Below are 208526 nucleotides of genomic sequence, written 5' to 3'. Positions count from 1 at the left end.
AGCTCTGAGGACTCTAGAGATAAAGAGAAAACAGAAACCCTTGGATGAAAGAGAGTGTTGGAACTATCTTTTACCTAAAGGACCTCTGCCACGCCCTCAAGCCCTTATGCTGCTGTTTAGATGGCTACACAGAGTATGGAGCAGGAGAGAAAGTCTGGGGGCCCCTAAAGTGGAACATGTCAGAGGAGTCCACTGTGTAAAACTGGAGCATCTAAGGGCTACACCCACAAAGTAAGGTGAACAAGAAATAAAACTGCCTCTAGAAGGAGGCTAGCAGAAACAAATACAAATCCTTTCTGGAGAAATTCCACTCTGATTCAGGCTTCAAGCAATTCCCACAAATAAGGTTTTAATAAAAATTAGCAGTTCACAATCCAAATCACAAAACATAGAAAGAAATAAGTCACCATCAGTGAGAGCCAGTCAAAGCAATGGACAACACAAAGATTTTAGGTACTAGAATTATCAGACAGAAAATTTAAGAACTAACAGAAAAAATGTGAGGAAACGAGAAACTATAGAGAATGATCTTGGCAAATTTTAAAATGAAACAAACAGAATGTCCACAAATTAAAATATTTAGCAACTGCAAGTAGAAATGTAGTATGCAAGTTATACAGCAGAGTAGACACACAGGCAGAGAAAATTTTAAAACTGGAAGATAAATATAAAGAAATTAAACCAAAGTGCAGCAAAAGAACACAAAATGATGCAAAACAAGTAAGCGGGGTTAAGAGACATGGAGGATAGATTAAGAAAGCCTATTGTAAGTCCAATTAAATGGGCACTTAGGTTATTTCCGTATCTTGGTTATTGTAAATAAAAATGTACCATCTTCTAAGCATACAGTTCAATACTGTTAAGTGTTCACATTGTTGTGAGACCAATCTCCAGAACTCTTTTCATTGTGCAAAACTGAAATTCTGCACCCATTAACTGGCTATTCTACCCTTCCCCCAGCCCCTGGCGACCACCATTCCACTTTTTCTCTCTGAATTCACTACTCATAGGTATCTCATATAAATGGAAGCATAAAGTATTTGTCTTTTTGTGACTGGCTTATTTCACTTTGCATAGTGTCCAACAATCTCCATTCTTTACTCCTTTTCTTTTATATATATATATAATATATATATAATATATATACACACACACACACACACACACACACACAATGGAATATTCCTCAGCCATAAAAAAAGAATGAGATCCTGCCATTTGCGACAACATGAATGGACCTTGAAGGTATGATGCTAAGTGAAATAAGTCAGATGGAGAAAGACAAATACCATATGATTTCATTCACATGTGGAATCTAAAACAAAAACAAAAACAAAACAAAACAAACAAACAAAATAAAACAAAACCAAACTCATAGATATAGAGAACAGATTAGTGGTTACCTGAAAGGAAGGGGTATAATAAGTGAAAGGGGTCAATTGCATGGTGATGGATGGTAACTAGACTTGTGATCAGCACCAACACTCCTTCCATGAGAGTTGACTCCACATCATGTTTGCAATTCTTGACAGTTCTGCTTACCACCTGTATGACTATTACTATTTTTATTTAAATCAAGTCAATTTTTAATCTTAAACATATTTTTATAAAATAATCTATAAGTCACTATGACACATTAAAAATTAATAATACTTGCCGTAAATAGAAAATAATCCTAAAAAAGCAATATAGCGAAGACAACATGATGTGATTAGGCTTTAAACATGATAAGCAATGATAAAGACAAGCCCCTTACCATGGCTCACAGACCTGGCATGGTCTGGCCTTGCCCCCTCCAGCCTCCTGTCACTTCTTTCTTCCCCTGGCCACAACAGCTTTCTTTCCTGTCCTTAGTGCTCTCCATGGCTCCTGAAGCCACAGGGTATTTGCACATGCTGTCCCCCGCTGCACCCCAGAACCCTCTTCCCCACCACACTCTTAGCGCACTTAAACTCCTTCCAGCCTTTCAAATATCAGTGTAAGATATTTCCTTGGGAATACTTCACAGACGTCCCTGATTGTGCCAAATCCTCCCACTCTCAGGCCTCAGAGCACCGCAAGTCTCTCCTTAGCACTTATCTCAGAGGCAGTTTTCTCTTTGTTTATGAGATCGATTAACATCTGTCTTTTCCTCTGGATTCTTTAAATTCCACCAGGGCTATGACCACTCCTGGTTTTGCTGACCATTAAATTTCCAGTATGGTGCCTGATATATTATAGGCACTCAATGGTATCCACTGAGTGAATGAGTGGATGAATGAATGAGTGAATGAATGATTCTTAGATTGTTGAGACATAAAGTAGTAAAGTCCGGCAACTCCTTGTGGGTGTAACTTTTCTCTTCCTTACTCAACTTCTGGGTTCCCAGTTTGATAATGAGGCATGGGAGACACTACAAGCTTTCTCCTGTGGGGTCAGAACTTCTTCCTGGGACCATGAAGGCATAGCAGGGCATACTGCTCACAGGTTTTGAGAAGCAGAGCTTTCTGAACCTTATGAGTCCTCCAGACACTGCCATTTCCATGTCCATTTTCTGCAGACCTCTGCCATGTCATTCACATGAGACCATGGCAGGCAGGGACTTCAACACGTAAAAATAAACATATAACTAATAAAGTTTTAAATGGCCTTCCATGAACCTTTTAAACTTCACCCTTCATAAAACACTTCTTTGCCAATTCTGCATAGCGTTCCTCCAAAATCTCTTCTAACTTTGTTTCTCCATCTCGATTGCTAATCCCACTCTTATCCTCTGGCATCTGTACCATCATAATAGACCCTTCCAGTCCTGGTCTTCTCTAATCAATTCTCTACACAGTCAAAAATTCATATATGGGCAGGTTGCCTCTTAGCTGAAAAAGCTGAAGTCTCCCAGTTCCCTACAAAATTCAAGAATTTCCCAGCAAACATTTAAGATCCTCCTCAGCGTGGTCTAACCTCACCACTCAGCCTACTTCCTTAACGAGAAATCTGTACTGAGATTTAACCCAGGCCTGCAGCATGCCAACAGCCCAACTCCAGAAGCAAAGTGGTTTTTAAAACATCTTTCCAGGAAGGGAAGTTAATGGGTGAGCAGTGCAGCAAAATACCCAGAACCAGTGCAGGCAACTGTGTACTGTGATCTCAGTCATTAACGGGAGTTAGGAGTCGCAGCTGCTACATGCACTCACTGCGGGAGCCCAGGCAGGCCACTTCCCTCTCCAAGTCTGCAGTATGGAGACTACAAACTGAACACTGTGGGAAAGGCAGGAGGACAAGGAGAGACATGTGAGAGGCTTCAGGTGTCTCTGAACCCAGGAGAGATCTGGGAGCTTTTCAAGTTTCCAGTAGGTGGTTGTGTCTAGCAGGGTCGAATCAGACACAGAATCTTGTCCTCAGCTTTGATGGGTCAGAAATATCTCATCTATTTAACAAAATAGTCATGACTACTATCCCAGGAAGCCTCTTCCCAACATCAGGATTTCTGGGAAGCCAGGGACTTCCCTGGTGGTCCAGTGGTAAAGAATCCGCCTTCCAATGCAGGGGATGCGGGTTTGATCCCTGGTCAGGGAACTAAGATCCCACATGCCGCGGGGCAACTAAGCCCACATGCCACAACTACTGAGCTCGTGCGCCTCAACTAGAGGGCGCAGACGCTGCAACTACAGAGCCCACGCACTCTGGAGTCTATGCACCACAACTAGAGAAGAGAAAACCTGCTGCCACAACTAGAGAGACGCCTGTGCACCGCCAACGAAAGATCCCACGTGCCTCGACGAAGATCCCGGTGCCACAACTAAGACCCAAGGCAGCCAAAAAAAATAAATTAAAAAAAGAATTTCAGGGAAGCCAAATTATTAACCAGAAGTTTACTCACTAGGGGTGGAAGTAAGCCAAAGGGAATCAGGTAATTGCAGACCTATTTTTTTTTATATATAACCAAAACCTATATAGAGCCTGAAATTTCTGATGCGGTGGAGAACTGGTTTGCCTAAAACCCAGGATGAGATACACCAGCAACACCAGACACAGTGCCTTACTCCCTTGGCTGCAGCTGAACAAACCTTGACATTGGTTTATCGCTGGTCTTCCTTTGTCTATCCTCTCTGTAGACTTCCATCCTTCTGCCTACATCTGTTGGTACACGTCACAGTTTCCAAGGCCACAGTTTATTTTACGTGGCTCCTTATCGTCCTCATTTGGAAAAACCTTAATTTCATCAACCACAAGCCTTCTCTGGGGTTGGACTTTCCATCTATTATGGAAATTCTTATTATCCAGGAATGTCACTTCCTGACCTGATGGCAAATGCAAAGAGTGCAGCTGTCTCCCCTTGCACCTTAATTACATTTCCAAGAAGGAATTCAGAAAAACAGACCTGGAAAATGGCTTACAGTTGGCTCCAACAGGAAGTAGAGCTCTGTCAGCTGAGAAGGACTGAAAAAGTAGTAACACTGAAAACCAGGGGAGCCAGTGCCTCGTGGATGCAGCCCGGTGGTTGTGTCCTTAGAGATCGGTCTTCAGTTTCTCATTTTGCCCTCTTCATCTGTGGCCTCTGGAAAGGGCAGCAGGCCGTCTGACTTTGACAGATTTTTGAGGTCAAGTGTCATGGTGGCCATCCCAATACAAAGAAGGAGGCAACATGGCAATCCGCAGGGAGAATTCCAGTTCAAAAACCAGGAGGGACAGAGAGTGGCCCCATTCAACCTCAGACTTTCTAGTGAGGGGGATTAATCTGACAGGGAAAGTGAGTTGGCATTAACTCAGAACCACGGGAACAAGCATAAGTCAAAAGTAGAGACTGAGGCCAACACCAAGCCCTGTTTGGAGCTGTTAGGGCTCAAAAGCCAAGTGTTCAGGAGGAAATGGTAGTCCTGTTACCTGCTCTTTTGGGACCACACCTGGATCAGCTCAGGGTGCAGAATTCCTGGAACTTTTAATGAGAGTAAACAACATTTTTCACAAAGCAAGAGGAAATTAGCTTCACTCTCAACAAAGTGCACAGATTGTCCTGGCCCACGAAACATCATTTTTCTTAATGGTTTAATGGCCCTGGGTAAATAGCACGTGAGCCCCTGACTTAAAGGGAAAAGTCTGAGTTTGTATAATACAGGCCCTTGGAGTTAATAAAAGAGGGCGGGGAGCTGCTTCAAAGCTGCTACTCCTATGTGAACCTAAAGGCAGATGAAAGAACCTTGCAGATTGTTTTGCTGGAACAAACTTAAAGAAAGGTTTCGTTTATCAAGGGAGGGAGATTTCCTTAAAAGTAGGGAATCAGCAGAAATACTGTGGCAAGGCATTATGTGGTTACCTAAAATGTGTCATGCTATGCAGTGAAGATAGTGGATGGCCCAGGAAAGGGTTGGGGCAGGAGGCGGAAACCGGGTCAGGAGCGTGGGCTAGCCTGTAACATGGCTGTGATCTTGGGAAGCCCCTTCTGGGCCGTGGTTTCCACATCTGTGAAATGCTATAATGACAGTGACCAGCACTTACTCAGAGCTTCCTCCAATGCCACACGTGTGTTCTAAGCACTTTAGGTGAGTTACTTCTTTCAACTGTTACAATAACCTCATGAGGTAGGAGAAAAAAAATGCCTAGCTTCTCTTAAAAAATCAGAGAATCTGACAATGTTGGGCACCAGTCCAACGTAGCAGAATAAGCCAGAGCTGAGTAGAAGTCAGGCTGTTCTAAGATGAGGCCAACAGCCGCAGCCCTCACACTCTTCTTGTCCCACTTATTTTGTTCATGGTGCCTGAGTGGCTCTTGCAGCCTGTGGGTCTGTGGCCCCTGGATTAGATGGTCTCAGTGATTTATCCTCTACCCTGAGAGTTGATGTTCTTTGCTCCATGTCACCCTGCTCAGAGTGGTCAGGTCACTCATCAATATTCAGGCCTCAGACAAAGGGTATAGAACATTGGGCTCCCCCAGTTGAGGACTCGTAAGAAGCAGGAATATTGGGGACTGAGGAAGGGCACTTCTGTGCCCTATGACATAGAGTTTCAGTGGACACCGGGCCCTCTGCAGCCTGCCCTCCCCTGTGCCAGGAGCTTGAGTCTCACTTGAATGGAGAAAGGAAGTAATGGAGGAATGAACAAGGACATTCTGAAACCCCCAGGGACTGTTTCAGGACGAATGAGGACCTGCCCATCCTAGGAGCAAGACAAGGTAATTACTTAACCTCTCTGTGCCTCAGTTTCCTCACCTATGAGTTAATAATAGCACCTACCTTACAGGGAGGTTGTAAGAAACAGAGTAAGAACCCCTTTGGGTTGCTAAGGACTCTAAAGTTTCTGATTCTAGTCCTTTGGCCATCATGACTCACCAGTGGTTTCTTGAAAGAACGATCTATCTCTATTTAAAAAACAAAACCACTTTCGACTTAAGCTAAGCTTGTCTTGCGTTTTACCCATCAGGAAGTTAGAGACAGAAATTACTTAGAGATAAACTTACAGATTACAAGTCCTTCAGTTCTATGTGCTTTTTCAAATGTTCTCTTACTAAATGGGCCTCTGGTGAAGATAACGATCGGTTCACTGATTTGTTCCCAGGAGAATGGGGTGAAATGAAGTCCTGTTCATCACATTTTTAATTCTTTTTTGTCCAATTACTTTGGAAAGGTTTCTACACCAGTTATCCTTCTCCAAGCTCTCCCTCTTTCCCCCCACCTGCGACACCTCCTCAACTGCCAGGCCATAGGAGGAATCACAGAGCGGTCTTGCTCTATGACCAGCAGGTCCTTTTCAATAAGAGCTCTCTCAGACCATATTCTCCAAGTTGGGTTTACTCATTCTTCAGCTGAGGTCCCTCCAGAGGGGCAGATGCTATGTCCAGCTGGAGACCAGTATGTTCACAGCTGCCTGTTATCTGCCTCTTCTTGGCTCTTCAACATTGTCTTCAATCAAATGAACCCACCCCCACCTCTGTCTTCCATAATTGCTATTTTATTTTTTAACAATTCATACATTTATTTTTACAAAAATATTTAATGAATACCTACTATGTTCCAGAAACTGTTCTAGGCATTGAGGATGGTACAATACCAAGACAGACCAATTTTCTTTCCTAATGGAGCTTGCAATTCTGCAGTAAGAATATGGTAAATAGGCAAATGAATAGCTAATTAAGAAAACTACAGATTGTGATTTGTATGTCATCAACTATTGGTTTATATATTGACATCTAAGTGTGTGTATATGTAGATATTGATATATACATGTATATACCTATATATCTATATTGATGTATATATGTGTATCTCTATCTATCTATCCATCTATCTAAAATCACAGAGTTATCACACTAGCTTGTTAAGCACTGTTCACTCCTTTTACAGATGAGGCGCAGAGAGGTTAAAGATCTTTGTCAAGGTCATACAGATAATAAAGATCAAAGCCAAGATTTGAACCCAGACACTATGGCCCCAGGGCAGTGCTCGTTCTATGATTTCACCAAGCTGTACTACTGAGCTCTCTGGCAGGGTGGAGAAGTGGGAAATAAGAGGGAAAGGGATTGGTTGGTAATGATGAGAGTGAACCAGAAATGACTGACAAGAGGAGCAAAAGGTTATGAAGTCCAAAAGGGGAAGGAGGTCCTAACTTGGAAAATAGGAAGAGGGTTTTCAGTTTTCCTGGAGGATTTCCAAAATATCAAGACAGGGAAGGCAATGTGGGCAGACAACAGGCTCTGGTCAAGTTCTTATCAGTATTCTACTGGGAAAGTATAGTTTAGCTTTCCCTTGTGAGCTTCTATTTTAAGATGGTGTTGGTCTTGATGATAACTATTCTCTTATTCCTAATAAAGTTTCTGGGTCCCTCACAGAGGCACATAGTAAGCTTTCCATTAATTGTTACCGTAATTGCTATTTTAAACAGGAAAAAGTTGGCTTCTGTTGCTTGCAACCCAAGAACCCTAGCTCTAATACGGTACCTCAGTGGTGAGAACAAGGGAATAGATTGTAAAAGAGAAGTGTTTATATCTGAATTTCAAAATGGTGACAGCAGAGCATTAAACCAAGCTTGATCCCTCCTAGGTGAGGGCCCTGTGTGACTGCATGGGTTGCACACACGTGAAGCCAGCACTGCCTACCTGTTACTTCCCGTGACTGCACAGCCCCAATGCCTGCTATTGACATTCATGCAGCCAGTCTCCCTACATGTCCCCTCCAGCCCTGGGCAGAGCCACACAGGACTCTGAAGGAACAATACTCTTCCTTGTCTTACTGTCTGTCTCTCACTCTCTGAGCCTAGGAAATTTCATCTTCCCACCACCACCACCACCACCACCCTCCTCACCCCTGTCCAGGGACATGTCCTGTGGTCTCCATCATCAATGTTTCTGGCCTAACCCATCCCTCCTTCTTAGAGTTCTCTTCCTGTCTTGGGCAGCAGTGGTATCCCCACAGCTCATACCTGACCTCTTGGATCACCTTCCAGTCCCTTCCTGTCTTGGGTGGTCCTCACACACTCCTCTCACTTCAGCCCAGCCCTTCTCCATCTCCCACCATCATTCTCAAGGCCCTCTCCCATTTCTCCCTCCAAGGTCACCAAGCTTCGGCCCCACAAAAGAGTTCTGCCTGCAGCTTGGTAATATTCCAATCCCTTATCATAATCCTGCTCAGAGCTGTACAGGACAGCTACATTTTAAAGATATTTTGTACAAAAAGATACACGCACCCCTATGTTCATAGCAGCACTATTCACAATAGCCAAGACATGGAAACAACCTAAATGTCCAGTGACAGATGAATGGATAAAGAAGATGTGGTACATATATTCAATGGAATATTACTCAGCCATAAAAAATAATGAAATAATGCCATTTGCAGCAAGATGGATGGACCTAGAGATTATCATACTGAGTGAAGTAAGTCAGAAAGAGAAAAACAAATACCATATGATATCATTTATATATGGAATCTAAAATATTTGCACAAACAAACCTATCTACTAAACAGAAACAGACACACAAACATAGAGAACAGACTTGTGGTTGCCAAGGGAGGGGGTAGGGGAGGGATGGACGGGGAATTTGGGATTAGTAGATGCAAACTATTACATACATTGATAGAATGGATAAACAACAAGGTCCTACTGCATAGCACAGGGAACTATATTTAATATCCTGGGATAAACCATAATGGAAAAGGATATAAAAAAGAATTATATATGTGTATAACTGAGTCACTTTGCTGTATAGCAGAAATTAACACAACATTGTAAATCAACTATACTTCAATAAAAAAAATTTTAACATATTTTATACGTGACAAAAGATATCTAAAAGTTTATTTATTTTGTAATAAATACTTTTATCAATGAGAAAACAGAAATTTGGATGGGTGAGGTAACTTTTCCAAGGTCACACAGCTAGTTAGTGGCAAAGCCAGGGTAGGATTCCAGCACCTGCTGACTTCAACTACAACTCCTATGTAATTAGGGATTAATGGGGTCATAAAGGAGTGAGGACATAAAGGAATAAGACAGCACTGTGGTTTTTAAAAACAATGGCTACATATTCTTCAGCATTAGTGGGAGGTGGGGTCTGTGTTCCTTCCCTTGAGTCTGGGCAGGCCTGTGACTACTTTGACCAATAGACTGGAGTGGAAGAGATACTATGTCATAAAAGGTCTGCCTGGTTCTCTTGGGAGGCTCACTCTGAGGAAAGCCAGCCTCCACAGAAGAGTACCAAATACCCTGAGACTGTCATGCTAGAGAAGACACATGTGGTGCTCTGGTCAACAGCCCCAGCTTAGCTCCCAGCTGACAGCCAACATCAGCTGCCAGCCATGTGATGAGCAATCCTGGATGTCCAGCCAACTGGACCCTTAGAAGATGCCAGCCTCCAGCTGTCAAGTGACTCCCTGCTATATGTCTTCCCAGCTGAGGCCCCAAACATCATAGAGCAGACAAGCCATCCTCATTGTTGTCCTGCCTGAACTCCTGACCCACAAGATCTGTGAATATAAAGAATGGTTTTTGGAAGACAGTCAGTTTTGGGATGATTTGTTATGCAGCAATAAATGGAACAGACACGTACAACCCGTGCATCCGTCCACTAATATTTAAGTCATAAATTTCACATGACTTCTTCTAACAGCTTTTCAGAATTCTCTTAGCAGGCACTGAGAAGGTACCAGTTTCGGGGAATGTGCTTAGAGAGAGAAGGGCTCCCCCGCCTCCTCATCCACACTCCTCACTTCAGCAAGGTCTACTGTCTGAAAGTAGAGAGGCTGTGGTGTTAACTCCAGTGCCATGTTAACCCCTCTGAAGTTCCATTCCTCCTCTCTAAAATGAGAGATGGAGAGTAATTCTTCTCACTTCATGGATCTGATGGATGACCCAGGAAAGCGAAGCTGTAAATCTGCTCTGGGAATGCTTCAGCACACTCTGAAGATAATCATGAAGGCCACCTATAGCCTGTTTCCCCCTCTGCCCACTCCACAGCCCCCTTTCCTTGTCTTCATGCCTGGTAGATATGGTCTGACTCTGTCAAAATAACTTTCCCAGCCTAAGCCATTAGCTCTACAGAGCCTCACACAGCTGCCATCCTTCCCCTCTTGTTTGTACCTTTCCAATAAAAGCATTGCCTCTTTTGATTACAGGAGAATTCGCCACTCTAATTGACTTCCAGGCATTAAATTTTACTGAGATGATCTCAGAGGCTCTCTGGGGAGAGGAGAAGTGCCGAGCATCGCCGCCCTTAAGGCCCTGGTGCTAGCTAACAGTTTCTAAAACTGTTTGCTCTAAATTTTGACAAGGCACCTTCTGGGTAATATAGAGAGCAGCTCAAAGCAAGAGAAGCAGCTCAAAGCAAGGGCAGCTGTGTCCCAAGCTCCCTGACCTCTCAGTGACCTCTGAGACAGCCAGCAGAGCAGGACACAGACCCGTAGGTCCTCGCACCTGCATCCCCGCTCATCTCTGTTCATGTGATGCCTCTGCAAAGACAAAAAAAAGTGAGAGGCATGGCACCTGCCCTAGACAGGTCAGCAATGCACAGGCACACATGACCCCTGTTGAGACAATGTGAGGCCATATAATTAGGTGCCAAATTCGGTGGCATAGTTAGCACTAAAAGAGGTAAGGTGGAGGAGGAGAGAGAAGCAGGAATTAGGGATGATTGAGGAAGGTTTCCTAGTATTGACAGTAAGGAAACAAATACTAGACCTCTCTATAGCACTTGCTTGATGACAAATCCTGTCCCACGCCCTTCATGTACTTAAACACGTTTATTTCTCGTAACAACTATTTGAGACAGATTCTACTTTTAATGCCCTTTTTATAGATGAGAAAATTGTGGCATGAAAAGGCTGAGTAACTCAGCTAGAGTCAGAGCTAGTAAACAGGAGAGCCAGGCTGGGAGCCAGAAAGTCTGGCTGGGGGTCTGCACTCTTCTGCACTGTGCTGCCTTTCAAGGCATTCGCACCAGGAGAGGAGGAGGAAAAGAAAGGTCTCCCAAGCGGGAAGCACTATACACACAAAGCCACAGACCTGGAACTGTGCTCCCTGTTCAATGGCCAATCATCCTTCCTCTGTCTCCTGGAGAAAAAAAAAGAAATCACATATATGGTTTTATATGCTTAGAAAATTTCTGGAATAACAGACATGTTATCAGTGATTACCTCTTGGAAATAGAAATAGAGAGGAGGGGAGAAATGGGAAGAGAGCTCTTACTTTTTATTTTATAATTCTCCAAATGTTAGAAAATTTTGCCTCCGATCACTTTGACAATTCCATATTGCTCCGTCAAAAAATGAACAAAGGAAAGACTCTCTCCTCTATGTCCCCATCATTCTCCTAGGGAAATAGCTGATAAGAGGGCAAGTGGACCAAGTCAGAGCCAGTCCTTGGGCTACAGGAGTGTGCTGGGAAGATGAGCCTCTGCATCCTGACCTCCACCCAGAGGGAGCTGGGGACCTGCCCTCCTCCCAGTGAAAGGGTCCATCCCTCAGGCCACAGACGTCTGCCAGGCTCACCCTCACCCTCTTCTCTCTTCTCTGAGCATCCCCAGCTTTCCACTCATCACCACGTGTTTGCAGAGATCACAAAGAAAGCTGCAGACCCGTGTTTTGACATTTTATTAATATTGAGAACTTCTAAAAATTGAGAAATTCCATATAAACATCTAGATTTCTTTTTTCTTTTGACCAAACCAGAAGATCTGGCAATTCTAGGCCTGCATTCTCACTGGGCAACTGGGAAGCTGAGTTGAGGCTGCTGCCCCTTTTGACGTGACACAAGCTCTGTTTGCCTCTGTCTTTACCACTGCCTATATTCTCACGTTAAGGTCCAATGGCATTTATATACATCCATGCAATTGCTTTCTTATAACTGGCATACTTCCTCAGGTACATCCCCTGCTGGGTCCTGGTAAGAAGCTGGATTTGCAGTCTGTGGTTTAGATTGCAAAATAATCTCCAGTTGTTTAACAGTTCTGTTCTCCCCAAGATACTTGAGTGGAGGAACCAAGTCCAACACAGCCTTTCCAGTCACACATCCTCTCACAGTGAAGCTTTTTATTTACGGCCTGATGAATTGATTCATCACAGTTAAGATACAGAGTAAAGACCTGGATTTCAATCCATCCAGAATTGGCTGTGGCCGAATCATTCATGTAGCACAACGCTCAATCCTCCTCAAGAATGCACTGTGCTTTTATGCCTGGAAAAATGGATAGAAACACACTGCTCTCCCTTCAGCCTATGGTTTTACTAAATATAACTGCTGGCTTCTGTTATCTGTTTTTACAGACAATCTACATTCCTCTGGCTGATCTTCCCACCTTGACAACCAACTTCCCATCACATCGCTCTCCTGCTCATATATAGCACATGAATGATTCAACCAAAAAAGGAATCCCTTTACCTTCTACCTGATACATTTTAAATAGTAAAAAAATACCTTTCCATTCATTGTGTCATACTAAAATTCTTTCATAGCTTTAATCTCACTTAATCCTTACAAAAACCATAAAAGGGGGAGTCTCTACTTTTAAAAATGGGCTTCCCCACTCTATGACATAAATCACAGCAAGATCCTTTTTGACCCACCTCCTAGAGAAATGGAAATAAAAACAAAAATAAACAAATGGGACCTAATGAAACTTCAAAGCTTTTGCACAGCAAAGGAAACCATAAAAAAGACGAAAAGACAACCCACAGAATGGGAGAAAATATTTGCAACTGACAAAGGATTAATCTCCAAAATATACAAGCAGCTCATGCAGCTCAATATCAAAAAGACAAACAACCCAATCCAAAAATGGGCAGAAGATCTAAGTAGACATTTCTCCAAAGAAGACAAACAGATGGCCAAGAAGCACATGAAAAGCTGCTCAACATCACTAATCATTAGAGAAATGCAAATCAGAACACTGTAAAGCAATTATACTCCAATAAAGATGTTGAAAAAAGGGCTTCCCCTAGCATTGAGATTCACTTTATAAATTGTTTATTTACATGAATTGCTTTTTTTTTTGCATTTGTCCAGTTATTTTTTTAACATCTTTATTGGAGTATAATTGCTTTACAATGGTGTGTTAGTTTCTGCTGTATAACAAAGTGAATCAGCTATATATATACATATATCCCCGTATCTCCTCCTCTTGTGTCTCCCTCCCACCCTCCCTATCTCATCCTTCTAGGTGGTCACAAAGCACTGAGCTGATCTTCCTGTGCTATGCAGCTGCTTCCCACTAGCTATCTATTTTACATTTGGTAGTGTATATATGTCCATGCCACTCTTTCACTTCGTCCCAGCTTACCCTTCCCCCCTCCCCGTGTCCTCAAGTCCATTCTCTACGTTTGCATCTTTATTCCTGTCCTGCCCACAGGTTCTTCAGAATCTTTTTTTTTTTAGATTCCACATATATGTGTTAGCATATGGTATTTGTTTAATGTGGCTGCTGCATTATAAAGGAAGGACGAACAGTCGGTTATATCAGCAGCTGAATTTCTCATGAACCCCAGAGAGCAGCTTCTATAAGCCTGTCCACCACTTCCATGGCTCAAGCCTGGAACAAGCAGATGCAGCTATCATGGGGGAAACCTCACTCCTCTTGCGGGAAGGAACTGGGCCAGCGATCTGCAGCCAGGTTTGCAATCTTCGCTAACCAAACACACAACACATCTAAAATGTCTTCATGCCTAGTGCGCCCTATAAGCTCTTACAGGGTAGAATTATAGGAGTCCTTAGAAAAAAAGTTTCTGAGAATAATTAGTCCTGGGGAAAGGTCACCTCAAGTGAATTCACTTAAATGGGAAGCAACATTTTAGAGCAAATAGTGTGTGTGGGTTGGTGGGGGTGTGTGTGGATTGGAGCTTTATCTTAAAAAGAACTAAAAATTATGATAGTAAATTTATTTTATTTTATATTTAATCACATTTTGATTATAACTGCAAAACATGGACTATTTCTTAGAACAGAAAAATGAATCAAGACTTCTTTGGGGCATGTTTATTCTGAAAAAAAATTCTAAGACAGCAAAATATGAAGTCAATCACTTCTTATTTGACCTTCACAGAAAGGTTTTAAAAAAGGTAAATTTTGCAAAATAGTCAAGGGCTTCATCACTTTTCCCCAGGGCCTCTCCAAATCCTTTGCATTTCTAATCGTCCCCTTCAGAAGCCTCTATTATATCATCATCTTTGTTGATTTTCTCTTTTTCAGTTGTAACCAGACAAACTCTGCCAGGCTCTCATTTCTTGGAGGTTTTCTAACAATTATTGAATCAGTCCTCAATCATCACTTTCATTATCTTAGTGAAACCCTGCATCTTTTGCAAGATTGGCAATTTCACTCTGCAACTGGTAGGCACAGTAACCACAGTGACAACATCTGACACTAATGTTGGGGGGGAGGGGGTAGATGCCATGTTAAGCCAGAAGGAGGTGTGAACAGGGACTAGCTTTGTAAGGATAGATTTGTTAGTGAACATTTCATGTTGGGATGACCCTTACGTCACAACTTGTAATTATTGGTACTCCAATAGTAAGTACTCTGATAATGAAGTTCCCTTGCTCTTAAAAACCAAAGTAGCATTGCGGGTTCAGGAGAAAGGACTCCACTGGGAGAACTGTGATGAGTCCACCACTGGTGAAGGTGGTCAACTGTAAACCGTGTGATGCTGGCTGAGGGACTGACTAAGGTCCCTCCAGGCTCTGGCTTCCAAACCCAGTCAGTGTGTTTAAGCCCTAAAGCTGGTCAACACCTAAAGCTAAAATAACTGAAAAGAAACACAAATATCTGCTTTGTGACTACTGCCACCTACTGAAATTAAGCTTCATTTCCAATTTTACTGTTATCTACACTATAACTGACTCTAGGGGGCAATGCATTGCAGTCTATCACTTGGATAGGTTAGCTTAGCTCTAAACAGGTCAGAGGAACTTTGCAAGGTCTGGCAAGGCTTAAAACCCCTTCTTCCTGTTGGGAGTCTGTTGGGAGATTCTGGATTTTTGTCTGGTTTGGTCCAGACTGGGTGAAGTTTGGCTCTACAAGTCTTCGAGGCTTGCTCAGTAATTGGGAAATTCATTCTTGGGATAGGGTGCATTCTTTCATGTCTGACTTTGCACATGTTCTTTATCCTGCTGGCCCACCTCTCGTCCACTGGCAAACTGTTCTCCTTCAAGATCAAGTTCAAATGTCCTCTCTATAAAGGCTGTCTCCACCTCCCCAAAGCTGTTCTCCCTTTCCTCTGTGTAACATAAGTTTTACTCGGTTCTGTAACAACACTTACCACATGCAACTTAATCCTTTAATAATCCATTTCTTCCTCTAGATTAAAGTTTTTGGGTACAACTGTCATGATTTAATCTTGTTAGTACATGTTCACTACCTAGCACATTGAAGATACTCAATAAACCTTTATTAGGCAGAAGCAAGAAGAACTACAATCCTGTAGCCTGTGGAACAAAAACCACATTCACAGAAAGATAGACAAGATGAAAAGGCAGAGGGCTATGTACCAGATGAAGGAACAAGATAAAACCCCAGAGAAACAACTAAATGAAATAGAGATAGGCAATCTTCCAGAAAAAGAATTCAGAATAATGATAGTGAAGATAATCCAGGACCTTGGAAAAAGAATGGAGGCAAAGATCGAGAAGATGCAAGAAATGTTTAACAAAGACCTAGAAGAATTAAAGAACAAACAAACAGAGATGAACAATACAATAACTGAAATGAAAACTACACTAGAAGGAAACAATAGCAGAATAACTGAGGGAGAAGAACGGATAAGTGACCTGGAAGACACAATGGTGGAATTCACTGCTGTGGAACAGAATAAAGAAAAAAGAATGAAAAGAAATGAAGACAGTCTAAGAGACCTCTGGGACCACATTAAATGCAACAACATTCGCGTCACAGGGGTCCCAGAAGGAGAAGAGAGAGAGAAAGGACACGAGAAAATATTTGAAGAGATTATAGTCAAAAACCTCCCTAACACGGGAAAGGAAATAGCCGCCCAAGTCCATGAAGCACAGAGAGTCCCGTACAGGATAAACCCAAGGAGAAACACGCTGAGACACATAGTAATCAAACTGGCAAAAATTAAAGACAAAGAAAAACTATTGAAAGCAGCAAGGGAAAAATGACAAATAACATACAAGGGAACTCCCATAAGGTTAACAGCTGATTTCTCAGCAGAAACTCTACAAGCCAGAAGGGAGTGGCATGATATACTTAAAGTGATGAAAGGGAAGAACCTACAACCAAGATTACTCTACCTGGCAAGGATCTCATTCAGATTCAACAGAGAAATCAAAAGCTTTACAGACAAGCAAAAGCTAAGAGAATTCAGCACTACCAAACCAGCTCTACAACAAATGCTATAGGAACTTCTCTAAGTGAGAAACACAAAAGAAAAGGACCTACAAAAACAAACCCAAAACAATTAAGAAAATGGTCACAGGAACATACATATCAATAATTACCTTAAACGTGAATGGATTAAATGCTCCAACCAAAAGACACAGGATTGCTGAATGGATACAGAAACAAGACCCATATATATGCTGTCTACAAGAGACCCACTTCAGACCTAGGGACACATACAGACTGAAAGTGAAGGGATGGAAAAAGGTATTCCATGCCAATGGAAATCAAAAGAAAGCTGGAGTAGCAATACTTATATCAGATAAAATCGACTTTAAAATAATGATTGTTACAAGAGACAAGGAAGGACACTACATAATGATCAAGGGATCAATCCAAGAAGAAGATATAACAATTATAAATATATATGCACCCAACATAGGAGCACCTCAATACATAAGGAAACTGCTAACAGCTATAAAAGAGGAAATCGACAGTGACACAATAATAGTGGGGGACTTTAACATCTCACTTACACCAATGGACAGATCACCCAAAATGAAAATAAATAAGGAAACAGAAGCTTTAAATGACACAATAGACCGGATAGATTTAATTGACATTTATAGGACATTCCATCCGGAAACAGAAGATTACACTTTCTTCTCAAGTGCGCACGGAACATTCTCCAGGACAGATCACATCTTGGGTCACAAATCAAGCCTCGGAAAATTTAAGAAAATTGATATCGTACCAAGCCTCCTTTCTGACCACAACGCCATGAAATTAGAAATCAATTACAGGGAAAAAAACGTAAAAAAAACAAACACATGGAGGCTAAACAATACATTACTAAATAACCAAGAGATCACTGAAGAAATCAAAGAGGAAATCAAAAAAAACCTAGAGAAAAATGACAATGAAAACACGATGATCCAAAACCTATGGGATGCAGCAAAACCAGTTCTAAGAGGGAAGTTTATAGCTATACAAGCCTACCTCAAGAAACAAGAAAAATCTCAAATAAACAATCTAACCTCACACCTAAAGGAAACAGAGAAAGAAGAACAAACAAAACCCAAAGTTAGCAGAAGGAAAGGAATCATAAAGATCAGAGCAGAAATAAATGAAATACAAACAAGGAAAACAATAGCAAGGATCAATAAAACTAAAAGGTGGTTCTTTGAGAAGATAAACAAAATTGATAAACCATTAGCCAGACTCATCAAGTAAAAGAGGGAGAGGACTCAAATCAATAAAATTAGAAATGAAAAAGGAGGAGTTACAACAGACACCGCAGAAATACAAAGCATCCTAAGAGACTACTACAAGCAACTCTATGCCAATAAAATGGACAACCTGGAAGAAATGGACAAATTCTTAGAAAGGTATAACCTTCCAAGACTGAACCAGGAAGAAATAGAAAATATGAACAGACCAATCACAGGTAACGAAATTGAGACTGTGATTAAAAATCTTCCAACAAACAAAAGTCCAGGACCAGATGGCTTCACAGGTGAATTCTATCAGACATTTAGAGAAGAGCTAACACCCATCCTTCTCAAACTCTCCAAAAACACTGCAGAGGAAGGAACACTCCCAAACTCATTCTATGAGGCCACCATCACCCTGATACCAAAACCAGACAGATACTACAAAAAAGAAAATTACAGACCAATATCGCTGATGAATATAATGCAAAAATCCTCAACAAAATACTAGCAAACAGAATCCAACAACACATTAAAAGGATCATACACCATAATCAAGTGGGATTTATCCCAGGGATGCAAGGATTGTTCAATATATGTAAATCAATCAATGTGATAAACCATATTAACAAATTGAAGAATAAAAACCATATGATCATCTCAATAGATGCAGAAAAAGCTTTTGACAAAATTCAACACCCATTTATGATAAAAACTCTCCAGAAAGTGGGCATAGAGGGAAACTACCTCAACATAATAAAGGCCATATATGACAAACCCACAGCAAACATCATTCTCAACGGTGAAAAACTCAAAGCATTTCCTCTAAGATCAGGAACAAGACAAGGATGTCCACTCTCACCACTATTATTCAACATAGTTTTGGAAGTCCTAGCCACGGCAATCAGAGAAGAAAAAGGAATGCAAATTGGAAAAGAAGAAGTAAAACTGTCACTGTTTGCAGATGACATGATACTATACATAGAGAATCCTAAAGATGCCACCAGAAAACTACTAGAGCTAATCAATGAATTTGGTAAAGTTGCAGGATACAAAATTCATGCACAGAAATCTCTTGCATTCCTATACACTAATGATGAAAAACCTGAAAGAGAAATTAAGGAAACACTCTCATTTACCAGTGCAACAAAAAGAATAAAATACCTAGGAATAAACCTACCTAGGGAGACAAAAGACCTGTATACAGAAAACTATAAGACACTGATGAGAGAAATTAAAGATGCTACAAACAGATGGGGAGATATACCATGTTCTTGGATTGGAAGAATCAATATTGTGAAAATGACTATACTACCCAAAGCAATCTACAGATTCAATGCAATCCCTATCAAATTACCAATGGCATTTTTCACAGAACTAGAACAAAAAATCTTAAAATTTGTTTGGAGACACAAAAGACCCCGAATAGCCAAAGCAGTCTTGAGGGGAAAAAACAGAGCTGAAGGAATCAGACTCCCTGACTTCAGACTATACCACAAAGCTACAGTAATCAAGACAATATGGTACTGGCACAAAAACAGAAATATAGATCAATGGAACAAGATAGAAAGCCCAGAGATAAACCCACGCACCTATGGTCAACTAATCTATGACAAAGGAGGCAAGGATATGCAATGGAGAAAAGACAGTCTCTTCAATAAGTGGTGCTGGGAAAACTGAACAGCTACGTGTGAAAGAATGAAATTAGAACACTCCCTAACACCATACACAAAAATAAACTCAAAATGGATTAGAGACCCAAATGTAAGACTGGACACTATAAAACTATTAGAGGAAAACATACGAAGAACACTCTTTGACATAAATCACAGCAAGATCTTTTTTGATCCACCTCCTAGAGTAATGGAAATGAAAACAAAAATAAACAAATGGGACCTAATGAAACTTCAAAGCTTTTGCACAGCAAAGGAAACCATAAACAAGACAAAAAGACAACCCTCAGAACGGGAGAAAATATTTGCAAACGAATCAACAGACAAAGGATAAATCTCCAAAATATATAAACAGTTCATGCATCTCAATATTAAAAAAACAAACAACACAATCCAAAAATGGGCAGAAGACCTAAATAGACATTTCTCCAAAGAAGACATACAGATGGCCAAGAAGCACATGAAAAGCTGCTCAACATCACTAATTATTAGAGAAATGCAAATCCAAACTACAGTGAGGTATCACCTCACACCAGTTAGAATGGTCATCATCAGAAAATCTACAAACAACAAATGCTGGAGAGGGTGTGGAGAAAAGGGAACCCTCTTGCACTGTTGGTAGGAATGTAAATTGATACAGCCACTATGGAGAACAGTATGGAGGTTCCTTAAAAAAGTAAAAATAGGATTACCATATGATCCAGCAATCCCACTACTGGGCATATACCCAGAGAAAAGCGTAATTCAGAAAGACACATGCACCCCAATGTTCATTGCAGCACTATTTACAATAGCCAGGTCATGGAAGCAACCTAAATGCCCACCGGCAGATGAATGGATAAAGAAGATGTGGTATGTATATACAATGGAATATTACTCAGCCATAAAAAGGAACGAAATTGGGTCATTTGTAGAGATGTGGATGGATCTAGAGACTGTCATACACAGTGAAGTAAGTCAGAAAGAGAAAAACAAATATCGTATATTAATGCATATATGTGGAACCTAGAAAAATGGTACAGATGAACCGGTTTGCAGGGCAGAAATTGAGACACAGATGTAGAGAACAAACATATGGACACCAAGGGGGGAAATAGGCAGGGGGTGAGGGTGGTGGTGTGATGAATTGGGAGATTAGGATTGACATGTATACACTGATGTGTATAAAACTGATGACTAATAAGGACCTGCTGTATAAAAAAATAAAATTCAAAAAAATTTAAAAAAATACCTTTATTAAATGAATGAATAAATACCATGATCATGTCAAATTGCCCAAATTATATCAGCCTCCTGAATTTAGCGTTTTTTGTTTGTTTGTTCTCATTCAAGTATAGTTGATTTACAGTGTGTTAATTTCTGCTGTACAGCAAAGTGATTCAGTTATATATATATGTATATATATACATATCCTTTTACATATTTTTTTCCATTGTGGTTTATTACAGGATACTGAATATAGTTCCCTGTGCTATACAGTAGGACCCTGTTGTTTTGGTAGAGCTATTTGACCCTTTGAACTCTAATCATGTATAGTTTTGATAAAGGTAAAAACTGAAAATAGAAAAAAGATAATACAAGTAGAAATTTTAGTATTTTTTTCTTGACCTCCACTTTGAAAACCCTAACAATAAGCTCCAGCATTAACAGCAGGAGCTGTGCCCCTGGAGCCCATCACAGAGTCTGGGTGTGAACATAAACCTTTAGGAAGCAAATGAATGAAGAGGAACAGACAAAAACAAATTTTCTTAAGAAAAGATCTTTCAAGTTATCTTATTATTTAGCCCCTATCATACAGATATGATCTAATTTGTTTAAGACTGACATGGAGATAGACAAGTTATTTCCATACCTTGCATATCGATTTTTCTGTGGAAAAAAAGTAGAATCTGGAAAATGGGATTGATTTGTTCATAAGAGATAGCAGCTTAATCTTACACATCAGAGAACACCATCATAGTTAATTTGGGATTCTACATTTTGATTTGAGAAATGGAATATTATAAAATGCTGGCTTTCAACTGGGAAAGGGAACATAAGAGAATCACAAGGGCGGGAATGCTGAGGAAGGGTACCTGTAGTTTGAAGAAAAAGCACTGTTCATTTAAGAACCACTGATATTTATGCGAAGCAGTGAAAGTAGAGTCAAGAGGGTGGTTTGTGGTTCTGGCTTCTCCACTTACCTAACCAAGTAACTTGGTCTCAATTTCATGTTAAATGCAGAGGGCTGCACTTGATGGTCACTAAGATTATAATTAAGTCTAAAAATTGTTGTATGTTCCACCGATATTCTGAATGGCAAAGGCAGGTCAGACTGATATAGACAAGGAAACTCTTTTTATCTTTGAAATAGAAATAAAAACATTTTGGAAAAGAAAATAATATTTGATTTGAGCTTTGAGATTTACCAATTAAATAATATATAATTCAATTTGTTGAGTAAAATCAGTGTACTGGATACAGTTTCTTCACATGAAAATGCCATGGTGTTTTTATTTAGGCTCCTTGCCAACAACTTCTCTGATCCATAAATTCTATTTTAGATGCTATTTTCTCTTCCTGATCTCTATGTGGCTAGAAAAAATGGAGGTATGCCTAGGTAATAAATGATGATACTCGACTCTTATTCTCATGTTCATTTCTATGGTCTACTGCAATTATGTTTCTTTACTGAGGATGGCTAAAAATGTACCTGCAGCAAGAGCTTGTAAATGCAAGGTAAATGCTTGATTAGCTGTAATTAGGGGCTCATGAAAATAAATACCAGGTGATAGTTTGCACTATTCATCAAAGAGCATTAATGGAGGTGAGGGAGAGCATAATTGTTTTCCTTTTAAAAAAATAACCAAATGAGGAAAAGTCATCAATAATGCGACCACTTAGAGAAAGCCACATTTAATAGACTGCATCATTAATAGTGTCTTCCTAATCCTTTTCCTGGAGCTATAGCAAACATAGTGGTCCAGAGACACATTTCAAAGGCTTAGCACACACATAATCTTTCACATACATAAAAGTCTGTATGTGCCATAGCTGATCTAGAGAGGAGACACAGCCCGTCCCTGACAGAGATGATGCCCAGAGCAGAGAGGAAGAGATTCTTTGGCTTCTTTCTTTTTTCTTCGTATTCCTAGTAAAGCTGAACCCAGCCAGAAGCCAGCTGACATGAGAGTCTGGAAAATGCGGGTTGCAGAGGGGAATCCCAGTCAACCAGAGCGAGGCATAAATAAGCACAGGATCAGCATAGTACCCCTGTGCTACTCAGCATTCACTCCCATCCTTCTACCCATCCTTAACTCTCTGAAACGACTTTGTGCTTGTACCTAACACAGAATGGTAGTGTAAGTGCCTGACATTAGGCTTTTGATTGTTGAGGCATCCATTTCAAAAGATATATATCTTGAATAAGCATATTACCAGTTGTCTGACACAGCTACTGGCAAAACAACCAGATAAGGAATTAGGCTATCACCACCAATGAAGTTCCCTCTTTCAGAAAGCCCTGGGTAACCTAGATAACTGACCACTTGAGTGACCCCACTTCTCCCTTCCTGCATCCCAATTCCCATTCTTATGCTTGAAATTAGCCAATGAAGAGTGAACCCATGAAACCCTAGATACCCCACTCTGGGACCCTAATAAATGCATAATACAAGCAGAAGTTTCAGTATTTTTTTCTTGACCTCCACTTTGAAAACCTCAACAATAAACTCCAGCATTAATAGCCCAGAGCACTGGGCACTGTTCTCTCTTATCCTTTTGGATACTTGTTTCCCTGGCCGCAGCTATTTCCTCACACCTGATCAGTATTCTCCCAAATACTTGAGGAGAACCCACAGGTCTCTGGGTTTCTCTCTGAGTGCAATTCTCTCCTCTTTGGAAGCCTGTCCTAAGAACTCTTGCCTGAATTGGAAGTCCTCTCTGTTATCATTTGTATTAATTTCTTACTTCCATTGTCCAACGTTAATTTGTTCTTTTTCTAACCTTTTGAATAGAATGTTTAATTCATGTAACATCACTCTTTCTTATTTATAATATTCTTTTTATCACAGCTTTGACCATAACTCGTAAATTTTGTCATATAGGATTTTTCTTATCATTGCTTTCATTTTCTCTGTAGAAGAATGTTTTAAATCCCCAAATGGTTGGAGTATTATTGTTGGATCATTTACACTATTGTTATTATTAACATGTGGTCTCCCACATTATGACTAAAGGCTGTGGGGAAGCATATCCCACAGTAGTTAACAGTTTTCATTCCTGAGTCAGAAGGCTGGAGTTTAAATTCCTGCTCTTTTTCTGGCTATATGACCTTGGGCAGAGTATTTAATCTAAGGCTCAATTTCTTCACTTGTAAAATTGAGATAATAATAATACCTATCTCAGATGGTTGTCCTGAGAATTAAATTACAATAATTCATGTAAAACCTTTAGCACATAGTAATTATTCAACAAATCTTAGTTAATTTATATTTGGGGGAATTTATAGAAGGTCCTTTGTGGTCAACTTTTGCTGTTCAAGTGGCACTTGCAAGAATTAAAAAAAGATGTTCTCTGTGGGCATAAAATTCAATATGGCAGCACATGCTGTTGATCCTAGCTCCATAACCCCTTGGCCTGCTCTGAATTTGCCTGCAGCTGTAGGGGACAGTGTGCTGACAGTCTCTTCAAGGACCTATACACGCCTGCTTCTCTACGTGAAGGTACCCACCAGGGTTTGGGACTTAAAACCCTCAGAGATAATTCTTAACTAGTTAGGGATGGGAGAAATTGGATAAATACCCTGTCTTTTCCATCCCTGGAGAGAACAAATCTAAGGTGCATTTCACATGTTCCTCAGAGAATCCTCAGAGGAACTGAGCTTCAGTTACCCACAGGGAAACCTACTCTCTTATGAATCCTGGATGGGGTTTTCCTCCTTCTGTCTCACCGTCCCTGCGCTTTTTCTTGTGCTTCCTGAGATGACCTCCTAAATAAACGAGCTGCACCAAGACCTTGCACAGAATCTGCCTTTTGGAGGAACACTAACACAGGTACATATGTATTAAATTATCCTAGTAATTGTATTGTTCACATCCTCTAAGGAGTGCTTCTTAAATCTCATTTCATATTATAATCAACTGGAGAAAAATATATTTCTGGAGATTGGCAAATAAAAAACCAAATCCAGATTTAGTAAGGAGAGATTTTATTCAAAAGGATTATTGCAAAGGGGGGCAGAAGGGACCTTTGCACTAAGGGGAGTAGAGCTATTGCAATAGGGAGAGGCTCTGGCCATAAGACCTCAAAGGTTAGGTTAAAAGGTTTTCTTTTATACAGAGGAGTAAATAAGACTAGAAAGAACCAGGTGTGGAGGAGTGGGGTAAAAGAGTGATGTTGGGGAGAGGGAATTTCCCCCTCTACCCTCTTGAGTTCCTGTGTTTGGACTAATAATAAAGTTGACACAAAGATTAATAGGAAAAAAAGAAACCAATTTTAATTTGTGCACACCAAGGTTTCATAGAAATGGGACCTAAGAAGTGGCCAAAGCAGGCAGTTTTTAAATTTTTTAAACAAAGAAACAATAAATTTGTGAGGAACTGACAGAACAAAGAAACTTAGGCTTTGGGTGCTTAATGAGTAAGGAATTTAAGCATAGTTTGGGTTTGGGTAGTAAATTAGTAAAGAAGTAACAAAGTTTTCTTATATAGGCTTCTCAGTCCTGAATTCCCTATCTCTGGTGATAAGAACTACCTTTCTACAGGGAGGGGAAACTTTCATAGGGATATGTATTTCCTGTTTTCAGTGGACAGAAAGAAAGCTCAAAGTGTCCCTTTTGCATGGGCCATTTCTTAAGTAACTTTAATTAAAAAATAATCAATATGCCATTGTGGTGTATTTTGGGGTGGTCTGCCCTGGGCCCCAACAGTGACCTGATGGGAGTAGATCAGAGAATGTTTTACCCTGAGGCCAGCCTTTTCTCAGGAGAGGTTGTTAAGGATGTTGACTTAAACAAAAATGCACATGAGAGTTGTGAGTTTAAGTTTTTTTCAGGGTCTTACTGAGGACTATAGCCTGGGAGCCAGCCATTCAGTAGCTCTGAGTAAACTGCTCCAAAGAGGTAGGAGAGGAGACGGTATTTTTATGAATTTTTTGGCTAAGACATATACACAACTCAAGCATACATCTTGGCAAAAGATTAATGCTAAAAAAAAAAAAGATTAAAGTTAATCAAGTTAATCAAGTTAATGATTTTAATGCTTTTCCATGTACAGGAAGATGCAAGAAGCTGGGGTCACTGGAATACTTTCTGAGATATGCATCTTAGCTATCTAGGGGCCCATCGATTCAAAGAACAGAGTGCCTCATTTTGTTTTTTCATCCTGAATTCCCCTCAAGGCCCATTGTGCACTGTCAGTGGGTGACTGCAGTGGGTTGTGACTTAACCTTTGTAGAACCGGATGGTGAGTTACACTCCTCATTCTTTTTTTGCTCACAAGGAGGACTGTGTGCTGGCTCAGATGGAGCGTGGGTTAAAGCTTAGGGACCTTGGAGGAAAGAATCTTAACCGAAGTTTAACAAGCATTTTGTTCTGATTGGTCAATGGGAACAAGCAGTTCAGTTAATCATTTATGAGGCCAAGAATGGGAACTTAAAGGGTCTGTGTCTAGTCTTGTCATAGGTAAACAAGGGGGAAAACATAAGTCTTACCTAAGTCATATGGAAGAGGATGGTTCTTTGCAGTCTTTTCCAGAACACAAAAAAGGCTCTGTGTGTGCACGCACACGTGTGTGTGTGTGTGTGTGTGTTTCTTTAACTGTCCCTGTTTTCCAGGAGCACATGGCTCAGGGAAAATTCAACATTGTCAGGATGAAGCCTGGACTACAATATTTTCTAGAAGCTCCCCAGGTAATGTATAGATTACAATAAAAGGATTGAGAGACACATCAACTATTCAAAACGTGTGGACCTTATTCAAATCCTAATTCAAACAAAACTATTTGTAAAAATGACCTTTATAAAACAATTGGGAATTTTAATACTGAATCTTTGATGAAGTTAAGGAATTACTGCTATTTTTTAGGTGGGATAATGATATTGTACCTATGAATTTTTAATTTTTTAAAAAAGTGATAATGGTACTGTCATTATATTTTTTAAAAAGATTCCTTATATTTTAGAGATACTCATTGGAGGAAATGTGTGTAGGTTAAATGATATGATTTCTGGGATTTGCTTCACTATCATATAGAAGGGGAAAAAGTGGGTGAGGAAAGTTGGCCATGAATTGGTAACTGTCAAAGTTGGGTGGTGTGGGTCACGTGGGTTCATTAGATTAGTCTGTCTACGCTTGCATATGTTTGAAATAAAAAAGCTTTTCTAAGGAAGCTCCCTAATTGTTCTTAATAGGCAGCCCATGTTGAAAACTGCTTTTTATATCCTTACTTATTTTTAGTCTGCTCAATTGCCAAGACCTGAAAGAGGTCTGTTAAGGGTTCCCTTTCCATGGCTATTGCATTTCTTTCCATTTCCCCTTGTATTTTCTGCAATGCTTCATTTCTATAATTCATTGCTTTATTGTTTGACACATTAAGGTTTATGAAAGATTTCCTTTTCCTTGCCATGAAAAAAATGTTCATGGCAAAAGTAAAGAAAAAAATCAAGTAGTATAAAAAGGTATACTGAAAAATAGATTTCTCTTTCAACTCAGATTCCCAACTTTCAGTCCCTCTGCCGAGTGTCAGACACAATTATCAATTTCCTCTCTCTCCATCAAGAAATAGTCGATGTGTATGTGAACACATATATGTACATATGTACACATACTTGGAAGGCAGCTATGCTCACCACTATACCACCAATGCCATATTCAGGTACATATACTTGAATGTCATACACACACACACATACACACAATTGGGACCAAAGGATTTTACATTCTGTTAGACTTCTTGCATTTATCACTTTAATCTTGTACAGAAAATGGAAAACTATACACTGTGGTCAACCCTGCAGCATTACTGATTCTGTTTCTATGAGAGCTATTTTACAACTCTGTAAATTATAGATAACTGATAACAAGGCAGAATAACTCCTATCTATAGACATGTAAATCAATTCTGTCAAGTGCAGGGACAACCTCCCCCACTGGTAGTAAACCAGTTTGGCCCTCATTTGCACATCCATTTCAACCTTCCTTTATTGCACATGAATCTGTGCTTCTTGACTTCTCCTTTGAGCCAGTTATGACATCTGCCTAGCCCTCCTCAGTATAAAAGCCTTTCCATGTCCCTGTTTCTTGATTGTGGGGAAAAGGCTTCAGTCTCACAGGCCTTCCTCACTTTCCAAAAAGCTGGCTCAAGCCGTTAATGATTAGGAAAAGAGAGTCACAGGACTCCTGGTTCCTCCTGAAGGAATATAGATAACAATCTGATCCATATCTTTGAGTTGTTCTGCAGAAACTGAGACCCTCACCCAGGTGGAGGATGGTGACTACATGCTGACCACAAGCACTAGACCCCAGACTGGTTGGAACCAGAAGGCTGAGATTCCTAATACATCACCCTGTTACCTCACCACCAACCAATCAGAAGAAGGTTCAGGAACTGATGAGGCATCCCACGACCCTATCCCCTAACAATATCTTTTAAAACCCTTGCCTGAAAGCCATTGGGAAGTTTGGGTCTTTTGAGCACAAGCAGCCCATACTCCTTGCTTGGCCCTTGCAATAAACCTTTCTCTGTTCCAAAAGCCGACGTTTTGGTTTGTTTGGCCTCACTGTGCGCTGGGCACACAAACTTAGGTTTGACAACAGTCCTTCATTGTGAGCAAAATTAAATCTTTAACACTTGTTCATTTTATATCTACATGAGAGTCATGATTTTTTTTTTTTAAGAATTATCCTTTAACAGCGTTTCACAAATAGGCTGACCATACAACTCTGGGATTTAAGGAAAACCCAACTTTACTTCTGTCTCTCATTGTCCAGTGTGGATAACTGTCTGGATGTATCAACTCATTTAATCTGTCCCAGTCATTTGCTTCAACAATGCATCAGAGGACGAGGGGAAGATGGCGGAAGAGTAAGACGCGGAGATCACCTTCCTCCCCACAGATACACCAGAAATACATCTACATGTGGAACAACTCCTACAGAACACCTACTGAACGCTGGCAGAAGACCTCAGACCTCCCAAAAGGCAAGAAACTTCCCACGTACCTGGGAGAAAAAAAGAAAAAACAGAGGCAAAAGAATAGGGACGGGACCTGCACCAGTGGAAGGGAGCTGTGAAGGAGGAAAGGTTTCCACACACTAGGAAGCCCCTTCGCGGGCAGAGACTGCAGGTAGCGGAGGGGGGGAGCTTCGGAGCCGTGGAGGACAGCGCAGCAACAGGGGTGCGGAGGGCAGAGCGGGGAGATTCCCCCACAGAGGATCGGTGCCGAACGGCACTCACCAGCCCGAGAGGCTTGTCTGCTCACCCGCCGGGGCGGGCAGGGCTGCGAGCTGAGGCTCGGGCTTTGGTTGGAGCGCAGGGAGAGGACTGGGGTTGGCAGCGTGAACACAGCCTGAAGGGGTTAGTGCACCATGTCTAGCTGGGAGGGAGTCCGGGAAAAGGTCTGGAGCTGCCGAAGAGGCAAGAGACTTTTTCTTCCCTCTTTGTTTCCTGGTGCACAAGGAGAGGGGATTAAGAGCGCTGCTTAAAGGAGCTCCAGAGACGGGCGCGAGCCGCGGCTAAAAGTGCGGACCCCAGAGACGGGCAGGAGACGCTAAGGCTGCTGCTGCCGCCACCAAGAAGCCTGTGTGCGAGCACAGGTCACTGTCCACATCGCCCCTCCCGGGAGCCTGTGCAGCCCGCCACTGCCAGGGTCCCGTGATCCAGGGACAACTTACCCGAGAGAACGCACGGCGAGCCTCAGGCTGGTGCAACGTCCCGCCAGCCTCTGCCGCCGCAGGCTCGCCTCGCACTCCGCGCCCCTCCCTGCCCCCGGCCTGAGTGAGCCAGAGCCCCCGAAACAGCGGCTCCTTTAACCCCGTCCTGTCTGAGCTGAAAAACAGATGCCCCCCGGGGACGTACACGCAGAGGCGGGGCCAAATCTAAAGCTGAGCCCCTGGGAGCTGTGAGAACAAAGAAGAGAAAGGGAAAGCTCTCCCAGCAGCCTCAGAAGCAGCGGATTAAAGCTCCACAATCAACTTGATGTACCCTGCATCTGTGCAATACATGAATAGACAACGAATCATCCCAAATTGAGGAGGTGGACTTTGATTTTTTTCCCCTTTTCCTCTTTTTCTGAGTGTGTATGTGTATGCTTCTGTATGAGATTTTGTCTGTATAGCTTTGCTTCCACCATTTGTCCTAAGGTTCTTTCCGTCCGTTTTTTTAAAAATTTTTTTTCTTAATTATTTTTTAATTTAATAACTTTATTATATTTTACATTATTTTATTTTACTTTATCTTCTTCCTTTCTTTCGTTTTTCCTTCCTTCCCTCCTTCCTTCCTTCCTTCCTTCCTCCCACCGTCCCTCCCTTTCTTTCTTTCCTTCTTTCTTTCTTCCTTCCTTCCTTCCTCTCTTTCTTTCTTTCTTTCTTCCTACTTCTACTAATTCTTTCTCTCTACTTTTTCTCCCTTTTATCCTGAGCCATGTGGATGAAAGGCTCTTGGTGCTGCAGCCAGGAGTCAGTGCTGTCCCTCTGAGGTGGGAGAGCCAATTTCAGGACACTGGTCAACAAGAGACCTCCCAGCTCCACATAATATCAAACAGCAAAAATCTCCCAGAGATTTCCATCTCAACGCCAGCACCCAGCTTCATTCAATGACCAGCAAGCTACAGTGCCGGACACCCTATGTCAAACAACTAGCAAAACAGGAACACAACCCCACCCATTAGCACAGACGCTGCCTAAAATCATAATAAGTCCACAGACACCCCAAAACACACCACCAGACGTGGACCTGCCCACCAGAGAGACAAGATCCAGCCTCATCCACCAGAACACAGGCACTACTCCCCTCCACCAGGAAGCCTACACAACCCACTGAACCAACCTTAGCCACTGGGGACAGACACCAAAAACAACGCGAACTACGAACCTGCAGCCTGCAAAAAGGAGACCCCAAACACAGTAAGATAAGCAAAATTAGAAGACAGAAAAACACACCGCAGATGAAGGAGCAAGATAAAAACCCACCAGACCTAACAAATGAAGAGGAAATAGGCAGTCTACCTGAAAAAGAATTCAGAATAATGATAGTAAAGATGATCCAAAATCTTGGAAATACAATAGACAAAATACAAGAAACATTTAACAAGGACGTAGAAGAACTAAAGATGAAACAAACAATGATGAACAACACAATAAATGAAATGAAAAATACTCTAGATGGGATCAATAGCAGAATAACTGAGGCAGAAGAACGGATAAGTGACCTGGAAGATAAAATAGTGGAAATAACTACTGCAGAGCAGAATAAAGAAAAAAGAATGAAAAGAACTGAGGACAGTCTCAGTGACCTCTGGGACAACATTAAACGCACCAACATTCGAATTATAGGGGTTCCAGAAGAAGAAGAGAAAAAGAAAAGGACTGAGAAAATATTTGAAGAGATTATAGTTGAAAACTTCCCTAATGTGGGAAAGGAAATAGGTAATCAAGTCCAGGAAGCACAGAGAGTCCCATACAGGATAAATCCAAGGAGAAATACGCGAAGACACATATTAATCAAACTATTAAAAATTAAATACAAAGAAAGCATATTAAAAGCAGCAAGGGAAAAACAACAAATAACACACAAGGGAATCCCCATAAGGTTAACAGCTGATCTCTCAGCAGAAACTCTGCAAGCCAGAAGGGAGAGGCAGGACATACTGAAAGTGATGAGGGAGAAAAACCTGCAGCCAAGATTACTCTACCCAGCAAGGATCTCATTCAGATTTGATGGAGAAATTAAAACCTTTACAGACAAGCAAAAGCTGAGAGAGTTCAGCACCACCAAACCAGCTTTACAACAAATGCTAAAGGAACTTCTCTAGGCAAGAAACACAAGAGAAGGAAAAGACCTATAATAACGAACCCAAAACAATTAAGAAAATGGGAATAGGAACATACATATCGATAATTACCTTAAATGTAAATGGACTAAATGCTCCCACCAAAAGACACAGATTGGCTGAATGGATACAAAAACAAGACCCATATATATGCTGTCTACAAGAGACCCACTTGAGACCTAGAGACACATACAGACTGAAAGTAAGGGGATGGAAAAAGATATTCCATGCAAACGGAAACCAAAAGAAAGCTGGAGTAGCAATTCTCATATCAGACAAAATAGACTTTAAAATAAGGCTATTAGACGAGACAAAGAAGGACACTACATAATGATCAAGGGATCGATCCAAGAAGAAGATATAACAATTGTAAATATTTATGCACCCAACATAGGAGCACCTCAATACATAAGGCAAAAACTAGCAGCCATAAAAGGGGAAATCAACAGTAACACATTCATAGTAGGGGACTTTAACATCCCACTTTCACCAATGGACAGATCATCCAAAATGAAAATAAATAAGGAAACACAAGCTTTAAATGATACATTAAACAAGATGGACTTAATTGATATTTATAGGACACTCGACCCGAAAACAACAGAATACACATTTTTCTCAAGTGCTCATGGAATATTCTCCAGGATAGATCATATCTTGGGTCACAAATCAAGCCTTGGTAAATATAAGAAAATTGAAATTGTATTAAGTATCTTTTCCGATCACAACACCATGAGACTAGATGTCAATTACAGGAAAAGATCTGTAAAAAATACAGACACATGGAGGCTAAACAATACACTACTTAATAACGAAGTGATCACTGTAGAAATCAAAGAGGAAATAAAAAAATACCTAGAAACAAATGACAATGGAGACACGACGACCCAAAACTTATGGGATGCAGCAAAAGCAGTTATAAGAGGGAAGTTTATAGCAATACAAGCCCACCTTAAGAAACAGGAAACATCTCAAATAAACAACCTAACCTTGCACCTCAAGCAATTAGAGAAAGAAGAACAAACCCCCCCCAAAGTTAGCAGAAGGAAAGGAATCATAAAAATCAGATCAGAAAAAAATGAAAAAGAAATGAAGGAAACAATAGCAAAGATCAATAAAACTAAAAGCTGGTTCTTTGAGAAGATAAACAAAATAGATAAACCATTAGCCAGACTCATCAAGAAAAAAAGGGAGAAGACTCAAATCAACAGAATTAGAAATGAAAAAGGAGAAATTACAACTGACACCACAGAAAAACCAAGGATCCTAAGAGACTACTACAAGCAACTCTATGCCAATAAAATGGACAACCTGGAAGAAATGGACAAATTCTTAGAAATGCACAACCTGCCAAGACTGAATCAAGAAGAAATAGAAAATATGAACAGACCAATCACAAGCACTGAAATTGAAACTGTGATTTAAAATCTTCCAACAAACAAAAGCCCAGGACCAGATGGCTTCACAGGCAAATTCTATCAAACATTTAGAGAAGAGCTAACACCTATCCTTCTCAAACTCTTCCAAAATATAGCAGAGGGAGGAACACTCCCAAATTCATTCCACGAGGCCACCATCACCTTGATACCAAAACCAGACAAGGATGTCACAAAGAAAGAAAACTACAGGCCAATATCACTGATGAACATAGATGCAAAAATCCTCAACAAAATACTAGCAAACAGAATCCAAAAGCACATTAAAAGGATCATATACCAAGATCAAGTGGGGTTTATTCCAGGAATGCAAGGATTCTTCAATATATGCAAATCAATCAATGTGATAAACCATATTAACAAGTTGAAGGATTAAAACCATATGATCATCTCAATAGATGCAGAGAAAGCTTTTGACAAAATTCAACACCCATTTATGATAAAAACCCTGCAGAAAGTAGGCATAGAGGGAACTTTCCTCAACATAATAAAGGCCATATATGACAAACCCACAGCCAACATCATCCTCAATGGTGAAAAACTGAAAGCATTTCCACTAAGATCAGGAACAAGACAAGGTTGCCCACTCTCACCACTCTTCTTCAACATAATTTTGGAAGTTTTAGCCACAGCAATCAGAGAAGAGAAGGAAATAAAAGGAATCCAAATCGGAAAAGAAGAAGTAAAGCTGTCACTGTTTGCAGATGACATGATACTACACATAGAGAATCCTAAAGATGCTACCAGAAAACTACTAGAGCTAATCAATGAATTTGGTAAAGTAGCAGGATACAAAATTAATGCACAGAAATCTCTGGCATTCCTATATACTACTGATGAAAAATCTGAAAGTGAAATCAGAAAAACACTCCCATTTACCATTGCAACAAAAAGAATAAAATATCTAGGAATAAACCTACCTAAGGAGACAAAACACCTGTATGCAGAAAATTATAAGACACTGATGAAAGAAATTAAAGATGATAGAAATAGATGGAGAGATATATCATGTTCATGGATTGGAAGAATCAACATTGTGAAAATGACTCTACTACCCAAAGCAATCTATAGATTCAATGCAATCACTATCAAACTACCACTGGCATTTTTCACAGAACTAGAACAAAAAATTTCACAATTTGTATAGAAACACCAAAGACCCCGAATAGCCAAAGCAATCTTGAGAACGAAAAACGGAGCTGGAGGAATCAGGCTCCCTGACTTCAGACTATACTACAAAGCTACAGTAATCAAGACAGTATGGTACTGGCACAAAAACAGAAAGATCTGTTTCTATCCTGTCTGTTTCTATCCTGTAGATAGAAAGATAGAAAGCCCAGAGATAAACCCACGCACATATGGACACCTTATCTTTGATAAAGGAGGCAGGAATGTACAGTGGAGAAAGGACAGCCTCTTCAATAAGTGGTGCTGGGAAAACTGGACAGGTACATGTAAAAGTATGAGATTAGATCACTCCCTAACACCATACACAAAAATAAGCTCAAAATGGATTAAAGACCTAAATGTAAGGCCAGAAACTATCAAACTCTTAGAGGAAAACATAGGCAGAACACTCTATGACATAAATCACAGCAAGATCCTTTCTGACCCACCTCCTAGAAAAATGGAAATAAAAACAAAAATAAACAAATGGGACCTAATGAAACTTAAAAGCTTTTGCACAGCAAAGGAAACCATAAACAAGACCAAAAGACAACCTCAGAATGGGAGAAAATATTTGCAAATGAAGCAACTGACAAAGGATTAATCTCCAAAATTTACAAGCAGCTCATGCAGCTCAATAACAAAAAAACAAACAACCCAATCCGAAAATGGGCAGAAGACCTAAATAGACATTTCTCCAAAGGAGATATACAGACTGCCAACAAATACATGAAAGAATGCTCAGCATCATTAATCATTAGAGAAATGCAAATCAAAACTACAATGAGATATCATCTCACACCAGTCAGAATGGCCATCATCAAAAAATCTAGAAACAATAAATGCTGGAGAGGGTGTGGAGAAAAGGGAACACTCTTGCACTGCTGGTGGGAATGTGAATTGGTTCAGCCACTATGGAGAACAGTATGGGGGTTCCTTAAAAAACTACAAATAGAACTACCATATGACCCAGCAATCCCACTACTGGGCATATACCTTGAGAAAACCATAATTCAAAAGGAGTCATGTACCAAAATGTTCATTGCAGCTCTATTTACAATAGCCCGGAGATGGAAACAACCTAAGTGCCCATCATCGGATGAATGGATAAAGAAGATGTGGCACATATATACAATGGAATATTACTCAGCCATAAAAAGAAACGAAATTGAGCTATTTGTAATGAGGTGGATGGACCTAGAGTCTGTCACACAGAGTGAAGTAAGTCAGAAAGAGAAAAACAAATACTGTATGCTAACACATATATATGGAATTTAAGAAAAAAAAATGTCATGAAGAACCTAGGGGTAAGACAGGAATAAAGGCGCAGACCTACTGGAGAACGGACTTGAGGATATGGGGAGGGGGAAGGGTGAGCTGTGACAAAGCGAGAGAGAGGCATGGACATATATACACTACCAAACGTAACGTAGATAGCTAGTGGGAAGCAGCCGCATAGCACAGGGAGATCAGCTCGGTGCTTTGTGACTGCCTGGAGGGGTGGGGTAGGGAGGGTGGGAGGGAGGGAGACGCAAGAGGGAAGAGATATGGGAACATATGTATATGTATAACTGATTCACTTTGTTATAAAGCAGAAACCAACACACCATTGTAAAGCGATTATACCCCAATAAAGATGTTAAAAAAAAAACCACATAAAAAAAAACAATGCATCAATAAATATTCTTTTACTGTATTTTTAAGTTAAATGTAATTGCACTTGTAGGATGAATTTCTAGAAAAGCAACTGCTAAATCACCCTCCAAGGAGATTATACCAATTTACCCTCCCACGAAGAGTCTCCAAAATGATGGGTTTTCCACATTCTCTGAACACAGTATATTATCAAATTTTTAGAGCTTTTCCAATCTGGTAGGTGAAAAATGGAATCTTATTTAAATATATATTTCCTTCATTATGCATGAGATTAAACACATTTTCATACAATGTAAGCCATTAATTTTCTTTTTCTGTAAGCTGCCTATTTATGTCCTTTGTTCATTTTTTTTCCATTGTGTTTTGGTACTTTTCATATTAACTTGTATGCTCTCTTGGTATATTAAGGAAATTGGCCCTTTGTCATGTGTGTTGCAAATATATTTTCCCATTGTGGTGCTGGGGTACCATGAAGAGACCGGGCAAGACAAGCGTAGTACAACTCAGTGAACTGAGAATATAGCTGCATCTAGAAAGGCTGCAACTCTCCAGCCCTCCAGAAGTGACTGAGCTGTTACCTTCTCATTCACAACCGCTCAGCAAAGGGATCTAACTGAAGTGCAAGAAAAAGACTCACTGAAGAGTTACCATGGAAACTAGCCCTCCCACAGCATTTAGCATTCAAAAGCTTCTGCAGGCATTCATGTACAACAAATTAGCAAAGAAAGATTTCCAGACTCACAACCCTAATTTTGAATGCAGTTTAAAGGTGTTTGGAGGCATAAAGAATACCTGTGGTTTCTATAGGGAGATTGCCAGGAAAATAATTGTCTTGGGTTCTAGCTTCTGTGCAAGATAATTTGTTGAGATATTCGAGGATACTTTGTTTTTGCAGCAGTTTTCCCTCCTTCCCCCACCTTCTGCTGATGGTTGCCAGTCCACAGTACTTGCTGATCTCAGGAGTGGTTTGTAATAGCGGTCCTGAAGCTTAAAGACTACCTCTTGTCTTGCCTTTAATGAAAGCCCAAGCTCACTGAAGAGCTTAAGCTGCAAATCTAGGTGGGAAAGGGTGTGCAGGGGAAAAAATCCATACTCTTTGTAGGGCAGAAAGGTCAGTAGAAGCAGGAAGAGAGGTTCTACAAAGAGTAAAGACCTGTGACCACTGTTGAAAGCATCCCAGTTGGTGACAGACCCTGGTCAATGATGGCTGCATATCTTAGAAGGGTGGGGCCCTAGGCACTAGGATTTCCAGCTATAACAAAAACCCCCAGTCCCAGTGGAGGAAAAGAACAGAGGCCTGGCCACTTTCAAAGGACACTGGGCACCTCAGCCCTAACCACTGTGGCCTGAGGATTGTTGGTGCCTCCCTGTATGACTCCTGGTCATTCGTCAGTGACCTAACGGTGGATCAAAGTAGTCAGAGGAGTCTTAATAATAACTGAGGATGACTTTTCCATCATTTTGGCTGTCTGGGAACTCAGAATTATAAATAATTTCAATAAGCTAATATGATATAATTATATGTCAAAGTTTTAGAGTAAGATTCACATACACTGTACTTTTTTGGACTAGTATTTTAGGAAGCCTCAGGCAGTTCAGCTCCTGTACAAAAATTCCACCACAAAAAAGTACATTTGTGGGACTTCCCTGGTGGTCCAGTGGCAAAGAATCTGCCTTCCCATGCAGGGGACGCGGGTTCGATCCCTGGTCTCGGAACTAAGATTCCACATGCCGCAGGGGAACTAAGCCCGCACACTGCAGCGAAGAGCCCCCGCAGCGCAACAAAAGATCCCGCATGCCGCAACGAAGACCAGACGCAGCCAAGAATAATAAATAAATAAATAAATAAATTTTTAAAGTACATTTGTGATGTAGGTTTAATTTTTTTTGTCCACTTAGTAAATACTTATAAATGCATTCATTTTGCTTTATTTTCTTTTATTCCCGCAATCAATTATGGTTTTTTATGGGAGTGAATAGGCTTTCTAAAAATGTACTTTGATTATGACATTTTATCAGTAGGAAATAAGTACCAAGGATTTTAAGGTCTGACTTGTCACACATTAGAGCCAGTGAGGTTCAAAATCAGGGATGGCTTGGATGGTTCTCTACTGCCCTCCAGTGGGAAAGCTAGACAAGGTCAAAACATTTTTGCAACGGAAGAAACTGGCTTCTCTTCCTAATATTGGCGTGTAAGAACCTAGGGGTAAGACAGGAATAAAGACACAGACCTAGTAGAGAATGGACTTGAGGATATGGGGAGGGGGAAGGGTAAGCTGTAACAAAGCTAGAGAGAGGCATGGACATATATACACTACCAAATGTAAGGTAGATAGCTAGTGGGAAGCAGCCACATAGCACAGGGAGATCAGCTCGGTGCTTTGTGACTGCCTGGAGGGGTGGGGTAGGGAGGGTGGGAGGGAGGGAGACGCAAGAGGGAAGAGATATGGGAACATATGTATATGTATAACTGATTCACTTTGTTATAAAGCAGAAACCAACACACCATTGTAAAGCGATTATACTCCAATAAAGATGTAAAAAAAAAAAAAGAAGTAAAAAGAACTAAAGGATACTTTTTTCCCAGTGTGTTCAGAAATAAGTTAACGTTGAATAAGGAGTCACTCAGTAAAGCCTTCTAAGACTGTATTTAAACCTGAGGATTTGCTGACAAGACATAAACTAGCATACAACTTTTGACATAAACATCTTAAGCATTCGGAGTCTCTATGTTTACTTATATAATATTGCTTCACTTATGCATGTTTATTTAATTATGATCTTGTAGTCTATTATATATCATAACACCCTATTTCTTTAAGGAAGCATTGTTTTAGAGAATCATTAAAGAATTATAAGGAAATAATGCAGCTTCTCAATTTCTTCATGAAGTTGGTTGATATCATGACAGGCTTGCTCTACAAAGTTTATTTAGCACTTCCACATTACTTGCATGAGGCTTAAAATTTTATTCTTTTTAAAATTCATCTTTAAAATATCCAAATTAATGCATTAAGCACTAGCAGACCGTAGTAGCTGCAAACCAAGGCGTTGCATGATTGTGTGCTTTTAAACAAATTTTCAAAACATATTAATTCCTCTTAAACAATTAAAACAGAAAACATTCATGTCTCCCCCCGATGATGGTAAGTCTGGGGTTTGGTTCAAAGACATACCTGGTCACCTTCACTTCCTTCAGTAAATGGCTTGGTCATGGAGCCAGAAAACATGTATTTAAACATGTGGACAAATCTGTTAAAAGGTCTTATCATTTCATGAATCTTTTTCCAGGCTGTTGAAAACAAGAAAGCAGGCAAGAACAAAAGATAAATTTCAAGCTGGTTTGAAAACTTGACAAAGTGATAGAGCCTACATTATATAAAACAGGAGAAAATCTATCCTGGGAAATTACAACATTTTGGTAATGTTATTATAACATTTTGGCAATGTTTCCTGAGCAAGGTGATGATTAAAAATAATACCTAAAGTATATTGAATATTTCCTACCTACCAGGTACTGTGGTAAGGTTATTTCATAAGAACCATATGAAATAGGTACTGTTGTGATTCCATTTTACAGATTTAAAAAACTGAAGATGTAAGAAGTTAATTGACAGGTAACTGACAGAGGGAAGGGTCCCTCCAGAGTAAGATTTAACAAGAACCAGTCTGGTTTATTCGGAAGTAGAAGCCTTCTAGAACTCTTATTTACTTTTTAAATCGATTGTATTTTTATTTAATACGTATGTGGATTTTTTTTTCAGGATGTTAAAGTTTTCATATTGCCTAGGACTTTAAACAGAGGTCTCAAAAACTGAGAAAAATATAGTAGGTGTCAAGGCTTCTTACATTTTGAATAAAGGTACCAATCTTCCTATGGAGGAAATTCTAAGAGACTGATGAAGGAATTCTGCCAGGATAAGCCTCCTGACAGTTACACAAGAAAAGACAAAGAATTAAATGGAGATTGAAGAAGCTGATGATGAGACTATCTTTGTAAAGTTGTGAAAGTGCTGTGACATTTCCCCTCCTCATGGAGAAGGGAGGGTGCATTAGTTATCTATTGCTGCATAACAAATTATCCCACAACAACAAACATTTATTATCTCACACAGTTTCTGCAGTGGCAGGAATTTGGGAGCAGTTCAGCTGAACAGTGCTGCCTCAGAGTTTCTCACCAAGTTGCAGTCAAGATGTCATCTGATTAACTAAGCTGAGGTCACATGCATAGACTCTTGCTATAAGAAGGCTAGAAAAACTCAGTAACTGTCTTTATCACTTTCTGTAAGCAGTACTCACCACCGAGACACATAGTGGGGAATTCCCCAAACACAGAAAGAGAACTCAAATGATGGACAGCAGAAAATAAAGCCACAAAAATATCAAATGTAAAGTCATCCCTTTGGCTGCCCAACACCAATATAACCACTGCTTTCAATGCTTATACTTCAAAAAAAAGTTGTCACTTAAAATACTGCAACTATCCTTTACACAGTCAAAGATGCACTCACTCTGTCACCCTCCAAGAGTCAACCCAATGCTTCATCAATTACCACATCCATCCTCCATTTCTAAGTCTACAACCTCTAGTTGCTATCTTTTCCTCTGCAACTTACTAAATAATGAGTTTACCAACAATAGGACACCCCACATATAATAGTGAAGTAAAGGGTAAAGAAAGAAAATAAAAGTTAAAACACTTAAAAGTATACATGATACATCAAGAAAGGAAAGGAAACATGACTGTTCTCATTTCTTCCCCTGATCATGAGAATTTCACTTCCCTTTATGACTTCCTTTTTCCACCAGCTATTCTGTTGTCCCTTTACCTTCAACCAATACCTTCATTTCTAAGGGATCTGAGTGTTTGACGTACCTATCTGTTTAAAGCTATATCAGCAAACCTATTTCTGCTTCATGATCAGGGTTAATTACTTCCACCAAAACCATAACCTTGCTTTTCTTCTCCTTCCTATTCAGTGTCACAAGACATGCAAAATGGTGAGGTGGCAGTCCCAGCTGCAAATCAGTAGAACCGTCGTTCAGCCTTGTTGGAGGAATTCCTTTCTTTGGTAACAAACCTCTAAACCAGCAAAGTCCAGAATCTCAGAGAATGGCAGTTTAAAAAATTGTAATTGGGGGACATTAGGTATAATATCCCTTTGTTCCTAAATCCACTAATTTTACCTTTGGAAATGTAGTGGTTTTAAAACATATCCACAAATTCTTTGACATTTCTCCCATTTTAAAAAAAGGAGTCTCCTTAGATATAAGCAGCCTTAGTGACTAAGTTCTATGAATTGAATGTGGCTGAAGTGACACTGCAGGACTTCTACTGTTAGTTTAGAAAAGGCATTACAGTTCCCACCTGGATTTCTCTCTCCTGGCATGCTTGCCCTTGGAACCCAGCTACTATGTTGTGAGGAGCCAAACAGCACTGTGGAAAGGCCATGAGTAAGTGTTCTGCCCACAGATTCAGCATCAGTCACCAGACATGTAAAGGAGTGGGCCTTTAGATGATTCCAGCTGCCAACTTTTTAGCTGCCCCAACTGGCATCAGGTGGAAAGTGGAAGAGAGATAAGCTGTCCCCACTGAGCCCTGCATAATTACAGATTTGTAGGCAAAGTAAATGTTGAAGTTGCTTTAAACGACTAAGTTTTGGGGTGGTTATACAGCAGTAGATAACAGGAACAGGAAGAAAGAGTGCCAAATATTGCACACTAGTTCAAAGCATATACTGCATCCTATAAAACAGCATCAAAAAGGGTTATTTTCCAGAAAGCACCATAACTAAGACTTCAATAAGACCAGGTGCTTCTTGGTGATAGACTATACAATTAGACCAATGAATTCTATGGGCAACAGCCCATTGCATTGCTTCTTTCATTACAGAGTGAATTTCTTGATCAGAAGCAATATGGTGTCAGACACAATGACAGTGCATAAAGCATTCAGGAAGTTCCCAGATGGTGGTGCTGACAGAGCACAGCAATCAAGGAAAGCAAATTTAAACTTAGTGTATTTCGGAGAGGACAAATAACTACCACTTCCTCGATGACTGGGAGGGCCAATGGAATCCGCTTGCCTCCAAGTGGTTGGCTGGTCGTCCTGGAGCATGAGGCATATCACCAACTCAGGACTGCTCACTGCTGCTAGCAACCTGAACGCTCAGCAGTGGCTTGATGATCCCATGCACAGCTCCAACCTTGTTATCATCACCATTTCATTCATGAGTCCACTGAGCAATCACTGAGCCTGGAAAAGGAGGCTGAGTTTAATCCACAAAGCTGTTCATTTCATCCATATGATTCTTAAGATTCATTCTGCAAAGTCCATCACCATATCCCTTCCCAAGGCTTCCTTGTCACCAGTTCTCCAATCGTGCTCTTTCCATGTCCTCGACCAACTGGCCAAATAATTAGCCTGGGACCATCAAGACTTATAATTAGTGTCAGGAAAATTTCCTCAGGTCAGACCTTCATCCAGAAAGGTCTAACTGTCCCAGTATAAGAGATGATTTAAACCAGATACTAGAGTGAGCCCCAACTCCTTCAGGATTTGGAATTTAGTCGTCTCTGTCAACATTTTTTTTTTTTTTTTTGCCGTGGGTCATGCGGGATCTTATTTCCCGCCCCCGACAGGGAATCAAAACCATGCCCCCTGCAGTGGAAGCTCAAAGTCTTAACCACTGGATCACCAGGTAAGTCCGGCTGTAAACAATTTTAACTAGTATTTTTTGCCTTCTTATAACATCAATTTTTTTTTGGCCGCAGAGTCCTAATCAGGACCGCCGGGGAATTCCCCATCTCTTATTTAAACGAACACTGTGCGCCTCCATAAGATGGGGCCACCTCCTTTGCAAACCTTTCTATTTCTCCTCCTTCCAGGCCAGTTTATAATCCTCCGCCTTTTTTAGGTACTTCATGGCAAATATGCCGGTTCCTTTGGCTGCCCACGAATGTTTGAGGGAGTGGAGGTGGAGTCCATGGCGCCCATCTCCAACATTAATTCTTTCAGCGCTTTTCTTATGCCTACTTGGGCCTCTGAGGAGAACAGCGCAAGCCAGGGTCCAGGCCCACACAGAGCTGGATACAGATTGCTCCCTTGGGTCACAAAGTGGCTCTCTCTCCGCCAGCACTATATGCACGCAACGATTTTTAAGTGCTACCGCCGCACCACAGGGTCACCGGCCGCAGCGACAAAGAGTCCCTGACAAAAGCTCCACCATGCCTCGGCCAAAGGGGAAGAGGCAGGACATCCGCCCGGTCCAAGGCACTTCCGGAAATGACGTAGGACTGTCAACATGCAAGATGGCGGCCCATCACCGGCAGAACACGGCAGGGCGGAGGAAAGTACAGGTAGGGGACCCCGGCTCCTCGACCTCCCGGGCGTGGCAGGCATCCCCGGGCCCACCTCCAGCGAGCAGATATCTCGGGCCGCGGTCGGCCGGGGTAGCGGCTTGGGGCGAGCGGGACGGGGCGCGGCCGGCGGCTAGGGGTGGGGCTGCGGCTCTAACGGCTTGAGGAAGGGGCGGGGGGCGGCTGACTGGACCCGCCGGGGCCCCGTCCCGGGACCCTTGGGCGCGCGGTTGGGAGCCTGGGGTTGCCGGTCGTCCACTGTTTCGTAGGCTTGGGCTTGCGTGGTCGGGCTGGGCTCGTTCCCCGCCCGTCTGCCTCCCTTCCCTTGCCTGTCTCCCAAGCGCTGTGCCCAGCGGCGTCTGAGCGGAGGCCTGCGGGAGCTTCCCCGCGGGGCGGGCAGCGGAGTGAGTGGGCCCGTGCGGGGGCGTGGCGGGGCTGCGGCTGGGCTGCGGAGCCCTGCAGGGTTTTTGAGCAGGGGTCTGCATGTGGGAGCCCCCTGCCTACTTTTATGCGGGAGCTTCCCCCCACCCCCAAGGTGGAAATGACGTGGGAGTATGCTGGTGTTAGTGGGGGAATTATAATTTTCATTGTTTTGGAATTTAATTTCGTCTTCACCATTTGTTCTTCAGAGTGCATCCTTGAATCTTTCTTTCTGTTTCTCTAATGTATTATTCAAGGGTAAAGAGTTACCTAACCCGCCCGTGTGTGCTTTATGCCTTCGTGAATCCAGTTTTGTTTTGGGTACGTTTAAGCGTTATTGCTTTCTAGTATTTTCAACGATCTGAGGAGTAAAAGCCCTATTACAGGTGGTTACCTGCAGGTATGTTGTATGTAGTGGTGACAGTACGGTGCACTTATTAAACATTTACTGAGCACTTAGTTTAGGCCCCAAAATGTGCAAAGAATTGAGAGAGTACAGGAATAAGTAACACCCAAGCTTTCTTTATAAAACACAGCATTATATATAGTTCTACAGGTTGAAATCAGCCAGTGTTTAATAGGTAGTCCGGACAAGGGGTTCCTTCACTGAGGAAATGGCTGTAGGTCATAAAGTCTTCTGGCCAGTTCACTTCTTTGTTTTATTGATCTCATTGATCAGTACAGTGTCCTAGGCACTCACTTAGATGTTTGTTGAATTGAGTGACATTAATAAGAATCTAAAATAGCATACCTTGTTGGTGATTTTTAAGTGCATCAGTGATGGGATTTAAGTAACCCCAGCATCCAAGTCAGGTGAGAATGTCTGTTCCTGACTAAAATGTAACTCAAAATTGTAACTTGATTATATTCTAGACACTAGAGTGCTACCACCTTCCTTAGGGTAGTAAGGAGAGTTAATCAAGTGTCTTAGTTTCTTGCATTTAGACTTAAAAGTCAATATAAAAGTACTGGATGGGGGAAATGTAAAGTAGCTGCAGCATGTGTGGAAAAACTGAGTGTTTTAATAAGCTGAGTATGAGCCATTGTATGCAGAATGAGGAAGATGATCATTTCACTCTTCACTGATCAGAGTACAAAACTAGAGTTTGGGGATCAGCACTTAGCACCTTGTTCTTAATAGGTATAGCAATCAGATTGGTGAAGTGACTTGAAGCTGTTTCCTAGGAAGAGCATTCAGAAGAACCATGTAAGATCAGTCTGCTGAAGAGAAGATTCAATGAGTCTTGTTAGCTGCTTTCAGAATTTGTCTTTAAGGTGTAGAACCAGTATGAGAAGCCGCAGAGATTGATTTTATCTCAACACAAGGGAGAACTTTTGTTTATGGAAGTGTTTTTTAAACTAGTGCATGTTCATTGCAAAAAAAAACCCCCCACAAACAAAAGTGTAAATGATAACTGTCTTCCACTCTTCAAAGAAAACTGCTTTGAAGACTGTGAGATATAATCCTAGCTAAGGGTTTTTCACTGAGAGCCCTATTGACATCTTGGGCTGGATAATTCTTAATTGTGGGAGGACTGTTGTTTTCCATCATCCTGCCTTCCCACTAGACACTGGCACCTTCCCAGTTGTGACAACGAAAATTGACTCTAGACATTTTCAGATGTCCCCTGGAGGGCAGAGTTGTTGCTGGTTGAACACTAATGTTCTATACTTCTTCGTGTGTGTACCCGACTTAGGTGATTTTTTTACTCTAAGTGGAGTCATGATATTCACTGTTTCGTGTCTTCCTGTTTGTCATTTTTAAATACACATTTCCTTTGACCCAGCAATTCCTTGTCTAAAAAATTGTTTTACAAAAGTACATATGCAGGGCTTCCCTGGTGGCGCAGTGGTTGAGAGTCTGCCTGCCGATGCAGGGGAGATGGGTTCGTGCCTAGGTCCGGGAAGATCCCACATGCCACGGAGCGGCTGGGCCCATAAGCCATGGCCGCTGAGCCTGCGCGTCCGGAGCCTGTGCTCTGCAACGGGAGAGGCCACAACAGTAAGAGGCCCACATACCACAAAAAAAATAAAAAAGTATGTATGCATATATCTTTCTCTCGTTATGCAAGGGTGTTTATTATAGGAATGCTGTCATTGTGAAAAGCAAAAATCTAAATGTTTATCGGTAGTAAATTGGCAGATAAGTTAGGTACATTCATATAGTAGATTAGTTTGCAATTAAAAGATAAGCTAGATGTATATTATTAAAAAGGAAAGGTGTCCAGAAGTCAAAATAGGAAATCAGCATAGCATGGTCCCATTTCCACAAAGGAAATAAGGTATTTTCAAAGTCTGGAAGGATATCAACAGTGATTATCTCTGGAGTATTACATTATGTGATTATTGGTAAGGTGGGAAACAGAATATCTTTTACTTTAAAATAATGAACCTTTATATTTTTTAACTTTTTACAACATTCTTTGCTCTTATAAATTAAAAAAAAAATCTTTCCATTTTGGAAAAAATATATATGGCTACAGTAATTTATTTTGCCTCTTGGCTGTCTGTTTCTTGTACTAAGAGGCAGTAGCCCTGAGCTCCGTTATCAAATAGTAGGCCAGAAAGAACCGTTGAGACTTATAATATTGATAAATAACCAGTGGAGAAGGGTCCAAGCATACTACTTATTAATTATAGACACAATGAAGAATGAGCACATGTCCTACCATCTTAAACTTCTAAGGAGACTGGAGGTGAGTATGCGGAGGAGGGGTGTATTTGTGATCGTCTGAAACATGATCAGACAAATGTGTGAATTTAAATATATGATGCAGCTCCCTCCTGGTAATCAGGATATCACAGCAAGGCTTTTCAGTCCCTGGCAATCCCTTTAATGTTTTGATTTTCCAACAACCTGGGTTTGTTGGTTGGCAGTCTGTCTCCATCTTTCCTTCAGCTGTGGCCTCTTTTCCTTACTTGCTTCAGAACTCTTGGAATGAGGTTGGACAAAAGTTACTAGTGTTCGTGGTTTAGGAGCAATAACCATGCCCTAGTACTCAGTGTTGGTCCAAGAACGTAAATACTTGGTCTTTCATAACAAGATGATTCTTTTGGTTGGAAATGACCCCAAATCCAACATAACCGGGTTCACACAATAAACATATGTATTGGCTCATATAAATGATAACTCAAGAGATGGTGCTAGCTTCACGCAAATCTTGAACCAGCAGATTCACTGTGACTCTCTACCCTGAGGAGTGATGTAAAGTCACCTTTACCATTGGGCTGCCTCCAAGTTGTCCTCTCCTATTCCCAAACTCCTAGATCTAGGTCTTCCCTCTTGGTGGCATGGTGGCTGCACCTGTTCTAGACCTCAAATCCTTTCCCCATACTATCCATGGTAACAGTCTCTTAAATAGTCCCTACACAATTTCTTCTGGCATTTGCTTGCTTTGAGGAAGATATTGGGGAGCAGTGGGGAATATAGAGGCAACCAACAAATGTCTATTCTACCAGTACTAATCCCCTTTCCCTGCCAAATATTTAGTTATTCTAGACCTAGTCAGAGCTCAGCGTGGTCTTTACTCCTCATTCTGAGCCCCAATTCTGGGTTGTTTAATCTTCAAGACTTTCTTAAGGTAGCAGTAGGATGATGCCAAATCCTGGTTTCTCAAGGAAAGACCCTTATAAATTAGCCATATGTCCAAGGTAAGTTACTTTTTATATAGGATGGGTAATAAAAAATTCAGTGCCAATATGATATCCAGTGGAACAGGGGTCAGTAAACTTTTTCTCTAAAGGGCCAGGTGTTAATATTTTAGGCTTTGCAGGCCATTCTCCTGTTTGGTAACCACTCAACTCTGCCATTATAACATGGAACCAGCAATAGGACAATATCCAAATGAATAGGTGTGGCTGTGTTCCATTAAAACTTTGTTTACAAAACAAACCTTGGCCTGGATTTGGTCCTTGGGTGGTTTTTTACTAACCTCTGTAGAAGTGTTTTACTAACCCCTGACTAAGAGAACTCAGGCTAGAAATTGTCCTATTTTTATTTGCAAGACTGCTTTTTAGAATACTTTTTAAAATCAGCACTCTCGAAACATAGAGACAAGCAGAAAGTCATGGTCCACGAGGTTGAACAGGAAAAACACATGTAAGAATTATTCATATTTGGCCAATTTTTCTTGGCCAAATTTAGCCTGATGTAGCCTGAGAGCTAGAAGTAGCCTTACACAAAAGAGCTGTGTGGTTCTCTTTATAAGGTGTTACAGAACAGGCAAAAGTAATCTATGGTGAAAAGGGTCAGCTCTAGATTGTCTGGGGGTGGGGTGTAGAGGTTGGGAAGAGGATGAGGGAACTTCTAGGGTGGTGATGTATATATCTTGGTAGAATTTTGTATTACACAGGTGTATTAATTTGTCAGACGTATCTATGTATACTTAAGATGTGTACATTTCACTAAATGCAAATCTTACCTTTGAAAAAGGAGCCATAAATAAATAATGAACTCTGGTCAATGATATACATGCTGAAGTACTTAGGAGGAAATACTATTAATGATGCACAACTTAATTTGAAAGCCATTGAAAAATGATATGGATCAAATGGATGGGTATGTTCAAATGGATAGAAAATGTTCATTGTAGAATATATCCGTATGGATATATGGATGTTTGCTGTGTAATTCTTCCAACGTTTATATGTTCTCTAAATTTTTCATAATACGATGTTGGGGGAAAAATAACCTTTAAATGTCAAAAAATGATTAATGATAAGCAGCAGAGGAGGGAAAGTGAAATTTTTTTGTGGTGGTCAGAGAAAGCCTTGCTCAGAAGCTGACTTTTGAGTAAGAATCTAAGAGAAATGAGATTGTTACTTGGGGGAAGAGCATTCCAGTGAGAATATCAAATGCAAAGGTCCTGAGGTGGGAATGTACCTGGCCTATTTGTGGAATAATAAAGTTGCCATTGTGGTTGCCATGGAGTGAGTGAGGGGAAGGGAGTAGGAGCTGAAATCAGAGAGGTAACTGCAGGCCAAATCATGTAGAGCACTACAGGCCATAGTAGGGCTTTGGCTTTTACTCCCGAGTGAGGTAGGAAGCATTTGGTGGATTTTGAGCAGAAGAAATGTGTTTTCTCAGGATCACCTGACTGCAGGTGAGCAAGGGCAGAGCAGAGAGACCAGTAGCTATTTAAGAAATCCAGGTGCTATATGATAGTGGCTGCACCCAAGGTGGTGAAAATGGGTTGAATTCTGGATGACAAAACTGGCTGACAGGATGTGAGATGAGAGAAGTTGAAGTAAGGCTGGCACTAAGGTTTTGGGCCTGAGCAACTGGAAGAATGGAGTTGCCATTAACGTCATCAATGAGGAAGACAGGAAAAGCTCATTTGGAGAGGACTGTCAGGAGCTCGGTTCGAGACATGCCGTGATTAAGATGTCTATTAGACATCCAAGCGGAAATGAGTTAATGCACACCTCCGGGAAACCTGGGGGAATAGCCCAGAGTGTCCTCTTTGTGAGCCTGAAATGCTTTTAAGTCTCCTTTCTTTTCTTAAAAATATTGTGATTCTGTACTCATTCTGTAATATATCCATATTTGTTTTCATACAAAAAATTGTTACTGTGGTAGGCAGAATGCCCGCCCCCCACCACTGCCAAATGTCCATGCCCTAATCCCTGGAATTTATGCATATGTTATGGTTACCTGATAAAAAGGATTTTGCAGCTGTAATTAATGTTACAGACCTTGAAATAGGAGGATTATCCTGGATTATCCCAGTGGGCCCAATCTAATCATGTGAGCCCTTAAAAAGTAGAGAACTTTCTCCGCTGGAGGACCAAGTCAGAAAAATGTGAGACATGAGGGCGGCCCTTCTGTTGCAGGAGAAGGCACATAGAAAGCATGAAGATTGCAGGCAGCCTCCAGGAGCAAGGATGAATCCCTGGCTAAAAGCCAGCAAGGAAACAGGGCCCTCGGGCCTACTACTTCAGGGAGCTGAATTCAGCCACCAACCTGAATGAGCTTGGGAGCAGGCTTTCCTAGCGTAACCTAACTGGATATTGCTGCTGGGGGAAATACCCTGTCATTTTTCTCCCTGTCAGAGTCCCTTTAACTGTCTCTTCCAAATGCATACTTCGTACTGAAGGTCTGGCTTCTGGCTTCCCATCCCTTGCAGAGTCCTTATAGTACCTTGTCTTCCTCCCCCCCCCCCTCCTTTTTTTTTAAGCAAATCAAGGCAGAAATGAGTCCTCATCTTCTCTGCCTTTGCCTGTACTCTTGACTTTGCCTAAATGAAGTTTTTCCAGGACTTTGTTCACTCATTTATTGCTTCTGTGTCCAGCACCTTCTACTCTTCTTTTTCTTTTACTTCCATCTCTTCTGCCTGCAAAGCTTGCCTATATCTTGAGAAAAAAACTTCACTTACTGTCTTTCCCCCACTAGAATGAAAGCTCCCGGAGGGCTTCTGTGCTCACTACTGTATCCTCAGCATTTAGAATAGAGCCTGGCAACTGGTGGATGCTTAATCAGTATTTGTTGAAAGACTTGAATCCTATTTTTCTTCTGTCTACAGCCAATTTTTTTTTCTTTAACAAGTTTTTAATGTGATATGTCTTGGAATATATCATTGTATGTAGTTTATTCTTTAATGACTACATAGAATGGATGGACCATAATTGGCCTAGCCATTTTCCTATTGAAGTTATTGTTCCTATTTTGTCCATCATGCTAAAATTTACCAAAAAAGTTAATAGCAGAGTTATGAAATAGTAAAGGAAGTCTTACAAAAGTAAGCAAAAAGACAGAGATAGATAGTATAGAATGCATAAAAGATGAAGGATCAGTTTGAAAGTTCCAACATCTGACTGATGAGAGTTTAAGAAGGAGCAAAGAAAACAGAGATGGTTATTAATGAATTGATGTAAGATTTCCCAGAGCTGAAAGTTTCTAGATTGAAAGGGCTTTCAAAGTACACAGCAAAATTAATGATAAAATGACCAAAAATTATCATGATAAAGAACCCCCCCAAAAAAATACCCCACCAAGTAAAAAGAGAAGATCCTAAAATCTTGGGCTGTAGAGGTGGTGGTGCGGGAGAGAATGAAAATGGGATCACCTTAAAGTTGAGTGAAACAGAATTGGCATTGAACTCAGTGGCAGCACTGGATGCTAGAGGAAATTAGAGTAGTGCTTTCAAAAGCTGAGTTTTTTTCTACATGGACTTCTTTATCCTGCCAAATCAAGTGTCAAGGTAATGACCTTTTCAGACATGCAAGGGCTAAGTCACCTCCCATGTACCTTCTTCTATGTTAGTTTCTTAAGGTCCTGGGGATGTACTTCTGCCGTACTGGGAAGTGAGCAAGGAAAAGAGACATTGGAATTCAGGAAACAATGGCTCTAACCCAGAAAAGCAGTAAAGGGAAGCACCGAAGGTGACAACTGTGCCAGCAGACCGAGAGGGCAGCCAGCCCAGATTAGAGTGAGAATGTGGGAGATTCTGAGGGGGAAGCCTTGTGGGAAAGTGGGGGTTGGAGGTGGGTTCTTGCTGGACTATCTAATATGCTGCAGTAATTCAAGAAAATCGAAGTTAAAGTAGAGGGAGCCATTGAAGGAAAGAAGGAACTCTCGGGAAAATGAAGAGCTCTCTGAGGAAGGAAATGTATTCATAATATAGTACTTGGCTAGTCAGTAGATAGCAATTACAGTCCAACAGTGTAGCACTGATTATTTAATCAACCAAAAACAGTGATAGATCTATCGATATCAGAAGAGTAGAGGGAAGAATTACTGAGGCAAGTTTCAGAGCTACATCCTAACCTACCATAGCTTGAGTAAATAGGCGATGTCTAAAATGGATAAGGATAAGCACAATATTTCGAGAAATGCAGTAGCTATCTAATAGAAACAACCAAGAGTTGAAATTAATTACCTCTAAGGATTAAGACTGGGTATGGGGAGTCTTAACCAGACAGTAGGGAGATGGTTTTTCATTATTGTCTTTCAGTACTATTTGATTTTCTGAATACAGGCAAGAATTAGTTGGATAAGAATTAAATTATAAATTCAAAAAACTAAGTAATATATGCCTATTATAAAACATTCATACTGTATTAAAAAGGCATGAGTGAGTGACAGTCACCATAATTCCATCACTCAGGAATAACTGCTGGTAGTTTTATACATGTATATCCTTCTAAACTTGTGTGTTTATTTTTAAATATACGTATATTTAATATTATGCAACATTTTTACAGTAATGATTATTATACACTACTGTGTTAGACCATGCATACTTCACTTAAATATACCCTGGGTTTCTTCCCATATTAATCAGTCTAGAGTTACACCAACATTTTTAATGATTAAATAGTATTCTCTTTTATAGATGTGTGTGCCAAAATTTACCCAACTAGGTTGGATACTTTTAGTTTTTTGCTGTTTTTTTTTGGGGGGGGGGGGTTGGTTTTTTGTTTTTTTTTTTTGTGGTACGCGGGCCTCTCACTGTTGTGGCCTCTTCCGTTGCGGAGCACAGGCTCCGGACATGCAGGCTCAGCAGCCATAGCTCACAGGCCCAACCGCTCTGCGGCATGTGGGATCTTCCCGGACTGGGGCACGAACCTGTGTCCCCTGCATCGGCAGGCGGACTCTCAACCACTGCGCCACCAGGGAAGCCCTATTTGCTGTTTTTAATCTCACATCTGTAATAGATGCCCTTAAAGAGGTTGGTCCAAACTTGTTTTGCTGAGAATTCCTTGCCACCTGGAATGAGGACTGACAATCATGTTATTCTCTGATCCTTTCCCACTGGGCCAATCAGATCATCTCCCAGAAATTTGAAAATCAAGATTCATATATGCTACCTCATCTTCGTTAAATAGGAAATGTACTGAGAAAAGCTGATAAGGAGCCTTGAAGCCCCAGAGGAAGAGGCATTAAGAGAGACTGAAACTAACATTGAAGCCGGCTTGTTTCCTGATGGTTTTTCAGTATCTGATTCATGCAAAAAATATTTATGGGATGTCTTTTGTATGCCAGATACTATATTAAGGATACTGTGGTAGGAGGAACAAGGCAGACAAGTTCCTTGCCCTCTTGCAGCTTTTATTCTAATGGAGAAGATATAGCAAAAAAGATAAATATGCAGCGTGGTAAGAACTGTAGAAGAAATGGAGTAGGGGTCAGGGAAGGCCTTTTAGAGGAGATTACTTTTCTGCTAAGACCTGGAGTGTGAGGGTGAGGGTGAGTCAGCCAAGATGAAAGCTGGGAGAATAGTATTCTTGTGGGGATTGGAGAGGTGAGGAATCTTCTTGGCACAGGGAAAAGTAAATCTGAAGGCCCTAGGATGGGAAAGAACTTGATGTGTTTGAGGAACAGGAAGGAGTTTAGTACGACTGTCGTCAAAGAGCGTAGGGGAAGTTAGTTTGAGGTGAGTGTGAGTTTGCAGGGTAGAACCAAAGCATATGAGGAATTTGAACTTGACTTTAAATGCAGTGAAAAGCTTAAGTAGAGAAGTGCCATGATTTTATTTTAAAATGTCTCTTATGAGTCATGATTGAATTTCCTGCCCTTGAGCTCTGTTAGATATCCTTGTTAAATTCTCATCTTAAATTCTCCATTTTTAAAAATATTTAAGCTTGTTTGAGTAGATTTCAGTTACATTACTTGCACCGAAAGGCCGGGTTAAAACAACATCCTTGTCTTTGTGTATACAACCCTGGCCCTTTTCACATCTTTTATTATTTATGTGTTTGTTGGCCATTTTCTTTTCTTTTAAAAAAATTTCCTCTTCGTGATCTCTGTTTTTCTTTCTGTTGGAGAGGTTGACTTTTTCTGTTGTTATCTAAGGAATCTTTGTATGTTGTCAAGAGTAAACTCTTGTCTTTTGTATTCATTTTTTCCCCAGTTAGGTGTTTGCCTTGTAATCTTGCTCATGTTATTTTTTTGACATTCAGAAGTTTGCTTTGTTTTAAACAACAGCTTTAATGAGATAAAATTCACATAAATTTACCTTTTTAAAGTATACAACTCAGTGATTCTTAATATATTTGCAAAGTGCATTGACCACCTAATTCCAGAACATCACCCCCAAAAAGAAATCCTGTACACCATTGTAGTCATTCCCTATTCTCCTCTTCCCCAAGCCCCTGGAAACCATTAATCTACAGTCTGTGGATTTTTCAGTTGATGGACATTTGAGTTGTTTCCCTTTTTTGGCTATTGTGAATAATGCTGCTGTGAACATTTGTGTATGTATAGAAAGTTTTGGCTTGTGTTTGGTCAGATCAGCGTTGCCCTTTTCTTTTGCAAAGATTGTGGTCTTTCTTGTCACGTTACCAGAGCCTTCTCTATGTAGAGACTATGTAAATACTTGCAAGTATTTTCATGATTAGGTTATTAAATTTCAATCTTTAGTCCATATGAAAATTCATTTTGGTTTAAGATTTGGAGAGAGGATATTATTTTTTGCAATAGAATCACTAGATGTTCCTAGATAATTTATTAAATAATTTATCATGCCCTCATTGTTTCAAAATCTGTTTATATCAAAATAAAAAATGTATAATGGGAAAATATGTTTCTGAATTTTGTTTTATTTCATTGATCCTTTTATATATTCATATTGTGGTCCTCCTTTGTAATTCTGGTAGCTTTATAATACCTTTTAAGATATTTAAAGAATATTCTTTCATTTAAAAAAGTGACTGGGTAGTCCCCTCAAAGCATTGTACTATTGGTATATATTTTGTCAACTTCTAGAAAGAAATCCAGTGAGACTCTGGCCACAGTTGGGTTAAAATCACAAAGTTAGGAAAAAATTGTTTATTTTGGATCTTCCTGTACTACCTTCCTGTACTACTTCCTGTAGTACTTCCTGTACTAATATGGTATGTCTCCTTTATTCAGGTTTTCTTTTATGTACCTTGTCCTGTTGATTATGTATCTTCTTTGCAAAATGAATTTCTAGATATTTATTTTTGTTGCTATTGTAAATGGGGTCCCCTTTCCCCCATTATATCTTAACTGGTTATTTCATTAGAATAGAAAAGTTTTGCTTTTGGCTGCCAGCCAGCTTGTTGAGTTTTTCTTAATTGTAATTGCTTTTGGTTGATTCTCTTGAGTTTTCTCATGGAGCAGACAGAGGTTATCAACCGTAATAGAGTAGGGAAAAGTTCTCTGAAAGAAAAGTTTAGTGTGTTATTGGAGAGCAAAACCTCATTTTGCTTAGCAGGTCAAAGAAGGTCTTTTTGAGGAAGCATCATTTCAACAGAAATCTAAAGACTGCAGTAGGAGTTAGCCAGACAGAGTGGGAGGAAGAGCTTAGCCAGACAGAGTGGGACGAAGAGCTTCTAGACAGAGGGGACCAGCACATGTGCCCGTCTGGAGGCACAGTGTGTGCAAGGAGTGGGAGCAGTGAGCAAGGATGAGGGGCAGGAGAGGCACTTGAGGAGTCCAGATCCAATCCTGAGTCTAGTGGAGTAAGCAGTCAGAGGGGTTTATGAACAGGGAGCGATATTCCTATTTACATTTTTAAAAGATATTTCTATTCATGTTTTAAAGATTCATCCAGCTGCTTTGTGGAAAATGGATTAAAGACAAACAAGGGTAGGAGAGAAAGTCCAGTTAGGAGATATTTGCAGTGGTTTAGCCTCAAACTTGCTTATCTTGGTCTAGGCTATTATTAATGTCACTCTTCTCTCCTCAGCCCTTCAGTCTCTATAGAGTAAAATAAAGTTTTTATTGGATTCGGAAATAAGTTTTATATTAGAAAACATGGGATTTTGAATTTCAGATTGGCCACTAGAAGGCTACATTTTATTATCACATGTTTGTAGCTTCATAAACAGCAAATCTTGACATATTTGTCAGGTTTCCTATGTTATTCGAGATGAAGTGGAGAAGTACAACCGAAATGGGGTCAATGCCCTGCAGCTGGACCCAGCACTAAACAGACTTTTCACGGCAGGTCGAGACTCCATCATAAGAATATGGAGTGTCAATCAGCACAAGGTAAGTCAGGGATTGAGTTTATATTTTAAATCTATATTCAGTAAGTTTTGGTCTGTCTAATATGATGCCTTTCACAGTTTCAGATTTAATCTCTTTGAGCACTGAGTTATTTGGTACACTCTATAAATAAAGACTCTGCAACCAGAATTCAGTAAGCTGCTGAGAAAAACACCCCAGGGGAGTTTCAGAAGTGTTTTAGCTAAGGCAGGGACTCTATAAACTAGGTTTGTGATAAGAGCCCTTTACTGCAAAGGAACAAAGAGATTTGTCTGGTAGGGAGCTTCTTTGCAACAATTTATTTTTCTGTTTTAAATATGTTCCCAAAAAGCTTTCTTGCATCCCTTTTCAGTGTTACTAAAAAAAGATTGAATATGCTTTTACATTTGTAATTAACCTTGAACAAGTATTTGATATCTTCATTTAAAAGTGATTAGGGTGCCCACAAAACCCATAGGGCCTTATTATATAGTATAAAGTTGGTGTAAAACTATGAAAACAGGAGCAGGACTTAATGATATGTGAAGATAAATCCCCAGTCAAATGGAAAGGAGCTCTTTTTGTATTTTGTTTGAATGCCTGTATTATGAATGACATAGAAAGAAAGATTCAGGGAAGAAGAAGGAGCATTTCTTGAACTCCTAGCTACGTACCAGACACTTAGCACTTTCGTATCCAATATGGTTTTAATAATCCTTCAAGGCAGATATTAAGATCCATTTTCATAGGTGGGAAAATGGACTCAGAGACTCTAACCCATGGTTAAGTAGCTAGTTCATGACAGAGAGTTAGAACCCAATCTAACCCTGAAACCCTGATGTTAGACCTTGTCATTTTAAAAGTCTGTGTCTTTTAGCAAGCTCTACAAGTCTGATGCTCCATCTGAAAAGGAACCACTACTTTGCACGGTTCCTGGATAGTTTCTTTAAATGGACTTTGGTCCAGCGGGCTTTGAATTCTTTAACCAGTGGAAACAGTGGTGGCCCAATGTTAAAAACATGGAAAGTAAGAAAACTATGGCTCTGAAATGCTTTTTGGAACTTACATTTGAATTGGAATGTCACTTTCCTGGAAATTTACAATATTTCATACAAATTAAGGAAAACACAAGAACTAGCCTGGAAGAATTAGAAAGCTGCCTATACTGCCCTCAGACATCTCTTTCTGGTCCTCATTTTTATGACAAGATTGAATAGCATCATTTCTCAACTAGACTTGTAGAGAGCTGTTCTTTTTGCCCGTGAATCATCTTGAACTTGCCTGTCTTAGGTGTAGGATATAACCAAATACTCTTCTTTAAAAGTCCTCTTCTGGTGATTAAACCAAGTGAGAGGAATAGAAAAATCTTGAGTTACTGAATTGAAATGATGATCCTTTAGCCCTTGGCTTCCATTTCTTCTCTGAAGGACTGTAGATACTGTGACAAAATGTTTAGTTCACAGGTAAAAACAGCAGTAGGCAGCTAAGAGCAGAAGCGTGCATCCCCCTCTGCAGTCTGGCTACGCTTCTCCCCACTCTCATCAGCTTCCTTTCTGTCCCTGCTGTCAGCTTTGAGCCTTCACCACTACTGAGTCAGATCCCCCCAGCTTGCAGATTTGTTCATGTCCTGTCCTTTCTAGTGAACCCCTTCCTGTTGCACTCGTGTCACACACAGTGCCTAGCCCAGATCTTGTTGCCTTCACTAACTCAGGGCATAAAAATTAAGCATTTTTCCTGGAAACCTAGACTTTCATCAGTAGTAAAACTGTCCTGAAACAAAACTTCTGTTTACATGTGTCATATGGAAGCATCAATTGTTTGATGAAATTCTACTCTGAATTCAGTTGTCAATTTTGAGACCTTAGAGCAATGTGTCACATTAATTGAAGAATATAAACATATCTATAATTTGTGATATATTTTATCCTCTAATGTAGACTAAAGACATTTTTATGATTTTGCTTTTAATTTCAGCAAGATCCATATATAGCATCTATGGAACACCATACCGATTGGGTAAATGACATTGTACTCTGTTGTAATGGGAAAACATGTAAGTATTTCTTTGAATTTTGGGGCTGCTGGAAGATTTTAATTCAATTTGATATGTTTTTCTTTTTTTTATGTAAGCCTTTTTATTGAAGTATAACATACATACAGAAAAGCACACACACCTTGAGAGTACAGCTCATTAAAATTTTACAAGGTGAACATCCATATCAAGAAACAGATTACCAGAAGCCCCCTTATGCCACCCTTTCAGTCACTACCCCTTGTCCCAAGGTAACTGCTCTCATGTCTTACAAGCACTATTGATTAGTTTGCCTGCATTGTCATTGTATATAAATAGACTCATACAACATGTATTCTTCTTTTAACCTTATTAATATCTCTTTTTGTTTTCATTATGGTAAGATCCATTTCTTGGTTTTGCAATCTGTGTTAGAGAAGCTGCATAATCAAATTAGTTGTGCCTTCAACTGAAACATTAAAAAAAGTCTGTCTTGCCTATCTAAAAAAATATTTGAGACAAAATACAATAGGTTCTAGAAAGAACTTTCAGATATATATGTATATGTGTATGTGTTTATGAATATTAAGATGTTTGAATTAATGTTAGGAATGTTATAAATATTCAATACACATAAATATTCAAATATTTATGTATGAACATTTTGTATGTATGTGTGAAAGTTTGAGACAATGTTACATTGTTTTACGTTAATTCTTTAAAATGGTGTTAAGTCACATTACTAAGGGGTTTAATTCTTTGCCTCTTCTAGTAATATCTGCTTCTTCTGATACAACAGTAAAAGTATGGAATGCACATAAGGGATTTTGCATGTCAACATTAAGGACTCATAAGGTAAAACAACTAACACAATTTTCAATGTCTTTAATGTAATACTGAGATCTCAGTACTTCATGTGGGTCATTTGCTTATTGATCTACAGAGTAGATCAGAGTATGTGTATTTTGTTGCAGGATTATGTAAAAGCCTTAGCATATGCCAAGGATAAAGAACTGGTAGCATCGGCTGGGTTGGACCGACAAATATTCCTTTGGGATGTGAATACTCTAACAGCATTGACTGCCTCAAATAACACTGTCACAAGTAAGGTGTTTGAAAAAAATTTCTTTGAAAGTGATCCAAATTGACATAAATAAAGAATGGTTTATAAAACAAGTTTGATAAGTTTGCATTAAGAGAGTGGTTCTACCTACAGCGTTCTAGCCCCCAAGAGTATGATTAAACAACAAGGAACTAGTTTCTCACTGCAATCTAAAAATGGTAACTTCTCCAGGTGTAACCTGGTTATTTTTGTACATGTGCATGTGTTAGCTCCCTAGCTGAAGTGTAAGCTTCCACAGGGCAGAAGTGCCTGTCTTATTACTTTGTATATCCCAGCTGTGCCTGGCCCAAAGCCACACTCTAGGCAGATATTATTGATGGAGGTGGTGATTACCTGGCAAAAAGTAGGCAGTTTTTGACTTTTAAAAGTGTTACTATATACTAAGAGCCTTTGAGTTAATGGCCAACTTGGAAAATACCCAAAGGAAAGAAAGGGTTTTAGTGCCAATATTGTGGGACCCTTTCAGAGCAGCCCTAAAGAATCCAGCCAACTCTTCCTGAACAGAAGAGTTCAGGAAGGCTAACCTAACATCTAGAGGCAATTCAGAGAGATTCACAGCAGGTTAGTAGCATGGATGCCTCATCAACTAAGAGATCTCAATTACCCAGTCAGATCCAGACAGGTCTAGACTTGAAACTCAGCTCACACTTGGCCCAACCAATAATAGTTCTCTAGGCCAGGTGTCAGTAGGGATTCTTGAGAGCACATTTAAGGCTAAGCCTGGCCTAGAAGGTCTGTGTTCAGGATATGGGCCTGAACTATCTAGATTCCTACATAACAGGTCCAATTTGTCATGACTGTGGAATACTCATGTTGATATAACTAACAGTTCTAATATAATCTAGTGTGTGCCAAGAAGAGTAGGTTGGGAGACTGGTGTTTATAATTTCTTAAATATCATTTTGCCCTTTTTCTCAGGAAATATGTGAAGGTCTAAACACTGTTCTTCCCTTGTTTTCCGTGATTTTTCACCTGTACACAATCTCAGGGATTCAGCAGCTGGTCCCCACTGGGGGCTGTCATAATACATCATTTAGCTCTCTCTAGATGTAAGGCCTGCCTGAAAGAGACACTAACAAGAAGGAATGAAGCAAAAAAATCAGGATTGTCCCAAGGTCAGAGACGAGGCTTAGTGGTTATAGATTCTGCAACAGATATGTCTTGCTTAGAATTGTTTAGAGAGGATATCAAATAAGTTTTTTATAATTATGGAGGTAATAATAATAGCTAACATTTATTGAGCATTTAATACAAGCAGTTACTTTTCTAAATACTTTACATGTATTTACTCCTTTACTCACAGCATCTCAGTGTGTTTGTTTAAATTTATTCTTTGTTGTACAGTTGGAATCATACTGTATAGACAATTTTATATACATACTTCAGTGGTATTGAGTTCTGAATCAAAGGGCATGAATATGATTCTTGCTACACATTGTCTAATTTCCTTCTAGAAGAGTTGTACCAAATTATCATTCCACAAGTAATGTATGAGGGTGCCATTTTAACTGTATTTTTTGAGAATTAAGTATTGCCTTGTTTTTTATCTATTTGGTAGGTGAACATTGTATTTTTGTTTTGATTTGTGTTTTCTTGTAAATAATGAGTGTAGCCATAGTTTTCATTTTTATTGGCACATGTGCATCTTTGAAAATACTTTACTTATGCATATAGTTTCTTAAATGGCAGTGCAATTCAATTTAGCAAATATTTATTGAGCACTTGTGTATGCTCAAATCCAGAAGAGATGTAAATTTTGTTAACAATATTATGATTTAGAATTATTTCCATTATAGGGATTTCTTTTCCTTAGAGTACTCATAAAGATAAGATTTTCTAAATCGAATAATTAAACTTGCAATTTGTGCTAACTGGTTATTAAACAGCTGATGATTTTAACATATAGCTCCATTTATCCTTACTAGCTTCTTCTTTAAGTGGGAACAAAGATTCTATTTATAGCCTGGCAATGAATCAACTGGGAACAATCATTGTATCAGGGTCCACTGAGAAGGTAAGGGGAAACTTAAAGGGTATATTTTAACACTAGAAAGTAAAGAAACCAAAATAATTTGATCTGGGTAATTACAGAATATATAGACAGCGGTTTTGCCTGGTGGCTACTAAAATAAGGTTTTATTTGAACAAATAAGAGTATAACTGTATAATTACTGTCGTGTGTGGTAACGGAGGCGGAGGGTGGAGTGGGGGAAGCCTGTGCTTTTTTTGACATTAAAAAGACTTCCTCCTACTTAAAAAAGTTGGGAGCCTTGGACACTGTCTATTGGCAGAAGTAGTACTTCCCTCTCAGAATTTAATAGTTGTCATTTGATTTATAAAAGTCATCCATTATTTAACTTTGATCATTTGTATGATACTTTGTTAAAATTCACAGGTTTTAAGAGTATGGGATCCAAGAACATGTGCAAAACTAATGAAGCTTAAAGGGCACACGGATAATGTTAAAGCATTGCTGTTGAACAGAGATGGCACACAGGTATGCAGTTCACATGAACATTTACCTACTGACCTTGTCAAAATTTCATACAGCAGAAGCTCCCCCACTTAGTATATTGTTGCATAGTTGGTTTGAACCAAAAGCCACACATATTAGAAACTGTGGTCTAATTTTTAAATCCTTAAAATCCTCAGTTGCACATATAATAATCCACATTTCAAAATCTCTCTGTTTGCCTAACTTTTAAATAAAGACCAAACGAAGGATTTCCTAAGAATAATTTTAATGCAGGTGAGTATATGCAGTTATGATATGTGTAGCTGAAATAATTTAAAATGTTCCCTTGTGTAAAGCAGAAGGAAGCTTTGGTATTGAATGCTTTCTGGCAGTGTAGTAAATGCAAAATTTCCTCACAGTGGGTCTGTTTTCCAAGCAAATCTTGTCAGTTGACTATGTAGATACAGTCTGTAGATTTAGTTGTCTAACATAGTACTTAGAGTGAACATTTCAAAGAAAAACATTTTGGTAATGTTTGAACATGTATTAATTCTCTGTTGGCCACATAATTTGTGAATTATATATCACAATTCTGTCCTGTAGCAGTAGAAAAATGATCTTTCATCAGTGTAGATAATAAAAAACAAAAACTGAGCACCATTTTATGTTATGACATACCTCTACCATGTACTGCTGCCATTTTTTGCATAGGGCAGGGATCATTGGAATTGATTGTGATTGGTTTAGAAGAAGGAGAGTATGAATGTGATGAGATGAGAAACACCATTGGTCTGTTACTCCTGTGGAAATTATGTCATGGAAGTTGCCTCACACATGAATTAGAGAAGCCTTTGTCTCCAGAGGTGAAAGGAAGGTTTGAAAAACTAGCCAAAGGAAAGAAATTATTTTTTCAGAACCAGGCAGAGAAGCTTGAATATTCCCATGGAGGTCTTTGGAGATGAAGGATCTTGATATTAAAGTATTGTGTGGCCTTGAGGAGAGGAATGTACTGGTCCCTAGTTTGCTTATCTGCAAAGTGGGAGTCATAATATTTAGTTAGTGTAATTGGTGAGAAGAGTAGAAATAATAAGTATATTCTTGTCTGTAAGCCATGGCATTTTCTAGAGCTCTTGAGTTTCTTCATAGCAGCATTTTCATGTGAGTCTAAGAAGCCCAGTACAGGGGAATTCTGTGGCAGCCCAGTGGTTAGGACTCCATGCTTTTATTGCCGGGGCCCAGGGAACTAAGATCCCACAAGCCGTGAGGCGTGGCGAAAAAAAGCCCAGTACAGTTAGCTCCTCACTGTTGCAGTAGCTGCTAGGCTACACTTGAGATGGTTCTCCATGCCTAGTTCTGTTAGCTTTGTCCAGGATTGAACTAGATCATATGGTCTCCATGGGACTGTGCTTAACTAGAGGCTATAGACAAGATGTTTTCCAGAAGTGGGCTGTGGGCCTGTCAGACTTTCTTAAATCTCCTCCTGTCTATTACACTCCATGCCTTGTTTCCTATATAGACAATTATGAATGTGCTTTTACTTAAGACGATTTAGGTAGCACATTTACTTACACATGCACTTCACCTGTAGTCAGTTCCACTTACTGAAAGCAGAGAAGGTGATGTAGTACTACTTTAAAAGCTGCCTGTCATGGGCTTCCCTGGTGGCGCAGTGGTTGGGAGTCCGCCTGCCGATGCAGGAGACACGGGTTTGTGCCCCAGTCCGGGAAGATCCCACATGCCGCAGAGCGGTTGGGCCCGTGAGCCATGGCCGCTGGGCCTGCGCGTCCGGAGCCTGTGCTCCGCAACGGAAGAGGCCACAACTGTGAGAGGCCCGCGTACCGCAAAAAAAAAAAAAAAAGCTGCCTGTCAGCCTTAGAGTAAATAATTAAGCAGATACCATTCCTCCTCTCGTTCCTTCTTCATCCATTTTCCTTCTTCATCCATTTTCCTTATTGGCAATGAGAGACTAAATGTAGATTTAGCCACCAACAACACGGCATCCTTACATTAGGGAATTGATCAGAAAACATCTGTAATAGCTACTCAGCCGAGAAAAGAGAGGAGGAAAAAAGAAACCTTTACATACTGATTCACAAACTCTTGCAACATGGAAGAAGTAACCATCGGTTACTGGACCAGAGTATATACTGCATCTTGCAGAGTTGCCGTGCAAGCTTCTAATGTAGGGTCTCTGCTGGCGTTGTAAGTCAGGGACTTATGATAAGATACGTATAATAGGCCAAAGAATCCCATCGATGTCAGCCTATTGCCTCACTTCCTTCGTTGTATTGATTGTAAGATACTTATCAAGTCTTACTATCTGAGGTCTGTCACCATGGCAGTTGTTCGGATTGTGCCAACATTCGTGGGCCAAGCCAGCTGACTTTTCAGTCCTTGTACTCACTCAGGCAATTGCTTGAGGATCTGGGACAACCTGCCATCTTGCTCTGAGTCATTCACATCCTTGTGTGTCACTCACAGGGTTTTCCTTGGTAATACAAGTCCTGCTGAACCTAGCTCATAGGTCGGGGGTATCTCTGAGCATTAGGTCACTCCTTGCCCCTGACTTGCTCACTGGGCTGCTCTCTATTGGCAGTTACAATTGTGTGTAAGCGACCATCTCAGAAACACTTTGTGTTGGTCAACAGCAGCCTGGCCCCAGTACACTGGTACCTCCCATGTCCATTGGCAGAAGCACAGAGCACCTGATCAGGCTATAGAATCTGTTCCCCCAAGTCTGACTTAGCAGAACCATTTGGGGCATTCTGTCCTAATCCCAGAGGCCACCTCATAATGAAGTGGTCTTCATTTTTATCCAGTGGAAGGGTGGAGGCAGTGGGAAATGTTTTGATGACTCCTCTAGCTCCTGTAGGATATCAGGTACTAGAATTCCTATAAAATGGGCACATCCTTCAACCATACTACCAGATGCTACAAAGATATTCGCCTGCATATTACTCTAAAAGTGATTGCTGTCTATTTGGGAGCCTGCTTTTTAGCAGTCTTAGAATACTGACTACCATCAAAGATTATTTTGTATTCTATATCAGGGTTGATATAGAACTCTAATATACTGTGTTTCCTCATGCACTTTCACCTGTGCATTCTGGGTTTGGAACTTATCTCTTTACTTCTGTAAGTCACCCAGCCTGTGAGGACTTTCAACCCATCATCTTTGCCTTCCTTTTCCTAAAGTTGTCAGACCTTATTCCCTGAAGATATATGGTCTAGAATCTGAGTGATCAAAGCTTTACTAACAGCTTTGCCACCACAGAGCAGCATCTCTTCCTGGAGTGGAGAGCTCCTCCCTGCCTTCTCCCCATCAGACTGCCACAGTGCTCCTACACACGTGATGAAGGTCTGCTTGCCACCTTACTCCTGACAGTTTCTTTATTGGTTAGTCTCTTGGTTCTCTTGTGAACTAGTTGGAATTGGTGACTAAAGCACTGATGCTCCTGACAGCTTATGGGGGAGTCTGTTAGTATGGTGTTTGTTTAATTAAACATGTCTGAAGGCCCCTTCAAGTCAGAGCAGGCCAGTAAATCCTTAATATCCCTGAAGGCCTCATCAAACACTGTCCAGGTCTCCAAGCCCACAACTATCTTCTCTTCTTTGAAGGTCTTTGCCTGCTTAATTTCATACACCAGCACCAGCAGTTCCTTTCCCCTCAGGGTGATTTTTTTCCCCAAAGAAATAAGTTTTTATCCCTTTCCTCAGGTCACCACAGTAACTAGTAGAGAACACCAGGCATGCTGAATGTGAATGTGGGGTGGCTGATTCTGCCTGTTTCTGTCACACTCTCTGTGTGCTCAGCCCTGATTTGTGTACCTGCAACTTCTATGTAGTTGACACTCCTGAGCCTTTAGAAATTGTCAGAATCGCCAATGTTAACTCTGAATGCCGAGGGTCTACATTTTGTATTAATGTAGCCCTATAAAAATGGATGTTGAACTTGAAGCTCATATAGGAAGTATCCAAGCTCACAGAGTGAGTGGCAAGCCTGGATTTTGCTTTTGGCTCCTGTCAGTAGAATCCAGGAGACCTGGCAGGCCATCAGGAATCCAGAGCTGTGAGGTGGGGGACAAAACAGAGGTGTGACCCAGGGCTGCAGAAGGCTTCCTTGCCTAGTGCAATGCTTGTCAAACTTAGCATACCAGGGCTTCCCTGGTGGCACAGTGGTTGAGAGTCCGCCTGCTGATGCAGGGGACACGGGTTCGTGCCCCGCTCCGGGAGGATCCCACATTCTGTGGAGCGGCTGGGCCCGTGAGCCATGGCCGCTGAGCCTGCACGTCCGGAGCCTGTGCTCCACAACGGGAGAGGCTACAACGGTGAAAAGCCTGCATACCGCAAAAAAAAAAAAAAAAAAAAAAAAACTTGGCATACCAGAATGACCTGGAGAGCCTGTCAAAACAGATTGCTGAGCCCCACCAGAGTTTCTGCCTCATTAGGTCTGGAATGGGAACGGGGAATTTACATTTTTAACATGTTCCCAAGGGATGGTGATGCAACAAGTGGCCAGGTACACAGGACAGAGGAAGTTTTGCTCAGAGGGTTCCCCTGCTTGAGCCCATACTGTTGCCTTTGGTCGTTTCAGGCTATGGTGTATGCTTGTCAGAAGTCTTTATCAGAGTCAGGAATACAGGTTGTTAGAGGTGTGTGTTTGACATTGTGGAGTCAGGAGCGAAGACAAGTGCAAAGCACAAGAAAGCAGGAACTTTTTGGCAGGTTTCTAACCTTAGCTTTCTTTGTTCTCAGTGCCTTTCCGGCAGTTCTGATGGGACAATTCGCCTTTGGTCCCTTGGCCAGCAGAGATGTATAGCAACGTACCGAGTGCATGATGAAGGTGTTTGGGCTCTACAGGTCAATGACACCTTCACACATGTGTACTCTGGAGGAAGGGACCGGAAGATTTATTGTACAGACCTAAGAAACCCTGACATTCGGGTGCTAATCTGTGAGGAAAAAGCACCAGTTCTCAAGGTATGTCATATGTTTTAGTTTTATGATTAAGATTGTTACGTGTGCTAGCCAAATACAGCAAAATCAATATTAAAACACAAATCAACTGTGAGGTTGTAAAAAGATACTTGTTAGTCACCCATAGAAGAAATGGCGATTTCATGGGTACATCAGGGATGGATGGCTCTCGCACTGGCGAATCCTAGTGAGCTGGCCCCAAAGTGCTCCTGAGCTCTCCTGACTTTCCTAACCTGTCCTTAGAGGAGGAATATGAGGAGTTCAGGTATCTGAGAGTGGACAGCAAAGCAGAAATTTGTCCACTGCCTCAAGAGGAGGATGTAGAAGAGTTCTCCTGAAGAAGAGGGGAAGCTGGTTCATATTCCAAACCATCACTGACTCAAAATAGTCCTGGGTGGTGGGTAAAAGGGTACTTGAGAAGCCATCCAAATTGACATCTGCTAAAATTGAAGCCTAGAAAATGGCCAGTCATCATTGACAAGATGTTCAGTCTCACCGATGTTCACAGAATTGCACGTTAAGACAACGGTGAGGAGATTTCCAGGTTTAAAATGGAGGCATAAAGGCAGCACTCCCCCCCACCCCTTCTCAGAAATCATCTGAAAACAACAAGGAAAGCAGGAAACAATTGTAAATACTCATCATCTACGAAACTAAGTGACATCTGAAACCACAGTATAGGAGGAAGGACTGAAAAAGGGAATAGAGGTCAAATGAGATACTTGAGAGGATGCCTGTGGTCTAAGAGCTCACATAATACTGGCCAGTTACAGTTCTTTAAAACAGATGGCACAGCCTAATGGACAAAAGCAATAATCCTTTAGAGAAGCAAGAGAGTGGAGGCTGAAATACAGGCACAGCATGTGTGCAGGAAGCACACTGATGGGGAGAGTCACGTATGGAGGAGAAACTGCACTGCGAGTCCCGCAGCTGCCAGGATCTCTTGGCTGTGGAGAAAAAGACTAGAAGTGTTTAGCACAGGCATAACCATGTTGTAAGGAGCATCACTGTGAACTGAAGAGGATTCCTACTTGCTAGTGGTTCAGCCCTGTCCCCATGTCTAAAAACCTGCAATTTCCTGGTGCAGGAAGAATAGTGGGCAAATGTAGAGTCATTCCATTTGCATAATGTATACATGGGTATATGTGTATTTTTATATGTATGGTATTTTAAAAATATAGGAGGACACAGTAAACTGTTCACAAAGTACAGTTGTATTCCTTAAGCAAATGTGTGTGGGGGTACATTATGTGGGTACTTTTCCTTTTGCTGTGTTGTTAGAATGGTGGTTTTGGTTTTTGCTACAAACATTTTCCAAGAAAAAAACATATTTCCTTGTTACTAAGAACATGAAGACCAAACACAGGAGTGACAAAACCAAAAAGTTATAGTAAGTCATCCTTTTGACTGTACCCATCTAGAACCCTTAAATTATCCACACTTAAAACTTTAAGCCACTGTTTTTGGTAAGTAGTCACCCCTATTACACTTTTATAGGGCTACGAATTCCTATAGCAAAGAGACTCATTCTTCTGTGCATCGCTAGCTTTTAACACACGCTGTGGTATCGTCAGCACACAGATGTTGAATGAAGGAGTTGATATTTAATAGTGTATAGCTGGTCCTGGCAGTTCAGAAGAGTCAACATTCCACAAAGCAATATTTTTGTGCTTTATTTCAGATGGAGCTTGACAGATCAGCTGATCCCCCTCCTGCAATCTGGGTTGCAACAACGAAGTCTACAGTAAATAAATGGGTAAGTGAGCCACTGTATATCTGGCAAAGGTTTATAAACATGTGGTTTGTTATCACGGACCTCCCAGGTACCAGTAGCAAGTGCTCAGTATGAGCCTGACTCTCAGCATGCTTTTGGACAGTGACAAAAATCTGAAAGCCCCTATGAATGCAGGTGTGATCCTAAGGATTGTACAAAAATTAAGGTCATAGTCAAAATGCAGCTTCTGACTTCTTTGTCAGGAGCCAAGATACACATTTGATGTGCTTAGAATAAGCACTGTTCCCTGATAAAACCAGTAAAGTACAGCTTTAAAGTAGTACAGCTTTAAAGTAGTACAGCTTCTGATCTCATGAAGCTGTATTTGAAAAGAGGCAGCCCAAGTACCAACACAGCAGGGAAACTCTAGGATTCTGTTTTTCTAAACGTAGAGAAAGCAGAAAGTTGTTTTTTCAAATTCATTTCCTTTTTCTTTATAGCATGAAGAACAGGTATAGAAATAAAGGATAAGCAGAGAGAAATCACAAAAGTACTATTAATTCTTAAGTCTTAATTAGAGAAGATTAAAGTTTTCTCGCTTACCAGACTGTTTGTGGATAACAAAAGAGAAAGTGTTTGCGTTTATTCCTGTTTATATGTAGATCAAGTGGTCTTTCTCTGTACTTGTAAAAAAAAATGTTATATAACTTGTTTAAATTTCATTGTGCCAATTTGAGATCAACATAGCTTTACCTGGAAGAGTGCCTAGTCTTCTCTCCAGAAAGACAACATTCCCTTCTTAATTTTTGTTTTGTATTTTTTTAATCATGGTAGGTAATTGTATTTTGTGACTAAGTATTTTTTGATTGATGTTGTTATTGTTGGTTTTTCTCATTTGTCCTTTGTTGTTGGTTTCTTTTTTGTTCTTTGTTTTTCTTGCCACTTTAATTGGCATAAAATGATTAAATAATGAATTTTGTTCCTTTAGACATTGAAAGGAATTCATAATTTTAGAGCCTCTGGAGATTATGACAATGACTGTACAAATCCTATAACACCCCTTTGTACACAACCCGACCAGGTTATTAAAGGTAAGTAAGGATATTGGAAGGTATTGTCCGTTTTACTGAAGTTAATTATACTTACGAAGAAATTGACAAAAATAAAGGAGATGACCTTCCTTTAAATGTAATCCTGATGTCAACAAAAGACTAATAGTATATTGGTTTGTTTTTAATAGAAGAAAAATATTTTTTAAATGCTTTTTAGTGACTTTAAAAATTGAGCTTTCTTGAGTTAATCTTTTTGCCCAGCATTAGAATAATCATGGTCTTGGTAAAGCCAGCAACCGCTTTGTAAAAGATATAAGATTTAATGTTTTCTTTTGGCACAAGCCAGAATGGTCAGATCTGGCCCCTGAATTCTGCATGCTACAACTGCAAGTGACAGCTCTGACTTCAAGGGGATTAAGAGTATTGAATGGTGTGTTTATCTATAGTTAGATGTCCACACTGTGACCTTTAGGATAGAATGTCCATTCAGGAAAAGGAAGATAGGAAACAAAAGTTAATGAGAGATAGGACTAATTCAGAGATTTCCTGTCATCATGTGGACTTCTCCTAGTGGGTAAAAAAATTATTAAGGGGTTTGTTCTTAATAATTTTCCACTAAGACCCTTGAAGTGAATGGAGAGTCTTTTAATCTGTTATTAAAATCAGACAGTTTTTCTTTGGTTAGCCTTAAATTGCCTTAGGTATAATTATATGGTATTCTGATTTACCTTCTCCTTTCTGGGGGCTAGTATGATTTACATTCTGTTACAATACATGCCAGTTAACATTATTGCTGTACTGTGAATTTAAATGTAGGATTGTTTTCCTAATTGTGTGGATTTGTTTCCTTTAGGGGGTGCTAGTATTATTCAGTGTCACATTCTTAATGATAAGAGACATATATTAACCAAAGATACCAATAATAATGTGGCATATTGGGATGTATTAAAGGTAAGTATCTTTTTGTAATTAAATATAGGTTATTGGATTATGTATCCCTTTATTTTTTATTGTAGTCTGTGTGTGTATATGTGTTATATGTGTGTGTGTATAAAATAACCAAGATAATTATCATATAAATAAAGATTTAATTGCAGCCTTATTTTGGGGTGGATATTTATATTCTTATGTGAATATTAGATAAGGCCATAGTTTATCTTTTTTTTTTTTTTTTTTTGCGGTACGCGGGCCTCTCACTGTTGTGGCCTCTCCCGTTGCGGAGCACAGGCTCCGGACGCGCAGGCTCAGCGGCCATGGCTCGTGGGCCCAGCTGCTCCGTGGCATGTGGGATCTTCCCGGACCGGGACACGAACCCGTGTCCCCTGCATCGGCAGGCAGACTCTCAACCACTGCGCCACCACGGAAGCCCCATAGTTTATCTTTTTAAGTACCCAGAATTTGAATGGAACCGTTTTCTCTGTTTAGTGTATTACAAACTGTGTTGTGCTGCCTTCCCTTAAAATGAAAACAACAGAGTTCCTCATCCTTGAAACTGTTGACGTTTTGTCAGGGGGGCGGGGGGGGGGGCGGGGTAGGATCTGTCCTGTGCATTGTAGGATGTTTAGGAGCACCCCTTAGCCTCTACCCAGTAGATGCCAGTAACCACCTTCATCCCTATCCCCCACTTCGGTTATAACAACCAAAACTGTCTCTAGATATTGCCAAATGTTTAGGAGGAGGAAGGAAGAAGAAGGATGCAAAATCACCCTGGGTTGAGAACCACTGGAGTACACAAAATAAGTTTGGCCATTTCTTAGGATTTATAGCCATCACTGTGAGCAGCAGTTACTACTTTGGGTCATGTTACAGTGACTCCTTGGATAATTGAGATGTATTAAGCTGTTCAACCACATTATAAATAGCACTGAAGAATTTATAGACAGATTGAAAAGTTTGCTTTTAGAATCCTGACAAATGTTCCTTCTTAGTGTTGTTGTTATATTTGTTCAAAAAATATTTCTGGGGCTTCTCTGGTGGTGCAGTGGTTGAGAGTCCGCCTGCCGATACAGGGGACACGGGTTCATGCCCTGGTCTGGGAAGATCCCACATGCCGCGGAGTGGCTAGGCCTGTAAGCCGTGGCTGCTGAGCCTGCGCGCGCGTCCGGAGCCTGTGCTCCGCGACAGGAGAGGCCACAACAGTAAGAGGTACGCATACCACAAAAAAAAAAAAAATTCTGGAATGAATGAATACTGTGTGCACAGAACTGTGCTGAGGGTCACAAATGATGAAAAAGTGTATTTCATGATCCCTTTTTGTAGGAGGGACAACAGAGCACAAGATAGCTTATGGACAAAGGTGATTACTTACAACTGGAGAAATCAGGAGAACCTCACAGTGGAGAAATCATTTGAACAGGGCCTTAAAGGATTCCAGCAGATGGATTATGGGAGGGCATTTTAGGAAGAGGGAGTGAATGGCAAAGGCACAAGAGGAAGGTAATCAAAACATACTTATTCAGGGCCAGGTGAACAGTTTTGTATAGCTGGAGACCAGAGTAAGTATAAGAGTAGCAGGGGTGTGTAAGGATGAAAGATGAGATTCACGTCATTTACCAAAAAGTCATGAATTTCAGGCTCCAGGCTTGGCCTTTCTTTGGTACTTCCTAAAGATTCTTAATCATAGATGATTTTAGAGCAGGAAAACCCTATGTTCAGAGCAGTAGCAGTACGTATCATGGGAAAGAAGCTGGAAGTCAGGAAGTCAGTTGTCTTAAGCATAATGACTTGAGGATCTAAAGAAAGAGATGGATGAGTTTTGGCCATTGTGAAGCCTTGGAGAGATCCTGGCCAGACCGAAGACATCAGATCTCATTGTCCTCCAGGCCTTCCACCCTCCCCTGGAGTCCCTCAATAAGACGATTTGATCCAAAAATAAAAGGAGAGACAGATGTTGGGTATATTTTAAAGGAAGAATTGAAAAGATCTGGTATTTTGGTTAGGTTCCTGGTTATAAGGAACAGAGGTTCACTTAAGTTAACTTCTGGATCCAAAAAATAAACACATTTCTTTCTCGGAAAAGGGGACTGTCTCTGAATGGAAACCTTGGCCTAACTAACACATTCCCTCCCTGTGGCGCAGCTGTGTGGGAAATCACATTACAGAACAGTTGCTTGGTGAGCATGGCTTCAGAACAAGAGACCTTAGTTGAGTGGAAAATTTAATTGCAGTAGGCTCCAAAAATTCCGATTGGTTTTTTTCCTACAGTAGAGGTGTGCTTGTCAGGGGACCAGAAACTCACGTTTGTTTCAGAGAGGGGTTCTGTGAAGACGGAGAGGATCCAGAGTAGCCCTAAAGGACCTCATCAGTAGGAATTTGGCTGCTTCACCACTAATGTGGCCCTAGCTCTGCCCTGTGGCTAGGCTTTACCTCATGCTGCGCAGCATCTGATGTTCTCCAGAATATCTAACAAAGTCAAATCGAGCCAGTTCCTCTTTGATTTTCTGCCTATGAGTCTGATGTCCTCTCTTGGTCTAATTAGCTGAAGACTGAGTAGAGTCCTGCTGTCTGAATGGGAGGTAGTTCTACTTAGATGGGGCACTCAGCTGGCATGCACCATCATTGGCATTTTTGTGTCCCTGGCAGCTTCCCATATCCAGACACTAGACCTTGAGGTTTTAAGATCAAGTGATCAGGCAAAATAGACATGGCATTATACAGAAATATGGAAGTCAGGAGTATTTAGGACCATAGGCTCAGAGTTAGAGCTGCATTCTGACCTTGGCTCTGCCAGCTACTAGCCAAGTGATCTCCAGAATATGCTTACCTTTGTCTTTATTCCTAAAATCTGGATGGTCCATATTTCTTGGTAATGTTAAGGGGGTGTTTGAGAAGTATTTACTGTAGTGACTGACACATAATAGTTAGGAGGCTGTTGTACTAATACAGGCGAAATATCGGATATTCCTCTAGAGTGGGGTGGGAACAAGGGGAAAAAAACAGAATGATTAGAAAGAGATTTAGGCCTATAGATAAGAGTGATGCTTGAATAAAAGGGAGTATCAAGAAAAGGAAGGAGCAGAGATTAGTCCTAGGTTTCAGGATTAGTTTGGTGAGTGGAAGTGATACAGGGAACGTAAGAGTTTGAAAGCATTGTTGGGCGAAAGGGACATGGTGAGAAAGACAACAGATTTGGATTTATGTGAGATATCTGGGTAGAGGTGTTTGCTGGGCAGAGAGCTATACAACCTAATGCACGAATGAAAGAACTGGGCTGGAGAAATCGGTTCAGCCGTCTTCAGCTGTGGATTATAATTGGAGCCATGAGAAAGGTCAGAGTTCCTAAGGGATACATCTATACTGAAAATAGAAGAAACCAAGTCATCTCCCTTTCAAGAATTTTTAGAAAAAGAGGAAGCCACAAAGGTATGTAATAAAAAGGGGTAAGAAAACGAAGAGCTCAAGGACTAATTAAGCATTTCAGAAAGGAGCTTGTGGTTAGCTGCATTGGCCTGCTGAGAGTTTGTGTGAGACGGTGGAATGGAACGTGCACATGGATCTAGCCAATAAAGAGGATGGTGTCTGGGGAGAGCAGTTTCTAGGGAGATCTAAGGGCAAAAGCCAGATAGAGTGGGTTGAATAGTGTTTGGGAGGTGAAGAAACAATTTGAGGGGAGACAATCTTAGATGAAATTTGACTTTGGTGAGATGGGCAGGAAAGGCAATAGCTGGAGAAGATTTAGGCATGAGAAGGTCAAGCAAGGGAAGGTTTTGTTTCGGTGTTTAGGCATTTTTAAGATGGGAGAAATTTGATCGTGGTTCACTGTTCATGGGGAGAAGCCCATAGACACATGAGAAGGTAAATGATGGTACAAGGTCCCCAAGAAGCAAGAGGTGAGGGGATCCAGAGCACAGAAAGGAGGGACACCTTTTTCCTTGCACCAGGAAGAACAGTAGCAGAGAGTTAAGAGGATTCTGTCAAGGCTTCTCTTTTTTTGAGAAGTAGAGGTCAGAGTCATGTGCTGGGGGTAGTGAGGGAGGTGGTGGCAGCAAGGTCAGGGGTATGAGGAGAGTAGAGATTTGACAAAGATGTTGTGGAGGACTGACTTTGGAAACAAGTTCCAGGTAGCATTAATGACTGTATATTTATAGTGGGAATACTGTCAAGGATTTGAGAGGCCATCTTGTCCTGTGTGTTGTCCATGTGGATGTTCATATTGTCCGGGATGCAAGCAAGATCTCAAGATGGGTTTTAAGACATTATGCCAGGCTCAAGTTGCCATTGAATGAGGGAGATGAGGGAGAGTGAGCACAGAGGTTGCTAGATGGCTGTGAGGAAAAGGGGTACGGTTTACTGCAGCTAAATGATACGGGCTCAAAGAAATAGGAGTTTTTACATAGTGATGGTGGAATGATGGTCTCTGTATGCCATTAGAGAGTTATGGGATGTAGGAGAAGATGCAGAGTCACCCTTTGAGAAGACAGCTGATGAGATGGGACCCTCAGGAAAGAGCCAGTTTGCTGTTAAGAAGAATAGGTAGAGGGAACATTCTGTGATATTGTTCAGGATTGAGATGAACTGTGATTGGAAATGCTCCATGGCACGAGGGGAAGTTCAGGACATACTTTTGGGGAGCATAGATATTTAGGGAATGAATAAAAAGGATTGTAATGGTCAAGAAAGAGAAACTTAAAATTGCTGCTTATATTATAGCTGTTGTCTGAAGGTATTGATAGCTTCACAATTCTCCTAAAGTGCTTATAAACTGTTATTTGTTCCTTGAAGATTTTTTTTGCTTCATTTGACATTGCTTCCTGATAAGTGTGGTGGTATACTATATCAGTATGAGCAAAATTAGGTTACAGTTTCCCAAAAAAGAACAGTTTGTGGTTTTCTAATTTAAAATTTTAATAGGACGTAGTTACTTAAAGGTAAATGCTTTAAGATAAAAATATTTGACCATGTTCTTTTTGGAATGTATTTAAGACTCCATTATATTTAGGCAAATGTGTAAAATTTTGAGTAGCTAAGTCAGAATCAAATCAGTTGACCACTTAACATTGATAATTATCATACTTTATTTTTGATGTATAGGCATGTAAAGTTGAAGATCTGGGCAAAGTGGATTTTGAAGATGAAATTAAGAAAAGATTTAAGATGGTATATGTACCAAATTGGTTCTCAGTAGACTTAAAAACAGGGGTAAGTTAGCAATTGATATTTGTGCGATTTGGGATAGTTGAAAATTTCTAATATAGCTCAAAATTAAGTATTATTAGTTATGGAGTCCTGTGTTTTTATGTATGAAAGGAAAAAATTTTATGCAGTTTAAATGCCTTTTCATATGCCAGTATATTAAATTGTAGTTGCATTGAATCACCCAGAAACACATTTTGGTTCTGAATCTGTGGCTTAGCACTTTAGTTAAATAGTACAAATAAGTAATGGTTTAGAGACTTATTTGGAGAATGTATTCACATGGAATGTCACTAACAATTTTTTTCTTTTGACAGATGTTGACAATTACTTTGGATGAGAGTGACTGTTTTGCTGCTTGGGTTTCTGCAAAAGATGCTGGCTTTAGCAGCCCTGACGGGTCAGATCCAAAACGTGAGTTTAAGTGTCCTTCTTTCCCTTTCTCCTTCCAAAAGAGATGGTGGATCTGTGCTGTTTTTTTATGTGCTCATCTTTTTTTTTTTAAACAATATTTGTGTTTTTCAAAAATCATTTTTCAAGAAACCTGTATATTCTCTCATATGGAAATGGAAAATACTATTCATTTTAAATGTTTTGGGGATCTTGATTTTTCTCACAATCTATGGCTTAGCTTTAACAATTAAACATGCAGCACACTCTCTACCCTTAAACCATGTGGGAAGTCTGTTAGGTTAGGAAAGTGAATCTAGGAAACAGTTTTTCCCCCCCAATTTAAAAAAAAATTATTGAAGTATAACTGACATATAATGTATTAGTTTCAGATGTACAATATAATGATTCAGTAGTTGTATATATTGTAAAATAATCACTACAATAAGTCTAGTTAACATCCATCACCATACACAGAAAATTTTTTTTTCTAAATGAGAATTTTTAGGATCCTACTCTCTTAGCACCTTTCAAATATGCAATACAGTATTAGTAACTACAGTTGCCACGCTGTATATTACAGCCCCATGACTTATTTATTTTATAACTGGAAGATTGTACCTTTTGACCCCCTTCACCCATCTTACCCATTCCATTACTCCCCACATCTGGCAACCATCAATCTGTTCTCTGTATCTGTGAGCTTTGTTTTTTGTTTTTAGATTCCACATATAAGTGGTATTTGTCTTTCTGTGTCTGACATATTTCACTTAACCATAATGCCTTCACGGTTCATCCTTGTTGTCGCAAATGGCAAGACTTCATTCTTTTTTATGACTGAATAATATTTTTGTGTGTGTGTGTATGTATCACATTTTCTTTACCCATTCATTCATCAGTGGACAATGAGGTTGTTTCTAATATCTTGGCTATTGCAAATAGTGCTGCAGTGAACATGGGGGTGCATATATCTTTTTGAATTAGTGGTTTCCTTTTCTTTGGATAAATAGTCAGAAGTGGAATTACTAGATATAATAGTTTTATTTTTGAGGAACTGCCGTACTGTTGTCCACAGTGGCTTCACCAATTTACATTCCCATCAGTAGTGCACAAGGATTCCTGTTTCTCCACGTACTCTCAAACATTTGTTACTTATGGTCTTTTTGATAATAGCCACTCTGACAGGTGTGAGGTGATATGTCATTGTGGTTTTGATTTGCATTTCCCTGGTGATTAATGATGTTGAGCATCTTTTCATGTACCTGTTGACTGTGTGTCTTCTTTGGAAAAATGTCTATTCAGATCTTCTACCCATTTTTTAATCAGATTGTTCAGTTTTTTTGCTATTGAGTTGTATGAATTTTTTATATATTTTGGATATTAACCCCTTTCAGATACATGATTTGCAAATATTTTCTCCCATTCACTAGGTTGCCTTTTCATTTTGTTGATGATTTCCTTTGCTCTGCAGAAACTTTTTAGTTTGATGTAGTCCCACTTGTTTATTTTTGCCTTCATTGCCCTTGCTTTTGGTGTCAGATCCAAAAAAATCATTGCCAAGACCATTGTCAGCGAGCTTACTGCCTGTGTTTTCTTCTAGGAGTTTTATGGTTTCAGGTCTTACATCAAGTCTTTAATCCATATTGAGTTAATTCTTGTGTATGTTGAGAAGAGACTCATCTTCATAAGAGTCTATTACATTTTGTTGATTATGAATGTAGCATGTAGAAATACCTGATATATATAAATACAGTGTATTGGCTTTGTATGGAAGTAGCCCTTTAAAGACTACAGTTGCTGTTTTTGTTTGTTCATTTTTAAAGAATGGCTGTATCTGAACAACCAAATAGAATATGTGTTTGCTCCATATTATCACAGCTTTAAACATTCTAAGATAAAATTTTAATAGACTTCGTGATATCTCTAAATCTTGCTTTTAAACATCCTTGGCATTGGGTTAAGAATGTAACATCAGAGTTTGTGGAAACTTTTAATTTTTACTTCTTTCCCTCTATTTTTAGGTTAAAGCTAATGATTCTCTTTTCCATTTCTTTTTTATATTAACTCTTTTGCAGTGAACTTAGGAGGACTTTTACTCCAGGCCCTCCTAGAGTATTGGCCTAGGACGCATGTGAATCCAATAGATGAAGAAGAAAATGAAGTAAACCATGGTTCGTGTTTTTATATGAGGATAATTGATTTAAATTTTACTCAGAAGTTAAGGATACTTAGATTGTGTGTTATCCTGAGAATGTTTTCTTAAAAAAATTATCTTAAGCATTTGCTAAAGTGTGACATAATAAATATATGTGATGTGCCCAATTTACTGCCCTCCCTTCCACATCCTAGAGAACATCCATCCAGTCTTAACTGAGATTCCAAGAGAGCTTTTAATCAGTGAGATTCTATACACAAGATATATAGAATAAACCCTGTGTATTCAAATGACCTTTGTCCTTAAACGTAGGCAGCTTAGCAGGGTTATTCCAAAGATATTTCTTAGGGTATCCATGGACCGGCTAGATTTACCTCCGGTGCTCGCTAATTAACATCAAAAAGCCAGGTTTGTCCTTGTGTAGTCAAACTTCACATTGGCTTGAAATGTAGATATTACCTAGTCTGATGATCTACCTGATCTTGGCTCAAAAATTCAAATCCCAACTCAGAAGTGTCAGGTTAAGTGAATGAGTATGTGTAAAGAATTAATGTCATTGAGGGCATTGAAAAGCTTTGTGTGCCACAGGCAGCGGCAGTAACTTTCTCTGGGAAGCAGAGGAGAATTTGGCTCAGTTTCATTAAAGAAAGGGGAAAAGAAATCTTAAAATTTCACAACTCATATGTAACCTTAAGTCCCACCCACTGAGGACTTATCTGCTGAAGATTCTCTGAAGATTGCCCACTTACGGTGGTCACCAGTGATGAGGACCTTCTGCCAGAGACTTTGTTCTGGCTGACTGATTCATCCAGAATGATTTTTGGAGTTTAAATCTGTTTTGCAAGGATGACATACCTCTTTCTCTGAAAGCCAGTGTCCTGATGCCCCTGTCATAGAGAGGGCACTGACCCCACCCGTGATGTCATTTCTTTTGTCACCTGGCCCACTTTATTCCCCTTTAGAATTGTACAGTGGGCTGTGAGCCAGAGAAATTCAGTGGAAATTTCTCTTCACAGAGGGTTGAGCAAGCTAGGTTCTGGTATGGGCTCTGCCATTTATCAGCCATGTAGTTATGGGCATGTCATTTCCTGTTCTTGGCTTGTCTTTCTCCATCTGTAACATGACAGGGTACCCTCAGAGGCCCAAGTAGCAATAATACATATTAAGTAATGAAAAAACAGTGGTACAGGGACTTCCCTGGTGGTCCAGTGGTTAAGACTTTGCCTTCCAATGCAGGGGTTGCGGGTTCAATCCCTGGTCGGGGACCTAATATCCCACATGCCTCGCAGCCAAAAAACCAAAACATAAAGCAGAAGCAATACTGTAACAAATTCAATAAAGACTTTAAAAAAATAAAAAAAAAATCTTTAAAAACAAAACAAAAAACAGTGGCACAGAGTAGGGGTGGTGTGATGAATTGGGGGATTGGGATTGACGTATATTCGCTAATATGTATAAAATAGATGACTAATAAGAACCTGCTGTATAAAAATAAAATAAAACAAAATTCAAAAAAAAAGATCAAAAAAAAAAACAGTGGCACAATCAGCACCTCTTGGATCCAGGCTTTGGTTGGGGGTATAAAGAAAAAGTCACAGGAAACCCCAAATCATCCTTAAAATCAAACTGGCATAGTAAAGGCAGGGCAGGACCCAGCCAGAGCTCAGGACACTGCACACTCTACGTGTCTGGTAATCTTCTGCTACACCTGCACCATGCTCAGTGGATACTCAAGAGCTGCTTAGATTATACTTGGGGAGCAGCTCAAGTATTCTGAGGCCTGTATTGTGTTGCAGGTGGGGGTAATAAAGATAAATGGGCATGGACCCTGCCCTTCAGGGACTGGCATTCTGGTTGGGCAAAGGGCCGCTTACATCAGCATTATGAGATCAGAGAGTAGGTTCTGTGAGAGAGGTTCTGAGAGTGCTGTAAGGTTGCAGAGGGCAAGACTGCTTCCAGATTCGTCAGGGAAGTGTTTATGTACAAGCTGGCACTTGAGTGGGGGTCGATGGCACTCCGTTCAAAAGATTACAAAGAAAGCAGAGTGAAATGAAGTCTGCAGAGAGCAGTAAAAATGAGATTATTACCTCTTTGAGGTTTTGTTTTTCACTGTTATCTCTGCCATTAGTTGTGACTACCATTAACCATAAAGTTTTTTCTGACAGAAATTTTTCTGAGCTCGGCATTTTACCGGCCCCATCCCGTCCCCGCAACAAAAAAAGAGCAGATCATCGTTTATAAAGAGGCTGTCCTGTACTTACCTGTGGCTGAAATAGACGGTTATGTTTTTGTCTCAAATCTCAGACATTAATCTCTTCTGTTAAAATCCTCTAAAATGTAGTCATTTCTCATGAGGTACATCCCAAGTTGCCATATTCCTTATTTTCAAGAATTTAACTTTGTATTTTTACCTTTATTTTTGTCTCTGACTGACGTACAGGATTTTGACTTAAAAAATCTTGCAATGGTTGGGCTCTGTGGAAATGAAATGTTTAGAGTCTGTGTTTTTAGCACTAACTCTGGATCCTGACACCATCTGTACCTTTTCCTAGTAAATGGGGAGCAGGAGAACCGAGTACAGAAGGGAAATGGCTATTTCCAGGTGCCCCCACACACTCCTGTGATCTTTGGTGAAGCTGGAGGTCGCACCTTGTTCAGGTATGGGTAAGAAGGGCTAAGAAGGCATCCTGTTTGCCAAGAAGTATTCATTCAAGCACATGTTTATTTTTAACTTCTAGGGGTGTCAGGGGTTTGGAAGCTTCTTCATCTCCATGACATAGTTAAGTGTCTGGTGCTATTAGACCCCATTCTAATTGTGAGCTGAGCCTCTAGTGTTCAAATGAGGTTGATAGCTTGCCTTGAGGCAGCTTCTTAGTGGTTTCTGCAGGAAACCATCACCGGAAGTGTCTGCCCACAGGACAGCATCAGAGTAGATAACTTCCCTCAGGCTTGGCCAGGGAAGATGGACTGGGCTGCTCTTGGGAACTGTTGTGCCCAACAGTGGCCCGACCTGAGGCGTGAGGCAGTCCTTCATGAGGGCCTGCACGCAAGAGCTAGACTGGCTTCATCTCCAAGTTGCCAGCCAAGGCCCAGGGAGAGTCATGGGGGAAAGCCTACTAGAGTCTTCTGTAGGGCCAGAAGTAAGAAAAATGTTTGTCTTGCCCTTGAGGGCAGAATTTTCTTCCTTTATGATGGTTTCCTGAGAGTGTGGTTACCAAAAATAAACCTGACCGCCATTGTGTGTGGAGTGCCACACTCTATAGCACTGGCAGACGACCTTTCTCAAGTGCTTTGCCTATACCCAGGTTCCTATCCTCACCCAGGGAATCAGGCAGCTGTAGTATATGTCTGGCCTCAAAATCTGGGGGCCTGAGTTTTAGGGCTTCCTCTCCCTCTTAGCAGAGTGAGTCATTCTGCCTGCCTTCACTTTATTTCCTCAGCTGTCAAATGAGGGTTATCCTTAAATGAACTCTGTAACAGTCCCTCCCCCTAACGATTATTGACAATGATTTGGGGATCTGTGCTTGTTTTGTCACTTACTACCTGTTGGATTATGTTTAGGCTGCTCTGCCGAGACTCTGGGGGTGAGACTGAGTCCATGCTTCTGAATGAGACAGTGCCACAATGGGTAATTGACATCACTGTGGATGTAAGTATCCTCCATTCCCACTTTGCCCTTTTATTTTTTTCCAAATCATGAAGACAATTAAGAACTACTTTAGACTGTGTAATCTTTAATTAAAACTACACTACCAAGTGGAATCCTCTTCTGCTTCCCTGCAGTTCCAAAGTTTCAGAAGTATTAATAATTATTTATATATCTCTTTATGTCTTTAAATTATATAAATAATACATGCTTATCAAAGAAAATAATAAATGAATAAGGTGAAATTCCCATCCCTTTCCCAATCACTGTTTCTCTTTTATTCACTCCCTATTCTTCTTCCCAGAGGTAGTAAATATTAATAGTTTAATGCATAGCCTTCAGTAGTTTTTTCTATGCGTACACAAGCATATATTATTTGTGTATATATGTGTGTGTGTATAGATCATTTTATTTTGCACAAAATCTCCTACTATATATACTGTTCTGCAACTTGATTTTTTTTTTGTTTTTTTTTTCTCTTCTCTCTTAAAAATATATCTTGGACATTTTTTCATGTCTGTATATGGATCATTCCTTTTAATGACTGCAAGGTATTCCATTGTATAAATGTACCAAGATCTATTTAGCCAGTCCCTATAAATGGACATTTAGGTTGTACCCAGTGTTTTCTATTACAAACAATGCTTCAGTGAACATCCTTGTACATATATCTTCGTGTACTTTTTAGGATAAATTCCTAGAAGTGGAATTGCTGGATCAAAGGGTATGCACATTTTAAATTTCGATAGATATTGCCAAATTGCCCTCCACAAAGGCTGTACCAGTTTACACTCTTACCAACAGTGTATGAGTGCCCAGTACTGCACACCCTCACCAATGCTGGATACTTATAATCTTTGCTGAAAGATAGGCAGATTTTTGTTTTATAGGCAGATATTATCTCATTGTTTTAATGTGTTTTTTGGTTTTGGTTTAATTTGTGGTGAGGTTAAGCATCTTTTCACGTTAGCCATTTTTATTTCTTCTTTTGTGGATTGCCTATTTGCATTCTTTACTCAGTTTTCTATTGGGTTATTTGTCTTTCTTACTGACTTGTAGGCGTTGTTCATATTCAGTATTAACCCTTTGACTATTATCTTGCCTCTCAATTGAATTTTACTTTGTTCATGATGTCTTTTGGCAGGCAAAGAGTTTTAATTTTTATATGACCAGATCCTTTTTGGCTCTGAGTTTCATGTCTTGCTTAGGTGTTTCCCACTTCAAAGTAGCAAAAATGTTCTCTTCTTGTATTCTCTTCTAGTATGTTTATGATAATGGTTTGTGTCTAGATCTTCAATCTATTAGAATTTATTCTGTTTGGTGTGAAGTAGAATGCTAACTTTCTCCAAATGGATAGCCAGTGTGCCAACACAATTTATTGAATAAACTTTTGCTACTAATTTGAAATGCTATCTTTATCATATACTAAATTTCTATACACACATGGGTCTGTTTCTAGACTCTTTTATGTGCTGTTGACCTATATTTCTAAAGATATATGAAAAGAGATTTAATCTCTAGAACCTGCAGAAAATTCATTTTCTGTCCCAGATATACCTCCAAGAACTTAAAACTGGTCTGACACCTGATAGATATTCTGTGGTCTTCTCTAAATCTGAGCTCCCCATAAACCACAACTTCCTTCGAGTGTTAAACTCACCTGGATGCATTGCTGACTTTATGCCTGTGGCTCATTCCTCAGAGGAGACATCCAGACAGGATATGATATGGAGGCTCGGAGAGGATTAATCCCCAGAGAAAAGATGACCAATTAATTTTATCCTTCATCTAAGTATGTGGTTTACCTCATGGTGGACATCTAGGTGGTTGGCTGAAGTTTCCACTCATTTAAAACCTCAGACCTTACTCTGATGTCAGAGGAAAAGAAAGTGGGAGGACTTTGATTGGCCTTTTCAGTTGGATAATGGGCCTCACCAGCGTAGAGCGTATGGTTTTGCTCAAAGGTGAATGTTGTGGGTTTCTCGCAAGACACTTAATTTTTTGTTTGGGCATTTTAATGTAGAACTCAGATTTTGGTTTGTATGGCTTAAAGAATTAAAATTTGTTTCCTTTTCATTCCTTGAATTGTTCATTGAGAAGATCCATGCTGCAATTTCATATTGCCACTGACATTGCATATAATTTGTCTTTATGTATCTTTTATTACAAAATGAAACATCATACTTTTCTGATACCTTTTCACTAAGGCTGACGTAGATAATTTGATAGCTTATTATAAATTTCATAGACAGTCACTTTTAATTGTGAAATAACTTAACTTGTGGATAGTTTTCCTGTTGACATCATTTTAGTTTATCAGCTAACAGAAACTATCTTACCTTTTTTCACTTTTCATGTTTCAGAAAAATATGCCCAAATTCAACAAAATTCCTTTCTACCTCCAACCTCATGCATCTTCAGGAGCAAAAACCTTAAAAAAGTAAGTAAATGGAGTGTCGTGTGATACTTTGATCTAATTTATTGCCAGAGATTTTTAAAAATTCCTTATAGTTGCTTTTATAGCACAGGAGGCAAGTACTAGATCTAAGGCTAATTTCATAATATTGAAAGTTTATATAATTTAACCATATACCAAATACCTACTGTGGCCGGCTGCAGATGTTCAAAATAAGTAAAACATGGATTTTGTCTCTCATAGTTTAGGACACAGTCTGCATATAGTAACTGCTTTTATGGATACTTACGGAATGATGAGTGTAGGAGAAAGAAATGAATTTTTGGCTGTAGCTTTCCAGAAAGCTTTCTTGAAGGACATGGAGTTTGAGCTGGACATGTAAGGATGGATAGAACTTCAAAAGAGAGATATTCCAGGTCCAGAAAATGGTTCGATCAGGGATGTGGAAGTAGGAGCCTGCGTAAGATATTGAAATTGTCAAGGACCTATGTAGCTGCAGCATAGGATGGAGGGGTGGCCAGGAGATGCTAGGAGGGGAGTCAGAAAGAACATTCAAGGTTTCACTGATGTGTATCCCAGCAAGTAGAATCAGTAGGACTTTAAAACCTTTTGTTAGAGAGATTTCCAAACATATGCAAAAAAAGACAATAGGAGAATGAACCCCCATTATCCCATCACACAGCTTAAATAATTCTCAACATATGGCTAAACATTTTGTTTCATCTGTACCTCTACCTGCCCTCCCTCCCACTGAACCCACCTGCCTACACACACACACACACACACACACACACAGATTATTTTAAAGCAAGTTCTGGATATCACTTCAACTAGGTTTAATGACTGAAGTTCAGGATGACTTTCAGAGTATGAGCCTTAGCTACTTGGTTTGACCATTATTAACTGATGTCAGAGATACAGAAGTAGGCTTGGGGGTAAGGAAATTGCTGAATCTAGTTTTGGACATGTAGAGTTTGAGGTGCCTTTGGGACATCCAGCTGGAGCTGCCTAGCTAGCTGTTGTGTTGGTAGGTCTGGAGATCAGACAGGCAGTTGAAACTCAAGGGCTTGGCTATAGGAGGAGGAAGCCTTGGGAGAAATGAGCACATATATCATCGGAGCCTGGTAAGCACCAGGGGCTGCCTTCCCTTCCATGAGCATTTAGTTTGCCCATGCTCTGGGAAAGTCTTTAAGGGAATAAAACCCAGAAGGCTATTCCTTATGTATATAGAAGGTTTAAGAATATGTATGTAATCTCATTTATTTGCACATAATCTGTCTTAGGGGAGGACACTATAGAAAATCTATTGGTGATTCTAAAAATGGATTACGGCAGTGACTAAGAACATTTATTGGTTTATGTTTCTGTGGTATGTTTTATCTTTGTCAAATGTTAACACCAAGAAATATGGAAGAGATAATATCCAGTGATTTCCTGATGTCACAATCTGCCCTTGCTTTTTACAGAGATAGACTCTCTGCTAGTGACATGCTTCAAGTCCGGAAAGTAATGGAACACGTCTATGAGAAAATCATCAACTTGGATAATGAGTCTCAAACCACTAGCTCTTCTAATAATGAAAAACCAGGAGAACAGGAAAAAGAAGAGGATATTGCTGTGTTGGCAGAGGAGAAAATTGAACTTTTGTGCCAGGACCAGGTAAGTGGACTTGAGGACACAGCCCCATTTTTTCCAGTGCTGGTGCTCAGAATTTCATCATGTGGTGGGATTGTAGTTTCCAAGTCTGTTGCCTTTGGGGGGCTTTTGCTTTTAGGAACACTGGGTCTCTCCCACCTATTTGTGAGGCCCCTTCTGAAGGGCTCTATAGCCCACCTTAAAGCTTCCATTTATCCCTGGGGCAGTTTTCAGGAAAGGGACATGGAGACTTAAATGCACACACAGACAAATGTGGATGTGCTGGTGGCTTTTTTTTTTCTGACAAGAAAGATACATGCTCGTCTTTTTTTTTTTTCTTTTTTTCTTCGGTACGCGGGCCTCTCACTGTTGTGGCCTCTCCCGTTGCGGAGCATAGGCTCCGGACGCGCAGGCCCAGCGGCCATGGCTCACGGGCCCAGCCGCTCCACGACATGTGGGATATTCCCGGACCGGGGCACGAACCCGTGTCCACTGCATCAGCAGGCGGACTCTCAACCACTGCGCCCCATGCTCGTCTTTATTTGCAGGGCAGCATCTGCCACGTTAGTTTAAGATTTGAAGTGGAGGTGGGTGGAGCATCGGTGGAGATGTTGTAAATGAAGATGCACTCAAGGTATTTCTTCAGAGGAATGACTGAACATGGCCTGTCTGGCCTAGCCACACAAGCTGCACATCTTACCATGCCCAGATCCGTGCCTGCTTGCAAAGCAGCTGTGTCAGCAAGAACAGGCCACCAGGCATGGGCAAGGAGAGTCCCAGAGTTAACGATAAAAGCCTTAGATATACCTTTTTTATTATTCATTTTTTGCTATTCAGGTTTTGGATCCAAATATGGACCTTCGAACAGTGAAACACTTCATATGGAAGAGTGGTGGTGACCTCACCCTCCATTACCGTCAGAAGTCCACGTGAAGGGTGGGCGAATGCTCCTGGGTATTCATTTACTGACCTTCCTCTATGGCCCCAAGAGTAGTGCTAGGAAGCCCACTGAGCCCCAACGGGAACAAGACTTCTAACGGCCGATTTGGTATGGACTGAGATTCTCTTTCAATTGAAGTGACTAATCGAGATGTAATATAGAAATCAGTCTCCATGTGTAGATTAAGCTGTCCCCAGGAAGGCAGAGTGCCAGAGCAGAAGAGCCCCGAGCAGACTGTGTCTTGCGAGGTGTACAGAGAACTAACGACAGGCCAGCGCAGACTTTGCTTCCTCCTTTTGTTTCAGAGGACCCTATCTTTATCTGTTAGCACTTGTTAGAAACACATTGGTAGGGCCACATCTGTCACTGTGTTTCAACTCCAAACCCACACTCTTGAGCTTTGCTAAGAGTACATTCCACTCATGCAGTACCTATGAAGGCTTTTTCCAAGTTTGTCATTTAAAAAAAAACAAGTTGTTTTCACCATTTAAGACAGTTACTTTTAATAGGAATTTGCTGCTGCACAATTCGAGAGCCAGCCCATTTCATAATAAATGATTATTGTTGGGCTTGTTTTTAATATTGCATCTCAGATGTGTTCTTGTAGGAAGATCTGTTGAAATTCCAGGTGCTGGATCACAGCACTGGGACTGCCAGCCTAGAGTACGCCCAGCCTGTGCCCAGCGGTGATACCCCCACAGTGCCCGGACTGTTTGGCGGCCACAGGGAGGTGCAGCTCTCTTACTCCTTCCTCCGCTGTGTCGTTTTATTTATGGGCAAAGCCAGGTGACACCACAGGTTCTTGCTCTGGGTGAGCAGCGTGACACCATCAAAACTTAAGACTGTGATGAGATTTTAACTTCATTTAAATGCTACCTAATATTTATGGTGTCAGAGTAAAAGGGTATCATAGTGAGTTAATTTGATATTCACATCCTGGAAGTATACATGTTTGTTTTTTCCAGTTTTATATGCAGGTTTTTGTTGTTGTACCTGTATCCAGATTTCTTTTCACTGTTCTTTCTAACAATCTAAAGCTTTCATAGAATCATTTGGATCTTGTACAGAATATAACTTATTGGGGATAAATACTTCAACTTTTGGCAGAAAAAAATACTTTGGATTCTCCCCAAGGTCATTTGTATTTGGAATAGAACAATGGTCCACCCCCATAAAACTACGTAAGACAAGCCTCCTGGATGAAGCCAGAAGCACAAGTGCCTTCAGAGGGCAGTTTATTCCAGTCCAGTTGCCTCCCCAGCATGGCCCGTCCCCACAACAGCAGCGACTGCGGAGGGGGTGGGGAAGGTTTTTTCTTTTCTACGCCTTCACAGGTTCAGCTGGAGGCAGCTGGTGGCCTGAGTCCAGACCTCACTATCTGAGATATTCCGACCGGCACAACCGTAGAGGCAGGGTTTCCTCACTGCTCGTCAGCCTCCTTTGGAAAGTGGGCTGGTCACTGCCGCCACACTTTGAAGAAGTGCGCAAAGACACGCCACATCTCCAGTGAGCCTGTCTCCCTTATGCAGAGAGCAAACGGCTGTTTTTAAAAATCCTTTCTATCTGTTGAATACAACAGTGCGCTTTTGGTGCACATTTTTTAGCAATAGTTGTGAATTAATGGCAAAAACAAAACAAAACAAAAAAACTCATTTACCAGCCCTCAGTTGTGTTTGCACGAGGGGCCCTTGGGCTGAAGGAATGGGCCTCGCTGGGCCATGCTGCCCTGGGTGCCGAGCCTCGAGGGGCGGCTGTGCTCCCTTCCTGTCATAGATCTCACCCCCAGCATGGTTGTGGTTTTTTTTGTTGTTCCAGTCAAACCAGTAATAGTTTCCAGAAAATCTTGACAGTCTGCAATGCCAAAAGGGTAAAAATCTGTATTTCACAGTTGTATAGAATAAAGGCTTTAGTTACAATATTTCAAAGTGTAGTACACATTTATTTTCACTTGTCATTTTCCTTCATAGCAGATTACAGAGAAAGGAAGAAACTTCTGGTTTTGTGTTTACCGTGGAAATAATTAGCATTGCTATCCATTTTATCCCCCAATTTAAGGAGGGGAGTGTGTGAAAGTGAGGGAGGGAAGAACCAGGTCCCTTGGGTGAGGGTGACTCTGGGTCGGACTGCCAGGCTACAGTGAAGGGAAGCTGGCCTCAGAACAGGCCCATGGTGATTCTTTTCTACTTCCTGGATTGCTGCACTGGGCTCCCAGACCATCTAGGAACCAGGCTCCAGCACTGGCTTTGGACACAACGCCTCCCTGTTCTGTGGGCTTATCAGCTGCTCTGGTAGACTTGACAAAGGCTTGCTTTTTAAATGTAGTCACAGTGCTAGAAGCGAAGTGTTTGCTGGTTTGGGGCCCTCCCTCCATATACTTGGTCTGTGCCCCCCAGAGCATACAGTCCTTGTCCTATGAGCCTAAGAGAGCTCTGAATTCCCTGTAAGTGCACACATTCCAAATCAAATGGTAAAGGTGGGACTTTCGACTGGGCCGAGACTAGAAGGCCAGGCCAGAGGCAGCTTTCATGGTACTCCGCGAGGGCTGTGGGAAGGTGAGGGACTCTAGCCAAAGAGGAGAGGACTTCAAGTGATGAGGGGCCATCCCTGGATGGAGCCCTCCTCTTCCTGCAGGAACCAGGCAGAGCAAAAGACTCGACCTAGTCTTAGCCTCCCAAGGCACTGGAGGTGAGGGGAACAGCCCTCTCCTGTACTACAGGAAAGAACAGAAGGGCCCCTACCCAATCTTGTCCAGGCCCCTCATCTCCCCTTGGAGTGGGAGCTGTGTGTGAAGAACTCCAGTCGGGAGGACTGGCTCTGAGAGTCTGCTTAGGATGGTGAAATTAAATTTGTAACTTTTACTCACCACTGGGGCTGGCTGGATGACTTCTATATTTAGAAGAGATGGCTGTAAAAGTTTGGGAGCTGACAGGAGTCACAACTGGGGACACTTGTGTGTCCCCAGATCTGTGGGGTGTAGACGGTGGCGAAGAAGCAGCATCGTGGTCCAAGCACAGGTGAGTGTGCTGAAGGGCCTAGAATCTCCAACCATCTTCCCTCAGAAGAGGTGGGCAAGTTCACTGCCTCTCCTCCAACCATGGCTGGAATATGTGGTTAGCATGAGCCAACTGTGCTGTGTAGCACAGAGTGAGACAGTAATTGGAGCGGCAGGGGTCCCCAGGGCTTGGGGGTGCCTTCCATTACAGATAGAGCTGGCTGAGCTCTGTGGAAAGAATCACTACAAGCCCTACAGAGCGATTAGGCAAACACTCCACACCAACCCCTTCGTCCCTCACCCCATCTTCACACCTGATGGTGCCTGGACTCTGCTACCTTCTGTGCACCCACAGAGCAGGAGCAAGCAGTGGGTACGTGGCCAAAAGATGCCCTTCCCCAAGGCCCGCGGCCACTGAAGTTCCACACCCTACCAGAGCAGCAAAGAATCCTTTGCTCTCCGACCCTATCTCCTGGAAAACTTATTTAACCTGGGTGCTACTCCCAGCCCCCTACTACCCCAAAAGTACTTGAGATTCTCAAACAAGTGGCCAATTCCCCAAAGGCAGGACCATCAGGCAGAATGAATGCTGGGAGGTCACCTCTTGGAGACCAGTAGCGTCTGAGTGGACACAAGCCACGCCACCCCCCACCCCCTGTCAGCAGCAGCCTAGGAAGCGTAATGCAGGGGGCTTGGCCATGCAGTGTGGCCTGAGCTGCCTCCCACTTCTGGGCCTGATGAAATGCCATCAGAGGCCCTTCTTAGTGCCTGGGGTGTTATTCTGGGGGGGAGAGCTGTGCCTGGCTGGCTGCCCCCTCAGCCTGTGCCCTGAAATCTGGGCTCTCTGTGCTTGCTGACTCCTCCTCGGCCTGGGCTTCGAGCAGCTCAGCGGACAGCCCATCTTCTGGTGAGGCTGCACAGGTGAGGCTGTCGGGAAGTGTCAGCTGAGGCAGGTGGTCCGCCTGGGCGCCTGGGCTGTCTGGGAAGGAGACCTCAAACTCTGACCCAGACCAGGTGGCCTCACCTGAAACACACGGGGTGGAGCTGAGGAGGCCCACAGACCAGGGCCAGTGTGGCCTGGGGCAGTAACCCCGCTGACCCTCAACTCCCACCCTCAGCGTTGATGGGGGATGCGCAATTTAGCGTACAAATGCCTTGATGCGGCTGCATTCCACCTGCAGGCCAGCCTCTAACCCAGCTGAGAGACTCAGGGCCGCCTTCCCCACAACCCGGGGTCCTTCCCAGAAGGCCTCCGAAGGTGCCGGCCGGCCACTCACCACCACGCTCACGAGAACCCCTGCTGGAGCAGACGTCCTCCAGCCCTGAGGCTGAGACCGCAGTGGAGGTCAGCTCTGTGGAGGAGGGCAGCCCAGACCAGGCGCTGGCGTTGCTGCTGTCCAAGAGGGAGATGCCAGACACGTCCAGGAAGCCTAGGGGAAGGTGCACAGTTCTCTACCAGAACAAAACCCTGACCACTGGAAGGCCAGCGCCCTGGGCTCACGGCACCCTGTTCCTGGGGCATCTGGCCCAGCCAGAGACTGTAACCTCCTCAGCCCGTGGCAATGCCCCCAGCCAACCCCAGAGGTTCCCCACTGCTGGTTTCTGAGGAAAAAAAGGAGGCCTGGGGTTGGGTATCATGGGAATAGCCCAGTGGCAGAGGGCCCAGACCCTGCTCTGTGCCCAGTGTGCTGTGTGACCTTGAGCAGGCCCCCTCTCTCCTCTGGACGGCAGTCTTGCCATCCGTATACTGATTGGATCACCTGCAGTTATCTTGGCGGATATCAGATAGGAGGGCTCAGTGGGTCTGCCGAAGTCCAGCCCAGAGCCCGGGACTTGCTCCAGCACAGGGCTTGCAGGCCCTCAGCTTCCTCAGCCTGCTCGGTACCTGGGTCCATGACTCGCTGCAGTGGAGGCGGAGGCTGAAGAGGAATCTCCATGGAACGGGGAAGGTCGCCAAGGTCTGGAGTGCCATGGCCAGGACTCTTGGGCCCAGGGAGCTGTTCCTCCTTGGAGGAGCCAGGTGCCTGCAGCAGGGCCTACAGGGAGCCAGGGAAAAAAAGGAACAGGAGGGGCCTGTTGGACAGGGTAGTCAAACCTAACCGCCAGCTCACACCCACCGGGAGCACCACTCAGCCCAAGGGAGCAAACAGCCCTGGGCATCTAACGATTCCTCTACAGCAGATGTGAAGTCAGGCAAGAGGGGCCTGGCTGGCCTCCCGTGCAGTGCGGACATGGACTCGGGGCACCCTTCCCACTCTGCTGAGCAGCCCCAAGGGCCCACCTGACGGAGCCCCATCCATGACCCACAGGAAGAGTCCATGCCTGGACAGCAGTCCCCAAGGGCCCCCGTGCAGACCCCAGGCACCAGCCCAATGCCCAGAGGCACTTGGGGGACCTCTCAACAGCCACGATCTGGCTGCAGACCCAGACAGACACCCAGCCCCTGGCCTAACTTTACCACAGACTCACGGAGGCACAGAACAAGGCTCTGCCCACCTCTGGGCCTTAGTTTCCCAGTCATGAAATGAAAATGACAACCAGTGCCTCACACTACCCTCACCTCCAGACCCAAGTGGCAGGAGAACCGAAGTAGGTTCTGCTGTCCCAGGATAGGCCCATCTTCTCCCACTGGGTCCCACAAGCAGATGGGCCTCCCAAGGCTTCTGCAGGCAGGCCCCCAGCGAGGACAGCCCCCAGTCTCCTCTTCCCAGCTGCAGGCCCTTCTGCCCACATGAAGCTCCCCTCTCGCCACAGCTGGCAGGTGCTCCCCACGTACCTCCACGTAGTCACCCTGCCTGGAGCCTGTCTCCAGGCCAGAAGGGGCAGGAGAGTCCTGCGGGGTGGGTCCAGGTGGTGGGGCACCAGGCGGCGGGACACCAGGCGGCAGGACACCAAGTGGCGGGATACCAGGTGGCGGGACACCAGGTGGTGGGACACCAGATGGCTTCTTGTGGTGGCTGGGAGGCTGGGTTGGGATCCGGTGCAGATACCCATAGCCGATACCACAGCCCAGGCTGCCGAAGACCAGAAACATTCACTCCAGGGCTTGTCCCACAGCCCTTCCTATCCCTGCCACCCCCATCCACCAGCAATGAGGGGGCCTCATGGACCAACTGTCAGCCTCAGGACCCCTGGGCCCAGGGCCCATCCCTCCATCCCCACCATGGGACTCCAGGTCCATGCCCAATGGCCAGGGTCCCCCACGGCCCCACCAGGGCCCCACCCTGCAGCCCTGCAACCCCAGGAAATACCTGCCCTCTCCTCCCCAGGCTGCATTGGGAGTGACAGTCACCTCCCGGCAGGAGTCGGACTCGGAGTTATAAATCATCAGCTTCAAGGGCTTCCCCTCATGGGACTCAATGAGTGAGAAGAAGTCCTCGGACTACGACAGACAACATGGCACCTGAGCCCTGCTCCCACCCTGGGATGGGAAGCCTCACAAGACAAGACGCTTCTCATGGACAGTACCCACTTCTCCACACCCCATCCAGGGGGCCGGGGGGAAGGCTGTGTGTGGTTCCTTACCTCCTGGAGGATCTGGTCTGAGCCAACCACGTAGTCGGTGTAGGGGCGCAAGCCAGCGAGGGAGGCAGGGGAACAGGGTTCCACATCCTGAGGAAAGAAACTATCCAACTATCGGCCTTGCTTCTGGGGGGCGGCGGGTGGGAAGCTGCCTCTCCAGGAGCTGCCTCTCCACCTGTCCTCTGTCCCCAGGCCAGGACCTCAAGCCCAGACTCCCAGCCCAGCCCCTGGTTCCCCTGCCTCCCCCGGTCCACAGCCTGTCCAGCAGAGGGCAGCACCGTGCCACAGGCAGGAGCTCCCACATCTGACTACCTAGGTCCAACTCCTGGCTCCACCAGCGGCTAGCTAGGGCGCTATGGACAAACACTTAACCCCTCGGCCTCAGTTTCCCCACAATTAAAAGTGGGATATGTAGTGCTCACTCAAGAGTTGCTGAGAAGATTAAAAAAAATAATATATGCACAGAATGAAAACCACACCTTGGCCCACAGTAAGTGCCCAACTGCATTGCTGTTACGGCTGCAGGCACAGAACTGAAGACCCATGGGGTGGCGGGTGGGGGGAGGTTGAAGGAGAGGGTGGTGAGAAGTGGGTACGAGGATTGCCTTCTCCCTTGGAAAGCTCCACTATCCAACCCCCAATCTCCCGGGAAATATAGAGGGATTTGTATCACCACCCCCATTGCACTTATGGACAAACTGAGGCTGGCTGAAAAGGTTGAGAAGGCTCCCACGAGGAGTCAGTGAGCAATAGAAGGGGCTAGAAACCAAATCAGCCAGTGTCCAGCTCAGGGCACCCTCTGTCCATCAAGCCGTAGGACCGAGCATTCAGAACTTGGGCCCCATCAGTGACTGCATGTCACGTGTGCATGTGTGTCTGTGAACGAACACTAACAGCAACATCTGTGACAACTCAGTCACAGAGATTCATTAAGGTTCAGACCCCAGGCACCAGCCCAGTGCCCAAGGGTGCTCTCAGGGGACCTGCCAAGAAAAATCATAATATCCTAGAGCAGCCGTCTCCGACCCTTCTGGCACCAAGGACCAGTTTTGTGGAAGACAATTTTTCCACGGACGGCGGGGGTGTTAACGGTTCAGGCGGTAACGCGAGCGATGGGGAGCAGCAGATGAAGCTTTGCTCGCTCGCCTGCTGCTCACCTCCTGCTGTGAGGCCTGGTTCCTAACAGGCTGGGGACCAGTACCAGTCCGCGACCCTGGGGTTGGGGACCCCTCCCCTAGAGTACACCAGAAAAAACACTCTTTTAGATAAAGCCGCAGCAGCAGCCTTCTGGCAGTACAACCAAGCTTCCAGCAGATGGCGCCCCGACCTTTCCAAAGAAGAAGCCAACGTCTAGAGGGTAAGAAAATGCCCTAAGTCACAGGGCACTGTTGGGATGAGAGGAGTTGCGCTCTCTGGGACACTGGAAAGGGGAGACCACACCCTGCCCTTGGGACCCTCTAATAGACCCACTGTCTGCTGGCCTCTCCCGGGAGGCCCCCACCACACACCCATCCCGTACGCCCCGCCCACTCACCAGCACGTGCCACACATGCTCGCTGGCCCTTCGGAAGCTGCAGAAGCGCACGCTGGCACCCAGCAGGCCCTGGCCGCCCCACATGTTGCTGGGCACCACCTCCACCTCGCGCACCTTATTGGTCTTCATGCTGAACACCTCCAGCTTCACCGGCTTCTCCACATTAGCCTTCAGTAGGGCCTTGAGCGTGTCATTCTCCTTGTTCTGCAGGGGCAGCGGGGCTGACTCCCGGACCCCCACACACACACCCGGCCAGGCCCCCCAGACAAGTCTGGGTCTGAGATTGGGCAAGGGCCTTGGTGGCTGGGCTGGGCCTGAAGCCACTGTGACCCCCAGTACCCCCAAGCCCTGCTAAACCTTCCTCCTTCAGTCCCCCCGGAGAACACAACAAAGTAAGCAAAGAGCCCCCGGGGTCCAGAGCATTGCAGCACTGCCCACTCTGAGCTGCCCCTTCCAGAGCTCTCACACTTCTCAGGCCCCTCTGGGCAGGCCCCGTAGACCTTGCAGCCAGTGCCAGGAGTCCACCTGCTCCAGCCCACCCCTGAGAGCCCGGGAGCTGAGCTCCAGGCAGGGCCCCCATCAGGCTCAGAAAGAAGGGGAGATGGGGCTCAGCCTCCCTTCAGCAGAAAAGGGAGGCAGGAGCAGGGCTGGGGCCCCTGTGGGACAGCAGGAGACACACACAAGCAAAGCAGAGGCAGAAGGGGGGCCTCACCAGCCTTGAGTGCCCGATGGTGATGATGAAGTCGAAGTAGGGCTCCAGGCCTGCCTGCTGGGCGGGGGAGTTCTCCTGCACCTGTGCTGCACAGAGGCCACAGTCACTGCGCTGACCCCGGGACTCTCCCAGAAGCCCCCAGCCGTCAATTCTAGAAACCATCACCACTCCCCGTGTCCCGGCGAGGACAGAGACACCACTATGAACCGTTCCAGGCAGGCCACACATGGGCATGGTCAAGGCTCACTCCATCTTCTCTCACTACCTTCCTGGGCACAGGTTTTCCTCTTTTGGAAAATGACTCTTTCCTGAGTATGATCCACAGATGCTTCCAAAGATGCCTCATAGGAGAACCCAGAGCAGTAGGCCACACGGAGACAGGGTGACACAGATGGCTGCCCCAGAAGGCTGGGCTGGGGCTGCTGGAAAGCCAGAAGGGTTTACCAGAAATGTTTAGATGTGGACAGGAAGGGAGTGCCCCAGGATGGATGGAGCCAGGGCCATGCCCAGAAAGACGGAGTGCAGAAGGCAGCCTGTGGCCAGATCCCAGAGAGCCCCTGACCCTGTGGTGACAGATCCTGGCCCAGTTCCACAGGTGGGGCGATAGGAGCTGTTGAGGAGGGGTGGCTGAGGAGAGCAGACCCCAGGGTCTGGAATGAGCCTGAGCCAGGGGGCCTGGTGAGCAGCGCAGAGTCCCCTCACCATCCAACCTCCCCACACAGGACAGCTCCTCCAGCGGCCATTCCCAGCCCAAGGGGCTCCTGCCCTGCCCTCAACTCCCAAACTCCCTGCTGTCTCCAAAAACACCACAACCAGGCTTGCAGCTATGGTGGAAATCCATCTCAAAGGCCCCATTCACAGAGCTTTGCTCAAACAATGCAGCCTTTATCCCCAGGTCTGGACCGAATATGGGCCCCACACCCTCAGGCCTTTGGCTGTGAGCACTTGATGCCCTGTTGGTCAGGCACCAGCCAGGCCAGCAGCCCACAGGGCACAGGGCTCATGTGGCCTCAGGTTCCGGATGCTTCCTTGAGGGGAAGGCCCCCATGGCTTCTGCCACCCACTAGCCCCTCCAGTCTTGGAGTCCCCACACTGAAGGAGAGCTCACCGCTGAGGCTATGGATCAAGGCCAGTTCACCTCTGGAATGAGGGCTCCCTCCAGGCAGTGGAACCGACAGAGCCCCACCTTGCCACCTCCAGAAGCTGCCATGGCTTCCAGTGAGAATAAGCCCAGAAACCAACTCCAGCCCTAGTTGGCCTGGCCCAGAGAGCAGCTGCTTGGAGCCTGCCCCTCCGTCACTTCAGGGGGAAGCTGGGACGAGGGGTCTTTGGGGAATCAGAGGACAGTTCGCCAGGGAGAGCTGGCGGGGAGCTGCTCCTCTCTGCTCTGGGCCACTCCACCTCCCTCGGGTAAGGCCCCCACTCCAGAGGCCGGTTGCCCTCTACCCTCCTCAACACTGTGTCTGCCAACCTCCATCATTAATGAGGCTCAGAGGCTCGGGCCCCCAGTGCGCAGGCCCGGCCCTCTCCCAGCCCACCCAGCGCCTCCACCTCCCCTCTCCTGTGGCCTTGTCCTCAGTCTGGCCTTGTCAAGGCCCCTTGCTCTGGGCCTTGTCATCACCCACTATGGCTCCACAGCGGAAATCACCTGTGGTGCTGCCCACCGCACCCCCAGCCCCGCAACAAGCGTCCCCTCTGTCTGGCTCTCCCTTGGGCGTTCCCATCACCCCAGATCCCGCAGCCCCACAAGGAGTGCTGCTTTCATAACACTCCCCCTGCCCCCTGTATCTCCCATCAGGGCACCTAGAGTGATAAACAACAATGGCAGTTTACGCCTTCTGAGGCTTGGCTGGGTGCCAGAAGACTGCACCACCTGCTTCCCCTGTCATTTAACCGTCTCACTAACCCCAAGTGACAGGGGAGGAAAAGCACTCAGTTATTCAGCAACAGCCTGACCCCAGGAAATCCGACCCAGAGTCTGCTCCTGTCCACTGCCGAGGACAGTGACTCCTCCACCGTGCCCAGCACACCGTGGGAACGCCAATATTTAGGGAAGGCAGCACACTTGCTCTTCGTTTTTTTTTTAAATGTTTAGGAGGCAGTGTCACACCTCCACTTAAAACCTCCCAGTGGCTCCACAGCTCAGCATAAAATCCTAAATCCTCAGGACAAAACGCAAGGCCCCAAGCAACCTGGCCTCATCCTTTAGCACTCTCCTCACATGGGCCACGCCAGCGAAGCACACCAACCCCACCTCCTTGCTTCTCCTCAAGCCCAGCAAGCACAGTCCCACCTCAGGGCCTCCCTCTGCCCAGAACGCTCTTCCCCCAAATATCTGTATTGTCCTTACTTCCTTCCAAGGTGTCTGTTCAAACGTGACTTGATCAGAGGCCTTTCCTGACCCCTGTATACTAGAGCACCCACTCATCACTCTGGATCCCCTCGCTCTGCTTTACTTTTCTTGCTAGCAATGATCACCACCTACCATATATTTCCTGTCTGTCTCCCTTCCCTCTCTGCTGGCATCCAAATGTAAACTCCATGTGAAAAGGGACAATATCTTTTCTGCTCACTGCTTTATCTCCAGTGCCTGGAACTCTACCTGCCACAGCATATGTGCTCAAAATCACTGTTTTGGCTATAAGGATATACTGTACAATGCAGGGAATACAGCCAATATTTTGTAATAACTATAAATGGAGTATAACCTTTAAAAATTGTGAATCACTATATTGTACACATATATAATATTGTACATCAACTAACTAAAAGTACACGTATGAAACGGGGGGAAAAAAAACTGTTTTGTGAATGAAGACTTCCAATTCCCCAGTCTCTCCATTCTGTCCCTCTCCAACAGGCCCTTCCCATCTTCACTCTTAACATCACCACCATCACCAACGTCACCACTACCACCCCACCCCCCATTGTCGATATCCTCAATTTGCCTTCCATCAAACCTGTTGGAAGACTCTTCTGGCTGCATGCATTTCACTGTCCACCTTTTCTGTCCGGTGCCTCATCATGACGTCCACTAGGGAAAGCCCACCACCAAGCACAGATTCTGTTACCTCTGGGTCCTGAAGCCATCCTGGCTTTCCTTTTAGGAAACCTCTTCTTTAGCTGCCCCCCTCCCCCATAGTTGTTAACAGAGCCTCCCATCACAATGCAGAGACCGCTCAACAGCCAAGCACCAAACTGACAAGCCTGTCTGCCTACCCCCATCTCTGCTGCCATCCACCGTGCACAAGGGAGAAGGGAGTCCTGCCCCGCGGCGCGCCGGGGACGGACACTCTCCTGCCCCTCTCAGCTCTGTTACAGCCCCTCCTTCTCCGCAGTACAAATCACCCCAAATCTCCATCTTTCTGCGGGCCCCTCTCCTCACCTTCAGGCTCTAGGAACCCACTCCATCTCCACTTTCCCCGGGACCTCTGTGGCGACACCGAAGGCACATTATCAGCCGCGGCCTTACCGCGCTTCTCCGCAATGTTCCACCGGGGAGCCCTCCCCCCACCATCCCCCGCAAACTCTCTCCCCGAGCCCTCCGCCGCATTCTCTTGGCTCTCCCGCTCCCACTTTCCCGGGCTGGTTCTCAGCGGTCTTCGACCCCACCACAGGCAGGATGCGCGCTGGCAGGCTCCCCCGCAGCTGGCGTCCACTCGGTTACCCCGACCCCCTGGATCCAAGGGCGGGGACAGCCGGGCCCTGGGCTTAGTTGGCTCTCTCCCCAGGCCCAGTAACAAGCGCAGTGCACAACAGGCGATCATAAATGTGATCATACAAGTGCACAAATGCGTCCCGACTGGACCTGGTGCTTTCACTCTTCAACCGGGAGAAGTGCCATTCCGGGGCGGCCCGACACGACCAGGAAACGCTCCAGCTTCCTGCAGAGCTGGCACTTGGGGCTGGCGCCAGGCCGACCCGCGGCCGCAGACGGGCCGGGGCCCAGGAGTGCCGTGGCGCCATCTCTCGCCGGCGGCTCCTACCGGGAAGGGGCATCACTCTCCCCCGGGCGACCGCACTAAGGCCGAGACCCCGCCTCTACCGCCCCCAGACCGGTGATCGGACGTCCCCCGCACATTGGTGGGGACGCCATGCCAAGGCCACCGGTGCCGCAGGGGCCACTCACCCCGTGCAGGTGGAAGCCCTCGGCGCCTCCCGCGGGCTGCTCGGCGCTGGCGCCCAGGCCCATGGCCACTGTCGGCTCGGGCGCCGGTGCCCGGGACCGCGGCGCCACCAGCGTACTCGCCCTCTCGGCGCTCGACTACCCGCGCCTTGTCACGTGGGTGCATGGCCACGCCCACCCTTAACTCTGACGCCCTTAGAGAGCGGCCGGCTGCTCCGTTTCCAAGGACGCGCGCGCATCCAACAGCAGGCCGCGAGAGGCGCGACCGGGACTGTGACTCGGGAATCCCGCTCCGCGAGGCACCACCAGACCCGGACTCGGAGCCGCGGGTGCCCGGAGATGAGCATCAATGATTCCCCCCTTATGGTGCGTGGACGGGGAACTGCCCAGCCGCTCCCTCCGGGACTCTCCGCCCCTGGCCTGGTGACCCCCGCGCCTTGCAGCTCTCCTGTTACCTCTCTGACCGCTCGTGCTGCCTCCGCTACCCGCCTTTCGCCGTCCCCGGCCTCTTCAGGCTGCCTTCGTCCCTTCTCGCCTCACTCTCCGTGGCAAGCGCATCCTCTCTAGTGTTCTCTGAGCCCACAGTCATCATCCCCACCCAGTCCTATCCCCGAGCTGCCCCAGACCAAAGCATAAAAACCCAGCTCCATCACCTAGCCATTATCTCCCCTTCCCCTGTGTGTGCCTCTTCTGGGTCCTTCACCTCAGTGGATCGCACCACCATTTGATCCCCCAGCCTTTACTCTTTCCCATACTAATCTCCAGATTCTGTCTATCGGCAGGAAGTATCAGCTCCTAAATGTCTTCTGAGATCACCCACTTTTTATCTCCTAGTCCAGGATCACCACCATCTCCCCTCTGGGCACCTGCAACAGTCCCCTTCCCAACTGGTTTCTCTGCTTCGGCTTTCTTCACCAGCAGTCCCCCACCACCACCGCCTCCACCACCACCGCCACCAACATCCACGACCACCCCAACACACACACACACACACACACACACACACGCCAGAGTGTTTGCAAAAACACACACCTGAGTACATCCCCCACCCACCCACCCACGTGTTCAACGCTTAAAACCATTCCAGCTGCTTCCTATTACCCTCAGGATGGTGTCTGGGCTCTTTCATATGGCCCACAAGGCTGTTCACAATCCAACCACATCTGTCCCCAACCCCGGCACCCACAAACCTTAGGGGAAGTGAGACTTCACTTTGAAATCTCAGCGCCTCTTACGATGTGACCTTTGTCAAGCCACAGCCTCCATGGGCTTCGGCTTCCTTAACTGTGAAGGATATGGAGAGGATAAGGCATAGATGATGGGCGTAAAGCCCTTGGTACACTTCCGCACAGGTGGTTAGCCCACAATAACTTGTACCTCTAAGTACTGGCGCCATGATTCTTATTATCGGTTCACTTTCTTCCCTCTTATTCCCTTCCTAAGGCAAAACCTGAGTTGAACTCCCCATCACATTTGAACCAGAATCTGTGGTTAATTCCAAAACAAACATCTCCAAACTCCTTCCCAAGAAAACTGTATGGAGCTGTTCCTGGGGCTGGGGAGGAATGGGATGAGGTCTGAATATTCTTTCTCTTCTCTTTACAGAATTGGAAGAGGAGAAGGGACTAGGGGAGGGAGCAGGTCAGAACAGACAGAAAAGGGGCTGGGACTATTGCAACTGTGTCTTCCTCCTCGTAGGCTGGGATCATTTATTACAGCCAAGAAAAGTACTTCCACCATGTGCAGCAGGCCGCGGCCGTGGGCCTGGAAAAATTCAGCAATGACCCAGTGCTACAGTTCTTTAAAGCCTATGGAGTCCTCAGGGAAGGTAGGGACTCGTCAGTGTTGCCTTCTGACCTCAGGCACTAGCCCAGCACTAATGTGCTGGCTCCACCTGGATGCCTACTTCTACCCCAATCATGTTCCCATGGAAAAAGTCTTACACTCAGTAGCTAGATTCCCAGGTTAATCCACAGAATGTAATCCATATCTAGTTGACTTTTGAGACCTCAGAGACCTCACTACCCCTGCTCTGCACCTCAGTCTCCCTATCTGTAAAATGAGTTGGGGGAAAGATGACTGCAAGATTGTTGAACCAATCCCAGGCTTGGAAACTGAGAGCCAGTAGTGCAGAAAAAGGAGGAAGTGGTAGGTGTGGCCACAGGCAGGTGTGGGACAGGAGCAGGGAGAGAAGTGGGGCCCATGGAGGTGCGACTCACTGACATTTAGAAGGTCGTCCTGGGCGGGGGGCCAGCTGAGCTGCCCATGGCCAATGTCAGTGGACATGGAAGGATAAATATAGCTGAGCAGCTAGCTGGGAATGCACAGAGGTCCTTCTTCAGAACCAACCTACAGGAATCCTTGTGCATACTCCTGGACCATGGCGCCAGCAGCCCTTTCAGGAAGCTTCAGTCTTCGGGGAACTTGGGCCACTAGTGACCTTTTGGACCAGTTAGTCCAAGTCTTGGGTCAGGTGGTACCAAGCCTTGGGTCAGCCCTGTGTCTGCCATGGAGCCTCCTGCCCTCTGAGCATGGAGCCCCAGAGAATAACCACTTGGGCTGTCTTCACAGAGCGCATCCAGGATGCCATCAGCAGCCTAGAGAGCATCCAGAATCACCCAGATGTGTCCCTGTGCTCCGTCATGGCTCTCATTTATGCTCACAAGTGCTGTGAAACCACCGGTGAGTGCAGCCATGCTCAGCCAGGCCTGGCCCAGTGGGGAAGAGAGAGCCCCACTCCAGAGATATAGCCCCTCTTGGGCTGCAGGAGGTGTGTGCGCCCGAGACTGCAGGTGCTGTGAGGAGTGGGTCCCCTCCCCTCCCCATGGAGACCTCAAAGAAGACCCCATGCCCAGGCCCAACTGAGTGGGAGCCACAGGCAGAAAGCATGACAGTGGGAGGGGTCCTCCTTCCACATCCCAAGAGCTGGGGAGACACCCTGGTTTCCCTTGCCAATATCTTGTCGAGAAAAACCAAGCCAAAATAAAAAATTCTGCCCCTCATCTGCACCTCTCTAGAGTCAGGAAGAGATTCTAAGAAACCACGTACAAACTACAATTTCCTCACCCGGAATGGACTGTGGGCCTGAGGTGGGGGGTTCAGGTTTGATCTGTCTGCCCAGCAAACTGCTGGGCACAGAGGAGAAAAGATAAATCTTAGCCAGCAAACCCAGTTCCAGGGCTGGGCAGCTCCTGTGGCATCACACGGGCCAGTGTTCCTGGTTCCCAGGCCCTGGGCTGTCGTGTAGTCGGCTCCGTGTGTTGAGGGAGGCCCAGAGCGTGGAGAGGCAGGGCCAGACAGACCTCCCCATCCTAACTTGTCCCCTTCCTCCTCTCTCTCGGATCCCAGACCGAGACGCGATTCAGGAACTTGAGAGCAGCCTGAAGGAAATCCGCAAGACAGCCAGCGGGACTGCCCTGTACTATGCCGGCCTCTTCCTGTGGCTCATGGGCCGCCATGACAAGGCCAAGGAATACATTGACCGCACGTTGAAGGTCTCCAGCAGCTCCAGAGAGGTACCAGCCCTGGGCATTTTGGGGGCAACAGCCGAAGAAAGCAGTGTCCAAACACATCCTAAAGCGTGGCCCTTACTCCCATGGAGGGCCCTGGGGCTGGGGGGGGGCCACACCCAGACACCAACGAGACCCATGCTGGCTCAGGGTTTAGACAACTACACACTGGCCTCTGTCCATAGAGTCCGATTGTAGATAGGTTTTATGGCCTGCACTATATATTTTTAAAATCTTGAATTAGTTTGCTGACATTTAGAAATCAGAAGATTTTTACCTAAAAGTCCAGATTTCTTGGTTCTTTTGAAAAACGAGATGAGCTGACTACACCGGGCCTGTATTCCTTCCTTGCAGTGATCTGCTAGGTGTCAGTGGTGGCTCACACAGAAGATCTCATATGCAGTGGATGTCATGTGCTGTAGAATTGTACTCATGGTAGAATTAGAAGCCTCAGTCTAAGCCATGCATCTCAGCAGGGTATATATCACCCCCAGCCCCCCAAGGGGGTGAAAATTGGTTCTTGGAGGAGGGGGTGAAAAAAACCTCACTGTTTGTATATAAAACACAGATATAAACACAGTACATAAATGGTATATCTGTGATATTAAAATTTCTTGGAGGGGGAGGGAATGATTAGGGGAGAAATGACTAAAAAGTCTCCTTAGGAGGGCAGTAATGGAAGAGAATTGAGAAACCTGCTCTAGGCTGTGAGAGATGCTTAAGGGCGGGGTCTTCCAAGCACCCCTGTAACCTTGCCTCCTGGGCCTGGCCTGTGGCACCTGCCAGGCGAGGCGGGATGAAGGCTGAAGGGGAGCCACCAAGGCCCATGAGCTCAGTATGGCCACTTGCCCGCTCAGAGGGCATTCCCGGCTTCCCATGCAGGCTGGGCCCTGTGCTGGTCTAAGAAGTGGAGAGAGCTGGAGTGGCCCTACCCTGGCGCCCTGACCCCAGTGTAAAATAAACACGCAATGACAAGACAGGTGGTAGTGCCTCCATAAGGGGCAAGAGAACCATGGGGGTCATAGGGAGGGCCCCAACCCAGCCTGGAAGGTCAAGGAAAGCCTCCTACAGGAGGGGCCTCCTCGGCTGAGTTTTAAAGACTGGTGGTGGTTAATCAGATGAAGGGACTTGGTTTGGGGGGCGCGTACTGGGAAGGGCATTCCAGACGAAGGAACAAGAGGTATGAAGGCCAGTAGGGAGAGAGCAGGGCTCGCCTGGGATCTGGGAGCAGTGGTGCCCAGCAGGGCCTCAGGGAGTGGAATGACAAAGGGCGGGATGTGGGCAGGAGAGGCAGTCTGGATGGAGGCGATACAGGACCAAGCACTTCATCTTTCCCCTTGTTCTTATGCCAGGGCTACGTGCTCAGAGGCTGGGTGGACCTCAGCTCAGACAAACCCCACACTGTGAAGAAATCCATCAAGTACCTCGAGCATGGCATTCAGGACAACAAAGATGTTCTGGGGCTGATGGGAAAGGTAGGAGGGGCAAGAATGTCCCCACCCAGAGACCTCAGTCTCTAGACCCCCCAGCTGGTGGATGAGGAACAAAGGTCTGGAGAGCATCAGGGACTCAGAACAGCCCCGGGCCTGCTCCAGTCCTCCCTGCTACCTGCCCAGTCCTGAGTTTCCGTTGCCTGTGTGGGGTCTTCTTGGAGGCTAGGCTCCCTCAGCTCTGGCAGGCTTTGTCTCTTTGCCTTTTGTTTTCACCCACTGCCCCTTTTCTATGCATCTTTCTTTCACACTTTCTCATCTAACCTGTTAAATTCACTTAGTTGGCCATAAGAGAAGGGAGATATGTGTTTTGTATTTTCTGACCTTAATTAAATTGTTTCCTTTTTCTGATGTGGCCCTCGTTGAATCAATCTATGATGGAAAAACCATCCTCTTATCCTCTTCTGTTTGTATATCCTTTCTTACAAAATGAATACTTACTCATTAAAAAACCAGAAGTCTAAGAAGGTCAAAAGGTGATTTAAAATGGCATCCTTAGCCCTACCACCCCCGAACAACCCATGTTAACATTTTAGGGCCATGTCTCCGAGTCTTTCTTCTACGCATTGGTTCGGGGTGTGCCTTCGGTGGTTTTCTGGGGAGCAGAGGCCATGAGGTTATCTCACAGGAGGTTTAGCAGGTTATGCCCTTGCGACCAACACTTGTGGAGAAAGTGAAAGAAGCAGGAGGGAGAACTTGGGCTGTGAAGCAGCTCCAGTGAAGGCCTCAGCCGGCTCTGCTTGGAATTATGGAGCTGGGATGGCCCTTCACTGACTCCCTCACTGACAAGATGCTGACTGTGTGACCTGCCCCTCGCGGAGGTGTGTGACCTGGTACCAGGCAGCTCCCTGCAGCCACGGGTGATCCCAGGAGGGAGACTCCCCCGAGAGCTGTCAGCGGCCAACTCCCCTTTTCCTGAAGGAGGTCATGCACAGCACCCACCATGGGGTGGGAGATAGTATGGGTAGTTCATATAGTTGTAATCATAGGGCATCTTACCGTTTGGTCTCTTTTTCTTCATGTAAGGTTATATCATAAGCACGTGTCATTCTGAATGTCTGCGTAAAGCCAGGCCCCTGTTGTGTGGGCCTAATGTAATTTGCCGACCCCGCCTCCTATTGTTTGGATATTGAGATTGTTTCTAGTTATACACTTAGAAAGAGTTCTACAGTGAACACATTTATGCATATATCTTTATTTAGAATAATCCTCCTCTTGTTTTTAATAAGTCTCTTAATGGAGGGTTACTGTAAACTGAAGCCGTCCTTTTGGAGTCCAATTTCAAGCCTTTTGGGAGCATTGCCCTCTGCCCCTCAGGCATCTGTGTCATGACTCACCCAGGAGAGCCTGGTGGCTGGCTGCCTGCAGAGGCCATGACCCCAGCCCGGTGTGCCTTGAGAGCGGAAAAAGCACCGCAGGCTTGCCGTGGGGAGGGGAGGGTTACCTGCAAACCCTAACCGACTCCGAGTTGCTGCACTGGCCCAGTGAGCAGTTTTCAGTGGTGAATTTTAGGAAAGTGAATGGGAAATGATGGGCCATATGTGGAATTGGAAGGTGCCCAGCAACTCCAGCTTCTCCGCTGGGGGTGGGGGGTGGGGAGGCGGGGGGGCCCTCCCATGACCTTGCTCTGTCCGAGGCCTGCTCAGGGATCAGCCATCTCCTGGAGCCCCTGCCTTGTCTCTCAAGGAACCCAAGACGGCTGTGGACCCTGATTTGTCACTCTGAGTGATGGATCCTGCCCACATGTCAGGCTCTGCTCCTGTCCTGGTGGGGACCCTGACACCCCTCCATCCTTCATGGGCACCAGTGGGACTCTTTTCTTTGGCTTTCGACAGGCAACGTACTTCATGATGCTGCAGAACTACTCGGGGGCCCTGGAGGTGGTGAACCAGATCACCGTCGCCTGGGGCAGTTTCCTGCCGGCCTTGGTCCTAAAGATGCGGCTGTTCTTGGCTCGGCAGGACTGGGAGCAGACGGTAGAAACGGGACACAGGTGAGGAGCGGGGCCAACCTGCCATTTCCTTCCTTTGCTAGCCAAGGGGGCTAATCGTTCCCATTTTACACAGAGGCGAGATGGGAGCTGCTGTGTACTTGATGGAGTAAGACACAAAAGTCAGTATTGTCAACAGGAGTTATGAATAGTGACATTATGACATTGGGGGTGGAGGAGGAGAGGGAGGATGGACGTGAACTAGACACTTACCCGTCATAGCAGGAAGCCGACAGCAGAGACCTGCAGTGGAATCAAGAAATAGGCCTGTCAAGAGGTCTAAGCATAGTGTTTAGGAGAGAGATGGAGGGAACTACCAAAGGAACCCAAAGCAACAAGAGTTACAGGGTAAAGAGCAGTTGTCTCTGAGGAGTGGTGGGGAGGGGAGAGTAAAGGGAGAAAGGGACTATTGTATTAGTTACTTTTAAAAACTGTGAGTGTGATATGCGTTAATAAAAACTTCAGGGGACAAAGGTCATTGTTGCCTGAGAGAAGACTTTAGTAGCAAGCTGAGTGCATCCGGAAGACAGCCTAGGGTTCAGGAGTTATGTGGTCTGTGGAAGCCAGACGCCAAGTATAGGGTGATCCTGAAGCACTTTCACTGTGAATAGAGATAAAGATGGCTTCAGGGGAGGGATGTTTGATGGAGGGTTTTGTAGAATGGAATTTTCTAGATAACTGAAGCTTATCTCTTTAACCTCTAACGCTTTAACTATTTTTATCACAGTAATCCTAAAACGTACAGTACCAATTTTCTTCCTAAAAAGAGTTAGTGGACTATGTTTTTTTCTGAGTGACCATGAGTCACCACTACAAGTTTTTACTAAGTTGTGTGTGGGAAAAATAAAACAAAACACAAACATACCTCTTCCTTCCCTGTGGAGGGATGATAACTCCTCTGATGATAGCTGGAATTTGAGTCTCAGAAAGAGGCGCTGGTAGGAAACTGAAAGTGATTCCAGCCTGTGCCAGTCCTGGGCAGGTCCTCAGCAGCTCTCTCTCACAGTTGACACCTGGCCGGTGTCCTTGGCAGGAGCTGGGTCAAGAGCTTGCTTTGGAGGCTCTGCCTTGGGCCCACAGGATACCTGGAAACACCTGGCTGAAGGCCTCAACCTTGAGTGTATGCGGCCTCCCTGCCCAGGCCCTGCCGCATCCACTTGCAGGGAGATGGTGTTTGGTGCCAGTGGGTTGAGTCCAACACCCGACACCTTCCCTCATGGAGGGTTTCCCAGCTCATAGAGTTCCCCCATTGCTCTTTAATTTTCTTTTTTTTCTGGCCACACCACACGGCATGCAGGATCTTAGTTCCCTAACCAGGGATCAAAACCACGCCCCCTGCAATGGAAGCGCGGCGTCCTAACCACTGGACTGCCAGGGAAGCCCCTCCCGCATTGCTTTTTTTTTTTTTTTACATCTTTATTGGAGTATAATTGCCTTACAATGGTGTGTTAGTTTCTGCTTTATAACAAAGTGAGTCAGTTATACATATCCCCATTGCTCTTTAAATCTCTGCTCTCTTTTCAGCCCTAAAAATTGTTTATTTTTTCCTTCTCTCTTATTTTTCTCCACTGATACTAAAATAATTTGTCTCTTTCATTTAAAGAACCAGCTTTGAGTTTTGTTGATGCTATTATCTTTGTTTCCTAATTTATTAATTTCTGCTCTTTATTATTTTCTGCCAACTACCTCCTGTGGAGTTACTCTGTTGTTATTGTCTGACTCTTGAGTTGGATGCCTGGCCATTCTCAATCTTCTTTTAGAAGATAAGCATTTAAGTCTATGAATGTCCCTAGAGGTACCATTTAACAGTATCTACACATTTGGATACTTCAGTAGTATCTTCAGTATCTTTTGTTTCTAAGAATTTTCTAACATTCGTTCTGATTCTTTTTTAGTCCATACATCTTTTAAAAGTTTTTTTTCATTTCCAAATTACGAGGTTCACAGTGCCTTCAACTTCATCATAAATGCTTAGAAGTCTTCGACTGTTGACTGTGCCCAATCGTGTTGGAATTTTCTATGTCATTTAGAGTAACCGTCAATTAAGCAGAAGGGCCATTCCCTGAGCAGGCTGAAAAATATGAAATTTCCTGTAAAGAAATAGAATATTGGGACTTCCCTGGCGGTCCAGTGTTTAAGACTCCATGCTCCCAGTGCAGGGGGCATGGGTTCAATCCCTGACTGGGGAACTAAGATCCTGCATGCCACTCGGTGTGGCCAAAAAAGAAAAGAAAAGAAAAGAAACAGAATATAGAAAACTCCACAATATGATCAGGAGCTGCATCTTCCCAAGGACATATGATGGAAACCAAGGTTCCTTTCCATCTTACAGCTGCAGACTGCCCCCCAAGCACCTCTCTGGCCCCCCCGGACCTTGGTACCACGGTCATACCTGTGCTATTTGGGACATAATGGGCTTCTGTCACAAAGACACCCCCAAATATGTGACTTAAATAACATAAGATGTTATTCCTCTCTCAGGGAAAAGTTTGGGTGGTGGGCCAGGGCTAGGATGACAGCTTAACTCTGTAGGGTCCCAGGCCCCTTCTCTCTCATTGCTGTCCTGTTCCTAAGATGTTGCTCACATGGTCCACATTCCAACCAGCAGGAAGGAGGAAAGAGAAGAAATGGAAGGCATGCTGTAGGGGCACCACTGGATATATCCTGGGCACTTCTGCTTGCATCCTATTGGGCAGAAATTAATCACATGGTCACTCCTGAGCTGCAAAGGGGGGCTGGGAAATGTAGTCTTTTGTGGTAGCCCCGTGCCCCAACAGTTTGGGGGTTCTATTATTAAAAGGAGAAGGGGAGAATGGATGTTAGGAGACAATCAGAAGTTGCCACCACACTTTCCTAGCCTTGCCTCTGAACATTCTCAATTCACGTGGCTCCTCTTCCTATTTCAGAATCCTAGAAAAAGATGAAAGCAATATTGATGCCTGCCAAATTCTAGCTGTGCATGAGCTTGCAAGAGAAGGAAACATAACCACAGTAAGTTCTTTCAAGACTCAGAAGTTACGCCTTGAAACCAACACAGCCAACGAGGGACCCCTCACAGCACCTCCACCCCCAAGGCATTGGAGGGGGCTCCCTGGGTCTCAGCTCCCTGCCCCCTCCTCCATACTCCCTGCCAGGGAGGTCTGCTCTGGTCTGGTCTTTGAGCCACACAGTTCCAAAGGCCAGCAGTGAGGCTAACTCTGGTTCTGCCACATGTTCCCTGTGTGACCCTGGGCAGGTGTCTCCACCTGAATGAGCCCCAGGATGCTCATCTGTAAAATGGAGATAATTCCACCCACTCCGTGAGCTTGTTATAAGGACTAAGATGACAGGTGGGACAACTGGGAACAGTGCCCGGTGTACTACAATAATTTGCTCCATGTTACCTGATAGAAGTCATGGTTGTGGGGGGTTTGTTTGTTTGGGGTTTTCTTGTTTGTTTTTTTGCCACACCACACGACTTGCAGGATCTTAGTTCCATGACCGGGGATAGAACCCAGGCCCACGGCAGTGAAAGTGCTGAGTACTAACCACTGAACCACCAGGGAATTCCCCACAGTTGTGTTTCATATTTCAGGAAATGCCTTTTTTTAGGGAATGGTTGGAATTGCTCAGGTATTGACAGTACCAGGCAGTACCTGGCCCCAGACTTGCTCCTAAGCCTTGTAGTTTTCCAAAGAAACCCCAAAGAGCCCTCACATCCAATCAGAAGCACCTAGAATTCTTAATGAAAACCTCCATGCCCAGACAGCTTCTTATTTTCAAAAAGAGTTTGTGTATTCAGCTAAAACCCTGCCTTCTGAATAAAGACATTGCCTCTGCAGGGAGTGTGACAAATCAAGAGGCTGTAAGGGGTCATGGTGGGAAGAGGAAGTTTCTGGTTCCATCTGGCCAGCTCTGAAATTACGGATTTTGTGGGGTGAGGTGAGGTGGAGGGCACCGTTCGTATTTGGGAGGAACCCTCAAAAAGGGCTCTACCACTGTCCCTGGGTCAGAACAAGAGAACAGGCATGTCCTCCGCTCCCTGAGACCCCAGAGCCCTGGGCAGGCCTTCCTAAGGCCTGGCCTGAAGGTTAGGCGCAAGGGCAATTAGCATTTAATTCTTCTCCTTCATTCCCACCTCAAACTCTGGGATCTGCCCCTCGCCCCAGCTCAGGCTGCCCAGTTCTTGTTTTGCAGAAAAGATCCACCCTACCCCGGGCTTCTCTTCTGGCACTTCTTTGCAGCTGGGGACTAAAAACTCCCTACTCCCACATAAGAGAGTGGGCAGAAGAGTCCATTGGAAAGAACACAGGCTTTGGAGTCAGTCAGCCACCTCGTTGGCTGGGTAGCCTTGAGAAAATGACCTAACCTTTCTGACCCTTTATCTGCTGGACTGAAAAATTCGGGTATCTATAGTTACACTGACTTACAGGGTCGTTGGGAGCATTCACTGGAATGACAGAGAAGAGCCAATGTGGTGACTCACGTCAAAATGGAGCAGGGGTTTGGGGCCAGGGACCTGCCCTGACCATTTGCTCCTGGGCCAGCCCAGGTGGTTTGCTGCCAGCCTGGTGGGCTGTGATGTGGGCACCATGACAGGTGGCTCCTGGCCCTGCCTGGGGGTGTCCCAAAGGGCAGCTGCTTTTCACAGATTCATGAACAAAGCAGCAGTGCCAGCTCTGGGATGAACAATGTTCCTGAAAGCTCTGCCAATGAGGCTCCGAAGTAATACTGAAGCCTGGGCCCACCCAAGGCCAATTAACTCTGAATCTCTGGGGCTGGCTTGGGGGCCTGGGTGTTTTTAAGATCTCCCAGCTGGTGTTCATGGGCAGCCACAGTTGAGAACCTCTGCCCGACTCCCCTTTTATATACTGCCTTTGACATTGTGTTTTGTTCTTGTAGGCTGCCGAGCGTGTTAGAAATCTGATTAAGGCGCTGGAAACAAGAGAGCCCCAAAATCCAAGCCTGCATCTTAAAAAAATTCTTGTGGTGGGCAGACTGGTAAGAAGGTGCTCCCTGGTTTCTGAATGAGTGCTTCTTGTTATGTTCCCCAGGGGAGACCTGTGCTCCCTGGAAGCTCCCTGAGGACCCTGCCCCTCCCCTCTCTGGCTTAAACTTGGCCTCTCAGGCTGGTGGCCCAGACCCCGGGGCCACTGCCTGCCTCCAGCCAATCACTGAATTGTGGGCTCTGTAGCCTGCACCTACATGTCCTTCAAAGATGCTATGAAGATCACGGAGGTGAGGTCTAGAAGTGCTTTCAGAGAGGGAGGCGCCCTGTTTGGGGAAAGAGGGCAGTGGCACAGCTGTGGTACAGCAGAGCAACGCCCAGCTCTAACCTCAGGGTGCTGGAGCACCGGACTCCCATATCCTTTCTGTGGAAGAGACCTGGTGAGGCTGGCCTGCCTAGGCCTCTCTGATGCCAGGCAAGGTGCAAACAGACCAGGCTGCCAAACAATCTGTCTGTGTCAGACCCTTGAGCCCCAGAGCCAGATTTACTAGAAGGAATTGCCATAAGAACAGGGGCAGCTCTGGGGAGTCGAATGCCACTGGGATACCCTCTTGTCCTCCACAACTATGTCTGATTCTCTCTGCCTCATTCTCCACGTGTGGCAGGGAAAGTGGCTGCTCGCAGCCTTCAGAGCCACTTTCCATCAGTGGGACACAAAGAGTTTCTCTCATGCAACTTCAATTTGTGAAAAACCTCCTGGTGACTCGTTGGACCAATGACTGTGGCCAGACAGGGGCTGGGTCCCTCAGAGGGCCTGCGGCTGGAGGCGGGTTCCACAGATGTGGCCAGCGGGGGGTTCTTTGGGAGGTGGACAGCTACCCAGACCCAGCTGCCTGGACACAGGGTACCTCTTTGGCTCTCCTGAGCACCCCCTAGTCCCACCAGAGTGACACGGCCGTGCTCAGACAGGCTGGCCTGACTGATTTCCCCATTCCCGTGTCTGTGCCTTGCAGTCTGGGAGGCACCAGGCGATTCTGCAGCTGGTGTGTAGCTTCCTCGAGCGAACCTTCATGGCCACATCCTCCTACGCCCACGTGGCCACAGAGCTGGGCTACCTCTTTATCCTGCAGGACCAAGTGAAGGAGGCATCTCTGTGGTACTCGGAGGCAATGAAATTGGACGAGAGCAGCATGGCTGCCTTGACTGGTCTGTGCAGGCGGGGCAGGGCGAGGGGTGGTAGGGCGGGGGCTGGGAGCCAAGCAGGGTGGCCGCCGTGGGTCCAGAAGAGAGTGGGCTGGGAAGCATTCTCCCCAGGGTGTGTGTGAGTTTGGGGCTGCGTTGTATGATGGGGTGCCTGTCCACGAATCTACAAGTATAGATGTAAGAGGAACAGGAATTCTCGAAAGTGATCAAAGCCATTCTGATCTACAGCCGACCTCCAATAGCCATACCCAGCCCATTACGCTCAGTCAGCCCTGCCTCCTCTCAGGCCTCACCAGGCCAGTGTGGGAGAAGGTTCTACTGCCAGAGCACCCCTCCCCAAAGCCTCTAGCCTCACCTCTGTAGACCCTCCCTCTTCAGGCCACTGAGCTGAAAGGCCACCAGAGTGAGCAGTTTTGAGAGTTTTACTTCCCTGTCTGTCCCAGTGCTTCCCTCCGGCTTTATCTAAATGTCAAATGAATTTTCCGGAGCCCGATTTTCATTTTTACACAAAGCCCTCAAATCGGTGGTATCTGGTGAATCCTTAAGCAGCAGTGTTTGATCTTAGTGGGGGCAGCCTCATGACCAGTGCTCCAGACAGGCTGGCTTCTTGCCCTGGCTCTGAGGAGTTGTAGGCAAGTCACTTCTGTCTACACTCCAGGCTCCTCATCTGTGCGGCACAATCAAAAAAGCAATCCAAGTGACTGGTCTTGATTTCTGGTTCAATACGTCAGGCTGACTCATCCGTCATCGCCTCTTCCTCCCTCCCCAAATCCCACAAAAGTCATGGGTGACCTTTTAAAAAGATAATGAGTCCCTGTAGCAGCCCCAGAAACAGGGAAAGGTGCCTTAGGTGGACCAGGAACTTTGAAGGACTTCTCATTTTCAGAAGATATAAAGCAGATTGCATCCAACAAATGGAAACTCCAAGCAGGTCTAGAAACCCATAAGCCAACATGGGTTGAGGCAGCTAAAGAAATGAGTAGATCAGCTTTCCCCAAAGGGCTCCAGGAAAAAGAAAATTTTAAAAACATAAGCTCAGGGTCCCCAGAGGCTGGGAGCAAAACATGCCATAGGGTAGTCATTGAGATAACAGGAGGGTTATTGAGAGCCAGAGAATGGGATCAGGGAGGGTCTTACCAGGTGGTGGGGTAGGAGGGAGCAAAACAGAGCCCCCCCCCATGACATCCCACCACCATCAGGGACATGAAGGACCAAAAGACTTGGATGCCCGGCACATAGGCAAATCCCCCGAAATGTTCCTCCAACAGGCTGAGTCCTTCCCCACTTCCTCATTCAAGGGAGATCCCCAGCCGATCAGCCAAAAGGGAAGTCCATACACTCCAGCCCAGGCCGAGCCCACTCTTGTGTGTCCTGGATTCATCCATCTTATCTGGCCCGTCTGGGAAAATCAGTGACCCTAACAATTTGGGAAATCTGCCCCAGATGCTAATACTCATCACTCTTGTCCATTTATAAATCTACTAGAAGTTTGAAAAAGGGACCAGGTGGAACATGCAAAGCAGTGCCCATCTGAGGAGCAAAGTTAAGGCCAGATACAAAAAAGGCTTTTTCCCCCAAACCCCTCCCATGTTGGCTGGCTCTAGAGGGTATTATGTCAGTAAGTAAAGAACATGCTACTAGGAAAAAATACAGAGAACAAAAAAGAGTTGCTGAAAATTTAACATATGATTATTGCAAAGTAAAAAATTCCATAGATGAGCCAAATAGTGGGATGGATATAATTGAAAACCAAGTTGGTAATTAGGAAGACAGAAATAATTGCACCAAAATGGCCAAGGACTATCTTGTAAAAGAAGAATAGTAGGAAGAGAAGGGATTTGTCCTCCCAATATCAAAACATGTCTCAAAACAAGAGTAGTTAAGTCTGGACTTCCTTGGTGGTGCAGTGGTTAAGAATCCGCCTGCCAATACAGGGGACACAGGTTTGAGCCCTGGTCCAGGAAGATCCCTCATGCCGCAGAGCAACAAAGCCCGAGCACCACAGCTACTGAGCCTGCACTCTAGAGTCTGCGAGCCATAACTACTAAGCCCATGCGCCACAGCTACTGAAACCCGCGCGCTCTAGGGCCCAAGTTCCACAACTGCTGAGCCCGCATGCTGTAACTACTGAAGCCTGTGCACCTACAGCCCGTGCTCCACAACAAGAGAAGCCACCACAATGAGAAGCCCGTGCACTGCAACAAAGAGTAGCCCCTGCTCACCGCAATTAGAGAAAGCCCACGCACAGCAATGAAGACCCAACATAGCAATAAATAAATACTAAATGCTTTTTAAAAAAAAAGTAGTGGAAGACCCAACGTAGCAATAGATAAATATTAAATGCTTTTTTTAAAAAAAGTAGTTACGTCAGTTTGAGGCCAACACTGGAATAAACAAATAGATAAATGGGATAGAAACAGGTCTTATGATATAAATGACATTTCAAACCCATAGAGTTTCAATAACTTGTGATTGGACACCTGACTCTCCATTATGAAAAAAATAAAGGTAAATACCCATCTCACACTGTCCTCAAAAATAAATTCCAGATGAGTTAGGTATTTAAACATAAAAATTAAATTGGACTTGGGTTTCCTGGGGGATGCTAAGCCTAACCACAAACTCAGAAGCTGTAAAGGAAAATATTTGACCAATTTGACTACGTAAAAACTTAAAACTAATGGATGGCAAAAGGCACAATAAAATAGTTAAAAGGTAAAAGGCAAACTAATGGAAAATGTAACAAAGACTATATATAAAGAGAATATAAATATATAAAGAGAAAAAAAATATATATATAGAGAGAGAGAGAAGTCCATCCAAAGAAAAACAGGCAAAAGCTATCAGGAGGAAATTCACAATAGAAAAGACCATTAAATATATAAAAAGATGTTCATTCTCCCTAAAAAAATTTTTTATATGTGAATTAAAATGAATTACTGTTCACTCTTTAACCTGGTAAAGAGTGAAGCATGTTTGTGAGGTTGTGAGGAAAGAAAGAACACTTTCAAATTCTTGGCAGGAATGTTAATTCAGATATCCTTGGAGGACAAGTTGGCCTTATCTATCAATGTTTTAGATATGCGTGCCCTTTGACCCATCAGCTCTACTTCAGGAATTAGAACACACACAAATGTAGACCATGGCACTGTAATATTTAAACACTGAAAACAAACTAAATGTGAAATGAGGAGTCCTTCAGTAGGGCAGTAGTTAAATAAACGGTTACATCCACAGTGGAATATTATGTCATGATTAAAGGGAATGGGGTAGATTTGTATGAACTGATGGGAAAACATGGTATACGCTAATAACATATAAATGCTTCAAAAGATGTTTGGAGGCGTATACCCCAAACTGTTCATGTCGGTTCTTTCTAGAGAGAGACACAGCCAGAACATGAGCTAGGGATGTTTTCCTTGCCTTATGATATGAATTCTTTACCATGAGTATGTGCCACTCTAAGTTTGTGAAGATGTCGGAAAGGGCCCCTGCCATCCACTCTCCCGTCCCTGCCTCTGGACTGCTGGACTGCTGGCTCTGCTGCAGAGCTGGCTGCTCATCCTAGTTTTGCCCCATCCCAGGGGTCATCTGGTGCCAGATCTTAGACGGCTACCTGGAAGAGGCTGAGCATCAGCTGGAATTCCTGAAGGAGGTGCAGCAGTCCCTTGGGAAGTCCGAGGTCAGAGCTCTCTGGGCGCTGGGGTTGCTCCAGGATCGTGCCCCCCGCCCCGCCTTCCTCCCACCCCCAGTTTCCAGTAAAGCACCCAAGACAGCCCGGGCTTCTGGCAACTCTGCGCAGAGGGTGTTGCTTCCAAGACCTGGGCCTGCCTCCCACAGGTGCTGGTTTTCCTCCAAGCCCTCCTGGCTTCCAAGAAGCACAAGGGAGAGCAGGAGGCCGCGGCACTGCTGAAGGAAGCGGCTGAGCTGCACTTCTCCAGCACGCAGGCCCTCCCCCTGAGCACCGAGTACTTTGAAAGGCTTGACCCCCTCTTCCTGGTCTGCATCGCCAAGGAGTACTTGGTCTTCTGCCCCAAGCAGGTTAGAGGAGAGTGCATCTTCATGGCGGCGGAGTGGGAGCGGGGTTGGTCCTGAGGACAGGTCTGGACGGAGGCAGGACCTACCTGGCAAGTCACCAGGGTGCTTGAGCCTCTGGCAGTTGGGGAGCCCAGCGCTTTTCACACTTGCACGTGCAGCGCACCAGTCAGCCAGGGAGTGGGGCACAAGCCCTGCATCTCCCAGGTGATGCCGATGCTGCTGGTCCAGGTACCGCACTTGGAGGAGCAGGGCACTGGCCCCTGTGTCTGCATTTATCCTAGAGAAGAACTGGGCTCCCTTTTTGCCAGACGTCTTTTAAGAAGTATGTTGGTCTTTTCTTGTTTGTCTGGCTTTCCCAGACAGTCAAGATTCCTTGTGGGCAAGGATCATATCTCATACGCCTTAATATCCCCCCAATGCCTTGTAATGTCATTCCACAAATATTTATTGAAGGCACTACCATGTGCCAGATGCCGTGCTAGGTAGGGGGGATGAAACAGTGAACAAAAGGAAGTCCCCATTCTCGGGAGCTGATGCTCTTGCACTAGGTGGTACAGAGTGGATGGTATATACATGTGGAAAAAAGTAAAACACTGCGAGAGTGTTTTCTGAGCACTCCAGGAGTCTCCGTTGGAATAGGGCAAACCGCACAGCCAGACCCCCGTGTTCCTACAGCCCCGGTCGCCAGGCCAGATTGTGTCTCCTCTTCTTAAACAAGTCTCTGTGATCTTGAATCCTGTAGTCAAGGCAGCACCAGCCCTGATCGACCCGCTGTATTTGATGGCCCAGGTCAAGTATCTCTCAGGTGAGCCTGTGGGTCCTCATGGCCGGCGGGGCCCCTGGGTGAGTGTCCGCAGGCTCCCGGCCTGGGGTAGTCCACACACACAGACCCTCAGGAGGCGGGCCCACTCCTTCCAGCCTCTAACCCCCAGACACCTTCCTGACTCCTCACCAGCAGGGGTCTCTCCAACCCGCCCTTTTGCTGATAGCTTACTTCAGCAGTCCCCAACCCTTTTGGCACCAGGGACCAGTTTCGTGGAAGACAATTTTTCTTCCACGAAGAAGCGGGGTGTGTCGGGGGTGATGGTTCAGGCGGTACCGCGAGCGATGGGGAGCGGCTGAGGATGCTTTGCTCGCTGGCCCGCCGCTCACCTCCTGCTGTGCGGCCTGGCTCCTAACAGGCCGCGTCCATGGCCCAGGGGTTGGGGACCCCTGGTTTACTTGATCTGTGCCAGGTAATAGTCACTGAACTTGATTACATGCTGGTACTGCTCTGATCCTGGGGGACAGCAGTACTCAAAACAGGCAAAAATTCCACCACGGAGTTTGTGTTCTAGTGAGGGGACTTGGACAGTAAATGTAGTATTGTTGTTACGGCACGATTGTGCAATGGAGAAAATGAAAGCCGGGGAGGGCGTGCGGGGGTGCCAGGGTTGCAGTTTTTAAAAGGTGGTCAGGAAGGCCTTGTGAGGAGGGGAGACCCTGTACCATTAGACTTTCAGAGCCTCCAGCAGCCAGAACAGTCCCCGTCCATCCTGTCCCATCTCAAGGCCGAGATTCTGGAGGGAGAGGGAAAGGGGGAGAACCCTCCGTGGGGGCCTGTTGTCCTCTCCGAAGTCCTTGCTCCCTTCAGCCTTTCACCCCCGTCTGCCAAAGGCTCCAGAATGCCGTGGCGTGCCTGTGTCCTCTGGCTCTGCATTGTGTGGGTTACACTCTGTCCAGAGCTCCCCGGTCTTCATCCTCGGCCCTCCTAGTGTTCATCCGGCTGCCAGGTTTGCCCACTTCTTGAAGGTCTCCTGGGTACAAGGGGAGGGCAGAAACTGCCCCCATCCCGACATACACACAGTGGTGCTGGCAGCTGCCAGCACCTTTAGGGACAAAGCAAGGTCTCCAGCTGCTTAGGTTGTCATGGTGACATCTTCACATTTCTGCAGCACAAGGGAAGGAGCAGGGAGTTTGGGACTCAGAAGCAGGTGTTCCCCACCAGCTGGTGATGGACCCCAAGCAGGAGCTGTTGAGGGACCTGGCTGCAGAGGGAGGAGGGCTGTCCCACCAGCTCACTGTACCCCATTCCTGGGCTGCCACTGCCACCTGCTTAGGGCCAGCCTGGCTGCAGGGAGGCCTCTTAGCCTCAACGTGCCAAGGCATTCAGAGCTCAGCCTCAGGAGCCGATAGGCCTGGATTTAAATACTGACTTTGTCCCTTCCAAGCTGAGTGACTTATATCACTGAAGTTTCAGTCCTGCATCATAATACCAACCTTGCAGGGCTGGGCAGACATTAAACCAGCCTTTCTAAAGTGCTCTGCCTATGTTGGTGCAGAGCAGGTGCTTCTTAAGTTGTGGCTATTATGGTTGCTGTTATTACTAGATTTTGTTCTGCTCTTAGGTGTGGGAATCGAGAGTTCAGTGTTCCCCTGAGCTTCCAGAGGGAGCAGTGAAGTAACTTAGCCATCTCCCTGAGGGTACAGAGAGAAGGGAGGTGTCACACCAAGGCTTGAATTTCCTGGCTTTTGTCTGGGTCAAGGCAAAAACTGTAGTTCTAATTTTAGGAAGAAACCTCTGAGTCAAGCAGAACAGAACTGGGTAAAATGCCCTATTGGGTGTTTCTGGGTAACAGGACGTGTAAAATTCCTTCTGCCTTTACATAATGGGTCCTGAGAGTCCCAAGGATCCCTGGATGTAGACATTTGTTTATTATTTCTAGGAGAGTTAGAGAATGCCCAGAGCACCCTGCAGCGTTGCCTGGAGCTGGACCCCACCTCCGTGGACGCCTACCTCCTCATGTCTCAGATCTACCTGGCTCAGGGCAACTTTGCCATGTGCTCCCACTGCCTGGAGCTGGGCGTCAGCTACAACTTCCAGGTGGGGGTCCCCTATGCCCTGTCACCTGCTCAGCATCCCACAGCCCAGCTAGCATCAGCCCCCACTTGGTTCAGGAGAGTAGCCTCAGGAGCTGCCTGCATCCCTCAGCCCCTTCTGCTGGCCCAAAGGCAGGAGCAGGCTCAGTGGGCTCCTGTGGCCTTCTCCCCTCTGGAAGCTGGAGCCCCACACTTTGCTTATGCTCCTCTAGGTCCGAGACCACCCCCTCTACCACTTCATCAAGGCCAGGGCCCTCAACAAGTCTGGAGACTACCCAGAAGCCATAAAGGCACTGAAGATGATCATAAAATTACCAATTCTGAAGATGGAAGAAAGCAAGAAGTTCCATGGGCCCTCTGTGCGGCCCAGCGAGCGGGTATCCATCTTACTGGAATTGGCAGATGCCCTCCGGATGAATGGGGAGCTGGTAAGAAATGTGCTTCTCTCTCCCCTTGGTTCTGGGGCATGCTGGAGGTCCAGGGTAGGCCTGGGAACAAGGCTCTTTGATTCTGGCTGATGTCTCCTGGTGCTTTATTTGAGCCTTTATTCATTTGGGAGCATCCCTCTCCCTTACCTAAAAGGCTTCAGTGGCTCCCATTGCCCTCAAGATAAACTCCAAACCCTACTGAGTCCTGCATGATCTGTCACCTGCCTACATCACTGTCCCTATAAGGATCTGGGAGGTGGAGCACACAGGCCCACCAGGGCCACCACAGGTGGTTGTGCAGGTTGGGCAATGCACAGCTCCAGTAGATGCCAGTTACATCCCCTTGAAGTTTTGCAGTGTACAACCTGCTCAACTGTATGAGGCAGCCCTGGGACCTTGGAAGGTCTGGCTGGGCAAAGGCAGGAAGCACTAAAATGGGCAAAGAGAGTAACTTTGTTAGAATAATCAAGGGTACATATACAATGAAGATATAATTCAAATAGACCTTTATGTGCCCAATACCATAACGTTAAAATATCTTTGACTGAAAGCAGGAAGGTACAAGGAGAGGCGTCCATAGGAAGGAATCACCAACAGACTTTGAGGTGCTCGGGAACAAGTTCTTACAGTCAGGGGTTTCGTGCCCCTCAGCTGGCCCTGCCCTCCAGGAACAGTGGCCCTGGATGCCGAGGGGCTCTCTCTCCTTCCTGCTGCTCTGAGGTGGAGGTGGGCCATCCTCTCCTTGGCTTCCAGGAGTGGTGGGTGACAGCAAATGGAGGGTCTGTTGGGTTCCCATGTCTTAGCATGAGGCCACTAAGGTCATGCAGGACACCATCAACGAGTTCAGTGGCACGCCGGAGGAGATCCGCATCACCATTGCCAACGTGGATTTGGCCCTGAGCAAGGGGAACGTAGACCTGGCACTGAGCATTCTGAGGAACATCACACCCAAGCAGCCCTGCTACACGGAGGCCAAGGAGAAGATGGCCAGCATCTACCTGCAGACCCGCAAGGACGTCCACCTCTACATCGGGTGCTACCGGTGAGCCCTGGGCAGTGCACTGACAGCCCCAGCCCCAGTGGCATCTCAGGGAGTGTTTTCTCCAGATTGTCTTCTTCACCCTGGGTCTTCAGAATGTGTCCTCAGAGTGTGTTTGATGGAAGTAGGGAATTTCCCATGGGTTAGGTCAGTCAGACCAGCTTGCGGCTGACTTGTGAGGATACAGGGGTGAATCTGCCCTGAGCCCTGCTTGCCCCCCGTTATGGGTCACATCCTGGTGGGAATCATTTTTCTGCCCCAGCCCCTGGCTCTGCCTGTCCTTGAGGAAATGTTCAGTGACTTAGAGGTACCAACGTGAGTGAAGGAGGATGGAGAGCAGGGATTGGAAGCCCCAAGTTACTGTCTCTACGATTTGACATTGGGACTTCAAGGGTACTGCCCTGGTCCCCTTCCTCAGGCAAAACTCTATCTAGGCAATTCAGGAGGAAGGGGAGGTGATGCCAAGAGCAGTGGGAAGCCAATAAGCAGTGGGGTGACATAGTCACACTGGAGGTTTAGAAAGAACAGGCTGCCTCATGAAGAGGGGCCTGGGGGTTTAGGAGTGGAGGCCAGAGGAGTGGGTGGAAGTGCCGGCTGTGGTCCAGATGACAGATGAGGAGAGGCTGAACTAAGGGAGCTAGCACCATGCCTCATCTGAGCCAATAAGTATTGAGCGATGAATGAATGAGTAAATGAAAGAATGTCAGCCAGAATGAGTGGGAAAGAAGAGGAGATGGATTCAGGAATAGGAAGGATGCACAGGGCTGAGCTAAGGTTTTGGTTACTTTTGCAGGGAGCTCTGTGAACATCTGCCTGGCCCTCACACCAGCCTGCTACTGGGTGATGCTTTCATGAACATTCAGGAGGTGAGTGAAGGTCTCATGACCTCACCAAGTGCCCCCCCAAAAAAACTTACTTCTCCAGTGAGAGGGAAGAGAGAGACTGCGGACCCTTTCCCCACCAGCCCGAGAAGGCCCTCGAGGTCTACGACGAGGCCTACAGAAAGAACCCACACGACGCATCCCTGATCAGCAGGATTGGGCAAGCTTACGTGAAGACTCACCAGTACACCAAGGTCAGGCTGGGCTGGGGTGAGAAGGGGTGGGGAGGGCCGGCCCAGCAGGGAAGATGGAGGAGGGTGCATGGGTGGGAGGCGGGGTGGGAGGGGAGAGCCCGCTGAACGGGGTGCCAAGGGGAGGACTCAGCAACTCCCCACCACCCCCCACCACCTGCCGAGGCTAAGGCTCGGGCCCTGAGCCAGGAGGGAGGCCTTTGCACCTGAGGCTTCTGTGATCTGGAGGGGCACACAGGCGCGGTGGCTGCGGCGGGGAGTGGGGCGGTGTGCACACGCTGTGAGGTGCTCGCGAGTAAAACCAGACTTGATGCCAATATTTCCTGTGTGCACTAAGGCGATTAATTATTATGAGGCTGCCCAGAAGATTAGCGGACAGGACTTTCTGTGCTGCGATCTGGCTGAACTGCTCCTGAAGTTAAAGAAGTTCAACAAAGCAGAAAAAGTTTTGAAGCAGGCACTGGATCATGACTTTAGTGAGTCAGCATCCTCACTCCCCTAGCCTTCGAGCAGACAGACTGCCCCCGGCCCGCACCCTCTTCTCCTGCAGAATGGGGCAGGGGACGGGCACTGGTTGGGGCTCTGAACCCAGCCTCCATCCTCCCCCATGCCCCGCTTCCCAGGGGCCAGAAAACACTACTTTGAGTTTCCATTTTGCAGTCAAAGACATCCCATCCTTGATGAATGATGTCAAGTGCTTGCTTTTGCTGGCAAAGGTTTACAAGAGCCATAAGAAAGAAGATGTGATGGACACTTTGAACAAGGTAATTGACAAGTAGACTCAAGCTCTTTATCTGCCATTTCCTGATGGGAGCTGAAGATAGGATAGGACTGCGGGTCTGGAAGGCTCCAGGCCTGGTCCTCAAAAGAGGATCTAGGTTACACCTCCGACCTCCACCTTGCATTTATCCCCCCAGCCTTGCTCTCTTATTGATTGTGCACGGAAGTGCTCTAAGCCCGCCTGGGCTGGGCTGGAGAATGCAGGGCATAAGACAGTGCCTTTGTCCTCTAGGATGCTTGTGGTGATAATAATAGATAATGCCAGCAGGCTCCCATGCATTGAATGCTCTGTGCTGAGTTCTGTACTAGGCTTTTTGCTTTCTTATTTAATTCTCACAGTAGCCCTTTGAGCTAAGCACTGTGACATTCCTATTTAACAGATAAGACTCAAAGAGTTTAAGAAATGTACCCAAAGTCATACTGCTAGTAAGTGGTAGAGCTGAGATTTGAACCAGGTTTGGCTTGTCCCAGCCCAAAGTCTCCTGCTGGGAGACTCCTGGCCATTCTTTCCACTCCTTCACTCTTTCTACCCGAGGGTATGGCCTGGCACTTGCCCCTGGGGTGTATTCTGTGGTTGTAGAACATCTCGGACTGCTTGAGGTGACTTATCCCCTTGTTCCCCTCTGGATTTCCATTCCTCAGTCTGGCCCTTAGGGAACCCGGGGCTGATCTGTGCCCACTTCCCGAAACTTAACCCTGGCATCCTCATTTCCTCTTGCCCCAATGCTCTCTGGTTAACTCACTTGATCACTGTATGTCATGGACATTTGTGGGGGCCGCCTCAAGTTCCCAGCAGGGCAGTATTCAGAACAAATGCACCCATCAAAACACAGCCTGCGTTGAATACCTACGGTGTGCTTGTCCTAGCCTGTAGGACAGCTGAAGCAAATTAGACACAGTGAGTACCAAGGTGTGATGGAAACAGGTAAACAAGTCAAGTACAATAGAGTGTTTTGTTTGAGTGCCTTTGCTTCTGCTCCTGCCCCAGAGGCAGTGCCAGTTCACCTCCTGGGTACTCAGCCAGTGGCCCTGCCTGTCCAGAGCGACCCAGATTTGCTCAAGGGCACTTGAGATGCCCTTGCTAAGACAGCTGGCCCTGAGTTGAGAGCTTGGGGATTTGCTGTGAATTGGCCTGAGATCTGGCACATCAGGCTCTGGGTTTCTGATGCAGAGTTTACTGCTTTCCCAAGGCCATGGACCTCCAGTCTCGGATCCTGAAGCGTGTTCCCCTGGAGCAACCAGAAATGATCCCCTCCCAGAAGCAACTGGCAGCCTCCATCTGCATCCACTTTGGGGAGTACTACCTGGCAGAGAAGGAGTATGCCAAGGCAGTGCAGTCTTACAAAGATGCCCTCTCCTACTCACCCATTGACAATAAGGTGGGGATTGAAATAAGGTGGGTCCTCAAGAGCGAGACCCTCTTCCTTCTCTTGGGCCGCGAAGCCTCGCAGAGCTCCCTGACTAGGGACGGAGGCCAGTTCCTTCTCTGTGCCTCCCTGCAAGGGGCACAGACCCCTGGTGCCGGGGGGGCCTGCTCCAGTTGACCCCAGGGCCCTCACCCACCACAGCCCTCGGAGCAAGACTGGAAGCCTCGCTTTGTTTTTTTTGTTTGTTTGTTAATATTTATTTATTTTATTTGGCTGCACCAGGTCTTAGTTGCCACATGCGGGTTCTTAGTTGCGGCATGCATGCGGGATCTAGTTCCCTGACCAGGGATCGAACCCGGGCTCCCTGCTTTGGGAGCACGGAGCCTTAACCATTGGACCACCAGGGAAGTCCCCTGGAAGCCTCGCTTTGGACAGCCACTTGTGGAGGGTGGAGCAGGGAAGGTGTTGCTGAAAGGTGCTGCAAGTCTGCCCTTTTCAGGTCCCCCTTGCAGATGGAGAGACAATGAGAGTGTGGCTGCTGGGGGCTCTTTGGGCATGAAGCCCAGGCTAAGCTTCCAAGGAGGTTTAAAGTCTTGTGAGAGGTGTGGCTTCAGATAGGGAATGGTGGCTGGAGTTCACAGGCGGAGGGTAGATGAAGAGCCTAGTGACAGACCCATTCATTTATTTAATATGCTCTCATTTAACAGATTCCCAATATGTGCAAGCCAGGTACTGAGCTAGGCCCTGGAGATGCAGTGGGGCAAGACACGGTCTCTGCCCATAGACTGCCCTCAGGCATGGGGTACAGACAAGTACACATGCAGTTCTCATACCATGTGATACCCGCATGGGGCTCAGTACACCGCGGGAGCTCAGAAGAGGGGTACCTGTCCCGGTGTCTGGGGCACAGAGGGCTTCCCAGAGGAGATTAGGTTGGAGCTGAAGCTGAAGGATGAGTATGAGTAAACCAGGCCCCACCTCTCAGCGGTTAGTTAGTAAAAGGCACGGTGTGACTAGAGTATTGGGTGGGAGAAGGGGAAAGCCAGAGACACCATCCCAGGGGATCAGAGACATATTTTGAAGGAAGGGCTGATAGAACTTCGGTGTGAGAGAACGAGGCATCGGTCCCTGAGCTTTCCCATGATGTGCACTGGTTAGTTATTGTATCTGGTCTTGTCCAGGTGGTGCTGGAACTGGCACGGCTCTACGGGCTGCAGGGCCACCTGGACTTGTGCGAGCAGCACTGCGCCATCCTCCTGCAGACCGAGAAGAACCATGAGACAGCCTCCGTGGTAAGAGGCTCTGGGCCCTCTTCCCTGCCTTCCCCAGGGTCCCTGCGACCGCATGCGGGCTGCTTGCTAACCCCGTAACCCCAGGTGCCCAGCTGACCCGGCCCTGAGGGGCTGTCGGGCAGCAGGACTCAGCACTGGACCCGCTGCCCTTTGGATGGGAGGGGCGGGCTGGCAGCAGGGGGCAGCAGCGACCTCCCGGCCCAATCTGAGGGGAGGTGGTGAGGCTGATTCACTCTGGGGGAAACCACACCCAACTGTTGAAGGCAGGGGTGGGACAGGTTCCTGGGGCTTCGGGAAGTGTGTGGGAAGAGCCACCCCCAGTCCTGCCGCTCTCCACCCTGTCACCCAGACCACCTTCAGGGCCGCCCCAGCAGAGGTGGGGAGCCCCCATTCCACCTCGCTGCCTGGAGCTGGTAGTTCTCAGATGGGGGTGGAGGGCCTAGCTCCTCGCATGTCTACCTCCAGCCTTTCCTTCCTACTTCCATCCTTGCCCCCCGCTCCCCCACCCCAGGCTGCCCCGCCTTCTCGGCTTCTCCCGTGGCAGCTTCTCCCAGAGCCCAGAGAGGCTACCTCGGAAATCCCCCCCAACTTCCCTCCTTACCCACCCCGTTCCCACGACAGCCTCCCCGCCATGCCCATGCAAGCTGCTGTCCCAGCATCGCGTGTTTTCTGATAGATGATGGCTGACCTGATGTTTAGAAAACAGAAATACGAAGCTGCCATCAACCTCTACCACCAAGTCCTGGAGAAAGCGCCAGGTAACTGCCTGCATCGAGCCTACCCACTGAGACTGCCTGTGTCGGTTCCCACCAAGCGAGGGCTGCTCTCCCCCCAGAAGGGTGGGCCCTCTCCCCTCCTTCCGGACTGGGCAGAGGAAGCCCCCTCCTCTCTGATTGTTCCCAGAGAGGCAGGAAACTGATAAAGGCCCAGTGGAACGTGCTGGCCCTTCCCGAGTCCAAGGGGCCAGTTCCTGGTCTCAGGCAGGGCAGTGCTTGGCACTGGACCCAAGACAGCCTGTCTATCCCCAAATCACAGACACTGGGGCTCAACATAAGTCCCCTTTTGAGGTCACAGCCACCTAGAGGTAGCTAGAAATTCTCCCCTGACGTGTAGCTCCATTCCCACTCACTGCAACATAAAACCACTGCTTCTTGCTGGGGAAGGGGCCAGACACGAGGCTCAGGGTAGAGCCCCAGCCAGGCCCACACCAGAGTCACCCAGCAATCACAGCTATTAGGAGTTCGGGTCCTGGAGCCAGACTGTCTAGGTCTGAATCCTGGTCCTCTGTTTACGAGCTTTGTAACCTTTGGCAGATTACTTAACTTCTTTGTGTCTCAGTCTCCTCATCTGTAAATGGGAACAATAAGAGTACCTACTTTATTGTGTCTCAGTGGAGACCAGTGGAGACACTGGAGCCACTGGGTTGCCCCTGCTCAGCCCAGACGGGTAGTGTTTCCTGGTCCTCCCTGCCTTTCCCTGCCTGATTCAGCTATTGGTTATCACAGCCTGAAGGTTTCTGCTCTCTTGTTTTAGACAATTTTCCTGTGTTGAACAAACTAATCGATCTGCTACGAAGAAGTGGCAAACTTGAGGACGCCCCTGCCTTCTTTGAATTGGCCAAGAAGGTGTCCAGCCGGGTGCCTTTAGAGCCAGGGTTCAACTACTGCAGAGGCATCTACTGCTGGTGGGTTGGGGTGGGTGTGTTGGCAGTTATGTGCAGGAGGTTGTCCCTAACGGACATGCTGGCGTTTGCTAGGGAAGCAGAAATTCAGCTTCCAGATCAGGAAGCAGGGAGACCAGCGATCCTGCCCCTGCATTGTGCAGATTCACAGAGTGACCCCTGTGTGTCCCTGTACTCCTCGGGCCTCAAGTTTCCCTGTCTGATTCTTGGTGTTTCTCTCCTCCACTATAGGCACATAGGGCAACCCAACGAAGCCCTGAAGTTCCTAAACAAAGCACGCAAGGACAGCACTTGGGGCCAGAGCGCCACCTACTACATGGTGCAAATCTGTCTGAACCCAGACAATGAGATCGTGGGTGGAGAGGCTTTCGAGAACCTGGTGACTGAGAGCAAGTGAGGGCCCGGCTGGCTGGCAAGGGCAGGGGTGGGACCTGGGGGAAGGCAGAGAGAGCCCGCGGCCTCTGGGTCAAGGCCAGGCGAGGGCCAGGCTGTCAGGCCAGTGCCCTCTGCCCTCCGGCTTGGCATCTGATGCCCGCGGCTCCACTGACAGGAAGGAGTTGGAGCAGCACGGCGTGCGCACTGCTGAGAAGCTGCTGCGGGAGTTCTACCCGCACTCGGCCTGGGGCCAGACCCAGCTGCGGCTGCTGCAGAGCCTGTGCCTGCTGGCCACCAGGGAGAAGGCTAACGTGGAGGCGGCGCTGGGCACCTTCACTGAGATGGCCCAGGCCGAGGTGCACCAGCTGCCCACTGGGTGGACAGGCGGTGGGGGGAGGCCGAGGGCGGGGCGAGGCAACACCTGCTTCCCACCCTCTCAGAAGGACAGCATTCCCGCCCTGCTGGCCATGGCACAGGCCTACTCGCTGCTGAAGCAGGTCCCCAAAGCACGCACGCAGCTGAAGCGTCTGGCCAAGGCCCCATGGACGCTGGCCGAGGCCGAGGACCTGGAGAAGAGCTGGCTCCTGCTGGCCGACATCTACTGCCAGGGCGGCAAGTTCGACCTGGCCTCGGAGCTGCTGCGGCGCTGCATGCAGTACAACAAGGCAAGGGGCGCACGGCTGTCGGGGCAGGGTCGGGGGAGGGGCACATGGGCTTTGGGGGCCGAGATGCGGGGGTAGGAAGGAGATGAGAAGAGGCGGGACAAGAGGGTTCCTGTGGACCACAGAGCAGGATGGGAACACGGAGCAAGGCAAGAGGAGGTGCACAGTGTCTGGGAGGGGGGAACTTGGAATGGGGAGGAGAGATGGGAAGGGTTCATGAGGTCGAGGGGCAGCGTGCAGGGAGGGTTTGGTGGGGCTGGGAGGGGCATTTGCCGGTCAGGGCAGGAGGGCTGCGGAGGAAGGGGTCCTGTCAGAGTGGGCACAGTTGAGAAGAGGGTACACAGTTCACTCCTCGCCAAGGTGGGCGGTGCTGCTGGAGTCCCTGAGTGGTTTGGGTGAATGCACCCACCGCCCATCCCTTGCCCCAACCGGGATGGGATGTGGCTTCCCCTACACAGAGGCTCTGACCGGCTTTCCCTGCAGTCCTGCTGCAAGGCCTACGAGTACATGGGCTTCATCATGGAGAGAGAACAGTCGTACAAGGACGCAGCCACCAACTATGAGCTGGCCTGGAAGTACAGCCATCATGCCAACCCTGCCAGCGGTAAGGCAGCCAGGCAGGCGTGCGTGGGTGCTGGGCCGGAGGACCAACAAACTCACCCCGCAACACAAGGCCTATGTTCTGGCTGTTGTGGGAACCAGAGGGGTTCTCAGGTCGTCGGACTGCCACCCATTGTCTGCATTCTCCCTGCCCCTGGATAGGCTTCAAACTCGCTTTCAACTACTTGAAGGACAAGAGATTCGTGGAGGCCATCGAAGTCTGCCACGATGTAAGCCCCCGACAGTGGTGGGGGGCTTGCTGCAGTGGCGGGGAGCCCTGCCTGGTGCTTCACACCCTTTCTCTCTCGGTCCCAGGTCCTCAAGGAGCACCCCAACTACCCCAGAATCAGAGAAGAAATTTTGGAAAAGGCCCAAGGGTCTCTGAGGCCCTAGCTGTGGTCAGTGGGAGCCAGGGTGGGTGGAAACTATCAACCTACAGAAGTTTCATGGAGGGGGTGGGAAATGGGTCAGTGGAGAAGAGAGTCAGAAAATGACATATTCTTCCCATTTCTATATTGTGTGTGGTTTATTTGAATCATGCCTAATCTGGTCTGAGGGACGTCCCAAAGCTTTATCTTTTTAAGGCACGAGAAGCAATTTTGCTCTGGGGAAGAAAGTTATCAACCAGCTTAGCTTCCACTGAGCTCACTGGGCAACTTCTAATGGGCTCCGCTTTTATCCCAGACTCAGAGGCCAAAGGGGAGCAAAGAGGTGGTTTAAAAAATACCCTACAGCTATTTTAATATTTTTATGTTGGCCCGTACAAGCCTCTCTTCTCCTGTCTGGTCCCCGGAATCCTGGATTAAAGAAGCAACTGCTCCTCTCTGCCAAGCTGCCTGCTGCGTCCTCCCTGGCAGGGGCCCAAACAGGCCCACTCTGTCCATGCATTCTGCCTCCCCCTCCCCAAGTCTTCAGCTGGCGTCTGCCGGTCCTTACCAATTTGGGACAAACCCTGATTACTCTTGCCTCTGGCAGGAAAATACATCCCAAGTAAAACTAGCTCCTACTTCATCTTTAGTAAAAGACAGTGACCAACTAATTCATCCTCGAGGAACCCTTTTAACACCTCAGGGGACAAAAGCAGGGGTCCCTGTGTAGATGAATAGTGTTAATTGTAACTGGCAAGAGGGTGACAGAGGTCACCTTTGGTGTGCTCCCAATACCTCTCTTCCTGTTTTGCAGGATGGCAGTAATGGGCCAGTCTGACCTCAGGGGAAGGAACTCTGAACTGGGAGTCAGGAGGCCTAGAATCTCCCTGTGTGACCTTCCCCTCTGGGTACGTGTCCCCATCTGTGGCAGGAAATTAGACTAGATCTCTGTGTTCCCAAATCATGGTACAAATCCCTGCTAATGATACACAGCAAACGTTTGAAAGTTTAATAACTATGTGTTTAAGTATCATCCTTATAGAAAAAATAGTACAACAAACTCATGAATTTGTGGGTGCTGTTACGTAGAATGGTTCTAACTTTTAAGCATATTGATGCAATTGATATAAAGTAAAATACTTAGTATGAGTAGAATGCAGATATGGCAAAGTTTTCAAGATAAGTTGTCCAGTGACTAAGGTTTGGGAACAGCAAACGGGTAAAGGTCCCTTCTAGAACAGCCTAAGTCATCCCTAATGGCTGCGAGCCTTGTCTTTATAACATATTGCTGATCTCGTGCATGGCCTTTTGGTATGAGTCAGTGATCTGGAATGTTTTCCCCAGGTTACCACCATCCTTCCTATGGGAAGCCAGCTGCCTTTATTATGATCTGCTTTACAACCTAGTTTCTTGGGGTGGATTATGTTGAGAAAAAAACCCAAGTGACCCTGGGGCCCTAGATGGGGAGTGGGTAGGCTCAGTCCAGCCATGGGCTGTGGCCACGGGATAGGAGCCTGCAGGGGCTTCCAGCCAGAGTATTGGAGCTGTCGGGGGCTGCCACCCAGACCCCCAGGCTGGCCAGAGCAGAGCCTCAGGACCCTTGGAGAGACCCAGGTTTTGGATCATGCGTGCTGGAGCAATCTCTACAATAGGGCTCCCAGGGATCAGTGAGAGGGGCCACGAGACAACTTGATGCACCAGAATACTCCACCCTGAGACGCCTAAGACCTGGCTGTCCCTGCCTAAGCTGGTACCAGGGACAGGCGGCCCCACCATAGCCCAGACTCCAAGCCATGAGTTCTCTAACGGCCGCTCCACTGACGACATGACCACATGACTATGTCTACACATATCCTGAGGCAAGCGATAGATACCTAAAGGGTGACAGAACTGGCAAAAAAAAGAGGATAAAACATACAGAAATAGAGCAGACACATGAAAACAGAATGGGAAGTCAGACACGCACCCGAGGCTTACATGTTCCAGGCACTCCTCTGAGCACTGGGTGCGTATAACTGAGCAAGCTTGTGAGGTAAGCAGTGTTATTATTTGGACAATACGGGGGACACCCAGGCACAGAGAGGGGAAGTAATTTGCATAAGTCACCTCACTAGTTAGTATAAGAGCTGGGATTCGAACCCTGGGACTCTGGGTCTGTGCTCTTAACCAGTAAGCTGTAGAGGAAATAAGGGGTTCCCAGCATAGGCAGAGAATTAGAGCAAGAAAAGGGAGACCCAAATCAGGTCTTTTTGGTGACCCCTCCTAGCATTTGTATAAATCATTATTATTCCTAGAGGGGAGGTCAACCTTGCTCCTCAGGCCCCCAGACTGGGGCCTCCTGGGGCAGGGTGCAGCCTGCTCTTCTGGCCTTTGGCCCAACCTGCTAGGGACAGGTCAGACAGGTCTGGCTGGTGCAGATGGATGAGGTTCTGCAGCTTCTGGTGCTCAGGTCCCCAAGGACCTCAGCCACTCAGTCCCACATAAGGCCTGCACCAGCCATATCCCACTGCCCGCTTCACCCTCGAGGCCAGGCCCCAGCTCAGTACGGGTGAGTGGGAAGAAGTAAGCCCACACCCATCCCACACAGACAGCCCTGTCCCAGAAGACTGCCCTGCTGCTCCCCACCACCATCCAGGTGACCACTGGAGATGGCTTCATCCAAGGAGAAAACTGCTCCATCGGCCCGGCCTGCCTCTTCTCACTGGCTTCCTGTCTCTGAGTTGACTGGCTGGCATGGAAAGAGGCCCAGTGTCCCCCACTTCTATCCCCAACACAGCCTCAATGTCCATACTGCCCAGCAGGGCCTGCCTCCCCCTCCCCCTCCCTCCTCACTGCCACCTGAGGGTGTACCTGTGCTCCTGGTCCCACAAATGTGCTCCCAGATCCACAAACACAGACCACACCGAAAAATAGAGCCTCTTTATTGGTACCTGTAAGCGCAGGTACAAGGTGTTCCCACAAGCTCGCAGGCTGGCAAGGCCTCCTAGGCAAGAGGGCAGGCCCAGAGCCTGGGCTTCTTGGCACAGACACAGAAAAATGAATAAATTACAGTTCTAATACTCAGGGACAATATAGAAACCATGATGCGACATTCAACATCTGCAAACAAAGGGCATGAAAGCCATAAGGAGCCACCCCTCTCCCCTGGCCGACTGGCCTTAGGGTACAGGCAGGTGGACCAGGCTGGAGTGCGTGCCTGGAAAGCCCTGAGTGGTCAGGGGCGTGCTACAGGCCCTGGGGCAGCCCCTTGCCCTCTCTGGGCCTCCTGCTTCCCCCTCCTACATTGATGGGCTTGGAATAAAAGCTGCAGCCTTTGGGGAGGGGGAAGATGGGGCAGAGGACAGGAAGGAGAGGGGGCTGTGTGGGGCAGAAGAGGGTTTTGGTCACGGTTGGTCAGCCCAGCCCCTCCCCCTGCCCAGATGCTGTCCCAGGCCAGCCCCGGCTTGCTCAGCCAGCCGGAGCAGGGCAGCTGCCACATTAGACAGAGGGCTCAAATCCATGCCTGGTCTACACCAAAGCCCCGGCAAGGGCAGGGCTGCAGGACTAAAAGGCAAAGGGACTCGCAGGGGTCTGTGCCCCACCCCAACCCTAGCATTGCCTGCCAGCCACCTAGTCTCCAAATAAATTATGGAAATAAATTATAGTCTTCACAGTCCAGAGAATTCAGCCACCCATGAGTCTAGGGCTCAGGGTGGCAGAAGAAGCCTTAAGAAGTGGCTGATTTCAGCCCTGTGTGGCTGTCTTTGGGCTTAGGAACATCATGCAAGACCGAAAAGGAGTCTGCAAAGCTCCAGGGGAGCCACATTTCTTCCTGCTCCTGGCACGGCCATGGAAGTGGAAGAGAGGGTGTGGGCATATGGGGGACCAGGCGGCTGAAAGGGGAAGTGCCCCCCCGTCCCGCTTCAGCACAGAAGGTTACAAAAATAAATAAATAAATCCAGAGTGTTGCATGAAAATTAGGAGTGCCCACATGGGAGCCAGCCAATGGGAGACCGTTACATACAGGCAGACCTCAGGGAGCCCCCAATTACAACGAAGCAGCAACAGGGCTCTTGGGGCTGGGAAAAGGCACCCTAACCCTCACACAGACACAGGCTCCACCAGCGACGCTGGGGCAGTGTCCTCAAACAACTGGCCGTCCATGAAGAGAGCCAGGGCCTCGGCGGCTGGCTCAGACAAGCCCATGATGGACTCCAGGAAGCACGTGCTGGCGTCCCCAGGGGGAGAAAAGGCAGGCAGGGCGAAGTGGGCCGCCTCGAGGTTGTCTAGGCTATCAGACACCTTTTGGGAAGTGTAGTGGGGCCCCAGACTATAGTCTGGCAGGGCCTGGAGCAGCTTGAAGGAGTCACAGGAGGACAAGCTCAGGTCCACTGAGCTGCTCTGGCCGGCATCCGTGATGGCTGGCACCAGGGGGCCGGGGAGGCTGCCTTCCCCCAAGCTTTCAAGGCCACTATTGAGGAGGCAGCTGGCATCCAGGTTGGCGTTTTCATCCAGGATGCCTGACGCGAGGCTGGAGCTGGAATAGCTGTGGGTCCAGCTGGCCAGGCCAGTGGGGTCACCGGTACCAAAGATGTCAGCTGGGTGGAAGCAGCTGAGGTTGTCCAGGCTGCCCACACCCCCTTCCTCCTCCTCCTCCCCGTCTCCACCCAGGTCAGAGTCACTGAAGCTCAGGATCCGAGCCAGGCTGTCATCGTCCACTCCCGGCTGGAAGCCGGGGCCAGGCAGGGCCGGGTGGGCAGAGCCACTGGGTGCCTCGCTGCTGCTCGATGCTGTGGACGAATCGGTCATGTCGCTGCTGCAGCTGTTGTCTCCCAGCTCGCTGCTCACGGGGGGCTTGGCCAGTGGGAACGTGGGGGCCAGGACCTGCTCGCTGGGGCTGAATGTGGCACCCTGGGCCGGGGCCTCCAGCTCCCCAAGGCTCTCGGCCCCCTGCTCCAGCTGCAGGCGGGTGAGCGTGTGAATGAAATGGGTCTGAACTCGCGCCTGATTAAATTCCACACGGCCCTTAGGGTTCTCACAGCCCTCTCTGCAGCAACCACAGGGGAACGCTGTGTGGTCCATCTGCAAAGAAAGCAGAGGTGCAGGTGAGGATCCAGCGGAGCCCGGAGAAGGCCCTGACTCAGGCTCGCCTTCCCAGCCCCGCCTGGCTCCCGTACCTGGCACTTGATGCCCGCCAGGCTACAGCTGCAGGTCTCAGGGTCACAGACCCTGTCACAGCGACAGCCACAGTCCTCCCGGGACTGGCGCAGGGCCTGCAGCTCTCGCTTCTCCTCGCGATCGATCCTCCGCACGCCCGAGGCCCGCAGCAGAGCCCGCCGCTTCCGGGCTGGGTAGGGCTGGAGGAAGGTCATTTCTTCCAACTGGCCACCTGCCACGGCCACTGCCAAATCCTCCTCCACAGAGGCATCATCTATGGTGTCCACTGTAAGCGGCAGGCTGGCCTCCGTCTTGGGTATCCCAGCCTCCAAAAGCTGTGTCCAGAGAAGAGAGGAGGGACTTGAGAGGCAGACACGGATGCAGTTTCTGGCAGCATCGGTCACTTGATAAATACCCCCCTGCCACGTGCTTACTCTCTCTGGGCTGGGCACTGTGGATGCCATAGTGAATGGGACAGCCAAGAAAACACCCTTAGGGCGTTTGCAAACAGGTTTCGTATTCATGTTATTCCCCAGTTCGTGGACAAACCCCCTCCCCCAGACAGATACACCGACCCCCCCCTGTCCCATCCACTCCCCCTTCCCAGTGAGGTCAGGCATATTCAGGCACCACGTCCCCAGCCCTGCAGCAAACAGGAGACCTTCTATACCCATCTGCCTGTAGAGAATTTGGCAGCAAACCCTGATCAGGCCAATCACAGCCCCACAGGCCTCCCACAAACACAACAAGCAAATCGGCATCCACCCTGACACCTGTCCCCCCAAGGCTAGGACTTCAAAGCAACTCCTAGGGCGAGGGCCATGCAGAGGGTCTCCCCACCTTCCATCTCAGCGCCTCCAGCTTCTCCTCCTTCAAGCGTAGGCGCAGCTTCTCTTGCCGTGCCCGGGCTTGCTCCTGCGTAAACTCGGCCAGGGAGAAGCGGCGGTAGGCACTGTGGCGGGAGGCCATACCCAGGGTGCAGCCGCCGCGGCTGGGCACACTGGTGAAGCCCTGGCACCGAGGGAAGTAGAAGACAGTGATGCCATCGAAGGCTACCCGGCCTGGGCGCTTCCGGGGGGCCCGCTTCAGGATGGACAGGGCTGGAAGGCAGGCAGAGGAGGGGCGGGCATTAGTTCTCTGTGAGGCAGGGCCTAACCCCCAGGAGGTGATGCTGAACCCTCTCTCCTCACACCCCTCACACCCCAAAAAAGAAATGGATCTGAGCCTAGGAGCCGGCCTGGCCGAGACTGGAGCTGGTAAAATGCAACATCACCCTATGTCAACACTGGCTCATTGTTATTTACCAGTCCAAATGAGAGCATTAAATATCTTTCCCATCCTTAGTAGCCATTTACAGTTCCCCTGCACAGTTTTCTATAGTTCTTTTTTTTTTTTTTTTTTTTTTTTTAGCGGGGGGGCGGTGAGTGCCATGCAGCATGCGGGATCTTAGTTTCCTGACCAGGGATGGAACCCGTGCCCCCTGCAGTGGAAGCACGGAGTCTTAACCACTGGGCCACCAGGGAAGTCCCTCTATAGTTCTTAAAAAATTTATTTGTAGGAGCTTTTTGTATATACTCAATATTAGACATTAATCATCTAACCTATCTGTGCAAATATTTTAGTCCTTTTTTTTAACATCTTTATTGGAGTATAGTTGCTTTACAATGTTGTGTTAGTTTCTGCTAGTCCTTTATTTTTGCTTGTGGGCTTTTACGAAATAATTTCTAAGGTTTATATAATCAAAAGTATATTAAAAAAAAAAAAGTATATTGAGCTCTTCCTTTATAGCTTCCGTATTTTGCAACAAGCTCAGAAAGGTCTACCCTTTATAAGTTATTAAGTATGTTGATTAGTAAGCTATGTATTGGCATATTCGATATATATATTGGTATATTATTGATTTTTATTAGGTTGAACCATAAGAAGTTACCATGAAATAATCAAATCTTAGCAATTCCATATATTTAAACTTAATATATTAATTTTGTACCCAGCTACCTGAGGGAATTCCCTTCTAATAGGTTTTCTGTATACATATTCTTGAATTTATCATGTAGTCGAACACCTGCAAATCGTGGCAATTTTGCCTGTCCCAATCCAGTATATTTCTCATTCTCTTTGCTAACTGAATTGTCTAGCACTTCCTGAACAATGTCAACTAACAGTGGTGACAGACAGTGTCCTCATCTTGTTCCTGACTAAGTGGGACTGCTTCCAGTATTTCCTCATTAATTGTAATGCCAGGTTTTAGGTTGAGACATATATTTTTTTATCATTTAAGGTAGAATTTACTTATTCTTATCATACAGAGGGTGTTATCTGGAAGGAATATTACATGTTATCAAATATTCTTTCAGTATCTACAGCGGCTCTTATATTTTTCCTCCTCTGACATAGTCATTTGGTAAACTATATTGATTAGATTTTATAGTATTAAACCACCCTTGTATTTCCAAAGTAAACCCATAGTAGTTTAGTCAGTTAATGTACTGTTAGATTCTATCTGGTAAAAATTATACTTTCTCATGTATAAGGTACAGATATGCATATAGTACATAAATAGACATATCTGTGGTATTAAGACATCATGGTGGGGAGGATCAGGAAGAAAATGTCTCAATGGGCTCCTTGGGGTTTGGGGTGCAATAATGAAAAATAAGGTTGAGAAACACTGCTCTAGGGCCATCTTTGTCAGTTTGGAATCAGACTTACGCAAGCTTGAAAAAATAACTGGGAAAAAACCTTTTCACTGCGTTCAGGCAAAGCCAAACAGCGTTTTGCTAGGCGAGGGACCGGCCTGACAGGCCCCTCAGCACAGAAGCGTGGGGTGTGGGACTCGGGCAGTTCAGCTGGTAGAGGATAGGGAGCCAGCTGGAGAAACAAAACAGGAACTGAGGGACAGAGCTGGGCGGGAAGGCCCCAGGGCCACTGAGGAGCCCTGCCCTGAACATGATGACTTATAAGCTGGAGAGTCCCAAGGTTAAAGGTGAATGTAGCTGGACCCAAGTGCCTCTGGACAGGGGGCATTCCCGAGTGACCCCTGTAGGACAGGAAGTGGATGAGGTGGGGAGTCAAGTAGGGAAGCTAAAGCCATGGGGACACGACCTCCAGAGGCCAGAACGACTTCATCAGGGCCCCCCAATTTCATCTTCAGGAAGGAAAGAGGGGTGTAATGCGTTCCCAGGGTGAAGGGACTCACGGGTGAAACTTCGGGGGCCACAGAAGTTGCGGTCAGGCAAGGGCATCTGATCCCAGGGGACTTCCTCATCCGAGTCCCAAGACGGGGAGGCCGAAGAGCTCGGGGAGCAGGAGGGAGAGTGGCGGCCCGAGGAGGACAAAGAGGAGGAGGACGAGCAGAGTGAGGAGGAGTCCTCATCCAGCTGGTCAAACTTCCTCTTCAGCAGCCCGGTCATGGTGGTGAGGGGTACACTGGGGTCTGGGCACAGACAGCCTGGAACAGGAAGGGGAAAGCTCTAGATGGCAGGCCTGAGGGCGGAGGTGGGCACCCAGCCCTGGTCATCACCTCTCCCACCCACCCTCCAAGGCAACCCAGGCCCTCCCCGAGGAGCCCTACGTGCCAGGGCCACATCTCTAGTAGGCTTCTTTGCACCAGACGGAGCACTGAGATCCAAACCCTCGTCCTGTCCCTTACAGACTCCCGCCACCTCTGCCCCAAAGCCCTCCTGGGACAGCACCGGGCACCTTCCCCTCTACCTCCTGTAACCCACCTACACGCACGCACACGCCAGACCGACAGATGGACCGACAGACCTCAGCCTGGCCACGCTCATTCCCCGGCAGGAATCCTGGGGCTGACTCACTGGCTGGGTGATTCACACAGCTGCATCTGTGTGCCTTTGTGTGTGTGAGGCTGGGCGCACGCCGACAGCCTGCACGGCCCTCGTACAGTGGCTCCTCCTCCTCCTCCTGCCCCTAGCACACCCACAGACACGCCACCCGCACACCCCAGCAACGGGCCCTCGTTAGGGGCCAGGCTGACCAGGACTCAGGGAACAGCATGGCTTTGACACCAGCCCCGATTTCCAGCGTCCAACTTCCCTGTGATGGAGCTGCTCGGACTCTCCCTTAGAAACCCCCGCCCACAAGAGAAGTCCCCGGCCTCCAGGCCTGACTGGGGCCAGAGCCACCTGGGCTTTTTGTCTCTTTAGCATCTCCTGTTTGATCTTCAAAATTCACCTTCATCTTGCCTTCCACTCCAATATCTAACCCTGTTTGTTTGAAATAACTTCCTAGGGAAATTATTTTCTCCCCTTAAAAAAAAAACAACCCTCTTCTAGTAAAACTGACCGGCCAAGACGACGCTCTCCCGTCCGTAGCTGGGTGACTTGGAGCACCCCAGGATACACTGCTCGCTGTGTCTCCCCTTTAAGGGTCTCAGCCCTCCACAGGAGTGCAACCAGAGATTCCCACAGCTTGGCTGGCCTCAACCGAGTGGAGGGCACTTGGGGCTCCTTCCCTTAAATGCTGCAGCAAATAACAACCCCTTCCACTGCTTGGGAATCCCCAAAGGATTCGGTCCTTAGGGCTGAGCCCAGCTACCTTGTCTCTCTGTGCCTCCTGAGCACTCAGGGCTGGGCCCCAGGAGGTCACCAGGAGGAAGGGGAAACGATGCAGAGGCCCCAGTGCTGGGGAGCCCCTCCCCCACTGCCATCACAGGAAATGAGAGTGAACAGGAAAAACCAACCAGAAGGCTGGCGATCTCCCCTACTCAGGTGTCGTTTCTAAACACCCCTATCCCCGTTTGCCTAGCCTTCCACAAAGTCTGTGGATCCCAGACCCAGGCAGTATGCCGTCAACCAAGTTGCTAGATGAAATTCATCCCAGGGACAGCCTCTCCCCACAGGCACATGAGCAGCAAGAGAAGCTCCCCGACTTGCCAACCCTCCAACAACAACGGTCCCAGGGAAGGAGGACGCACAGGTGTTTCCGGGGGCTTCTCGGCAAACAGTTTCTCAGGCTTGGCACCACCCCCCACCCCCCAGGGTCAAACCACAAACACAACCCAGCTCTCAGCTGACCTGAAGGCTCTCACAGGAGATGCGGGAACTCATGGCCCAGAGGCAGGCATACACACACATATACACAAGCAGACAGAGCACAGAGGCACCCAGACACAGAAACACACAAGGACAAACCACAACCCACGCATCTTGTCCCCAGCACAATCCCGTTGGGAGACCCCATCCTTTCCCAAACTCCAGATGCTGTCTACAGGGTGCTGAATGCTGTCCTAATCACACATCTAAGCCTGAGATTCCCCCAAACCAAAGGCTCACTTGGTCTCTCTGCCTGGCCATCCCTTAGAAACAAAATTCTGCAGGCCCCAAATCGAACCCCTTGTCTCTGTTCCCCACCCCCCATGCCATCTGTTCCTCTTCCTGTGTTCCCTATCTTAGTAACAGCACCGCCACCCACCCACTTACTCAAGCCAGAAACCTGCAGTCATCCTCAACTTCTTCCTGTCTCCCTCCATCCACATCCAGTCACCCAGTCCTGGAAGTACACATTAGTTCATTTAAGCCACACAAGGCCAGGCACAGACTTGGTAGGTATCACGGAGGCCACCCAGCATAGTGTTAAGAAAACCTTGGCTCCAGAACCAGACTGCTTACATTCGAACCCTGTCTTGGCTATCAGTTGGCTGGGTGACCCTGGGCAAGTTCCTTAACTTCTCTGTGTCTTCAATTCTTTGTCTTACAACCTCACAGGGATGGGAAGTTTATGTGAATCATTACATGTCAGGTTCTTAGAACAGTGGTAAATGCTTGGTGAATGTGTCATTCTACACTGAGAAAAAAAGAAAGAGCTCCTGGATACACACAACACAGATGGATCTCACTGATATCATGTTGAGTGACGGAAGCCAGACACAAGATTACATGTGAATGAAGTTCAAGAAAAGGCAAACCCAATCAGTGATGATACAATTCAGAATCGTGGTTATCCAGCAAGTGGGAAGGGCATGCACTGGGGACAGTCATGAGGGAATTTTCCCGGGGCGGGAGGGGGGGGGGCGGGGTCGTGGGTGAGGGGTGTCTAGAAATATTCTATGTTGATCTGGGTGGTGGTTCCATGAGTGTCTAAAACATCTCACTGTACACATAAGATTCATATACTTTGTGCACTTTACGTATGTCACCTTCAATTCTGTAAGTCTGTTACCCCTATGTCTCTGTTCCACTGCTACTACCCATGTCCCCTGCCTCTGTTTCTGCCCTCTGCCCGCAGCCACTCTTTACCCTACAGCTAGAGTGATCTTATTAAACTGCGTGTTTATCTACTGCCACCCCCATGCAGAAAATCATTCCCTAAGGGGAGCCCTTAGGATCAAGTCCACAATTCCCCAAGTCCACAAAGAGGCTGATAAAGGCCTGGCTGCTGCCTCCCCTCCAGATTCATCATGCAAGACTCTCCCCAGCCCCCTCACTTTATACTCCAGCTGAACTTGCAGTTGCCCAAATGGCCATGACCTGCTCACCTCCTGGCCTTTGCACAAGCTGGAACCCAGCCTCACTCCCCTTTAGAAGTCATCTCCAAGAAGGCCTCCCTGAAACCCTCACTCCTCCCCACTACATGCTTCTCTGGGCTCCCGTGGGCTCTGGGATTCCCCCATCGCAGCCCTTACGGGCCCTTCCTGCAATGGTCTCACTGCTCATCTCCCTCATGCCAGGCTGAAGGCCTCTCGGCCTGATCGGCACTGTGCCTGTGCCTGGAATAGAGTCTGGCACAGAGAAGCCTCCTGAGGACCATCAGAGGTAGGCAGCTGACGCTGCAGATCAGGTATACACAGGGAAACAATTTAGGCACATGAGGTCACGGGGGCCCACTGGTCAGTGTGCCCTCCTCCTGCTCCTGTCACAGTTAGTTGGAGGGGAGGACGTGCCCATCCCCCAACCTGTGCCTGAGCGTTTGAGCAAGAATAGCACCCAGAAGGGGGTAGCTCTGAGAGCAGAAAAAGGAAGCTCAGGCTGCAGGCAGGTGCCAACACAGGCATCTCAGGAGGTTCCCCAAGAGTAAACAAATAGAAGGAGTGTTAAGGAAGCAGGTTCAAGCCAGACACCCTGGCTCTGCCTCAGGGATGTCTACAGACTGGGAGCTTAAGGTGAGGGGGTTATAAACTCCAAGGCTGCAGACAGGGAAACGGGGACACAGGAAAGCTACAGCCCGTGGTGCAGGTTCTAATGATGAGCACCCAGCAAAATCTGCAGACCTGGAAATGGGAAATCATCTCCTCCCTGACACTGGGGAGGTGGAAGAGCCCCTGGCTCTTGTGCTCCGCCGCCCGACCTAGGGATCCAGAGGCTGAGAGAGGCAGAGACAGATGAGACAAAAAGACTCAGCCAGAGACAGGAGAGGCCAAGTCAGAAAAGGAATGAAAGATAGTGAAAGAGTCCAAGAAAAGTGTCAGACAGTGAGTCAGAGGGTGGGGGAGGGGCCCTCAGCAGCTACCCAGGAATCAAGATCCTGACCGTGGCACCGTTCCCAGGGTGAGCACAGCCCCCTCCGAGGGTCCTGGAGGAAGGAAAAGCAATTCCCAGGAGCCTGCTCAGACAGAAATACCACACCCCCAAGGAGCCCCGGAGACAGGCCCTGAATCGAAGAGAACCAGGCTTCTTCCGGGATCTGCCTGGGCCCTGAGAATCAGGCCGCCCTGCCGTCACCACCCACAGAAGCTGACAGCCCAGGAGGAGGAGGGGCGCCTCCCCACCCTACTAGCCACAACTATCTACACACTCAGGCCACACCATGTGAGCCAAGGGAAGGCCACCTCACCCTGGATACCAGGCAAACAAAGGCTGTTTGGGGGCAGGAATCCCCAGGCCTCTGAAAAGTCACACCAACTCCTCTTCGACCACAGCTGTCCCAATGCCCTGGCCCCCAGTGAGAGCTGGTATTGAGAAGGGGGCAACTTCAGCTGCCTCCACCCTCCTTCAGGAATTTGAAGAATGTCCTTTAACCTCAGAGCCCCAGGCCTTGGCCAGGCCAGGCCAGCTCCCCCCAGTACCTGGGGTCAGATGACCTCGGATCCTCAGGAACTACTTACTGGCAGAAGGAGAGAGCACCTCTGAGCACCTCAGGCCCCCATGGGGACTGGCTAGAAAGGCAGCCAAGGCAGCCCAGAGAGGGCAGGCAGGAAGCCTTGGCACACCCCTCCCCCACCCATCCCTCCAAGTGATCCCCGGGAGAGGGGACAGTTCATCAGCCTTGGCCTCCAGGGCCTGGCACTGGGGAGGTGCCAAACGTTTGCTGGCTACATGAGGCAATTGCTCCTGCAGAAAGGAAACTGCACCTGACAGAGACTGCTTCTTCCACCTAAGCAAGGCCCCCTTCACTCTCATTCATTCATTCCTTCAACAAATATTTATGGAGCACCTAAGACATGAAAAGCACCCTGTCACACACCTGGGCATACAGGGAGCAAGACACAGACCAGTGCTGCCCCCTTGAAGTTTTGAGTTTAGTGGGGAGGAGTATAATGAGTTACAAACCGTGCTGAGTGGTAGGATGGAGGGTGAGAGGGGTACAGCTGGGGGTGAAGACAGATCTCTTGGAGTAAAGGATGGGATGTAGGAAAAGCTCTAGAGAGAGAGGGGAGCACAGGAAGCGGGAGGGACTTGAAGAGGAAGAGGCAGAGAGATGAGGGGGAAGGGACGGCCTGGGAGGGGGCTTCAGGAGCCAGGGAGCCAGGGCAGACAGGGCAGGCTTTAGCCTGAGGGCACAGGAAGCCACAGAAGGGTTGAAGTAGGGAGTGACAATACCAGATTTGCATTTTAAAAAGATGGCTCAGCAAGGGACAGAAGGGGGTGTGACCGGTTGGACCAAGCTGCCAGAGCTAGGTGAGAGATGACAGGCCAAAGGCTTAGGAGAAAGGGGAAGGGAACCCGGTGACCTCTGGAGGTGGGGACCAAAGAAGGCAGTGATGATGAGGATTTGGGGGTAAGCTATGAGTTCCGCTCTAGAGGACTGTGAGACATCTGAGTGGAGGTGTCGAGTGGGCAGTGGAGCCCGGGAGGGACCCCCTTGTGTCAGGAGTGTGGGCTGTGTGTGACTGTGCCAGGGAGCAGGAGTGACTAAGTGTGTGACGGCTGCTGTAGTGTGGGCATCTCAACAGTGCCGTGCCGGTGTAAGGGCCCCCGGGAGGGGAAACTGAGGACCTGTAGGAAGTACGTGCTGGGGAGGGAGCCGTGCGTGGGGGAAGCCTACATGTGCCCGCGGGTGGCCGGTGTAGCTGCGCCCATGACTCACAGCGGTGGCCTCTGCGTGTGACGGTGACTGACAAACAGGTGAGCGTACGACACAATCCCTCCTCCTCCCTCCCTCCCGGGGTCCGTGACTCACGGAGCCTCACTCCACTCTCACCCCTCCACTCCCTCCCTGACTGACGCCGGGCACTCGCCGCAGCCCCGGCACCCGCCCCCGGGGGGAGCCCGAGGAGGAAGGCGACAAATGTCACCTGCTCCGGCCATGCGAGGAACTTCTGAAAAGTTCTCAGGCAACTGGGTCAAAAGGGAACTCACCCGCGGACGCGCGCCCGTGGCCAGCCCGCCGCCAGCGCGCAACCACGGGGCAGCCACCCGCCCCGCGCTCGGGGCGCCGGGACCTCTTGGGGTCCCGGCACCGGGGCGGGGAGGGGGAGCGGACAACCTGAGACTGTCGCCTCCCGGTCTCCCGACCCGGACTCCGGCCGTGGCGTGCCGTCCGGGGCCGGGCTGTCCCCGCCCCGGCACCCGCTCAAAGTGGCGGGGGGCAAACGGCAGGGTCCGGGAAGCAGCGCGTCCCGTGCGGGACACCCCTCCTCAAGGTCCCGTCGCCCGGCCCGGAGCCCACGGTGCTGACCTGCGATCCGGACGCTCGCCAAGGGCAACGCCGCGACCCTCGTCCTGGCCGGGAACGCCCCCTGCGCTGCGACCCCGCGCTTGCTCGCTCGCTCGCTCGGTGGGCAGCCGTCGGCCCAGCAGCCCCTCGCTCTGCGCGTCCGGCAGCGGCGGCGGCGGCGGGAGACTGGCTGCGCCCGGCCCCGCCCGCAGCTCCGCCCTCCTCGTCAGTGGAAAACTCCGGGGCTCACGGCGCTGACGCACGCCGGGCCTCCCGCCCGCCGCCCCGCCCAGCCCCGCCCCGTGGCACCGCCCCCACCCCTGCCCCGGAGGCACCGCACCTCCCGGCCCGAGCCAACTTAGCGGCCGCGGGCCTCCCTGTGGACTCTGACCCGGCGCCAGCGCCGCGGGCGCTCTCGGCCCCCAGCCTCTCCCGCGCCCCTTCGCCGCCCTACCCCGGGCCCTCTCCCGCATGCGTTCTGGGAGTCTCTGACACTCCCGGCAGGCCGAGCAGGTCGGGAAGATCCCCACCTCTACTCGCGGCCCCCGTTTACAGATCGGTACACTGAGGCCCGGAGCAGCGCGGAGCGTCCGTCAGGCCACCCGGCGGTGGCAGAGCCCAGGCCTCCTACACGCCCTAACCGCCACCGAGCCCGAGGCAGTTTACTATAATCCCATCAAACGTTCCTTCCTCTGCCCCCTTCCTACCCCCCACCCCCAGATCGCCTGGAAAGTATACTCTGGGGATGAAACGGGTGGGGGATGGGAGTAGAGATAGGGGGTTGGGGGACAAGGTCATCCCTGGTCCCGACCTTCACCTCTGCCCATGGGCCAGAGACTCTGCAGAAGCCCTGAGCTAGGGGTTCCTATAACCAGCTTATCCCCATCCCCACCGCCACCCGATCCCTCTCTTAAAAAAGAAGAAAAAAAAAAGGCTGGTTTCTTCTCAGCCAAACCCTGGCCACTTAAAATGGCCCACTGCCCGCTCTGCTCCCGCCAAGGCCTTTCCTGGGTAGGGGCCAACTCTCCCAGTATTACTGCGCCGGGGAAAGTGTGTGCATGCCCCGGCAGCGAGTTCTGGCCTAGGAACCCACCCTCCGCCCCTCTTCCCAAGCGCTGGTCAGATCCTACCCACCACGCGTGCCCTGAGCGTTTCTACCCTCACACCTTTCCTGCAGGTGTCCCTCTCGCCTGGAACGCCTTCTTGCCCTCTCGCTGCTTACCAGAATCCCACCGCCTTTAAGGTCTCAGCTTGCACTGCCTCCTCCAGGGAGCCTTCGTGGGAGCCTGACCCTCCCCCCTCCCAGTCTGGCTCCCGCTGCATTCTGGGTTCTTTGACTGTCCTAGAAGAACGCTGTGTGTGACTAGCCCAGCCCTCAGGATTCCCTTCTACCTCACTGAAGGTGGCGGGTGGGGGTGACCTGTCCTGCCTGGATGGCATCTGGGGTAGAGATGATGGTAAGGGCCTCTCTAGCCACAGGTGTGTATGTGGAGGGGGCCAGGAGGGGTCTGCCTGCCCTTTACCTTTCTAAGGAAGAACCCTAGGAGGAATGCAGGTTGGGGGAAGCTACAGCCCCTGTTCTTGCTGGGTGCTTTGAATGTGTGTACCTGGGGGGCCTGCAGGGGGGAGATGTCTGGACAGCTGGAGCCAACCTTTCAGTGACTTACCAGTGCCCTCAGGATGAAGTCTCAACTCTGTGGGGCCTACAAAGCCAGAATAATCAGGTCCTTGCCCACCTTTGCAACCTCACCTCTTTCTTCAAACTCCCACGCCCCACTCACTTCCCTGCTCCTCCATTTTGTCTTTAATGTGTGCACGTCTTTTTACTTGCACATTGTGCTTGTAACATTGCTACAACCTAGTTTTAATTTACACACGAGGTATTCTGTTCTGTACCTCCATAAGTTTCTTCCACCCTAACCTCTGCACTTCCACCCCACGCCCTTGATAACTGCACTCCAGCTCTGATTGCCAGCAGTCAGTTCTTGGGGTGTGTCCTGCTCATCCTGATTTAAACTTCCAAAAATGCTACTCCCCAGCCTGCACCTGCCTTGCACCCACTTAGTTTTATGGTTTCCTTGTGCATTTCCATGTGAGTTGTCTGTGAGCCCTGGGAGGGCAGGGACCATGTCTGACTATCCTTCGTGCTCATTAAGAACATATTGAATAAATTGTCTATGCAGTAAACATGTACAGGGAGCTGGGGCTCAAGGAGAGGGCAGGGCTGGAAGTGGGGATGGAAGGGTCATCAGCAGACAGCTGGTACCTTGAAGCCCTGGGTGTGGCTGAGACATCTCTGGAGGGAGTTGAAAGGCTACAAAGCTGTGTCCTTTGCTAGAGGTGACTCAGCCCTTAGGGCTATGAGGCGGGTGGCTACCCACCCACTCCCACCCCCCTCAAATACTCAGCTGCACTGTCTCCTGTGGCTGCTGGGTGATAGACCTTGCTGGTCCCAAGGAATCACTTCTTCCACTGCCTCCTCCTTCCTGCCTCTAATCCTGTAGGTAGGTCCTCAGGAGACAGGGAGGTCTCTGTGACCTACAGTGGAGTTCTAGTTTTCTCTCTCTCTCTCTCTCTCTCTCTCTCTCTGTGTGTGTGTGTGTGTGTGTGTGTGTGTGTGTCAGTCTCTCTCTGTCTCTCTCTCTCAAGTCTTCCAATTTGTGAGATGGGGGCATTAGACCAGAGAACTCCACTACCTTCAACATTCCTTGAGCTAGTTTCTAGAAGATGCTGCCTGCTGATCAGGGAACTGGGTAGAGTTGAGCACTAGTTAATGAGGGTCTCTCAGGCTGTCTCAGTTTGCATCCTGCTGGGCTGTGTATGAGGGAAACCAGACAGGACAGAGACCAGAGCAGGGAGTTGGCAAGGGCTGGAGAGGGGGCTTAGAGCAGGGAGGCCAATGGTTGACAGGGTTTGGGAGGCAGGAAAAGAAGGAGAAAATAAGGGAAAACATAGGAGAATAAAAAGAATCAAATAAGTGATGTGTTTTCTCTAGAAAAGCATCTCCCTGTCCTGGGATGGGCTCACCAGATGTTCCCCAGATGTTGCTGGTGATGAGAAACATCTTCCTCTGGGATCACAAGTAAGCTCTTCCTGTTGGTAGGGAAATGAAGGGTCTGTTCCAAGGCAAGGAGGGTGGGTCTGGAGCAGCATCCATCTGTGACTATGGCACATACATAGGCAAAAACACACCCACACACCCTCAGGGAATTTTTGAATACTTTGGAGAGTCCCACAAGTTTCTCAAACATTCAGCATCCATGGACCACCCAATTTTAGGTAAATAAAAAATTACTACTAGTTTTAAATAGATTTTTTAAATTAAAAATTAATGATGCATTTCCATCCAAAAGATTAAAATTAAAAGGACTTTTTTTTTAAGTACTAAATGCAGCAGGATTGAGAATTCATCAGATTTATCATACATTGTTGTTGGGAGGGTAAACTGATACAATTTGGAAAATAATTTGGCAGTACCTACTAAGGCCAGACTCTATGATCTTATAATTCTACTGCTCTGTATATTCCCAAGAGAAAAAAAGGTGCTTATGTCCACACTTACAAGAATGTTATGGCAGCTTTATTCATAACAGCCTGAAACTAGAAACAACGCAAATGTCCAATAGATGACTGAAAACAACTACGATTTATCATAAAATGAAATATTACACAGCAATGAAAAAGAACAATTGCCTCATATAATGACAAGGATGAACCTTTAAAACATTATGTTGAGTAAAAGAAACCAAGCACGAAAGAGGAATAACTATGATTCCATTTATTTATATGAAGTTTAAAAATAGGCAGAACTAAAGCACAGTGACAGATAATATTACCTTTGTGAGTATTGACTAGGAAGGGTGACAAGCCTTCTGGGGTACTGGAGATGTTCTATATCTTATTCTGGACAATGCTTGGACAAGCATATACATACGTAAAAATTCAAGGTCTACTCTTAAGATTTGTTTATGTCACTGTATGTAAGTCTAACCTTGATAAAAGGAGGGGAGGAGGGGATGACAATCATAGTGCCATAACTGTGAAAGGGATGCAGTTGATCTCAGCTGTCCACCAGTAAGTCTACCTCCTGACCAGTGAGGGATACCTGGGGCTCACAGGTCAGGTTCAGCTCTTTAGGTTTCTCTCCATCTAAATTACTGTAAGAGTTTTATTCCACCATGATTCTTAGGTGCAAGGAGGTTCATGGTTTTTGCATCTAAGGGTTTTATAGTTTTAGCTCTTACATTTATGTCTTTGATCGATTTTGAGTTAACTTTTGTATATGGTATAAGGTCAGAGTCAAGCTTCATTCTTTTGCATGTGAATAGCCAGTTTTCCCAGCGCCCTGGCTGAAAAAATATTATTTTTCAAAATCAAATCAAAGCAGCTAAGTCCCAAGGAGAACTTCAACCTCAGTCAGCAGGGACCCTCTCCCATATGCTGCCTCCAAAGTTTGTCTGAGGAGTGGGGATGCCTTTTCTGTCCCAGATGGCCTGGCTCTCTGATCTTCAGTCCATGTTTTCTGCTCATGGGTAGCATGCCCCTAACCACGCCTATGGATTCACAGAGAGTAGGTGGGCTCTGCTGTTTCTGAGCCAACCTTGGTTGTGGGAAGGGAAGGAAGGAGTCTTTAGTGAGACTGGGAATGGGGACTAAGTCCTGTCTCCTTAGGAGGCTCAAACATCCCTCTGGGGATAACCTCAGCCTACCACCTCCTCCTCTGCCCAGTCCTGGGGAGCATCCTGCTCCTCTCCACCTTGCCTCCTCCTCCTTTCCCTCAAAGGAACTCATCTCTCCAAGCCTCCATCCCTCCACGTACCCTAGTCCCTCAAACAGGCTAAAGGTGTGGCTCCCAGGCCAGCAGCATCAACATCACCCGAGAACTTGTTAGAAATGAAGATTATTGGGTCCTCCCCAGACCCACTAATCAGAAACTCTGGCAGCGTGGCCCCAGCAACCTGCATTCTAACCAGCCCTCCATTGATTCTGATGCACATCAAAGATTGGGACCCACTGAGCTAAGGCTGTGGAAAACGAAAACCAGGAGAGGGGAACGTCTTCAAGCACATTTCCTGAGCATTCTTGTTCATCTAAACTGGAAGACTTTTTAGTGTAAATCTGTGGATTGAAAATCTGAGCAGTTGAGTTCTGGGTCAAAGGATTTTGACTGATATTGCCAAATCGCCCTCCCCAGAGTTGCACCAATTTTACTCTCAACCAGTAGTATTTGAGCGTGCCTGTTTCCCAACACCCTCCCTGGCACTGAGTGTTATCAAACTTATTGATCTCTGCCAATCTGATAGGAGAAACCAAGAAGAGATCTTACTGTTTTAATTGCATTGCTCTAATTATGAGTGAAATTGAGGCTCTTATAAGCCGTTTGTGTTTCCCTCTAAACCACGGGTTTATATTCTTTACTTATCTTGTGTTGTTTTAGGTCTTTGAGGATTAGGGGGATGAGCCCTTCTGTCTGTCACACATGTGGCACTTAATCCTGGTTTGCTTTTTACCCAGGTTGATAGTATGTTCTATCATACAGAAGTTTAAAATTTTTATGTAGCCAAATTTCTTAAATATTTACCTTAGGGATCCTGGTGTTTGTGTGTTGCATTCCCTATCAGTATGCGTTGGGTCTTCGTTGCTGCGTACGGGCTTTGTCTAGTTTCAGCGAGCAGGGGCTACTCTTCGTTGCAGTGCGTAGGCTTCTCATTGCGGTGCCTTCTCTTGCTGCGGAGCACGAGCTCTAGGTCCATGGGCTTCAGTAGTTGTGGCGCATGGGCTTGGTTGCTCCGCGGCATGTGGGATCTTCCTGGACCAGGGCTCGAAGCTGTGTCCTCTGTATTGGCAGGGGGACTCCCAACCACTGTGCCACCAGGGAAGACCTTTACGGTCTTATTTTTAAATATATAAATCCTTCATCCATTTGGAATTTATTTTGACTTAAGGTATGGTATAGGGTTTCCATTTTATTTTTTCCCCCAAATGATTTATTTTCCTACCACCTTTTTCTTTTAATTCAAATGTCACCTTAAACAGAAATTGAATTCTCATGTGTTCTGGAGTCTGTTTCTAGTTCTCTACTCTGGTCCACTGGGTTGTCTATTTCATCTTTGGGTACCAAATTTCTTTACAAATTACAATTTCATAATGTGTTTTGTCATCTGATAGGTGTAGCCGCATCGTGTTACTTTTCTTTTACAGGGCTTTCCCGGCCCCTTATTTAATTCCCCATTTGAGTTTCATATCATTTTTTGACAAGCTCCCCACCTTAAAATCCTGTATTTTAGTTAGAATCACATTGAATTGATATATTAAGTGAGCATTGATGTTTTTATAATATTGGGTCTTTCTATTCAAAAGGTCAGTATAGAATGTTCCCTGTATAATTTTAATATTCATAAAGGCCCTTATATGTCTTTTAAGTATTGTTCTGAATATTTTATCTTTTTGATTGCTATTATAAGTGCAATTGCTATTATATATTCTGGTAAATTGTATTTTTTTACGTAGAGGAAGGCTACTGAGTTTTGTATATTAAGCTTTGTAAACTGCCATCATTTTGAATTCTCTTATCGTCTGTTGTGCATCGTCGGTTGTGCATTTTTCAGTCATATCGTCTATGCATAATTTAGCTATTCTGTTATGGTTTTGTTTGTTTTAAGCGGGAATTGATGTGGGATATTTTTCAAATGTCTTTTTGGCATGTATTGAGATGTTATATAGTTCTTCTCTGATCTATTAATATGGTCAGTTTTATTACAAATTCCCTAATGTTGGGCCACCTGCATTACTAGAATGAACTTACTTGGATATGATGAATGATTCTTGGAAGGTATTGTTGATTTATATTTGCTAGTATTTTATTTGAGATTTTTGCACCTCACGTTCTATCATATTTAATTACTAATTACTATTTGGATTCCCCACATTCCTCCTTATCTTTTGTTTCTTACTAGGTCATGAGCCGATGAGGTCAGTTAAAATGTACTCATGTCTCATCCAATTTCTCTTTGCATTTTCTGTATGTATACTGTTATTCTCAACTCTCATATCTTATTCTTGGTTTTGAAGCTATGCTAGAGGTTTCAAAAAACTAGATTCTTAACGTGGATACTGCTGTCTTTCCTGTTTAACTTCCTTTTCTCTCATTTAGCATTTTTATTTTGAATTTGACCTTGACTGATAGTAACATTGCAGCCTCAGCTCAGTATTTTCTTGTATACCTTGGTTTATATTTTATTTTTAACTTCTCTGAGTGATTCTGGTAAAGATGCATCTCTTCTATACAACATACAATAGAACATTGTTTTATGATCTCATAATCTTTTTTTCTGTTATAATATGGGTTTATTCTATTTACATTTCTTGATATAACATGTATTATGCTTACTTCTGTCATCTTATCTTCTGCTGTGTTTTCTATTTTAATGCTTCCTCTGTTTTCTATGTTTTACATGCATTTTTTTTGTTTTCTTTGATATGTATGTGTGTGTGCTCACATGTGTTTGTATTTTTGTCTGATGATTTGAAGTTTTATAGTCTGTTTTTAATTTTTCTAGTGGTTGCCTTTATATTGATTTATTTCTCTGCCAAGAGAAGAAAACCTTCAAATGTAGGGAAAGAGTCATATTCTCAAAGGCTGAGCCTTGGCACCACAGTTCTGTCTTCAAATTCTTGATATCCTTAGAATCAAACAAACAAAAACCAAAACAAAACAAAATTCTTGATATCCTCAACATGAAAAATAGTGATAGTCTCGCCCTGAAGCCAAAGGTTCAGGGTAACCAAGATACTGAACATGCCACTGAGATGCTTCTTGAGTGAGCGAGCCACCTGTGGCAAAGAGCTATCGGTACCACAAAGGGACGCTGTATCTCATCTCTTATTTCAAAACCTCATGTGAATATCTTTCCCTCAACAGCCAGCATACTTTGTTCAACAGTGTCTTTTACTTGCTGTCCATTTCTCCACACAGTATTCTGAAAAGGCATAGTTGGAGAGGCATGAATAGAGGGCATTGACTCTTCTTGCTATTTGTTTCTACACATATCGAGATCAGGAGCCAGATTGTTGCCTGACAGCTGGTCTCTGTGAATACAGTGGTGTGTGGTTGGTGTTCAGATGCAAGTTGTGTGTGTGTGTGTGTGTGTGTGTGTGTGTGTTTTCTTTTAAATCTGACAGTCAGTGTACCATCAGATAATGGCACTCTCAAAACAGGATCACTTTAGGAAAGCTTATTTACAATGGTACTACTTACAAACATGTAGGTGTAGGAGCACCCCAAGGGATGGTGCAATAACCTGGATGAGCAGCAGCAGAGCTGTTACCACCAATAGACCTGAAGGGAAAATGTGGGGGGAAGGGAGAGGTCACTAGAAGGGAGAGAACTGAGTGGGCTGGCTGCCTTGGGAGGACCAGTGGCCCCCCACTGGAGGATACGTCCAACCCATGGAGACTCACAGGCAGGAAACCAAAGAACTGAATACCTGATCTCATTCGCTTCCCTCTCCTGTCCCTGCTGGATCTCCCCATGGCTGAACCCAACTGGAAACCAGAAGCTCATTCATCTAATCTTGCAAAGGAATTCAGTGATACATAGAACAAAAAGTCAGCAGGTACATTTCCTTCCTGTGTTTTTGGAAAATACGTGGCAAGCTGACACATCAGTGGTACACCCATTAGGAATGCTTTCAATTACCAATAATAGAGAATTCACTACAGTTTACTTGTGTACTGTAATGGGAAGGCTGGAAGGTGGCAGCCACTGACATTCAATAGTGTCAGTGCTGGAGTCTCTAGAATTCTCTCAGCCTTTACCTTGTGCTGGTTGCTTCATAGGTGCAAGATGGCTGCCCAGGTCCAGGCATCATGACCATAGTTAAGTCAGGAATAAGAGGGAAGGGGGGGTACCAGCACGTATACCCATTTTCTGAAAACAAAACAAAACAAAACCAAAAATTTTCATAGATAGAAGTACCCTCAGCAGACTTTTCATCGTATTTAATAGGCCAGAACTGGGTCTCATGTAGCAGCAAAGGAGACTGGGAAAGTGGGAAATGGGCTGGTCATGATTGATTTAGACCACTTGTAATTAATTGCCTGAGATTGGAGACCTTGGTGTATGGATCAAAATCAGGAAAGAAGGGATGGAATAAATTTCTGGATCAACGATGAACAAGGTTTGCCGCAAGTGGTTTGTATTCAACAACAAAGCCAACTGTCTGCTAGTACTCACTTAGGACAGCCATTGCTCTTTCACACTATGTGCCATTTATTTCATGTGACATCCAAAAGTATTGTTTGGGGACTTCCCTGGTGGTGCAGTGGTTAAGAATCCGCCTGCCAATGCAGGGGATACGGGTTCGATCCCTGGTCCAGGAAGATCCCACATGCTGCAGAGCAGCTAAGCCCATGTGCCACAACTACTGATCCTGAGCTCTAGAGCCCGCAAGCCACAACTACTGATCCCACGTGCCACAACCACTGAAGCCCGCACGCCTATAGCCTGTGCTCCGCAACAAGAGAAGCCACCACAATGAGAAGCCCACGCACCACAACAAAGAGTAGCCCCCACTGGCCACAACTAGAGAAAGCCCGTGCGCAGCAATGAAGACCCAACACAGCCAAAAATAAATAAATAAATTTATCAAAAAGAAAAGGAGTCACCATTTTTAAAAAAAAGAATGAAAATATTAAAAAGTCAAGTAAATAAAAAGACCCATTTAATTAAAAAAAAAGAGTGTTGTTTGATCAAGTAATCTTGCTAGGAGCTTGCTCTGCTTTTCCTCAGTAGTTTATGACTCAATTTACATGTCATAGTTTGAAGTGTGTAGGTTTTCACTGTAAGTTGGACACCTTTAATGATGCCTCTCTGGTTTTGATCTTTTCTCTGTCTTTAGTGACAAAATGTATCTTGAACACACTGGACGGTATTATTTTACCCATATTATGGAAAGACTTGATTGGTTTTCTAACTAGCTTACGGGATCTGATGTGAAGAGGATGCAAAAGTCTCAGTGGGCTTCCTGCCACTGTTTGACAGAGTTTCATAAGAGATGATGCCTCCAGGGCAAAATGATTACCAGCTAACAGAATCCCAGTTTCAGATATTCATTCTCGTATGTCTTTCTGAGTCACACTTCTTTTTCTCCTTGTGTAAAATTATCTCATTCTACACACTCATTTACTCTGGTATATATGATCATATTTTATATTGCAGTATTTTTTTTGCTATATTCAATATTATTTTTATACTTTAATGAACCTCTTTTTTTTTTTTTTGCGGTACGCGGGCCTCTCACTGCCGTGGCCTCTCCCGTTGCGGAGCACGGGCTCCGGACGCGCAGGCTCAGGGGCCATGGCTCACGGGCCCAGCCGCTCTGCGGCATGTGGGATCCCCCCGGACCGGAGCACAAACCCGTGTCCCCTGCATCGGCAGGCGGACTCCCAACCACTGTGCCACCAGGGAAGCCCAATGAACCTCTTTTGAACTACTGATCCATCTTTATGATTTGGGGCCATACTACCATATAATAGTAACAATAAAATGGAAATATAACACATGTAAACAATCACATGTAAATGGTGTGAAAAATCTCTTAGCAAGCTAAACTAGACTCCATGGCATTCTCTTTAGTATGAACTGAGCTGAACTGGCCAACTCACTCCTCGTGGTACAGGTGTGCCTACAAGACCATGATGATGATTACAAAGGTCATGGGATTTCTGTGGAAATGATCACTGATCCCACATTTATGAAATGTATGTGAACAAAATTGCTTGTCTGTGTAGCAGGCCCTGCCATGCCCCACTCATATCCCCTTACACTCACAATTCTCACATGTGTCGATGATGGTTTCTATGGGGCCAACAGGGATGTCATCCAGTGGAAGTGGAGCACGATATCCAAGGCCAGCTCCTGCAAGAGGAAATTCATTTCTATACCATCTATCGAGCTCTGCAGTGAACAGGGCCCTAGGTTCACTGGGAAGCGATGAGGGGCTGAGATCTTAACGAATCAAATGAATCCTTGCTCTCCCACGTGGAGCTGATAGGTAAGAAGTGAGATAATTCACTTACTAGAAGCTAGAGTATACTAAGGGCCACAATAATAACAGCTGTGATGGTTTAAAAACATGGCTGCAAATTCTTTCACACTTATCAAAAGAGGGAATCTAATTCCTCTCCCCTTGAATATGGGCCAGCCTTAGTGACCTATCATGAACAAAATGTGCAAGTGATACTGTATGATTTCCAAGGTTAGTTAGTAGGTGATAGAGCTACTGTACGCGCAACTGTTAGGTCAAAGGGTATGTTCATTTAAAATTCTGATCCTAATGCCAGGTTGTTCTCCACTTCTCTCCCACCCCTCCGCCTCCCAAAAGTGGATAAACATTCCTTTTGGATCAGTATATTGGTTTCAACTGGCATTTCTATACTATGGGAGAAGTGAAGCATCTTTTCCCTTGGAACCTCTCTTGGGGTCAGAAGACCCAGCTGGAGACAAGCGTGGGACTCAGGGGAGCCAGGGGGCCCCCGCCAACAATAGCCACGGCTCCACTTGCTCCCCCCCTGCTCCCCTGTTTTCGGCGCTTTCCTTCCTCCCCCACAAGCTTCAGATTCCTGGAACCAGGCTCGGTGACCTCACGCCGGTGACTTCACATCCGGGACCTTCTGGGAATTCTCAGCAGCACTTTTTCGTAAGAAAACTAACTGGAGAGGCGGGAGGGGAGGAGGAAGGGGGTGCGTCATGGGAGGGCCGGAGCTCTCCACTCAGAGGCAGCTTCCTCCTTCCGGTCGGGGGTGGGTGGAGCTGGCAGCGGCGTGAGGCCGAGCGGCCGCCTGCTAGACCCGAGGCCCCGCCCCCCACGCCCCCCCCCCCACGTCCCCCACGCCCCCCACACCCACCGCGGCCGGGTGCGCGCGCCACCCCGGGACTAGCGTCCGGGCGCCCGTCGCTACAGGTTTGGGACCAGGAGCCAATTGCTGTGTCCCCCAGGCTGAGCCTCTGCCAGAATTTTCTTCCGAAGTTAGATAGTTGTCTAACTTGGCAGCTCTGCCACAGGTGGGGAGCGGGTGCCTTCATGAGGGAGAAAAAGTGTGTGTGTGTCGCTGACTCGCAGGTACCAACGGTAGGGGGGGAGTGGGGACACGTACAAAACGGAAAGTTTACAACGGTGTTTTCCAAGCTACAAAACTGCATAAAGTTGAGAGGTCAGAGAAGGACACCCTCCATGGCTTCTGCTTCCTTCAAAAGGTTGCCTCAGAGCTGTGTCTTCAACACCAAGCTTACAGAAATGAACCGGAGGGGGAAATGAGGGGGGCTGCATTATGACTTTCGTAAGCCCTAGGCACTCGGGCTTTCATGGGCTCCTTCCTCCATAAAAAAATATTTAAGAATATATTCAACAACTGTGGTGGTTACTAATGTTATATACTAAACCATTTTCTTCTACCCAAAAGTTCTTTTTTTCCTGTTGGTTTTAAAAGAAGAATATTTTCATGGGCCCATCAAGTATTGTGGGCCTGAGGCTCCATCCATGCCTGCTGTGCCCAGTGGGTAAGCTGACCCTGGACAAAGCCAGGGTGGGGTGACAAAGCCTGGATAGAACATTAAAGGACCTGGAAGTTCTGATTCTCTTGGGGGAATGGAGCGAGAGAGGCAATAAACACAGGCGGCAGCTGAACAAGAAGGGCCTTGAATGACGTGAGGAGTGTGGATTTTATGGTGGAGGTGGTGAGGAGCCATTGCAGGGCTGGACTGGAGGATTGACAGTTTGGGGGTGGCACTGGAGGTGGGAAGGGCAGTGGGATCGCTGTTGCTGTAATGACATCCAAACTCTTCCTGAGCCACAGTGGAGATGGAAGGGAGGGGGAAGGGTAAGCCACAGATTGATGTGAGGAGATGGGGCCTGGAGAAGCCTGGGTTGACTTCTCTGGCTCATCCCTCCTGGACAGGAGAAAACAAGAGGAGAAACTGTACCGGCTTCAGGACTTTGGGAAGATCAAATGGAGGGTCCTTCACCAGTCACAAAGCAGGGAGAGTTTGCATACCTTAATAGGTGTGTGTGGGGCTTCAGGGCCACCTCTTGCCCAGATGGCCCAGAAGACAAAACCACAGTCCTCACCTGGGCATTTCCAGAGTTCAGAATGAGAAGAAACAGACTGGGTTTTCAACACCCCTTACAGTAGAACACTGTTCCAGAATCTCATTTGGCTACATGTTGCTCAATCCCCAATAACTGCCCTTTCTCCCCCACCCTGCAGTCCCTGCCAGAAAACAAAAAACAAACAAAAAGCTATATGTGATTCCCACCTTCCAACGCAAACACTGGGCTTCCTCCAGAGCAGACCAGACCAAAATCAAGGGCTGGGATAGGAACTATACTTACAGGGAGAAGAACTGGGCTCAACTGACTCCTTGAAAGACAAACCTTCATTTATTCACTCTAAAACATGGATTGAGCACCTACTATGTGCTTTTGTACCATTCTAGGCACTGGAGATGCAACAATAAACAAATGAGAAGTGGTTGGCATGGAGATGATACTCCAGTGGAGGGAGATTTGCCTGTGGAGATGGCGCTTTCCAAAGTTGGCCACATATTCTTCTAGAACGTTGCCTCTTCCTCATCAACAGGTAGTGTCTAATACCCCTTCCATTCAATATACACAGACTTGTGACTTACTTGTAACCAACATAATGCAGAAGTGATTGTGTGTGACTTCTGAGGCTAGATCATAAAAGGCAATACAGCTTCTGCCTTGTTAGTTGGGACACATGCCTTTGGAAATGAGATGCAACACAGGAAGTCCAGCTACCCTGAGACTCCCATAATGTGAGGAGGCCCAGGCAACACGGGGAGGCCACACATATGTGTTCTGGCTGACGTTCCAGCTGAGGTCCCAGCCAGTAGCCAGCATCAACTGCCAGACATTTGAGTGAGTGAGTGAGTGAGTTTTCAGATGTTTGCAGACCCTAGCTGTCATATTACCCGACCCTTTGAGACTTTCCAGCTGAGGCCTCACACATCATGCCCACTGTGTTCTGTCCAAATTCCTGACCCACAGAATTCATGAGCACCATAAAATGGTTTTTTAAACCACTAAATTTGGGGTGGTTTGCCATGCAGGAATAGTATGCAGAACGCTGACGATAAACAAGCAAATATGTGAGCAAGATACTTTTCTACTGTGATAGGTTCTCAGGAAAACAAACAAAAATAGCACAGCATGATAACTTGGAGGAAGGCCGCTATAGGTGGGCAGTGGGTGGGTGTCGGGATAGGTGGGGGAGGCAGAGGAGGTATGGATCAGGAAAGTTCTTTCTGGAGAGACATTTGAACTGGAATGTGAGTGAGAAAGAGCCCAGCCACTAAAGATCTTGCAGAAGAGACTTCCTAGCGTAGGGTACAGCAGGTGCAAAGGCCCTGAGGCGGGAATCAGCTTGGTGTGTTCTGTGAAGATCAGGAAGGCCAGTGTAACTAGGGGCATGTGGGTGAGGAGGAGAGTGGGGCAATGAAGCTGGAGAGGAAGGTTGAGAGGCAAGGCATTCTGGTCTTACAGGCCCCTGAGAAGAGTTAGATTTCAGGCTGAGTGAGCTGAAAACCTGTGGAGGGTATTATAAAGGAGTGACTTGGTCTGGTAAACTCTTGATAAGAGCTTTGGGTGCCAGGTGGATGACAGACTGTAAAGACAGGGCAAAGGGAAGACCACTTGGGAGGCTATGGCAGTGGTCCAGGAAAGGGGGGATGGATGGTGGCCTGGGACAGGGTGATGGCGGTGAAGATGGGACTGTTGGATACGCTCGGAACAGAGGCAGTGACAGAGTAATGAGAAGGAAGGAGGCGCCCGGCCGGCAGGACGGTCCTGGATGGGGCCGCGGCAGGGGTGAGGACCGGAACTGGCATCCTTCTGAAATCCGGGAGGGAGGCTCCGAGCAGGGGCCTGCCAGGACGGCGTGTACTGGCGTCCGGGGTCTGCCGCGCGGAGCCTGCCCCTGGCTGCGCGCCTGCCGGGTGTTTCCCAGCAACGGCTACCGCCGCCCGAAAAGTTCCGAACCCAGCGGCCGAGGTGATGTCATTGTCACCTTGGCGACGGCGGGTGGGAACACGCCCCCTCCAGGCTAGGGGCGGGGTCTGGGCGCCGCATGCTCCGCCCCCAGTCGGCCCGCGTGGGAATGCCGCCCACTCCCCCGGCAGGAGGAGAGGCGGTGCCTGGGGTTCGGTAGCAGGTGTGATGGCAGGTGTGATAGCTTGTGAGGGCACTGGGCGAGGCCTTACCGAGCGGCCGCTGTTCTCCATGCGTGCTGCCTCTGGTGCGCTCACTACCGTACATCCACCAACCTCTCCCCACTCTTCCCCCTAGGCCGCCACCTCCAGCTATTAGGACTGGCTTCCTCTGTCATTCAGAGATGCCTTCCCCAACCACGCAAGCTAAAGTAACTGCCAATTCTCCTCTCGTGGGCTGACCTTGTTTTTATTTCCTTCACAGTATCGCTCCCTTCTAAAATTACCTTCTCTGCTTATAATATATTGTCTTCCTTCTCTAAGTTCCACGAGGTCAGGGGTAAATTCTGCCATGTTCATCTCTATTCTCAGCACCCTGGTTGGAACCTGGCATGAAGTAGGTGCTCAATAAATGTTAGTTGGATGAATCAGTGAATTCACTCAATCATTTCATTCACCCAGGGGTTCATTTATTTGACATTTGTGCAGTGCCTTCTAGGCACTTGTGATAAGCAGTAAGGATACTGAGATGAACGAGACAGGGAGTCCACCTGGAGGTGAGAACAAGAGATAGATTAAAACTAATAATTACAGTAGGAGAAGTGAACAGCCTTGAGTTTCCAGACGCTGGGCATAGTTCCAAGCACTTTACATATATTAATTCACTTAATCTGCACAATAGTAGGCACTTATAATCGTGCCCACTTTACAAATGGGAACACTGAGAACAGTCATGCCATAAGTTACTGGGCCCTGTAATCAAGTGAGATCCCACAGAGGACGGGGGAGGGTAACCCATGGCGAGGGGGTAATAATGAGATGTGTAGCCAGCCCAGGTAGGCCGATTTGCTATCTTAATTGCTTATACACACCAGTCTTCCAGGGGACAGGCTGCTTCCAGCTCAGAGCTCTGCTGCCCCAGGGGAACCCCTGTCAGTGGAGCAGGCAATGATGGGGCTGGGAGGGGTGTGGAGGGCTGATCCCTGGGCTGGTGGTATGATGGGAGCCTACCTGTTCAACAAAAGCAAAGTATGGACAAGTTTCCACCTAACCTTATCGGGGGCAGGACGTGTGTGTGCGTCGGGGGAGGCAGGGGTGGACAATCGTAGTTGTCCACCTATACGGAAGGGTGTTTAGGCAATCCAGGAACTACACTCACTCCCACCTCTGGGTGTTTGCATGTGCTCGTCCCCCTGCCTAGCTGGCACTTCCCTCTGATTGTCCCATAACTGGCTTTTTGTTATTCAGATCTCAGTTGAAAATTTTTTTCTCCTTGGAGGGGTGTGCCTTGGCCACACTCTCTAAGGCAATCACCTACCACTGTCACATCATCATGTTTTAAGATTCCTACCCCAGAGTGGGAGAATGGCTTAGTCAGGCGCATAACCCTTATTCCTGAACTGATTTTTCCTGTTTATTCATAGTCTCTCTGCCTCCTCATTCTAGAAAGTCAGTTCCCTGAGTGTATGACCCCATTAGACCTCACCTCTGTGTCCCAGCTGCCTAGAACAGGCCTGGCATGCAGCAGGCGCTCATTGCTTTTTCAAAGTGTGGAAAAGGGCCCTTCACCAGATCATTCTGACTTTCCAGGCCAGGATCTGTGCCCTCCCCTTCCCAGGAACCTCTGCTCTAAACATTGCACCTGGCCTGACCAGGAGGAAGGTGGCCTAGCAGTCTTGGCCACTGGAGTTCTCCTGGTTGTGGCCCTCCCTCCTTCCCGGGCCTGACTGGGCCATTCTTCCACTCTGGGGCAAGATTCTGTTCAGATTCCACTCCAGGGTGGTGTCCAAGGTAGGGGGCAGCAGTGTATGTATGTGTTGGGGCATGGGGAGCAAGGAGAATGGGGGATGGGCAGGCCTTTCTGGTTCCCAACCAAGATTTTAGAAGAAGGGGTGGCTTTTCAGAGCTTTCTAACACTGCTGTTGCCAGGAACACAGGGCACCTGGAGGTGTGGCTGTTTTTCCCCTACAGTGAGAATCCAGACTCTGGGACAGATGCACAGTTAGACACAGAGAGGAGGGAATAAAACTTGGGTTTATTCAGACTGTATCCTTCCCATTTGGGGTACAGAGTCAGGGGCATTGGGGGTGGAGAGAACCTTTGGCTTCTAGGGACATTGGTGATCGCCGACCTTTTCTGTATGACCTTTGTGCTGCCAGGATGACTCGCTGAATGAGAGAGATGGTAATGAAGGGGCCCTTCTGGGGCCCTAGCCAATCTGAAACAGAGACCAGTGCAGCTGGCCCTGTCCTCTCCAGGAATTAAGGAGCAGAAGACTAAGAACATTTGACTTGTATTAAAAGAAATGAAGGCTGAAGGTCACTCACGGGGCTCTGTCTCAGGCAGTGGCGTGCATACTCACTCGTGTTGGCACGCGGGCCAGGCCTGTGAGAGGAGCGTGTGTGCCTGTACAGATTACATCCTCCGCGAGCAGCTGTGAGCCCCCATCCAGCTCCTGGGCTTGGGATACTCAGAGGGGCTTCTTTCTACTTTTCTTTCCCCCCTTTGGCAAGAACTGATGAAAAGGAAACTTTCCACAAGTCTCAGAAGATGCCCTTTCTTTTTGGTCCTTGCCTCATCTGTGCAGGAGGTAGGCACCCACCTCCGTCCCAGGGCCCTGGGGATGGGTGGGAGGCTGTGGTGGGAGGTGGAGGGGCTCACTGGGCAGCTGGCACCTTCCCAGCTTCTGCCAGGCCTGTGCTGAGCCCGGCTGGACTGTGCAGGAACTGCCTCATCAAGGGGGAGGCGTGGAGCCCGAGGTGGGGGCCTGGGCCCCTGGGTGGCTCTGTGGGCTCGGTGACCGTGGTGGGGGAGGTGAGCACTGAGGTCCTGCACTGGTCCACCCTCTCGTATTGCTCGGTCACTGTTCTTGTGGCTCCATAGTGCTGGGAGCCACCGGGCCCAGTCTGCAGCTCCAGAACACTTTTCTGCTGCCTGGTGGGCAGGGGGCTGGCTGAGGCAGGGGCATACTGGGGCTGTCCGGAGCACTGGGTGGCTTCTTTCTTCCTGGCCTTGTCCCAGACATCTTTCTGGTTGGGCTGAGCCTGGCCCACATCCTGGGGGAGGTGTGTGCTTCTCACTGAGACCTTGGGGCTGCACCTGGGGCTGGGAGCCTCCAGAAGCTTCCTAGTGGCCGACTCGATGGAGATAAAGGTTGGGGAGGAGGGTGAATCTCTGCTGGGAGGTAACACTCGAGGGAGGCTTGACTCTTCTCTCATGGTCTCCAGCCTCCGAGTAGAAGGGGTGGTTGGGGCTGCTTGACTTCTGGCCTCAGTGTGATTTCTGACCTTGGCCTGACCCTGGACCTCAGTGTGGCATGTAACCTCAGTTTGACTCCTGACCTCCTGGCCTGGGCAGTTGGGCCTGACTCTACTGCTGTCTGTGACACTGACCTTGTGGGCACTGTGGTCCTTTAGAGGTCCCTGGGAATGGCCTCTGGTGTTAGTCCCAGGCTGGAGGCTAGACATGGAGCTGAGGGCCTTGTGCACGGCCTCCTCGATGTCCAGCAGCCTGGCCAGGGTCTGCTCCTTCAGCCGGGCCACCTCCGTGCTGACCCTTGTCAGCTCCCCAAAGGCCTGCTCCACTGAGGCCTCGGGCTTGTTGGGGGCAGCAGGAGCTGGAGGGGCCCCTCTCAGCTGGGGCACAGCCTCAAAGAGCCTCCTCAATGCCCGCACGTCCACAGTGCTTTTGGCCTCCTTCTCCAGTGCTTGCACCTGGCTCAGGAGGCCCTGGAGCTCTTGCTGGCTTCCCTGCAGAATCTTGGAGCTCTCAGGGACCCCTTGCTGGGAACCATCTGTGCACTTCTTTCCTGAGGGGCTGGGGCCCTGCTGTGGTGAGGTGGGGTCACTGCTGAGAGCTGAGAGCTTGAGGGGCTCAGGGCTCTGGTCGTTGCTGCCCGCAGCCTGACTTTTGGTGGGCCTGGGGGCCACGGTGCTGGAGTCATGCTGGGGGCTGTGCTGGCTCTGTCCAGTGGAGCATCCAGCCGGCGATACTCGGCCCTGGCCTGCAGTGGTGGGGACCTTGGTTGGCCGAAGGTCATGGTCAGCTGTACCAGTCTCACCTTGTCTGTATTTTCCTTGCCCCACCTCCTTAGAGGAGCTGGGAGAGAGGGCTGAGGGCTTGGGCAGCCAGTGAGGCGGGGGGATCTGGCTTAGGTGTGCAGGTTTGGGGGGCAGCTGGGGCTTCTTCCTTGGGTGCGTGGTGGGCTCCAGTTTTGGGGTTTTTGTCTGTGAATCCGCAAGGCTTCTCTGGCCAGCAGGGCTGCTGTGGGACTGGAGAAGGGGGTCCTGCGTGGGCTCAGAGGCCTGCTGGATGGAATTCTCATCATGGCCGGCTTGGGCTGGGAAGTCAGGTCCCATCACAGCAGCTGGGAGAGGAGGAGGAGGCGGAACAGAGGCATTATGGGAGTGCAGGCTGGCACCTGCAGCCTGAGGCCCAGAGGCCAGAGTGTGGGGGGCTAAAGGGGCAGCCTTCAGGGTGGTCTCTGCAGCTTGGAGGACCCCTGGGCCGAGTCCTGCCATCACCTTCTCTGGAGGTCCCCAGGCCTTCTGTGTGTGGCTCCCAGGCTCCTCTTGCCCAGGCCCGAGACTCTGACCTGGGCCTTCCAGGAGTGGGCTGGGAGCCTGAGATGGGAGCGCAGTCTCCCTGCCCCTTGGCAAGGCTCCTCTCTCAGAAAGCCAGACACCCCCTGGTAGGTCAAAGGTCCTGATGGGGTGAGCAGTGTAAATGCCATCCTGAATAGTCACCCACCCCCTAGGCAGCCCTCCAGGCAGTGCTTTCTGTTCCCCACTGACCTTTCTGGGGGCTGCTGGGATCCTGGTGTCACCTCCAGCCAGAGGCCTGGTGTTGCTCTGGGCAGTCCCAGTGGCTGTGGCCGGTACTTGCAGAAGACTATCCTGGGAGGGCATAGAGGCGGCTCCAGGGGTGGGGCCCTGCTTGTGCTTGCTCAGAACTTGCTGGTGCAGGCTTTGGGCTTCGGCTGTTGCCATTCGCAGACTCTGCATGGCAGCCTGGAGGTTTGGGGACCTGGGCCCCAGGGGCATAGTCGTGGCTCCATCTGACTTTCCCAAAGCTTCCATCCCTTTCTGCCCAGTGCACCTGCTTTCCTGCTTTTCTTCCCCAGCCAGAGGGACTGCCTTTCCAATGGCCTGTGGGGGGCAGGTGGTGGCCCCCGGCCCTCTCAGATGCCCCATCCCCATGCTGGGGTCCAGTGGGGGAACATGGATGATGCTCTCAGTTAGGGGCAGCCTCCGGGCCCCCTCGCTGGCTGGCACTGGACTTGAGTCAGCCGGTGGCTCCCACCGCAGACTGTGCAGGCCACTCAGGTCTCCTTTGTCTATGCAGCTGGCCAGCAGCTGCACACTGCTCCTCTCGGGGGCCCTGCTGGTTAGCCGGGGCTGCAGAGAGTAGGCAGTCAGTGCCACTAGGCCCTGCTCTGTCTCCTGCATCACTAGCCCAGTCCTCGCCACCGACGTCCCGAGGCCACAAGCCAGCAACTGCTGGAACTCAGGGTCCATGTCTTCGACCTTCCAGCTGCTGCCTGGTGCTGGCAGCTTCAGTGGCTTGAGGCGAAGCTGGCCCACTGGGTCCTCCTGCACCAGCAGCCCCTGCTGGTCCACGTCTGGCCGGCGCAGCACTTGGCGGACGATCCTGGGAAGCTCGCCAGACACCAGCTCCTCCTTCCGAACGTGGGGGCTGCCCTGCCCTGGGCCTGGGAGCACGTACTTGGCAAGGCAGAGCTCCCCTGGCCCTCGGGCCTCCATGATGATGCCTCCGTGGTGCAGGATGCCAGGCGTGGCGTGCAGAGTCCGCAGGGTCCCCTCAGTTGCAGTCTGTTGCCTCTCCCACACCCTGTTGCCTGAGGGGCCCATGGGCTGCTCTTCCTGGAGGTTGCCCCCATGGATGCTGTCAGCTGCCAGGGAGCCCATGGGGCAATTCTCAAAGAGCCAGGTGAACTTGTGCACAGAGCCTGCTGCGATGGGCTCAGGGATTACCCTGGATCCCTGGTTTTCCCTCTTGCCTGCCTCCAGGGCCTGGAAAACCTCCTTCTGACGAGACACCTGCCCTGAGGGGATGTCCACTCTGCTGCAGTATCGCACAGGCCCCCTTCTGCAGGGATGGCTTGAGGCCTGCAGAGGCTCAGTCTCAAAGACGTATCTGTCTGTTTGTCTTTCCCCAGCCTGGACCTGGCTGACCTCAAGGTGCTGCTCCCTGGAGCTTTCTGGTCTGTCTGGGGGTTGGGGCGTGAACATCCAGGTGCAGGACCGTGCCTTGGCCTTGGGTGTGGGATCTGTGACCTCTGACCCCTGCTTCTCACCCAGCTCACTCATTGGACATGTCTCGAACAACCAGCGGATGGTCTGCACATCGCCCTTGGGGGATGCTTCAAGCTGAGGGCCTCCCTGAGGCTTTCCTTCTTCTTCCTGTCGTTCCTGCTGCTCCCGTTGGTGGATTACCTCCAGGGGCTGGGTCTCAAAGAGCCACCGGGCAGTGCCCACGTCTCCAGCCACCACTTCCTGCCGGGTGATGCCCCGCACCACGTCGACGGTACTGGGGTTTTGGCCTAGTTGATCTAGGGGCTGTGTCTCAAACATCCACCTGTAACCCTGTACATCACCTCCGACTACATGCTCTCTGCTGACAGAGGTCAGGGCATGGAGGTGGCCTTTGCCATCCTGCATGGCATACACCGGGGACCCTATGTCCTGGGACTGCCCAGCAGAATCAGTTCCTTCTGCTCTGCTTATGCTCCCATGGGCCGAATCTTCACCCTGCCTGATGCTGTCCAGGGGTAGGGTCTCAAAAAGGTTCTTAAAGGTCTTCACGTCTCCCTTCACCCCATCCCTCTGGGGGGCGCTCTGAGAGAGGCACAGTGCTGAGGAACCATCACTGGATAGACGCTCGTACATGAACCGCTCACCCTCCTGGGGTCCCACCCGCTGCAGGTGACCCACTTGGACCTTGTCTCTAAGTGTATCCAGGGGCTGCATCTCAAATAGCCACAGGGTGGAGCGGACATCACCGGGGACCACTTCCTCTTTGGGTGGCGCCTCTGGTCCAGCCTCCTCTTCCCCCTTTAGAGTGTCTAGTGCTCGGGTCTCAAACAAATGCCGCTGCTGCTGAACGTCTGGACCAGGAGGGATAAGATCTGGGGATGGCTGGAAGTCCTTCTCGTCCACCAAGATCTCCCGGATGGCATCCAGGGGCTGTGTCTCAAAGATCCAGCGAGTTGCACTGACGTCAGGCCTGGCCGCCTCCTCCAGAGAGATCCCCCGGATCACCCGCACCTGGCTGGGGTCCCGGTTGATGGCGTCCAGAGGCTGTGTTTCGAAGAGCCAGCGGGCAGACCTCACCGCGTTGCTTTGGATCTCCTCCCGGCAGGCGGCCTTGACCTCGTGGATGGCTCCCTCTGCGTCCTGGATGGCACACAGTGGCTCTGTTTGGAACAGCTTCACCGTCTTCTTTACATCGCCCTTCAGCTCCTGGATCTCTGAGCGCAGCTCCAAGGGGCTCTGCTCCTGGATGGAGGGGCGGGAGCCCAGGCGGTCCAGTGGCCGCGTCTCAAAGAGCATCCTGGTACCCTGGACATCTCCACTGGCTGCAGGCTCCCTCACTGTAGCTGCCGATGCCTCAGCATGGCCCGTCAGCTCATCCAGTGGCTTTGTCTCAAACAGCCAGCGGGCTGCATGGACGTCCCCTCCAGATGGCCGAGGTCCGGCTGGCTCCTGGTCTGTGCTGTTGGCAAAGGAGCCTTCCTCAAACTTGCGGGAGGTGGCCTGGACATTGCCGCCGGGCACAGGCTCCTTGGCAGGTGGCCTCTCATGGTCCCCAATGGCGTCCAGCCGCCAGTTCTCAAAGATCCAGCGCATGCACTGGACATCACCCTCAGTGGGCTCTTCGGAACCCAGGATCTCAGCCAAGTCTTCAGCCACAGCCTCAGCCAGATTCTTGCGGAGCTCGGGGTGGATGTGCTTGTAGAGGCGGCGGAGCTCGCTGGCTTGCCGCTGCTGGTGGAACTTGGAGAAGGACTCCTTGGGTGGCGGCAGTGGCAGATCCTCCAGAGCAGGTGGTGGAGGGAGGGGCAGGTCCTCTGTAGCTGCCACTGGGATGCTTGGGGTGGGGGCCACCTGTGTCTGAGCGTCGGCCATCCTTCTGAGGAGAGGGGACAGAGATGAGGATGGGGTGGGGGGCTTTAGGTGGGATGGGACTGGTTGCTGGGAGAAATGGCAGGGAGCAGGGCCCAGGGGCAGAGTAGCCCTGCTGTGGCATGTGCTTAGAGACCCCCTCCCTTTCCAGACCTCGCCTGGGTCTCACCCTGCCACCTGCGTGGTTGATATATGACAAGTCTTGAGTTTAATGCACATGGAGCCATCCATCAGGGTGCTTCCCCAGAATCACCTGGGTTGCTAGGGAGCAAACAGGGCACCGCGGGCTTTGAAGCTCTGTCCTTCAGCCAAGGGATGCCCAAACCTCCACTGGGAAAATTGGACGTGCCCGTCCTTGCCTGCCTTTGCCAAAATCAGTTTTTCCCTGGCAGACTCTCAGGTGAGTGGCCTGGGGGAATTCTGATTTAAGGGGTCCCAGTCAGGGAGAGGCAGTTCCCTAAACTGGTAACTATTTTCCATGGAGAGAAATAGTCATCAGTTATGTTTCCTTTCGTAACACCAGAGGGCGCACTTGTCACTTTCATGGGGGAGGGGGGCAAGGGGGGTGGCCTGCCCAGCTCCACTCACCCTTCCCAGGCCAGGGAGGCAAAGCGGGGGCCAGCAGCCCGAGCTACAGCGGAAGCAGCGAGGTTGAGTGAGGGTTCACCAGGTATCTCATGGTTAGGCAGAGCCTGATTCTGAATCCTAGTTAGGGGTTTTCTGTGCCAAGACTCAGAAGATCTGAGCTAGAGCGACCTCAAGGATCTTCTGGCCCAACCACTGTTACTTAAAGAAGAGGCCTAGAGTCAGATCTTGGCGAATGAGGGCCAGGCAGTGCTGGCTTGGAGTTCCTAGACCCTATAGGTAGGGAGTGTGAAGCTTTCTTAGTGGCCGTGGTGTCCCTCTGTTCCCCGGAAGGCACCCCAGGAGAGTGTGAGGGTGACACCCACAGGGAGGGGAGGCAGTGCGACCAAGGGCCTTCTTGCAGAGATAGCCCCGCCCCTCACTCGTGGATCCTCATCCCCAGTTGTGTGCAACCCGAATCTCCTGTGCTCCTCTTCTTTCTCCCTCTTCATGCCCATCAGCTTCCACAAAGGCCCCTCCCATCCCTGCCCCCCATGGCCTCCCACCGCTCAAGCCCTTCTCTGGTCTCTGTCCTCGGTGTCTTATCTGTCTTGTGACAGGTGTACTAACAGTCCCCAGAGGCCAGTAGGGAAAGTATGAGAAGCACGTTCCCCCTCTTACTGCCCCTGACCCACTGCTCTGCTCCACACTCGGTGCTAAATATAGCCAAGGTCCTGGCCTCAGCACAGCAGCCCTGCGCTGGGGAGAGGTCAGGCTCAGCCAGTGGGACCCTGGGAGCCTGGGCCCACCTCATCTCCTTCGCTGCCCTGGGCTCCCTGATCCTGCCTCCTGAGCTGGTGTCAGGCCCCTGGCCTACAGCATGACCAGTGCTAGAACCCTCTCCTGGCCGAAGCGACCTGGGGCTGGGGGAAGGACTTTCTTCTCACGGCTGCCTCAGAAGGGGGGAAACTGAGCCTTGCGTGCCCCACCCCACCCCGACTTGTCCACCAAAGGCATCCGAGCCCCAAGGAGTGTGACGTCTAAAGCCGGCAGCCCGAGTCTCATTACCTGCTCCGGGTGCTTCCTTTAGTCTCTGAGTTCTCATGAGAACGCTCTGCCACAGGCAGACCTCAACTGTCCCCACCTCCTCACTGTCCTGTCACCCAGGTGGCCTGAGCAGATGGTATGTACAGGCCACCAGCTCCACCCTATCCCCACCCCCAGGAATCTCCAGAATTCCTACTATGGTCACAAGTTGTCAGCATCGCAAAGTCCAGAGATGGTAGACCTGAGGACCCGCAGAGGTCACTGAGCCCAACCCCCTCACTGTTCAGACAGGGAAACAGGCCCCAAGAGGGGAAGGAGGTGACCCAGGAGGCTCCGCCAGGTGGTAGCAAGGCCTTCCCACCGTGGTTCTTGAGGGCAGGGACAGGGGCGGGATGAGGGCAGAGTTCAGAACTGGGACAAGACTTAGGGCAGGGCCTGAGCCTCAGTGGGTGTCCCTGAGCTCGGCCTCCCAGGGCTGGGCTGGCCTCTCAGGGAGACCCCTACTTTTGCTTCCAGGTCTGCTCTTTCTTGGCCCAGCACCTCCACACATCTCTACATCTGGACAGACTCAGATCTGGTTGCCCTACCTTGCGCCGCCACCCACCCCGCCCCAGATCTTCCCCAAGGGCTTTCCAACTGGGCAAGTCGATGGCCTGCATCCCACCCCAGGCCCTAGGCCATGATTTGTGGGGAGCTGGGCTCAGGCCAGCCCTGGGGAGACATTCCCGGTACAGATATGCCAAGACTTTCACCCGCAGCAGCTGGGCACCGGGCTTGTCCTACCAGTGCAGAGTCGGGCCCACTTACCCCCCTCCAGCCTCCATGTTCTCCCCCGCCTCCTCTGTCCTTTCTTCCAGACACTGGGCCTAGCTGAGGCTTTCATGGGAAGAAGCCCTGAAGCCTGAGGAGCTCCATACCTGTATTTTAAAAATTGCAACCCCAGGCCATTTCCTCCCGCAAGCCTTTCTGGATTATGCCAGGCTGGCTGGAACCTGCCCCTCTGCAGGCCTCAGGCCTGTGGCAGCCACTCTGGGACCCCCCGTGGAGCTCACGATAACTCTCTCTTAACAACTTCTTGGAATCTTTCTATCAGACCCCTCCACTCACCTGCCTCCAGATGCACGCCCCTCACCCTCCTTCCCCCACCCAGAGCTGCCCCTCATACATGCTACCCTGAGAGGATCCAGGGGGGGTCCCAGCCTGGAGATCCAGCCCTGCCGTGGCGAGACAAAGGGGTGGGTTACTCACCCGAGGGTCCTGCTTGGCTGATGGGGATTTGGGGTCTGTGGCAGGTGCGGCCTAAGGGGCTGTTGTTCCTCTCGTTGTTTGGGGCTGGTCTTGCTCTGCCGGCTCCGTCAGATGCCTTCTCGCTGCCCTGGCTCCAGGTCTCTGTCCCCTGCCAGCCCCAGCAGCTGCCTTTATCTGGCTGGTTAGGGGGTGGGCCAAGGTGGGGGCGGGTGGGGGGAGGCTCAGTTCAGAGTATGAAGTGGTTCCGTTATTTTTAGGGCTTGTGGAAGTTAACTGGTCTGTCCTGGGAATCAGTTACATGTCCTTTCTGTTGGGGAGGGGAAGAGGAGTGGGGAGGGGAGAGCTTCATTCATCCCGGTCTGATCTGAGGATTGGGGTCAGTGACTCAGCCATGGTGTATGGTGCCGGTATCCCACACTGTTTTGAAGGCATGAATAAGGAGGGGCATCTGACACCTGAGTGGCCCAGCTCCCACCTCCGTACTCCAGACCAGCCTCTGACTATTCCTGACATGTGCTGTGTGTCCACCTTGCCAGGAGACTGGAGGCCCCCTGAGGGCAGGCCTGGGGCCCTCCTCCTCAGTTCCTGGCCTGGAAACCCCTGAGAGTAAGGCCCAGCACTCCTTCTCCCCGACTCCCTCTGCACTAAAGATTTCCCCTCTCTCTTCTGTCCCTCCACAGCACAGGTATGTTTGGCCCTGAGCACACGCAGCTGGATCTGGGGGAAAGACGTCTGTGTTTCCAGGCCTCAGTTCTTCACTGGGTCCCTGATTTATCAGGGAATTCCACAGCGTGGTTCTGTGGTGTTCACAGCAGATTATCTGGGTCCTTGTTTATTTTCAGGCTCTTGCCTCTGACTCAGGGCCCAGGCTTTCTGGGAAGGGAGGGGAGGGGAGGGGAGGGGCGGCACACGGGGAGCTGACTCTGGGGTTATTTCTGACCCTGGAGTCATCAGCTTCCCAGTCACAGAAGGATTGGGGGGTGGGTCATGCCCGCCCCCTCCTTTTTGCCCAGAGTCCAAGGGGCTTAGTAGGCTCAAGAGATCTTGGCATTTTGGCGTGGAAGGGCGGTGTGGTAAGGAGTGTCAGGGGACCACGCAGAGCACACGCGAAGGAGGCATTTTGCCCGGGGTCCGTGTTGCAGGCCCTGCAGGTGCGTTCTGTTACCTGGCAGAACAGGATCTTCTGACATCCGGCATGCCCTCTGGTGCCAGGGAGTGACACCAGGCACTGCTCACTCTTTCCATTGAGTCAATGTCAGGCAGGCAGTGTTGGCCTGGGGGAGGGGAGAGGGGCATCTAGAAGCCCCCATCCCTGGCCTCTTCCCTCTTGCTGCTTTCCCTGCCCCTCCTCTTACTCCGTGGACTCCTGGCTCTCCCTGGAAAGACAGGGAGACGTGCGTCCTCTCAGGCCAAGGAAAGAGGAGCCTCAGTGCGCCTTCTAGAGTGGTTTTGAGACTTGAATGAATTCACGTATGAGAAGGTTTTGTGAGAGCGCTTAGCACATGGCATGTGCTATGGAAGGGCCTGCTGTTACTACATAAGGCGTAAGAAAAGCGCCTAGAGGGAACCCACTTTTGTACTCACCACAAGTGTGATAACTCATGGTAGAAATTTCTTAGGTCTCAATATTAAGAAAGGCTTTTTATGACCACCTGATTTTTTTGTTTGTTTTCTGTTTTTTTAAAATTTATTTTTAGTTTTGGCTGCATTGGGTCTTTGTTGCTGCTCGCAGGCTTTCTCTAGTTGTGTCAAGCGGGGGCTACTCTCTGTTGTGGTGCACGGGCTTCTCATTGCAGTGGCTTCTCTTGTTGCGGAGCACGGGCTCTAGGCACACAGCCTTCAGTAGTTGTAGCACGTGGGCTCAGTAGTTGTGGCTCGCGGGCTCTAGAGTGCAGGCTCAGTAGTTGTGGCGCACGGGCTTGGTTGCTCCACAGCATGTGGGATCTTCCTGGACCAGGGCTCGAACCCGTGTCCCCTGCATTGGCAGGCGGATTCTTAACCACTGCGCCACCAGGGAAGTCCCAGTGTTTCCCTCTTTGCCTTGGCTCTGAGGAAGCTCAGAGCTAAATTTTTAGTCTTCTAGCAAGTAGACTTTGTGGGCTGTATCCTGTGTAATGAGGGTAAACAACTGTCCTTGTTGCCTGTCTGAGGGGTTTCCCAGAACAAGGAACTTTCAGTTTTAAAACTGGGAAAGTTCAAAGAAAACCAGGATGAGCTGATCACCCTATGTGTAATGATCTAACAGTATCACATCATCAGGGTGTCAGTGACAAGGCCATTAAGGCAATGAACCAGGCATTATTTATCAGAATATCTTCGGTGGAGATGCTGTGAATTTATCTTTTTAAGCCCCCTCAAATCATTTGGGGAATGAGGCTGGGAATAATTACACTGAGGTTGAATGGCTGTGCTTATTAATTGATCTCTGTCAAAAGGCAGAGGGGCCCTGGGGGAGGGGGTAGGAGGGAAGGGTGTTGTTTTCCAGTGATTACAGCCCCCCTTCTGGAGCTTACTGCTTTCCAGTCTTGAGGGCACATTCCTCTGTCAGTCCATTCCTCTAAGTGAGTGGGGCTCTGCTAAAGTTGGGGATTAGTCAGAAGTTCATGCCTGTCTCCCAGGAGAACTGGTACTCAGGCAGAGCTCAGAGTGAGCAGCTGGCAGTAGACTCACCAGAAGTTTCAGGAGAGTCAGAATGCAGGAATGGTTAAGAGCCAGACTGCCTAAATTTGAATCCTATCTGTGATACTTACTAGCTGTGTGACCTTGGCAAGTTACTTACCCTCTCTGTTCCTCAGTTACCTCACCTATAAAATGGGCATAATAATAGTGTATACCTCAGAAGGTTGCTGTGAGGAATACACACTTATTACACACACACACACACACACACACACCACATTTGTGCCCAGCATATATAAGCTAAATTAATGAGTAAGCTCCATATATCTTCCCCTGGATCCTCGCCACCCCCAGCTTTCCCAGGTCCCAGATCCCAGTGTGTCCTTTTGGTCCAAAGACGAGTGCCCTTCAAAGCACTGGCTGGCAGTCCTGGCTTCCCTCCAGCTGGGAAGCAGACACGGTGTCAAGGCACAGCTCTGGGCAGGCCAGGCTGGGTCCTTTCCAGGGCTGCAGGAGACAGGTCGGCTCAGCCTCTTGACAAAATCATCTGAACCTAGAGAAGGCACTTCCTGCTCTGCTTGGGGGTCAGCTCAAAGCTGGACAGATTTGAGGGCACAGTCTCTACCCTCCTCGCATAGGAATGTCATGGCTGTGGCATGAGGGGCAGCGAGGTGTGGTTTCTGAGTGTGAGATCTGGTGTCAGACTGCTGGTATCAAATCACCAGCCTGTCTCTTCCTATTTATACGACCTCTGAGAGTCTTCCAGCTGTCTGTGTTCTAGTGTCTTCGTTTGGGATCTTCCAGTAGCAGAGCCTGATAGGAGCATTTGGGTGCAAGTGATTTCACTGGGAGGGGAGGAAGGTGGTGAGGGAGTAAAGAAGCGAGGAGGGGAAGGAAAGCAGATTACTTCTGTGGACAGCTGAGACTGGATACCACTGGGGACCCTCTGGGAGCTGGTGTAGAACACGCCTCACCCAGGGTGAGGAAGCTGGGGTATTTATCCACCCTTCCTCACCCCACTGGTTGAGGGCTGGTCCCAGAAGCGCTAGCTGCCCTGGACTTCCGGTCTGCCCCTCAGGCAGAGAGATGCACATGTTTGAGGTTAGGACTCTGTGAGCCTGTACAGGGACTGCGCACTGAAGCTGCAGGTGACCCCTGGGAGATGTGAGGGATCCGGGGGCACTAGCAGCGTCTGCTACATTAACTTCTCCCACCTGTGAGATAATAATGTGCCTATGTCATGCAGTTGCTTTGAAGATTTAGGCCAGTGCTGCCCAGTAGAAAAACAATGCAAGCCACATAAGGCATTTAAAAATTTCTAGTAGCCACATTGTAAAAAGAAAAAAGAAAAAAGTGACATTAATTTTAATATTATATTTTATCTGACTCAGATTTCCAAAACATTATCATATGTACATGTATCAATAAAAATTATTAATGAGATATTTTTACATTCTTTATTTTGAATTGAACCTTCCAAATCCAGTGTATATTTTTTTCCTTTGAAATAGACTTTGGTTTTTTTTGGAGCAGTTTTTAGGTTTGCAGCGAAATTGAGCGCAAAGTACAGAGTTCTCATAGATCCCCCTGCCCCCACACAGTGCACAGCCTCCTTCACTATCAACATCCCCACCAGATGGTACATTTGTTACCATCGATGAACCTACATTGACACATCATTGTCACTCAAAGTCCATAGTTTACATTAGAGTTCATTTTTGGTGTTGTACATTCTGTGGGTTTGGACAAATGTATAATGACATGTATCCATCATTATGGAATCATTCAGCGTGGTTTCACTGCCCCAAAAGTCCTCTGTGCTCTGCCTATTCATCCCTCCCTCCCCTCTAACCCCTGGCAACCACTGATCTTTTTGATGTTTCCATAGTTTTGTCTTTCAAAAAATGTCATATAGTTAGAATCGTATAGTACATAGCCTTTTTGGATTAACTTCTTTCACTTAGTAGTATGCATTTAAGGTTCTTTCATGACTTTTCAGGGCTTAATAATATTCCATTGGTTGGATGTACCACAGTTTATTGATTTACCTACTGAAGGATGTCTTGGTTGCTTCCAAGTTTTGACAATTATGAATAAATTTGCAGTAAACATCTGTGTGTAGGTTTTTGTGTAGACATCCGTTTTCGACTCCTTTGGGTAAATACCAAGGAGTATGCTTGGTGGATGGAATGATAAGAGTATGTTTAGTTTTGTAAGATACAGCCAAACTGTCTTCCAAAGTGGCTGTACCAGTTTTGCCTTCCCACCAGCAATGAATGAGAGTTCGTGTTGCTCCACATCCTTGCCAACATTTGGTGTTGTCAATGTTCTGGACTTTGGCCATTTCTATAGGCATGTAGGGATATCTCATTGGTTTAATTTGCATTTTCCTGATGATATATGATGTGGAGCATCTTTTCATATGCTTATTTGCCATCTGTGTATCTTCTTTGATGAGATGTCTGTCAAGGTCTTTGACTCATTTTTAAAATTGGGTTGTTTGTTTTCTTATTGTTGAGTTTTAAGAGTTCTTTGTATATTTTGGATAACAGTCCTTTATCTGATATGCCTTTTGCAAATATATTCTCCCAGTCTGTGCCTCATCTTCTGATTCTTTTGACATTGTCTTTCATACAGCAGAACTTTTTAATTTGAATTCTGTCACCAACCTGAATGAGCTTGGAACAGAAGTTTGATTTCCAGATGAGGACTAGTTTCAGCCTTAGGATTCCCTGAGCAGAGAAGCCAGCCCTGCTGTGCCAGACTTCTGACCTACAAAACTAGGCTAACAAATGGGTATTGTTTAAGCCACTGAGTTTGTGGTATTTTGCCACACAGCTACAGAAAACTAATAGAGAATGGAAACTGGAGCAGTTGAGGGAGGGAGGGCAGGAGACCATGTCTGTCCACTTGTAACATAGCCCAGCCAGCTCAGAGCTTGGCCCAAGCATTCTCTACTGAGTGGCTGGCTAGGGGATTCTAGGCAGCAGTGCTTAGTACCCCCAGGTCACAACCAGAGAGCTTCAGAGCATCCCCAAATCAAGAAATCCTGGTTAGGGAAGAAGTCAGAGCAGGAAGAGCCCAGAGTCTTTCCTTCCTCGCATTTTACACTTGGGGAAACTGAGGCTTGCAGCAGAGCCTGGATGCTTTGGAGTGAAAGGAGCAGGTTTCAGACCGTCCTCCTTTGGTTCCTCATCTCCACCACTTCCCAGCTCTACAACCTTGGGCAAGTTATGTTAGTGCTCTGAGCCTCAGGTTCCGTGTCTGTACAGTGGGTATGAGATGCTTTAGATATAGGCAGATGAAAGAAAGGTATTCCAGGCAGAGGGAAGAGAATGGGCAGAGGCACAGAGGTGTGCATGGTGTGACTTGAGGGCAGGGTGGATGGGCAGAGGGTGGAGGTTGGTCTTGGGTGGCAGGCAGGGCTAATCTATGGATGCCAGGCAAGGAGTTTAGGCCCCATCCTGAAGTGTTTTAACCAGGGGCAATTTGGGTCACAGGAGGCTGGTGATGAGGGCCTGTCATAGTGGCCCAGGTTCTGAATGATGAAGATGTTAATGGTGGCAGAGAGGAGGGGAGGAGGGGCTGGTCCGAGGGATGCCGAGGGCGTAGACTAGACAAGACCTAAAAGAGCTAAAAGATGCCCGAGTGCCTGGTGCTTGGTTTGAGGGAGCAGACTGACAACTATTCAGTGGACTCGGCCGTGAGGGGAAGGAGCACTCAGGGGTGGTCCCCAGCCTTCTGTCTTGGGGAAGTGAGTGGGTGGGGGTGCCATTCCCTAGGCTGGGTGATGGGCGTGAGGGGAAGGGCAGGGAGGTTGGCAGAGAGGGGAGACCACAGCTTGACTTCGGACAAGATGGGCGTGAGGTGCAGGGTCTCCAGGCAGAGCCCGTCTTCAGGGGCTGGATGAACGGATCTGGAGGTGGGAGAGAAGACTGGGCTGGTGACAGAGACCTGGTGGGCCACTTGTGTGCAGGCGGGAATCGAGGCTTTGAGGGAGGTGGTCTCCCAGGAGTCTGTGAGGAGAAGTGGGCTCAGGACAGCCCTGGGGAAGGTGGACTGTAGAGAGGTAGCAGAGGAGAAGCAGCAGCCAGGGAGGCAGGGGAAAATCCGGGGAGGAGTTAGTTAATGGAAGATGCTGAGGGAAGGACGTACTTAGAGGAGGGAAGAGATTGACAGTGTACAGTGCTGTACAGAGTGAGATATGGAGGGGAAGGGGTTGCTGGATTCCACGAGGGTGCCCTTGAAGACTTTGGCCAGAACAGCCACAGTGCAGTGGAGGAAGCCACACCAGGCTGCAGAGGGTTGAGTGGGGCTCGGGGTGAGCATGTGGAGATCAGGGAGAGAGAATTCTGGTAAATAACTCCTCTGGTCTTCACGGTTCTTACTGGTCAAATGGGAATCAACATAGGAGTCAGGGTTGTTGTTAAAACCCAAACCAATCAGCCATCAGGAAAGCGCCCTGTAAACTGAGAAAAGTGATGGCAAGAGATGGGTGCATCCTTCCAAAGGCAGATGGGGAAATGGAATGTTGGAAATGGCTGGCAAGGTCCCCAGTGACCAGAAGGTGGCAGCACCTCATCAAGTGACACTTCATCTCAGAAGTCCAGGCACTGCATTTCGTCATTTCGTTTATTTATTCTATAAGAATTTTTTGCACAGCTACTATGTACTGGGCTCTGAGTTATGCGCTGGAGAATTTATCTACCTATCTAACTACCTATCTGTCTAGAGCTCCTCACAGAGCCTGCATTTTTGTTAAAGAGGCAGATTACACAAATAAGTGAATTATTCTCATAACTGTCAATCAACCCTCTTTATCAACAAAGCTTTTATCTTCTCCAAGTTGCAGGAGAAACTTTCTAGAATGTGTGACATATGTTCCTTCCTCTTTGAACAAAAGGTACTAACAAAACTTGAGTTCATTTACTGGGTCCACCACTCTGATGTGTTTGCTTATTCATGGGACAGATTGGATGTATTTTCCAAAGATGGCTAGTCCAGTATCTCCCATCCTATATGAATTCCTTATACTGCGAATGTGACATTCCTCCAGTTTGAGAGAAAGCAGTCTCTGTGCCATCCCCTAGAATCCAGGTGAGTAGAAAGGATACTTTATGACTTCTGAGGTTGGGTCATTAGAGACAGTCCAGCTTCCACCTTTATCTCTTCTCCTGCCCTACTCCTGAACTTAAGAATCTGGAAGGGTCAGAACACTTGAAGGGCAAACTGGGCAGCAGGGGAGGTGAGCTGGTGGGGCCCCAGCAGGCTGCCCTGGTTCAGCTTGGAAACTCAGTGGGGAAGGGAGGTGTGGCTGGCTTCCTCACTATTCCCTCTCCCTATTCTCAGCCCTCTTTACCCTTCACCGGTTCACGATGTCACTCCAGCCTCATTTAGGGTGACGGGAGGAGAGGGAGGAGAGATACAGGTGCAGAAAAAGTGTGGTGGTGCCTTCTGGGGGGCAGTCAGATGCCCAGATGCTGGCTCTTCCTCTCGTGGGCTGCTCAGCATTGGAGACACCACCTGAGGGTGCACCATCCCCTGATCAGGGTGACACAACCTCAGGTCGACTCTGTGACCTGTCTCTATCTGCCCTGCCGGTGGGGCTCACAGCAGACCTTAGTGGCCCGCTTCACACTTGCACCCCAGTCAGCTCCAGGGGATTCAGGCCATGCTCCCTTGAAGCCCCCCTATCAGACTTGAGGCGGAAGGAAGAACAGCCCTTTCCTTCAAGAAACCCTCTTGGGAGTTCCCTGGCGGTCCAATGGTTAGGACTCCGTACTTCCACTGCAGGGGGCACGAGTTCAATCCCTGGCTGGGGAACTAAGATCCCACATGGTTTTGCACCTGTAGGGATTCAAAATTCAGCTCAGCGGCATGAGGATTCTTTTAAAATAATCTTTTATTTTATTTTAATTATTTATTTATTTTATTTATATATTTTAATATTTATTTATATTATCTATAATTTTTTTATTGGGGTATAATTGCTTTACAATGGTGTGTTAGTTTCTGCATTATAACAAAGTGAATCAGCTATACATATACATATATCCCCATATCTCTTCCCTCTTATGTCTCCCTCCCTCCCACCCTCCCTATCCCACCCCTCTAGGTGGTCACAAAGCACGGAGCTGATCTCCCTGTGCTATGCGGCTGCTTCCCACTAGCTATCTGTTTTACATTTGGTAGTGTGTATATGTCCATGCCACTCTCTCACTTCGTCCCAGCTTACCCTTCCCCCTCCCCGTGTCCTCAAGTCCATTCTCTAGTAGGTCTGAGTCTTTATTCCCGTCCTGCCCCTAGGTTCTTCATAACCATTTTCTTTTAAAATTTCCATATATATGTGTTAGCATACGGTATTTGTTTTTCTCTTTCTGACTTACTTCATTCTGTATGACAGACTCTAGTTCCATCCACCTCACTACAAATAACTCAATTTCGTTTCTTTTTATGGCTGAGTAATATTCCATTGTATATATGAGCCACATCTTTATCCATTCATCTGTCGATGGACACTTAGGTTGCTTCCATGTCCTGGCGATTGTAAATAGTGTTGCAATGTACATTGTGGTACATGTCTCTCTTTTTTTTTTTTTTTGTGGTACGCGGGCCTCTCACGAACCTGTGTCCCCTGCATTGGCAGGCGGACTCTCAACCACTGCGCCACCAGGGAAGCCCACGTCTCTTTTTGAATTATGGTTTTCTCAGGGTATATGCCCAGTAGTGGGGTTGCTGGGTCGTATGGTAGTTCTATTTTTAGTTTTTTGAGGAACCTCCATACTGTTCTCCATAGTGGCTGTATCAATTTATATTCCCACCAACAGTGCAAGAGGGTTACCTTTTCTCCACACCCTCTCCAGCATTTATTGTTGGTAGATTTTTTGATGATGGCCATTCTGACTGGTGTGAGGTGATACCTCATTGTAGTTTTGATTTGCATTTCTCTAATGATTAGTGATGTTGAGCATCCTTTCATGTGTTTGTTGGGAATCTGTATTTGGAGAAATGTCTAGTTAGGTCTTCTGCCCATTTTTGGATTGGGTTGTTTGTTTTTTTGATATTGAGCTGCATGAGCTGCTTGTATATTTTGGAGATTAATCCTTTGTTAGTTGCTGAGCTAAAAACATCTGAACAAACAGCAGTCACAGAAAAAAACCTGATCTCAACTTCTTTTGTAGATTTAAGCAGGACCTCCTGGAAAATACAGTTGGTATAAATCCTCTCTGGCAAGTTTACAGCCAGAAGGGAGACTAACCACTATCACAGGGATGAGTAATTGCTTAAACAAACTGTATCTGAAACTGTCCTACCTTCCATTTATTCTTCCACAGAAGACCTTTCTCCCTCCTTTCTAGTCGTTAAGTGGGTTTATAAACCTTTATCTTTGGATGTCCAGGGAGCCAATTCATCTGAAGCCTCTCTGGTAAATAAACTTGGTCTTCTCTCCTGTTAATCTGTCTTTTGTTAGTTAATTCACAGGCCCCCCACCACTGAACCTAAGCTGGTAGAGGGGAATTTTTTCCTCCCAACACATTCTTCTTTGACAAGAGTATGGGTGACTGTGTAAGATTTTCTATCTTGTCCTGGAGTGTGTCCTCTTGCTCTGCCAATGTCACTGTATAGCAAAGTGTTCACTCCTTCTCTCCCTCCCTCTCTCCCATGCGTGTTAATTGGACTAGAAGAAGGGATGGGGAAAAAAAGAACATATAAGAGAGGATACCACTAAATTTATTACTTATTTATAGAAATAATTGTACCTCCAGTTTAGTCACCGACAGTGAAGGGCTCATGTGCGCTCGGGAGCAACTGCACAAAAGGAATACTTTCTTGGTTCCAAAGCAATAATGGCTAGGAAAGTGGGTGAATGACACTTGTTTTCATTCAGTCTGGTCTAATTGTATTTGAGTGGAATGTAAAATGTTACCGGGCGGCTGATTACATAGTGACTGGACCAAAAAAAAAAAAAAAAATCAACATCTTCTGTGTTAGTCAGCTGGGCTGCCATAATGGAATACCATGGACTAGGTGGCTTAAACAACAGGAATTGATTTCTCACGGTTCTGGAGGCTGAAAGTCCAAGATCAAGGCATCTGCTGATTTGGTTCTTTGGTGAAAGCCACCTCCTAGGTTGCAAATGTCCACCTTCTCCCTGTGTCCTCACATGGTGCGGGGGAGAGAGAGAAAGAGAGCTCTGGTCTCCCTACCTCTTCTTATAGGGACCCTAATCCTATCAATGGGGTTCCATCCTCATGACCTCATCTAAACTGAAACACCTCCAAATACCATCACATTGGGGTTAGGTCTTCAACATACGAATTTGGGGAGACACAAACCTTAGGCTATAACAACTTCTCTACAAAGAAATACTAACCAGTCAAAAAGTATTATAATGAATCCAGTGCAAAATGTTTGTGTTGATATGTGTCATTTTTGTTTTTCTTCCTGTTGTCTTTTGTTGGATCTTGTTAGATGTCAAACCCACCTTCTCATTCTCAGGTGCTCCTGCTCCCACCTGAGACTTACATGTTGAGTACTCTGACAGGAGAATCAGGTGTAGAAAAAATTCCGTGTTTTATTAGATAACTATGCACCATCTGCAACATACCTTTCTGGGTCTTCAGGTTCTAGCCCTGTTCATTTTTGTCCCCTTTTGCAATTCATCTCAACATTCCTTTACCATATAAATTTGTGCTGTTTTGAGCTTTCCTTAGAATCGGTTATAACATCTGCCTGGTTTTCTCAGATCATATGAGTAAAATAAATTCCTCAACATGCGTTCATTTTTACTTCTGTAATGAGAGTCATGGTTTTACCTTCTGAAAAGTATCTTTTAACACAGGGAAGCCTCTGGGGGGAGAGGTGGAAGGACTTAGCTTCTAAAGAAGAACTGCCTGAATCTCTGAGCCTCTGTCTTCCTGATCTCAGGTCATGGCCACCCATCCTTCTAGATGCTCCAGCCTCCAAACATTGAGGTCATTCTTTTTTATTTTTATTTCTTTTATTGAAGTATAGTTGATTTACAATGTTATGCCAATCTCTGCTGTACAGCAAAGTGACTCAGTTATACACATACAGACATTCTTTTTTTTATATTCTTTTCCATTATGGTTTATCACAGGATATTGAATATAGTTCCCTGTGCTATACAGTAGGACCTTGTTGTTTATCCATCCTATATGTAATAGTTTACATCTGCTAATCCCACACTCCCAGTCCTTCCCTCCCCCTTGGCAACCACAAGTCTGTTCTCTATGTCTGTGAGTCTGTTTCTGTTTTGTAGATAGGTTCATTTGTGCCATATTTTAGATTCTGCATGTAAGTGATATGTGGTATTTGTCTTTCTCTTTCTGTCTTACTTCACTTAGTATGATAATCTCTAGTTGCATCCATGTTGCTGCAAATGGCATTATTTCGTTCTTTTTTATGGCTGAGTAGTATTCATTGTATATAGGTACCACATCTTTTACTTGTTTTTTTTTTTTTTGGTTGCGTTGGGTCTTTGTTGCTGTGCACGGGCTTTCTCTAGTTGCAGCGAGCGAGGACTACTCTTCTTTGCAGTGCGCGGGCTTCTCATTGTGGTGGCTTCTCATTGCAGAGCACAGGCTCTAGGTGCACGGGCTTCAGTAGTTGCAGCACATGGACTCAGTAGTTGTGGCGCACAGGCTCTAGAGCACAGGTTCAGTAGTTGTGGCGCACGGGCTTAGTTGCTCCATGGCATGTGGGATCTTCCTGGACCAGGTATCAAACCCGTGTCCCCGGCATTGGCAGGCGGATTCTTAACCACTGCGCCACCACGGAAGTCCATGTACCACATCTTCTTTATCCATTCATCTGTCGATGGACATTTAGGTTGCTTCCATGACTTGGCTATTGTGAGTAGTGCTGCTATGAACATAGGGGTGCATGTATCTTTTTGAATTAGAGTTTTGCCTGGGTATATGCCCAGGACTGGGACTGCTAGATCATATGGTAATTCTATTTTTAGTTTTCTGAGGAACCTCTATACTGTTTTCTATAGTGGCTGCACCAACTTACATTCCCACCAACAGTGTAGGAGGGTTCTGTTTTCTCTACCCCCTCTCCAGCATTTGTTATTTGTAGACTATTTAATGATGGCCATTCTGATTGGTGTGAGGTGGTATCTCATTGTAGTCTTGATTTGTATTTCTCTAATAATTAGTGATGTTGAGCATCTTTTCATGTGCCTACTGGCCATCTGTATGTCTTCTTTGGAAGACATATTTAGGTCTGCCCATTTTTCAATTGGGTTTTTGTTTTTTTGTTGTTGAGGTGTATGACCTATTTGTATATTTTGGAGATTAAGCCCTTGTCTGTTGTATCATTTGCTAATATTTTCTCCCATTCCGTAGGTTGTCTTTTCGTTTTTTTTTTTATGGTTTCCTTTGCTGTGCAAATGCTTGTAAGTTTGATTAGGTCCCATTTGTTTATTTTTGTTTTTATTTCTATCGCCTTGGGAGACTGTTAAGGTCATTCTTGACTCTTCTCTTTCTAGCACCCCTGCATCCTACCCTGTGGTAGGCTTAACAATGGCCCTCTGAAGACATCCACATCCTAATCCCTGGAACTTGTGAACATGTTACCTTACACGGCAAAAGAGACTTTGCCGATGTGATTGCAGTAAGGATTCTGAGATGGGGAGATTATCCTGGATTATTGAAGTGGTCACAATGTAATCACAAGGAAGATAGGAAGGTCAAAGTCAGAGAAAGGAGATGTGAGGATGGAAGCAGAAGTTGGAGTGATGTGCTTTGAAGATGAAGGAAAGGGCCACAAGCCAGGGAATCCAGGCAGCCCCTAGGAGATGGAAAAGGCAAGGGAACAGAATCTCCCCCCAGCGCCTCCAGAAAGAAGCGGCCCTGACAGCATCTTGATTTTAGCCCCCAAAGACTCTTTTCAGACTTCCAACCTTCAGAACTGTGAGAGAACAAATCTGAGTTGTTTTAAGCCATTACGTTTGTGGTGATTTGTTATACTAGCAATAGGAAACTAATGCAAACACCATAGCAAATTATGTTGCTTTTATCTTCAAAATGCAGCCAAGATCTGAACACTTCCCAGTTGTGCCACTGGTATCCTGGGCCAAGCCAGCTCCATGCCTTGCCTGGGTTGAAGCAAAGGCCTGCTTACTGTTTTCCCTGTCTACACTGGCCCTCCAGCCTTTTCTGCCCTCTGGATACAGGATATGAGATTTCTATATGCTGACCCCTGGCGTTCACCCTTGGCATTGTCTTTCTCTGATGCTTCAATGGCTCCAGCAGCAGCCTTCATTTCCGCTGCCCCTGTAATAACTATATGCACCCTCTAAAGTCCTGATACATTGCACCCATCAGCGCATCCTCTTCCTCCACATATCATCCCAGTTCACCACCACTTACAGTTTTAACATTTGCACTGCCACAGCTTGCCAGGGGCTATGCATCCTTAACTTACAACCAGCAATGGGGTTCTCGCTGCCATTCAGCTGATAGATAATCAACTCCAAAATCCCATGTCCAGAGTCTGCTTTCTCAGACCGCTCCTGGTATCAGCTGTTGTAGGTCAGGTTCCCTAGGACTCAGGCTCTAAGATGCAGATTTTCATGCCAGAAGTTTTGGGGGGAGTGCTTAGGGGATCAGTACCGGTGGGAGAGGGACGGGAGGAGATGCACTCCTGTGAGGAGTGGAGCTGACACTTGAATTGCAGTGCAGTTGCAACAAAGGTTGCAGGCACAACAAGGATCACAGAGGCCAATCCTATGAGGAGCTCTGGAGCTGGGGTAGCTTTTCTGAGTTGTCTACATTTTCTGGCCACTGATTACCTTCGGCATTAACCATGCTCCCAGGCTCACTGTGCTGTCACTTTAGCCTTCTTTCTATTCATTCGCCCAACAAATATCTATTGAATATTTACTATGGACTAAACAATGTTCTAGATCAGGAGTGCATAAACTGTGGCCCACAGGCCAAGTTATGCAGCTGCTTGTTTTTATAAATGCAGTTTTATTGGAACACAGCCACATGTGTTTGTTTAAATATTGTCTATGGCTACCTTTGTGCTATCATGGCAGAGCTGAACAGAGACCATATAGCCCACAAAGCCTAAAATATTTACTTTTTGATGCTCTACAGAAAACGTTTGCTGACATCTCTTCTAGATCTGTGTTGATGTATAAACATACATATGTGTATATATATATAAAAATAGTAAATTTTACTTATATATGTACATAAAGTGAGATTCAGATTGGAGCCACATATGTAATTTAAAATTTTCTAGTAGCCACATTAAATAAGCTTACAAAATAGAAAAAGGTGAAATAAATTTCAATAATATATTTTATGTAACCCAATATGTCCCCAGTATATTTCAACTTATAACCAATATAATAAAGTATCAGTGGAATTTTTTAAATCCTTTTTTTTATACGATGCCTTTAAAATTCAGTGTGTAGTTTACACTTAATTTGGGCTAGCTACTAGTCAGGTGCTCACTCACCATAAGTGGCTAGTTGGTTCAGTATTGGATGGTGCAGTTCTAGAAGCAGGTGACACAGTGAACACGCAGTGAATAAAGCAGACAAAATTCCCACCCCCGTGGAGCTTCCATTCCTAATGGAGAGGAAAGATGATAACCAATCAAGTAAAATGAATTTTATGCCTGATGGTGATAAGTGGTGATGTGGATTCTTGGGGCAGAAGTTGCATGTTTAAATTGGGAGGGTCACACTGAGAAGGTATGTGGTGAAGAATTAACTTCACCCAAAGGGGGAGTCTGGCCTTTTCCTCGTCTCCTGGTTGGTGTCTCTAGGCCCCTGTAGGAGTGTCTTTGTTTGCCTGAGGGCAGGGAGGGGGGGTTTGGCCACTGGACAGTCCAACAGTGTGATTTATGATGGGGACTTTGGGTCACACTTGAGTTCTGAGCTCCAGGTCAGCTGGAGACTAAAGCTATTAGCCGCCCTTTGAGAGGGGCTGGCGACTGCAGGTCAGCTACATGAGTAGCACGTGACGAAAACCCACTAAATACCCTGGACACACAAGGCTTGGGTGACCTTCCCTGGTTGACAATGCTCTGTGCATTGTCACATTTTGTGGCTGGGAGGAGGTCACGCATCATCCATGGCTCCACAGAGAGACAACGAGGAGTGTCTGTTTGGACCCCCGTGGGCCCTGCCCTGTGCTGTCCCCTTGGCTGATTTCATTTGTATCCCTTTCCTGTAATAAGCCTTAACCATGACTTTGTCAGCTTTCACTGAGTTCCGTGAGTCCTTTTAGCAAATCATCAAACCTGACGATGGTTAGGGGGAGACCCCTGAACTTGCAGTTGTTGTCAGAAGTGAGGGTGGTCTCTTTGGGGACTGTTCTCCCTAACTGTGCAGTTGGTCCTAAACGCTTTGTGGATGGTGACATCTGAGTAAAGACCTGAAGAAAGTGAGGGGACAGTGGGAGGCCAGGGACTGGAGCAGGGGGGCAACAAGGAGAGTGGAAGGAGATTCTTTCTCTACTCACTATTTTGATAAACCACTTTACATAGGTACCAAAATCTCCTGTTTTAAAAATACAGCATTGGGATTAAGGTTGAGGTTAAGATTTAGGTTAGGGTAGGGTATTGGGATTAGGGTAAATTGTAGTGCTTTGTTTTATTTAGTCTAGGATTAGAGTTGGGATACGATTAGGGTTTAGCCTTCAGTGTTAAGTATTCCCTGCTAGGACATTTACGGTTATAGTTAAGATTAGTGCTCCCATGGAGTGTAGCTCATGGAATTCGATATTGCCGGTTACGTTTAGTTCCTGGGGTGTGCATTTCTATGAATTCTACTAAACAGCCAGGATATACGCCCTCTTTTAATTTAATAATAGAAATCAGCTAAGTGTTTTAGAGATAGGATGAAGAAAATGTGTAACTTTAGAAATTATACCATATAATTCAGCCCAAAGAAAAATAAATTAAAATGAGGCAAGCTTCTATAATAAAGAGACATTTATGTATGGAGCAATGATGAACAATGAAACTGGTTATTTATAGTTAAGTCTAAATACTTCTGACAATATGAAAAAGGAAGAGGTTTGGTGTGAAAAATGAATAAGGAAGTAAGCATACCTATTCTTCCAATACTTCAGGCCATGTGGGAAAAGAAAGGGGAGAAGCTGTAGTGTTTAGAAGTTTGATGATCTGAGAGGTAAACAGTAAGCCCTTGTTTATACAAAAAGGGTTGTAAAACTAATAAATGCACAAAGTAAAGACATTCAAACCTAAGGAAAGGTGTGCAACTAGGAGTTATTAAAAGTAAGCCTTATGGGAGTTCCCTGGTGGCCTAATGGTTAGGATTCCAGGCTTTCACTGCCGTGGCCTGGGTTCAGTTCCTGGTCAGGGAACTGAGATCCCACAAGCCTCATGGCAGGGTGAAGAAAAAAAAAAAAAAAGGTAAGCCTCTGTCCAAGAACCTTCTCCATTTATTCCCTTATTTTGTTGGAATACATTCTAAGTATTGATACAATGAAGGGTGTGTTTATTCCACCCTCCTGCTGCATCGGTAATTGGCAGGGTCTGGAATTCTAGAACTTTGAAGGTTTGGTTTTTGTCTTCTAGCCCCCGGGGTTGCTGGTGACCTTCTGATACTCTTTCTTTTGCAGGTGACAACTTTGACTGCTGTTACCATTTATTTTTTCATACCAAATCCTCTTCATTCCTGGTTCTGAAACTTGACCAAGAGAAGTGTCTGCTTCTGGACCTTTTTCCATTTAGTCAAGTCAGCGCTGGAGGGTGCTTTCTGTCAGAAGAGTGTGTCTTCAGTCACCTATATTAATTAACCCAGCCCCTCATTTCAAGTATGAATGGGCAACAACTAGCCACCAGACGTTTCTGCAAAAGCAACAGCAAAATTAAGAAGGACCAAGATGAACAAACAGGAACAAAACAAAACAAAACACACCAGATATAATTCAGGGAACTGAAAGTGCTGACTGGCCTCCTCTAAATCCATGTGAATATTGAAACCCCAAGTGAGTGCTGGTCAGTAATCATCCTTCTTTTCTCTCTTCCACTCACGCCCTTCTTCCCCTAGATAATGATTTTATATCTTTACCTCTCTTTTTGGACCTCCAGTGTGGCCTCCCCCAACCTCACCCTCAGCTGATTACCTTGACTTCCCTGAGAATTAGAAGATTTAGATGAGAATTCTCATAAGTTCCCACCACTAGGTCTACTCAATTACCTGATCCGTTGCCCATGTACTCTATCTTCCTTCATATTATATATGGAGTAATTGTCCCTACTCTTAGCTAAACCCAGCTTCTTCCCCTAAACCCTAGATCCCATCCCCTCTCTCCACCTTAAGAAGTAGCTTCACCACTCTCTCCGCTCTCTCCTGCATCAGCCCCCCCCCCAACACTGTATCACTCCCAGCAGCATGCAAACACGCTCTTATTTTTCATATCTTAAAAAACAACAAACAGGGACTTCCCTGGTGGTCCAGTGGTTAAGACGCCATGCTTCCAATGCCGGGGGTGCAGGTTCAGTCCCTGGTCGGGGAACTAAGATCCCACATGCTGTGTGGCGTGGCCAAAAAAAAAAGTATTTGTCAAAACAACAACAACAAACAATCCTCTGCTTCTGCCTCTGGCTACTGCCTTTCTTCCTCGCTTTGCAGGTAAACTTGTTGAAAATCTTGTCTATACTTGTTGCCTCCGATTCGTCATCTCCCATTCTCTCTTTATCAAGATTTTGCCCCCATCATTCTACCGAAACAAATCTTGTCTCCAGGACTCAGTCCTTGAACCTCTTCTCTTTAATCTACCCTCTTCATGAGCTTCTTTTATCTTTTTAGAGGCCATGTACATACAATATACAATATCTACATCCCTAACTTCTCTCCTCTGATCTCGAGACTCGTGTATTTAAATGCTTATCTAGGGACTTCCCTGGCAGTCCAGTAGTTACGACTTCGCCTTCCAGTGCAGGGGGGTGCAGGTTCCATCCGTGGTTGGGGAGCTAAGATCCCACATGCCTCGGGGCCAAAAAATTGAAAACATAAAACGGAAGCAATATTGTAACAAATTCAATAAAGACTTTAAAAATGGTCCACATCAAAAAAAAAAGCCTTAAAAAAATGCCTATCTAACATCTTCTTTTGGATGTCAGATAGACACCTCATGTTTAGCAAGTCCAAAATTGAGCTCCTAATTCCCATCCCCCCTCTAAATGTCTCCTCTGGCAGTCCCCCTCCTCCCCCAGTAAATAATAATTCAGGTCTCCCCCCTAGTACTCCAAGGACATGAGAATCCTCTTTTCCTCACATGACACATCTCATACATTCTATTGATATATTATATACCCATTACATATCCAGAATATGACATCTGATAATCACCTCCTCCTAGCTCATGCTAAAATTATGTCACGCCTGCACCTTCTGGAATAATCTCCTAACTAGAATATCCAGTTTGCTTTGTACTTTCCCAGTTTTCGGTTTTCTGTTTTTGTGCTGAAAGTCCTGTCTCAGGAAATCCCCCAACCCTGGGGCAAACCAGGGTAGTTTTTCACTGTACTTCTACCTGGGCTGTTTCTTCCATGGCCTCCCTACAGTCTATTCTCAATGGATCTAGGGTGATCCTTTTGCAAGGCAAATTTTATCATGTCACTTCTCTGCTCAGAACCCTTCAGTGGCTCCCCATACCACTCAGAAAAGCTATTGCTTTCAGTGGCCTACAAGACTGCAGGGTCCATAGGCTTGTGGACAAAGATGGAGAGTTGATTTTGAGCAGGCTGATGTTGAAGCACCTAGGGAATGAGCAATTGGCAATGTCCAGCACTGAAAGAAGGATTGAGAGCATATTTTGTTGGTAAAACAAAAACAGATGGTTATGGAAAAGGTTACAAAAAAGAATTCTAGGAAATTACAAATACTAGTTAAATTGAAAAAAAATCAGTAGTAGGACTGAGAGATAAAATTGCAGAATCTCTCTCTGGGGATACAAATGATAATCAATAAATAAGTAAAATACATAAAATTTGCTTAGGTATTATTTAAAATACAAAATATAAAAAGTATATAAATTATATATTTGCAACATGATGCCCCAAACTCCCAAAATCTTCACTGTGTATCTTCCCAAACTAAGGACACTCTTCTACATAACTGGCATACAACCCTCCAAATCAGGAAATCAGAAATCAGCATTGGTATAACACTGACATCCAATCCAAAGATTCTGTTCAGATTTCACCAATTATCCCAACAAGGTCTCTTTCCTGTTTGGCCCAGGATCACACTTTGCACTTAATAATCACATCTCTTTAGTCTCTTTCAACCTGGAACAGATCCTTAGTCTCTTCCTGTCTTCACAACCTTAATAGTTTGAAGGAGTACAGGATTTTCATTCTGTAGGCTAAAGCTCAGCCTGGTTTCATCAGTGTTTCCTCAGGACGGGACTCAGACATGCATTCTTGGAAGGAATATACAGAAGTGATGCTGTCTTCTCCTCACTGCATCGCATCAGGAGGCTCGTGACGTTGACCAGTTCTACTGCTGGTAATATTAATCTCGATCACTTGGTCAGTTCAGTGTCTGCCTGGTTTCTCCACGTTAAGTCATTATTTCCCTTTTTGTAATTGATAAGTATTTTATGGGAAGATACTCTCAAACTATGCCAATATCCTACATTTCATTAAATCTCTATTCATTTGATTTATTAGACATTGGTGATTCTTGCCTAAATTAACTACCATTATAGTGGTTACCAAATGGCCATTTTCTGTTACCATCACTCCTGCTACGTTTATTAGTTGGCATTCTATTATAAGGAAGAGATGTCTTTTTTCCTTCATTTATTTATATCAGTGTAGGCCCATGGAATACTATTTTATTCAATGGACTTAATCCATTATTATCATTATTTATTTTTATATCAAATCATTCCAGATTTGGCTAGCAGGAGAGCCACATCAAAATTGGCTCCTGTGGGGGAGGAAGGGATAAATTGGGAATTTGGGATTAACAGATACACACTACTATATATAAAATAGATAAGCAACAAGAACCTACTGTATAGCACAGGGAACTATGTTCAATATCTTATAAAAATCTATAACGAAAAAGAACCTGAAAAAAATATATATATAACTGAATCACTTTGCTGTACACCTGAATCATTGTAAATCAACCATACTTCCCCCCAAAATTTTAAAAAAACACAATTGGCCCCTTGAATTTCAGCTATGTCCCCATAATTTTTTGAGCAATTCTTTACTTTCTGGCACAAGAAAATGTTCCAGGCTTATCTTGTAATTTCCCTGCCTCAGCCTTGCAATTCGCTATTTCTCCAAGGAGTTCTGGAGTGGAGAATGATATTTGGAAACTAAAATCTGGGTATTTGGTTGCTTATTGCTTCTGGGGTTCATCAGTTGTAGGCCTTCTCATGTACAGAGGTGGATCATATACGCATGTAAACGTGTGCATGTGTGTGTGTATTTGTGTGTGTACCCTACGTACTACTATAACTATTTCTATATCTATCTATTTATGTTTTAAAGGCCCATGAATTTGCACTGGTACCTCTAATTCCATCAATATGTCAGGGTTATTTTTAGCCTTTCCCCTTTCCTTCTATGTAACTTCCTTCTCTGTGAACAAGAAAACCTTCATTCGTTGTCTTCAATATGGTTATTTATGTACTCAATCTCTCTGTCTGTAAGTAATTTCTCTACCACGTTGGTCACGTCCTTGGCTCCCAGACCCCTCTGCCACTACCTTTGTGGCCACTACCATCCCCAAGAGAAGTAGAGGAAAGGGATGGGGAGGAAAGGAGAGGGAAGGGAAAGGAAGAGAAAACTAACTTATGCAGGAAGGAAGGAATATACGTTTTTTAAAGTTCTCTTTTTAAACATCATTTTAAAAAATCCTTCTGGAAATTTTTCTTCACAGTATGAGGCAGAATCTCTCTGTTTTCTCCCAAGCATAGCAATTAATTATATTTGTTGAAGAATCTGTCCTTTCCTCTGCTATATTCACAGTTCCTTCGGCTGTGGTTTGTGTAAGGACACATTCAAGAATGCAAGGATAGTTCATGCTTCACATTGGCAGCAATACAGGAAAGTAAGAAGCAAGGGCACTCTCCATTTCTCAAGAGCCGAGTAGTTTCTCATCTCTCATGAGCCACAGGATTTACTCATTCTGCTGCTTCTCTCTGCCTCCTTCTTTTCAGCAGCTTCCTATTCTTTCATGTGAGCCCCATGACCACCAGCCTGTTTGTCTGACTTGACCACAGGGCTGCACACCATTATTAGCTATAGAGTCTCGATGATGCCCAAGTTTTGAGAGGGATAATCTGCTTGTCTCCATCCAGACTATAGATTGGTTCATCTTGGGTCTGGGGTCTGCCTCTGGTCCAGTTACCTTTGGTTAGGGTGGGGAACAAAGTTACAGTAGTTCCTGGGGAGGCCCCTACAGGGCTGGAGGTAAGATGAAGCAGTTTCTCTAATTGGGTCATATGGAGAACATATCTGTTACATTCTATAGTCATACATTAAGTTCTCATAGGGCAGTTTTTTGAATTGGTTTACAGATTTTAAGAAATGAGGACTTTGGAAAAGGTTTTGTGAATCTGAAAATTAAGGATCAGTTTGGGTTCAGGGTTCATTATGGGGAAACACTGATCTAAGTCCAGCACTTTGATTTCTCAGATGAATAAAGTGAGGCCCAGAGAAGACAAGGGATTGTCCTTGTCTACATGGCCTGTCAGTGGCAGAGCTGGGATTAGAACCAGAGCTAGCACTAGGGAGAGGTAAGCGAAGGGCCTTGGATGCGCAGTTTAAGGAGGCCCTCACTCCCAGAGTCATACGAGTGCCCTAGGTACCTCCCTTATCTCACCCAAGGCTCAGCCCAGGTTATTCAATAGAACACTAGGGTCCTGCTCACCAGGAGGGAGAGATCGTATCTCGCTTGGAGGGACTGGGTACGGGGAACTTCTGGGGAGTTTTCCTGTATTTCTATCTACAGGGAGAAGTAAGTTTCTGGGGAACGCTGGTTAAGCTAATTTCCCCAAGGCAAAAGATCTGAAAGCGTGGGATGCTCACTCACTGGAGAAGCCTGAATTATCCTGTGTACCCAGAGCACTGAGGACCCCCAAGTCTGGGCACAGATTTCCTTGCCTGGGTTATCTTTAGCTGGTTGCTGAGGATTGCAGCATTTCTGAGACCTGGTGACAGATACTTCTCTTTCCTCTTCTCATAAAAATAGGCCTTCAGTCCAACCAGTCTTGTACGGTCTGTTCTTGCAGAAATGGGACCTGTAGGATTTGGGTTTCTTTAGTCTCCTGTCTGGTGCCTGCTTCCTGCTTCCTTCATATAGAAATTTTTTTTTTTTTTTTTTTTTTTTTTTTTTTACTACACAAGGATTTTTTAAAAGTTGTTACTGGCTTTGCAGTTGGTTGAGGCAAAAAAATCACCAAATGGCCAGTAAGACAAAGAAGAACTAAAGGAGAGAAGAACAAAAGAGAAACACCCTGAAGTACTTTGTGACTTTTCTTCTGCTCCCACCTGGTCCAAGGCACAGTCCTTTCTTACCTGGACTCTTGCTCCACTCTTGATCCTGATCTGGTGTATTCTCATCAAGGCAGCCAGAAGGATTTGTTAAAATGTAAATCAGGCAAGAAAGTGAAATAAAAGGCATTGAGATTGGAAACGAAGAAGTAAAACTGTCTCTATTTCTGAATGCCATGATCTTGTATATAGAAAATGCTAAGAAACCTTAAAAAACTATTAGAACTAATTAATGAGTTCAGTGAGGTTGCAGGATATGAAATCAATATATAAAAATCAATTGCATTTCTATACACTTGCAACAAACAATCCAAAAATGAAATTAAGAAAATGATTTCGTTTATAATAGCATCACCATGAATAAACTCTTAGGAATAGATTTAACAAAGCAAGGGCAAAACTTATATCCTGAAATCTACAAAATGTTGTTGAAAGAAATTACAGAAGATCTACAAAAATGGAAAAACATCCCATGTTCATAGATCAGAAGACTGAATATTGTTAAGTTAGCAATACTCCCCAAATTGATCTATAGATTTAATGCAGTTCCTATTAGAATCCCAACTGGCTTCTTTGTAGAAATTGACAAGCTGATCCTAAAATTCATATGGAAACTCAAGAAACCCAGATTAGCCAGACGATCTTGAAAACGAAGAAAAAGTTGGAAGACTCACACTTTTCTATTTCAAAACTCACTACAAAGGAACAATAACCAAGTCAATGTGGTACTGACATAAGGTTAGACATACAGATCAATAGAATAGAATTGAGAGTTCATAAATAAATTTGTGTTTCTATAGTTAACTGATTTTTGGCAAGGGTGCTGAGACCATTCAATGAGGAAAGAACAGGGCTTCCCTGGTGGCGCAGTGGTTGGGAGTCAGCCTGCCGATGCAGGGGACACGGGTTCGTGCCCCGGTCCGGGAAGATCCCACATGCCGCGGAGCAGCTGGGCCCATGAGCCATGGCCGCTGAGCCTGCGCGTCCGCAGCCTGTGTTCCGCAACGGGAAAGGCCACAACAGTGAGAGGCCCGCGTACCGCAAAAAACAGAAACAAAAATGAGGAAAGAATAGTCTTTTCAACAGATGATATTGAGACAACCAAATAACCTCATATAAAAGGATGAAGCTGGATCTCCTACCTCACACCATGTAAACAAATTAAATCAAAATAGATCAAAGACCTAAATATAAAAGCCAAAATTATAAACTCTTGAAAGGAAACATAGGTGTACATCTTCATGACCTTGCATTAGGCAATGGATTCTTTGCTATGACACCAAAATAACAAATAATGAAAGAAAAGATCAATTGGAATTCATCAAAAAAAAAAAACAAACCACAACTTTTTTTTGGTAAGGGTAAAAGCCCTTTATTAAGGATGATAAAGGTATATTTTAAAGTTAACTTTTCCTTTTAATTTTATTTATTTATTTATTTTAACATCTTTATTGGAGTATAATTGCTTTACAATGGTGTGTTAATTTCTGCTGCATAACAAAGTGAATCAGCTATACATATACATATATCCCCATAGCTCCTCCCTCTTGCATCTCCCTCCCACCCTCCCTATCCCACCCCTCTAGGTGGACACAAAGCACAGAGTTGATCTCCCTGTGCTATGCGGCTGCTTCCCACTAGCTATTTTACATTTGGTAGTGTAAATATGTCCATGCCACTCTCTCACTTCATCCCAGCTTACCCTTCCCCCTCCCCGTGTCCTCAAGTCCATTCTTATCATCTGTGTCTTTATTCCTGTCCTGCCCCTCCGTTCTTCAGAACCATTTTTTTTTTTTTTAGATTCTATATATATGTGTTAGCATACAAAACACACAACTTTTGTGCTTCAAAAGACACTATCAAAAAAGCAAAAAGACAACCCACAGAATGGGAGAAAATATTTGTAAACGAAGCAACTGACAAGGGATTAATCTCCAAAATATACAAGCAGCTCATGCAGCTCAATATCAAAAAAACAAACAACCCAATCCAAAAATGGGCAGAAGACCTAACTAGACATTTCTCCAAATACAGATTCCCAACAAACACATGAAAGGATGCTCAACATCACTAATCATTAGAGAAATACAAATCAAAACTACAATGAGGTATCACCTCACACTAGTCAGAATGGCCATCATCAAAAAGTCTACAAACAATAAATGCTGGAGAGGGTGTGGAGAAAAGGTAACCCTCTTGCACTGTTGGTGGGAATGTAAATTGATACAGCCACTATGGAGAACAGTATGGAGGTTCCTCAAAAAACTAAAAATAGAACTACCATATGACCCAGCAATCCCACTACTGGGCATATACCCTGAGAAAACCATAATTCAAAAAGAGACATGTACCACAATGTACATTGCAACACTATTTACAATCGCCAGGACATGGAAGCAACCTAAGTGTCCATTGACAGATGAATGGATAAAGAAGATGTGACACATATATACAATGGAATATTACTCAGCCATAGAAGGAAATGAAATTGAGTTATTTGTAGTGAGGTGGATGGACCTAGAGACTGTCACACAGAGTGAAGTAAGTCAGAAAGAGAAAAACAAATACCGTATACTAACACATATATATGGAATCTAAAAAAAAAAAAGTTTCTGAAGAACCTAGGGGCAGGACAAGAATAAAGACACAGACATAGAGAATGGACTTGAGGACACGGGGAGAGGGAAGGGTAAGCTGGGACGAAGTGAGAGAGAGGCATGGACATATATACACTACCAAATATAAAATAGATAGCTAGTGGGAAGCAGCGGCATAGCACAGGGAAATCAGCTCGGTGCTTTGTGTCCACCTAGAGGGGTGGGATAGGGAGGGTGGGAGGGAGATGCAAGAGGGAGGAGATATGGGGATGTATGTATATGTATGGCTGATTCACTTTGTTATACAGCAGAAACTAACACACCATTGTAAAGCAATTATACTCCAATAAAGATGTTAAAAAAACAAACACAAAAAAAAGTAAAAAGACAACCCACAGAATGGGAGAAAATATTTGGAAATCGACGCTTTATAAAGAATGCTTACAACTCAATAATAAAAAGACAAATAACCTAATACAAAAATAGACAGAGGCTCTGAATAGATATTTCTCCAAAGCAGATTTACAAATGGCCATAAGCACATGAAAAGATGATCGACATCATTAGCCATCAGGGAAAAGCATATCAAAACCACAGTGTGATAATACTTCACACCCACTGTCATGACTAGAATAAAAATAAGCCAATAAGTGTTAGCAAGAATGTGAAGTAACCCTCATACATTGCTGTTGGGTGTGTAAAATGGTGTAGCCACTTTGGAAAACAGTCTGGCAGTTCCATAAAAAGTTAAATATAAAGTTACCATTTGACCCATCAATTCCATTCTTAGGTATATACCCAAGGGAAATGAAAATATATGTCCAAATAAAAATTTATATATGAATGTTCATAGCATTATTCACAGCAGTCAAAAAGTGGAGACAACCCAAAAGTCCATTAACTGATGAATGGAGAAACAAAATGTAGTAAATCCACACAATGGAAAATTATTTGGCCATAAAAAGGAATGAAGTACTGATACTGAGTGCTACAACGTGGATAAACCTTGAAAACATTATGCTAAGTGAAAGACAGTCACAAAAAAATACAGGTATAATTTCATTTATATGAAATTTCCAGAGTAGACAAATTATATATGTCTCTGTATGAGACAGAAAGTGACTTAGTGGTTACTTAGGCCTGGGGTGGGGGTTGATGAGAAGATTGGGGAGTGCTATCTAAAGGGGAAGGGGTTTCTTTTTGAGGTGATGAAAATGTTCTAAAATTACCTGAGGTGATGGTTGCATGACTCTGTGAATATGCTATAAAACAATGAATTATGTGATGTATAAACTCCATCTAATTAAAGTTATCTATATCTATAACATCATGTCCTGCCTCTGCTGAGCACCTCCAAGGACTCCCATTTCACTCAGAAGAGAAAGAGAGGCGTCTAGGATGGTCCAAGCTTGGGGACTGGGCAACTAGAAGGATCAAGATGCTATAAGCCAAGAGGGGGAATACTGAGAAGGAGCAGATTTTGAGTGGAAGTCAGGAAGTTAGTTTCATTCACAATACTCTGAGATATTTATTAACACACGAGAGGAGGGAAATGTTAGGGAAACAATTGGACATACAAGTCTGCAGTTTGGGAGAGATGTCCAGGCTGGGGATATAAATTTCAGAGTCATCAGTAGATGGATGATATTTACATCCATGAGGCTGGATGAATACCTAGGGAGTGAATATAGACAGACCATGGAAAGATCAAGGATGGAGCCCTGGGATGCTAAAACATTAGGAAATTGGAGAGACGAAGAGCCAGAAAAGGAAACAGAGAAAGAGCATCCAGTGACATAAGAGAAAAACCAAGAAAATGAGAAATTCTGGAAGCAAGGCTAAAGAGTGTGTCCAGGAGCAGAAACCTGATCAGTTGTATTAAATATTGTTCATACATTAAGATGAGAACTGAGGCTTGACCATGGGCGTTAGTAGTGTTGTAAATGACCTTGGCCAGAGCTATTTTGGTGAAACCATGTCGGCAGACATTTGATTGGAGTGCATTTCAGAGAAAATGGAAAGAGAGAAATTGGAGTCAGTAAGCAGAGAAGAAAACTATGTTTTAAAAAGAGTTTTTCTGTGAAGGAGACTAGAGAAATGGGATTGTGGTACAGAAGGGGAAGTGGTATCAAGAGGCGGTGTTTTTTTTTTTTAATTTTTAAGATTTATTTATTTTTGGCCATGCCGCACGGCTTGCAGGATCTTAGTTCCCTGACCAGAGATTGAACCCAGGCCCTCAGCAGTGAAAGCACCAAGTCCTAACCACTGGACGACCAGCGAATTCCCAAGAGACATTTTTAAAATTAATGCTTCACAATTTTTTTTCTGTCAGTTTTCTTTTTTATTATTTTTTAATTGAAGTTTTTATTTGGAGGTAGTAGTAGATTCATGTGCAGTTGTAAAAAAAGAATAGAGAGAGATCCTGTGTACCCTTTACCCGATTTCCCCAAATAGCAACATTTTACAAATATGGTCCAAACCAGGAGAGTGACATGGACAGAGACAGGATACAAAACATTTTCATCACCACAAGGATGCCTGATGTTGCCTTTTAAGGGCCATACACTCTCTTTAACCCCAGCAACCACTAATCTGTTACCCATTTCTAAATTTTAAAAAAAATTTGTATTGAAATATAGTTGATTTACAATGTTGTGTCAGTTTCAGGTGTACAGCAAAGTGATTTGGTTATGCATATATATACACATATATATAAATGTATGTATTCTCTTTTTACATTCTCTTCAATTACAAGGTATTGAGTATAGTTTCCTGTGCTATACAGTAGGTTTTTGTTGATTATCTATTTTATATATAGTAGTGTGTATATTTTAATCCCAGACTCCTAATTTATCCCCCTCTCATTTCTATATTTTTGTCATTTCCAAATGGTATTAAATGATGGAATCATAGAGTATGTGGACTTTTGGTATTGTTTTGTTGGTTTTCTTTTTTTTTTTTTTTCACTCAGCTTAATTCTTTGGGGATTCATCCAGGTTGCTGCATGTATCAGCAGTTCATTTGTTTCTATTCCTGAGTAGTATTCCATGGTATTGAGGTGCCACAGTTCGTTTAATCGTTCATCTGTTGGAAAAACACCTGGATTGTTTTCAGTTTTTGGGCTATCACAAATACAGCTGCTAATGAACATTCGTATACAGATATTTTGTAACGTAAGTTTTCATTTCTCTGGAATAAATTCCCAGGAGTACAATAACGGAGCTATATGGTAGTTGCATATTTAGTTTTTTTAAAAAAATAAATTTATTTATTTTATTTATTTATTTTTGGCTGCGTTGGGTCTTCGTTGCTGCGCACGGGCTTTCTCTAGTTGTGGCGAGTGGGGGCTACTCTTGGTTGTGGTGCGCGGGCTTCTCATTGCAGTGGCTTCTCTTGTTGCGGAGGACGGGCTCTAGGTGCATGGCCTTCAGTAGTTGTGGCACATGGGCTCACTAGTTGTGGCTTGCGGGCTCTAGAGTGCAGGCTCAGTAGCTGTGGCGCATGGGCTTGGTTGCTCCGTGGCACGTGGGATCTTCCCGGACCAGGGCTCGAACCTGTGTCCCCTGCATTGGCAGGCAGATTCTTTTTTATTTTTTTTTTTTTGCGGTACTCGGGCCTCTCACTGTTGTGGCCTCTCCCGTTGCGGAGCACAGGCTCCAGACTCGCAGGCTCAGCGGCCATGGCTCACGGGCCCAGCCGCTCCGCGGCATGTGGGATCTTCCCGGACCGGGGCACGAACCCGTGTCCCCTGCATCGGCAGGCGGACTCCCAACCACTGCGCCACCAGGGAAGTCCCCATATTTAGTTTTTAAAGAAATTACAAACTGTTTTCCAGAATGTCTGCACCACCAGAAATCTATGGGTGGTCCAGTTTCTCCACATCCTTGCCAGCGTCTGGGAGTGTTTCTTATTTTAGCCATTCTGATAGATGCATAGTAGTATCTCTTTGTGATTTTAATTTTTTTCACTTTTCTACTGGCTAACAATGTAGAACATCTTTTCATGTGCTTATTTGCCTTCTCTATGTCTTTGGTGAGATGTTTTTTCATGTGTTCTGCCCATTTTCTAATTGGAGTATTTGGTTTTTTACGGTTAAGTTTTTAGAGCTTAAAAAATATATTATTAATATTAGTCCTTTGTTGGATATGCTGTTTGCAAATATTTTCTCCCACTGTGTAGCTTGTCTTCTTATCCTCACAGAGTTTTTTACACAGCAAAATTTTAAATTTTGATGATGTCCAGCGTGTAGGATTGATTTTTCATTTTATGGATTTTGGTGTCAAATCTGAGAACTTGCTTAACACTGGATCCTGAATATGCTTCCCTAGGCTTTTTCCTAAAAGTTTTATGGTTTCATGTTTTACATTTAAGTTTGTGATCCATTTTGAGTGAATTTTTGCATAAGGTGTGAGACTTAGGTTATATTTGAAGTGAATTTCTTGTTGATGGCACATAGTTTAGTCATGTTTTAAAATCCCCTCTGCCAATCTTCATATTTTAATTAATGTTTTTAGACCATTTTCATTTAATGTAATTATTGATAGATCGGGACTTAGGTCTGCTATTGTATCTTTTGTTTTCTTTTTCTCTCTCTCTCCTTTTTTTTTTTTTTTGGTTTCTGTTTTCTGTTTACTATCTTCCTGTGGAAATTGGTTACTTGAACACTTTTTAGAAATCAATTTTGATTTATTTATAATGTTTCTGAGTTTATCTTCTGGTAAAGCTTTTGTAGGGGTTTCTTTAGGTGTTAACCTTATATATCTAACTTATCACAATCAACTGATGTTGACATTTAACAGTTTGAATGAAGTATAGAAACTTTGTTTCCCTTTACATCCCTTTATCCTCCCCAATTTACAATATAATTGTCTTAAATATTTCTTCTATATACATTGAGAACCACATGAGACAGTGTTATAATTTTTGTTTCAGTTATCAAACATAATTTAGAAAACTCAAGAGGATGAGGGAAATTATTATATTTACCCCTATTTTTGTTTACCATGTTTTTTCTTCCATTTTGAAGTTCCAAAGTTTTTTCTTTTATTGTTTCTTTTCCATATGGAGAACTTCCTTTAGTCATTCTTTAGGGTAGGTCTGCAGGCAACATGGTCTCTTAGGTTATCTTCAGTTGACAATGTCTTGATTTCCTATTCATTTTTTTAAAATTTATTTTTGGCTGCGTTGGGTCTTAGTTGCAACATGTGGGATCCTCGTTGAGGCATGCGGGATCTTTCATTGTGGCCCATGAGCTCTTTGTTGCCTTGCGTGGGCTTCTCTCTAGCTGTGGCGTGTGGTTTTCTCTTTTCTAGTTGTGGCATGCAGGCTCCAGAGCACCTGGGCTCTGTAGTTTGCGGCTCGCAGGCTCTTTAGTTGAGGTGTGAGAGCTCAGTAGCTGTGGCATGTGGGCTTAGTTGCCCTGCGGCATCTAGGATCTTAGCTCCATGACCAGGGATCGAACCCAGGTCCCCTGCATTGGAAGGCGGATTCTTTACCACTGAACCACCAGGGAAGTCCCTCCTATTCATTTATGAAGGATATTTTCAGTGGGTGTAGGATTCTAGATCGAGTTCTTTTCTTTCAGCACTTTCCTTCTGGCCTTTAGTATCTGACGAGAAACCCACTGTCATTTGAAAAGTTTTTCTCATCTATTAAGTTGTCATTTCTCTTTTTGCTGCTTTTGAAATTTTTTCTCTTTGCTTTTAGTTTTCAGAAGTTTGACTATTACGTGTTGGTTTGACTTTCTTTGGTGTCTCGCATTTGGGGTTTCCTCAGCTTACTGAATCTGTAGGTTTGTATCTTTTGCCAAATTTGGGGAGCTTTCAGCCATTCAAGTACTTTTTCAGACTTGCACTCTTTCTTCTTTCCTTCTGGGGAAGAAGACATGAGTGTTAGATCTCTATTATAGTCTTGAATATCCCTGGGACTCTATTTTTTTTTTTTCAGTTTATTTTCTCTCTGTTGTTTAAGGTTCATGTTCACTAATTCTTTCCTTTGTCTCGTCCATTCTTCTGTTTAGCTCATCTACTGAGTTTTGGTTTTCGTTTTGGTTATTGTATTTTTCAGTTCTAAAATTTCCATTTGGTTCTTCTTTATAATTTTAATTTATTTGCTGATACTTTATATTTCCTTGCTGAGGCCTTCTATTTGTTTCAAACACATTTGTAATTGCTTGTTGCAGCATTTTTATGATGGTTGCTTTAAACCATTGTCAGATAATTCTAACATCTTTGACATCTTGGTGTTGGCGTCCATTGATAGTCTTTTTATTCAGTTTGAGATTTTCCTGGTTCTTTATATGGTGAATGATTTTTAATTGAAACCTGGACGTTTTTGGTACTATAAGACTGGATCTTATTGAAACCTTCTCTTTTGGCTGGCTTCCTTTGACACCACTCAAGCAGGAGAAGGAGTGCTGTTGCCTCCTTACTGCTGGTGAGGGTAGACGTTCAGGTTCCCCACTTGTTGACGCCTGAGGAGGGAAACTCCTTGTTACTGATGGGTGTATGTGAGGTTTTTCACTCCTACCCAGCCTCTGCTGATACCTCTTTGTCCAGAAGGAGTAGAAGAGGTAGGAGGGCCTCATTACTGCTCCTCATGTGACCTCCACTGACACAACAGAGAGCAGGTAGCCTTGTTATCACTAAGCAGTGGCAAAAGTCCTGACTCTCTGGTAGGCCTCCACAGATACCACCCCAGCGGGGAGGGGGAGGGGTTACTTGTTACTTCCTGGTGGGAATGAAAGTCCAGGCTCCCATTGGTCTCTACCAACACCACGGGGTATGAGAGTTGTAGGGTAGGGCTTGTTTCGACCTTAGAAAGGTCAAAGCCTGGGCTACCCAAAGTACCCAGATTCCCTCTTTACCTGGGTCGTGACTCTTTTCCTAGAAATTGCAAGCCTTCAGACTCCTTTTTCATCTTTGGAAATTGCACAGACTTTGACTAGTCTCCTTTTTCCCCTCCCCCTCCCTAGACCATTGGAAAGTGGAGGCAGGGAGAGGCTTTACATATTGAGGGAAGAAGGGAGGAAGGCTTCCCTTTTCTGCAGTTCTACCTTCTTTGTTTAAAATTTGGACATCTCTCACTACTTGGATTGATCTTCTGTTACTACTCTTGAAAAAGATTCCTACATGCTTGATAATGTCCTCGACTAGTATAGTTTTTTGACTTTATGCTAAAAGACTTTTTTTGTGTGTGTGTGTGAATCTCTTTATATCTGCATCCAAATTGAACCAGAAGAGGTAAGGAGGGAATGAAAAAGGGAAAAAGGAGGATCAGAAGTAACAACTATTGAATACTTGTTATAGGCTGGGGAGGTGTGGGAGGTACAATACGTCACGTCAGGGACTAGCGCAAGAACTATGTCCAAGGTACATTATTCCCATCTTACATGCAGAGAGATAGCCTCAGAGAGGTTAGTCACTTGCCCAAGGTCAAACAGCTAGTATATCATGGAAGAGTGATTATACTGAGGAATATATTTTCAAAGTGTATGATCTTGATAAAGAAAATGTAGTATATACATACAATGGAATATTATTCAGCCTTAAAAAAGAAGGAAATCTTGCCATTTGTGACAACACAGAAGAACCTGGATGACATTATGCTAGGTGAAATATGCCAGTCATAGAAATACAAATACTGCATAATTCCATTTATATAAGGTACCTAAAATATTCAAATTCATAGAAGCAGAGAATAGAAAGGTAGTTGCCAGGGGTTGAAGGGACAGGGGAATGGGGAGTTGTTCAATTACACAGTTATATGTGATGAATAAGTTCTGGAGGTCTGCTGTACAACATAGTACCCATAGTAAAAACTACTGTATTGTACACTTGAAAATTTGTTTAAGAGCATAGGTTTCTATCAAGTGTTCTTTATCACAAACAAAAGTACACTTCACTTGTGCTTTCACGTATACTTTTCATGGTGTATCTAAGAAGCTTTTGTTTAACCCAAGGTCACAAAGATTTACTCCTATGTTTTCTTCTAAGTGTTTCATAGTTTCAGCTGTTATATGTAGGGTTATCATCCATTTTTAGTTAATTTTTGTGTAAAGTGTAAGAAAGTAGTTCAACTTCATTCTTCTGCTTGTGGATATCCAGTTGTTCCAGCACCATTTGTTGAAAAGTCTATTCTTTTCCCATTGAGTTGTCTTGGCTTCCTTGTCAGAAATCAGTTGACCATAATAAATGTAAAAGTTTATTTCACACTCTCAAGCCTATTTCATTAACCTATTATGTCTGCCTTTATAGCAGTACTTTGTAGCAGGTTTTGAAATTGGGAAACGTGAGTCTGCCAACTTCATTATTTTTCAAAATTGCTTTGACTATTCTAGGTCCTGTGCATTTTCATATGAATTTTAGCATAAACTTGTCAATTTCTGCAAGAAAGCCAGATCAGATTTTTCTAGGGATTGCATTGAATTTGTAGATCAGTTTGTGGAGTGGCCATCTTAATATTGTCTTCCAATCGATGAACATGGGATATCTTTCCATTTATTTAGATCTTCCCTTTCTTTCAACATGTTTTGTGTTTTTGAGGGTACAAGTTTTGTATTTCTTTTGTTAAATTATTTTCTAAGTGTTTTGTTCTTTATTTAACATCTTTATTGGAGTATAATTGCTTTACAATGGTATGTTAGTTTCTGCTTTATAACAAAGTGAATCAGCTATACATATATATACATCCCCATATCTCCTCCCTCTTGCGACTCCCTCCCTCCCAGCCTCCCTTTCCCACGCCTCTAGGTGGTCACAAAGCACCGAGCTGATCTCCCTGTGCCATGCAGCTGGTTCCCAATAGCTATCTATTTCACATTTGGTAGTGCGTATATGTCCATGCCACTCTCTCACTTTGTCCCAGCTTACCGTTCCCCCTCCCTGTGTCCTCAAGTCCATTCTCTATGTTTGTGTCTTTATTCCTGTCCTGCTCCTAGGTTCTTCAGAAGCTTTTTTTTTTTAGATTCCATATATATGTGTTTATGCTAAAAGACTTTATGCTATGTCTCCTGCAGCCACTTTGGTTTATCTTACAAATCCCTTCTGTTAATATCCCTTGGTGTTGCCTGGCAGGAACCCCTTCCCCACTCTGGGCTCACCCACCCCCACAAAGGGGAGAGACTAAGGGCCATCTAGAGATAAGGTCATTTTTCATGTTAGTTTCCCCCAGTAGATGGTGAACTCATTGAAGGCAGAATCTTTCACTAGCTCTGCCTGCAGGATTCAGTCAAACTGTGTGGGATCCATGGGAATGATTTTGTAAAATACATGCCTTGGAAGAATCAACATTGTGAAAATGACTGTACTACCCAAAGCAATCTACAGATTCAATGCAATCCCTATCAAGCTACCACTGGCATTTTTCACAGAACTAGAACAAAAGATTTCACAATTAGTATGGAAACATAAAAGACCCCGAATACCCAAAGCAATCTTGAGAAAGAAAAATGGAGCTGGAGGAATCAGGCTCCCTGACTTCAGACTATACTACAAAGCTACAGTAATCAAGACCGTATGGAACTGGCAAAAAAACAGAAATATAGATCAATGGAACAGGATAGAAAGCCCAGAGATAAACCCACGCACATATGGTCACCTTATCTTTGATAAAGGATGCAAGAATATACAATGGAGAAAAGACAGCCTCTTCAATAAGTGGTGCTGGGAAAACTGGACAGCTACATGTAAAAGAATGAAATTAGAACACTCTCTAACACCATACACAAAGATAAACTCAAAGTGGATTAAAGACCTAAATGTAGGGCTTCCCTGGTGGCACAGTGGTTGAGAGTCCGCCTGCCGATGCAGGGGACATGGGTTCGTGCCCCGGTCCGGGAAGATCCCACATGCCACGGAGCAGCTAGGCCTGTGAGCCATGGCCACTGAGCCTGCGCGTCCGGAGCCTGTGCTCCGCAATGGGAGAGGCCACAACAGTGAGAGGCCCACGTACCGCAAAAAAAAAAAAAAAAAAAAAGACCTAAATGTAAGGCCAGACACCATCAAACTCTTAGAGGAAAACATAGGCAGCACACTCTATGACATAAATCACAGCAAGATTCTTTTTGACCCACCTCCTAGAGAAATGGAAATAAAAACAAAAATAAACAAATGGGACCTAATGAAACTTAAAAGCTTTTGCACAGCAAAGGAAACCATATACAAGACGAGAAGACAACCCTCAGAGTGGGAGAAAATATTTGCAAATGAAGTAACTGACAAAGGATTAATCTCCAAAACACACAAGCAACTCATGCAGCTCAATATCAAAAAAACAAACAACCCAATCCAGAAATGGGCAGAAGACCTAAATAGACATTTCTCCAAAGAAGATATACAGATTGCCAACAAACACATGAAAGAATGCTCAACATCATTAATCATCAGAGAAATGCAAATCAAAACTACAATGAGATATCATCTCACACCGGTCAGAATGGCCATCATCAAAAAATCAACAATAAATGCTGGAGAGGGTGTGGAGAAAAGGGAACCCTCTTGCACTGTTGGTGGGAATGTAAATTGATACAGCCACTATGGAGAACAGTATGGAGGTTCCTTAAAAAACTAAAAATAGAACTACCATATGACCCAGCAATCCCACTACTGGAGAAAACCATAATTCAAAAGGAGTCATGTACCAAAATGTTCATTGCAGCTCTATTTACAATAGCCAGGACATGGAAGCAACCTAAGTGTCCATCGACAGATGAATGGATAAAGAAGATGTGGCACATATATACAATGGAATATTACTCAGCCATAAAAAGGAACGAAAATGAGTTATTTGTAGTGAGGTGGATGGACCTAGAGACTGTCATACAGAGTGAAGTAAGTCAGAAAGAGAAAAACAAATACTGTATACTAACACATATATATGGAATCTAAAATATAAAAAAAGAAAATGGTCAGAAGAACCTAGGGACAAGACGGGAATAAAGATGCAGACCTACTAGAGAGTGGACTTGATACAGGGAGGGGAAAGGGTAAGCTGGGACAAAGTGAGAGAGTGGCATGGACATATATACACTACCAAATGTAAAATAGATAGCTAGTGGGAAGCAGTTGCATAGTACAGGGAGATCAGCTCGGTGCTTTGTGACCACCTAGAGGGGTCGGATAGGGAAGGTGGGAGGGAGGGAGATGCAAGAGGGAAGAAATATGGGGACATATGTATATGTTTAACTGATTCACTTTGTTATAAAGCAGAAACTGACACACCATTGTAAAGCAATTATACTCTAATAAGGATGTTAAAAATAAAAAAATAAAATACATGCCTCTTCCTCCCCATCTGGGGGGAATCTCAGATTGAGTAGGCAGGGAACTCTGGGCTAGGATTTGGAGAAGGAGCAGAGCACGTCCTGAGAGGAAGGGGCGCTAAGGGATGGCAGGTGGACACCTGCATTCTCAGAGTTTTCTTCTCTCTCCAGGCAGGAATGTAACTCATGTCAGGCAAGTAACTCATGGGTGTGTGAGGACCACAGAACTTGTGCTGGAGGAAAATGAGCAAAAGAAAAAAAAAAAGTTGAGAAAACTGTTAAACTTAGAAGGTACGGCGAGAGAACTCCGTGATACTGCAGGGCAGTGTCCTCCGCCTTGAAGAGTCTGGGTTTGCATTTCCCTGAAAAGGGGCTGAGGGAGGGAGTGGCTCTACTTCCTGCCCAGGGCTGTGTACACACTGAGACCCCAGCAGCAAGTGGGTGTCTTCAGCTGAGAAGTGAGAAGAACACACCCCATGGTGGGAACACTCCAGGGTTGTGCTCACCCCTCCCCTCCTGTGTTAGTACAGCTGACCAGGTGAAGCATGCTTGCTTCTAGATGCAGAGACTCTTAGCTGGAAGGACTTGAGCTCCTGCTAGAGTGATGGTTACAGATGTGCCTTCCTGGGTGAGGTTCCACAACCTAGGAAAAGGCATCAATAGTGGCAGATAAATTAGAGAAACGACATTTAAGGTTGTTCTTGATAGACAATGCAGGGGAGTAGACAACACTTAAGCAGTATCTGCTGTGGAGAGGCTGGTGGAAATGTTGGGGAGCCAGGTCCCCATTTTCTTTGCTTCTGAATCTCCCAGGCAAGATCCTCCTCTTATCTTGCACTCAAGAAATAGACAAATATAGTAATTCTTGCCTCCTTCATTTATGAGTGGACAGATGGTATATGTGCCAAGCTAGTCATGGGAAGGAATGTTTTATTTTCTCTTTTAACTAACTAGGCAGGAATGATAATCTGAAGATGTGTTTTATTTGGCCCTTGCAGAATTTTTTTTTAACATCTTTATTGGAGTATAATTGCTTTACAATGGTGTGTTAGTTTCTGCTTTACAACAAAGTGAATCAGTTATACATATACATATGTTCCCATATCTCTTCCCTCTTGCGTCTCCCTCCCTCCCACCCTCCCTATCCCACCCCTCTAGGTGGTCACAAACCACCTAGCTGATCTCCCTGTGCCATGCGGCTGCTTCCCACTAGCTATCCACCCTACGTTTGGTAGTGTATATATGTCCATGCCACTCTCTCACTTTGTCACAGCTTACCCTTCCCCCTCCCCATATCCTCAACTCCATGCTTTAGTAGGTCTGTGTCTTTATTCCCATCCTACCCCTAGACTCTTCATGACATTTTTTTTTCTTAGATTCCATATATATGTGTTAGCATACAGTATTTGTTTTTCTCCTTCTGACTT

At 46.1% G+C, this 208526-nt stretch overlaps 5 protein-coding genes across 11 annotated transcripts; 2 read left to right on the top strand and 3 right to left on the bottom strand.

Moving 5' to 3' along the window:
• The first annotated feature begins 43264 nt into the window (after positions 1–43264).
• Positions 43265–88242, top strand: WDR48 (WD repeat domain 48). 4 transcript variants are annotated; one of them, XM_029242105.1, is made up of 19 exons: positions 43266–43319; positions 55555–55695; positions 57646–57724; positions 58455–58537; positions 58657–58786; positions 60731–60819; positions 61201–61302; positions 66016–66240; positions 67919–67993; positions 68940–69042; positions 69857–69954; positions 75034–75141; positions 75453–75549; positions 77601–77696; positions 80233–80338; positions 81242–81329; positions 83690–83766; positions 85209–85401; positions 86215–88242. In XM_029242105.1, the coding sequence occupies exons 1-19, from the start codon at positions 43272–43274 to the stop codon at positions 86308–86310; spliced, it is 2034 nt and encodes a 677-aa protein (XP_029097938.1). In that variant the 5' UTR covers positions 43266–43271; the 3' UTR covers positions 86311–88242. The 4 variants fall into 4 exon arrangements, with proteins under 4 accessions (XP_029097937.1, XP_029097938.1, XP_029097935.1 ...); XM_029242104.1 differs by lacking the exon at positions 86215–88242 and having other exon boundaries at positions 43265–43319; positions 55652–55695; positions 85209–86200; XM_029242102.1 differs by lacking the exon at positions 86215–88242 and having other exon boundaries at positions 43267–43319; positions 85209–86200.
• A 248-nt stretch (positions 88243–88490) lies between these two features.
• Positions 88491–99369, bottom strand: GORASP1 (golgi reassembly stacking protein 1). 2 transcript variants are annotated; one of them, XM_029242107.1, is made up of 9 exons: positions 99207–99369; positions 95078–95163; positions 94366–94569; positions 92835–92921; positions 92561–92691; positions 92086–92323; positions 91195–91345; positions 90587–90739; positions 88491–90333 (listed from the first exon to the last, which is right to left on the bottom strand). In XM_029242107.1, exons 1-9 carry the CDS (start codon positions 99367–99369, stop codon positions 90086–90088), a joined length of 1461 nt encoding a protein of 486 aa, XP_029097940.1. In that variant the 3' UTR covers positions 88491–90085. The 2 variants fall into 2 exon arrangements, with proteins under 2 accessions (XP_029097940.1, XP_029097941.1); XM_029242108.1 differs by having other exon boundaries at positions 95078–95158; positions 99207–99327.
• A 54-nt stretch (positions 99370–99423) lies between these two features.
• Positions 99424–129579, top strand: TTC21A (tetratricopeptide repeat domain 21A). Its single transcript, XM_029243404.1, has 29 exons — positions 99424–99569; positions 100902–101031; positions 101775–101885; positions 102552–102718; positions 104065–104187; positions 106038–106195; positions 109099–109183; positions 111074–111172; positions 112133–112325; positions 115907–116004; positions 116163–116363; positions 117036–117165; positions 119066–119223; positions 119432–119647; positions 120451–120689; positions 121480–121552; positions 121651–121761; positions 122096–122234; positions 122419–122522; positions 123729–123917; positions 125087–125197; positions 125874–125955; positions 126731–126881; positions 127110–127271; positions 127429–127609; positions 127694–127918; positions 128399–128519; positions 128678–128745; positions 128831–129579. Exons 1-29 carry the CDS (start codon positions 99543–99545, stop codon positions 128906–128908), a joined length of 3930 nt encoding a protein of 1309 aa, XP_029099237.1. The 5' UTR covers positions 99424–99542; the 3' UTR covers positions 128909–129579.
• A 2209-nt stretch (positions 129580–131788) lies between these two features.
• Positions 131789–144061, bottom strand: CSRNP1 (cysteine and serine rich nuclear protein 1). 2 transcript variants are annotated; one of them, XM_029243402.1, is made up of 5 exons: positions 143878–144061; positions 137219–137470; positions 134860–135119; positions 134040–134354; positions 131789–133944 (listed from the first exon to the last, which is right to left on the bottom strand). In XM_029243402.1, the coding sequence occupies exons 2-5, from the start codon at positions 137430–137432 to the stop codon at positions 132964–132966; spliced, it is 1770 nt and encodes a 589-aa protein (XP_029099235.1). In that variant the 5' UTR covers positions 137433–137470; positions 143878–144061; the 3' UTR covers positions 131789–132963. The 2 variants fall into 2 exon arrangements, with proteins under 2 accessions (XP_029099235.1, XP_029099236.1); XM_029243403.1 differs by lacking the exon at positions 143878–144061 and adding an exon at positions 138328–139993 and having other exon boundaries at positions 131792–133944.
• Positions 144062–161099: 17038 nt separating this feature from the next.
• Positions 161100–170226, bottom strand: XIRP1 (xin actin binding repeat containing 1). 2 transcript variants are annotated; one of them, XM_029244210.1, is made up of 3 exons: positions 170086–170226; positions 163739–167233; positions 161100–163696 (listed from the first exon to the last, which is right to left on the bottom strand). In XM_029244210.1, exons 2-3 carry the CDS (start codon positions 167227–167229, stop codon positions 161740–161742), a joined length of 5448 nt encoding a protein of 1815 aa, XP_029100043.1. In that variant the 5' UTR covers positions 167230–167233; positions 170086–170226; the 3' UTR covers positions 161100–161739. The 2 variants fall into 2 exon arrangements, with proteins under 2 accessions (XP_029100043.1, XP_029100044.1); XM_029244211.1 differs by having other exon boundaries at positions 161100–163448; positions 163876–167233.
• Positions 170227–208526: the final 38300 nt, after the last annotated feature.

Source organism: Monodon monoceros, unplaced genomic scaffold (genome assembly GCF_005190385.1).
Source record: "Monodon monoceros isolate NGI ecotype Baffin Bay Population unplaced genomic scaffold, NGI_Narwhal_1 Super_Scaffold_3, whole genome shotgun sequence".
In the NCBI taxonomy this organism is placed as follows: domain Eukaryota; kingdom Metazoa; phylum Chordata; class Mammalia; order Artiodactyla; family Monodontidae; genus Monodon; species Monodon monoceros.
The sequence above is the reverse complement of the archived record's forward strand: the minus strand, read 5'-3'. Positions and strand labels throughout refer to the sequence as shown.

What these genes read in the sequence shown, in the direction of transcription:
- WDR48 (XM_029242102.1), top strand. Translation starts at nt 43,272, where the DNA reads ATGGCGGCCCATCACCGGCAGAACACGGCAGGGCGGAGGAAAGTACAG. An exon ending in TATCAGGGTCCACTGAGAAG is followed by an intron (nt 60,820 to 61,200) that starts GTAAGGGGAAAC and finishes TAAAATTCACAG; the next exon opens with GTTTTAAGAGTATGGGATCC. An exon ending in TAATTGACATCACTGTGGAT is followed by an intron (nt 81,330 to 83,689) that starts GTAAGTATCCTC and finishes TTCATGTTTCAG; the next exon opens with AAAAATATGCCCAAATTCAA.
- GORASP1 (XM_029242107.1), bottom strand. Translation starts at nt 99,369, where the DNA reads ATGCACCCACGTGACAAGGCGCGGGTAGTCGAGCGCCGAGAGGGCGAG. An exon ending in AGGGCTTCCACCTGCACGGG is followed by an intron (nt 95,164 to 99,206) that starts GTGAGTGGCCCC and finishes GCCTCTGTGCAG; the next exon opens with CACAGGTGCAGGAGAACTCC. An exon ending in GGGTTCTCGTGAGCGTGGTG is followed by an intron (nt 90,334 to 90,586) that starts GTGAGTGGCCGG and finishes CGTGTGTTTCAG; the next exon opens with GTGAGGCCACCTGGTCTGGG.
- TTC21A (XM_029243404.1), top strand. Translation starts at nt 99,543, where the DNA reads ATGAGCATCAATGATTCCCCCCTTATG. An exon ending in TCAATGATTCCCCCCTTATG is followed by an intron (nt 99,570 to 100,901) that starts GTGCGTGGACGG and finishes TCCTCCTCGTAG; the next exon opens with GCTGGGATCATTTATTACAG. An exon ending in AACCTGGTGACTGAGAGCAA is followed by an intron (nt 127,272 to 127,428) that starts GTGAGGGCCCGG and finishes CTCCACTGACAG; the next exon opens with GAAGGAGTTGGAGCAGCACG.
- CSRNP1 (XM_029243402.1), bottom strand. Translation starts at nt 137,432, where the DNA reads ATGACCGGGCTGCTGAAGAGGAAGTTTGACCAGCTGGATGAGGACTCC. An exon ending in TGGCCCCCGAAGTTTCACCC is followed by an intron (nt 135,120 to 137,218) that starts GTGAGTCCCTTC and finishes CCTGCCTTCCAG; the next exon opens with CCCTGTCCATCCTGAAGCGG. An exon ending in TGGAGGCGCTGAGATGGAAG is followed by an intron (nt 134,355 to 134,859) that starts GTGGGGAGACCC and finishes CTCTGGACACAG; the next exon opens with CTTTTGGAGGCTGGGATACC.
- XIRP1 (XM_029244210.1), bottom strand. Translation starts at nt 167,229, where the DNA reads ATGGCCGACGCTCAGACACAGGTGGCCCCCACCCCAAGCATCCCAGTG. An exon ending in CTTTCTGAGAGAGGAGCCTT is followed by an intron (nt 163,697 to 163,738) that starts GCCAAGGGGCAG and finishes TCAGGCTCCCAG; the next exon opens with CCCACTCCTGGAAGGCCCAG.